Source organism: Manis pentadactyla, chromosome 2 (assembly GCF_030020395.1).
Source record: "Manis pentadactyla isolate mManPen7 chromosome 2, mManPen7.hap1, whole genome shotgun sequence".
NCBI classification, from domain to species: domain Eukaryota; kingdom Metazoa; phylum Chordata; class Mammalia; order Pholidota; family Manidae; genus Manis; species Manis pentadactyla.
In genome coordinates, this window is record NC_080020.1 from 201,153,532 (window position 1) to 201,422,626 (window position 269,095).

General features: G+C 48.5%; 1 protein-coding gene, 3 long non-coding RNA genes and 1 other non-coding gene across 6 annotated transcripts; 3 read left to right on the forward strand and 2 right to left on the reverse strand.

The window, feature by feature from the left end:
* The first annotated feature begins 20,415 nt into the window (after positions 1-20,415).
* On the forward strand, positions 20,416-53,681 carry LOC130682603 (uncharacterized). Of its 2 annotated transcripts, none has more exons than XR_008995867.1 (3): positions 20,416-22,241; positions 23,789-23,900; positions 53,302-53,681. It is a non-coding gene; the product is annotated as an uncharacterized LOC130682603 (long non-coding RNA). The 2 variants fall into 2 exon arrangements; XR_008995866.1 differs by lacking the exon at positions 53,302-53,681 and adding an exon at positions 52,674-52,836.
* On the reverse strand, positions 42,755-208,455 carry LOC130682602 (uncharacterized). The gene is made up of 3 exons (XR_008995865.1): positions 208,262-208,455; positions 184,557-184,689; positions 42,755-47,679 (listed from the first exon to the last, which is right to left on the reverse strand). It is a non-coding gene; the product is annotated as an uncharacterized LOC130682602 (long non-coding RNA).
* On the forward strand, positions 83,835-84,611 carry LOC130682604 (uncharacterized). Its single transcript, XR_008995868.1, has 2 exons — positions 83,835-83,922; positions 84,036-84,611. It is a non-coding gene; the product is annotated as an uncharacterized LOC130682604 (long non-coding RNA).
* Positions 208,456-220,823: 12,368 nt separating the features above from the next.
* On the reverse strand, positions 220,824-220,916 carry TRNAI-UAU (transfer RNA isoleucine (anticodon UAU)). Its single transcript is given in 2 exon segments — positions 220,824-220,859; positions 220,879-220,916. It is a non-coding gene; the product is annotated as a tRNA-Ile (tRNA).
* A 32,930-nt stretch (positions 220,917-253,846) lies between these two features.
* On the forward strand, positions 253,847-268,029 carry HAAO (3-hydroxyanthranilate 3,4-dioxygenase). Its single transcript, XM_057497259.1, has 9 exons — positions 253,847-254,028; positions 257,189-257,267; positions 261,463-261,546; positions 261,868-261,974; positions 264,431-264,520; positions 264,886-264,929; positions 265,205-265,350; positions 267,182-267,522; positions 267,617-268,029. The coding sequence occupies exons 1-8, from the start codon at positions 253,949-253,951 to the stop codon at positions 267,395-267,397; spliced, it is 846 nt and encodes a 281-aa protein (XP_057353242.1). The 5' UTR covers positions 253,847-253,948; the 3' UTR covers positions 267,398-267,522; positions 267,617-268,029.
* Positions 268,030-269,095: the final 1,066 nt, after the last annotated feature.

Consider the following 269,095-nt stretch of genomic DNA (forward strand, 5'->3'; position numbering starts at 1 on the left):
CTAAACCTTCTCCTTTTGGGGCTGGTGCTCTGAGATGCCCTCTCCTCCCACTGCTCACCCCTCTGCCTTACCTACATCCCCACGGACGAGGGGGACTAAAGTAAAATGGGACTTCTGTTGGGCTCGTAAGTGTGCAAAAGCCTGACATGGGTCTCCTTTGTGAAGAAATTCCAGGCTATGGATCTCTAAGGCAATATTTTCCCACTTCTTGGGGTAATAGAAGTATATCTCCTTATATTTGTAAAGAGGAAAGAGAAGAGATGGCTCTGGAGTCCACTTACCCTGAGCTTGAATTCCAGCTCCACCATGATCTGTGAGGCAGTGAACTACTGGTTTAAATGACGTTTTTATCTGCAAAACAGGCTCAGGAACAAGGCTCAAGTGCAAAAAAGTCAACATGCCATCCTCTGTAGAGTGCTCAGAGCATGGGTAGGTGCAGTAGGGTTGTTAGTATGTCTACAATATGGATGAAACTCACAGACATGATTCAGAGCAAAATACAGGTGGCAAGAGCACGTCCTATTTGTGATTTAAATGAAGTCTAAAAATGGGCAACATTAGGTGACAGAAATTTATAAGAGTGGTTACCTCTGAGGGGGATGGATATTGACTGGGAAGGGTCTCTAAGGAACCTTCTGGGATGTTTGAAATGTTCTGTATTTTCAGGTGGTATATACATATATAAATTTCATTGACTGTACTGGTAAGATTAATGCGCTTTGATGCATGTCTATTACATCTCAGGAAAGAAGTTGAAAAAATGTTGGTATGCTTCCCTTCACGCAGGAGTGATTGTCAGGAATTCCCTAACTCCCGGGGCTTTTGTGCCCCTGGGGACTGTTCATCCTCCCCTCCCCGCCCTGAGTCCATCCTGACAACACCCTTGGGTAACACTGTCCTAGCGCTTTGCATGAGCTGGCTCGCACTGCCATGCTTCACCGGGGGCTGATTCCAGAATGGAACCCATGCTGGGGGCTGGGCTAACCTTCTGCTCCTGAGAGGGCAGAGCAGCTAGGCCTTGGGGTCCCAGATGCCACCGGGGGCTGATTAGTGGGAAGGGGTCTCATCACCCCCTACAAAGAATCTGGGGCTTTTGGGGGGGCCACAGGATGTTTGGAATAAGTGAGGAACAGGAGCACATCTTTGGCACCATGGGCCCTGGTTCCTGGAAGGAGAGGCAGGAGCAGGGTGGGCACTGAGGGCATCAGGATGTGCTGAAATAAAGAGCTTGTTCTCTCACAGCCCTGCTCTTTGAGGACCCGGAGCTATGACGTCTCTCAGAGTTTCCATTATCTATGCTGCAGCTGTTGGTTACGTGTTTCATTCAAAATGCTTTGCAGGAAGCAGCAGGCTCCACATTCCAGGGCTTTTAGTCATTTTTCTCTCAGAGCGTTGGGGCTGGGATTAGAACGTTCTTCAAACCACACTGTCCTCGGCTGGACTCCCAAGAGGAAGTGGGTGGGTCCCTGGGGAATGAGAACACAGGCCCAAATTCAGGGACAGAATGAAAAAAGAGTAAGGCCAGCACAAGTCAACTCCTAGAGAGATCACTGAGCCGAAGCCCAGGTTTGGCGAGGGGTGGAGGCCTGTGGGTGGTAACTGTTGCCCTCCCCAGCTGTGGGCCAGGGGCCAAGGCAGACACAGAGTCTCTCAGGGGAGTGTGTGTGTGTGTGTGTGATGGGTGGGACAGAACTGAGTTAGTGGTTGCATTTCATTCTGAGGGACCCACATAATCAGTCCCTCCCTTTGGTCACTGCCCTTGGGTTGAGGGAGGGTGAGACATGGGGCTTCACTTGCTTGTAGGGGTGGGTGGTGACATATGTTTGGGTTTGAGGCAGAGAGGGAAACACTTTAGCAAATGGACCCCACAGATACATGAACCCAGAGAAACCGCAAGAAATGTCTGTTGAACATCTGCTGTGCTCCTGGCACTGGGCTGGGTGTTGGAAATACAGGAGGGTATAAGACAGACTCCATCCCTGTCCTCACGGTGAGGCCCAGAAAATAAGGTCTGGAAAGTGTCCACTGGGGTAAGGGGGAGAGAGCAGATTAAGGGAATGGGGACTGGTAGACACCAGATTCTGGTGGGCAGAGTAGGTGAGTGTAGAGAACTGCCATAGATCATGTAGACGGTGCAGTGTGCACAGTGTGAGGGAAGAGCAGAGCCCAGGCAGGGGGGCTTGGTGGGATGGGGTGGCTGAAGCTCTAAACAGAAGGTGATGCACAGAGACAAGGTTCTGGGTGGTCCTAAAGCAGGACTCCCTCCTCAGGTCTTGAAAAGTCCCAGAGGCTGCCCTAAGAAGAGGAGGAGAGAAGGGCCAGGGGGGCCCAAGCAGCCACCCAGCCTAGTGTCACCCTTTCCTGAGTTTCCCCCCGAATGCCTGGGGCAGAGGAAGGAAACTCTCAGCTAAGAGTCTAGTCCAGGACTTAGATTAAAATGCCGAAGTGCTTTGCTCCCGGTGGTAGGCAGAATTTTATGCCCCCCCTAAGATTTCCCGCCCTAATCCCTGAATATAATGAGATATCAAGCCCTTGATTCTGTAACATTAAATGGCAAAGGAACTTAAAAAATCTGATTAAGTTTATGAATCATTGACTTTGAGTTAATCAAAAGGGAGATTACCTGGTAGGTCTACCTACCTCATCTAATCACACAAGCCCCTTAAAAGCAGAGAATTTTCTCTGGCTGGTGGCAGGAAAGGAAGTCATAAATTTTAAGCATTAGGGGATTCCATGTACCTTTGATAACTTGAAGATGGAGGGGACCGCATGGAAGGGAAGGGACCTGAGAAAGAGCAGCTTCTAGGCACTAAAGGAGCCTAGCTGACCACCAGCAGGGAAACAGCACCTCAGTCCTACAGCTGCAGGAGCTTAGTTCTGCAATGGCCCAAAGCTGCTTGGGGCCAGGTCCTTTCCCAGAGCTTCTAGACACAAGCCCAGTTGGCTCACACCTTGATTTTGGGTTTGTGAGACCCTGAGCTGAGAATTCAATTGAGCCCACCTGGGCTTCTAACCTACGGAACTCTGAGAAATAAATGGGTGTTGTTTTAAGGTGCCAACTTTGTAACAGTTTGTTACACAGCCACAGAGAACAAATACACTCCCACTTTCTGGTGGCACCTGAGAAGGTCTGTGAGGAGAGTCCAGTGAGTCCTCTTTGGCAGATGGGGCAGGCCAGGTGAGGCGCTCAGCTTGCGTGTGTCCAGGCTGCAGCTCAGGCCGGAGCCCAGCTGAATGCTGCAAATGAAACCACAGGCACTTGGCCTTAGCCAAGGGTGTTTTGCCTTCCCACTCAGGGGGACAGAAGGGCTGCATCTTACCCCCCTCTTCCCTGATAAAACCAGCGGCAGCTCCTCCACCACGGCCTGCAGGCAGCAAAGCTGTCCCCACCCTGCATTCCCTGCAGCAGAGCAGAGCTCTGGGCGGAAACAAGAGAAGGGCAGTGACCTCGTCCTCCCCCTTCTTCTCAGATGACAAGTCTGGGCTCTGTCAAGGCGAGAGACAGGAGCTGGATGCAAGGAGCAATAAAGTTCGGCTGCGCCCTTCCCCACCCCTCCAAACAACGTTCTTGGACTGGTTGGGATGGGGAATTTAAAATTTTATATTTGCTTCCTTAATAATTTGTTGGACCCATAGTTGGGTACCCCTGGGAGTCCAGAAATATTTGCAGTGAAGAAGGTTATGTTTCTGCTTTATCGATTAAAAAGTCCTAATGAAGGTTTTCTCATTCCTACATGAGGCCTTTTCTAAAAATTTCTGATTCTTCCCAGATGGCGTCCAGCTCTCTCTCCACAGCCCCTGGCAGGGTGGGGCTTTAGAAAATAGGAGGGTTTCGTATCTGACAGACCTGGATCTCAGCTTGTCACTTACCCACTGAGGGGAGGTTGGGGGTCGGGTAACCTCCTGACTCTCAGTTTCTCAGATGGACAGTTTCTGAAACGAACGAGCCACCAAATGCACACAAGGTGCCTGATAGGCAAGAAGAAAGGAATAACTATTGCTCTCCTCATCTGCCTGCCCTACCACAATACAACAGCTACCTGGGAAATATTTTTTTGACAACCAGAAAATAATTTTTATTCTGATGACAGGCAGGCCTGGTCAGCCAGCAGCAAGTCTTTGATCAGCAAAGTTTGCTTTTGTATTCTACTTTCTCAAAGCCACTTCCTCTACCTGTGTCCCGTTTCCTTCTTTCAGGCCCTGCCTGGCCAGAGCCCAGGGCCTTGGGGTGGACATGCTCAGCAGCCTCCGAAAGACTCTCACAGTTCAGATTTGTGAGAGAGGGCAATGCTTCACCCTGGGGTTGGAGCAGTGGAATCCTAGGCATGGGGCAGACAGGCCAGCAGGGGATATTTTCGGGTTGGGGAGGAGGGTGTCTCAAGGTCCCCCCAGGTTTCTGGTGCAGACTCCGAGAAGTGGTTGTGCTGGGCTCTCTCCTGCTTGGTGTCTCCTAACTGTGTCGGAAGGGTGGAGGTTTATAGATTTGCTCTAAATCCCCTTTGATGTAGGTTTGGCTAACAAGGAATCTCGGGGGGGAAATCTGCTCAATTTAACCTTTTCAAGCTTTCCATGGTAAGGGTTGAACTGAGCAGGTCCTGAGCACAGAGTATATGGGGTGAGAGGAATTTCAGGGTCTGGCCACTGGCCCAGTTGGCCCCCTGGCAAGGAGGAAGATGAAGGGATGGAAGAGGAGCGACTGTGTTTGTTCTTTCCTGCTGAGAGGTGGGGTATTTAAGGCCTCTGCAAGTCCCTGGAAGTTGGGAGCAAAGCTGGTCCTTCACTGCATTCTGGGACATAGAGGCTGCAGGGGATGCCAGGCAGGCATCTGTGGAGTGGGGCCTGCTGCCTGGGCAGGGCTGTTGAGGGCACTGCACTCAGCTGCCTCCGCCCTCCTCCCCTGGGCTGCAGGCTCAAAGCTGAGCCAAGCATAAAACAGCCTCTCTCTCCTCCTCTCTCTCCCCACCCCCAACCTGACAGAGTCTGCTTTTCATCACCCGTTAATCACTGAAGCTTCCCACAGCCTGTGTCTGTCTGTCCACACTCATCAGCCCCCAGGCCCTGGGGGAATAGATAGACAGACAGACAGGCAGATGGTCTCTGACTTGGGGAAATTTAGGGTCACTTTGGAGGCTGCTCCCTACTCCAGGCAGGGGAGAGGCAGGCTTCCTGAGAGTGTTAGGTCACCCCCACCCGCAGCCCATCCTGGAAGCTGCCAGCTTGGCCCACCTTGCCCTGGCAGCAGGCACTAGGGACCATTAGATGTCCTGTTCACCAGGAAGGAAATGGGTTGGAGGGCTGAGGAATTCTAATTAAGCTTCCCCAGCTGGCAGGCCGGCTGGCGGGTGAGAGCTGGCACCTCCAACTCGCTCGAGCTGGTGCCAGGCCTGTTCGGCCTGGTCTGCTGGATGCCCACCTGCTGCTGTGGGAACCCTGGCTTGGCCTGCCTTGTAAACCCCCTGGAGATTCCCAGATGTGGGGGTTCTCGGCCTTGCTGGCGCAACCGGGCTCTCTTCACAGCACCTCTCTGGCTCTGTCTTTACTCTCTCCTTCCTTTAGCCTCCCCATCTGACTCATCTGAAGGAGAAGGGCCCTCTGGTGCTGGTTGCCATGAGGGACCCCACCTGCTCAGACTGTTCTCACACCTGCCTCCCGATCCTGGAGACCTGGGCTCTGATCTGGTTCTGCTCTGATAGGCTGTGTGGTTTGAGCAACTCACAACTTCTCTGGGCCTCAGTGTCCTGGACTATGGCAGTCACAGTCACAGTACTTGGCCAAAGAGGGTGTCCATCAGTGTCGGGGAGCTCCTAGATCCCCCCAGTCACCGTGGCCTGCCAGCCCATTTGGGTTATGGGCTGAGGGTTGGCTGGCAGCACAGCATAGGGGTGGGAATGGTAATGGCAGGTGGCAGGCAGCCAGAGGCTTCCCAGTGGTGCTCACAGTGGAGAGCTGGGACAGAATCTGAAACCTGGAAATGGCATCAGGTGTGGTCTTTCCTTCCTGATCTAGCACTCTGTGCTCTCTCAGAGCTCTGTCCCCAGAAGCCAGGGGTCCCCAGCTCTGGCTACAACCCGATCCCTTTCCCAGAGCAGGCCTCTGGCTCTGCACACCTCCTGTCAGCCAGTTTGTCCAGGTGGGTGGGTGCAGCTCCCCAGATGTTCCCCCTGGTGCTGGAGAACCACACAGGGCCCACTCCGAGCATTGCCACACAGGATCTCCAGCAGACCTAGAGTCCCTTAGAGGTTAGAGTCTACCAGAGCATGGTTTCTGAAGTCATGGGACTCCTTTCTACAAATCCAGGATGGACATCTGCACATCATTGCATAGGGATTTGCATTCATTTGCATCCAAGTCCATGTCCACCCCACCCCATACTGTTCCTCCTTCCACCTCCATTAAGACTAAATATTTAACCAGCAACTCCAAAGATGTAATATCTAAGCCCCTCGCCAAATTCCATCCATTTCAGATGTGTTTTGAGGACCTGGGGTCTACACCAGCTTGTATCCAGGCTGTCAGGGAGATGGAGGGTGGGGAAAAGAGTCCTCACTCTTGGGGTATTCATGGCCTAGCTGGGGAGATAAAATTCATAGATCGGATCCAGGAAAAGTATTAAACAGAATACACTCAAGTGTGCAGTAGATGCAGCAGGTGGGTGCTGGGGTCAGAGGTGGGAGCTCAAAGTGGGCTGGAGGAGCCCAGGCAGGGAGCTCCAGGGTCCCCTGCACAGGGCTTTGTACGTGCTCACCACTGTGTTGGAGAGGGGTCTGTGACATCCAGAGAGCTGGATTTTCTTAATCAGCCTGGGGCCCATGGCCCTCTTTGAAGCAGCCTCTACAAGTGGTTGCCTTATATTGCACCCTTGACCTGCTCTTGGCCTGGATAGATTGGACTGAGTGTGGGACCACAGCCAAAGAGCCTCCAGAGAGGTGACTGGATGTGGGAGCTCCGAATGGGCAGGAACAACGTCCGCTTCCATCTGCTCCCCATCCAGATGAAGTTGAGGTTCAGGGGGGCTACCTAATAGGCACCAGAGTTCACCCAGGAAGAGGAGGAGCTGGGACGTGAACTGGGCACGCTGGCTCCTTAGTCTGCCCCCCTGACCACCCTCTACAGCCTCTTGTCCTCGAGGTGGACGAGATGGACTGGGTTCCGGGGGGGAGTTGCCACAGGTTAGTGAGGCTAGGCTCTGCAGTCCAGCTGCCTGGGTTCAAATCCTGGCTCCACCCATTACCAGCTGTTTGACCTCAGGGCACCCACTCCATTTCGCAGCTGAGGTTTCGTCACCTGTGGAGTGAGCATAACAGCACCTACCTTGTAAGTACCTGACTCACTTTGCCCTGTGCCCGCCAGGCTCTATAGTAAGTGTGCAATACACGTCCGCCACTGGGTGGGGACTGAGGGAGGAGGAAGGAGAACAGCCTGCTGTGGGCTTTGTGGGGCCAGCCTGACCGGAGCAGGGACTGGCCAGGAAGCAAGAGGACGAGGCAGGCCTGAGGGGAGGGAGCTCCTGGGCTGCTGTCATCCATCATTCCAGAGACACAGATATGGCAGATGTGTCCACAGTTGCCCAGGGCTTGGCAGCCTCTCTCCACTGAACTCGCCTAGTCATTCACACAGCTACTGGGCTTCCAGAGGGTAGGAGGTTGCCATGCCCTTCAACTCCCAGATCCTGGAAATACCACCAGCTACCCATGATCAGCCTGAAAGTCCCACAGGGTGATGAGATTTTTTAGTTGCCTGTCACGGTACTTGGAAGCAATGCCTTAAGATAAAGTTTTGCCTTCTCTGGATTCCTTAGAAAAAAGTCCAAGACCAATGAGGACTTTGCCCCTCCATGTCGTTGTGAAGAGATAGAACCACTGTCAGGGCAGGAAGACCGGGGTTGCCTGTGGAGGAGGGGCTGGGGTGTTGAGCTGGGGTAGGAGGGCAGAATGAGGAGGGTCTGGGGTATATGAAGATAAAACCAGAGGACCCCATTATAAGGAAACTCAATCTGTAGAGGCAAACACACCCAGACATACCTCCGTGCCCACTCACAACTCCACAGACCAGCACTGAGAGGCATAGAGGATGGCAGGCCAGCTTGCATGTTTCAGAAAAAGCAGCTTGCTTTTTCTTATGAGAGATTCTGCCCAGGAGCTTAGCTTAAGATAAAGTAAGGGAGCATGAATTGGCTCTTTTCCTTTATATCTTCTATTTAAGCACATTTGGGATATTCATCCATGTTGTTAACTGGGGCTAAAAGAGTCCTGGGGCTCAGTCCCTTCTTTGCTCCAAAGCTGTGGGCCAAGAAGAAAGATGGGGAACAGATGGTCTGAGATTGGCCTCTGCCTTGGGGCCCCACTCCAATGCACCAGCCCTATGCAGGAGACCCACTGAAAGGCAACCTCACCTGGTCAGGCATATGTGGGGCCAGGTCCTTACCCCTTCCTTCATGGCAACCCTTCCTTGGTCAAGTCACTCAGTATCTACACGAAGAATGCTCTAGGCCTTCACTTTTCCACTACCTTTTCATGTTTCTTGGTTTTCTACCCCCAAATCTGTGAACTGCCTCCAGAACTCTTCCTTTCTGCATGGATTAGACTCTCTGGACTTGGGTCACTCTCCTGGTATAACTCATATACAATAGAGTTAACAGAGCTGAAGTGTACAGCTGGATGGGCTGTAACTACCACATCAAGATATTGAACACTTCAACTCCACAGAAATTCTCCAGTGCCTCTCCCCAGTAAATACCACTCTGAGAGGTGACCGGCTGTCTAACTTCTATAACCATGGATTCATTTTGCCTGTTCTTGACCTTTTACAAATGGTATCATATAGTCTTTTTGTGTCTAGCCTACTTTATTCAATGACGTGCCTGGGAGATTCATCCATGCTGTGTGTATAGCAGAAGCTATTTTGTCGTGTTTTAACACTGCATAAGTGTTCCCTTATGAGGACACTATAATTTATTTAACCCTTCTCCTATTGACGGATATTTGAGTTGCTACAGTTTGAGATACTATGAATCAAGCTTTTATGTGCATCCCCATTCATTGACACATGCACTTGACTCTCCTGGGCGTATAACTAAAAGTCGACTTGCTGGGTGACTTGGAGTTTTAAGAGATCACAGTCCTTCCTTCTCACTGGCTAGGCCTTGGGACACAGCAATGTGTGCAAAACAAGTCTTCCCCTCCTGTCAGTGCCCTCCCACCTCCTGGGTATGGTGTCTTGGGAAGGTCATGCAGCTGTTACACCCTGCCAAGTGTGAGGAACTGGATGACCTACCAGGGTTCTCTGCACCTTTAAAGAGTTATTTGAAGAGGCCTGAAATGCTCCAGGGGGAGTTGTGGGCTGGCCCCTGGGGGACCAGAAGGGAGATCAGGAGAGGGTGGGGCCTAGAGCAGTGAGGCAGGAAGGATACAATTGCCCGAGAAGCTGGTGGAAATGAAGTTCCAGAATCAATGACCTGTCTAAAGTCACATGGCCAGTATGTGGCCAGCAGGGTTATCAACTCAGGTGAGCCTCACTCCAGCTCAGAGCCACAGCAGGCTGCTCTCTTTATGGGAAGGTATTTACGGACAGTTATGGTCCTGCTAAGTGCTCCACCCTGGGATCTGACTCCAGGCAACCCTTTCTTGGGCTCTCCACCCCTGCCTACCCAGCAGTTCTACCTCTGGCCTAGTGCCCTCCCAGGGGCCTTGGACAGCCTGAGTCATAGCCATGGGCTGGAGGAGACAGACAGAGATAGAGCCCGGGGTCTGACATTGCCCAAGATCCTGTGCCAGGACCTGCCGCTGGGGCAGCGTGGGTGAGCGGGGGCAGTCCCCGGAGAACATTCCTGGAAAACAGTTTACCCTACGTAACTACCTCAGGTGTTCTTGGCCAGACCATCATATCAGGTCTCAGTGTGCAAGACTGGTGGGGCAGCTTTGATTATCTGGTGAGGCCTAAATGGGTCATCAGAAGGGTTGCCTTGGTCTCCAGGACATCTCCACTGGAAGGTTCTAGATGGTGTGTTCTCAACTAATACCAGGAGTGGTTCAGGGAGTGAAGACTTCAGGCTGTGAAATGAGGGATTCTCTGACTTTGCTGTTCTCCAGGAAAGGAGAGGGGCCGGGCACATCTATCTGCATGTATGTGTGTGTCTGTGTAATATAGTAACATATGAGCAACTACCACTTAGCCATTCATTCTAGAGATATTTACTGATTGCCTATTATGGGCCACTAAGGAGTCTGCAGTGAGCAAAGAAGCAAGGCCCCTTCCCTCAAAGGAGCTTTTTAGACCCAGAACATGTACCTCCATTGATTGTGTGTGTACCTGAAAATATGTATCTGTCCGAACATGTGGCTGCCGCTGTGTGTGTGTGTGTTGGTGGGGGAGTCTGAATATCTGAGTCTCCATATGTATGCGTGAGCCTCAACATATGTGTCTGAGCATGTGCATATAAAGGGGAGAGAATTACTCATCCACTTAGAAGACTGTTCAAGAAAGACCTCTCCCAGAACAGTACATTTTCATAAATACAAACAATCAGATAATGAGTTCATTTCCGATCTCAAGTTTGATGCCAACATTCCAGTGAAACAAGACCCGCTGGCAGCCTGGCTGCTATTTGTGTGGCTTGGATTCGCTGGGGAAAGTGCAGGGGCAAGACCTGCCACTTGCAGGCCTGAGTGGTGGGAGGACAGGGGATGACCTACCACCAAAGGAGCAGCTGCATGTGCCTGGGGCTGAGAAGCCCCTTGCTCTTACATGGGCATCAGCAGACCCCCCAGCAACTTGCACAGGCCTGAACTTCCTCCATTCATCCCTTTGGGAGTGGGGACAGGCAGAGTCAGTGCAGCTTTGTGAAAGCAGATGACCTAGAAGGGGCAGCTTACCAGGCTGCCTCTGAAGGCACCCAGGCCAGAGCTCCCAGATGCCTCTGGGAGAGCACATTGTGAGATACAGAGAGAAGCGTGGTTGGAGTCTTGAGGGCAGAGGGCAAGGGGCTATACCCAGACCACAGCTCCTGCTTCTGCCTGGATTCACATCCAGGGAGTCAAGTATATGCCTCACCTTGGCATTCACCACCTCCCACAATGCTTTCTCCCAGTCAGCTTTGCTGCTCCAGTCTGTCCCACTCCCCTTCATCTAGGATCCTGCCCTCTTTCACCTCTGGGTAAGCTGTTCCCTCTCCTTATTTTGCTCTTCCCCTAACTCTGCATGTCCAAATTTATTAATCCTTTAAGATCCAAATGTCACCCCCTACACGAATTCTTCCCAATTCTGCCAGTTGGGATAGCTTTCTTATGCACAGCAGTTACCACCTTCTAACTGTCTCCTTCTTTTCCTCCTCAAGACCAAGTTCTAGGAGGGCAGAACTTGTACCTCATGGAGCTGATTTTCCACTAAAGTCCCAGCCAGCCTGAAGATGGGTGGCCAGAAAGGTGAAATGAACTGTATTCTATAGCATGCTGCCAGCCTGTGTCAGGGGATCCTGTGAAAGGCTGTGCCCTGAGACTTACCCCTGCACTTAATCTGAGACCCAATGTCAGGCAGCAAGGCCTTGGTAGTCGAACAGGGCCTGGGAGAAGGGCACTTGGGGAAAGGGGTGGGAAAACAAGAGGGGTTTTTCCTAAGAGGCATGGCTTGGACTCCAAATCAAGACATGTGTGAGATGTCAGAGAATTACACTGGGGTGGGGAAACTTTGGGTAATCAGTTCAAGGCAGATGCTGTTGTCTGCAAGTATGACAGAAAAATTCACAGCAGCCATCTGTCCGTCCATTCATCACCCACCCATCCACCTACCCATCCAACCACCTACCCATTCACTATTTATTTCCATTCATACATTCAATAAGCAACACTGAGGACCTACTAGGTGCCAAAGCCTCAGGGGGCTTTCCATAAATACAGTAAGAGATGTTATTCATCTATTCCTCAGAACAGCTGGGTGAGGAATGTATTATTATGTCAGAGAGGAATCTGAACCTCAGAGAAGTTGAAGTCAATGCTCAGGGTCACACAGCTGCTAAAGGCCTGAGTGGGATTTACACTCAGGTCAGGATGCTGCTCCGAAGTCGGAGCACTTCCCACGCCAGCAAGGAACAAATGGCTTATTTCTCACTCTCTCCACAGCTTGAGGCTGAGCTGGATCTTGGCCCTCCAGCAGTACGATTAAGCCTTGTTCTTTGTCTGCGAAGTTCAGCCTGTGTCCCCACCCAATGCCCCCACCAAAATTTTGCTGTAAACCAGCTGTCTTTATCATTTCAACCCTTTGTGGACAAGGCCATTTGTAGGGGCAGGGTCCTAACCCAAAGGATCAAAGCTCTACTAGTGGAATTTCTATTGTAGAGCGAGGTTTTGTTGGGTGGGGACCCTCTTACTTTGCTAAGGGTTAGGACAGTCCTAGCAAGGGGGCCCAGCATGGGCTAAAGAGGGATGTAGAACTGAAAATGTTCTCCAAAATCACCTGAGAGGTGGTTGAAAATTCTAATTTCAGAGCCCTATACCTCTAGAAGCCTGACTGAGCAATCTGGGGTAGGCCTGGAAATCTGAATTTTTCACAAGCCCCAGAGGTTTTTGATGTGAGTGATCAGTGGACTAATAAGAACTCCCTAAAGGAATTTACAGGACAGAGAAATCCCATAAAATAAGGCCTTCCTTAATGCACCTAAAGATCACCCACTGTTTTGTTCAGACTCATCACATAGCTGATGGGCACCAAGCTGAAAACCCCACATCCTATTTCCATGGACTGAGGCAGAGCAGTTGAGTTCTTGAGCCCCACAAACAGATCCTGACATTGAACTCTCTTCAGACTCACCTCTTAAATGCAGCCTATCCAGGACCAAACCTTTTAGATTTTATTATTCAGTGTATTTCCTACTCATCTCAGCTTTGACAGTCTGCAAATTAAAGAATTCTACCACATGTTCATCCAAGCCTCTGACAAACACATTGAGGGGCCAGGGCCAGGACCAGACAGAAGCTCTCCTGGTGCGGGCACAAACTGAGGCCCGTCCCCTGACTCACAGCCCTTGGACACGGTCCACTCCACCTTCCAGGTCCCCATCATGAAGGATGCTCTGAGAGGCTGGCTGGAGCCCAGCGCATCCGTGTGCCCTCCCTCATCCCCTCAGCAGGACGCAGGAGCCACCTGGAGCAGGCCCTGAGCTTCCTGCTTACTGCCTTTTGGACATGCAAACTCATCTTTCCATGGTGCATATCCGGAGCATGATGTCAAGTTCACCAGTAGGTAGAGCAGGTTTCTCTCTGTGCCCGCTCCTGAGGCCCAGGCTTGCCTGGGCATCCACGCTATAATTGGCCATTTGAGTGCTCCAGGCTGAGAGACCTATGTCCATGTTTGTGACACAGAAGATGAGTTGCGGGGAGGAGGCAGAGACCTGGGGGGAGGGACCTGCTTGTGGGAATTTGGTTTTCCTCAAGGATGGAGGCTTGAATAAATAGTCAATGTAATTAGCCATCAGCCTTGGAATGAAATTTCTCCTTTCCCACTGGTGGAAAGGGCTGAGCTGCTGTCTTGTGCTTCCTGAGAGGAAACTTGAGCCCCTGAGTTGGCTACGTGCAAAGTGGGGAAAGAGGCAAAGAGAGGGACTCTGAGACTTTAGTGTTCTGGGCCTGGCTGGGAACACAGAGCTTGGAAATCTGATCAGGGACAACAGCAGCTCTAGGCATTTCCCACATTGCTTGTGGGGCTTTCTCACCAGAATTTGGGTTTCTTTTGAGTAATCCTTCCCCCAAAGCATGTGCCCCACTTCACGGGTTGGGTGGGCTCAGGAGGCCAGTATCTACCATGTTTCTGGTATTATGGCCTGGATGTCTCTGAAACTGCCATCAGCTGCTGGAAGGGAAAAGTGGGCAAGTATTGGAGAAGAGGTGGCAGACCCCAATACCCAGGACCCCCCAGAGCACTTCACTGTGCTGGTGAGGTCCAGTGACGGGTATTCCTTGCAAAGGAGAAAATTCTTCCTGCTTCTCTGCTTCTGAAACTCCTTCACCCCTGTGGAATTGTCCTATTCTTCCTGAGGACAGCTGTGCCAGAACTAGCACCTCTCTTTCTCCGGCTGCCCACCTCTGGAACTTCCAGCTCCCTGATTAATCCTCTTTTTAGGGGCAGGAGAGGCCCCTCACTCCCACGACGGCCTCTGAACCATTATCTGGGACTCAGCACCCCCCACCCACTCCCCCACCAGCCCACGGCCAGGCAGTGGGAGCACTGGGCCCCCCAGGCCTGGCCTTCTCCGGAGCCCAAAGCAGCAGCTGCTGCAGCAGAAGTTTGGGTCTGTGAAAGGAGACACCGTGGAGGTAGTCAAGGGTGGGGGTGCGGAAAGAGGAGACTGTTGCTGGCTTTGCAGGTGTTGGGATCTCAGCTGAGCAAGTGGCCCCTCAGGGACTCAGCTCTGAGCCACTGCTGTGCCTGCCCCCTGGAGGCAGGAGACACCCCTTCCCCAGTTTTCCAGGAGGTGGAAATAGGGAACTGAGGAGAGACACAAACAGCAGCCAAACCTCCTTCATGCCTATTATGCCCCCCAAGAAAGTGGGGTCCCGGGGTTTAGGTCTACTTGGTCATGAGCTGACTTAGGGGGACTGGTGCCCCAACCCAGGCTTCTCTCTCTTGGGGAGACTACTTTGGCTTCACAGTGAAGTGTCATAAGCTGAAGTGTTTAAGATGCCACAAGATAAACGTGGCTCCTCCTGCCAAGGTCAAGTTTACTAGATTATGGGAGGAAAAACTAGGTTCAATATTATATTGAAAAAGCCATGTATAGGTTATTATGAGGTAGGCAGCAAAAGTCATATTTTTCAAATATTTCGAATTTGAAGCCCCTTCAAGCTATGCCCAGAGCTCATTCTGTACTTCTTTCAGACAAGTACCCCAGCCCTCTGTGCCTCAGTTTCTTCATCTGAGCAGTGAGATAACAGTAATCCAGCCCTTGAGGAGGAGCTTATGAGGGTGATTGGAGGTAGGATGGGAGGAAGAGCTGAGCAGAAGCAGTTATTTCCTCCTCCTGTGCTGGCAGTTTTCACACTGGTTGGTTGCTTCTGTCCCAGGAGAAAACTCTCATCTAATAGTTTGCTGGGCTTCCCGTGGCCAGCCTGGGTGTGACAGCCTCATCTCCTGGCCGTGCACCTAGGCACCCAGACCTCAATGGCCTGGAGACTTTCCTGCCTAAACCCTGTCATCATGGGGACAGCCTGATGCAGGGCACAGGGAACTGGGCAGGGGCTGGGCATCCTCCAACATTCAGCCCTAAGCCCTTCCTCACTGACTCTGGAGAAGCTGGAGGGAGAGGGGCTTGGGGAAGGGATGGGCTGTCCCTTCTTCCAGAGGCTCAGAGTACCAAGAGCATTTGTAATGCTACACCTAGGAAGGGAATTGCAAACTGCCAAATTTCATGCTAAATCTGGACCCTGCCTGTGTTAGTGTGTCCACAGAATACTTTAAAACTTGGAAATCCCACCTCAGAAGCTGAATTTCTTATTTCTCTTGAGAAGCTCAGGCCTAGCCAGTTTGGCCCATAAGGACTAGTGGGCCAGAGTGAGCAGTCACTGCCTTGTGCACAGGAGACTTTGCCATAATCCCCACTCCCCCCAATGCCTCATGTCAGGGCCCCCATCCACTTTTCCCATTCCCATCACCTGCTGGTTTCTGTGGGCAGAAGGGTGTGCTCTCTATTTCTCCTGTGAGGAGGGATGTATGCTGAGCTGGGGCATGACACCCACGGCCCAGAAAATGTTCTTCACTTAAAATTGGAGCATTTTGGACCCCCTGGAGTAGCTGGTGAGAGCTGGGTGGGAGGATAAGGTTCCAGGCCTTCCCCTTCCTGCCCCATGGGTCACCATCAGCTCTTCATGTTGCTCTGTGCATTGAAGGGGCCCAGGACTTCAGGAGTAGGACCCTGAGGGCAGTACAGTTCTGCTGGTGTTGCTAGGAAGGAAACCAAATGGTCACGTTTCCCACCCCTCAAATCCCTGACTCTAGTGACTGGAGTCCCCCACACAGCTGGGGTAGGTGGGGGTGTCAGTAATGACACAGCACTGTACCCATCTCCCAGAACAGCTTCCCTGAAGAGAATGGACCTCTGTATCAGGCTGGGAACCCCCATTTCCCAAACCTCCCAGGTTGAGGATGACCACAGGGGTGAGGCCAGGGCTAACCTTGTCAGTCACTTATTCAACCAACAAATAATTGTTGAGTGCCTGCTCTGGGCCAGTGAATGTGTGTGGTGCCACTTCCTATTCTGTGACCTTGACTGAGTCACAATCTCTGCACCCACCTCTCTGATCTGTAAAACTGAGGCATTACAGGATCTGCCTCAAAGGTTGTTATGAGGATTAAATGAGATGATGCACGTCCTTGGGATAGAGATGGGACATACACAGCAAGCACTCACTAAATATTGTTCATATCGCCAATATTATTCCTAAGACCGTTCAGATCTCTGCCCTCTGCGGTGTCTTGCTGCCTTTAGCTTCCCGTCTCTGTCTCTGTTCTCTCTCTTTTTATCCCCTGCTCTCGTTCCGCACCTCCAAATCCGCACCCCAAAGCCAGGCCCCAGCCAGGTGCACAGAGGCCCCATTCTCCAGGGGCGTCTCCTCGCGCGCTCCTGGGGGACTCTGCCTGGTGACCTCACGACCCGCCGGTTTGTGCTGGCAAAGAGGGGTCTTTTGTTCCCCGTCCACCGCCTGGCCGTGCGGCTCCCGCCCTAATCCGGCTAATTACCGTCCACAGGGCGGTCGGGGCGCGCGCGCCCACCACTTTCCCACGGCCGCGAAGAAAGCCCCTCAGTGCCGTGAGAGAACAGAGCGGCGATTCAGCCGCGCCTGCCCGCCCTGCGAGCCCCTCCGCTGCCCCTTCTCTGTGGCTCTTCTGCTCTCCGGTCGCCTGTCTCTCTCTCTCTGCCAGTGGGTCTCCAGGGGCTGTCTCCTGACTGTTTCTCTCTGATTTATTTTTCTGACTTCCTTGGTGTGTGTCCATCCCTCTGTCTTCCTGTGTCTCTGTCTACTCTGGGGTTTTCTGTCTTTGTCTCTCTGTTCTCTGTCTCTCTCCCTTGGCCCCCATTCAACTGGCCTGCTCACCGTGGGTCCATGTGGGGACACAGCAAGCCTTACGCCCTCCCTTTTCTCCTTCCTGGGGCCCCAGGGTCCTGGCTCTTTCTAGGTGTAAGGAAACTAAGGATGCTCTGGCCCAAGCTATGTCTCTAGCATGGTTTTGGGGGAAGCTCTGGGGTCTCTGTGGTAGGGGGCAGCTCCAAGGCAGTGAGAAATGCCCAAAATGTCCAGTGCTGGGCCAGGAAAGGTGTGTGGGGCTCCTACAGCAGTCTATGGCCGGAGGGGCTGGGTGGACCCGGGACAGTCAGCTCATAGAGCCCTGTGGCCAGGCCACAGAGGGAAGCAACTCTGAAGCAGTTCCAGTCCTGGGGACAGCCACCAGCCCCAATGCGGTTGGCCAAGGAGAGGGTCTAGGTTGTCCTTGGTGTGGGTCTGGGCCAGCCACCAGCGAGTTTGTATGATTGCTGTTCTAGAATTCTTGGGAATTCAAGTCCATAGTGTTCTGGGCAACCCATAGAATGAGTTCTTTTGGTCACTGTAAGGTCCAAGAAATTCATTCATTTACTCATGCATTCATTCATTCAACAAATATTATTTAGTCTTTAGTATGTGCCAGAAACTCTTCTAGGCCAAAGATCCTGTGACACATTCTACTGGGGAGGCTGGAGGTAAACAGATAAGGGAAACAGGTAGCTGTCAGATGGTCAGGAAGGACTGTGGAAAAATGCAAAACCATGAAGGGGTGTCGGGAGGTTAGGTGAGGAGCGAGTCAAAGGAGGCCTCTCTGAGCCGGTGATACTTGAGCAGAGACCTGGAGTGCGGTCAGCATGCTTTCACTCCAGTGGGGGTGGCTGGGCTGGCTGCCAAGTTCCCACCGCTGCTGGCCAGGGGAGGCTTCCCGTGCCTTCAGGCCCTAGTCACTGGGAGATGCTGAGACCCACCGCGGCCTGGGGAGGTACTTGGCTCTCCAAGGGACAGTGGCCAGGAAGGGGTTGGCCGGAAGGCTTGTGCTCTAGGAAATTCTTCCTGTCCCTCATTTTTCTTGCCTTTTCCTCATCACTCTCAGGGATTGCCCAACAATAGTAACCTTTGAATGAATAGACCGCAAATAGACCCACCCAGCCCTGTGGGAGGGGTCCTAGCCAGGGCCTGGTGGTCTGTGTTCAAGAGAGAAGTAGGGCTCTCCTGTCTACAGAGAAACCAAGGGCTTCTTTAAATCAAGATAATTGAGGAAAAGGATTAATGAGTTTTGTGAGCTCATAAATCCCAAGACCCCACAGTGTTGCTCTGGGTGTTCAGCTCAGGGGGACAAGAAAGAAGAAAAAGGGAGAAACAGGCCTCCAATGGGGTCATGTTGGTCTCAAGCAAAGCAGAGAACCCAGGGAATAGAGGCAGGACAGGTGGATACACTGTAGGACCCTCAGTTGCTCAGGGCTGGGATTTTGGCCCTCAGAGAGTCTAGAGCCCCAGTCAGAGCTCACTTTTGTAAATAAATGTGTTTGCTGTGCTGCGTGTGTGGCATCTGGGTGGAAGGAGGGGGCCCACGTGACCTTCCCTAGCCACTCCCACCAGCTCTCTCCCCGACCCTGATTGCCTACCATGGCAGAGCCTGGTCTTGGCTGAACTCCCACTGAGTTGGCTTCTAGGGGGACAATGGTGGGTGGACAGCAAGCAGCCCCTCATTCTGCCAAGACCCTCATTCTTGCCAAACCTGGGGCCAGCCAGGTTTTGAGGCCCAGATGCCCTCCAACCTGTACCTTCTTCCCATGGGCTGCACTGCTTGTGACTTAGTGAAGTAAACAAGGTGCCCCAATTCTGTTTGCGATCAAATGTAGGAAAACCCATCTGGGTGTGGGATCTGGGAGATATTTTTCATAAACTGCTTCTCACTAACTGGGAGACTGTGAGGGTACCATTGGACCTAACAGCCTCACTTTCCTCACTTGGAAAATAGGGATAATAATAATAATCCCTCTTGTCAGGGTTCTAGTAAAGATAAAATGAGATAAAAATGCAAAACATGATGACAGCCAGTGACTTCCAGATTTTTCTGAGCAATATATTTTACATTTGACCCATTTCTCACACATCTAATCAAAACAAAAAAGCCTATACATACCATTATGTTGAATAGGTTGATCTATTCAATCCTATTTTATTTCATTCTAATTTTTAGAAAATTGCTGCCTCATGACCCATTGGGTCTTGAACTACAGTTTGAAAAACACTGCCATCAACCATGGGAGGGTTCACGACAGCCTTTGTGGCTTCACCACCTGGAGAACTTGCTTCGGAGAGAACAGGGTGGCTTGGGGAACTGCCAGCCTGGGCCTACCCACCCTGACCCCAGCGCGGCACACTACTGCTTCTTTATAGTTGACTTGAGCTTTGAGCTCCCCAAATCCTCCCTGCTGACTGCAGCCAGCCTCAGGCCAAAGACCAGACACAGCCTGCTAGACTTGAATGGGACCTAGGGGTCACCTCATTCCTTACTACAGAAGAGGAAACTGAGGCCCAGCCAAGGAAAATGATTAGTCGAGCCACCCAGTGAATAGGTGGCAGATTCAGAACTTGAGCTCAGGTGTCCCACTGTCAACCCATGGCTTGTTTTCACTTATAGCACAGTCTCCTGCCTCCCTGAAACCCAGAACCTCCCGCTTCCATGTATGGGGTCTGGGAACAACCCATGGCCTGAGTAGAGTAGGAAGAAAGCAGCAGGGTCCGTCTGGAGCTGTGCACACCAGCCATGTGGCCAGGGGCTTTAATACTTCCAAGCCTCTGTCTCCTCCTCATGAAGTGGGAATGATGTTTATGATGCTTCCACTCTTCCCAACCCACAGGGTTGCTTTGCAGACTAAATGAGGTAATGGGCATAAAATGAAGTTTGAAAAAACATTGAAATATACTTTAAAAGCAAAAGCTTCTTGAGGGTGAGGGAAAGGTTGAAAGGTGAAGCACAGGGGTTTTTCTGAAGGGTTAAGTTATTCTGTATGGTATTTCAATGTTGGATACATGATGCTATATCTGTCAAAATATAGAGACTTACAGCAAAAAGAGAGAATCTTAACGTATGCAAATTAAAAAATAATTTAGGAGGTCGGGGAATCCCAGGATGAAATGTAGACTATGACAAACCTATCTGTATTACAAATGTATGAAACCATCTCACTGAAGTGGGTGGGGGAAAGGTTCTGATTTAAGAAATGAAATGAGTAGAGTCTATAAGACCAAAAGCAAAAGAAACTATAAACACTATATTCCAGCTGATGAAGCTGTTTCCCATGGAGTATGGGCTAGCAATTCCCAAATCACAGTGCAAGTGTATTGGAATTGGACAAATAAGTAAATGGACAATGAATGGTGGGAGTCAGGTTTCTCACTGTGAGAGAGGGAGGTGGAAGGTTATAGACAAGCAAAGGGAGAAGGCTGGATGATCCTTGTGATAAAGGATTAGAGCTGTAGACATTGGTATGGACTTAGATTTACCTTAATATAGATACAGCTGGTTGCATACAGAAATATTTATAGATTTGTGCATATGGTTAGGTTGATAGACATACAGGTTCGTGTACACATATATATTTCCTTGTTTTATGAGCTGAGAGGGCCTAGAAGCAATGATACCCCAATAGCAACTAGCACACTTAGTGCCCACATCTTGGTTTTCAAAACCATTTGCCAAATAAAAAGAACCAGGGCTCCTTGGAGGAATGGCTGATGAACCCCAAAAGGAAACATACAAAGTGTATCTGGAGCATCTTGTGGTGCCAGAAAGTAAGGTAGTACTAAAAAAAACATGGAAGAATGTCAAAAGGACACAGGAACCAATTGAAAGAGCTCCAGTGACCAAAACAGGAACAATTTGAGCAGTAAAATAAATATAGTGGTATTGGATTATTACCCAAAGTGGAAAATAAATATTCATGATCCATGCTTACATAAATAAATGATTAAATAAATAAACAAATGGGGCAGAAGAGACAAAACGCTGGTGTGTGGGAATTCCAAGCAATTTACGTAGACACGTCATCCTCCAAGAGAATTGCTCCCCAGTAGCTCCTTAAATGGCTGTGGGCCATGCAGAGCGACTGACTTCCAGACAGTGTGGTCTGGAAAGGGGAAGGAAGAGAAAGCTGACACACACCACCTCAGCCAGGTACCTGATCAAGGTCAACACGAGCTGATGTCATGTTGGTAGGATGTATCCCTTGATGTGATGAAAATGGCCCTTCACCTCAGTGGTCTTCCTTCCCCACACCCATAACCCCAGTCTAACCAGCAGAAAAACATCAGACAAGTTCCAGCTGAGGGGCATTCTACAAAATACCTGACCAGTAGTCCTCAAAGCTAATCAGGATGATCAAACACAAGGGAAGTCTGAGAAACTGTCCCAGACAAGAGGAGGCTAAGGACACGTGACAACTAAATGTCATTGGTATCCTGGAAAAGAAAAAGGAATTTATGTAAAAAAACTAAGGAAGTCTGAAGCAAGTATGGACTCACGCTTGGATAATAGTATTAACGATATTGTAGGGCTAATAATAATGTATCAATATTGGTTTATTCATTGTGACAAATGTACCATCTTGACATAAGATGATGAGAGCAGGATATTGGGATTACAGAATGTGGGAGCTTCATACTGTCTTCATAGCTTTTCTGTAAATCTAAAGCTATTCTCAAATAAAAATTATATTTAAAAAATGTAAGGCTTTGGACCGGTAACTATTCACAGCTTGTGGCTGGCACAGACGGACTGGGGAGACTGCCTCTGGGAAGGCTTCAAGGAAGTAGAGAAGATTTCGGGAACTGCTCAGGGTTGAGAAACCTGGCTTGGGAGGCAGGGCTGAGGAGGAAGGTCTGTTCATGCCCCAGCCTGAGAGGAGGCACCCCTCAGGGAAAGGATACCTTGGGAAAGGGTGTTTTGGAGCCCTTCCCTGATCTGGGAGAGCTTCTGGAGGAGGCACGTGGGTGGGGAGTGATAGCCTGGCTCCTTGTTCTCCTACTTCTTCCCAGCTGACCTAGTCATCCCTCTGGGCCAGCCCTGCTCTCATCTGGGGGCAGCCCTCCAGAGTTGTTAGTAGAGTTCAGCTCTGGAACCAGAAAAGCTCCGACACTTACCAGCTGTGTGACCTTTTGGATAAGGCTGATGACTTCTCTGAACCTCAGAGTGCTCATCTATAAAGAGCGGTAAGAAAACTCCTGTCTGAGGGTTGTTGCAAAGGGAAATGAGATAATGTCAATGAGGGCCAAGACCTGGCATACACTGGAGACTTGCTTGACCCATGTGCTCTTCCCTCTGCCCGGAGCAAGAGCTAACAGCTGCTTCCCCTTCATTGCTGGGATCCAGTCCTTCCTCTGGATCCTAGGCCCCATGTGGCACTTTAACACATGGTCCCCACATTCTGACACTGCTTCCATTTGGAGGCGAGGATTATATCCCCTCCCCTTGAACCTGGGATATATCATTGCTTCAACCAATAGAATATGGTGAAAGTGACCCCATGCCAGTTTCTGGGGCCAGGCTTTAAGAAACTGTCAGTTTTCACTTCCGGCCTCTTGGACTCTCACTCTTGGAACCTAGCCACCGTGCTGTGAGGAAGCCTGAGCAGCTCATGGAAAGGCCCCTGTGGAGAGGAACACAGGCGCACCCCTGCCGTCCGTCCTGGCTGAGCTTCCAGCCAGCAACCAGTTCTCACTTGCTAACCATGTGAGTGAGTCATCTTGCCAGTGGGCCCTCCTGTCCTCAGATGAGCTGCCCCAGCTACCGTCTTGCGAGGCAGAACCAAACCTTTTGCACCATGTCCTGCCTGGACTGCAGGCTCAGACTGAATGGATGACTGATGATCTTTTGGGGTTGTACAGCCATAGTAACCTGAATATCCAATACGTGAATCCCCTGCCTTACATGTGAGTTGTGGTGTGCTGATTTAGCGCATAGAGTTTGGAGCCAGATCTCCTGGGCTCAAATACTGCCACTACCAACTGTGTGTGACTCAAGGCAAGCTATGTACTCTCTCTGTACCTCAGTCACTTCAACTGTTAAATGGGATAATAATAGATGTTATAGAATTGTTGGAAAGATTAAATAAGCCGATAAACATAAAGCACAAAGAAAATCTGGCATGTGCAAAATAATGAGGCCAAGCCAAGGTGCCAAGCCTGCTGGGATCTGGGATTCTAGACAGCTGGGCCAACCTTGGAGGGCCTGTCCTCTAAGGTTATTCTTGCCTGGCCACGTGGGTCCCCAAACAAACTTCCTAGCTATGTTCCAGCAGCCTTCCTGGACTATGTTACAGCTCTGCCTACACCTTGTTCACTCTCATGGCTCTTGTGTCTCAGCTCTCCTAGTCCCTGCTTCCTCCCTGCACCTCTCTGATTCTGACTGCCTGTCTTCCTCTTGGCTGGGCTGTTTAGGGAAAAGGGTTGTCAGATGGACGTAGAGTCCCTATTATGGTGGTGGTGTGTTGATGAGGAGGATCTTTGGTTCATAAACTTCACCAGGAAACAGAAGCTTATCATCCACATCTCATGGGAAGATACTCATTTGGTGCTAAAATAAGAGTTCAGAGAGAATGGAACACAATATGAGTCTTGCCGCGGGAAGTCAGTCGTCACAGTCTTTCTCAGGCATGTGGCAGACTCTTGAGGAAGCTAAGGTTTGTCTTAACTAGATTGAGCAAGAGAAAAACGAACACATTCTAGTAAGAGACTTTCCCACATATGTCTTTGCACAGGTTCTAAACTCAAAAATGCTTTCCATCCAGGCGGCACTCCAGGACTCAGGCTTCACTAGCCCTAGGGGCTCCCTTTTGCTGTAGGAATGCAGTTAGAGCTTTTCAAACCAAGGTGAGTACCGAGGGAGGGACTGAAGTTTTCCTGGGGCGGGAGGGAATTTCTTTGAAATTCCTTTGAAAATGGGGTGCCACCGGCCCAGCCTGAGGAGCAGGGAGCAGGGACCAGGTGGAGGTCAGGGAAAGCGGTCTGAGTTGGGGAGCTTTTTGGTCCTAACGCCCTGCTTAAGGATGACCATGCAACCTCCGGCATCTCTCCCTGGGGCCTCTCTGGTGCCCTCAGTCCACCACTGTGCCTGGAGAATGACCCACCTCTTAATGTTTGGTCATGTTGATGATGTCAACCTGCAGGAATAGAATGGAAATTGCACCCCTCCCTCCATGCCCTCAGCAGGTGGAGAGCAGGGAGGATTGAGAGCCTATAGCAGACCCAGAGGATCTGGGCACATGGGGGGCCAAGGGGCACCCCTGAAGGAGGGTGGGTTCTGGAGCTCTGCTCGTGAGGGGCTGGACAGGAAGCAGGACTGGGGCCTGAGTGCATGGAGAGACAGGAGTCCAGCTGGGAGAGGGGGCTGGGTCAAGCAGTCGGCTACAGCCCCACCTGGGGCCACCTGGCCACCCGGAGAAGTTGTTGAGAGCACTGTTTCTGGAGGTGATCGGGGTGCTTGTTGAATGGGGGCAATGTGTGAGAGAGCCCTGAGCCTGAACTGGCACTCTGCCACTGCCCAAGATGATGACATCTGGCAGATTCCTTAGTCGCTTGCAGTCCCATTTATAAAATAGGGACAATATAGCACATATTGCACATCCACGCACTGTCACCACCACTAATTTCCAGAGCAAAGATCTTTTTCCCCTGGCAAAGGTCAATGTGTCCTGTGAATCACCAAGAGGAGCTAGAATAGGAAGCATCTCCCAAACTTAATTGATCTCAGAGCCCTTTCTGGAAAGAGAAGCCTCATTTGGAGCTAATGAATCAATTCAGTGGTTCTCCACCCTAGCTGGCTGCACAGAATACCCTGGAGCCTTAAAAAAAATGAGTAAGTGATGCTCGACTCTATTCCAGAGTGATGGAATCCTGGTGGGGCCCAGAAGCTGTGTTGCTTTAAGGCCCAGGTGATTGTAATGAGCTGTCAGAATGGAGGGATTGAGGTTCGTGGAACTGGACGTGAAGGCACACTTCTCCATTTGTGCCTCTCCCGGTCCCCACAGGCAGGCTGTTGTTGCAGGGAGGGAACAGATGCCCACATGTTCGGATGCACATCTAGCTGTCACCAGCCCCTGGCAGGGCTCAGGGTATCACTGCATTGAGTGGAGGTTCAGGCGCTCTGCATTTCCTTCGGCCTCTACTGCCTTTGGGACACTCCCATGACCATGGTGGCCAGGCAGCTGCCATGTGCTTCCGGGCTCTCTTTGCAGCAGCCCTGCCAGCCTGGCATGGCCTGTGTCCCCCTCTCAGTTCTGGTATGTAGCTGGCTGGAGGCCCAGAATCTGTCCGGCAGCTTCATTAAGATGCTACCCCAGTTTTGCCCTAGTTCAGGATTTCAGAGCCTTCAGCCACCCACCCCAGCCTTTTCCTGCTCCCTCTTACCCCTGGAAATAGGTCTCAGTCCCTGGGGACCCAGGGATGATGGTGGGCTTGTCCCCAGGGCTTGTCTTCCAGTGCAGGCTGGTTGGGGCAGGAGAAGCCCTGCAGAGCCAGGCGTATGTGCGGTGGAGGGGGTGCAGGGACAGCCACGGGGAGGGCCTGGGGAGGCCCACCCTGAAAAGGGGACTGTTTCTGAAATTCACTGGCTTAGCGGGGGCATTTTTTGTCTCTTCTGGTGAGGGTGTCTTTATCTAATTGGCACAAAAGTATTGTAAGTGGCCTGGGTACTGCCTTTTGGAAACTTGTAGGGTTCCAGTCCAGTCCCACCCCAAGATGAGGAGAGGAAGCAAATTCACTTCCCAGACTCTAAGCCAGCCCAGCAGCCCTTGCCAAGCTCAGGAGGGGAGGACAGAATGAACGGCTGTGTGGAACCTCTCTTGGCTTCCCCAGGCTTTTCCTGAGCCCAGAATCCCTGTCACACTGTTTGGTCAGTGACATGTCTGTGAGAATAATCAGGTGAGGGCCAAAATCATGTTTAGATTGCTTGCCTTTGAGACGCCATGATGCTTGTGGACTCTCTCCCCAAACACCCACTTACGCACATGCCACATGAGCACACCAGCATGCGATTCCAGGGGCAGCACAAGTCTGTAACCTCTGGTGAGAGGCCTCTGTTCTACAAGGAGGGCATATGGTCTGGGGTCTGGCCCTGGTTCTGCTGCTCTTTTACTCTTTCATTACCTGTTCCTTGGACCTCCATGTGCTCACCTGGAGACAGGGATCTTGTACTTCCCAGGCAGGAATGCAGGAAAATTGGCTGAGGCAAGTCTGTGGGTTGGCAGCAGGCTGGCTGCCTGGGGGCTCCCCACCTGGAGTGGGGTGGTAGCTGCTGCCCCTCCCAGATCCCTTTACCAGCTGCTGTAAGATCTGGCTATGAAAGTTCAGTGCTGCCAGGTTCTCTGAATTGTCCCGGCCCAAAGGTTCAACAGCTTATCCCTCCTAGCCTGCAGTCAGTACCTGACCCACGATATCAGGCCAGGCCAATGCTGTGGTGCAAGTCACAATGCAAAGCTCCCATAGGATCAGGCGGAGCTGGAGGCCGCATGTGGCTTTCCTGCCCTGCTCCTGAGAATACTCCCCCAGGTAACCACGTCCACAGGAGTTGCCATTTCAGGCTCTGCTTCCAGGAACCTAACCTGAGACACAGGCCTCGTCTACAACCCCAAGGGCCCCTGGCTCCAGGAGAATGTGTCCATGGGGAAGGGATGAGGCTGTTCCAGGCCTGAGTTGTCCTTGGTTGCAGAAGCTCAGGGCAGACAGAGGGAAGGGTCGGAAGCTAGGAGCCTCGCTGGGGGATGTTGGCTGGGCAGGGAAGCAGACCATAGTTAGGGCTGCTCAGCCTGACTCTTCCCTTCCCTTAGCCCCACCTTGAGCCTGGCCACAGGCTATAGACCACAGCTATAGACGTAATAGCTGAAACGAGACAGTCATCTCTTCTCTAGGTTTTAGTCTCTCAGGGACCTGACAGCCTCAGCCAGACCACAGAGCCTGCATCTAGCTAACTGTCCCCTGCAGGTGCCCAGGCCCTGCCCTGAGGGGTTGGCAGAAGCTACACCTTTAGCAGAAAAGAACTTGGAAATTGAGTACTGGTCTTCCCCTGGCGTGGAGAGGGGGCCTTACGGTGTTAGGCCAGCTGGAACACGCAGCCTGACCCATGCAGCTGGCAGCTGAAGTGTGAAGCTGGGGAAACAGGCTTCCTGCAACCTTGCTTCCCCTTCCTTCTCACAGCTTCCCTCCCTCCTGCTGACTCTGTCACTCCCCATGGGTGGTGGGTGGGGCAGCGCTGAGCACAAAGGCAGGGGTACAATTGGGGCGCTCCAGGCACTGTCATTGGATAAACTGGGGACTTCTTGGGACTCTTCACATCACCTCAGGTAAATCCTGCCCTGATCTCAAAGATGAGGGAAGGCCTTTGACACCTGGGCCATCTTGACCTCCTCTGCCACGTGCCTGCACACACCACTGCCTGGCTGAACACTGGGACACTCCCTGGGCTTTTGGGGAAGGGAAATCTAGAAGTGGCGCTGAGAGAGGCAGGCGCCCAGCTGGAGGGCTGAGGAGGAGGAAGTGCTGGATGTTTTGCTCACTTGCCGGTGGTCCCTGTGTCAGCACTGCTGGGCTGGTGTGGCTGGTCACTTACCCACTGCCCCAGCGCCTCCTGTGTACCAGCACCAGTGGACACACTGGCCCCAGTGGCTGCCCGGCTCAGCCAGCAGGTGGAGGGTAGTGGCCCTGCAGCTCCAGCAGCCCTGCCCTGAGAGCTGTGACCATTGTGCTACCAGAGTGTTTACCCAAAACCTTCCGTCCTCGTGGCTGGGAGCCAGAATGGCTGTGGCTCTCTGGGCTCCAGGGAGGGGGCAGGGCACTTGAACAGGGAGAACATTTCAGTTCGCAAAAGCCTCCCAGCCATAGGCACATGTGATTGTGGGTGGGAAAATGGTGCTGCCCTTCTGGAGGCAGCTTAGTGTTGTGGGTCTCAAACCGAGAAGATGTGCGTACCTTCTGACCCAGCAATCTCCTCCTGGGAATTGATCCTAAGGAAATAATAAAAAGTTCCCACAAGGCATGTGTATAAGGATGCTTATCTTAGCCTTGCTTAGAACCCATACCAGTCAATGGGAGACTGGTACATTCACACGATGGAGAACCTGGCAGCTACGTACCCAGTGATGGAACCATCCGTAAAGCTGCCATGAACATTCTGGTGCATGTCCTTTGGTAGGCTTAAGTCTATCTTTCTCCTGCGTATACACCCAAGATGGAATTGCTGGATCAAAGGATACGTGTACGTGAGCCTTGAGTTCCTGCCACTAAGCAGTGATTGCGGCCACCACCCTTTGACATGAGCCCCACTCTTCCTGCCATCTTCACCGACACTTGGTGCTGTCAGCGTGTTTCATTTTGGCGTTTCTGGTGAACATGTAACGGTGTTGCATTGTGGGTTTAATCTGCATTTCTAAATATATGTCAATGGAAAAATGGACAAAGAGTGGTCTAATTATAAGATGGAAATTTACACAGCAGTTAAAAAGAATGAGCTACTGCCTGGATGAACCTCAAAAAACAGCATGTTGAGTGAAAGAAGCCAAACACAGCAGAGTACCTACTATATGATCCCTTCTTTCCTCCTTTCCTTCCTCCTCCTCTGCTTTTTCTCCTTCCTCACCCTCCAGGCAGTTCTATCAGGGAACTTGGTTCCTTGCTCTCTTCTGTGGTTAGGGCTCCTGGCAGAGGGAAAATGAACGTGATTTAACTCAGGGTGGGGTCCGAGTCCTGATGCTGCCACTTCCTGGAAGGGTGACCTGGGGATAACTTGTCCTGAGTCATAGTTTCATCAACTGCAAAGTGGGGATAATGATGCCTGCCACGCTAGATTCCTGGCAGAATCAAGGGAGCAAATGAATGTAACACGTTCATAAATTGCCAAAGGACTTCAGCACCTCTGGAGGAGCACTGTTGTTGCTGTAGGAGGTGCAGGGTAGACCTCCTGCCAGGTGGCCCTGGGTTTGAGTCCCACATCCTACAAGCACTGTGAGGCCTGGGCATGGGGTTTAGCTTTTCTGAGCCTCAGGGAGTTTGTCCTTAAAAGAGTGATGAAGGCAGTGTCTAACCCAGCTGCGATGAGACAAAAGGGGCTTGTGTATATGGAGCAAGTAGTCGGCTCAGGTGACAAAGCCGTGGCAGATGGGAACACACGAGCTGGTGCTGGCTCGCCTCTCTCTTCTGCAGTGGGGGTGCTGGCACCCACCTTTGCCCCTCTGCTTGCCCCAACAGTGGTCCTGGCTCTGCACCAGCATCACCAAGGTCACCCCCATGTGTCCTGGGACAGAGGACGGCACCCATCAAATACTTCCATAGGGTAAAGTCTCCTCCAAGGCCAAGGAGGCCTGGAGGGCCTCTGGAACCCATGCACAGAGAGTCTGAACTAGGGTTCAGGGCTCTGGGGGTGCTGGACCAGGAGAGGGCTCTGGAGTGGTCCTACCCTCCCTGCCTTGCCCAAGAGGTGGGCAACGGGGAGTGTGAGTGAGATGGGGAGATGCTAGGCTGGAAGCCACACAGAGAAGGGGCTTGGGAAGGAAAAGGCCCAGAGCTCTGGAGAACTCCCCCAGGACCCTTCTCCCAAGGTGCATCTCCTAGCCAGCCCCCAGTCGAAGTTCAGTTCTGTCATTACTGTGCACCCAGCACTGTGGTTATCAGGGGAGAGGAGTGGACGAAACTGACTCAGTCCTCACCTCAGGGAGCACTCAGCCTTGGATGGAGACAGACAAGTCCCTGGAACAGCAAGACAGATGTGCAATGACAAGTGTAAGGACAACAGTGATGGCTGCCAGCGTCACTGTGCCAGGTGTGCACCCCAGAGCTTCCCACACATTACCCCACCGAATCACTGTCACAAGCCTCGGAGTCTGGTTCTCAGACGACCATGCCCGCTGGAAGCACGGGTGGGGTGGCTGGCTTGTGAGGGTGGGGATGGCGAAGGCTTGCCACAGGAAGTGGTTCTCAGCCCTGTGGAGCAAGGGCCTGGCCTCTAGGCCTCCCTTTGAAGCTTGTTCCCAGAGGCCGTGCTGCCCACAGCCCCCTGCAGCCACCTTCTCTCTGCCTCCATCCTGCCTGTCCTCTCCTCTCTCTAGGAAGTCTCCAAGGGGCTGTCTATCCCACACTCCATAATTCCCGACTCAACAGTCAGGGGGTCTTCCTTCCTCAGCTCCCATCCCCCGTGGCCCATTCTTCTCACCCTACCCACCTCTTTTACATAGTTTGAAAGCTGAAAGGTCATTAGAGCTGCCCTTTGCACAGAGACCACAGAGCTGAAAAGTCAAGGGACTAGTCCAAGGTCACCCCACTGGTTGTGGCTGAGCCTGGAGACCTGACTTTTTGGGTCTCAATCCAGTGTTTTTCCCACCACATGCCTCCTGGGCTTTCTGGCAAGGCTGGCTGGGCTGGGCTCCAAACTTTGGGCTCTGAGGTCCTGAAAAGACAAAGACAGTCCTCAGAATTCTGAGGCTGAGCTGGGATGGGAACAGCAGGATCTGAGGCTCTTCCCACTGGTCGAGGCCCAGTGTTTCCCATTCTGTTTGGCTGCTGTGTGATCTTCCTTCATTGTCTGAAACCATTTCAGCCTCCCTGGTGCTGGACATGCCACACTCCTGGTGAAGTGGCTGTGTAGGGGGTGCCATTGTAGAGTTTGTGGGGGGAGCCACGGGAGTGGGATGAGCATGCGTAATGGCACATCTGCCTGTCTGTCTGTCTGTCTGTGACTCTGAGGCTCACGTTCCCTCAGCGCCCCCACCCCTTAACCCTGCATCTCTCAAAGCAACTGTGTTCCTCCGCCGGGGAAAGGATGTCCCTGGCAGCCACAGCACAGGTGGGGGCGTGCTGCCCAACTGGCCCCACAGCAGGGCCCACTGGGAGAGGCCTCCCCTCCAGAGTCCCTGATTATACTGCCTACAGCAGCTGCTGCCACCTGGAGGGACAGGAATGACCCAAGAAGAAGTGCCTGGAGGCCAGGAACCAGTCCATGGCAGCCCTGTGGCCCGCCTCGGCCCATCCGGGCAAGTGGGGCTGGCCCAGAACCCCTAGAGGGCAGGGCTCCATCACCTATGCACCCCTTATGCCCCATCAGCAGGTATGTCCTCAGCACCTAGAACATGCCAGGAGCCAGGGCCTGGCTGAGAGCTTTTAGTGTGGGCAAGCAGAAGTTCCCACGCTAGACCTGAGTCTGGGGATTGCGGGGTGGGGTGGGGTGGGAAGGGCTTCTCTTGAAGAGGAATACTATGGTTATGAGAAGTCCAAAACCCACCGCACTAAGGAGATAAAATCCAGGAGCTATTCACTGTCATGACACCAGCCAGCAGGACCTGATAGGGGTTGTGAGAAAAGCCCAGAAACACAGTGTTGGTGATTCAGAGAGAAGCACGTGTGTACTCTGGGGAAGGCAGGAGGACATCTGTGTTGGGTATAAAAGGGTGTGTGTGAAACAGTGGGGAAGGTGGAGAGGGCAGTCTGGCACAGGTACAGCCATGGGTGGGCGGGGCTTAGACCAGCACAACAGGGACTTGGTGTGTCTAGGGAGCCTCAGGCTGAGCCTACCCGCCTCTTGCCCCTCTTTTCCAGCCCCAGGAGGCCCTTGCCCTGAAACCGGCCACATCTATGGGGTGGAGCTGAGCAGAGGACTCTGGGAGGGTCACCTCATTTTTCTGCGCAGCTTGAATTATGCTGTGTGACCTCCCATAAGCCCCTCCCCCATTTCGGGCCTTAGTTTCCTCACCCATAAGCCTGGTGGTTTGGGCTTCCCAGATCTTCTCAGCAGTTACCACCTTACTTCCAGTCCCGATCATTGGTGAAGCTATGTGGAGAATTGGACAGAATGTCCAGCTTGGGAGGGACAGATGCTGTGGTCCATTAGTGATGTCTGCTGCGGCCTCCTGAGGGAGGGGATGGCACGGGTGCCTCCTACCTCATCTTCATAATGACATCCCATGTTCTAACAGTGCATGGATGAGTGACAGGGAGGCTCAGCCTTCTGTGAGAAGTGGTTCTCCCAGTACTTGTGACCAATCTTACGTGTGTTCCTCCCAGGCCAAACATCTAGACAGCTCCCTCAAGTCATCTACCAATTGGCCTTGTATGGACAAAGGTGCAGCCACAGTCTCCTAAGGAAGAAACAGGAGTGAATACCCCCAAATCTGAGCTCATGGTCCCTTTATTTTTCTGTATTCTGATACATTCAGGCCCAGCTGCATGTACTTACAGCTAATAAGAAGGAAAGTTTTGCTGTTGCTTTGTTTTTTGTCGAAACAGAAAAAAATCTATAGCTATATTTCCAAGAAAGAAAAGAATAGACCAAGGAAAGCTGAAGAGTTATATTAGGTTTAGTTAGAAACTAAAATCCTGAGAACACAGAATGTTTGTGAACTACGTGTGTGTGTGTGTGTGTGTGTATGTGTGTGTGTGTTTGAGTGTGGTGTATCTGGGTAGTACCTGTTGATGCACAAAGCACATGTTGGTGTGGTATAAATGTGGCATGGACATGTGGGTGTATTTAGTATGTCTGTGAAGCATCAAAGTGCATGTTTGTGTGCTGTGTCAGTGGTGTGTCTGGATATATGTGGTACACATATTGTATGTAATACATATCAGAATAGGTAAGTACTGTGTATGTGTGTGTGCAACAGATATGTGCATGTGACCCATGAGGTGTGCATTCTGGTAAACATGTGGCATCCTTGCTCTGTGACGTACTGGCCTTAGCAGGGCCTGGCAGTGATGTGAAGTGACATCAGAGTTTGAAACAGCTCCCCATGGAGCCATAGCAAACACTGAGAAAAAGGGACCTTGAGTCTTCTGGAGAGCTTGCTCTTCTAAGAAGAACTCAGGAATCTTTGAGGTCTGCTTTACACATGCTGTGAAGTCCAGACAAGCAGAGAACTGACCAAAGATGAGCAGAAACACAGCTGCCTGCTCATGAAGGCTGATCAAAAAGCTTACAATTTGCAGTTTCCAAGAAAAACCGCTCACCAAACTTTTCAGATGTTGTCTCCTCTTCAGCAAAGATGGGAAAAGGTTCCCAATGGGCTTCAACTGGGAAATCCAGCAATTCCCATGGATTTGGGGCACTTTTCTCCCCCTTTCAGAAAAATGAATCTCTGATATCAAAGAGGAAAGTTGACAGACTGGAGCTTCCAGCACAACTGTTGACAGTAGGGATTGTTTCCCCCAGCACAAAATAGGAGGCCATAAAATAGGGCAAGTCAGTCTCTTTCAACTGCCTTCAGGCAAGGCGTCCAGAGGACTTCATTCCCCCAAGCCAGGGAGCAGAAGCAGGAGTGAAAACCACTTTGTTGTGTGCCCTTTTAAAACTCACGGGTTGTGAGTCAAGAAGGGTTGTGGATGGAGCTCTTCCTGTCCACAGGACTGTGGTGTGAGCCCAGAAGCAACAGTCATGAATGTTTTTGCACAGTTGAAGGGACAGTCCCGAGGGGCAAGGTTGTTCCTGGCCTGGAGCCTGCTACCTAGTAGGTATCCAGTAAATAGCTGCTGAATGCATGAATGGCCCAGAAAGGACCATCCAAGAGAAACAGCCTGGTTTCCCCCCAAGCCGTGGAGCAGGGCTTCCAGGGCAGGGCTGGGGGCGGATGTGTCCACCCAGCGGCTGTCACGTTTCTTCCTCCCTTTCCTGGTCCCTCTCCCCTAACCATGGCTGGTTCCCACGCCCTGGCTTCGGGGCTTCTGCTGTCATTGTTCTCAGAGGGCAAGCTTGAAGGACCAGAGGAAAAGAATCAAATTTCAAATGGGCTGATTAGGGAGCCTCAGGTGAGGAAACCAAGGTTTAGGGAGAGAGGACACTGCCAAGGTTACCCAAAAAGATGGCCCATTAATAATGATCATGTTAATTATGGTAATAGTCATATCTACTATATATGGGGCGATATGGGATAACATTTTAAAAACTATTAACTAGTCTTTTCACCCAGCATTTCCATGCAGGCCTTCTCTCCACATATTTTCTTCACACCCACTTCCTGTAGCTAGTTTGCTTTGAGGCCCACAAAGAGAATGTGAGTATTTGCATGGCCCCTCGGGTTGCTAGAGGGCCTGCAAGCATGGCTTCAGAGCTCCAGGTGGGAAGCCTGAGCTTGACCACTCAGCACTTGTTGCCTCAGGAAACAGGCAGCAATTCTTGGATTTTGAGTTTCAAAAGTCAGACCATAGAACTTCTAAAAAAAAAAATCACTGAAATTTAAAACCCAGTGAAATAGAGCTGGAAAAGGAGCTCTGAGCCGTCACTCAAAATGCAACACAAAGAGGTAAATCAGTGGAAAACGGGAGAGAGATAAGGATGGAGAACAGAATGAGATGGGCCAACCTATGCTAAGCAGATTTCCAGGAAGATAGGTTAGAAAGAACGAAAGGCAAAATTCAGAGAGATAGTGGCTAAGAATCTCTAGAACTGAAGACAGAAATGATTTTTCATACAGCAGAATCATGATGGGCTCTGGACCATATCATGGTGCAGTTCCAGATCTCAAAGAGTAGCCTTCCTGACCCCTCTGCTCCCAAAGCCCTCTCTTCTGCCCTCTTACAGACCTCTCACCACAGTACCTTTGCTTCTGAGTTGGAAATGAGACTGCTTCCTTTAGCCATTTGGTGAGCAAGTTTTGCCTCCTGTGTGAAACTGGGAGCTGCCTAGAAATAGGAGCCCTCGTTCTAACACTCAGTTCTGGAGAAAGATGGCAAGATAACCAGTCAGAGATCTCATTAGGGTCCTGGGCAGGTAGCTCAACCCTCCCACCCCTGTTTTGTCATCTGTAAAACATGTTTAGAGATACCTGGACAGAGCATTTGGAGACTGACACACTGGGCGAGTTCCTCAAACACCATGCTCCTGTTCTCTTCACTGCACTGACTACTTTTATTTCTAGATTCCCCCCCACCCAATTCTGCCTGTTCTTTTCTTTTGCTTCATATGCTCACAAAGAGCCATAAAGCAATGGCTCTCAAGCTTAGTTTTAGTGGCAAGCCCTTTCATCAGATAAAAATATATTGTTGGAGACCCAATTCAAGAAGAATAAAGGAACTGCTGGTTAAACTTGGGTGGGTGGGGGTGGGATGGAGACCCAGAGTCCAGCTGACTCATTTCCCCCTTTTCCCCTACGCCACCTCTGGGCACCGCGGCTAGAACAAAGTTAGAAAACCGCCCATCAAAAGCTTTAATGCAGCTTTCCCCAAAATGTGTTTCTGGGAACTCTACCTCATGGTATCCCATGAAAAAAAGGTTCAGTGTCTACTAAGTTTGAGAAACACTGGGTTAATCAAAATGAATTGGGTCTCATCAGGATTTGAGACTTTAATATTTACATTGTGCACTAGGAGTCTTTATAAGGGTAGTCCATGTGCTAAGCTCTGCAGACCTGTTTTATCAAGAATTGCCCCTATAGGTTGGTGTTGTGCAGAACACACTATGGACATGCTATACTGGAGAATAATAATAATAATAATAATAATAATAATTTTCCCTATGATCTTTCTCAAGATCTAGTATAGAGTTAGACAATGAAATGGGAGGGGAGGCAATTGAATATAAGTTTTATTCTTCCCCAACCCCAGATTTTAAGAAGGCCTGTGGGAAACCCAGTGATTTTTCAGGCCTTCTTGCCTCCTGTCACTGTTCTTAAGCCCCAACCAAGGCCTGGCCAGGCACGGACGTGTGAGCTCTGGTTCCATTGGTCAGTTCTTCTGACACCTGTCCCAGTGCTGATCCAGGCCTCTGGCCCCAGAGCTCCAGTCTGGCCTATGAGAGCTCTGGGAAACCTGCTTCCCACTTGCCCACCCTCTTCCCAGTAGCCCGAGAGGCTGCCCAGTTTTCTCTTTCCTCTTCTTACTGGCAGAAAGAATTTCTGGAAATGCAGCTGGGCCAGTGATAACAAGGGAAGATGGCCTCCCCCCCTTAGTGGACCAGCTCTGCCTGGAGACCCATCGCCTCTCAGGGACTAGGACTCACAGAGAGAACCCTTTCCTACCTGTCAGGCTTCTGCAGAGGCAGGACTGGGCCAGCCCCAACAGGCCAGCCCCTCTCTGCCTGCACTTCCCCATCTCAGCCTCCAGGGACAGGACCCTGCAGCAGGGTCGGAAAGGAGGGGTGGGCGCTGGCGCCTCTCCCGGGAGGCCAAATCCTGTGGTGGGTCTGTCTGGCCTTCTCTAGCCCAAAGTCCTACCTCCCTGTTTCATACCTTGAACAGACGATAAGGGGAGGGCTCCCCACTGGGTGCTGTGAGGCAACAGTGACCAAGACATATTTGTCTTGAGGGGTCTAGAGTGGGGTCAGGTAGTCAGTCCAACATGCGACTCAAGAATGTCAATGAAATGCTGTAGGGCTTTGACAGACATGAGAAGTGCCAAAACACTCAGCCTACGATGGGGGTAATGAACGCCTTCCCCGGGGAACACGGGTTAATGAAGCCTTCCCCTGCTTCAAGGCTAAGGATACATAAGGAACTGAGACCCAGTCTTTGCTTTAAGGAATTTCCTCTCTGTGTCACTCTGCCCGTCCGGTCTTCCCCTCTTCCTTTTTGTTTGGCTGGCTGGCTCTGGCTCCACCTTTCTCTCTTGTCCCCCACCCCACCTCTGCCTGACTATGAATTGCTGTTCCCAGGGCCTACAGAACTGCTTTTCCTAGGAAAGGTGAATACATGCTAGAAACCAACAGAAGCCTCCCCACAGTTCCCTGGCTTGGCGCCCCCATCCCAGGGCTGAGGGGGGCCAGGCTCCGACAGCCCCTCAGCGACCAGCCCTGCGGGCAGCAGGCTGACTTTGCTTCTGCCCTCCACAACTCTGTTACTATGGCTACAGCCACATGGCCCAGCCAACCTTCCTGCGGGGAAGTTAGACAGGAATTTTTGTACTTTAAAAGTTGTTATTGTCTGAGGGGAAGCAGCCAAAAAAAGAGACATGTTATCTGCAGACTGGGCTTGGCTTTCCCTATGAAATTAATGAGCTTTCCAAGGAAGGGATTCAAGAGGCTACTAGGGGCCAGAGGAGGGAGGGAGGGCCTGGGACACCTGTCTCTCCCTTAGCCTGGAGGCTCCTGATGCCATGGCCATGTCCCTAGGCCTGGGCACGTGGAGGGCAGGAGCCCTGCCTCTGCCAGCTGACTGCAGTGTGAGGACCCCAACCCCAGGTCTGAGCAGGCCCTAGGAGCCCAAGGGGGTCCCAGGATGTTGCAGGGACCAGTGTCCCTCGGGGCTTGCTGGTCAAGGTTCCTCTCATCCCAGATTATCTCCTCAGTCATCACCAGTGCACCCCCTCCCCTTCCCTATGCTCCCAAGCTCCAGAGCCTCTTGGGCCCCTGCTTTGGAGTTTCACGGTGACGTCCGCAGCCTGGCCCTGGCTCTGGCTCCCTGGCCTCACTAGCCCAGGCTTCCCTGCCTGGCAACGCCTCCAGCCCAAACCTGCCTCCTCCCCCGGCACCTACTGGACTCCTCCTCACCCCGTCGCCTGAGCCCAGGCTGTCCCCTGGACCTGCAGCACCCCTCCCTTCCCTGCACTTCCCAGTTTCACCATCCTTCCTGGCCCGGGACGAGTCCTACCTCCTAGCAGCCTGCCCCGACTGCCCCATCCCACGCTGGCCTCTCCTTCCTCCTCCCTCCCCTGTGGTCCCTCCATGGCCATGTGCCTGTCACTTTATGGGGACCGACACCTCCACTCTCAGCCCCACACAAACTCACAAGCTGGGGGAGGAGGGCCAGGGCAGCGGCCTGATGGATGAGGCTGCAGCGGCTCCCTTCCCTGCTGTGGCTGTGGTTAGGAGATCTCCACTCGAAGAAGCCAGATATTTTCCAGGAATTTCCTGAGGGGAGGGGACCAAGCATTCTGGAATGAGAGCCAGCTGTAGGGTTGAGGCCTGGGGGCGAGGAGGGGGGCTCTGGGCTTCCTGGCTGAGTCAGCGACCATCCCCAGGTAATTTATGGGCTGAGTCAGAGCCGGGAGCAGGGTAGCTGGGGGAGTGGGGAAGTATGGGGGTGGGTGAGGGGTGTCTTCTAGGCACTCTGTCCAGGGAAAAGGAGTCTGGCAGGCTGAAAGCGAGTCTGGCTGAGTCTGGCACAGACCCCCCCTCCCCACCAGCCTTTGCTCCCTTGCCGGAGTCTGCAAGAGCTGCAGCCGAGGGAGGAAGGGAACTGCAGGAGGATGGACACCAAACAGCCGAGGAGAGAAGCTGCTGGCAGGCCCTGGGGGTTCATGAAGGCAGAGGAGGCTGGCTGGGGGGGGTGGGCTTGGGCTGGCCTCAGGGTTGAGTGAGGTCTGGAGACCTGCTCATTCCTGCAAGCCGGCCTGGGAGCCTGGGATCCCCCAGCTCCTTCTTCCTTCCTGGCCTTTCTCAGCAGCCTGGGCCTGCCCCACAAAGTGCATCTGGTGCAGATCCCCTCCTGCCTTGGACCTGCGGTGACCCAGGCCTGGTGCCTCCTCCTTTCCGGGTCTCCAGTCCTCCCCTGGACAATATGACCTGGCTCCTCTGAGCCCTGACGTGGGGCTGCTCAGCTGTAGCCAGGGGGGCCAGTCTGACGGCGGTGGCCTGGAAAACAGGACTGAGCCCAAGCAAGGCTGGGAGAGCTGCCCAAGAGCTGCCCTCTAGGCCCCACAGCCCAGGCAGGAGGAGGTGTTAGAACATGAGGGGCCACGTGTGGGCCTCTGTCTGCACACACAGACACACACAGCCACAACGCCACTCCAGAGCCCCGGGGAAAACCAGCCTCTGCCCCTCTCACCCCACACTGAGCTTGGGGTCCCACAGAAAGATGGGGACCCATCTTTCTGATGCAAGCTGTGAGGGGGATCCCTCTCATGCTGACAGAGCACAGAGGATGTGCTCCCCTGGGGAAGGGACCGCCTTCCCACATCATTCGTCCCCATCGTTGCATCATCACATCTGCTTTAGGATCATCCCACAGTGGATTCCGAGCACTGAGTTGCAGTGGTGGGGCCCTGCGGGCCCTGGTCTCTGCATCTTGGAGGGGCCCCCAGATGACTGAGTGTTGTCTCTCTGGCTCATGGCTCCAGCTCTCAATGCCAGAGAGGAGCCCCTGTGAGAATGGTAGACTTCATAACCCCTAAATTAGGACATGAGATCTGTAAGAAAATTGAGGGGTGTGTGATATCTTGTTAAAGGTGTACAAGAGAAACCTCATTTTGTATATGACTAACAAACCGCTTTTCTTGGTAAGAATACCCAAGATGAAATCAAATCTAGACGGGGGGTCCTAGACACACATGGGAGCCAGTGGCATAGCTTGATGCTGGACCAGCCGCACCCCCGTCACCACCCAGCTCTGCCAGCGCCCCCTGACTGTTCTGAGCAGCGGGGACGGCAGGTAGAAGGCTATCACAATTATCCAGGCAAAAGATGACAGAGCAGAAGTGGTGAGAGGGGATTGCACTTTGGAATAAGTTAGAGTCCAGCGGACAGGATTCTCTAATTAATTGGAGGTGGGGTGTAAGAGAAAACCCCAAGGTTTTGGCCTGAACAACTGAAGGAATAAAGTTACCATTAAGGGACATGGAGAATGAGTTTTGTTGTATGTTCAATAAATGGCTTTTATTGTCAAAAGTCCAGAAATAAGGACTGGCTGGAACCCAGCAGGGCCCGTGTGTGTTTACTGCCCACAGGGATTTCTGCCTCATCATACCACCCACCACAGTCTACGGGGTCCCAAAAGGCCCCAGTGGAGAAGGAGAGAGGCTCATCTTTCTTCCTCTAGTGTGGAGGAGGGGCAGCACAAGGCATTTGGCTCCCCTGAGTTCCTGACGCTGGCCCAGGAGACCCAGGGTCTGGGCAGGGGGCGGTGTTAGAACATGAGGGGCCATGTGTGGGGCTGCACAGACCCACCTTTGGCCCACAGAGGCCCTCAGACCCAGTGCGCTGTTACCAGGGTCTTCTAGAAGCAGTGTCCATGGGAGCTGAGAACTAGGCTTCGATTCTCCCGGCCACACCCCCCTACAGGCCCTGGCTGGCCAGAGGCACCTATGCATCCTCGTCAAGCAAGTGCCTGGGCACTCATGGCCAGAAAGCCTGTGAGGATGGCTTTGTGTGGCTGCTCAGGTTGCCCTGGCCAAGTCCCTCTGCCAGGGGTGGCCAGTTTGACTGCCACATCTCCTAAACTTAGGTTTCCTGAGAAAGCAGGCTTGTAGCCATCCATTTCTCATTGCTTCACATGCCTTGGGCCTGCCTGACCCAGGGTCCAAATGCCCTTTCTCCCACATCCGTAGAGATGAGGGGTGAGAAGACAGCTCTGTGGGAAGAGGCAAAGGACCAGCCTTTATGATAACACAGGCTCCTGGGCATCTCTCTGGACCTGCAGAATCTGTGTCTCTCAGGGAGGGGCCCTGGAACCTGAATTTTACAAAGCTCCTCTGGTGATCTGATGGGGTTGGGAGCCCCTGGCCTAGAGGACACGTGCTTCCCATGCTCTCTGGAGAGACCCCAGACTTGAAGAGAGTCAGAGATGTGACACACAGGGCAGTGGGATGGTGGGGTTAGGCGGTATGCTCTGTTGTCTGAGCGCATAGCAAAACCTTGGCTCTTTGAGGGCTCTCAAAGGGGTATCTGCAGAGTTTGAGCCTAAAACAAGGATAAAACCCCAGATCTGTATATGCGTAGATAAGCCAGAGGCCTGGGCAGGACTCCAGGGACCAGTGCCAGAGAGAGCTTGCAGAGGTATCCAAAGCCTCGAAATGGAGGGCAGGGAGATTCTACTTCTCATGGAAGGAGAAATATGGGTACACCACTCAGCACCTAGTTCCTTCACTGAAGAGCAGAATCCTCTTAGCAGGAGTCAACACCTAGTTTCCTATGCCAGAGGTGGGGAGGCAGGATTTGGGAGGCTGGAGCTATGGCCAGGGCACACCTGAGGTGGGGAAAGTAAGACCTCTGGCCCACATGGGTGAGGCCTGGAGCCAGTCTGCACCCGATGACCTGCTCCTCTGCTCTGTAAACTCTTAACCCTGATCTGGACAAGGTGATTCCCAGGGGCTAGGGCTTGCCTGCCCAGAAGTAGATTAAATAAATAAACCTGCTCTGCCCAGATTTTATCTCATCAGGATTTCAGAGCATAAGACAAATGGCCTCATGTCCAGCAAGGAGATGTAATTCATTCTTCTGGGTAAACCCACAGCCTGGGGTGTGTTGGGGAGAGGAGAAGCAGATGGCTTGGAGTATGTGAAACATGCAGACTTGGGGGCCCCCAGGCTCAATGCCAAGAATCACAGAATAACCTAACATACCCAGGTCCTGGTCAGGGATAGAAACAAAACCTAGCATCCTATAATTCAGGGAGTCCATTTCTGAGACTTATTCTAGGGGAATACCCAAGGATATGTAAAGATTTAGCTGCAGGATTTTTCTTTACTGTGTTATTTATAAGCCTGAAAAACTGGAAGCAACCTAAATGTCCAACAGGAGGGGATTGACTAAAAAAATTATGAACCATACAGAAATAAGATGCAATGCAGCCTTTAAAAGATGATGCTATAGAAGAACATTTGATAACACAGAAATAAATTTATAGCATAGTGAACAGAAAAATTAAAAGCTGATAAATACCTGTATATAAAATAATCTGAATATATTTTGATTATATTTAAATTGTTTGATTATATTTAAATTTAAACCCTGACCAGGGAAAATATGTTGATTAATTTAAATTGTTGGAAGAGGTATACCGAAACATTGACTAGTTGTAAGTTAAGGGGTAATTTTTAGATTCTTTCTTTTCCCTTGCCTTTTATTTTGTTTTTGCTTATCTGAATTTTTAACTTTTTCTAAGGATAGGAACTTATTTATACATCTAAGTCAAAAAATATAAAAGTTATTATTGTTGTTATCATTTTACAAGCCAAATCCTCCAAGAGGTAGTTCTGGGAGGAGAATTTCCAGGTAGAAGGGACAGTGGGACCTTAACTTTTTCCCCTGCTCACTCTCCCCTTTGGGTCACTTTTCTTCATTCCCACTACTTTCCCCTGGGATACCACTGTCCTTTTAATTCTCTGGGTCAACCATACCTAGAAACCCAGCCTGTGGCTTCTTTTATCTGAGCAAGCTAAGAAACCTGGGATGAAATACCCAGGTTATACCAGATATGGCTTTAATAAACCCTAAGGGAAAACAATAGGAACAGAAATAGGGCACCTATAAAGAACCCACCAGGCTTCCTTAGGCCAGGCTCCCTCCAAAGGCTGGCAGGTCCCACCCATCCTCTGCAGAGATCCCTGAGGCGACAGAGGCCTCACACCCAAAATCCTCTGTCCCATCTTAATCTGTAGTGTCTTCTTCCCAGGTCCACTTTCCACTTTGAAAGACCCATTCTTCCCCAGGCACCTGATCTTGAGAATGACTCCCCTCTCAGGTGGGACCCACTGTGATATATGGGGAGAGGCCACTAGTCCTCACCCAGCCTCCTGCTACAAATATCCCAGTGCACCACCTAGGCACCACCCACCCTCATTTCAGACGACTTACACCTCACAAGAAGCCTCCAGACTGGAACAGGAAATGCATTTGCTATCCCCAAGATTTTCTTAATATCACTTTGTCCACATTCTGCCCCAATGAAGGCATGATAGATAATCAGTGAATTATTTTCTCCCATTAAAAAAACAATAGTATTTAAAAATTATAATATGAATTATAATTAATTGTAATGCAAATATAGTTTTTATCATAAAAACTATTTAAAAACCTAGAAAAGACTAAAATAAAAATACCCCATAATCATCCCATGAAATAGAAGTAAACATTATTAGTATATATACACACATTTCAATAAAAATGAGATACAATATATGTATATACAGATACACACACATATCAAGCCCTCATTATATATATATATATATAAAATGATTTTTTCCTACATAAATTGCATCATAAGAATTTTCCTGTGTCATTAAAATAGTGTTTGAAAGTATATGTCTGCATAGTATCTTATAGCATGGCACACTATTAATCCAATCTCTTGTTAGACATTTAAGCTATTTCCACGTTGTTTGCTGTTATAACATCCTTGCACATACATCTTTGCATTCATCTCTTATGATTTCTTTAGGGTAAATTCCTGGGATTAGAATTATCAAATCAGGGGAGGCAAATGTCTGCAAAGTTCTTGGTGTCTCCAACTAATGCCTACTTGATAAATGGTATTAATTTGAACAGAAGTAGCAGGAAACCCCAGAGCAGTGCTTTACCACATTCACTGCATACTTTGAGACCCATAGATGGTTTTGGGGGTTCAGGTGCACCCTCTCCACCCAGCCTGTGTGCCTGGAGCCCTGCCAGAAGCTAAGGCCTGAAGTCCTTGGTGCTCCCAGGCTGGGCTCAGCCCCTGCTGCTCCCCACAGCCTCTCAGAAACACCCTGGAGCCCCGGGGAGCTGTGTGAGCCAAGCAGAGGGAGCTCAGGTTGGGGCAGGTGCTCTCCTGGGCTTGGTAGTCAGGTCCTGGGCTCAGGTGCACAACCTGAGCAGGTCCTACTCGAAGCCCCCAGAGCCTGGTGTGGGAGCACCCTCTGTGGAGGATTCCCTTCCAACCCATCCTTGGGGCCTCCAGGAGGGTAACCAGGGCAGAGATCATCTGACCCCTCTTCAGATGGGGAGTCCAAGGCCACAAGGCCCCGGCATGTGAGAGATAGGTTAGGACCAGGAGACACGGCTCTGGGCCTCTTTCCATTGCCCAGTGTTGCCAAACCACAGAGGGTGGGCCCTGTGGGAAAGTGGCCCAGTGCCACCTGAGGCAGAGGCCCTGTGAGGAGGCCAGGCTCACACCAGAGTCACTTTCAGTGGATCTTCATTGTGCACCTGCTGTGTACCAGGCACTGAGAAAACAGCGGGGCGTAGGGGAAATGGAGAGATGTTGGTCAAAGGGGACAAACTTTCAATTATAAGAGGAATAATTTCTGGAGATATAATACATTAGCATGGTGACTATAGTTACTAATATTAAATTATGCATTAGATCATAACTATTTTCACCCCCAAAAGGGTTGTTGTGTTAATTATGCTTGATTAACACATGTTAATTAGCTTGATTGTGATAATCATCTCACAATGTATACCTATATCAAACCATCACGTTGTTCACCTCACATTATACAATTTTTATTTATTCAATTATGCTTCAATAAAGCTGGATCAAAAAAAGAGAAAGGATAAAATTCATCCTACCTCACAGAGCTGTTGAGCAGAATAAAGAAGGTAATGTCAATGGAAGCTGGCAAACCTTATGAAAACAGTGCTGCATGAAACTCTCTGTACTGTAAGCTCGATTTTGCTGTGAACCTATAGCTGTGCTAAAAAATAAAGATCACTAATTAAAAACCAAACAAACCAAAATTTAAAAAATCAGGAATATGGCATGATGGACATGGAAGACTTCCTGGAGGAGGTGACTGGAGGAACAGACAAGTGAATCAGATTTCAACAGGCAGGGAAGGTGGGAATGTACTTCAGAAATACCAGTTTGCTGAGGAGGAAGCAGGGGAACCCTTTGGCAATTGGATATATCAAACACTGCCAAAAGGTCAAGAGACAGAAGTACTGATAAGGGCCCCTGGGTTGGCAAAACTTTGGTCCCTGGTGACCTTGGCTAGGACCAGTTCAGTGGGGTACACAGAGCAGGGATCACAGGCATATGACTTTCCTATTGCTGTGTAACAGATCACCACAAACTGAATGGCTTAAATAATACAAATTTATCCTCTGCAGGTACAAAGTTCAAATCAGTCTCACTGGGCTTAAGTCAAGGGTTTGGCTTCTCCTGGGGGCTGCAGGGGAGGATGGGTCTCCTGGCCTTTTGCCTTTTCCGGCATCTAGTGCCTGAGTTCCCTGGCTTGTGGCCCCTTCCTCCATCTGCAGGGAGCATCATTCCAACCTCTGCTCCGTCACTGCATGGCCCCCTCCAATCCTAGCTCTCCCGCACCCTCTTGTAAGGGTACTTGGATCACACTGGGCCCACCGGATAATCCCCATCTCAAGACTTAATTTAATCACATCCACAAAGTTCTTATGCCATATAAGAATATTCACAGGTTCTGTGGATTACCTGAACATATCTGGGGCCATTACTTAGCCTTTGGCAGAAAGTATCCCTCTCTGGGTCTCACCTGTAGCTTCAGGTGATCAGTCTCCGCAGACTTCTTCCAGCCCTGATGCTCATGCTGAGTGTCTGCCTGACTGGACCTCTAGTGAAATGGGCCTGGCCTCTCCCCTCTCTATTCACTGCTGAGTCTCTGGGACCCATATTACCGCCTCTTCTTTGTCAGAAGGGAGGCCCTGACTACCCTGCAGCCAGAAGTCTGGTGCCCCAATCTGGGGCCCTCATCCCTCAGCCTATGCCTGAGGGGCATCCGCAACCTGTGAAGAATTCACTCCAGCCCCAACTCACAAAGGATTATGCCTTCCTCCAAGGCAGGGCCCTCAGCTGCCCATCTGATGTGGCCTAAGAATCCTGGGCCCTACTCCAGGATGTTGAGTGGTATCCAGGATGTCTGAATGGAGAGGCAGGGGTGTGGGAACTCATTCCCAGCAGTGGTCCTCCTCGGCTCAGCCTCGGCCATCCAGTCACAGCCCCGCCTTAACAGTCCCTCACCCAGGAGAGTCCGAGAGGGGCAAAGCTGACCCGGCCGGGGCGGTGTCGTGGGACCCGACTGATCAGGCTGGTGTCTTCAGAGGCCTCCGGAGTGAAGGGCCTCTTTGAGCCCGACCTTCCTTCCTTCCTTCCTTCCTTCCTTTCCTTCCCTTTCCTTTCTTCCTTCTCTTTCTTCCTGTACAATGCCGTCCCCAGTCCTGATATAGAGCACAGGATACAGCGCTGGAAAGGGTCAGTCTCCTGGCCTGTGAGAAGCTAGCAGGGAGATAGCCATGCAGACATCCTCTCCCAAGCAGTGTGCTGGGCACTGTTCACTGCCCTTCCCTGTGGTGTTGGGAGAGGCTCATTGTAATTAAAGGAGGAACTGATTTTGTTCTTGCAGACAAGAGAAGGCTCTTGCCATGGAGGGGCTTAGAGTGGGAAAGGGACAGTGTCTAGTGAGGTTGTGCTGGGCTCTACTGAGCCTGTTTTTGAAGAGCTGATGGACCCCCACAGGTCGCCCACCAGTCCATCTGCCTCTTTACATAGAAAGTATACCCAGGCCCCCTTTACAGTTTGGGGTGTTGGTACTGGAACCAGATGCCCTTTCACTGAGCTGTCCTGTCTTGATGGTGGCCATCCTGACCATCTCTGCATCCACACGTGCTTGATGAACTGATGTGAGGGGAGCGAGCACAGGGGAACTGAGCCCACCAGAGACAAGTGTCCAGAAAACGCATGGTGTTGAAACCACAACTGGGTCACGTAGTGGCCTAACTCCCAAGGTGCTGCCAGGTTTCACATTATCCCTTCCACAGCAGAATGTTAAGAGAAAGAGCTGGACCTGAGTTCTGGCTCTGCCTCTTACTACCCGTGTGACCTCTCTGAGCTCCCATTTCCTCATCAGCAAAATGAGAATAAGAACTGGACATACCTCATGGGTTTGTCTGACAATGTATGAGAAGACTTCAGTTCTCCGGCATGCACACAGAGATCCCTACGGGTGGCGACTCGAAGCCTTATTCTCTGTCACTGGAGCCCCCACCATTCTCCCTCCTATGGGCTCTCATTCTATGGGCTCACTCCTGGAGTTGGGAGAGAGTCTGATTGAATTGATTCACATTTATTCTAGCTCGAGCCTTACCCAAAAAGTTGCTGATTCTTAGGTCTGGTGTGGGTTCCCAAACTTATTATTTTCATTAATTTTTATTTTTAAATCAATATTCTGGGTGATCCTGATGTTCTGCCAGGTTTGGGAGCCCCTGGTATAAGTGACAATAGGATTTTATTTTAATAAAAGCCAACCTGTACCCTTGCCAGTCAGGGTTAGCTCAGAGGGACTTTCACATGACCTCTGGAAAGAAGCAAGTAGGATCTCTCACTTTCCATAGGGAGGGTGGCATTTCTCCAGAGCAGCTCCACTAGATGGGGTGACGGCAGTGCCAGCTGTGTCCCCTCTTGCAGCTGTTTCAGTGCCCTGGCCCCATGGAAATCACTGTGAAATTCGTTCTCCACATCTTCCAGAGCTGGGCCAGGTGGCTGCTTGCTGGAGGGGCTGATCCCACCAGACAAGAGGAAACATACTCCACTCCGCCCACAACTCCCCCAAATCCTGCCTTCCTGCGCCAGCAAGTGCCTTTTGACCCAAATCAAGTCATGCCCTCTCACAGGAGACTTTCTTTTCTCGGTGGCAGGTGGCACCCACTCTTCATTTCTGCAGTTCACTGGGGCTGTTTGGCTTTGGAAGGTGGTTGTGTCCGGATTCCATTCAGCCCAGGGACACACCGAGGCTGGGACAGAGCTAGTTGCCCTGGGAACACGTGGCGAGAGGAGTTGAGGATTGGGACCAGTGGCCCCTGCAGGTCTCACGTGAATGCCAGCGGGTGGGGGCCTTTCCTGCACCAGGGAGCTCAGCCTTTTTATTAGCTGCGGGGAGGTGCAGGAGTGAGGTCTGGCTGAGGAAGAAGGGAAAAGCCCAGAATGAGAGCACTGTCCTCCGCCAAGGACACAGGACTGTTGACGTGGGAGATGGGCGCAGCCTCTGGATGGAGTCCATGACAAGGAGGAAATGGTTTTCACTGAAAAACAAAGTTGAAAAACAGTTTACTGAAGGGAAGAGAAAGAGGAAAAGGGAAAAAAAAAACCCTCAAACTGTCTGATCATCAAAATCACCCGGGTAGTTGGTTAAAAATACAGATTCCAAAACTGGTTCCAAGTCAATAAAATATTCCTGGTAGCTCTGGGTTTCTTTTCCTCATGGTTTAAAAATGTAGCTCCCTTGTCAATTATATCTCAATAAAGCTGGGGGGGAAATTAAGCTACATGTAAAAGCAGGAGAAGGATTAAAATCTGTGTACAACAAGAAAAATTTTCATAAGGGGTTGAACAAAAGTGGAGGTTGAGGAATGAATTAACTCTTTACCTAAGTTGGACATCAATATTGAACTTGAAAATTTAATAATAGAATGAAAAAAATTACAACCACTCTTTTAAAAATGTAGATTTCAACTCAGCATAGCTTGGAAGACCCCTGGGTGGGTAGGTGTTAGGGTTGAGGAGAAGCAATACCTTATGGAGTCAACAACATGAATTACGTTCCCAATTTTCCAGTTGGGTTTGGGGAACAAGGGAGGGTAGGAGATGTACAACAGGATTGGGAAAAAAAAATCTTAACGTCACTTCTGCCCAGCCAGGCTGGGTCTTCCTGCAGATGCACCTCTCCTATCCCTCCTTCCTTACTCAAAGCTCCTGAGTGAATTGTCTCCACTCACCCTCTCCGTTTCCTCCTCTCCTCCCTTCCACCATCAGCCCCTTGCCACCTGATTTGTAGAAGGCTGAATAACTCCTTCCACCCCACGAAGTCCACGTCCTAATCCCTGGACTCTGTCAATGTCATCTCATATAGGACTTTGCATGTGTAATTAAATTAAGGATCTTGAGTTGGGGAGGTTTTCTGGGGTTATTTGGCTGGGCCTAATGTAATCACAGGGCTCCTTTCGGAGTGAGGTCGGAGATTAAAGAGAAGGCCATGTGGTGATGGAGCTGGGATCGGAGTGATGCCCTCTGAAGACCGAAGAAGGGGCCACAAGCCAGGAACACAGGCACTGCTAGGAGCTGGCAGAGGCAAGGAGACGGGTTCTCGCCTGGAGCCTGCAGGAGGAGCCAGCCCTGCCAACCACTTTAGTCCAGTGAGACTGATTTTGGACTTCTGACCTCCAGAATTGTCTGAATGCAGCTGGCCTTGAGGTGCCGGTGAGGCTCCATGGGGACCCAAATGCCAAGGTTGGTGAGATTCTGGGCCTCTGAGAGATGTGTGTGCATGTGTATTAGAGAGAAGGAAAAATATGCCTTCTTCGTGCATCAGGGGATTTCCTCCAAAGGCATGCCAACATTTTTCTCTTCAGGAAAAAAAATAATTCAGTCCCTATCAAAAAGTCACAGTTGCACATGCACAGACTCTTGGTACTAGCCAGAAGCAAACTACCCCACCTACTCCAGGCGTCTAATGTTCATGGGGCAGGGATCGAAGCTGAGGGGGGCCAGGGATGGTGCAGAGGTCTGCACATCTCCATTCCTGAGAATGCTGAGTCCCCAGCATGCTCCTGTCACTTATTTTTCTCTTCTTTCCAAGCCCAAGCACAGATACCTGTGCACAAATCATATGGGCACCCGCACACACACAAAGATGCACAGGCCACAAGAAGTGCCAGTGTGTGCAAAGAAGAAACGGGCAAACACACATACTCTGATACCACCCAAGACACTTGCAAATAGGCAGTCATGCATATGCACCAGCAGTCATCCACAAGGCCACACACCCAGGTATGCCCACTTTACATGCTTGCATACACTCACACGGGTGCACACAAATACAGATCACCCATGCATATGGACACCTGGACACGTGTGGGCAGAGCAAAATGCCCAGTGCTTCCTGCACCTTCCTTCAGGGAGGGGGTGCTGAGCTGCCCTCCACAGCCGAACCCTCCTGAGCTCTGCTTTGGAGCCCTCTACTGGAGAGGCCAGGAACAGGCTGCCAGACCCTCCTTGGTCCTGGAGCTGAGCTGGCAGGCCTGGGGATTTGGAAGAAAGGGAGAGGAAGAGAGAAGGGGAACCAACCACGGCCAGCTCCCAGGTGCTCAGCCTCCTGACCCCACCTGGACCAAATGACTTTCTGCAGCCTCCAATCTAGGGCTGATGGAAAGATTTCTCAGGCAGAGATCTTCCTTAGGCACCAGCCTCTTTTTGCCAGAACCCAGGAGGAAGGGGGTCCTGGCCTGGCTGCATCAAACGCCTCCTTCTCTCCAGGACAATTGTCTTCACTCTCCCACACTCTGGGAGCTCACTGTAGCAATACCTCACCTCCCTCACCGCACCCTGGCTATCTTGCTGAGCTGCTGGGCACCCAGCTTCCTTGCTACCCACCAGTTCTCTACTAGGTTGTTACTAGCCCCTGATCAAATAGGACCTCATGGGGCCCTTCCTCCTGTATCCCCTCATAGGGTCCATTTCTTTCCATTAGCTCCTGGAGGAGGGAGAGGAAGTGAAGGTGACTGGGCTTCAGAATAAGATGGCTGAACCTGAATTCAGATCTAGCTCAAAGGTGGGATTTATTCACAGCCATGGGCCTCTTGGGCAGCTAACCTAACTGCCCTCAGCCTCAGTTTCACCAAGTAGAATGGAGATCATGCTACTGATATGACAGGGTAATGGCATTCGCAGTGTCTGGCACTAGAGCTGGTTTAAGGGGTGAGCCAGCCAGGCAGCTGGCTAGAGTGCCATCTTTACAAAGCACTCAAACATCACTAGAAATATAATGAGACGACAAAAACCATGTCTGAACTCCTCTAAGGGACAGTTGGATATTCTGCTTTAATGAACTATTTGCAATGGGGTGGTGTGGGGGCCCCAAAAAAGCAGGCTAGAATAACAATAGTGAATCTCTAAACTATTTCCTAATGAGGATGGGCAGGGTCTCTATAGACGTTTTGTTTGTCTAATTGCATGTGGCCTGCAAGTTTGGGGTCAGAGCTGAACCACTCACAGGAGATGGAGTATTACCAAGAGGTATCCTCTTCTCTGTCTCCTCCATTCCTCCCAGCAGAGATCAGTTCTGTTACACTGAAGTTAAACTAATAATAACACAATGTCAGTTTGATGGGACATAAAATTGTTAGCCTGCTTGAGGAGCCCATATGCTTCCCCACTGGGCCCTTCCCGACTTACAGAAGGTGCTTAACGCTAGTTGGGTCTGCGTCTCCAGTCCTTGGCCCTCAGACTTCCCTCCTGCCCCCTCCACTCTGCTTGGCCCTTCTCACCTCCTCTCTACCTGGGCTCTGTGTCCACGGCTTCACTTAATTCTTCACTCCACACAACTCCCACCCCCAACCTCAGCCCACTGGCCCAGCCCATTCTAGAAGTCTCAAGGCTTTTAGCAGGGGTCAAGATTTCCATTTCTTGGGAAATCAGATAGTTCTCATATATTAGCCTGCTTAAAGCAACAGCAAGCAGCCACCATCTTGTCCTGGGAAGTACCTCATCTTAAATGGCTACAATCAGGTGGTCCCCGTTCACCAATGAATTATATTTCAAAACTTTGTTTCTGTGAAGTTGATTGGAATTCCAGACAATGAGCCAATAGAAAATTGAAGGCTGCAGTATGAATGGGGCTCCGTTTTCCAAGTTGAGCTATAAATGTCCATTTAACCCATTACAAAGCTTGGCTGCCACACACCTACATGGGGAAAAAGGAGAACCTTATTGTCGCAGGACCTGTGGGTAGAAATGAAAAAATTATAATACTGATCTAGAAAAGGTTCTTTACTCTCTCTTGAAAGCTGGAGCTCGAGGGAAAGCAGGTTTCTTAACAGGAATATTGAGGAGATAGGTGGGCCATTCTGAGGAAACTTCGGGGTGCTTTTCAAGGGCTTTAGAGGCTGAAAGCCTTTGTTCTCCATCATTCTAATTAATCTCTCTGGCATTCAGTTTGTCTCTTTTCTGAGACAGGGGCAGGCCTGGCTCCATCCTGGCACTCAGTCAGTCAGCCAAGATTGTTTGGGAAAACAGAATAAACTGTGGGGAAAGGGACTCCTGAGGTGACCGGGGTAGAGTTGTTAGAAGGGAGATGGAGGAAGCCTAGTCAGGGATGCATAACCGGATTTTAAAGATGGCCTGAGGAAGAATGAGTGGAACTGAATCGATTGTAGTAAAAAACAAAGAATAAAAACAGAACAAAAAGGGAGATTATAATGCACACGTGATCCCATCCCACTAAAACCCCAGAAGAAATAAAAAGAGATGGAGGAGAAAAGATGTTAGGAGCCAGACGGGTCCAAGGCTGGCCACCAGGTGACACCACAGGCCCAGGACAGCTTGGTTGCTGTCTGTGGTGGGTAGAGGAGACTCTGGGGACCCCAGGAAAGTGAAGCCCTAAATTCAGAAGTATAGGACATTCTCAGATTCAGTCTCATTGGGACGGAGTTGGAGAGACTGTGCTCATGCGATTCCTTTCCTTCCCCCCCCACCAACACCCTGTCTCCCCTGAGGGGTTTATGTTGGTGTACAGACAGGTGGGGATGAGATGGTGCCCAGAGGGAGGGGTCCAGGGGGAGCAGGTGAGTGAAGAGAATAGGAAGAGGGGACCCAGGAGGGCCTTGGACAGAACAGTGATAGCAGGAGGGACAGAAAACAATGAACCTTTATTGAGAGTCCGCCCCCACTCACAGGTCCTGACACAGGGAGGCCCAGAGGGGACTAAAGCAGCCCCACCTACAGGGCTTCCCACGGATGCAGGTGATTCAGAGTTTAGGTTGGGCTGATAACAGCTCTGGACCAGCTGAGAATGGGCCCTTTGTGAGAGTTACCCCTCCTCAGGCCCCCTCCTCACAGCTGGGCCTGCTAGAGCAGGCCACAAGGAGGGCTGCCTTGCCTACAAGGACTGACTGGAAAAATGCAAAGAGACCTAGCAGCCTCCACAGTGAGATGCTGTGTGGAAATTTTAAGATGCCTCAGGGAAAATGTGCAGGAGAGAGAGAGATACAGCTTGGCTGGAGCCCACATGTTTTTCTTCTAGGTTTTCGATCTCAGCTGTGTCTCCCTCCACCTCCCACCCCTGCTTCCCCCAAGGAGAGAAAACATCACTTTGAGTACTGTGTAGGTCAGGACTCTGGATTGCAAGTGTGCAAAACTCAACCTGAATCAGCTGAGGAAAAAGCGGTACTTGACTGACTAGCTCAGTCAGGGCCATGATGAAGCAGGTCCCAGGGAGGCCTGGAATGAAGCCTACTCACCCTGCTGGGGCTCTCTTCTCTCTGCATTTCTCAGAGGTTGGTGGCACCCTTACTTCTGCAGACAGGCTTTGCCCCACTTTGGCATAGTCAGCCCAGGGTTCCAGTCTCAGAGCTTCATGACCAGAAAGGAAACTGCACCATGTGCTACCAGATTTGGTCAGGAAAAGCTCCTGAGTAACAACTCTGATCGGTACTACTTAAATCATGTGCCCAGTTCTGGGCCAATTACTGTGGCCAGGGGGATGGATTACTGTGATTTTCCCAGACAGAGTCACTTGCCCAACACTGTGGCCAGGGGAAATGAGGTACGGGGCAGACAAATATAAGAACCTCCTTGCTGTGCACTTGGGGTTTCATGTGACAGAACTGCTAGCTGGCCCCCAGTAACAATTTTCCTTTTTTTTCCAATAGAACAAAAAGGGTTTATTGGTTACATGGCTGCCTGGAACAAAAACTACCTTTCCCAGGCTCCCTTGCAGCTAAGGCTAGACATGTGTCCAAGAGTTCTGGCCAGTGTGATGCAAGCAAAAGCAAGGAGTGCAACTTCCGGATGACATCCTTAAAAGGAGGGAAGCAGTCCTCTTGACCATCTTTTCCCCAGCTGGAGCAATCTGGAAGCCTATGTGATGCCGAACCACCTTGGATCCTGTGAGTGGGAACAGGACCATAGGGATGGCACAGGACCAGGTTAGTTAGGAGAAACTTGATTCTCTGATGCCATTTTGCCCCCAAATTGTTCATGCCTAGACTGTTACATGAGAGGAAATAAATATCTATCATGTTTGAGCCACTCTTATTCTGGGTTTCTGTTGCACCAGCCAAGTTTATATTCTAATACATCTTGTGACCTTTCCTTGGTACCCACTGCTGTGGGCTGAAAACTGTCTCTCTTATGTCCAGGTCCAAATTTGTCCCATGATCATGCATACCTCCATTCCAAACCCAGAAAGGTCCTGTCTGAGATCAGCCTACCCTTTGCTGAGAATGTGACAAGATGCACGGCGGAGCCAGATCTGCTCTCCCCAGACTGAAAAGTTATTTTCATTTCACCCTTCATCCTGACACTATGTGACTGGGCATGTTCCATGGTGATTTGCTTGTGGGTTAGACTCCGCACTGGCTCAGGGGCTCCTGAGTACAGGAGCCACAGAGAAATAGAAAGCCGTTGCCTCTGCCTGCCCTGAGGATGTGAGCTGTGCCCCTCCCATTAGGGCAAGGCGAGCCCAGCAGACAGCCCATCCCCGCACCCAGCAGGGAAGGGGGTGTGGGCACAGAGCTGCTGAGAGCTGAGCAGTGGAGGACTCAGGAGAAGCTGGCAACTTCTCCTCCTGCCACGTGGGAGTGTTCTGTCCCTGGGCTCCTACTCAGATCTTCTATGGCCCGTGGTCCCGAGGGGAAGAGGCAGCGGCAGGGTCATGTTTGAGGTCAGTGTAGGAGATGAGGTATAGAAAATCAAACCATTTTGTGCCTAACAGTCCCCCACTCTCAGTCCCAGATTTTCTAATTGAAGGATAGTTATGTTAAGCCTGGTTGGGAAATCCAAGGAACACTGCCTTGGAGCACAAAACACAGGCGCGGGCTGGGCTGGGCTCTCCCTTTCTTTCTGTACTGATTTTGTTTAAGAACAATGGAGTCAGGCCCGCCTCTTTCGTAGAGCCTTGGAAGGACTTCCCTAAAGCCCTCGGCTCCCAAGCAGCTGGCGTCACCTCTTCGTCCTTTCCTCCAAAACGCCCTAAAAGCCAAGATGATGTCTCCTCCCTCAGAGCAGTGTCGAGAACCTCCCACAGAGCAAGCTGGACTAGCCCAGGGCCATGGGAGCCGGCAGGCCCCACCTGAACCAGCTGGAAGATGACCTTAGGTCTGTAGGCTGCATCCCTGGATCTCCTCTGAGGCAAGACCTCTGGCCCCACCTCTAACCAAGGCAATTCTCCACACTGGTTTCCCCTGATACCAGCACTGGACCCAAGGGAAGAGTATTGACCTGTTCCCCCTCCCATGAGATACATCAAGCCTGAGGAACAAACAGGGCTGGTGGCACAGGGGCATGGCTGCAACATGCTGAACGATGCCCCTTCCACATACATGCCACTGCAAGGAGCATGCAGCCGCTCCCAGCGTGTGAGGGGTAACCACGGCTGGGCATCCACGGGATCCAGGGCCACCTCCCGTTCCACCAGAGCCCAGCCCACCTTCCTGCCTCAGCTAGCCGAGTCCTGACGTGCCTGCTTGCCTCACCCCCATGCTCTGCCCCTCATCTCTTGCACAATGTGCCCTGGAGTTTTGCACCACAGTCGGCACACTCTCCTATATCTTCAGCCTCCTCTGGAATGCTTCCTCCTCCTGGCCCTGAGCCACCACCTCCCTGCAGCCCTCTCAAGCGGAGGCTGTTTAGTCTTACAATCTCTGCACCTCAAGGCTAAAAGGTGGAATTTGGCCTTATTATTCCTCATCGTCATTTCCAGCCCACCACTCCCATCCTCCTGCAAAGCCCTGCACCGCTGACCAGTACCATCCTCCTTCCTTGTCCCTGTCAACTCACAGCCTCCCAGGTATGTCCCTTCCGCAGTGAAGACCCAGCTCCAGCCTCATCATCTTTGCTCTACTCCACCTTCTGCCACTATCCTGGACAAACAGAAAGACCGAAATCCATTCCCTCACCTCTCACTCCTTTCACCTTCATCAGTCCTGGCCTTCGCTGTCCTTGGTAATATTTACCCCTGAGAACTTCATGGTCGCCAAAAGCCTCCCCACTTCTGAAACCAGAAATTCTCACCTCCCACTATCCGTCCACCCCCTCCAAGCCTTTCTGCTTCTGGCCTGGTGCCCCTGCAGGCCTGAAAGAGCTCTCCAGTCCACTGATCCCTTCACTTTCTCTCCACCCATCAGCCCCCTCCTGTCTTCCCTTTGCTCCTTTCCCAGCTAGATGCCCTGGCTTGTGGATGAGTAAACTGGTATAGTCACACAGCAGAATGTCAGACTCAGGTTAAACAAAGGAGCCACGGCAATATAAAATAATATGGATAAATTGCAGCAATAGACAATAAAGGGGAAGATGTAAGTCCCCAAAGATTATATAGAGAATGATACCTTTCAATGAGGTTTAAAACAATTAATATAAAATATATGTATATAATTTTTGGAAATATACACGGATGTGTACACAGGATTCAGGATGATAGTTATTGTGAGGGGGGGAAGGAAGGGGATGAGCTGGGGAGCAGGAACCATATGATAGGATGTGGGTCATTGTCAAGGCTTTTGTCTGGGTGGTGATTTTCCAGATGCCTATTACATCATGACAAATAACTAATTCACTAAAACTAAACCACACATGGATCAATGATGAGTGGGCCAGGGAACTGGTGCTGTGTGGAAGAGTCCGAAGATTCCGTGGGCTGTCATGGCATTACTCCCTTGCAAGTGTATTGAATCCCTGAATCCACAAGTCTCCCTGCATCTGCACCCATCCCAAAGGAAGAAGCATCCCAGCTTCTTCAGTGAAAGGAAAAGTCCATCCCTTGTTCCCTGGGTCCCATCCTTCGCCATCTCCTCAAGGAGGTTGCTTTTTTGTTAGTTCCATGCTCTCTGTGCTAATCGATCTCTCCCTCTCTAGCAGGCCATTTCTGCAAGCATAAACATGCTCTAGTCTCTCCCATCTTAAAAACAGACAAATGTCCTATATTAGTTAGGATAAAAATTAGGCTGTTATAACTAAATCCCCAAAGACTGTATCGAACAAGTAGAAACTTAGCTCTTGTATGGGAAGTCTAGAAAGGCAATAGAGGGGCGATATGGTGGCTTCTTCTCTCTATGGCCTTGCCATCCTTTACTCAGTTTCCCTCCAAAATAGATGCTCTAGGCCTTGCCAGCACTTTAACCACCATCAGAAGGAAGGGGAAAAAGGGAGAAGATACGCCTGTTTCCTCTGAAGGACATGGCCTACAAGTTGCATACATAGTGTCCACTTACAAACACATACCCAGTTGCAAGGGAAGATAGGAAATACGCTCTTTCGCTGGGCAGCAGTGTGTCCACTTAAACATTTGAGCACTACTGAAGAAGAGGAGAATGGCTACTGAGGAAGAGCTGCAGTCTCTGCCACCGTTGGCACCTTTGGCCACCCACACGTGAACCAGCCAAGCCCCTTCCCAAGCTCCAAACCCACAAGGTGTCATCCATTACTGCAACCAGCTCAAAGTCCAGGCCCTCTTGGTGATTGTAAGATCCTTAAAAGAAGTTTAGATATTGGTCCAGTGGTGTATAAACTAAAAAACAAGTTATCTGTTTGCCCCTCTCCAACACATGCACATATTCAATAAGAGGTAGGAACAGGAGAACCACAGCCAAAGCTGCTGTTTGGAAAGGGAAAAATAGAAAACACAGAGCAGGAACACAGTGATTAGCAGACCCCACTGGGCAAGGATTCCAAAGGTTTCTTGCCTCCCAGAGGAGCACGTTCCTTGATACTGATTACCTGAAAACATCTTTATCTATTCTCTGTGGCTCTGCCTTCTGGGAGGTCCTTCCTTGTCTGTGGTCTTCCAGGGCCACATCGGAAGAGACCTTTGGAGAACATGCCCTTCTGGGGTAGTGACAGTACAGCTTTCAAAGCCTGTTCCCTGCTGGCGCAGGTTTTGGAGCTCACAGTTTGCTTTAGGAGTTGAGCAGTCCTAGGGTTGCACAGGCCAGGCTTGGGGCTTCTGTCGACTAATTTCCCTCAAAATCTCATTGTAGCAGTACAAAAATTAAATTAAAAAATAATCCCATTTACAAACATACATAAAAGTACAAAATAAGAATATTAAAAGAAATGTCAAGCTTATACTTTGAAAACTGAGAAACATTGTTAAAAGAAATTAAGGAAGACCTAAATAAATGAAAAGTCATCCTATGTTCTTGGATTGGAAGAATTAATATTGTTTAGATGGCAATACTCCGTCAAATGATCTACGGCTTCAGTGTAATCCCTATTAAAGCCCTAGTTGTCTTTTTTGTAGCAACTGAAACCTTGATCTTAAAAGTCTTGTAGAGTTGCAAAGACCCTATAGTAGCCAAGACAATCTTGAAAAAGAAGAACAAAGTTGGAAGACTCACAGTACCCTATTTCAAAATTTACTGCAAAACTATAATTATCAAGACAGTCTGGTGTATATATATATATATATATACTGTCTATAAAGATAGACATATAGCTCAATGGAATAGAACTGAGAGTCTAGATACAAACACACATGGGAAAATAATGGTATTTTCAATAAATGGAACAGGAACAACCAGATATTCATATTCAAAAGAATGTAGTTGCATCTCTACCTCATACAATATATAAAAATTAACTCAAAGTGGATCATAGACCTAAATGTAAGAGACAAAACTGTAAAAGTTCATGATCTGGATAGCAAAAAAAAAAAAAAAAGAAAAAAGAGCAAATGGATGTAACAGAGTTCATTAAAATGAAAAACCTTTGTGTTTCAAAGAAAGTGAAAAGACAACCCACTGAATGGGAAAAATTGTTGGCAAATTCTGTATGTGATAAAATATTTGAATTCAGAGTATATAAAAAACACATAATTCAACAGCAAAAAGATAAACAATCTAATTTAAAAATGGACAAAGGATTTGAATAGATATTTTTTAAAGAAGATATATAAATGTCCAATAAACACATGAAAAACTAACATAAACACATCATTAGCTAACAGGAAAATTCAAATAAAAACTGCAGTGAGATACTGCTCCACAACCACTAAGATGACTATAGTAAAAAAGGCAGATAATAGCAAATGTTGGAGAGAACGTGGAAAAACTGGAACCCTCATACATTACTGGTGGGAATGTAAAACGGTGCAGCCACTTTGGAAAACCATCTGACAGTTCTGCAAAAGGTTAAAACACTGGATTACCCCTAGGTAACCGAAAACATATGCCCACCTAAAAATTTGTACATGGAAATGTTCATAAAAGATTATTTATAATAGCCGAAAAGTGGAAACAATCTGAAAGTCTCTCGGCTGATGAATGAATAAACAAAATGTGATATAGTCATACAATGGAATGTTATTTAGCCATAAAAATGAATGAAATGCTGGTTCATGCTACTACGTGGATGAACCTGGAAAACATTATGCCAAGTAAAAGAAGCCAGACACAAAAGAACACAGCTTGTATAATTTCCATTTATATGAAATATACAGAACAGGTAAATCTATGAAGACAGAAAGTAGATTAGTTATTGCCAAAGGGTGGTGGGGAAGGAAGAATGGAGATTTAATGCCAATGGATATTGGGTTTCTTTTGGGGGTAATGGAAGTGTTCTAGAATTGTATATTGGTGATGGCTGCACAATGCTGTGAATAATGGAAAACCACTGCATTGTGTACTTTAAAAGGGTGAACTTTATCATATGTGAACTATATCTCAGTAACACTGTTATTTTAAGAAAATTAATATACTTCCAGTTTATTTGCTTCCAATCTGTTCCATGACCAAGTAACCCAGCAAGCAATGCTAGACATAGTTCTTAAGCCTGAAGACACACATGCATATTTGCTTAGTGGCCTCTATGCTTTCTCCATCCTCTATTAACTTAATGATCATTTGTAAGAGTTCTTAACAGTAGGCCTGAGTGGAAAAGCAACGTCCTTCATCTGATCGGGCCACTGGACTGACTTTCATGGTCTGGCTGGGCATTCTTAACTGGAGCTGATTGGGAAAGGCTTCAGGCCACAGTCTTATCTCCTGGGAAAGCTTCCTTTTCCTTTTCCCCTTCACATCACTGCTTCAGTTTGTTGGAGTACAAAAGCAGTTGACTTTCTCAGCATGTGCAGGCTCCAAATACTGGATTCTCAGTTAACTTAGATGACTGGACACTGGCAGGAAGAATCTCCATTAAGAGTTCCATTTACTTTTGTGTCTGCTTGCAAGCTCTGTCTCTTTTCGGAGTTTCTGTACCATACAGGACCTTGTTAAATGTGGCAAGAAGACTATACCAACCAACATTTGTACCTTTTCTAACCACTTCTTCCAGATCTAGAGGCTCAGTAGGCAAGTCAACTGTTTTCCAAGGTATCATGGGAGATAATGCTACCAAACATTTTGCATAACACCAGCTTCCCAACCTGAAATAGCTGCCCCCTGTCCGACAATAGCACGATGTCTCATGTTTAAAATTTTGCCACATCAACATTTCACTTCTTGATACAAAGTCTATGTTGATTAGAAATTGGTTTAGACTGCTATAACAAAGAGACTTCAATCTACATTGGCTTAAACAAAATAGAGGTTTGTTTTTCTATCACATAAGTTGATGATTCAGGGCTGATAGAGTGGCTCAGTGGTTTTGGAGGACTCAGGTTTCTTGCATCTTTTTATGTCACTATTTTCAACATGCTACTTCCATCACACAGTCTAAGACAGCTTTTGTCATTGGTTGGGTTACTCAGGAAACAGACTCTGAAACAGAGATTTGCAAACAGGTGTTTTACTGGGGAGTGTTCCTGGGATAAAGCCTCATGGAAGGGGGATGGAAGCAGGACTGGGCAAAGCGCAGAGCTGGGCCATGATGCAGTCACACTAGAGGACTCAGATGACAGAACTCAGGAGCTGGGGTGATCTTCAAAGCTGTCTTCATGAAAGTAAAGAGCTGGGATGGTTATTGGACCAAGTCATTGCATACAGACCCCTGGGGAGGAGGTATAGCTTTGGGCAAAGCAGTGTCTGAATAAAGACTCAGCTGAACCGTGTGCAGACAGCTGGGGGAAGGAATGCCCCTGTTTTGGGTATCAGGCAATATTCACTTGTGTCCACTGCCACAGTGTCTGCTGGAACTTCTGAGGTTCTCACCACCTGGTATATACATCCGGTGGGAAATGGGAAGCTTCCCCAATACTTGCACTCACATCCCCTTGTCCAGACCTAGCTACATAGTAGCACCTACCGGGAGGGGCCATGTGCTCAGCTAAAACCTTGGGAAAGAAAGTGAAAATGAATACTGGAGTCATTTGGGAATCTCCGCCACATATCTTTTGACTCCATGTCCATCTCCAGCCATTGCCCCACTTGTCTGTTCCTCCTCAGAACCTGGCTTCCAGTACTTCTGCATCTTTGCTCCAGAAGGCCTACCTGACATCTCCTCTTGGATGCTGGGGTAGTCTTATTGGACAGTCTTTCTTAGTTGCATGTGAGAGTATTCAAACTAGCTCCCAGGAAAATGAAGAGATTTTATTAGTTCAAGTAATGGATCAAAAAGCAGATCTAGCTTTAGACATGGATGGATCCAGAGGTTCACACGATGTTACCAGAAATCAGTCTTTCTCCATTTCCTGACTCTGCTTTCCTCTGTTGGTTTCATTCTCTGGCTGCCTCATCCCATGTGGGGACAGACAAGCCACTGATAGCTTCATTTTTATATTTCCTTATAACTCAGGTTTGTATTTCTTTATAACTCACAAACTCAAGAGAAAAATGCAAAATTCTCTTCTTCAATGTCCCCTAGTGGGTGGCGCGCCCTCCCCAAGACGGTCCTGCCCTACTGTGTGCTGGGGAAGGGAGGCCATGTAATAGCTTAACCGAAAACACTTGCTGTGGTGGAGAGGCAGTGCCCTAAAGGAAAAGTGGGGCTCCATTACTAACATGGAAGGAGAGGATGCAGATGTTGAACTTGACATGTCCACAACTGAGCTCTTTGTTCCCCTCCCAGCCCCAAATATGTGCTGTCTCCACTCTTCCCACATGGCAAATGGCACCTCCATCTGCCTAGCTGCTCAGGCTAGAAAGCTGGGAGTCATCCTTATACCTCTTTCCCTATTCACTCAGCATCCCAACTCTCACTTACAGACTCTACTCCTCAGATGCTCTTGAATCAGTCCTTTCCCTCCATTTTCTCCATTGCCAACATGTCACCCAGTCTCCATCACCTCCTTCTGTGCTATTCCTGTGGTCTCCCCTGTCTCTACAGGTGGCCTCTCACTCTTGTTGTTTTCTACATGGCAACCAGAGGCATCCTCTTGAAACATACAAATGAAATGCATATAACATGGTGACCAACAGTGTACCTGGAACCAGCCCAAAGTGTCCAATCCTTGTTTTCTACTGGGTGAATTGAATCCCAAGTTAGAATTCACCTGTCACTTACAACAGCACTTTCCACCTGAAGCCTGTTTCCCCCCCTAAACTGGAAGCTCTGGGAGAGCAGGGGACTTGCCAGTCACACATCCCACCGCATCCAAGCTCTTTGGAGCGCACAGCTCTGGGGGCTTGCTGAAGCCAGGATGATGCTCTTGGGACAGGTGGGAGGGGCTCTTGGCCCATATGCTTCCCCAGAGCACCTCAGATTCCCCAGAGGGATCGAGTCCTTGGGTGGGGAGCAGACGGCAGAGCCTCCACCTTAATGTCCTAGTTGGGAAAAGACCCAGGGAGAAAGCAGAGGATGGCAAGAGAGGCTGGGCCTGCAGAGGGAAAGAGCCTGAGAAAGAGGTAGGGGGAGCAGAAGACAGGAAAGGTGAGCAGATTGAGAGGGATGCAGAATCCAGACAAAGAGGGAAACAGTAGGGACCTCAGCAGGTAGGCTCGAGGTGAGGGGAGAACCATTTTTGGATGGGCCAGGGGCTCCCCCAACACCCTGACTCAGAGGTGTAGGAAGCCAAGAACACCTGTCTTGGGCTGTGGCTTTCTCATTCAGCCTAAAGCCACTGGGAAGAGAGTAGGGGGCACCTACCCAGAGGCTTTCCCAATCAGGAGCCCCCACAGTGTGCGGTAACTGCCCCCAGCACCCTAAGTCAATATTTCACAGTGCCTGAGCCCAGGAATGCTCTATCAGGACATGCAATTACAGGGATTGGGTTACAGCCCCAGCACTAGCAAGGGCTCGGTGGCAGGAGATAAGAAGGTGGCACCAAAAAGGGTTGTGTGTGTGCTAAATTGCGGGCTCCCAGCATACTCCTGGGGCCAGCTCACAAGGCCTCCATTGTCGGGGTCTGGCTTCCAGCCCGCTGCCCGTAAGATAGGAGCTGCTGTTCTGACAAGGCAAGAAAAGCACACCCCAAGTTCGTACAGATGCTGTTACCCCACCTTATCAAACAGAGGGAAGGGAGCTAGCAAAGCTAATGTTGATTCAGAGAAAAAAAGGAAAGGAATAATAGAAATTATGGCAAAAGTCAGTTCCGGCAGCAGGGGTGGGGGTCCAGAGTGCTAGTCTGACACAGCTGGGGTTTTTGTAACAAGCAGCTGGAGACCGGGACAGGATACTCAGGGGTGTCTGCTGTGTGGGAAAGAGGTCCCGTGATGTGCCCAGCCCTGAGCTGGGTGCTGTGGTGTGGGGGCAGAAGCCAGACACATGCATTCTGTGGCCTAGGACTTGCAGTCCGGTTAGGAAAAAATGGTTCATTTCTTCACCCAATATAATTGTGAGCCCACCATGTGCAAGCTCTGTCTGTAGATGCTGGGTATTCCCAGGGCTGATATTCACATGGAATGTACCTGAAAAAAAAGCCCTGAAGACTAGCACCTAAGGGAGCACGTGGTGGGTCAGACGAGGGAGGGGGCAGTGGCTCTGGGGTGGCTGGTCAGGAAAGGCACTGAGGGCTGTGCCCGGGCCAGGGGCTGAGGGAGACTAGCATGCAGATTATTACGAAGAGGCCCAGTGTGAATCCTGGCTCCTTCCTCTGCCAGCTGATTCTAAGCAAGAACCTTTGTCTCAGTGCAGGTTCCTCACCTGTGAAATGGGGATGAGAGAAACTACCCAAGGGAGTTAACATTGCAGATGGAAAGAAAGAATGAAGATAAGCGCTGAGCACAGTGCCCAGCATATCGGCACCCAGTAGGTAAGCCCATACCACACGGGTGAGTGACAGGCAGCCGTCCCCCACCTGCAGGCTGCTGCTGATCTAATGTGGGAGGTAAGACATGGAAAGGTGGGAGGTAAGACATGGAAAAGGTGGGAAGGACCCAAGGTGGGGTGGGAGGCTAGGACTGGTGCTGGGGAGTGGGGAAGGTAGCTCTGAGGAGAGGGTGAGCACCAGCACAGCCCCAAGGAGCTGCAGCTGTGGTGGGCACTGGGTGGGAGTGAGGTAACCCCTCCAAGAACCCAGAGTGAGCACTCTGCACATAGTAACCGGGATCCCCATTTAAAACTGCTCTGACATTTGGGTGTGCTTTAGAATATAGATTTAGAAGAAAAGATCACTTTAAGAACAAAAAGTCCCTAGGAAATGTTAGTTTGTAGAATCTGCGGCCCCCAAAGCAGTGAGTAACAAAGCCCATTCAATGAAACTGGACAGTGATTAAGAGGAAAGGGGACAGACCTCAGTGCAAGGTTGGTGGCTGGGGAAACCTGCAGGTTAGAAAGGGGCTGCGGGTGAACTCATGTCCTGTGCCTCAGCGTTATGCGCTAGTGAGGGTCTGAAACAAAGCTGCCCTCTGCAGATAAGGCCTGGGAGAAACAGAGAGGCTCATTAGTCCACTCTGGTGGCCATCGCAAAGGATCTCACTGGGTGGCTTAAAAACAGATACTGATTTCTCATAGTTCTGGAGGCTGGAAGTCCAGAATCAAGGTGCTGGCAGATCTGGTTCCTGGCGTGGGCTCTCTTTATGACCCGTGGGCTGCTGCCTTCTCACTGTGTTCTGACATGGCCCTTCCCCAGTGCAGGAGTGGAGGGATATCTCTCATGTCTCTTCCTCTTCTTATAAGGACATTAGTCCTATCAGATTAAGGCTCCACCCTTATGACCTCATTTAACCTTAATTACTTCCTTAGAGGCCTACTTTCCAAATATGTCACCCAGTAATATTAGGGCTTCAATATAAGAGTTTCGAGGTACACGAACATTCAGTCCATACAGAGACCTTCTTTAGCATGCAGAGCAGAAGGAAGAGAATGTAGTGTGTAAGGAAGTAAGGTTTTTCCTCGGATTAGTAGCACAGACTCACAGATTAGTTTCTCCTTTTAGGGCGATTAATACTGACCACACAAGATGGGCTACAGACGGACTATTGCTCACTTGGAGTTCTAAGAGCAGTTCCCAGGGAGATTATTAAATCAGAATAAAGAAAACAGCTTTAGCAGTCATTTATTATCAGTAGGAACATAATGATGGAAATACCTGATTGTGCCAAAATGTTTATATTTCTTTAAATCTTAACCTTCAATGAGTAACAAGTCTTTACACCTCTTAGTTTAGGAAAGATTGCAATTACAGGAAAAGCTCACTAGGACAGAAAAAAAGTATTATGTTCCATCTCTTAATTATTAATACCTTAGAAAATCTCAACTGGTTGGTTCACGTTATATAAATGTTGTTATTCATGTGGTGACAGCTGCGTGACTAGCAGGTGTGGTGCTCGGATGGGAAGAAAAACAAACCTTTCTAGAGCTTATTCTATGCCTGTTATTTTATGTACATCATCTCATCTAATCTTCCTAACAACCCTGAAAAATTAGCATTAGTTGCATTAATCTGTTGGCTCATTTATTTTAAGGTGAGATTAGGTAGAATTTTTCCCTTGTCACAAAGAAGGAAACTGAGGCTCAGAGAGGTTAAGTAACTCAGTGAAGATTATCCAGCTAGTAAGTGATAGAATCAGAATTCAAACTTGGGTGTGTTTTTTTGTTTTGTTTTTTAATTTTTTAATTTTGATATCATTAATATACAATTACTTGAACAACATTATGGTTGCTAGACTCCCCCATTATCAAGTCCCTCCCCCACACCCCATTACAGTCACTGTCCATCAGCGTAGTAAGATGGTATAGAATCATTACTTGTCTTCTCTGTATATACTGCCTTCCCAGTGACCGCCCCCCTACATTATGTGTGCTAATCATAATGCCCCATTTTCCCCCTTATCCCTCCCTTCCCACCCATCCTCCCCAGTCCCTTTCCCTTTGGTAACTGTTAGTGCATTCTTGGGTTCTGTGAGTCTGCTGCTGTTCTGTTCCTTCAGTTTTTTCTTTGTTCTTATACTCCACAGATAAGTGAAATCATTTGATACTTGTCTTACTCTGCCTGGCTTATTTCACTGAGCATAATACCCTCTAGCTCCATCCATGTTGTTGCAAATGGTAGGAGTTGGGTGTTTTTAAAGCGTATGTCCATGTCCAGTACCTTTATTGCTGCCCTAGTCTTGCAAACCCAAACCAATGAGGCAGTAACAAGGCACCCAGGCACTTCACCCCCCATGTGGGCTCACATGCATGCACACTTGGGTCTGGCCATAGCCCCCTCCCTCACATTCAGCCATTGATTGGCTACCTAGGTCCCAGCTAGGAGGCCTTCTAGTGGGAAGGATGATGGCAAGGTGATCCCCGGCAGAAGGTCAACATGACACCTGCCTTTTCCCCTTCTGGGCAGCAAGCACTCTATCTGTAATCATGGATCCTTCTTTGCCTTAGCCTTTTATAGGAAGCACTTAGAGTTTCCTTTGTCTCTGTCTGCCCAGTCTTGCATGCTGGCCTTGACCCCTAACACCTTCAGTCTGGTCCCAGTTGACCCACCCAGTGGACAGCCATTTAAAGGTGCACAAACTGTGCCATGTCTCTTCCATTCAGGGCTCAACATGGCTCTCTCCCAACTTAATTTTTAAGACTTGTTATGGACTAAAGATTTGTGTCTCCCCAGATTCATATGTTGAAATTTTAACCCCAATGTGATGGTATTAAGAGGTGGGGCCTTTGAAGGTGATTAGGTTATGAGGGTGGAGCCTTCACAAACAGGATTAGTGCCTTTATGAGAGAGACCTCAGAAGCTCCCTTGCCCCTTCCACCATGTGAGGATGCAGCAAGAAGACTGCCGTCCATGAACCAGGAAGTGGGCTCTCACCAGACACTGAATCTGCAGGCGCCTTGTCCTTGGACTTCCCACCTCCAGAACTGTTAGAAATAAATTCCTGTTGTTTATAAGCCTCCCCACCACCAGTCTATATATTGCTATAGAAGCCTGAACTAAGGTAAGACTTAACTCAAGTACCCTTCCTCCAGTAAGCCTTCTCTGACCTCCCCAGGGCAGGTTGGGCTCCCTTCCCTGAACATCCACAGTACCCTGAAATTCCTTATAAGAACCCCACCCTTCCTGTGTCTACTTGTCAACCTCCCCTACTAGACTGGGATCTCCCTGAGGGCAGACACTGGGGCTGTCATCACTGTATGTCCTGAGCACAGTAGGTGCTCAATTAGGGTCCCCAAATTTAGCAAATAAAAAAATTCAGAATGCCCAGTTAAACTTGAATTTTAGATAAACAATGACTACTACTAATAATGATCAAAATATTGTATTATTTTGTCTGGTAACCCTATGCTCAGCAAGTGTTTATTATGTGAATGAGCAAAAAGCACAGACAAAGTAAAGGCACTGTATTTGGAAGAAGCAAGAAAAATCAGTCTGCCGAGAACATAAGACTTGTGCAAATATGTCACAAAGAGTAAAATGACAGAAGCCCAGCCCTCCCATGTTTAGAGCAGTGCCCTGTACCTAATAAGTACTCAATCTGGTGTTAAATACCATAAAAAGTACTGAAGATGTTAAAACAGAGATGGAGGGTATGGTGATGACAGTGGCTTTGGCCATGGGGAACTTGAGGGAGTCAAGTGGCCAGAAGGCTACGCCTTCACACCCTGAAGCCTCACACTTGCAGAGTGGCTATGTCCCGATTTGACGAGGAATGCAACCTCTCTCCCAGACCTTGCATGGGTCGGTCTGTGCCCACCTCGAGCAGGACAGTGCAAACCCTGAATCTCCCTAGTGGATGGGGCCCCCAGTTCCCTTGGGGTCCCTAGAGCAGGAGTTACATCTCCCGCCTTAGACTGGGGTTCCCCAAGAGCTCCTCTTGCAGAATGCGACCTCTGAGGAGTTTCCCCAAGACTCTGAAACCGGCGACTGGGCTCCCGGGCTCCCGGGCTCCAGGCTGCCAGGGGGTGTTGTGGGGAGAGGGAGGAAATAGTTCTCCATTGTCCCCCTGAGCCTGGCAGCACAATGGGAGCCTGTGTTATGCCAGCAGCTGTATGTGGCTCTGACTGTGCTGGACACCAGCCTAGGAGAAGCACACAGCATGGGGGACCCCATCTGTTCATGTCCCTCCAAGTGGGACCTGTGGGCTGGCTCTCTGTGCCCAGGGGATGACATGGGTCTGCGGCATGCTGGCTGTCTCTGGAGGTGCACGTACATGTGTTCATGCCAGTTAGTTTGACCTAGTGTAGGCAAGTGTGTGTGCCTGTGTGTCAGCACATGAAACATGTGCCAGGGGCTGGCTGGGTGAGTCTGTAAGTACATAACATGGGAGTTTCCATGTGTGCATTGAGGATGGATAATGAGCTTCTGAGCACATGGTGGTGCAAAGGCGCAGGTCTCCCTTGCCAAAATACCCCACCTTCCCTAAGCTCCAGGCCAAGGAGGGCAGAACAGGCTGTGACATTTCCTTGGAAGAAAAGGACTGGCAGATCGGGACCCAGACTGTCCAAATGCAACTCAGACTCTGCACACGCTCACTCAGACTCCCTGGGGCTCTAGCGTCGCTGCCCCCTTCACTTGGCCCCTCCCTGTGGCTCCTGGCCTTTCTCTCCGGCTGCTTCTCTGCATCCTGGATGATCAAGGACCTTCACTTGGATTGGGGACCCTCAGACCAGCAGCAGCAGGTGGACAAATTGGAATGGCTGAAACTCTTCCAGGCTCAGGACGTTCCCTGCCACCCCCTCCCCAACAGCTGAGCTGACCGATTTGGCCTTGCATCCCCCACCCCAATCCCCCACACCCCACTGGATCTCAGCCCACCCAGTCTGCACTTCCAACCATGCTGGAATCAGGAAATGAGGTTTCAACTCCATTCAACTAAATCCAACAAATATTTACAGAGGATCTTCCCGGTGCAAGGCTCTGTAAAGCTGGGAGCAGTGAGGACAGGCCCTCTGCCAGGTCAGTCATCTGCCAGAACCCAGATGATTGCATGTTCAGGGTGATGAGGCCCCATATCAAGGCTTTCTCCCTACCAGCACCCACAACTACTGCCTGCAGCCCAGTCCCCAGCCCCTCAACTGGCCATTAACGCAGGCCCTGCCTGGTGATGGGAGCCTCCCAGAGAAAATAAGCTCAGAACTGGTGGGCCCTTCCTACCTCTGGGGCTCTCTCCCCACCTCCAAGGCCCAAAGGACCGCTCTGAGGGGCGTTCAGAAGGGGAGAGAGCAGAGGACGAGGTGGTCTCCTGCCCCCTTGAGGAGGTGGTACCAGGACCTGAGAAGCTTGGGAGCCTGGGCTTTCCTGCTGATGAGAAGGAAAAGCTGTTACTCCTGGGAAGGGGGCCCTCCTGCATCACAGGCCAACTCACAGGCAGGCAGCTCCAGCTTTTCCCACAGAAGCCCCCTCCCTACATCTTAGTCTCCAAAACAAAATGTGCAATATGATCCTTTGGGTGAGGCATAAAATGTGCAATATGATCCTTTGGGTTGAGCCGGGTTTTTTTTTTAATATAGAAGTTCAAGCCTTACCAAATATTTAATAAATGGGTTGACACTATGCCCTTCTTCCATCCATTTTGGACACCCCTGAGTTCCAGAAGTTTCTCTAGGAATCCTGGGCAAAGGACAAGCTCCTCTCTGTGGGGTGTTTTGGGGGCACCTTCTCACTTTGGTTCACTTTTAGCAAATGGCTTCATTTATCACTGTGTAAATGCTCCGGTGCACTACCACAGTGGTTGGTTTGATAAAAACGATGCCTTAAACAGAAGAATATTTTCATACTTTGTAAATCAGAGGGACATAACAAGAAACTCCTCTGGGAATCAAATTTAAGGACGATTTGTGCATTTTCCTTTTACAGAAAAATGAATGGGTTGTAGGTTTTCTGACCTTTTCTATGACAAATAGCTATTAGTGCAACCTCTGAAAAAGCAGATATTTCAGACAAAAGTAGTCTGCCCTATCAAGCTATAGGGAACATTTTAACAATAAGTGAAAAAGGAACAGCTTTTCAAATAAAATGAATGCTAAGGAGAAGGCATGAAGTGGTTATTTGAAAATGTTTCCATCATAAGGTGATATTATTACTGAAAACCATATAAATATGTCACCTATTAAAAATTCTATCACATTGCTAAAGAAATAATCTTAGAAATTTTTCCAAATAGAGAGCTTAAGAAAATCTTGAATTGGTTTGTTAAAAATACAAAAATACAAAACCTTCCAATTATTTTTCAAAAATAACTGTTTGATATCAGAAAGAATGGAAATATACTAGCAAGATGTCAATTAAATTGCACAATGGATGGATGGGAGGGAACTAGAAATGTGATTTAATCGTTACAACGAATAATACATGCCTATCATTTGGTAAGGTGTCTCTTATTACTATGGCCATTACGAATACCAAGACTCAAGGTAAATTGAAGCAGACATTCAGATTGCTGTATCACAAAATATTAAACAAGATCTAAAATGTAATAAGTTCAATCAGACAGAATAGTGAGCATTTTAATAGAAACAACCTTGATAGCATCCCTGAGCCCAGGCAGAAACCCAGCTAGAGTCTCCCACTCCCAACTTCCTGTGAAGTGACATAATAAATATCCTTAGTCTATAATCCAGCTCGAGTCAGAATCTCTCTTGCAGTTGAAAGCTTCCTGAACTACCACTTCAATCTGGCCTGTCAGTCTTAGGGTTGTTTCCAGCCTAGGGGCTTCACTGGAACTGGGTCCTGAGTTGGAGTCACAGAGGGGAACCCAGGGGCAGTTTGTGGGTCTGGGGAGCACTAATGTTAGCAGCAGCCAGGCAGTTGGGAGTCATCCCCCTTACCAGCTCTGTGAGAAATGTGAAAATCTTCTAGGACTGCTCTAGCCCATGACATAACAATAATAATAATAATATATATGAATATAATAATAACAAGAAATAAATAAACAAGCAAACAAATAATAACAAAAGGGCAAATATTTATTGAGCCTATTCTGTTCAAAATGCTTTGCATGTGTCATTTCACTTCAGCTTACTAACAATCTTGATGAGGTAATGCTGTTGTGATTCCTGTGTCCATGTGAGGATACTGCGGAATAGACAAGTAGTCTGAAGTCACAGAGCTTGTGAGGATCAGAGCTGATATTTGGACCCAGGCAGTTTTATTCCAAGCTCCACACTCTTAACCAGTACACACACGACCCCTGATCCCTGTGTCCTTGCTTGAGAATAGAGAGACTGTCCCTAACTTGAAGTGATCCCTTGCTCAGAGAAATTTCTGTTTATTGAGCTTTACTTATGACAACTATAAAATTCTTTCCAACTGACTGTGACAACTGTGACATCACCCACCCGTATTTGAGGACATGAGTACCAATGTTGGACCTTGGTATACCCTAGAGAATAAATACCCCTGTTCTACTTCTCAAGGGACCATCAAATGGGAACTCAAAGACTACCCTAAAATCTCTTCAAAAGTTCCCATAAAAATCTCCCCCAAAGAGGACTTCCAAATGTTACCACCCCAGTGGGAGTGCTTCTGCACCTTAAGAATCATTGTAAGATTAAGGCAGGGAAAAATATGCACATGAAAAGCAGCATAACATCACAGCTAATTGCTCTCTGGCAATCTGGAGTTAGGCTATCTGGGGTCAGTCTTGGCTGGCCAATTTCTAGCTGAGCAAACTTGAGCTAGTTATTTAACTTCCTTCTGTTGCAGTTTCCTCATCTGTAAAAGAAAGAAAATAATAGTACCCACATCATATGGTGTTAAGAAGATTATATTAGTCAACATTTGCAAAGCACTTAAAACAGTACCTGGCAGCATATATAGAGAATTCTTACATCTCAATAGTAAGATGATAAACAACCCTATCTAAAAATAGGATAAAATTTGAACAGAAAGAAGATATATTTCACCCAAGAAGATATATGGGTAAAAAACAAACACAAAAATGCTCAACCTCATTAGTTACTAGAGAAATGCAAATGCAAATCCCAAAGAAATACCACAACACACCAATTAGAACGGCTACAATTTTAAAAACTGACAATACCAAGAGCTAAGGAAGATGCCAAGCAATTGGAAATTTCATATATTGCTGATGGGAATACAAAATGGTACAGCCACATAGGAAAACAGTTTGGTGGTTTCTTATAAAGTGAAATATTCACATAACAAATGATTCACCAATCCTACTTCTAGGTATTTATCCAAGAGAAATGAAAATACATGTGCACACATATACCTGTATGTAAATATTTATAATAGCTTTATTCACAACTGCCCCAAACTGGAAATGATTCAAATGTCTGTCAGCTGGTGAATTTATCCACATAACTGGTGGTGTGGCCACACAATGGAATACTAACTACTTGGCAATAAAAAGGAACAAACTACCCATATACACAACATGGATGGATCTCAAAAGCAATAATCTAGGTGAAAGAAGCCAAATGCAAAAGATGACATACCATGATTCCACTTATGTAACTTCCTGGAAAAAAGGCAAACTTTAGGGACAGAAATCAGACCAGTGATTCCCAGGGTTTAGAAGAGGGGAATGACTGCAAAGGGCAAGAGGGAACATTTTGGGGGGATAAAAATACTCTCTATTTTCATTGTGATGGTTGTTACATGCCTGTATACATTTGTAAAACTGTACACTTGAGAAATGAATTTTACTGTATATAAATTCTTTCAATAAACATGATGTAAAAAAAACCAAACTACTTAGTACACAATGCTACATAAACACTTAATAAAGCAAATATTTTAAAGCACAGGAAAAGTCTAGAAGTATACACCCAAAGCATTACCAGACATAATTTCTAAGTGGCAAGATTATTGTGATTTTTACTTGCTTCTTTGTGTTTTCTGTATAGAAAAGTAAACAGGGGCTTTAAAAAAAATAGAAATTGAAAAACTGATTCTAAAATTCCTAGGGAAGTGCCAAGGACCTATTGTAGCCAAAACAACTTTTGAAGAACAAAGTTGGAAAAGATACCAAGATGGTATGATATTGGCATAAAGATAGACAAATAGATCAATGGAATGGAGTCAAAAGACCTGTAGTGATTTTCAACAAATCCTTATTGCAGTGCAAAAAGGATGGTCTTTGATAGATGGTGCTGGAACAATTACATACCCATAAGCAAAAAAGTGAACTTCTATCTACACTTTGTATCATATACAAAATATAACTCCAATGGACTATAGATCTCAATGTAAAACCTAAAACTATAAAACATCTGGAAGAAAGCCTCTGTGACCACACAGTAGGCAAAATTTTCTAAGACACAGCTCCAAGCGTGATCCATAAAAGAAAAAGTTGAAAAATTGGACTTCATCAAAATTAAAAAAGACACTGTTAAGAGAATGAAAAGAGGAGCTACAGGCTTGGAGAAAATATTTTCAAATCATATAGCTGGTAAAGGATTTGTATCCAGAATATACAAAAAACTCTCAAAACTTAATAATAAGAAGACAGTCTAATAAATATTGGATAAAATATTTGAAATACCACTAAATACCTGTTAGAATAGCTCAAATGAAAACACTGATTGTACCAAGTGTGGAGGAGGATGTGGAGGCACTGGAGCTCACATATATAGCTGATGAGAATGTAAAATGGTACAAAGATTGACCACTTTGGAAAACTTTTTGGCAGTTTCTTATAAAGTTAAACATATACCTATCAAATGATCCAAGCCATTCCACTCCCAGGTACTTACTCGAGAAATGAAAGCTTATATCCATACAAAGACTTCATGAATACACACAGCAGCTGTATTTGTAACAGCCACATACTGGAACCAACCAAAATGTCCATCAATACGTGAATGGATAAATTGTGGTATATCTATACAATGGAATATTACTCAACACTTACAAAGAATTAACAACTGATATGTGATGCAATGTAGATGAGTCTCAAAAATAATTATTGTGATGGTAAAATAAATAAGTAACCGGGATGTAATGTATAGCATAAGGAATATAGTCAAGATAATGTAACAGCTTGGTAGGATGATAGCTGGAACCTAGAATTATGTATATAAATGTTCTACCACTGTGTTGTACACTTGAAACTAATGTAATGTAATACTGTGCGTCAACTACCCTTCAATAAAAAAATAATTATTAAAAAAATAATAATAATAATAATTATTGTGAGAGAAAGAAGCCAGACAAAAAATGTATATGTTTTATGATGCCATTTATGTAAAATTCTGGAAAATCCAAACTAATCTAAATGACAGAAAGCAGATTGGTGACTGACTGGGGATAGAGGAGCTGGAGAAGGGAAGGCAGGGAGGAATTACACAGGAGGAAAGTCTTAGGGTGATGGAAATATTCATTTTCTTGATTGTGGTAATAGTTTCAAGACTGCATAAATATGTCAAAACTTATCACATTGCCCACTGTAAATATGTACAGTTTATTAGAGGTTAATTATACCATAATAAAGCTATTAAAAATAGATTATTTTTGTGACACAATAATTTTCTTAAAAGGCAGAAATATGAGACAAAGAACATTGCATTATATTATACATACATATTTCTGTGCTTAGTTACTGTGTGATCTTATTTAATTATTCATATACTATTTAGAAACTCTGTAATGTACAAATTATGGGTACAACTATTATAGCTACTTGAGCTTGGTTTTGTGGTCAGTTCTATAAAAATTTGTGTATCAGGCCCTTGGCCAGAAACACAATCCTCTATTATAGTATTGTTTCTGTGGGAAAATCAGACCTGACTTACATTGCAGTTACATAGTTCCTTCCCTCTGTTCTCATGCTCTCTCTTCTCAAATCCATCTTAAACACTATTGCCAGATTTATCTTTTTCTAAAGGTTGGATCATATTACTTACCTGTTAAATCCTTCAGTGGTTCCAAATGGTAAGGTCTAAACTCACACCAAAGTCCTTCACAACTGTCCCCATCTACCCTCCAGTCCCATCTCCCAGGACTGCCCCTCCCTTTATGCATCTGAACCATGTGTCTGTTGTTTGCAACACTTAGAGCCTTTACTCAAACTGTCCAGCTGTCCTTCCCTTTCCCCTCACTTGGAAAAGTCTCTCATCCTTTAAGACTCATTTCAAATATCACCCCTTTTTGGGAGTCTTCCCAGATTTCCCTTAAAGAGAATTAATCACTCTTTTCACTGCACTCCCATAGCAACTTACATGTACTTCTGCTAGAGCACTTATTCCACTGCCCTGCAGTAATTAAGGTACATCTGTATTAGTTAGGTTAGAGGCTCAGCTGCTATAACAAAAACAAACAAAAGCAAAATAAAACAAGAAATCCCCAAATATGTGGTTTGAACAAGTTTATTACTCTCTCACATAAAAGTCCTAACTGGAGTGCAGGCTGAGCTCTGCAGTGTTGGGATCCAAGCTACTTCTGTTGCTTAGAGTTTTGCCCTCATATGCATGGATGTCTACCTTCCAGCCATCAGAATGGGAAAAAGGGGAAAGCGGGAATGTGTCCTGCCTTTACAGTCTGATGCAAGACCTATGCCATCACTTTATTTACATTCCATTGGCCAGAACTTAGTTATGGCCACATATAACTTCAAACAAGACTGGCAAATGCAGTTTTATGCCAGGTGGCCACATGCTTCACTAAAGTCAAGTGTTATAGTATCATTAGAGGGAAGGGAAAATGGCTCTTGGGGCAAATTAGCACTGTCTGCCACAGTCCAGCCTTTAGCCATCCAACTCTCTGTGGCTGCCCTTCTTTTCACACGTAAAATACAAATACTGCCTTCCAAGGCTAACAGCCTTAACTATCAAGCTGTCTGGCACCCAACACCTCAATAAGGTGGTTACCTGTGGCCTGGAGACCAACACACTAAGGACAGTGGACTGTGCCAAGGGCCTGATACACTCTAAAAGACAAGTTATCTACCCACCACCCCCTCCAACACACAATGATGGAACAAGAACCACTGACCACAATTAAAAACAACTCTTAATTCATAAAATAAAACAATGACAACTCACAGATGGCCCCAGTCCATAGTAATTACCAAATGATGCTAGTTAGAAGTTGTAAAGAATCCTGGCCCTTCTGTTTTCTAGAAGTAACTCCCTTGTCCACTGTCCTTTAGCCCCTGGCTTTGCCCTCTGGAAGGCTCTTACTATTAGGTCATTATCCCCCGTAAACACATGTGAAGTGGGCACTAAAGACTATACCTCTCAGGCTTCTGGACCACTTGCTTCTAGTCAGTTCCATGTGCAGGTAACTCCAGCCAAAGGTCTTGTCCTGACAGAGCTTGCCGGGCTGAAAACTGGCTGTATTTTCTGGCTTCTGTGCTCTGCCTAGACCCCTCTCTCTGCTTAATGGCTGTTATCTTCAGGCCATCTGAGACATTAGGCTTGGGTGGGATGGGAACACCCTAAACTGATTTGGCTGCTGGGTTGGCTCCCATTGTCCAGCAGAGAATTCTTAACTGGGAAAGCTTGAGAAAGACTCAGTGCCATAGCCTTAACTCCTACTGAAGCTGTCTTTTCCGAGCCAATTTAGGTCACCACTTCATTTGGGGTACAGAAGCAGTTGGCTTTTACAACTCTTCAAGGCTCCAAATTACCAGACTCTCAGTTGACCTAGACTGTAGGCAGCAGGCAGAGGTGCCCCTCAGAGGAACTGTTGTCCCTTCCAGCTCTGCTCCCAAACTGGCTTTGTCTAACCTGAGTTCTCCTCTTTCCTAGAAACTGCTGAAAGCAGCAAGGAGTCAGTACTCAGCTATTCGTAAGTTCCCCTAGAGTTACAGGCTTAGAGAGCATGTAGTCTTCCTGTCAAGGTATCAACCACAGGTGAGTTTTGCTAAGCATTCTGCCAGAGCATAACGGGGGTCAGCTCCTTTCCAGTCTGCATATCTGTGTCCACTCCACCTGACTGAGAAGCTAATGCCACATAGGTGAGCATTTTTAATGACAGTACTCTACTTCCAGGTAGTCTAAATTAATTATGGAATAGATGTAGGCAGCTATAACTGGGAGACAAAACATAACATTGGCTTAAACAAGATGGGAGTTTATTTCTGTTTCTTGAGAGAGCCCAAGCTGGTGTGATGGTTTTGCTCCATGAATTATGAAGGCTCTCGGCTCCTTTGTCTTGTTTAACCATCCCAGAAGAGTGTCCCTATCCACATGGTCCAACGTGGCTCATCCCCAAGTTCTCATTCCAGTGAGCAGGAAGAGAGAAAGGGCAGTGGACTGTGCAATCTAGAAATTGCACACATCATTCTGTTTACCTCTCTTTGCTCATGTGGCTGTACTTAATTGCAAAGGAGGCTCTGATGTAGTCTTTATTCTGGGCTGCCATGTGCCCAGCTAAACGCTCTGGAGTTGCCACAATGAGAAGGGAAGGAAGTGATGTAGGGGGACAATTAGTCATGTCTGCCTGTCTGCCCTTGAGGGAAGTCTTTGAGGGACAAGGACCTTATCTTACCATCTTTATCATACATAGGTCCCGGCAGGTGCCCACGACAGGGGAGGTGACTACATACGTTCAACTTCAGTTTTCACAGACCATAATCCAATCCCATCATAAGGGACATCTGCAGCATGATTCACATTTAAAAGGCACCTTTGCTGATGTAACCCAGGTGAACCCAGCCCACGTACCTTCAAGTTTTCCAGCCTTGCGGAATCACCTTTCATGCCCGATATCCCTGAGGGCTTTCTGAGGCTGGCAATTTTCTTCTCCCATCTCACTGTGCCTCTTCCAGTCTCTTCACTCCGCATTATGGCCCTCAGCCCTGTGCCTGCCATACCCTCTCAGAACAGCCTCTTGTTAAATAGATGCTAGCCTCCTCCTTCACCCCCGAAAGTACCAAGAACCTAAGCCTCCGTATATGGCTCCATTTACTCAACTTCAAGAGCAATGGAGAGATATAATAGCCCAGGGTGAAAAAAGACTTCAAATTCAAGGTCATACAATACTTCCTCAGAATGTGTTGGCCATTCTCTCCCACAGGGAACCTCTCCTGAGCAGTGTCCTGCTACTGGTCCCTCTCTGCCCCACATAGTATTTTTCAAGACCTCTCCTGGATGCCTCACCTATCCTGCTGGGTATGCCCCTTGCCCTCACTTTGCCATGCAGTTGCAGGCCAGCCTTACCCCTGCAGGTTATGCTCGGGAGCACTCAGTTTTCTAACCCTACAGGGCCATCCTTAAGCTTCCCCAAGCAAGAGGACCATCAGCCTAGCAGCGAATCACTCCCTGCCACAGAAGGCAGAGGAGGGTATAGTCCATTTGAATTTTAAATAATCACTTAATTTTCTCCCCACTCTAAATACAGGACCTCATTTGATCTTCAGAAACCCCCCCCACCCGGGAGGAGAGGTGAAGCCCTGGAGGCCCAGAGGTGTTCGTTAGGCCACTTTGCAAGGTCACACAGCCCTCTAGAGACAGGGCTGACCCACATGTTGGGCTTCAGTGCCCTTGCCTAGGGAGCAACATGCATCATCTTGTGACATGAGTCTTACTTCCTTTGTGTATGACTCCCAAGAGACAGCACTCGCTCCTTTGCCTAGGCTCCCCAATGCCTAACCAGCTTGGGCCGGGGGCAGCCATGTGCGGGGCCCACCTGTCCTGCCAACCGATTGAAACAGCCATTGTTCCGCAGTGAAAACCACCGTGCGGAGGGTAAACTGCTTCGAGGATGCGCAGTTCAGATGCAACCTACTTAACAGTCCCCCAAAGGCATCCACTGTGACTCCAGCCTCAGATTTCCAAAAGCCCAGTCCCCACCCACTGGCCAGGCCAGGTCATTCCCCAGGGACAGGGGTGGGGGAAGTGGAGGCGGGAAGGGGAGGGCTGGGCTGAAAGGATTGAGTTGAATAGCTGCTTTCTTTCAGAGGCTTCCCCCACCCCCAAGCGGTCACTGATTAACCCTCCAGACCAGATAATCCCTCCATGGGAGAAAAAAAATGTATGTTTATCCTGGGTCATAAAACGTCAATATTGACTTCTCACAGGTGAAGCCAAAGGGGAACGGAAGGTGGGGGTGAGGCCCGCTGGCCCTGTCTCTCATGGCCTGAGACACACTTGCCTGACCCCCAGGGGCCAGGGACACAGGTCTCTTTCCCCAGGGAGAGTTCTGGGTGATCAGGCTTCGTCGTAGCTGAAGGTGTTGGATTCCCACCTGCCTCCACCCCAGAGGCATCCCCCTGGAGGGGCAGGTCGGCTCTGGGACTTGGACAGGGGACGGGCCTGAGCCTCAGTTTCCTCACTAGTAAAGTGGGGACAGCATTAGGGCCCGGCTCACGGGCCTGTTTAGGGTGGTCAACCAAGATCACTTCCACTTATGAGAAGCACTAGAGGCCAGTGCTCCCCAAAGCAGCACTGCTCCCCCTCTTCCTTTTCTCCTTCTCCTGTCTCTTGATATGCACATCACTTTATGTAACTTCCTCCTTGCTCCTGGCTGAGGCCTCCTAATACGTACGGATTTGGGGTGGCCAGTGCCGGACTCACCCAGAGCCAGAAACCAGAAGTGGTTGGCAGGACCTGGGTTCCTTACCCTTCTTCCCTCTGGCCCAGAATGAATGAAGCCCCCAAACACTCTCTCAGGCTGGTGTTTCCATCGAGGGACTGAGGAGGGGTCTCTGGCCATGTGCTGCTCCAGGTGGGGCCACTGCGTCTATGAGAAGCTATGTCCTCCAAGAACCTCACACCTTTGTCCCAGGGTCTCCTCTCCATGGTCTCTCTCCTTCCTTTTCTGGGTAAAGGTATTTCTCCTACCCCTCTGTGTCCTTGGGGAGCACTGGGGGAGGGATTCGAGCTCCCCTGATCCTCAGCCAAGGCCAGGGGCCTCTCCTCCCCCGGCCCCAGGTGGGCCCCAGTTTACGCTGTGGGAGGCCAAGGCCCCAGCCCCAAGTGCCCTCCATCCAGCTGGCCAGAGGGGCACTGTCCCTGGGCACCTGGTCAATAATTAACACTGAGCAAACTCAGGCTGGCTGGGCCTCCCAGCAGGGTCAGGACCAGACAAAGGCCCTGCTGTTTCGCTAAGCTGCCATCTTGGTGGGAGGTTACTGGCTGGTCAGTCACCTCAGGGTGACAAACACCCCCGCCTCCAGCAGGGCCCTGAAGTGGCTGCTGTTCCTCAAGGAGGGGTGGAGATAGGCCCTGGAGGAGGAGGCCCATGGGTGGGGTTTGGCACATGCCTGTTTTTAAGCCTCAGTTCCAACGGGTGAACAAAAGGGGTGGGAGTTGGTGAGGCAAGGGTCTTTTGTGGGGCTCCCCAAGTGGGGAGCTTCCATAGCTGTCTGCCACAAGGTTAATGGGGGTCAGCGAACCTCTGAGAAGAGCTCTCAGCCCCCTCCTTTCTCCCTCCTTCCCCTCTGCCTGCCTTTCCTTCTGTCCTTACAAAATCCGTTGAGGATCTTCTGTGTGCCAGGCCCTTTTCAATGTCCCTCATCTCTCCCCAACCCCCCAAATTCCCACTCCTCCTTGATGCCTTTATTTGCAATGTTCCAATTTGGAAAGACTCCCCCTCTTCCCATCTGAATCTCCTTCCTCCTACAAGAAGTCTTCCTTGAGCCCACCCACCCTGACCCCATCCTCCTGGTCCCTCCTACACTGGGGCTCCTCTGTGCTTCTTATCTACCAGCACCCACCCTGCCTCCCCAGCTGCACTGTAAGCTCCCTGGGGGCTGGGAGCCATACACACCTCCTCCTCCCAGTGCAACTGGCAACGTTAGTAGGTTTATCAGCAATGCCACCCTCAGCCACAAGTTGAGCAAGTAGTTATTTTCTTGCAGAACAGCTCAGAGACAACTTCTATATCAGTCAGAGAAGTCCAGTGAACGACAGAGTTTGCCAAGTTGGCCACGCCAGCCCAGACCTCCCTCTAGCCAGCTGCCCAAGGTGTCTGAGAACTTCTTATCATATCCCCTTCCTCTTCCACTTCTGGCCCAGCCAGTGAACACCTTGGTTTGGGATCAGACGGAGGCATTTCTGGCTGACCCTTATGGCTGTGCACCTGATCTGGCCTTAAATGCAGCCCCCCTTCCTCCCTGTGGCAGCCTCCTCCAGGACATCCTTTCCTGAGCAGCGACAGAGCAGCTGCCAGTGACCCCCTCTTCCTGCCTGGCAGTTCTTGTCCTCTCTTCTCCCATATCCTCTCATTTCTCCCCTCTGTTAACACTTTCTCCCTCTCAGCCTCTCAGCACCCACCCACCTGTCCCTACCCAGGTGCCCTTAGAAACAAGAATTCACACGTAACACACACTCACCACTGCCTGCACTAGCTGACCACTGAAAGTTCAAGGTGACCCAGAAGTGATTAGAGGGAGGGCACCCCATCCTTAAGGAGACTGAGGGTGACAGATTGACTTTTTACTTAAGGCCGAAATAATACTGGATGTGGGGACCCACAGTGCCCCCACCCACCCAGCTGAGGTAAGGAAATGGGTGATGGCTGAGAGGCTGGGGCTGTGCAAGCTGGGGCCCGGGGAACAGCACCTCTGCTACCAGGCAGCTCTTCTTTAAAGCATTCTACACTGCTGCCCCCCACGTGTCCTCATCCTTATCAAACCAACAACACACATTTAAAGTCTAAAAAACTATCCTTAAGGAATCCAGGATCGGGGAAATGGCAGGCTGGAGACTGTGCAGGGCACATGGGCCCTGGGGTCCTCATCCCCCTGCTCCTCTCCCCGAGGTCCCGTGTGCCCCTCAGACCTCACCCTAGGGATTCTGAGGTCCCTTTGGAAGTTTCACTGGAGGACTCCTCATGCCGTAAGCTGCTCCTTCAAGAGGGTCCGCCCCAACAGGTGTCCTTGCTTCCATGGCCTGCCCCCGACTCCGTGCAGGGCCTCGGCCAGCTGACACCCACCTTTGCCGTGAGTGGGCTGCCCCCTCCTGAGGACAGGGAAGGAAGAAGTGGGGAGAGAACGGCTCCTCAGGTGTTTCTCCCTGACTAACCGCCTAAGATCAGGACACAGGGCACACTCATCGGCAGAAGTTTGCTCACTCTACTGGGAGCTGTTATCAATTATTTTGTTATTTATTCATACAGAGCCAATGCTCTCTCTACCCCACCCCTATTGCTATCAGCAAACGTTTCTGGGAACCTCCTGGTGACCCTCTCCCCTAGGGGTAGCGAGCACCTCCTGAGGGCACGAGCTGTTGGGAGCTGCTCAGGGAAGACATCTCCAGTGACAGTGCCATTGCCAAATGGATCTGCCTGGGGCTGAGCCTGGAGTTCCCTTATCCTGTGAGGATGCCTCCAACTGAACCAGTTCACAAGACCCTCTCCCTGGACCCCGGCTGCCAGCAAGAGTGGAGGAGCGGGTGCACAGTGCAGGAAGCAGGGACAGAGTGGAGCTGGGGTGCCCCCGGAGCAGCTCCGCGGGCACGCTCCTGGCCTCTTCTGCTCCCCGGCAGCACCTCCTGGCCCGGCTCTTCAGGCCCACAGTCACCAATTCTAGCACGATGGCGCCACCTGCTGTGGGAGGAGTGGGCACAGCTGACTTCATTGAGGGGTTTGAGAATTTGGGGTGGGCCTGCCTCTCACCTCACAGATCTCAGCCTCTGTTTTAGGATACAGGACGTAAACTTCAGTATGAGGTCATCTCCCACCACTCCCAGGCACTCTCAGGTGCTCTGGACAGCCAATTCTTTCTTCCTTCTCACTTTTCAGGTCCCCCCAAGCTGCTCAGGCACAGTCACTGGGGCTCTGGAACATTGGCCATATTTCTCATCTTTGGCTGGACCTCCCCTGGCTGGCTTGCTGCCTCCAGCCCGGGGCCTCCTTTCCTGGGGCTGCCCTGTGGCCACAGTCCTCTAATGGTCTCCCTACTGCTTTTCAGTTCTGTCCCAGAAATCCCCAACGCACAGGCCAACAACAGGTCTGCACACCTCCCAGGTGAAGGCCAGCTTCTTACCAGACTCAGCGTCCCCAGGGGTGAGGGCAGCAGATAGGGGTAGGGGCTGTCTGGGTCAGCACAGGGCTCGGCTCCTTGCCAAGAGAGCTTCCAAAACAGAGCATCGTGCTCAGTGCATGACCAGAATCGGACTGTTTGTCTGTGGGCCAGGTTGTTGCTTTGTCTCTAGGCATAACTGGGGGTTGCTCATCTTTCTGTAGACTCCTTGGAGACTTGCCATTTCCTTTCTATCCCTGGTTCTGTGCACACAGGCATAGCCCAGGTTCATGCCCTCGCCTCCTGGACTCACCCTCCTTCCATCATTCTGCTTACTGCCTGGACAATCTTTCCAAAGTGCCAAGCTGATCCTTTCATGCCTCTGCCTAAATTCTCACCTAATCTCCATGTTGTCTTCTGGAAGAAAACCAAACCTCCCCACCCGGCTAGCAAAGCCGTCCTTCTTTTGGCCTCTCCACTCTCCCAGCTGCCCCTGCTAGGGTCATGCCGGGATTGCCTCGTGCTCTGCCACGCCTGGGCCTGTGTGTTCACTGGTTTCCCAGCCTAGAGCAACTAACTTTGCTTGACTTATTTCTCTTCCCCTTCAATCAGCAGCTCAGAGCTCACCTGCTGTGAGCAGCTTTTCCTAACTACCCTCCAACCCTCTCTTAGGAAGGTGTGTTCCTCATGCACCCTGAGGACAGGGACCTGGCTTTTGTAACAGGCAGGCATGTAGGTGTAAATGAATGAATGAATCAAGCAAGCAACCTGGGGCCAGGGATGCTAGCCAGGAAGATGGCATGCTGACCAATCAAGGACTCTGCAGTCCAGCCCTGTGTCTGCTGCCCTCCCCACCCCCCTGAGCCCTGTTCCTCACTTGAGCACCCCCTTCCTTGCCTCAGTTCTGAGTCCTTCAGGAGCCCTACCCTGCCTGCCCACTGGGAGTTCCCTGGCAGCCTCTCTCCAGTCTCAGAGTGCCCTCTCCCCACCGCTCCTGGTTGTCCAGTGAGCCAGAACGAGCTGCCTCACTTGGCTGGGCCCCCAGAGGCTTCCCATCTGATCAGTCCACAGGTGCCAGGCCTCCTTCCAAAAGAAGGAGCTCAGGGCAGGATAAATGTTCTTCTGCCCACTCCCAGGAAGCGTCTTGCTCCCTGACTAGGTGACTAGGTCCTGTTCTCAAAAAGCCCATATCATTCTGCTCAGACACCGTATTTTGTGGTAGGGACATTTCACCTATCCTGCAGTACTACAACCTTTTTGAGAGCAGGAAGATCACATAGGATATTGTGACTTCTGAGGCTAGGTTGTCATAATAATCCCTGCTCTTCCAGATGACTTGCTCTGGAGGAAGACGCCACCATGGTGTGAGGATACACCAGCAGCCTTACAGAGAGATCCGTGCGGCCTCCTGCCAATAGCCAGCACCAACTCAGCATGCGTGTCTTAGAATCAGAGCTGCCAGTCTCGGTTGAGCCCTCAGATGACTGCAGCCCCAGCTAACATCTCGACTGCAACCTCATGAGAGATCCTGAGCCAGAAGCCCCCCGCTATGCTGTTTCCAAATTCCTGACCAACTTGAAAGAGTGTGAGATAATACGTGTTTATTGTGTTCAGCTGCTAAGTTTTGGGGTAATTCATTATGCTGCAAAAGAAAATTAATACAGATTTGATGATTACATGATTCTCAGCTGACAAGGTGAAACATACTGTGAGTCTCAGAGAAAGGTCTGAAGACTGGAATTGAAAGTACACAGCTGCTCAGGCAAACTTGTATAGGCATGTGTGTGCTGGGGCTGAAAATCTCACACTACAACTCAGATGGAAAAAACCAGCATCTTAATTTCTCTTGTACTGTTCTCACCTAGATCTGATAAGACCATTGTTGACAGGCAAAAAAAGAAGAAGAAGAAAGAAAGAAAGAAAAAGGAAGGGAGGGAGGGAGGAAGGAAGGAAGGAAGGAAGGAAGGAAGGAAGGAAGGAAGGAAGGAAGGAAGGAAGGAAGGAAGGAAGGAAGGAAGGAAGGAAGGAAGGGAGGGAGGGAGGGAGGGAGGGAGGGAGGGAGGGAGGGAGGGAGGGAGGGAGGGAGGGAGGGAGGGAGGGAGAAAACAGAAACTTTTAACTTGCCCATTAGAAGCATCTCCATTTCTGTATGTTTATTTCAGTCTCCTTTGAGTAAAATGCTGTTTTCCAGTTTTCTCACCCCTGCCCCTTCTGCTAACATAATTTCCTCCTGCAGAGAGACAGTTAGGTGATCTTGTGGTGGTGGGAGAAGGATCCAGGGTCTGTGTGGAGTCCCCTGTGTTCTTCCACAGGCACAGATAGGACAGGGCTGGTCCAGCCTGGTCTCTGGGGCTTGCTGGGGGTCAGGGTGCAGGGGGGTGTTGCTCAAGTGTGTGGCCCCGCACACAGCTGGTGGTACAGATCCTGCCTCTGTGGTCCCTGAGACCTAGGACCCCCAGGCCACATTCTCCCCAACCACACCAGCGGAGGCAGAACTCCGTGAAGACGCCTCCCAGACCCCCTCCCTCAGCCATATCAAACTACCCCTTGGGAAGCACCTTATTACACTGGCACCATCCTGAATCATTGCTTTGCTCAGGAGGTTCCTTAACATTTCCCACAGTTACAGTCAGAGCATCAACACCCACTCAGCTCCTTGCAGAGAGATTTACCCTCAGACATGACTGGGGTACCCCTCAGCCCACCAAGGTACCCCTGGGGTGAAGGATGGCTCTGCCTTCCTGGTTCTCATGTTCTCCCTTCCTTGTGTCCTCCATTCTGCTCCAAAAGTGGTTGGCAGCGACATCTGTACATCACACCCTGCTGTATCCCTACCTGATGCCTTACTTTGAATCTGCCGGCCACTTCCTTGGGCAATAAGCCACACCTTAGCCTTCTCTGGGAAGGGCTGCAGGAGAACAAGAACCGCAGGGAGATGGAAACACATCACTTCACATGTGCTCACATGGAGCTTACATCTGCAGGCAGAGACACACGGTTGGGCTGATACCAAGCCCCCTGTACATCCGGGCACTCGCACTGGGGGTGGGCTGGACCTGTTCAGAGAGCACAGGGCTTTCTCTGCATTATCCCAGCCGGATCCTTGCTCTTCCCTGTCAAGATTATTTTTCTAACCCTGCCTCTCAAAGGCTTTGGGAAGGAAGCAAAGAGGAGGAAGCTGTGACTCTATTCAGATCTTCCAAAAGATACAGATCTGGAGATGTCCCCTAGCTGGTGGACTTCCCCAGCTTAAACTGTCCCCAGCCTCTTGAGGGCTCTCAGGCAGGCATCTCAGGCCCAGTCCCCTCCAAACTCCTCCGTCAGCTGCCCTGGGATTCCTGCTTTCCCACAGGCACCTCCAATTCAGCCTGTCCTGAAGTGACGCCCACTCCTCACCTGCCCCCCTCCTCCTCCAAACCCTCCTCCTCTTTCTCCCTTTCTGTAAGCACAAGATCCTCTCTTCTCCCTAAACAGCTCTTTTCCCACCCTTCTCGCTCCCACTGCGTTGGGTCAGGCCCGGTTTCTGTTTCCCATCTGGACCTCCTCCCTCCGCCTCCCCTCAACCCCTTCAGGGTGACCACAGGACTCTTTGTAACTGGTAGGCCTTATGAATTCCCATCCGCAGGGCCAGAATCCTTCAGGAACTCCCTGGTGCCCCCAGGATAACGGCCTCTGGCAGAACGGCGGGCTCCTTCCTGGGCCCTGGCCCTCCCGCTGCAGCAGTGACGGCTCCCCCCACGGGCCTGGCTCTCCCTGGCGCCCGCCTCTGCCACACACCGAGCTGGAACGCTCCAGCTCTCCTGAGTGCCTGCTGAACTGCTCATTTTTCAAGATCCTGCTTGAGTCACCCTCCTGGGAAAGCGTCCTTAGTCGGAGTTAATCATTCTCTTCCAGCGTTACCTTGTTCTGGTTTCTCCCAGGGCCTCTCTCCAGCCCTCCACCACAGCTTGGCTGGGCACCTGGGCCTCCGCCTTGCACGGCTGCAGATGTCGCCTGACCTGCACCCCTGCCCTGCTCTTGCCCTTTCAAGCTACTGTGGACACAACTACCCAAGCAGTCAACACACCCAGGTCTGCTCAAAACCCTCTGGCACTTCCCATCCCACTCACAGGAGAAGTGAAAACCCTGCAGTGGCTCTGAGAGCCCCTTGGCCCGGCTCCCCTTACCTTTGGACCTCACTCCTCCTCCCTTTCCCTCCCCACCCCAGCCACGCCAGTTTGCTCACTGCTCCTGAACACCCCCAGGCCTCCCTCCTGCCTCTGGGCCTTTGCACATGCCCCAGACCCCCACTCTCATGTCCCTCGCCAGCTTCAGGTCTTTGCTCCAGTCTCACCATCTCAGGGAAGCCCACCCTCCCTGCTCTGTGACCACAACAAGACCCCACCTCCGGATCCCCCTCACTCATTCCATAGCATTTATCACCTTTGAAACATTATTGATCTTATTTTTTAGTTTTATTTTTTATTGTCTGTCTCCCCTTCCAAAAAATCTCTATTCTGTTCACTGATAGATCCTTTGAGCCTAGAATAGTGCTGGCACATGGTATGCAATAAAAGATGAATACATCAGTCAATCAAAGCTCTTTAACGGTTTTTACTTGGGCTCAGTGGTCAGTGAGATCCTAGAGATTGAGTCCATGCTCACTCATTTTCTGGATCCCCAGGGTTTAGACCACTGTCCTGGCCATGGTGGGTGTGTGAGAACCATCAAATGAATGACTGAATAAGGGAGAAAATCAGGACCTAAACAGATAGGAGATGCCCTGATGTAAATGCCACCATCACCAAATTGTTCCCGGGCTCTCCTTCATCCGTGCCAGGACCCTGCTTCCTCTAGCGTCCCGCCTCCCCCTTCCTCTTGGGCCCAGGCCCCACTGGCTGTTTGGAAGGAGCTGATAAGTTAATCTCCACTCAGGTGAGGCTGCCTGAATCCTGCACAAGAACCTGATGCTTTCTAAGAAAAGGTGTGTGTTGCTACCAGGGGCCAATCCCCTAACCCAAAGGGTGGAAGCAAAGTGGCAAAACATCAGATAGGATGTGAGGCTGTAAAAGGTGTCTGGGGGCCTGGATCAAGGCATCAAGCCAGCCCTGGGTGGAAAGCTGCTGTGGCCTCTGTGGAGGGAGCCTGGCCCTTCCTGCACATCCTCCTAAGGGCACGGCTCTGAGACGAGGAGCAGAATTTAAACTCCACGCACAGGACGGGAGTGAGAAGGCACAGCAGCCAGAGGCCTGCTTCTCCCTAGCCCTTCCTGGCTTACCCAGCTCCTTCCAGGATCTAAGAGGCTCCCAAGGAGGTTGGAAAGAGGATGGTGAAGGGTGGGGATGGAGCTTGGCCCTAGGTCCAGGCTGGACCCCCAAAGTGGTGAGCCTTGGGGGGTTCAGGCTGTTTTTGCAACCGCAGTCATGTGTTTCTTCATGTAACCTGAGCCCCCTGACGAGGCATGAGTCTGCACCCTGCTCCTGAACCACATCTGCTTCTCATTTCCGCCTCAGGAAAATGGCCCAATTTCCATGAGCTGCTGGCCCAAGCCAAGCCTGGAGTGTCTCAGTGGCCAACCCCACCCAGCTGGATTCCATTACTAGGGTGGAGGGGTGAGGGCTGAGAGAGTATTAGAGGCAACAGGGTGTGTTACGGAGCTGGATGGAGGCGGGGAGGCTGAGTGCTTGGGTTGGCTCAGCCAAGACCTTGCTGTGTGTCCTTGGGGGAGTCCCTAACCTCTCTGAGCCTCAGCTTTCTCATGAGTAACACGTGAAATACTCTACTGAGGAAGGTATTATTAAGAGTTGGGGACTAAGGTGGCTCTTTGGTGATAAAAACAACAGAATTTTACCAAAAACAGAACTAAGGAGGAATTGGCCTAGAAACAGAACCACTAGACTTGGCCTCCACCAGGAAGCTGGTGGGGGCCCGGAACTCTTTTCCTACCCAGGCAATGGGCTCCTCCCCTCAGTAGTTTGGGCCCACGTCCTTGCGCTGGTGGTCTAAAGCCAGGTTTCAGCTCCTCATCTGCCTGCATTTATGAAGCACCTAGCACGTGTCCAGCCCTGGGCAGGGGCCAGGAGCCCAAAGTGATAAACACAACTTAAGCTCCTTGCAGGGAGGAGGACCACAGGTAAATAAATAAATGCAGTCCAGCCCAGCAGAGTGGAAGGGAGTGTGGACAAAGTGAGGCCAGAGGCTAGAAGTAACATGCTCTATTTCTAGTTGCTTAGTGGAGACCCTTAATTTTCAAGCCCTTCTTAACTTGGTATTTCTTTCTAACAAAATCTGCAGCAAACTCCATCCTCTTGTCAACAAAGACAAGGGCCTAGCACACACCCTCCAGATACCTTCCCTCGTCCTCCACATTTCTAGATCCCAAAGCAGTTCCCTCTGTGGAAGCTCCTCCGTGACTCTGCAGAGGGAGGTCCACAACTGCCTTGTTGCCCCCAAGACCCCTGGTTTGCCCTGCCACCCCTGCCTTGCATGGGCCCTGCCCCACCATGCCCCCTGTTTCCTGGGATTGGACTGGGGCTGAAAGCCACAGGGGGCGGTGGAATTGAGAGGAGGGTGCCCAGCATGACAGTCTGCACCTCAGCTTTGTCCCCAGCCAAAAGTCACAAACAGTAGGATAAGAGCACCTTCTGGGGACATTTTGGGGTCCTCACCCCATCAACATGTCCCTGACTGTATGAAACCACAACCCTGAGAGGCCTATGTTACAGATGAGGAGCCTGAGGCTCAGAGAGGCTCTGCAACTTGATCAAGAACAAGAAGTCAGTAGTCTGAAACCTCATCTTTCTGACCCCATGATTGGTGATCTTTGTACCAGCATGGCTCTGTTTTTGAGTACCTAAGTTAAAAATCCTAGTTCTGTCACTTATTAGGAATGTGACCTTGAACAAGTACTCAAGGTCACTGTGCCTAAGTTTTTTAAATATGCTTTTTATTTAATAAATCAACTCTTTTGAAGAATAATTTGCATACAATAAATGCACAGATTAAGGACACAGCTTGATGAATTTTGACGTATGTACACATGCATTTAACAACCACACAATCACAATATAGAACATTTCCCTCACTGCAAAGAGCCCCTCATTTCTGCTTGGTTTTCCCATCTGCAAAATAAGTGGCAAACAAGAGCATGCCTCCTGATGTGTTAGGAAGCCTAAATGAGATTATACTGGCAAGATATACTTAGCAAGGCACCTAGGAAGGAACAAGCAAGCGATAAACATGTACTGTCTTTATGGTGCCAAGCTGCGTCTCACCTCCTGTCCTCTCCCCCAGGTTGGCGCAGGGATGGGGGCAGGTGCTGGGACAGTCTCTCTGGAGCCTTCCCCTCCCCAGCCTGAGGACATCAGCCTGCCTAAGAGAAGAGATTTGGGGAGATGTGGTCCTGGTCCTAGAGGTGGCACAGAACCTCTGTCTGCTTCCAGAAGGTGTGACGGGGCTGGGGATGAAGGAGTGGACCCACCTTTGCCCTAAGTCTGACCCAGAATATAAGTCTTCTGTTCTTTTGAGACATTTACAGGTCTGTCCAGGCACTGGTGGCAGGGTCAGCTTCATGAGTTTGCCACCTGTGCAGTCACTCAGGGCCTCAAGCTCAGAAGGGCCCCACACTTGGTTTAATGCTCTGATGTTACCTTGTTGCAATTCTTGACAATTTTTGAACAAGGGGCACTGCCTTTCCATTTTGCACCAGGCCCACAAATTAGGTAGCTAGTGGTATGGCAGGGAAAGGTGGAGCAAGCTGTCTGGTCTCCTCCGTAGGGAAGCTGGCGCCATCACCCCTGACCCAACACACACACACACACACACACACACACACACACACACACACACTCACCACACACAGCACACACATTCCCTCACCACTTCCATGTCCCCTCTCTGTCCCTTCCCACAGCGGGGAGTTCAGGAGGGCCTAGGCCATGCAGAGCCCTCAGCTGCCAGGATGCTCCAACAGAACCTGGAAGCCTGCGTGGCCTGGAAAGCCCCTTGGGAACAGCTCTGCTCACAGGGCCTGCTGACCGGGCCACCCAAATTCCCATCCTCTGACAGTCCTCTCCAGCCGCCTCCGCCCAACTTGGCTGCTCAAGTGTGAAACCACAGCTGGTGCCGGCCAAGGGGGCTTGGGCTTCATCACATTCAACTTCCCACAGCTCGGCCAGAGGCCAGGCTCCAATGGGGCCACTGGCCAAAGGCCTGGGCTGGAAGGCAGAGTAGGGTAGGGGGTGATTTCCAGTCCCCCCAAGCTTCTTAGGCACCCCAGAGTACCTCTCAGGCCTGTGTACTGTGTACTATGTAAGGGGACCGGATCTTGTAGGACTGGGTATAATACCAAGGGTGCAGAGAAGGTAGGCCTCAGAGACCAAGGTATTGAAGGCGATTCTAGAGCTTCACTGTCTAGTACATAGAGTAACTGCCTGCTTCATGTGACTATTTAAGTCTATGTTAATTTAAATGAAAGAAAATTAAGATTTTAGTTCCTTGGCCACTCTAGCCATCTTTCAAGTGCTCAACAGTGGCACGTGGGTTGTGGCTGCCATATTGGACCACACAGTAGAGAACATTCTTTTCAGCACAGAACGTTCTATGGAGACATGCCTGCCAGCTAAGACAAACTGCAGGAAACACTAGTAGCTCTACTGCCCCCTGGCGGGAAGATGGGAAAAAGGACTGGGTTGAAACACCTGAGAAACGCTCAGTCCTCTCTGGACCTCAACAGGGAGGAGGGGGACCAGGCACTGAGGAGAGTCAGGAGCCCAACTCCACCGGGCAGCTCCAGCTCCCTGCTCCCAGATTGGAGGGCAGGCTCCTGGGCCCCTGTTGAGTGACTAGAGGCCCCAGAGAGGGAGGAGGTGGCCTAAGCAGGTGCCCTTCCTAGCAAAGGGCTCCCAGAGCCATTTGCAGACAGGAAATGTCATGGCCTCCTCCCGCATCGTGGCTAGTCCTGGGGAGTATTTGCATGCTCTAGAAGAGAGGTCCTCAAACTTCAGCCTTCCTCAGAATCACCTGGAAGCTTGCTAAAGCATAGCTAACTAAGTGAAAACTCTGGACGTGTGTTTTCACTGCATTTGAGTCAGGTTGAAATATAGGTAATTGAGTTCGGATCACATTTAGATCTGTCTGGGTCAAATCACTGAAAGATACTGGGTTGGTTTAATCGGGCACATCATGAAGGGATGCAACAGAGGGTGATGAGGAGGCAGACCTCAGGAGCGAATGACGGGGGGAGGAGAGAAAGGAGTGGGTGAGGGAGGGGAAGGGAAAGGGGGGAGGGGTGCAGGGAGCAGCCCTTTGTCCTTCCACGAAGTGGTTCCTACTATGCGCAGCCTCAGCTCCTCACAGCCCCTTCTAAGCTGGTAAGTGTGCAGCTCTGAGAGGTTCCACAGGCCCCAGCACACACAGAATCACAAAGGAGTCAGGCTGGACCCCATTTCTGTTGCCTCCCCTCTCTCTAATTCTGAATACTTTCAAATGGAATAAGCCTGGAAAGCAGGGGAAGGCTCAGAGCTGTGAATACATTTTTTTTTGTTTTTCAGGCTCCTTGGGTTCTGACAGGAAGCTGAGCTGAGTGCAGGTATCTGAGTGCTCACTTTCAATGGTGCTTTTTGGCATGTCTTTACACAGAATAAACAGTCACAGCTATAAATATCAGCAGGCATGGTGGCCCGCTCAGTCTGAGCCCCCGCCCGGTGGGGACACCGTGGGACTTCCCGCCTGCCGTCCCCCTCAGACTTCCAGCCAGCACCACCCTCGTTGCATCTGGGAAGGGTGGGGATCTATAGATTTTGGGTCAGGAAATCCAGGATGAGTGAAACCCCAAAACTGGCCTCTCCTATTTTCAGGAGATGGACTGTTTTCAGCATCAGTGAAACTATAATCGTATAGCCAGCTGTGAAGGTTCTAGAATGACCCTCTCACAGGTGAGGGAACAGAGGCACTCCTGGAAAACTTTTAAATGTCCTTCCCAGAGCCTTCCCCCAACTGGGGCTGAAGTCCCACCTCCTACTTTGCCCCCTCCCACTCCACCCCCCACCATTTGCCTCCACAACAAAATCAGCCTTTTGATTGACTGCTTATATCTGAGCAGCACCTAAGGTTCTTTCTTCCACTCTCCCTCCACATCTGCCTTGTGATGAAGGCAGGGCAAGACATGCTCCCATTCTACAGATGGCCCAAGAGGTGAAGGTGTGACCACACAACTCATCACCGGAGAACATCCTGTACCCATGGCCTGATCCCCAGCCTCCACCACCACGCCTCCCACAGCCAGGCTTTGGCGGCCTGCCACCCCCACTCTCTCCCACACACACCGCCTGTCTCCTCACCGGCTCGGGAGCACAGTTGATTTAGAATTTCCTGCCCTTCTGACAATCTGTGTGCACAAAACAGGCTTTCTTTAAACCACTTTGGAGGGCATCTCCTCTACGCCTTCCTCTGGCTTCATTAATCTAAAGCGGGATAAATCTTTGGCATTTAACCACCTGATTACAAACCTGTTCCTGGTTCCTGTCCCTGATGGGAAGCTCACTTCTCAAAGGGTCAATTAACAGCCTGCACACGGGTGCATTTAGCAACGAGTACAAAGCCACACACATAAATAACGTCTCAAGCGGAAGAAGAGGGTGCAGATGGTTTGTGACTTTGCAGTCCAGAGCTTTTTAAACCGGTGTGAACCACGTCCTGTCGGGACCCAGGACCATGAGTCAGGGTCAGGCTTTGAGGTGAGCCAGGCCAGAGGCACTGGTGGCCAACTCTTTGCTCTGTTGAAAGAAAAGCCTCAAATGAAAGCAGAGCCCTGAGCCAAGATGTGGGGGAGAGGAGGCCTGGGGAATGGGCCTGTTGACCAGCCAGGACTGAGAAGAATCAAGGACAGGCAGAGCAACAAACTGGGAGAAACGCCTAGAGACCTGAGTCCCAGCTCCCTGGGGAGGGGTGCTGAATTTACCAAGGGAGTCTCCAGCCTGAAAGTCAGACCTGGGGCACAGGGTTCCACTTGCCCTGCAGTGTGTGATGCCAAAAGGGATGGCATGGGGTTGGGCAAAGAGTGGAAGACAGTCCTGAGGAAGCCTGGAAAGTTCTGGAAGTGGTCCAACGACACTCATGGTTTTCTGCCTTCTTCATGGGCAAACTATCTTTCTTGACCAAGTTGTCAACTCCCAACTGGGGCTCGCAGGCCCACCCGCCCCCACTCTGGGACACATCTGCGATTTTATAATGGATGGCCATGGCCATGTAGGATTCACTTTACAGAAGTCAGCTGTTTGCTGGACTTTCACAAGGTATCTGAATCCAAAAAAGAGGAAAACAAAAGCCAAGAAACAGAGGGAGCAATGTAAACACACACTGGACATCAGTGAAAATGAGACACAGGAGGAGGGAGGGGGAAGACAAGATGGGAAGGCGAGATTTTGGTGTTCAGTCTTTTGCCATTTTCTTTGTTTCTCTGTTCCCTTCGTGTTTGCCTGACTCAGCCCTTAAGCAGGTCCCCCTCTGCATGGAGAGCCCACCACCATCCTCACTCAGACCCTGTCCCCCATGGAAGCAGGTTTTAGGGTCTTGGGAGGAGGACAGGGCACCAAGAGGATTTCCACCCTAGAGATGAGCACGCCTCCTGGTGGCAGAGATGGGCCTTGTCTCGAGGACCACTTGGGCTGCCCCTCCTGACCCAGGGCTGACCTGGCTGGGTGCTCAGGCCAGAGGCCCCTCCCCGTGCCAGGCTCAGCACCCTGGGGGCGAACGAGCAAAGAAAGAGATGGGGCCAGAGGACACAGGCCTGACAGCAGGGCTCTGTGTCCAGGAGCAGCGGTTTCTCCCTGAGTAGTTTTCCACTGTTTGCCTCTCCCTCTGCACACAGGCATGCTCAGAGTTCACATGATGGCTGCCACCCTCCAGAGGGTTATTCTGGGCCAGTCACCTGCTCACTGACCATACCTGTTTTGATTTTTGCCATCTTTGCTTCTTCGGCCCTGCACCCATGTCTGGGATATGGCCCCTCTGGAGCCTGAGCCCCCATCCCACCCCCTCAGGGCCAAAATCTTGGGTCCTCCTGGGAAATCCCAAAGGCACCATTGTTGCCGGGCTGAGGCCAACATTTCTGTTTTCTCAGAAGGATCAAAGCCCCATCCCAACTCTGCCAGGAGGAAGCAGTTTTGACTCGTGCAAATATCTGCAGCCCATTTGGGATTTTACTTTGGTGAGAAATAAATACACAGCCATCTGCAGATGATGGAAATATGACTTAAGTAACTTTTTGGTTGAGGTTCTTGGGCCAGAGCCCAGGTGGAAATAAGACCTTGTATCTCAGTCTCCCCTGCACACTTTTGAAAAAAAGAAAAAGCAGAGGGGAAAAAACGTGGGTGGAAACTGAAGTTCAAAATGGAGTGTGCTTTCTTTCTTGGCCTGGGACAGGAAAAATAAACACCAAACAGCTACTCCATTCAAGTGTGCGTTATCTTGCTCATCCTCGCCAAGAACTCTCTCTCCTCCCTTTTCTGACGGGGAAGTACTGCGTCCACAAACAGCCCCCACGCCCACCCCTAACCCAGGGCAGGCAGACAATGGGCCAGAAATCCCAACTCAGCCAAGGCCTCTCCCTGCAGCCCCCAGAGGCTGTACGATTGGGAAACACAGGCTATTTTTAATGTCTTATTTGTCTACCAACTACAGCTCCACGGGCCTGAGAAACAGTATCATTTGTGGGAGGTAGCCCTGATTATTTTTTTAACTTGCACAGACAAAGCCACATTTTCAAAATGTTCAGAAAAGCCAGACTTTCAGAAAAGCAATACTCTTCAACTGTGACCTCTTCCTTCCGCCCTGCAGGGAGTGCTCTCTCAGGTGTGTTTGGAAAACGGCCCCCCGCCCCCACCTGCCACCAAGTGCTGGTCAGCAGCAAGCACAGCCCCCAGGTCCAGAGCCCAGGAAATGGAATGAAGGGCCTGAGATGCCAAAGGAGAGCCAGCAAAGGAGGAAGGAGCAAGGGAGTGAGAGCAAGCAAGTGAGCAGTGTGTGGTCAGAGAGGGGTGGAGTCCCCCACTGGTGAGGGGCCCATGGCCTGCCCTGGGGGGCCCATTGTGATGGGGCCCCTGCCCTGGGGAGTCTTGGGGAGGAAATGGCTTCCCAGCAGCGATCCAGCCCCTCAGATGCATGGGGTGTGAAGCTTTGTGCAGTGGACTTGTCCAGGAGCTAAGAGGGTGCCCCTGAGTGGGTCTACCCAGGCTGGGCAGAGCTTGGGCTCTGGGCTGAAAGGATCTAACTCTAATAACAGCAGCCTCTCTGTTCTTGGAACTTGCAAGGGCGTGTGCTGTGAGGGCACCAGCTCACACAGGCTCCAGCCCCTGCCGGCACAAAGAGGTGGGGAAGGATAGCTGCAGAGGGTGGGCGGAGGGATGCATGCAGGGATGGATGGAGAGAGCCGTCCGAGTGAGACAGAGAAACAGAGATGAAAGAAACAGAAGCATAAAGATGCAGAGAGATGGGAAAAAACTCTTTTGCCTCATAAAACAAGGAAGAAGAATGAGAATGTTCTTCTTTGTTGATGCCCACCCCCAGCCCACAGCTATTAGGACAGAAGGGTGACCACTCAAGAGCACCAGAATAAAAGGACACCCACAGGGGGTCATTTCCTTTCTCCATCAGCTTCTGGCCTACAGCCTAGAGAGGCGGGTAAGTGTGGAGGTCAGCCAGCTGCTACATGGATAACAGCCCCAGTGAACCCTCTCTCAACTGCGATTCCCCCACCAGCCCACGCTTACAGAGAGCCCAGCCTTGAGTCACACAGAACTTGCCTAAAACTCACCAACTGGATGACCTTGGGTGGGTCTCTTCCTCAATTCTCATTTGTGCAATGGAGGTAATAATAGTACCTTCCTCACTTGGGTATTGTGAGAATTAACTGACATTGTGTGTGTGTGTGCACCCGTGTGGTGTGTAGAAGGCTGCTCATGTCTGGCACACAGAGAGGACTCGATAAATGGCATCTTTAATGTGGCATGTGGCCAATAATCGGAGGCAGTTGTTGCTGGTATTTCCAGCATAAGGTCGGGTTGGGACTGTGGGGAGGAGAGCAAAGAGGTGGCAGGAGCAGAGGGCAGCAGAGTCTGGCCAGAAGGGGTCAGAGGGAAGCAACGCAGGAACCATGTGCCTCAAAGCTGGCCCATATGTGGCACCCCTGGAACTGACCCTCCCAAGGACATGACAAAGGGCCTGAGTTCTGGGGGGAGGGCAGGTCCCTCCTGCTGTGGAATGAAGGGCCTGAAATGCCAAAGGAGAGCCAACAAAGGAGGAAGGAGCAAGGGAGTGAGAGCGAGTAAGCGAGCAGTATGTGGTCAGAGAGGGGTGGGGTCCCCCGCTGGTGAGGGGCCCCAAATCCCCAGTGGGCAGAAATCCCTACCCTAGGGACATTTTTCCTTTTATGAGATGTTTAGAAAGCCCAGGGCCCAGAGGAACAGAACAGCAGCTAGATAAGTCAGCAGAACAGGACTCAGGACCTACCCTGCCCCCCAAATACATTTATGGGGCAAGCGAGAAACCAAGGAAATTCGCTTATTCTGACTGCCCCAAAGAAGCCAATTCCTTGTGGAGAGTTGCTGTCAGCAGCCAGTTTAGCTGACCCCAGCATCACTATAAGGGAACTGGTCCTTCTGTCCCAGGAGGCCCAGGTTGTGGGGAGGGGACAAGCATTCATCCTTTTTGGCTGGCCTGCAGGAAGCCCCCCACCCCCACCCAGACCCACTCACCCAGACTGCCACAGAGCTTGCTCTGCCCCTGCAGCTGCCATTTGGGGACCCAGGCTCAGCTCCCACCTTCCTCCCAGAGAGGGACCCTGGCGACTAACACCTCCCATGTCTCACGAGGCAAGGTAGAAGGGAAATCAGACTGCATGGGCCTCTGGGAGGCAGTCCAGAGAACTGAGCCATAATCCTGGCTTAATCCCTTTATAAAAGTCAACCTGAACCTCTAGGTGCTTCAAAAGCCACCACACCTCTTAGAGCTTCATTTTTCTTATCTAGAAAATGAGAACTAATAATTCATCCCTGTTGGGAGTCAGTGAGCCAATTGCACATATATAACCACTTAGATAACATTCGAACCCATTCCATTCATGGGTGGTGACACAGAGCAGTTGGGTGTGTGCTAGTTGGCAGTCTAAAGACTGGCTTTCAGTAGAACTGGGTGTTTGCATTCAAACCTCACTGGAGGGTGGATAAAATCAAGGTTGGCTCTTCCAGAACCTCAAGGCAGCACGGTGAATGGGAGCACTGTCTCTGGAACCAGATGGTATGTCCCCTGGGCTAGGTTAGTGCTCCACATCTCAGCTTTCTCATCTGCAAAGGAGGGTGATCATAGCACACCAGACATTTAAGCTGGTGTGATGATTAAATAAAGTACATCCGTGTCGATCCTTTGGCGCAATGGCTGGTCACACTAACGCTCGGTGCAAGTGGCCTGCCTGCGATGGTAAAGGGTAAGATGCCCTCTCGGAACTGAAGGGGAGAGACTGCCAGATAATGTTGAGTGGGAAAACATGGTGTGAGAGCAGGCAGGTATGCTACCATCTGGGCAGGGAGTGGGGAAATCAAACTATAGGCCCCATGTGCTTGGAGTTACACAAAGATATTCTGGAAAGACACCTGAGAAACTAGTAAACGGGGTTACCTTGTAGGGGAAGGTGATTGGGGATGTGAGGGAGCGGGGCTTTGACGGTACACATTTTGTACAGTTCTGATCCATCAGCCATGCAAGAAATTACCTCTTCTGAAATATTTTTAATGAACATTAAAAAATATGAGCTAGTACCATTATTACTCTGTCTGAGCTTCATTTTCTCCCCTAAATCAAGAAGGTGGTCCATGTTCCACCTGCCTAACTAGGGTTTTGTAGGGATTCAGAGAGGAAGTGAATTCAAGTGTCCTGAGAAACAGGAAGAGGCTGGGGCCGTGAGGAGGAGGCTGGGAAGGAGGAGGAGGAGGACAACGAAAGAGCAGCAGAAGAAGTGGGAGGCAGGGTGATAGGGGTGGCTCTCTCCACCACTCTCCCCTGCAGGGCCCAGTGGGAGAATCACTGAGCCTTTGTCCCAGGCGCTGAGCCCCAGTAAAGTCAGACCTGGACAGTTTGCTCTGGCCTCAGCCCCCGGCCTCTTTCCTCAAACACCCATCATGCAAGGAAGGCCCCTCAGCCTGCCAAGGATTCCAGAGAAGGTGGATGTAAGTGGGTAGGGCCAGGAGTGGGGTCTTTGACACCTGGCCAGAGCTGTTGGGAGTAGGAAGAGGTCCCAGGAAGAGAGTTGTGAGATGGATGAGACATTGCAAAGGGAAAGGAGAGACTCCGGCCCACAAAGACAGAGGGTGGCTGGACCATGCCGAGGGTGTGGCAGGTGTGGCCTGGTCCCAGATGGGGAGAGTCATCGCATTTATCCCCCTGACAACAATTCTAACATAGATTTGATTACCATCCAGGTGAAGAAACTGACTCAGAGAGTTTCAGATCATTTTATAACCAGCTACTAAGTAGCTAAGATCCAGACCTAGGCAGTGTGGCTCCACCTACACAGGACCCCGTTGTACCTTATCACCCCAGGTCAGGGCTGGTCACCCCTCGTGGACCCTGTTTATAGCTTCAGAACAGAAATGACTATAGCTTAGCTCAGAAACATGAGGCAGCAGCATCGTATGTGACCAAAGAGTCCCTCCTCCCAGAGGTTTCCACACTAGATGCCCAGAATCCTTGGGCAAAGCCTGGGAAGGGCCAGGTTTGGGACTCCTACACAATCCCATGCCCCTGAAACTTCAGGGGCACAAGGCTGGAAGAATGAAAGTGCTTTTCATGGAATTCCAACAGGAAACCCACAAGAACATTCCTGCTCCAAGGATTCCAACAGGAAAACCACCAGAACATTCCTGCTCCAAGGATTCCAACAGGAAAACCAAAAGAACATTTCTGCTCATGGGGTTCCAGCTGGGAGCCAGAGTCCATAGTCCCTGCAAAGGAGGCTAGCCAGAGGGTGGAGGGTGGAGAAGAGGGCTTGTCTCACCCTCATGAGAAGTTCCCAGCACCCCAAATGGATACAAAGATTCCTCTGGCCTCTCTAGGATAGCGATGGGACATTTAGAAGCTGGCCTTCCTGGCTTCTGGCCCTCTGCTTTTGCTCACAGTGGCTCTCCTGCCACCTCTCTTCCACGGAGAGCACAGGGCCTCCTGCCCCTCCAAAGGTCTTTGTAATCAGATAGGATTTGTGAGCACGTAAAAAACCTGTCTCTTAAACTTATTTGCCTCTTGAGACACGTCAGTCAACAGCTGGGTGTGCCTAAAGGAAGTTGAGGCACACACCTGATTCTGCCCACCCCCCTCCTCTGAGTGTCTGTTGTGCCCCAGCCACAGGACCTGTCTGAAGCCATGTGTTGTGAGGGACCCTGAGGAACAGGCACAGGAACAGGAGAGGTTCCTGGGCTCAAGATACATCTTCTCTAGTAGAGGAGCTGGGAGGCACTGCAACGGAAGTGCTTTCAGAGTGCTATGAGAGCAATGAGCACAGGAGCCATCAAAGATCCCATGGGTATGGGTACATGCCAGGCACTATGTCAGGCCCCACGACAGGGTGACATAGTTCCTTCTCCCAAAAAAACATTGCCTAATAAGAGACCAGCAAGTAAATGGCTACATCACAGCAGGAGGAGAATTGCAATCAAGATTTGTGTGGACTGCAGGAAGATAGGACAGGCAGCCCTTAGAGAAGAAGGGAGATCAGGGAAGGCTTCTGGGAAGAAGTGATACTCTGATATGCCAAGGAGCTTAGCGGGAAGTGCAGTGAGATTTCAGGGGTGGGACTGGGAGGTAGGGGACTTGACCTAAGCCTCAGTGGTAGTAGTTAGGATTGGGATGTGGAATGGAGGTAAGACATTAATAAAGGCAGGGAGAGGGCATGGAGGAGTCAGTTTTAGTCATGGGACAGCAGACGCAAACACCAGATGGACGGATCCAAAGGGGAGGTTTGGGAGAACAGAGGGTCCCTGTGGGTCAACTTGGGACATGTTTTTTTGCTCAGTGAAGGAGAGAGAGTAAGCCAATGCAGGCAGGGGTGAGGGCTGTTTTAGGAAGACAGAGGAAATCCCGGCTTTGAGGGGGTCTCTGAGCTCTGTGAGGGAAGAGTTTGACCTTTGAAAGATGGAAGAAATTCAGAGCGAGCATCCAGGGTCTTTACATCTGCAACCATCCAGACCCCCAAGCCATGAGGGTGACCGTTATTCCCTATACAAGACCCCGCCGATCAGAGAAGGCTGGCAGAGACAAGGGGCTGGCAAGGTAGAAAGGAATGGGTCCCACAACAAATCATCCAACAGGTTCCCAGGAGGGCCCAGGGCCAGGGAGCTGGGGTCAGGATCTGGGGAAAGCAGAGGTAGCAAACCAGAGATGAAGTCAGGGACATACATGGGCAGCATCAAGTTGTGGGGCCACAAGCTGGAACTCCACCACTAGGGTCAGGAGGGAGAGGGACAGGCCTGTCACCAGCAGGTAGGAGGATCCTGTGGACCCAAACTAAGAACCGATGGTGGGTAGGGGGCAGGGGGCTAGGGCCAGCAGTCTCCAAGAGCCGATGGTTAAAATGCCAGCAATTTTGCAAAAAAGTTGTTTAAACATTGGTAAAAGCAGCCACAGTGGGAGAACTTACCATGGGAATCAGCTAATGCTATATATTTTTCCCCTCCCAGAGAGACAGCTGAGACTAGGGCCCACGAGACTAGGGTTCCAGGCTTTACTCCATCATGTAGCTTTGTACTGTTACTTCCCTCCCTGAAAATGAATGTTCTCACTCCTGCCTACCACAAAGGACTGCCGGGATGTCGTATGAGAAACGGTAGCTGAATGTGCCTCCATACGGCAAAGTATAGCAGAGTGAGAAATAATCTTGAGGGGATTTCCTAGCATCTCCCTGGATATGTGATCTAAATTTAGGCCCTTTTAGACTATACTGAATCCCCGCCACGGCCTTTCCTTCCTTCCTGCAGGCTCTGGAGACAGCCACGAGGAGGCCCCTGCTGGAAGGCGCGGCCCTTTGTTGTCTCACCTGTGAGTCTGCATGCGTGCTTTCTGGACAAAGTCCCCTAGACCTTCCCTGTGCCTCTTCCCATTTCCTTCATGCTCAGGAACTTACTGTGGCTGCCTATCCCTCCCCTGTTGTACCAGATACCCCACCCCCACCCCAGGTCATCCTGTCTTATCCACAGCCATGCTCGCTGTTTGCCCAGCCACCCCCCCTGAGATGGCATGTCCTTCCACATGAGGACATCCTGTGCAAGCCCCTAACCTTGCTAGGTTTCATCTGTACCCTCAGAATGATGCCTGCTACCCACTCTCACGAGGTCTGTAACAGAGCCTGTGCATTTTTCTGCAAGTAATAGAGACCCTGACAAAATAGAAACTTAAACCACAAGAAGCCTAGAAGTGGGCAGTTATCAAGCTGGCTTTGCAACTCCAAGACGCCAGGGCTCTGCGACAGTGTTCAAATTCTGTCTTCCCCCTCTGGTTGCAAGATGGTTGCCACAGCTTCAGAAATCACATCTTCTTAAGACTTCCTCCAAAGTCAGAATGTAAGGTAATGGTCAAAGTGGAAAGAGCTCTATTCACATGCTTTTCTTATTTGACCAGGGGTGAAAAACTTTTTCAGTAGCTTTCTCATCCCTACTCCTGCAAGCCCCCGCAAGCCCCACAATCCCTGAAGACTTTTCTTATATCTTGTTAGCCAGCCAGGACTGGGTTACATGACCATTTTGAACCACAGTTGGAAGAGGGCAGAGGGCAAGGGAGAAGGAAATCGAGAATGGCCATTAGGCGGTCAATTAACATGATGTTTTAGAGGGTAGCTGAAGACAAGGTGGCCCTGAATGCTCTCCCTGCTGTTATGAAGGCTCACTACCTCCCAGAACCCTGCTCTGCCCTTTGACTGGTCACACTGGGCTGTGGGGACATCCCTCTTCCCTAGGGGTTACTCATTGCCTCTGAGACAGTTTTCCCATGCTGGATGGTGAGTGAACAGGCTCAATTCCCTCAACTAAGCAAGTGCAGGGTTAATGCATCAGAGATTCCAGTAGGAGGAGAACTGAGCCTTGTCATAGGTAATTGGTATGTTCTTATTGGCCTCTCAGTGTGCCCAGCCCTGGGGGTGGCAGGAGCCTGACCATCACCTGGGTAACCCTGGCTGCAAACTGGAATTACATAGAACAACTTTAAAAAAATATTCCTGCTCAAAAACCTCACTTCCCTAGTCTAATCACAAGAGAAACTGATATCTGACGAATTCTGGTAGAGGGTCTCCAACAATATCTGGTCAGGTCTCCAAACCTGACCAGAGCTCCTCAAAACTCTCACGGTCTTCAAAAGTGAGGAAAGTTAGAGAAACTGTTGTGTCCCTAAGGAGACACAATGACTGAGTGCAACATGGTACATCCCGGATGGGATCCTGGGACAGAAAAGAACATTAGATAAAAAAGAAGGGACTCTGAGTACAAAGCATGCACTTCAGTTAGTCATATCTAGCAAAATTGGTTCATTAATTATAACTACTGTGCCAAGCTAACATACAATGCTAATAACAGAGGAACTGTGTGCAGGGGCCAAAGGAGTACAAAGGAAGTCTTTGTAGTATATGCTCAATTTTAATGTAAATGAATATATCAGGCCTGTACTCCAGACCAATGATATAAAATCACTGAGGAGGGAGCCTCTGGGTATTTTCCAGTCCAGGTTTTCAGCTCCCCCAACTCCTCAGCAACTCAGGGACTCAGCATCTCTGTCACTCTGATGACTATCTTACCTTCCACTTCTCTCCAGCAGGAGGCATAGGAATAACCTGCATGTTTCCAGGCTTTTCCTTCCATGGCGCAACACAGTAATAACCCTGGGATCCCAAATAGCTCCCCAAAGTTTCCAGCAGGAATCTGACTCCAGAAGGGGATCGTGGTGAGGGCCAGAGACTGGTTGAAGCAGACCAGGAGAAAGGGGCAGCTCACACCTGTGTCGGGCTTGCTGGCTGCTCCTAAGGCAGGTCCCGTCTTTTCTGCCAAACTCCATGTGATGACAATGAGAAGAAACATGGCTACCCAGGAGTGTATGAAAGCTGAAGGAGAAAGCTGTATGCCTTGAAGATAAAAACTCACAGAGCTTACAGGGAACACTAGAGATAGGAGAAGCTACAAGTTTTGCTAACAGTGTCTCTCAAAGAGTGGTGACAATGTAGATTAGTGGTTATGAGCACAGGCTCTGGGGTCAGATACATTTTGGCTAATATTCTAGCTCTGCTACTTATTAGCTGAGTGATATTTACATCAATCAGGAGAGGCTAAATTATGCTACAGGAACAGAGGACCCCAAAATCTCAGTGGCTTGAAACAACAAAGATGTACTCACTCACACAAAGCTTATTACATGTCTAAGTGACTCCCTATGGCTACCCTCCATGTGAAGACCCTGAGGTACACCCCCATATTAACATAATCTTCCCTGATCACTGTGGAAAAGGGAGAAAACTGGGGGTCAAGTGCTAGCAGTTAACTGCTTTCACTGGGAGGTGACCAATATCATATCCATTCACATTTCATTGGCCAAAGAAAGTTACATGACCTCATCTAACTTCAAGAGGGCTGGGAATTACCATCCTTCCATGTTCCTGGAAGGAGAGGGCGACCTGATGGTGGTGAACAATAATAATGCCCTTCACAATTTTGGACAAGTGGATAACCTGTTTCTGTATCAGTTTTCTCATCTGTAAAATGGGAATAATGATACTTACCTTAGGAGGTTGTTGTGGGGATTGAATAGGATCATCTAGGCTGACTGTTCTAAGTGTACGATCCTCTTGGTCAACTGATTGGTTCAGGGATGGACATATAACCTGATGATACTCATCAGGGTTTTGCTTAAGATTTGGTTTACGAATTCTGGAGAGAGTCTAACTTCAGCTGGGATACTGAGTGATAAGGATCAAGAAAGCCTGAAGCTCTTGCACATAATAAGTGCTTGCTATCATTTGTCTTGTTAAAAAGTAAATGTCAGGAATTGTAAGAGTTCCCAAATCCATTTGACCTATGACTAAACCTCATCCAAGCAGGTTTTCTAGAGCAAGGCGCCCACTGAGCAAAAAACTTCATTTATTTCCACTGCATCAATCAGATTCCCCACAGTTTGTAAAAAATTTATAATTAAATATATACAGATATTAATCACAAAATTTAGGGTTTAAGAAATGTTACATTAAAAAATTTTCCAAACTAAATTACATTAGCTAAAATACATTTGTTAAGATTATAGAAAGTTGGTGAAGAAGATTATAGAAGGACTCTAGGATTTGCCCCATCTATGAATATAGATAGCAGGGGTTTAATTGTCTATCAATGGCTGTCCCTGGTGCTGTCCACACAGTCCATCCAGAGGAGGGACCTGAACTCTGAGGCAGACTTGACCTGGAGATCTTCCCCAGGGTTCCTCAGCCTCAGCACCTGAGGCTCCATCTCTATGAGACCCAGAACAGTTCAGGGCCATACCACCTCAGCAACTCCATGGGGCAGATCTCTATGTCCATGTTCCCAGTCCCATAGAACCTCTAACACTTCTCCTCTTTGGTCTAAGAGGTCCCCACAAACCCTAAAGGCCATGCCTCTCTACTGGCCCTTCTGACAGATACCCCCTTTAATCACCAGATGGGCACAGGCCCTCCAAATCTCAAAGGAACCCACCCCAGCCTGACAGCTTCTCTATTTGGCAGGAAGCACAGACCAAAGACTGTTACTTTACTTGTGGTGATAAGGAAAGCTCAAACCTCAAGAACTCAAAAGCCAGGTTTGCCAGAAGGGTAAAGGAAAAGGTACATATTTCCTCTTCTATGCTGATAAGCCAGTAACATAAAAAGTGGAAAAAGGAGACCCAACTTCCCAACAGGCTGCTCGGCACTACACGTGGGCATCAAGCCCACTGACCACATACATTTGTGTTGGGGGTGGGGGTGGGAAGTCCTAGGGGCTGGTGTCTAATTTGCTCATCATTAGATAACAATCTCTGGCTTGCAACATAAGCAGTAGATCTCAAAACATCTTAGTTCAGTAAATTAATTTTCATCAGAACTCTTTCTGTATTAAGTGACAGAAATCCAAATTGGATTAACTTTTTTGAAAGGTAATTGGCTCCTGTAACTGGGAGTACCGAAGGTAGGCCTGGCTTCCCGCAAGACTGGAATGATGTGGTACAAAGGATTTTCCCTGTGACTCTTTAGCATGCTTGCTGCTCCGTGTTGGTTTCCTGCTGCTGTCAGTCTTTCTTTTGTCCTCGAGCAACGGCTCCAGCAGCTTCAGGCTTTCTTGGTCCTCATCGCTCCATATCTTGGAGGAGGAGAGACTCTTTCCATTGGTGAAAGCCCAACTCGTGACAAGACTCATCCCCTGAACCCCTCGCTCGGCCAAGAGGATTGTGTATTCAGAATATCCACCCGGATTACGTGCCCCACTCTGGGTAGCGGCGGGGAGGTCCCATGAGAAAACAACTTCAACAAGAAGAAGGATGACTCCTCTGATGAAAATGGGAGCCACGACCAAGCCAAGAGAAAAGGGCTCTGCACAGCCAGGCAGCAATACCCCATGTCTGCTGTGCATAGTGTCAGGAGCTAAGCCTGGTGGACATGCATTCAGTTAGGTTCAGTCATGGTGGATGTAATAGGGTAAGCTAGCTGCTGTAAGAGACCACCCCCAAATCTCAGGCTTAACACACAAGCCTCACTCATGTCACAGACCAGAGCAGGGTGATGGGAGGCTGATCATGTAGTCATTCCAGGATCCTGTCTCCCTCCTTTTAATAACTTCCTCACCCTCTAGGGCTCTGGAGTCCCAGACTGATGGGGGAGTGCATGGAAGATCATACGGAGCTTTTTAGGGGCCAGGCCTGGGATGGGGTACACTATTCCTGCCCAGTGTCCGTTGGCCAGACCTGCACACGGTAACTACAAGTAAGCTGGAAAATGTACTCTGGAAGGAAAGCAAGCAGCATGTGGTGAGTTCACAGTCTCAAACTGAGGGAGAACCCCTCACAAGACCAAGGTGAGGTTTGGGAGGGGGTGTAGGTGGTGAGAAGGGCGTGGGTCCGGAGGTCAAGGCAGCCAGCCTCCGCCCTCCAGATTTTTCACCTTGGGCAGGTCACTCTCCCTCTCTAAGACATCTACCCATCTGTCAAATATAACGCCCTTGTAAAGGCCCTTCCTATAGAACATTTTCTGCTTCTGTGATGACTCACTCACTGCCTAAAGCCTCTGTAGTTTTTCCCAACTCTCAGTTTCTATGATTTTATAAGCTCTGAACTCCTCTCTTTAACTTCACATCCCCCCAATCCAAGCCCTCCTTTTCCCCTTTCTCTACTTAATTTTCCTCTGTAACACCTATTATCATCTGACATACCAAATGTTTTTCTCATTTATTCACCATATTCTTGTTCAGGAATATAAACTCCAAGAAGCATAGTTCCTTGGGTTTAGTTCACTGCTGTATCCCAATTACTTAGAAAGTACTTGGCATATTGTAACCACTCCGTAAATACTTGTCAAATGAAGGAATAACAAATGAATGAATGAATGAATGAATGAGTGAATGAGTGAATGAAATTTAAAACCTTTCTCAAAATAGGAAGTTGTCTAAAATTCATAACAGAGCAACACTTCCATCTGGTGCCAGACACTTGAATTGCAAGCACAAAGTCTGGGGTCGAAAAAAAGTCTCCAAGGACAAGCCTTGTCAAATCAACCCTCCTTCCTTGCCTCAGACACCACGGCCAGACTTGGGGTGTTTGGAATGGCTCAATAGGCCCATATGGTCTGACTTGCTGTCCCATGTTGCTCTCCTGCAGATCACTAAATGACACTCACTAACCAGTGCTCGAAGCTTGCTCCGATGCTGCTAAAATCAAAAAACATCTGGGCATGCTCTCTTTTCAGAAGATGAAATATCCAACAAAAGACCGCAGTCCTGAGAGAGGATGAAAGAGAAACTATGTGAGGTGAAACAGGAAGAAGGATTAAGGGAGGAGGCGCCAGGAGATTAGAGCCTACCTCCAACATGAGCCCAAATGCCCTTTGGTTTCCTCATCTGTAGGGGATGGCATCAGATCACATGGGCTCTGGCCCATCAGGTTAGCTAGCTTTAAAGTCCATAAGGAGGAAGACAAGGGTCATAGGCACTGTACTTCCAACTCCTGGAGTTAATGCCTAGAAAAAGACCTGCGTAGCTTATCCACTGGTCAGAAGCTGGTCCCCTCAGTTGGGGGTCTCCCCCTTTACTAAGCAGCTGTCCTCATGTGGTGGTGGGGCCTCTCCTGGAGGACTTGGCTGTTCACCTGAGGCTCCCTTGATGGGTGTGGCTCAGTGCTGTTAGTGCCACGGCAACCAGTGCCCCCAACACGCACACACAGACACAGACGTAAATGGTGTGGACATGCACACACACCCAAACACGTTTTGTTTCCATTACTTCTTTCAATAACCTGAGGATTAATTCCAGTTGATCTCTGATTTCCTTCAGCAAGGTTTGCTCCTCCAGTTCCCTCATTTGGGTTGGCTGCCCTAGGGGATAAAGAGCCGTGGTCCTAGATGGACTTTTGTCCGTTCTCGCAGAACTTTGTCCATTGAAGACAGGAGCAGCTTCTGTAATTCTGTTGATGCCTGCATATCTTTCCTTCTGGCCCCTGCCCTGGCTCAGTCTAGCCCAGATTGTGTGGGGTTTATAAGACAGATTGGGCCTCTGACCCCCAAGGGCTACATGGCAGAGATTGGGGATAGAGGGGAGGGGCACAACATATGCAGAATAGCAAACAAGCTGTGATATTTAATAGCAAACAAGCCGTTTGATACTTGAGCAAGTATCAAAACAAGGGGTTGAGGCTGAAGGGAGAGTTGAATGGGATGGCTTCCTAGAGGAGGTAGGATTCCTATGGCTTCTGAGTTCATCAAATTTGCTATCTCAGCAAATCTTAGCACCAAGAGGCAGGAATAGGACAACTGTGAGCACCCTGCCCCTAATGTGGGTGTCCTTGAGATGTGGGCCTGATTGCCTTGTGACACTAGAGCATCTGGATGCCCAGAACAGAGACCCACTGTTCTCCTCCGTCCATTTTCCTGCTTCTCTGCTACCCCTGCCACCAGCAGAGACTCCTCTCCTCTTGGCTTACTCAGGGTCCCTGCTCTGCTTACAGCCTTCCCTCTCTGCACGCACTCTGCTTCTGTGCTTCCTCTCACCTGGCATCTCCTCCCGCTTACTCCTAGGAGCACTCATCCAATGGGATGCCATTATTCCAATCATCTGTTATCAGTTCAGCGTCCTGGCCCCACACCTTTCCAAGTTCTCTGTGGCACAGAGAGAAGCTGGGAACTGCAATACCCAGAGTTCCCTTGGTTGCATGGTTCCATCTTGGAAATGCCAATGAGAGGTTCTGGCTCAATATTTGGAAGATGAAAGAAAAGATGTTTTTAAATCTAAATACAGATTAGAATTTTATATGAAGATTTAGCAGCCATATTGATACATGCTATAAGTATAAAATACATACCAGATTTTGAAGATTTTGTGCCCCCCAAAATGTAAAATATCTCATTAACAAATTTTTATGTTGGTTCCAAGTATTTTTGACATATTGGGTTGAATAAAATACATTATTTAATTTTGCCTGTTTCTTTGTACTTTTTTTAATGTGGCTATTGGAAATTTTTAAATTACATATGTAGCTCACGTATTTCTATTGGACAGAACTGGTTTCAAGTGTGTGGAAAGTGGATAGAAAATGAACGCAAGACACTTCATAGCCACATGAGACAATAAACAATGCCACAATGTTGAATGTGGATGAATGCCATTCAAGAGTGGTGCAGGCATCAAGAGTTAAAGCTCAAAGGAGAAAAAGAGGGCCCTGAGGACTCCAGGTTAGGGAAGGGAGATGGTGAAGGCAGAACTGAGCTACACCCTGAAGGATGGGGCAGATGAGGATGAGGTGAGGGTGCTGAGGCTATTTCAGACCATGGATGAAGTATGTCAAGAGAGGAGTAACTCAGGCTTAGCAAGATTCAAAGGTCTTGGAATCTCAAGCAAATGGGGAGGAAGGGGCCATTGCTCCCACTTGAGTCTTTAGTCACAACTCCTTTCATTCTATCCTGTGGCCCAGAGTGCTGGGGGAGGAAGAGAGGCAGGGAGGCTCTGAGTTGAATGCTGGGAGCATAGGTGCCATTTCCTAGTGTGCCAAAGGGCCTCTGAACACCAAGTCACTATGCAAACTGGCCTTGTCTGGAATGGGCTTCTTGAGGGGCCATGTTTTCCAGGGGTGTGGGGGGTCTGGGGTCCAGTTTCCAATGGGGCAGAATGCTCTGCCCTGACCTCAACTCCTGGGGCTCTGCCTTCCTCCAACATCCCCATCCTAAGTAGGTTCCTGGTAGCTGTATACCTGAGTCCTCGGGAAAACACATGTTCCTGTCTCACTCCATCTGGGCACCATGAAATTTGGTGCAATGAGGCCATGGGGACAGAACATGAGGCCACGGCTTGAAAGGGCTTGTGCTTGCACTTTGCTGTATTTTTGGCATGGCTGTCCCTGGTCAGCAGAGGGATCTTTATGAGAAAAGCTGGGGCCTCTGTGGTCCTGGCTGAGTCCTGTGGGATTGGCTGCCTGGAGCCAGCAGGGAAGGGGCTGGGGTTGAGTCCCAGTTGGATGTTGTGTCATTTCAGGAAGGGCCTGCTGTGGTTTCCAGCCAGAAACCGGACCAGGGTGGCATCAAGGCCCACAAGGCCAGAGAGGGCACCAGAACGTCCACTATAACACAGCCAAGAGCAGGTAATGAGGTGGCCTTGATAAAGCGCTGATCCCCAAACCCTGAAAGTGCTTCACCTCCTTGTTGGGTGACCTTTGAAAACAGGAGAGCTTTTCCAACACTGCCTCATGGCCTTTCATGCTTGCTTCCAGAAAGAGGAAGATTGAGCCCAATAGATTCTTCCTAAGCACTTCCCTGTTATGAAACACTGAATCAGGCACCTTGAGCTAATGAAAGGAAGAGTAGACAATCTTTAAATCTCAGGGCAAGCAGAGCCTAAAGAGGACACTAAGGCCAAAATGACCAACCAAAGTAGAAATTCCTGCATTATCCCTGGCAAACTGGAGTGGCCTTGGTCCTCTAAACGCAAACAGCTGGACAAAACAGAGGACATGAGCAGCATTTACACAAACAGCATTTGGGGCCCTGGCCCAGTACATGAAGAGGCACCAAAGCATGCAGGCTAGACTGTAAGAGCCATGGGAGACCCGAGCCAGGGATGGCCAGGGTGACAGGATGGCTGGGATGAAAGGGATGGCCAGGGGGTGTGGGGGGGAGGTGGAGAAGGCCTCTTGGACAAGGGGACTGAAGTGGGCTATGAAGGACACTCAGCCCTGGGGCCAGGAAGAAGAGAGGATGCACATGGGGAAGGGGAGGGGCAGGGGAAGGGAAAGGAAGGGAGCCATCCTTAGTGATCTGAGAGGCAGCGAGTTCTCCAACCCCCAATCTCTGTTGCCTACGATCCCACCAGGACATTTTCACATGGGAGGGCTAAGCTTTTCAGTCTTTATTTTCATCTTTCAAAATGAAGCTTTCCTTGCTGAGATAACATGCGAGGGTCCTGCTAGGACATAAAATGCTGAAAACCAAATAACAGGCAGATAGTAACTGACTAAAGATTCTTCTCTCTCAGACTAAAACTCTGCCACTGTGACCATTTTCCCCAAAGATTAACCAATTCGACCAGCTGCTAGTCATGCCCACAAAACTGCAATGGCAATGTGGAGGAGGGAGAGAATGGTTTGGTCCAGGGGTCGGGGTCTGTGTGGATCCTCACCCCCTTGACCTCAGGAAAGCCCTGCCATTTTCCTGTCAGTCTCCCTGAAGCTCAGCCCTCCAAACAAACCTGCAAAGTGCAGAAAAACAAAGGTCTCTCTGAAGCAATGTGCTCTCATTGGCCTGAACAGGTTCTCTGTGATCTCAGCCTCCTTTAAAAAGGATTCACAGGAGAACAGCCCTGGAGAAAGTTTCATAATAAAATTGCTAAGATCCTGGGCTCAGGAGTCAGATGGTCTGAACTGGAGTCCTGGCTTTCCTGGTTGGATTTCAGATCTCCATCTCTCTGAAGCCCAGGTGCCTCATGCAAATCCCAGAAGACTGATAGCTTAACCAAGGTGGGAGTTTATTTTTCTCTCCTACTAAGTAAGTCAGGAGGCAAGCAGTCCAGGCTGGTGTTTTGGCTCAACTAATGTTATGGGTCCAGGCAACCCTCAACATACGGCTCTCCCTCATGACCCACGTGGCACTCAAGCACCAGCCTGGCCATCCTCTTCCTCCTCCTTATCACCATCTTCTTCACCAGAGCCACACATACGGACCACACACTATGTGCCAGGACCCATTCTCATTACTCTTTCAATATTAATTCATGTCACACAACTAGGTGGCAGGGCCAGGGTTTCAACTCAGTCTGGATCCAGAGTCCAGCTACTAGGAAGAACAAAGATGGGCATTCCCAACCCTTGAATGACACTTTGGCCAGAACTTAGTCACACGGCCATTATAGCTGCAAGGGAGGCTGGGGAATGTAGTCTTTATTCATGGCAGCAAAACCTGAGAGTTCTATTACTAAGAAAGATGTGGAAATATATTGAGGACCAACTTGCAGTCTGTGGCATGGGCAACCCCCCACCCCAAATTCATCCTATCTCCCATAGTGGGGCACCCCCAGCAATAATTGTGTGTAACATGACCCACCCCCTGCCCTTACCTAAGAAAGGCTAGTCAGAGCTCTTGAATTAGGAACAAGAGAGAGATTCTACCCTTCCATATTGAACAGTGGCATGTACCCCAGAGCACTGTGGACAGCAGATTTCAGCCAAGTCTTCAAGGTTGCCGTCTACAAAGAATATACTTAAGTGGATGTTCTGAGGGAGAATGCTGTCCAAGCAGCATTTCCAGCCGCCAATGCTGGGGCTCCCTGAGGTACTGCTGCATTCTTACCTTTGGGTGCTATAAGACCCACCCATATGCTTGTGATAAAAGTCCCCTTGTTTGCCCCAGTGGGTTTTTGACAATTACACAACTGCCATCAAAGAATTCCAACCCCACCACCAGATAAACGTGGCACGAGCTCCTAGCAGGGTCAATGCAATGTTATGGAATATAGAGATTTGCTCTTGGGGATCAGAGGAGGCTTCATAATCTGGGGTACTCTAGCTGACACATGTGCTGAGTACATGCCAGACACTGTTCCACTCTAAGTGTAGTCTCACTTAATCCTCAAATACCCTATGAGGCAGGTGCCGCTACTATTATCTTCACTTTACAGATGAGCAAATCAAGGCACAGAAGGGTTACGTGACCAAACAGTCAAGCAATAAAAGTAGTAGAATGGGTCCTTGTACCTGGTTCTAGCTTCCCCTAGACACTTATTGGGGCTTGAGTGTTTGGTGTGTGATCTGGGTCTCAGACAAAGGGTACGATTGTGACAGGCAGAGAAAGGCAGGATTGTCCACACCAAGCCGAAAAGACATGGGGGCCATGTCGTCGGGTCAGTGAGAGCAGGGCTGATTCAGCGAGTCCAGAACGATTGCAACACATTGTTTGAAGGAGCAAAAGTGAGCAACCAGGCTGGAAATTAGGGTTGGGAGCTTATTCAAAGTGGGGACTGTGAATCTATGTTAAAGAGTTTGGGGCTACTTTGGAGGCATTAGGGAGCCAAGAGTGTTGGGGTTAGGAAACATGGTCTGGGCCTGGCTTCGGGATGATTGATCAGGAACATGGGTATGTGACTAGAAGTGGGAGAACATTGGGAAGTCCCTGCAATAAATGATCCAGCACATGGGGTTTCAAGAGGGATGGAGAAGAGAAGATGTGGATGTGACCTCTTGGGGTCAAGAACCAGGACTTGGGGCAGCCAAAGCCAATTCCAGAGAGGTTCTGGGCCCGCTAGTGGGGGTAGGGGACAAGGGGAAGGTGAGCTGAGGTCAGACAACATGAGTTTGAGGTGCCTGTGGAACACGCTGGCAGAGAATCTTTCAGGCAGAAACACCGGAGAGAAGTTGGGATGGGAGATGCTGCTCTGAGGTCATACGTACAGCATGGGCACAGACGGCAACCCCGGGATAGAGACCCTTGACTAGAACCCATAGGAGGCAGCAGAATGAGGAGCCAGAGGAAACAGGGATCAGCCAGCCTCATGATCTGAGGGTAACCAGGAAAGTGCCTGCCCTGGAAGACCAGAACAGGCTCTCACGGAGGAAGGCAGGACCCTAGGTGTCAAACATGGTGGGGATAGGAGGGCAGAAGGCGAGCAAGGACTTGTGGCCTCCACTGGGGGTTCAGCTCCTTGCAGGCCCAGCCCTGGTAGAGTTCCCACAAGCCTTTCTGTTACCTTGGAAATGCTTCCAGCACAGGGGATCTGCAGAGTCAAATCGCTCAGATTTATGATGGAAAATGGCCCCAGGGACTGGGGCAATTTACTGCTCAAAAACGGATTCCAACTTGTCCATAAAAGTGTCTCATTCCGGTTCCAACACCTGGCACGTTCACACCTCTGGTGAGGAGTCGTTCCTGCCCCCATGATTAGCAGGTAGGCTTGGCTCTGTAGGGTGCAGTGCTGCCTCCTAAAGGAACGCAGAGCAGCCTCAGAGCCAGGGCCACCATGCTGTGCACCACCTCGAGGGGGAGAGGCAAGGCCCCAGGAAAATGCCCCCCTGCTCACCCTGGGACAGTCTGCATTCCCCCAGAGGGCCATGGCTAAGTGGGTTCACAGAGAACTAGGGAGCAAGGCCTTGCCATCAGGCCCCAGCTGTCAGTTAAGAACTATGTGACCTTGAGCAAGCTCCTTGGCCTGAGATTGTTTCCTCTTCTGTAGAAATGGAACAATTCCCACTTTGCAAAGGCATTGCAGTGACTAAATGAAATAGTTTGTGTGAAGTGTGAATCCCAGGGCCTGGGGTGAAGCACTCACGCAGTAAACAGGAGTGACTATTGCTCTCAGCTGCCATGCAGTCTGGCCTTATCTCCCAGAGGAGAGCAGGGTGAGGACACAGGACAAGAGCCACTGAGGCATCTCCCTTCTTCCAACTTGTCTTCCCATCCCCAGTCCCCTTTGACTCCTTCCTCAGACCTCCGCCTTCCTCCCCATGCCTCCAGACTGCGCCTCCACTCTCAGGCAGGCCTCCCTTATTTCCCCAAGGGCCAAGCTAGTCACTTAGAAAACCTCCCCAATGTCAGGAAATGGGCAGGCTGAGGCCCTGCTGGCAGGGGCCTGCTCACAGTCAGAACCTCCAGCCACCTGGTGCAAGGCTGCAGGCTGGGGAGGTGGGCTGGATGAGCAGACTGAGCAGACTGGGGAGGGGCCCGGCAGGAGGGGAGGGATGTGCTCGCACCTCCTGGAGCAGCCCATGGCATCCTCCCCAGGTTTACATTGTGTTGTGCTATTTCTTCTCTTCTCTGCTCTTTTATCATAATACCATTTCTTCAACATTCCCTTTATCAGTCTGTATGAATATGGGAGCAATTGACCAACTCTGAAACAAGGCAGAATTCTTCATGCTCTTGCCTAATTTTCACCTCCCAGGACTGCCAACTTCCCAACCCTCAACTCAGCCCCAGGCAGGTCTATTTTCTTTGCTGCACTTCTTTCTCTTAAAACCAGGATTGGAGCCAGGGGGAGAAACAGATTGGGGATATTACTGTTTCCATCGAGACTCTGTCTCTCCATCCTCTTTGCTGGAATCCACACTGGACAGTGTGAGGAAACCCTTCCCAGATGGAGACATCACCCTCTTACCTCCCAGGCACTTGGTCCTTGCACCCTGTCCCAGGGTGCATGTGGGGCTGAGTTAGGGGGATGCATCCCAAGGTAGCTGCTGAGGTAGATAAAGAGAGGCCAGATTTGTTCCAGTGTCCCCCTAGGATCCCCAGCCATGACAATGGTTATTAGCCAAGGTGGTGAATGCCAAAATCACTCATCAGCCCCAACCCAGACCCCAGGTGGATCAAGGGGGCAGGGCGGGAGTGAGGAATGAGGCTTGTGATTGGCAGGAGATTCGGTTCCTGTCACAAGGAGTTTCTACAGTGTGCAATAGGGAGACAAGGTAGATGAATGTGAATCATTTAGAAACAGAATAAGATGTAGAATTTTAAAACCTGAAGTTCTAGAAATAAGTCCTATCAGAGTTTCAAGGACTCAGTGGCACCTGGTGGGGCTGAGAACAGGGCAGGCCTGCTCAGCTGTCATGGGGGGAGTGGGTGAGAGAGAGCAGCTCAGGGAGCTAGGCTGTCTTGGCCACCTAAACCAGAGCCCCCAAGCACCCAGTCATGAGACTGTGTCTCAGTAGTGGTCAGCAGTACCCAGCTGTGACCTAGTGAACTGGCTCCTCTTGGACCTACTTGGGGAAGCCGAGGCATGGGTTTTGTTTTGGGAGAAGCTAGAACTTCAAGGAAGGCTATAAGAAGACACCCAGAGGGGTGGGGACTGAAAGGGGGACAAGGTGGCACCAGAGCCAAGGGCCCTCCTGGTGTGCTGGAGTGGAGATGGGTAACATGAGCTCACCCATTTCTTGGCTGGAAGAGGACAAGGAGATCACTTGAGATGTGATCACTGGGGTAGAGGAAGATGGTCCACCAGATACTGTATCCTGGCCAACTGCAGAAGAAGCCCCACCCTACCTCAAGGATGCCAGGGAGCCTAAGGTCAGAGCTTGGGGCCCTTCCTTGCACCCCCATTCCCATCCCCATCATCAGCACAAAAGGCAACTGAGAAGGCTTGCTCCTGACATACTTGCCGGATCCCTCCAGAGTGCAGGTCAGAGCTGTTGGAATCATTCCCAGATGCACCCTATCCAACTGAGCCGCACTCCACAAGCCTGCAAGGGCATGGGAGGAAACCGAGAGTGCGCCACCCATGATACAGGTTTCCATCTGATTTTGTGGTTCAGCTGAAGCCATGTTAATTGTCCAAATAAATAGTTTTCAGTCCAGAGGCCAGGATGCACCAAAACATGCCACTTTCATTTCTAGCACCAACTGGGTGCTATGGGCACAAGCCCATTTTCTAAGTTACAGCACTCAATAGTGCCGAGTGGGCCGTGGCAGCCAGCAGGGAGAGCTGGCTGCCAGCTGTGTGACCCTGGGCTTAAGGCCATGAGGCGGGACTAAGCAGGGAACCTCTAGCCTAAGGGGAGACCCACCCAAGCTCCACCATCCCCTCGGTTGACCTCACTCAAGTTGCTCCTTCAAAAAAATCCAGGCCTTGGTTTCTGCATCTGTAAAATGGGAGAGAAGGGCTAGTACCATGGTTCTCAAAATGTGTCCCTTTAATATCTGCACCACTTGAGAAGTTGTTAGAAATACAAATTCTCAGGCTCAGCTCTATTGGACCAGAACCTCTCAGGCAGGGCCCAGAAATCTGTGTTATAACAAGCCCTCCAGGTGATTCTGGTGGCAGCTCAAGTTGGGAGATCTACATGTTTCTGTCTGGCACTAACATTTTAATGAGCCTTATTTCTTTTACCCCTGAGAACTATTTACTTCACAGGTTATATTATACCTTTCCTTGAGAAGGACTGAGAGCTCAGCCTTGTGCCCACTTCCAGTCTGGCCTGGGCTTCACTTGAACTCTGCCTTTGGTCCTGTTGTGCTCTGGAATTCGCCCTAGGCTCAGATCTCGGCATTCTAGCCTGAGACACAGCAGCCCAGAGAAGCCAAGTTTAGGCACCCCCAGTAGGTGTCACAGAGCAGCAAAGCCTCATTTCCAAACCACCAGGTCAACTCCACCAGGAGATTTTTGAGGATCTAAAGGGCTAAAAGGAGGACCACAATGGCTGCAGGGATTGTAGGCATCACTGGAAGAACCAAAATTTTATTTCCTTGCCACCAGCCTTAACAAAGAGAAAAAAGGTCCAAGGAGAGTGTCCCCTGTTTGAGTCTATGGCTTTTCTGCAAGAAACTGCTCGATGCAGAGACAACCAGGGCCATGCAGGGAGTTAACATCCTCAGACATCCAACTCTCCCAGCAGAGTGACCTTGGCTGATTGATCTTTAGGAATTCATTTCCTGGGAAACACCAGCTGTGGAACTGGTACAGGCCAGCTCACAACAGAGCTGCCTGATGGAGACTACATGGCAGGCCCAGGTCAAGGGAGGCCAGGGTTGTCCGGCCTGTCCTGGAATAGAGGGGGATCCTGGGAGCTGGGACAGAGGGCTGGCAGGGATCCAAGGCAGGAGCTGGACAGCCTACAGAGCATCACGGCCTAATAGGCCCTCCTTAGCCCCTCCAGCACAGGGTGGCTTCAGGGAGCTGCTCTCTCATGGGGATGCGGAGGGTCAGCAAGGCCAGACTCTTGGTCCAGTTCAATAACTCCTCTTCCTTGGGCTCAGGGCCAGCGATCCATAGGGTTCGTTTTCAGTGAAACATTTTCCCCAAATTTCTGGTGCCTGTGATTAAGGTAACACAGTGAGTTACCAGCACTCAGGGAAGAAGCGAGGCTGGGAGGTGGGGGTGCCTGACCGACACATCTGTCACTGATCACAGGGAAATGCTCAGACCAAACCCACTGTGGGCCCAGAGCCTCTGGGCCTGTTTTGGGAAAGTTGACTAATCCCATAATCCTGCCCACCAGGCAATTTTTCTGCCTGGCTTCCAAGTAGGGGTGGGAGAGAGCCCTGGGAGCAACGGTCTTGCTGAGGAATGTACTTTCTTAAAGGGGAAAGGCCCCCTTAGTTAGGTTCAGTTTGTCCCACAGAGATCCCCGGTTCAGGAGTGTCACTGCCTTGAGGGCACTGCCCTCACCCTGCAGAGGCCAGCCCTTGAAGCAGGGAACAAGGAAAGGACGCCAGGGGCTTCTGCCTTCATGGCAGACAGCAGGACCATGGCCACCTCAGACTGGGCTTGGCCAGCAGCTCAACCCTGCCAGGGGGCAGCTACAAACCAGACTCCTGCTGCCTTGGAGCCCAGCCTGGACACCTTCCTCACAGGGCTGCGCCACTTGGGGAATGGAAATGAGCACAGCTGCACCCTCTAGGAACTGCCAGTTTTCTCAATCCAGACAGCTGGAGTGGGAAGGGAAGAGTGTCCTCAACTTGTCCACATACCCAGGGCTGTGGAGACCCCTGTTGGGGCAGAGACCCTCAAGGCAGTGGTCTGGCCTTCGTGCAGACTCATGCACATACATATGCACACACAGCGCATGCACACGCTTAACCCCACCCCACAGCGACTTCAGCGCACCCACCCAGCAATGCACAAACCACAGAAATTAACACCAGACCCTCTCCGAGTCACAAAGTAGCCAAGTTCCAACAGAGTTGTATGCAGACTAGATTTGTTCCTCTCATCATATTTTCCTTTTGTTTAATATTATCACTTCTGAGATGCATTTGCTTGCTGGGAGGGGTTTCGAGATATTTTTAAAATCATACTTGAGAAAGAAAGAATCCTTTTCAGAGCATACAGACAGACAAAAGAAAATAATGGTCTTACAGTCAAATCTCACCAGTACTGCTCAGGAAGTCCTCTGCTATAGTGACACCCCAGAACATTCCTTCTTGTATTGTGTCTCCTAGTGAGGTGTGGGAAAGGAGAGGCATCTCCTAGAGCGATTTCTGGTAGAGTGCTTTAAGCCACCTTCTGCCTGTGAGTGTCCATAGTGGTCTTTGTGCCACAGGTCTCTTGAAGGAGTGGGCCTCCCACTGGTCATAAGCATGTGCTGTCTCTTTAAGAGAGTTGCCAGAGACTTTGTTCACTGGGAGTTTTGTTTGGGTCTCAGTGGGAGGAGAGGGACAAGATAAAAGTAGGTTGGGATACTAGAAAGCCAAAAAAACAAAAAAGCCAGAACACAGAGAAAGCAAGATTAGAGAAGCTCGATCCAGTGGGAGACATTTATTTTTGCAACCAGGATTCCAGTCCCCCAGGGACTCTTCCCACTGAGCAAGTTAATCCCTCAATTAGGTTGGTCACATACAAGGCACAGTCTTGCTGAGGGCCACCTGCTGCCTCAGGCTCTGGGGCAGAGGGGCTGTCACTGAGCTTCCTGGGCAGGAGAGTTAGGCTGGGGCTGGAAGGAGGGCAGTGCAGGGGTGCCCTGGAGACAAACCCAGCAGTTGGATCCGTGAGATAAAGCTTCTGATCTGGGCTCTGGACGTGCACTTTGGAGCACCCGGGATCCCTCCAACTGTCCGCACCTTTGTGTTACAGTAGGCAAGGTGCATACTGAGGTTGATGGCACTCGTGGAAGAGAAGCCAGAGCTTTCCCAGTTTGTCACAGGTCTCCTCTAGTGTTCGGGGCCAGCAGGGGGAGTCCAGCTGATGTCAGGCCCAAATCAAGCCCTTGGGATGGGAGGTGGCCCATGGGGACCCTTTGGTGGTGTCAGTGAATTTGTTTCCCTGGGAGTGGCGAGCTGCTGCAGGTGACTAGGCACTGTCTGGAGAGGCAAGGCAAGGAGAGAGGGAGGTTTGGGGGTGGCTTTGCCAGAGTCCAGAGTCCAAAGATGGTTGACACTAGATGAGCCTGAGGGACAGGGCAAACCCTGGAGGCTGAGCCCCAGTCTCCAGTAAGGCTGTTCTGGGTATAAAGTAAGGCCATCCACAAACAGGCCAAACATACAGCACACATGTGTGCACACACAAGCTCACATGCACATGCCCTCCCTTTTCCTTGCCCGCCACCCTGGACAGCAGACCTCCTGCAGAAATGGATCTGCCCACACTGGCTCTTTGAGGCTATGCCTGTGCAGGGAGGACAGCTGAGGACTATAGGTCATGCTGAGTTCACCCTCTAGCCTGGCTTGGGCAAGCAGAGGCAACCAGGCCCTTCTCAGGGGACAACTGGGCCCAGATGACCCTGGAGCTGGTTCCCAGAATTTTCCTTTGTGTCATATTCTGAGGATTTGGGAACAAACTCTAAGAGGGATTATCCCATCGAGGCTGCTTCCAGCTCTAACTGCACAAGCAGCAAAGCATGCCATCTCCTGGCAGTGGCAATGGGGAGAAGGGTAGCACGGGGCAGACTGGGTCACCTGCAGGCCACGGGACTGAGCAACTGAACCTCACCCCTTCACACCTCCCACCGCCTAGAAGACCTCAGCCCCTAGAGTCCCAGCCTTGGAAAACTAAGACCCCTCTATCCCCACGGTCACGGGTCACAGGAAGAGTACCCTAGTTAGGGAAAAGTTGCAATTTGTGAGATCAATCCCATTCACCAGGAAACTGGGTGATTATACTTGCCTCAAAAACTCCAAGTGAATATGACAGCCTGCATTCTATTGGATTCTTCCTGGAGGAGCCAAGGGCAGTTTGTTCAAAATTTGTTAGACTGTGTTTCTTGAGGACAGGGGCCATGCTACACACCCCCACAGCACCCCTTCAGCGTTGATAAAGTACTTGTGTGTCAAGCAGACAGGCTTGTGCAAAATAGCAACTTAATAAATGTGTGTTGAGTAAAGAGGATGGGAAGATGGGGAGACAGATACATCCGAGCCTCTAACAGGTTCTTCCATTTTGAGTTCTCCATGCCAGCCAGTTCAGAGGAAAGCTCTACAGAAGAGTGGAACTGTCTGAGGGAGGCAGGAGCCTTGGGTGAGTGCCCCGGGGGAAGAAACAGGAGAAGGAACTAGAGTAAAACATCAACAGGTCAAATCAAAATCTCAGTCGCCCAGAAACCCTCTCTACAGGGCCTGGCAGGGATTGAGCTAAAGTGTCCACGTGCTCTAACCTGCCGCGGACTCCCACCAAGCTTTCAGGGTGACCCTGTCAAGCCGACTCTTGCTAAATAAACCAGCCTGTGTGTGTGTGTGTGTGTGTGTGTGTGTGTGTGTGTGTGTGTGTGTGTGTGTGTGTGTGTGTGTGTGTGTGTGTGTGTGTGTGTGTCCTCGTGTGTGTGTGTGTGTGTGTGTGTGTGTGTCCTGGAGCAGAGAGAATGGAGTGGGGGAGGGAGGAGGATCTGTTTGTCAAGATAGACCTCCTGAATGCTTTTAAGGGCCTGCAGTTTGGATGAGTAAATATTTTCCCTTTCAGATGAAAGGTGCAATCATCGCCGTTTTTTAATTACTTTAATTAGAAAAGATTGCCTTAATCTTTTACTTATCTGTACTATTGTGGGAACTGCCAGAAAATGAAGTGCAGGGAAAACAGGTGGAGTTTGACCTTTGCTCTAAGCATCTTGAATTTCTTCTAGGCTGGTAATTAAGAAGAATCAGGGGAAGTTCCTTGCAGAATCTAGGAAATGCAAAAACACACACACGCACACACACACACACAGTCGTAGACACAAGGGCCTGCTGGCGTGCTCTCTCTCACACACAACACACACAGAGGCACACATTCTCACGCACAGGCGTGCACATGAGTGGAAGGAAAAATGGACCCCAACGTAACAGACAAGAAAGTTCCAAGTTTGAGAGCAGCATTCCTGCTTCCAGCCCTGAGAGGTGGCTTAATGGGTTTCCCAGGGTGGCCTAAAGTGATTAATTAAGCAGACAGCCCCTCCCCTCCTCCCCAAACAACGGAAACCCAGTAACGGTCTGTTTGGGGAGGGAGCAGCAGGGGCCCCTGACCCCGGGAGCGGTTGGGGACGTGGTGTAAGAGCCAGGAGCCCCAGATAAGGGACGACAGCAACGGCCTATAACGGCCACCATGGCTCCCCCTACCCAAGCTCCAGCTAAAGAGCCTCCCTCTGCTCTTGGCCTCTGGCCTCCTGCCCTATGTCTGGGCACTGCCCAGGCTTAAGGGGACCCTTGGCCAAAGGGAAGAGCAGGGTTTCCTCCCAGGAGCCCTCCTCCTGCCTGTTTCTACTGTGCGCCATTCGTGGGATGGTTGTTGGACACTGGGAAGGAATTCTGAAGGCTGCTGGGTGTCCAAAAGGGAAAGAGAAGTAGAGGGGTGTGTATGTGGTGTGGGGGGTGCTCCCCTGGGACATCCCTCCCAGGTGACCCATGTCAGGGGAAACTGCTCTTGCAGAGTTCTCAGGGGACCCCAGAGCCCAGCATTAATCATTCACTATTCAACAATAGTGAATACTTGTGATAACAAACGTTATCGAGCACTTCCAGTGTTCAAGGCACGATGGTAAGAAGAGAGATAAAACACAGACTCCCAGACCCAAGCCATGGGGATCCAGATTGCTGCCCTGAGTCCTGGAATCCTGGTGATGCTTGTGCACAAGGAGGGCTCAGTACTCAGGTGTCCAGAGACGTCAAGTTTCTGCATCTGTAACCTGGACCGGCTGTTCTTCAGAACCGTGTGGATATTCTCTTGAAAGGTTCCCCATGGATTCAGCTAAGGTGCTGGGCATTAGGTCCTCTTTTCCACAACAAGGGCCTGGCCCTCCTTCCCAGAGAGTCACATCCCCCAGGGACTGGGACAAGAGCAGGACAAAGGGTTCTCTGGCATAAGGAACACTCAGCTGGGGGTTTGAAACCTGTCCTGGGCCTTGTAAACAGGCCTTGCGAAAGGGACAGGGGCTCCAAAGCAGGCCCTGGCTGGCAAGCCTGGAAGGGTGGAGGAGGTGGAGGTGGGGAGCAGGCCGAGCCAGGAACAATGTTTTCCTTCCTAAAGTGCTCCGGGTGCTTGGGGTGGATTTCCAGCACAGTGTTTACAGCATCTGCAGCCATGTCCATGACCATGTCCGTCTGTACATGTGTCTTTCTCTACAGGTGTCTGTGTGTGTATTCATGCTCTATCTGAGCGTCTGATCACACCTGTGAGCGTTGGTCTCTCCATGTTTGTAGGAGGCCCTCTCAAAAAAATGGCTCTGGCCTCAATTTGTGTGAGCTCTTCTACCTCAAAACATGGCTAAAATAAATCCTGCTGAAAAAGCTTTAACAACAATTTTTTTTTCCTGTCCCTGGCAAATAACACCAGTGGGTCTCCACAGTCAATTTAGGAAGCTTGGGAAAACACTGCTTGTAATTAAAAGTCTAGAAGGGCCTCAATTAGGGCAGTGTTTGCCCTGCCAGGCCTGTTCCCAAATCCCACTCGGCAGCATTCCTCTCCTGGCTGGAAAAAGCCTTTGATTCACACCAAATGTTCAGTGGCCACACTGGACTGGGCCCTGGCACAGCCTCCCCTGCCAGCAGCTGCTCAGGGCACAGGCAGGCCTCTGCTCCAAGGCTTGTGACTACAGCCCTGGCTCCCCCGCCTTCTGACTTGCTAGCCCCTTTGTGATCCTGAGCTCCCACTTTTGGAGGTACAGACCTCCCTGAGGGGCAGGGAGACCCTGTACACCCTGGCACCCATTCCCTATCCAGGGTGGCAGTGCTCACTCTTAGAATTAAAGGCTGCATGTCAGGCCTATCTGAGGACGAGGCAGCTGTGGTCAGTGTGGGGAGCAGGGAGCATTGAGGGGCAGCAGGGGACCCCCCAGTGCTCCTTATTACTTGGCTGAGACTAATCTGAGCAGAGGCCTGGCTCTGAGCTACGGCCACCTCGGGAAATGTAGCCAGAGAGCTCCAGACTAACCCTCAGGACCAGAAAGTACAGGGCCTGGCTAGGAGGGGCCAGGAAATAGCACAGACCTCCAGCCTCTTAAATCCTGTGGATTAAGAACAAGGAGCCAAATAGGATAGGGTGCTATGTGTGCCCCCTCCTTTTGGGGGCAAGGTGGGAAGCCAATGACAGAAACATGGGGGCAGTGGGTGCTGCCTCCTCGCTTGGGCAAAGGCTCAGGTGCTCAGCTGGGTGGGTAGGAAAGAGGGCTGAGTCACTGCGGGAGCAAGATACCTTCCCCTCCTTGGACACGAGAGTGTGTATGCGCGCGCACGCACACACACACACACACACACACACACACACACCCTGAGGCCACAAATGGGCTCCCAGTGTCCCAGATCACAGCTACCAATTCCAACTCACATTCCTACACTGGCTTGTGCTGACACCCATTCACAGTCGCAGACACAAAGTCACCATAACAAAGGCCCACAGGACCCGGGCAAGACAGGCTGCCTTCCAGGGTCCTTGAGGCCTTGGCAGCTCCCCGGGCCTCTTGCGAGAGTGGAGGCGGACAGCAGAGCAGGGAAAGAATCCCAGGGCCTGGGGTGGTCTGTGATGCAAGGCCAAGGTCAGGCCCAGAGCTCTGCTGGCCACGCCCTGTGAGAGTGGGGCAGCAGCGACTGGGGCAACCTTGCAGAGGACAGTCTAGGTGTCCACCCCAGCTCTGCAGATGCCCTGAAGGGAAGGCCTCGCCCCAGAGTCAGGGGAATGGCAGAGGAAGGGTTACAGCCTAACCAGAAAAAAACAATTACTAACGGGAAAGGCAGCACATTCCAGCTCTGCTTAGCAGGGCCGCCAGGGCCGTGGGTGGTTCTTGGATTATGCATTTCCTTGAAAACAAAAAGGAAAGTTCAGGGCAGTTCAGCTGTGCCCTGAATCTCACTCTGGGACCTTTGTCTCCAGCCCCCTCATAGCCTGTGTGCCCCCGCACCCGGTCCCCCTGGCCTGTCCACACGTCCACTGGGAAAGTGAGAACATTAATACCACTGAAAGCCTGCAAGACAAGTGGGGAAGCCTGGAAGGAAGAATTGAAGAATGAACGTGGGAAGGGGGAGGGAGAGGCGACCCTGAGAACTCTCATAGCTCTGAAGCCCTCGTTGCGCTGATGAAGTTGTAGAAATTGTGTTGATGCACTCAGTAAACCTGTATGGAGCCCCTGCTCTGCTCCAAGCACCATGTCAGGCACAGGAGTTATCCTGGAGGGGGTCACTGTCAGGAAGGTCTGCCCATTTACCCCTCTGTGGTGTCTTCTACCCATTTCAGCCTCAGGTCCCAGCACTACCCTCCGTCTATGAAAATCTGGTGTCCTGATAGATTCTGGTTACTGGATTCACACTGAGCAGTGGGTGACTGACAAGGCCAATAGGAGCCCCCACCCTCCGCCCCCCAGGATGGTGTACTTCTTAGGGAGTCTGAGGACGAGGTGCCTCTCTGGGAAGGACAGGCAGGACAGCCCTATTGTCGTAAACAAATGCAGGAACAGAATCCAAGGGCCTCTGAGTCTGACTGGAGACATCCTCTCCTTCGATCCCACCAAAGCTCTGTGAGTAGGTAGGCTCCCCACCACAAATGGGGAAACTGAGGCTTAGAAAGGGATTAAGGGCCTCACTCAAGCCATCACACAGGCAGCCTCCTCCCTGGGTCCCTCTCGCCTCAGCTCTCTGAATGGCTGGCTCATTCTCACGTTTGTGGTCCCTCTGAGAGGGCCTGTGTGACCCATCTGAGGGGTCTGCTCCTCGTTGCCTGTCTGTTCCTTTCCCTCCAGGCACACACTGATTTTAAAGGTGTTTACCTGAGGTCTGTCATCCTCACCAGACTCAACTCCTGGAGGGAAGGACTTGAGTCCATTTTGTGTACTGTTTGCTCCACTCCAGCAGCTGGGACAGGGATGAGACCCAGTAAAGACTCAATAAATGTTTGTGAAATGAATAAACTGAGTGGCTACATAACTTGGGTAAATGGAACCAGTTCAGCTTCTAGGCCTTTCACTCCGAGACAGAGGTGAGCTGGAAGCTTGGAGCCTCTCCAATCCAGCTCTGGGTTGTATCCAAAACCGCCTAAACTTAAAAGAAAATCAGATTCCACAGCTGGACTGTGTGTTGCTTCTGCAAGGACCAGAGATGCCTGGCACAAAGGGTGTCTCAGAGGCCTGAGCCTATGGGACCTCTCCCAGAGGGAGAGCCAGACTGGGACTGGTTGATGTGTTCCGATTGGACACATTCATTCATCTGCTCCACCAACTTTTACCAGGCACTGAGCTGGGTTCTTAAACATGGTGTCTGCCCTTGGACTACACCTACACTTTTCAGAAATACAACCAAAAAACAATACTGGTGACTCACGCTCAGACTCAGCATAGACTGAGACACCCTAGGAACCACAGCTCCACTGCAGATGTCAGGGACAACATCACAAGGAGGTCAGGTGTGGATTGAGAGAGAGGGGCTGACCAGGATAGGCACACCAGACACAGGGAATAGCATGTGCAAAGGTACAGAGGTAAGGGAGCACCTAGTGGGCCTGGGACATGCAGGGAGTTCCCTGGGTCTGCCTCAGGAAGTTCAGGCAGGGGAGTGGCCAGGTCAATGAGAGCAAGTTCTGCTTGCCCAAGAAGCCAGGGCTTCATACAGTACGCAATGGTCTTTAAGAGGAAAAGACATTAACGTGTGTATTTTGGAAAATTCACTCTTCTGGAAATGTGCAGAAGGACAGGTGGGGAGGCTCAGTGGCCCCCGGGAGTTGTGGGAGCAAAGGTTGGATGCTTAGAATGATGCTTAGAATGTTCTGGAGGGGACAGACCCCAGCCCACTCTAACACAGTGACCAGAAGCTCTTGGGGGGGCAGCCCCTCCCCAGGACCAGGGCTTTCCTGGCCAACCCAGGGAGCTGGGTCTCCAGTCTCCTTTCTCTCTGTGTGGAGTCTCCAGGAACAGGGCACTGAGGTGACAGGGAGAAGCACACATCCAGAAACAAGAACCTTGAGCTGAACATGGTTTTCTACTCCCTTTCCTCTTTGTGGTGTTGACGAGGGAATTTTACTTCCTTTCTCCTTTTCCTCTTTACAGTTTGCAGACTGCACACTGCCTTGTCCCAGCCAAAGCAGCTGTGGTCCTCACAAGCCTGTCACCAGCCCTCAGACCCTCTCCCCAAGTCACCCCATAGAGGTCAGGTGAGGCCTGGCACTCCAGCTTGCCCCCTGCACCTCCCCACCAAGACCCCTTCCCACCTTTCGCCTGTCTCCGCTCCAGCGCTGACACCCCTGAAGAAGGCCCAGAGGACATGCCTTGAAGAATCTATGAGTCCAGCAGACATGCCAGTCTATCAACCCGGGCTCTCCTAGTCACTGACGTTGCTAGTGGCCGGCCACTATTGGTCCACTGTGTCCCTCAGGCCTATACCCAGACACCAGCTGATGACCCCATCCCCTTTGGGACCCTTGCCCACTCGCATCCATCTCTCTCTCTTTTCTGTTGCTGATATTCCTTTCCCCTCCACCCTCCTCAGCCCCTGTGTGTATGGGGTGGTGGAGTGTCCCAAACCTCAGTTCTGGCCAGTGAGACTTGTCCATTGAGGTGGAAATCATTATGATAATTAACAAGTTTCCTTGGTGGCCACTGGAGATGATGAAGAGGTGGCGGAGGCAGACAACAGAGCCTGCTTAATGGGTCTGGGAGGGCCCTGGAGAAAGGCCAGTGATCTCCTAGCCATTTTTCAGGCTGGAACAGAGAACTAGCCCCTTGTCCCTTAAAGGCGCCACATGGCCTGAGACTGGCACGTTCCTTGGAGCAAGAATTGGAGGCTCAGGGGGACCAACTTCCAGCCCAGAAATGGGCCTGGCCTTGGAAGTGGGGGGCTCAGGGGACACCTGTAGGGGCCTGCTGAGTCACAGCCATCCCCTCCAAGGCACGGATCTCTCATTGTGCTCTACACATAGCTCACCCCAGGCCTCTCCCCCAGACAGAGGGTGGAAGGACCGTGAAGGGGCCTAAACCACAGAGGCTGGAGGGGCTGGAGGTGGGAAATGAGCTGGCCCCCTCTGCCCTCAGCCCAGGTCTCCAGGTGTGGCCTGTCTCCTTCAAGTCCCAGGGGCAGAATTCAAAATGAGAGTCCCCCGCTGCCAACTCAAATGCCTTCTCCCAGAGGTGGAGCTGAACACAGGACAGGCCCTGCACAGCCAGAGGCATCTTCAAAACCTCTTCCTCAGTGCCAGACAGGCACCGAGGCCCCTTAGGCTCTGCCGCCCCACCCCAAGCAGGACTTCCTGCTAGGGCAGGAGAAGGAGTGGGCGCCGTCAATAATTATTGGCTTGGATAGAGATAAGCTAAACTGTTGTGAGTGACATCTGTTCATCTGGCCCTGCTGGTACGCCACAGGTCTGCTTCCTTTGGGCCTCAGTTTCTTTCTCTGTAAAATTAGGGTTCGGAATAAGAGCTGTGGTTTTCAAACCCTGCTCTCATTCTATGGGGGAGAATCAGAGCCCTAGTAACCCTGGTCTCATCAGTTACACCGTGTTTCATCCCAAAGATTTCATTGGCAGAACAAGCCCACAGCTAAGAAAAGTTTGATGCCTTCTGGGCTAGATTCTGGCTTGAACCTTCCAGCATTGTGTCCAGTGGGGGAGTGCAGGATGCCGGGGAGGAGAGGATGGGCCTAGGAAGGGTGAACCAAATGCACCTAAGCCCTCAAACCTTGAGTGCAGTACTAGATACACAAATACATATGCCCAGGACAGCAAAGGGATCAGGCTGGCCATGGGAAATGGGCTCATAAGGGTCCAGGCTGATGCAGAGGAGACTATGCACCTGTAGGCACTGGTTTACTCCTATGAGCACAAGCGCCCACACACCTGTACACACAGTCACCCCAGCGGCCCTGCCTGCATGAGAAGGCCCCAGCTAGAGGAATTTCCTCACATCTCCCTCCATGCTTGGCCCACTCCCACTGATCCCCTTTTTGGACTCTTTGACCTAGCAGAGCTCTGTCTAAAGATGAGGAAAACATCTCTATCTGTTTTTCAAATATCTGGGGCTTGCTAAAGACCAGCACATTTTTTTTAAGTGTATATAATTTGAGGGCAATTTGATCCATATGTTTCTGATTCTCTTGCACTTAAATCATCAAAATATTGATTTTTAAGAGCCATTTGATGTCTAAGAACCTTTTTAATAAGCTTTTAAAGCTCTTTAAACCCAGAGCCTGGAGCCAGTGCCAGGGCCCTGGTGGGCCACTGGCTGGCCACACCCCTCCCCTGGGTCACCATTACTTGGAACCAAGTCTCACCTCTTCCCCTCTGCCCGTTCTCCCTGCCCTCCCCAGAACTACCCCGGGGTCCCAGCTACAGCTGCTTGCTATCCTGACACAGGGGCCCAGCCCTATTCCTTTTTCAGACCTCTCTCATACTTTCTCAAAACACCCTTAAAACAAGCTAATAAGAGAGGTAAGCATTATTTCTAATTTTTAATGGCTGCATAATATTTTGTTGTGTAAATATGCTATAATGTATTTAACCAATCCTTATTGAAGAAACATTTAGGGCATTTTCCACTGTACAACTTAACGTACGTTTCTGATTATTTCCTTTGGAGAGTTCCTAGAAATGGAAATACTGGGTCAGTGAGTATTCACATCCTTATTGCTCATTACACACATGTTGCCACATCATTTTTCCAAAAGGTTGTACCAATTTACACTTTCCACGGGTCTCCCCTCCTGCACTCTTAAGAGGAGCTCTCACTATTTTTGTTCATTTGAGCACAGAGAAATTCTCCCAAGCAGCAGTTCAGAGTAGGCTCTACAACCAGAATGCCTGGGTTTGAATCCCAGTTCTGTTATTTACTAATTGGGAAAGCTATTTATTCTGGCTGTGCCTATTTTTCTGTTTTCTATCATTTGGGAATAATAATGGCACATACTACATACATTTATTGTGGGGATTAAATGAGATCATTTATATTAACTTAAACTACTTAGAATAGTATCTGATGCATGGTGAGTATTCAATAAATAATGGGTAATATTATTGCTATCCCTTCAACCCAGAATGCTTTTTTCTTTCCCACCTTTATGATGCATTCACTCCCCAGATCATTGCTTGTCTTTACACTTGGTGTCCACTTTCCCTGATAAGCTGTCAGCTCCAAGGGGGCAGTGCTGGGGTGTACCTGATTCCCAGAGCCTAGAACAGAGCCTCGCAGGCTGCAGACACTCAATCAGTATTTGTTGAATTGAACTGAACTGAAACCAATGGGCTACACTGGCAATGGATGACCCTTGAGAACTTCCCCAAAGTCCATTCATCCACAAAGGGTAGAGATTTGCCCCTTGAGGATGATCAAAAGAATGTGCTGAGGATCAAAAGAATGTGTTGAGAATCAAAAGGCAAGTCCCCAAGATGAGTCCCAAACTGTCGGAAGACACGGCAGTACCCTGGTGGCTCCTCCCAGCCAGTCTGGAGAAGCCCGGCTGTGACCAGCCTTTGGCACTACCAGTGCTGTGAGCCAAAGCTCATTTCATTATTTATCTCTAATCTGTTATTTCACTTTCAGTTACTGTCCCTTGTCCCTTCAATGGAGAAAGAGCTGTGACCCCTGCACTGGTAGCTCTGTGGTAGACCGGTGCTCAGTGAGTATTAGGCAGGTGAAGGATGGAGGATGTTACTCTTTCTCTTGGCACAGGAACCTTAGAGAACAGCTGGAAAGCGTCCTCAGGGATGACTAGGAAGTGCCTTCTTCCTGCCTCCATTGCTCCACTCCAGAAAAGTCCATCACTGGATACCCCACCATCACAGGGGCAATATAGAAATTGCAGCTGTTTTATTTGTGCCCTTTGGGTCCTCCAGAAGCTCAGCAGGGTCTGGAGGCCCTGGAGGAAGGCTCCAGGCCTGCTAGGCAGGATCTGAATCCCAGGACACCAGGCAGAGAAGGCCCCTGGGTTCCCTCCTTCCAGCTTCCACTGTTTTCACCCAATACTTACAAGGGAACCCAGTTCTGCCTAAAACAAGTCCCATTTCAATTTAAATTAGTTCAATTCCATCCCAACAATTCTGGCATTGTGCAAACCAGGACCTGGAGATCCAATCAGACAGACATATAAAATAAACTATCACTGAGGTACAGGGAAGACATGCTCTTCAAGTATTAGAGTGGCCCAGCACACACCAAAACATCATGCTTTGATCTATAACACTTTCTGTACATATTTTTTGTTCAGGGAAGAGACTATGTACTGCTATCACAGTACATAGTTGTTCATGTGTGTTTGTGCATGCATGTGTGCACATATATGTTTGCAGGTGTGTGCACATGCATGTTTGCAGATGTGTGCATGTTTTGAGTTCCTAGAATGCAAAGATAATACGGTGAGTTTCCTCTGACTCTTCCACAGATCTTATGCAGGGTGAGGCACAAAGCTGCTATTCAATAAACACACCAATGAATGAACGAACAAAGAACAAACCCCAAACTGCCACTAGAATTGAGGATGTGGGATGAGGGTTAGACTGGGAGTCATAAGTTCTGCATTTGAAATGTGACAGGTCCTGTGTGACGTGGGCAGGTCCTGCTCCTTGCCAGTTCCTCAAGTTTCATGCCCCATAGTGAAGAGGTTAAAGTAGATGATCTCTAAAGTTCTCCAGCTCTGAAGATACTCTGAAGTCTCCCTCCCCAACAGGCCCTGTTTCCCTTGATTGCCAGCAGCCCCCAGTCAGTCCAGATACAAAACTCATCAGACCCGTGCCGGCCCCAGTCCAGCCTGGGGAGAGCCCTTACTCCCCTGCTTCCTGGGCCAAAGGGCTATTTGTCTAAATTCTTCAGGAACCTCCTGAAAGTACACAGGCTTTAGCTAAAGCCTAGTGGGCAGGTCTATGTGAGGACAGGAATTCAGTTTGTCTCTGTTGAACGCCTCCTCCAGTCAACCCTTCCACTTAAGAACCAGCTTTGGATGCTCAGGGGTTTATCCTCTCATGTTCCCAGTCCCTTTGCACCACCCTCGTGCCATGTTCAGCCAGCCCATTGGAGTCCCTTTGCAAAAGAGAACAGACCCCCAAAGAACAAAGTAGATTTGAGTTCAGGCTGGTTCTACATAATGTCCCCTCTTCCTTCAACAATTGCAGCTTGGGGCACCTCTGTCAGACCCTCATACTAGACCTAAAAGACCATTTCAACCAACAAGCAGTGGAGACAATCTCAAAGGGCCCCAGCTTCCCTTCCTCCCAGCCCAGGACACTTTCAGGCTCTGACAGAGCTGCTGGTGATGGGTTTGTGGGCTGACCCTCACGGGATTATCTGGATTTAGAAGGGTCACTCGGAGGTCTCCAAGTCTGGGAGGACTGAGCCTAACTCCACACAGAAGAGGTGGGCAAAGTGTTCTCTGGCTCTGAGTGACTGACCCCTTCTGTCTCAGAACCGCCTGTCTGTCCAGGGAAAGAGGCCTGAATGCCTCTCAAGAGGGTCTTACTCTTCCCACCCCAGAAATTGGTTTGGGCTTTAAAGTGCCATTTCTACTGTGACAATGACAGTAATGTGAGCTTTATGTAAAGAGTAGATGATGATATGTTAGCAATTTATGTGACATTTTTAAATCCAAGTTTTAAAAATCCTTATGTTCCAAAACAGGGAATACCGATGCTTCAATATTCAAACAGAACAATCTTTTATTTCTAAAAATAAGCCTTTGGACTTTATAACCAATAGAGGTCCTCTTAGAAAGCCCCTTTTTAATGACCTTGATTCTAACAATCTTATTTAAAATATATGATTTTTATGCCTCTCTTTCATACACAGTCTCATGTGCACACATACACACGCACATACGCAAACACTTGCTCTGTGATCCTTGACAGATTTCTCATTATTGCTGGGCCTCAGCTTACTAACTTATATAATAAACATAATTTATATAATTTACATAATAAAAGGTTGGACAACTATGTGTAAGGTCCCTTCCAGCTCTTTAATTCTATGTAATCAAAGGAATTCCGGGCACACACTGCAGCAGCTGTTGAGCAAAGAAACTATTTTGCCATAGGTCATCCTTAGGGCCCTGCCCAGTCATGGGCCGTGGATGAGGCTGAGCTGGCTGAAGTAATGAGGGAAGCCAAATATTTTTCACACTATTAAGAAATACCTCTGTGAGCTACACCAGGGTGACACCACATCTGTCTTGCTCACTACTGTATTCCTAGCACAGGGCCTAATAAGTATGGTTTGAATAAACAAGTGAATTAATTAACTAATGAATTAAGGCATGTAGGCTAGGTGTCTTTCAGGATTCAAAGGGCTCTTTTCCAAAGGAAATTCAAATACATTTCGGTTCTAGAAACACCTAATGTGAATTTTTTTTGAGGATTAACAGACAGAGCCAACATAACTCCTATGAAAAGCATCCTCACTCAAAAGTAACCTAGGATGACATGAACAGACTGAGTTTTATTGGCCTACTGCACTTTGGTAGAAAACCACACGAGAATCCTGAAATGATGTCTTCTTAGGAGACATGTGGCCACAGCTTTTACTTTTCGTATAGAAGCTGAATATCAGAAGTGGAACCTAGTCTTGGGACTGATTATTTTCTTAAGGCAAAGGTCGATCTGAGTGAGGTGCTGATGAGTGAAGAACAAAGTGTTATAGAAGCCCAGCAGTTCCGTGACGGGAATTGCATGATTGATGTGGGAGTGGACGTGCTGGTTCTTGTCCTCCGGGGCCTCCCCTTAACTGCCATTCTGTAGGCAAACCAAGGGGCAGCCACCACAGCAGCCCCTGCATCACTGTCAGGATCCCGGGTGACACAATCACCTTGGAAATATCAGTCTGGACTTAGAACTAACCTGGCCTCCCTGTTCCATCTGTCTAGCAATAAATTCTTGTGATGTGTCATATATGACAGCACCTGCATGCCCAGGTGCAAGCCTCTGTGGAGTCTATACCTAGCAGCCACAGAAGACGTCAGGCAGGGTGATGTTTAGATTTTGTGGAGTCCTACATCACTGAACTCAGGTTAAAAATCATGTCCTAGAGTCCCTTTGGGTTTATATTAGACGGAAATGGGGCCATCTCCTCCAGTTTCAAAGTAGATTGTTATGCTTCATCAGTAATATTTATCCAAGTGTAACACAAAATGTTGACAAATGGCATGGATAACTCCATGACTAGCTAAGAAAAAATCTAAAACTGCCCATTTCCAAGTGGGCCAAACAGTTTAGATTTGTCCAATGAACCTCAAAAACTAGGGAAGATTTTATAATCTTATTTATTTTGACATTATTTATGAATTATGTGTAATTTCAGCTAAGGTTAATAATATATTTCTGCCATCCTTTTCTAATGGTATAGCCCTTATTATAGAAATCGCCATTTGGATGGTGCACATAAAAAATGAATCAGTATTTCCTCCTTGGAGTTAGTTTTGCTAGACAAAGGAGAGTATGTTCATTTGTGGTGCCAGGCATCTGGATGCACTTATTCTGAAGATTTGGAAGACTAAACCGTCTACTTCATGCTGTCATTTGCTTAATGAAGGTTGTAGGCTAGAGTCAACTTCTGAAGATCTTCTGCCTTCAGAAGGATTCTTAAGAGTCCTCCTGGGAAATTCCTATTTGGGATGGCTTTCTAGTTGCCAGGGATGATTTGTGGTTCTTTCGTTGGGAAGCATAGATCCAAAAACCAAGTCCCTGGAGTTTTTCTGCCATACTTTTTCCATCAAAGTCCAAAGGCTGCTTTTCAATGATGTCTCTCCCAGAAAATCAGGTTTTAGGTTGTGCAGGGATGGATTAGGGGGCTGTTAATAATCAAACTGGCATATCATATGGTTCCCTTTTGGTATTTGCCTATCGCTGTTCCTAACAGGGCCAAGTCTAGGATTAGAGGTGCTGTTCCTAGATGCTCAGGTACACTTGTTACCAACTTAGGAGGAGAAAATTGATGTCCTATCAAAGAAGCTGCTCTTACTGTAAGTGAGGCCAAAGGCAGGACTTTGAACCAGGGAAATTCAAATGTTTCTGAAAGCTGGGCTGTATCTAATTTGAAAATTCTACTCTTCCTTCCTAATCTGCCTGAAGATTGAGAGTGGTACAGACAGTAGAAATTTTGAGTAAGCAGCAGTGTCTTGCTGAGCTCTTTAACAATCTTCTTAGTAAATGAGGATACTCATCACTAGAATACTCATCACTAGAGCAGTAGACCAGGACTCCTCTAGTAGGAGACACAAAACTGAGTGGCTTGTTTTGATGTTCCTCAACAAGGAATGGCTTCATCAGCTCTGAAAACAAACATGCCAAAAAAGTCAACAATAAACAAAAACAAAAATGTCGGAATATATTCATATTCCACAGGGGATAATTGTACAATATTCATCTAGAGGTTTCCAAACGGGCCTTGAGGTCCTGATTCCCATCCGTGCCCCACCTTTCCTGGCTTGCCAAGATTACGTGGCTGGCAGATGAGGTATGCACCGGACAGGGTTCAGTAAACTATAGCCCACAGGCCCGTTGTGGCCTGTGGACTTTTTTTCGTAAATAAGGTTTTGCTGGAACACAGGTACGCCCATTTGTTTACGTGCTGTCTATCACTGCTTTTGCACCCCAACAGCAGAGTTGAGTTGCAATAGCGACTGTGTGGCCCACAGAACCTAAAACTTTGACTCTCTGGCCCTTTACAGACAAAGTTTTTTTGATCCCCAGTCTAAAGCACCATTAAGACGGGCCATTTTGGTCCTACTGACAGTTCCCCATCCTGGCCACTATTCTTGGCAGAGTTGTGTTGTTTTGTAGAATATGCATAAGAATTAGGGTTTTATTGAGAATCCTACAAGGAGCGGGCCTCCAGCCTCTGGAGAGGTAAACCGGGACTGAGATGACCTCTTGCAATTTGGTAACAATGGGCCATATGTGTTACTTCTGCACCTCCTGTTCTTGGGCTCCCAAACAGTGTGTGGGTATCTGCAACCTCAGCAAAAGGGGTTTTTGGAGATTTTTGTCTCCCAAGTCAACCCTCTGGGACACAAAGACAGGATGGAGGGAAAACAGGGTTTGTAACATTTTCAGATGATGACCCAACATAAAGTTCATCCCCTGAAAGCCACCAGCTGAGCAAGACCTTAAACTTGTTGGTCCTTAGGGCTAGTTTTGGCCATGGATTTATTTGTACATGATCATCTATTGACGATTCTGTGACCATTTCTCCCCTTTATAGACAAATACAGCTCATGACAAAACAGGACAAGACAAAGGTGAGACTAGATGAATTCACAGCTATATTGTGGAAAGCTCTCGCTCAATTAGAGAATGCTACTGTGATAGAAGTAAAACTGACTGCAACTGACTTATTGACCTTTACTGCAGCAAGGGAGAGCACTAAACTGACAATTCTTAGATGACGTCTTAGTAGGAGAAATGAGTGCATTTTATTTTATTCCTCCATTGGGGCTCAGAAGTTCGGAGGGCAGGATATCAGAATAGAACCACTTAGACTGCTAATTTCTTAAGGCAAGGGTCGGTGTAGATTCTAAGGAGATGGTTCTAAGCAAAAAGGAAGTCTCGTCCAAGTCCCAAGTAATTCTGACTCAAGTCACGGCACAGCTGCTGGTGCTTTGGTTCTGGTTCTCACTCCCCAGTCATGCTATAGTACTAATGGCTACCACTTACTTATCTCTGTGTACCCCTGTGCCAGACTCTGTCCACATTTCACCTCATTTAAATCTCACAATGATACTGTCAAGTTGACATTATTCCTCTTTCCTTTTGAGAGAGGTGAAAATTGAGGCACTTGCCCAAAATATGGCAACTAGTAACTGCCCAAGCCAAAACTAGCTCCTCCCTGCACTGGCATCTCATGGCCTCTCCTGTCTATGTGACTCCACAAGTACTGAAGCCCTCGTTCTCAGGGATCCCCTGCTACTTGGTCTTTACATAACAGAGATGCACCTTTCAAATATTCCCACAGCCGCACAGCTTCACTCTCAGAAGGCCTTTTCCCATTTCTGTCCCTCCTTGCTCAAAGTTAAAAGATGAAACCCCGTAAGTGACCAATAAAAGTGCTCAATTTCATTAGTCGAGGAGGAAATGCAAATGAAAACCAAACCATAATGATATACCATTACACACCCACCAGAGAAGCTCAAATTAAAAGCACTGATAGTACCAAGTGTTAGCAAGAATACGGAGCAACTGGAACTCACATAATGGTGGGATGTAAACTGGTATACCACTCTGAAAACTATTTAGCAATGTCTACAAAACTAAATATATACCTTCCCAGATGTATATCCAAAAGAATTGGATACATGTTCCAAATGCTCATAGTAGCACTATTTGTGATAGCTAAATCTAGAAATTACCCAAAACACCCATAAGTAGTAAAATTGATAAATAAGTTGAAGTGTATTCACAAAATTGAACACTATACAGCAATGAGAGTGAATGAACCACAACTCATGTAACAACATGGATGAATCTCAAACATCATTTTGAACAAAGAAGTCATATACCAGAGTATATACTATATATGGAATATAAAGTATAGCTTCATTTATAGAAAGTACCAAAAGAAAAAAGAGCCAAAATTGTTTTGATCACAATAATTACCCTCAGCAGGGGGGATATACAGCCTGGAAGGGGACAAAAAGAGGGCTTCTGAGGTACTGGTAATTCTCTGTTTCTTGATCTGGGTGCTAAACACATGTATGTTCCCTTTATGACAATCAATTGAGCTATGCTCTTATAATTTGTGCATGATTCTGAATGCATATTATACTTAAAAATGAAAGTTTAAAAAAGATTTAGGCATATAGCCCCTCCTTACCATCCCACCCCAACCATCACTACCCAATAAAGTCCATTTTCAAGGGAAAGGAGTTACAAATCCAGAGGGACTCTGTTTGAAATGCAATACTTATTGGTCCTCAGGATAAAGGTTCCTACTGTCTTACTACTCTACCCAGCCACACATATACTTTGCAGTGCACACCTGTATCTTATACCATAATGGTGATTGGCTGGAAGTAGTGGAGCTTTAGAATCAGACAGACCCAGCTCTGCTACTTACCTCCTGTGGGGCACTGGGCAAGTCATTCATCTCCCCAAGCCCCTATTCCCTTTTCTTCATGTACTGTTTGCTGTCTACCTAAGAATCATTCCTTCCTGCCTCTATGCTTTCCACTACAGCTGAACACACCAGTTGTATGGTTTCCCAGCCTCTCCAGTTGCTAGAGCATGGGCATGTGACTCTTCATTAAACCTTGAAGATGGGAGAGCAGAAGCACGGAAAGGCACTTGTGTTCTTGGTGACGCTGTTGTGCCAACTCTGGAACCCTGACTCTAGAGAACTGCAGGGACAGAGAGGCCTGGGGTGTCTCTCTTGAGGGTCTTGGAGGGTTTTGGCTCCTCAGCTCCCTGCAGTGGAACTGAGAGATGAGAGAGCTTGTTGCAGGCTGTCTTGGGGGAAGATAAGGAATCAGGCATATTGGATCCAACTGTGAGTTGTTCAGAGCACCTTCTTACATCATTTTCAACAAGTACTTGTCCAGTGCTTATGAGTGCCAGGTACCATGCTGCATGCTGGCGGCACAGGTGTGGACAAGACATGGGATCCCTGCCTATTGGCTCCAGCAGTTCAAGTAAACGCAGAGGCTATCAACTTTCTAAATCACTGTGAGCGTATTCCCAACTCTGTAGTTTGAAATCCATCAATAATCCAAAGGCACCAATAATCCAAAGACATCAATAATCTCCAGCATCAATAATCTCTGGCTTGAAGATTACTCTACCTGAATTAATTGTTTTGGAAGAAAGCAAATATTTATGGAGCACCTTCTACATGTAGACTTGGGTTATATAAACATGGAGCCCATTTTACCCCCCAGAAAGCTTAAATTCTGGGGTGGTTAGTACAAGGACAAATGTTTGATCTGCATAGCACAAGTTATCATGCCCAAGGGAACCACAGGTAAGGTCCAGGGCAGCTACGTCAGCGTTGGAGATGAGACGACCCTAAAGGTGGTGGGGTTCCATCAGGCAGAAAAGGATGGGAGGTGACCCACAAGAACAAGTTAAGAGCACTGCCCAGATGGGTAAGGCCACCAGCTGAGGATGGGGATTAGCAATGAACTGGGCCAGAAAGGTGGTTTACAGCCTGATCAGAGGACCTTAAATGCCAGGCCAAAGAATTTGGACTTCATCTTATGGGCAAAGGGAGATTTCAGCCAGGAGGTAATGTGACAGAGCAGGTGCTGTGGGAAGATTACTTTGGCATCTGTGACAGATGATTAAGAAGGAGGAGACCCTGGAGGCAACAAATTGAGGCCTGAGCAGCTTCAGAGCTTACGGAGAAGGGCTCATACCCTCTGGGTTTTATTCCTGGCTTGGTTGCCCTGCTGAGTGAGACTGTGCAAATCCTGCAATGGAAGACTACTGGTTGCCTCCCGGTTACCCATTTCCCCCCTCTCTTCTTTTTAACAAAATCCTGAGTTTGTCTAGGGCAGCAAAATCCCCTGTTAAAAATACTCACCTTCCCCCAAATAGTTAAAGATGTCCATGTAACCCATTTCTGGGCAATGAGTTATATAAAGAATTTTAGCAGGTGGAGGGATGGGGGGACACTTCTGGAAAGGTATTGTTTTCTTATTAAAAAGTCATAGGTTCCACCAGCACAAACTTATTTTCCTACCCACTTCATCCATTCTGGAACTCAGATGTGATGTCTAGCAGTGGTGCAGCCATTTGTGACCATAAGGACAGAAGCTACAAGTCATGGATGACAGAGCAGAAAGATTAAAGAGTCTTAATCCTTAATGACTCCCTTGATCACCTGTACCAACCTGTACTTCCTATCTTCAGACTTCCTAGTATGCGAGAAAAATAACTCCTTACTTGTTTAATGTTAATCTTCAGTAGCCAAAGGTAATTTCTAATGGATACACAAGTCAACTCTGAATGCCTCAGTTTCTACCTCTTTCTATGATCTTACAACCCAGTGCAGGAATAGATCATGCATCTTCTATGTGCTTTTCAAAAGCTGCCCACAAGAACAGCTGAAGAGACCCTCAGTCTATGCTGTACACTTTGTCCCAGTTCTCTCAGTCTTTCAGGGTTTCTCTGGCTTGCCTGGGTCTTCCAGGGACCAGGAGGCAATGCCGGCTAGGATAACCCCAGGATACCGGATCTCCAGCTGTGAATCCAAGGAAAGAGTCTTAGACCAGCAGTCAGGAGTCCTAGGATCCTGTACAATCTCTGCTGCTAATCAGGGCATGACCTTGACCTAGTCACTCCCCACTCCCCTGGGCCTTGGTCAACCCATCTTGGGAATGTGGGGATTGAGCTAAGTCAAAGAATATCAATTAGTTCACATTTAGCTCTAAATAATACAAACAAGCAAATAAAAAGAAAAACAAAAATAAAATAGAGCCAAAAATAGCATATTCAAACAAGCTTAAATAATAAGGAAATTGATCTCTGATGAAGACCAGAGAGGCAGGACCACTCCAGAGATGGTATGGTCAGCTGCTCACCAGTGTCATCAGGCATGCCACTGTTTTCCATGGGTTAGCTTTGTCCTCCTCCTGGCTTCCTTCAGGGGCACAGGAGGGCTACCACAGTACCTGGCATCACAACCAGATCCACTTCATCCAAGAAAGAAGAGAATCTATCCTTCTTGTGTTTCATTTTCAGGAGCAAGAAACTTTTCCTACATGCCCCATCAGACTTCCTTTTACCTCTTCATAGCCAGAAATGCCTATTTCCAACCAATTACTGAAAAGGAAAGTGGGCTCACCATCTGGTGTGAACACATGTTGGAAAGCCAACCATGATCAGTAAAGAAAGGGAGCCCACTTTTCTAAAGAAATACCACATGACCCTATGATATCGAGCAGATAAAAGCAGAATCCTTTGGACTAAAGGTAGAGATGGGGAGAAGGCCTGAGCCCACCCATACTGTCCTTACTGCCCTAGTCATAGAAGCCTGCAGCTCTTTCCACTGAAAACCACTGGGCTTGATCTCCAAGGCAGCTCCCACTCCAACACCCCAGGGGTCTCTGCTTCTAAGATGAATGGCTACGACAGAATGGAGTCAATATGAATGGAAACTACCCCTGTCCGTTGAGATTACCCTGAAGATGGGGCCAGACAAAGGGCTTAGGGGCTTCCTCTAGGCAACTTTATGGACGGTTCTGTACTTTGCACTTATATTAACAACACTCATTTATGCATTTTCCTGTTTTGCAGGCCCTTGGGTACATGTGATCTCATCTAGCTGAAGCAGCAGCCTTCTAAGTACTGGAAAGCCAGAGGGTTCTACATGAGCCATAGAGATAGGAACACCAAGGCACAATAAGGAGGCATTTGCTCCATAAAGACAGGGCCTGGAAGAGCACCACAGGTTGTCAGTTTGGCCTAACAGTGACACTCCTGGGAAACAGGTCCAAGATAAAAAGACATGGGCATGATGGCAAGGCCCCAGAGCATTGTTGTTGAGGCACAGGCTTGCTGGTTGCATGATCTGGGTCTCTCCATCTCTCTGAGCTCCACTCCCATCACCTGCAGAGAGCACCCCATCACTGGGAGGGGTGGGGGTGCACTGTGAAGGGCCTTGGGTTGTTTAAAAGGGCTCTGGGGTCTCCCTGGCTGAGGCTGCAGACAGCTTGGGGAGGGCAAGCTCTGTTTCCTCATCTCCAGACCGTAGCTGAAGAAAGACTGGCCCGAAATGCTGACTGCCACCCAGTGCCTGGCCACTGCCTCCTCCTGGGGCAGCCAAGGTTGTGGCCAGGGCCCAGCACCTCCCCCATTCCCTGGAGGCAGGCGGCTGCTAATGGCTCTCCCCACAAGCTGGTTCATTAAAGATTTGTTCTGTGGAGTTGCAATCAAAATAAACAGACCAGCCTGAAAGCCAGGGAACTAAAAACCAATTAAGAGGGAATGGAGATGGAAGGAGGGGTGGGGGCAGGAGGGGAAAAGAGGCCGGGGCTTTCCAAAGACTCAGTTCCCATGGCAGCCAGCTTCCAAAATAGTCTGAGAATGAAAAATAATGAAAACCACTGTGGAAAGCAAAGCGATCCTGGCAGGAGAGTCCCAACCTCAGGATTGGCTAAATCCCGTGCTCTGGGCTCCTGAGGGTGCCTGGGGGGGTCAGAGCACCGGTGACCTGTCCTTCCCCCCCAGCCTGCCCATTCCTCTTTCCCTCCCAAGGTTGTGAATGGTTCAGACCCTCTGCAGAGCCCACTGCCAGGGCTTCGAGGGGAAGGAGCCCTGTCCCATGGGGAAACCAGAGGGATATAATGGTGGCTGGAAGGGCAACGAACAAGACTGGAAGAGCACCTGAGGCCCCTTGCCCAGAGTCAGAAGGTTCCTGGAGGAAGTGATATCTGAAGTAGGAATTAGCCAAGAAATGAACAGAAGGAAAGCTGCTTCAGAAAAAAGAAGAGAAATTGCACAGGCCTAGGGCTTAGGGAGTTGAGAGAGAAAAACCAGGAGTTCAGTAGGGCTGACAATTACTGAGCTAGGCATTCTCTGCCAGCTTAGTGCTTTTTGATGCAGTGAATCCTGAGAGGCAGGGCCCCCCGCAGGCTAAGACCAGATGTAAATGTGCGGAACCAGGATGGTCTGTGCTCCCTGCACTCGCCTTCTTTCCACTCTGCCCAGAGCTAGGCCTTCTGGGAGCCCCATGTCCCCTGCCCCTTCCCTCACCCCAGTGACAGGGGAGCCCAGCGTGGCATTTCCAACAGTCATTTCCTAGTGATAGCTCTGAGGAGACCCTGCAGCCCACCAGGAGGCATCGCCAGGTAACCATCTCCAGACCCCGCTGCGGTCTGGTTTCTGTTTCATTGGTGAGGCAACAGGAAAGCTGAGATCCTATTAAGCTGACTTGCAGATGCCAAAAAGGAGTAACAGCCAAAACTAAGTTAACCCTTTCATACCCCCTCACCACCCGGCTTCCTAGGCCACAGAAACAAGAGCGCTGAACCACATCACCATCAGGGGAAGCAACACCTCAGCCTCCGGAGGATGGGCTCCCATCCTGAGGGACACCTGGCCTCCCTGGGCATGTCTGATGGGTGAGGAGTGTAAGCAGTAGTAGGATTATGGGGCAGCACTGGCCCCACAGCACTGGCTCCTGTATAGAAGCCAGATGGCGCTAACTGGACCTAGTTCTTCATGCAGTGCAGGGCAAGGTGAAGGCCATGCAGGTCAGCTGCCCTGGTCGGTGGTGGCTTTCAGGGCACTGACTTTCCACTAGGCCCTCTTTACATGAAGCCAAGCTGGTGCCGAGTAGAAACCCACTGGAAATGGGATACTCCTGAGAAGGCAAAAGCACAGCCATGGGCCCTAACTTAGCATCCTCTGAAGGCTCTGAGTGGGGAAATGGGCATATGGGCTAAGGAAACTGGGAGTCCAGAAGGCCGGCCTTGAGCAGGACACTTGTCCTGTCCTTATGGTGAATGAAGCATAAGCGCTGTGATCAGATCCTGTTAGGTTTTGATCCTAGCTCCTCCATCTGCAAGCTGTGTGACCACAGGCAAGTTACTTGTCTCTGAGCCTCAGCTGTCTGAGCAGTCGATGGCACACTAACGTTGGCCCCATGGGGTCTAGATGAAGATGAAACCAGGTGCCAGAGTGCCCAGGGCAGCTGGGCATGGACTGGGAACTCGCCAGCATGCCTTCCTCCTCTAGGCCTCAGCTTCAGCTGTAAAGTGGGGAGCCAACTATCCTAGGCTGAGCGTGTCAAGTGCTCAGAAAGCCAGAGTCCTCCAGCTGCAGGCAAGGCCTCCGGCTAGGGAAGACGCTGAGAAGTTACTCCCCTTGCAGGCCCGCTGCCCTGAGAATTTGTCTCACCTTCCTGCAACCAAAAGGCCTCCTTTACCTGCACAGCCTCTTCCTGGATGGCCTTGTGGAGTCTTTGTGGCCACAGAAATAAAAGAACATTCAGGGGCGGTAAGTGTAAGAAACTCACAGCAAGTATCAGAAATTGGAATGATTATGTGCACACACACGCACACACATGCACACACACAGTCCTCCCCTTACAGTTGAAGAAAATGAGATGCAGGCACAGAAAGCCACCTGCCTGAAGTCACAGCCTGTGAGTGCCTAGGTTTGGAATCCCAGGGCAGTCCCACTCCAAGACCTGGGCTCCTGCCCACCACCCTGGGCCACCAGTAGAACCAGGGACCTGTCCAGGGCCAGCATAAGGACACTTCTGAGTGGGTCTCTCCTCCTGTATGCGCTCAGTGAGTGGTCACTCCCACCAGCAGAAGAAAGTGGCATGCTGAGCTACCGCCAGCATCTTCGTGGGCTGAGGCTGATGGGAAGAAGCTGAGAAGGTGGTGAAAAGGGGAGTCTGCCAGGAGGTGGTGACACAGCCCTGGGTTTGAATCTGAACTCAACTGCATAAACCTGGGCTAGATTCTTAGCCTCTCTGGCCCTCAGTCACTCCACCCCTAAATCTATAAATCCAGGAAGAACTCTTGTCCCATCTCACAGCTGCCGGGAGATTCAAATGAAATGACTGATGTGTTTTGAAAACTGTCAGGCCTTGTTGTCATTAGTAATTAGCACACTCATTATTTGTTTGTGTTTCTAAGCAGCAGATTCGCTAAGTGGTTTAAAACATCTCCTCACTCCCGACTGTTTGAGCCTCCCCATCCTGTTGGCACTGGCCCTGCTTTGTTCCAGACACCAGGAAGGTGAGTCCATGCCTGCCCGGCAGAACACCCCCCATCGCTGGTGAGCGCCCGCGATTCTAAGCATCAGCTGCTGATCTTGAGTGCTGGTTGTTCGGCTCTAGACAAAACTAAGCAAGGGAAGCAAGTGTGGCAGGTATTTTCTTCCTTTCGACTCTCATAAATGCATAAACCAACACCTTACATCAATAGCCACCTGACACGTTTTTGTGGAGCACGTGCCATGAGTCAAGCACTCAGCTTGCTCCCTGCAGATAGGCTCCCAGGAGCCTCACTTCATAGCCCTGCCATGGAGCAATGATCTCCTTCGTCCCTCTCTTCCTGCGTGCCCTCAGATTTCCACCTTTGCTCCCCGAAGTCACATATCCAGGCAGTGCCAGGGCAGAGTGGCCTGTTGGCCTCAGGGTCCCCACCATGGGCAGAAGGAAAGGGTCAGCCATCTGAGGGGACCTGACCCAGTCAGAGCAGCAAAAGGCAACAGGGCAGGTGCAGAGATCCTGGACCAAGGGAAGGGCATTTTCCTGGAGATCTGGGGCACTGGCCTGATCTGGAAGCCATTCAGCCTGGTGTCCAGGAAGGAATGTTTCCTAACCAGCTGCCTGGATCAACACCTCTAAATGAATGCCAGAGGCCCCAGGGCAAGGCCTAGGGCACCACAGGCACACAAAGAGCATCAAATCAAATAACCAGGAAATTGGATGAAATGGAAGCTTCCTCCCCCCTCTGAGGAAAGCAGGAGATGCCCCCAAATAGCTGGGCCAGGACTTGAGGAAGGAGAAAGGAGTCAGAGAGAGCACAGAGCAGCTGAGAGGACGGCTCCGGTTTGGCCCCAGAGGAGCTGGACTCAGGGGCCGAGGAGAAGCTCTAATCCTGGGGGACTCTGAGGAAGTGGTGTGTCCTGAATTATAAGGAGTTGCACTCCTGGGTTCCCCGAGATCCACAGAGAGATGCAGTTAGCCACTGGGCTCAAAGGACACTGTTTCTCACAGGTCATCTACTCAACCATCACAGCCTCCCCCAAGAGGCAGCCATCATCACGCCCAGTTAAATCTAAGGAACCTGCAGCTCAGAGGTGCAATGACCCACTAGGGGTCACACAGTGCCCTTGTCAGGTCTCTGGCTTCAGAGAACCTACATATTTACTGTTTGACAGGATAAAATCATACCCAGTGACTGCTGCAAGCCCTTCCCCTCCCTTTCCTGCAAAGGGAAACTAACTAGCCCACTTCATCGCTTCTCCAGCCCACTCTGAGGATGTCCCTGCCTGCACAGTGGTTCTCTGGGACTGGCAGGCAAAACAGGGAGTGAAGAGAAAGGAGAAGAAGATCTGAGTGGCACCAGGCTGGTGCTACTGAGTAGCTCTGAGGTGGAGTTATGGGGAGAAGAAAGAACGGTGCCCAGGGGAGGCATGGAGGCTGAGAGAGAAACGGGGGTCAGGCTAGGAAGTATCTCCTTTTATGACTGAGAAATAAATGCAAGGTAAGAGCTGAAGTTACAATGACATAACATTTGGCTTCTGAGCTCTCTTCTTTTGAGACTGGACCGCATGAGTCACACTCTGTGGGCAGTCCATTTGAAAGGCTGATGAGGGAAGGAAGGGAACAGACTGGCGTACGGTGGAGAGCAGCCTCCTTCTCCCAGCGCCCGACCTTCCTCTGTGCCACGATCTCTTCTCTGTACGCACCTGCTTGCTTTGCATGCGCTTAGGACTTTCTGCTCCTTTACGAGTTTGGCTAGCACACAGCCTAAAGTAGCCACCTGTGGCATCTCTCTGGCCCTTTTCTAAAAGGATGGCAATTCCACTTGAGTTCCCATTGTGAACTATCTCCTTGTGTTCGTGTTCCCTGGCTCAAAAATCATTCCCCCACAAGTCAGCCTCTTTTTGGAAGTTTTGTTTATCATTAAATCTTAGCCATAGCTGTTCTTGACTCTTCACTATAGTTTCCCCTCTGTGGCTCCATTATCGAGTCTAGGGCTTATGAATCTATAGAACTATATGCTGATCCTTAAAGAATTCACGAATACAACTGGTTTATTGGAGCATCTCAACTTAGAGGGAAATAAACACAAAAACGGTTTTATTTCTTCTATCTTCCCCTATGATACTATGACAAATTCCTTTTCTCATTGGTTAAAGGCTCCCTTAACTATAACTTGGTCTAATCCATACTTCTCAATTCCTTGAGAACAACCTGGTTCTGTTAATTAAGACTCACTTCTGTTTGTTGGTTTGTTTCTCCTCCTTTCCCAGAAGAGACCAGAGCTACAGCCCCGGTGACTTGAGGTGGAGGAGGAGGCTGACACGAGCTTCCCGCGCTTCCCCCACGTCCTCCCAGGTCCAGCTCGTCTAGTGTCCACCCCGCGCCTCCTAAGTCCAGCTCATCCCGAAGAAGGGACAGCGAGCAGGGCAATCATCTTCTAACTTAGGGTGAAATCTTCTTTGGGTCAGTTGCCCCTGCTAATTATTTAGATAAGCCCAGGGACCCTCAGTGGGGTGGGCACCCGCAGGCTGGCTCTCCCAGGGGTTGCTCATCCGGGCTCTTCAGATGCCCTGCAAGGACTAAAGGCTGCCGACCCTAGGCCTTTTGCTATTGGTGCATCTCACACAATAGACAGACAGCCTGCAGGTGGGGGGAAGGGATAGGAGGAAGGGCCAGAAAGGAAAGGAGGAGGGGGTAACAGCAAGGGGACCCAAGTCCAGCTACCCTACCTGGCATCCACTCAACCCACTGGAACCTCAGGAAGCTCGCCTTGCTGCACTGTGGGAATGCTACTGCTCCCTCGCCATCCTGCCAGCTCTCTCCAGCCCTCCTCTCTCCTGCTCAGATCACAAAGGCAAGACCAGAAATTCTATCCTTCAATTTGTAGGTCCCTTCAAAATATAAAAAGTATTTTGCAAACACCTTCAAAAGATTTTTTTTTAACTTGCCAAAAAAGAGACTTAAATGTGGGCATATTTTTTGCCTGATTTTTGAACCAGGAAACATGGATAATGAGTGCTTGTAAGAGGGGGTCTCTTAGTGTCCCCTTCTTTCGCTTTAAGAAAAGCAAAGGGCTGCCTTCCCCTTTCCATTGGAAGGAGAGAGCTGCACACTCTTCCAAAGGCCACCAACTCCAGCTCTCCCCAGTCCTCTGATACCGACTGAGGGGATGAGCCCTTCACCCGGGGGCCCAGGCAAGGGTGGGCAGTTCCATTTGTACCCAAGGTGAATGTACCTGCATACAGGGCATGGTACATGTGGCAAGACAGCCAACCCAGTGTGAGGGCCGATGGATCAGCCCAAGGAGGTAGTGCTGGCCTTTTAAACCGGAAAGCCCATTGTTTGCTTCTTTCTGGACAGAACATGCCTTCATGAGGGGCTATGGATAACTAAATGATCACATGAAAGTGATCACAAAGCTGACCTGGACAACCTAGGGGCAGGTCAGAGTGAATTATCGTGCTTCACAGTACTTTTGAAGAAAGCAGCTTTACTGCTTTCAAGTAGATACAGTAATGGGAACCAGGTGTGATCAGGGCAGTCCTTGCAGAACTGCTTCAAGGACTAGCTACGAATGACCTGTAACCAGCAAAGCTGTTGTTTATATATGAACAGGCAAGCTTCAAATGTGATTTTAAATATCTTGTTTGAATGTCTGTCCCAACATCGTTTTCACACTACCTCTTTGTACTTCCATGAAGAAAGGTCAGCCAAGCAAAGGCTAACTTCCCAGCCATGTTCAGATTATTTCAAACTTCAAATGACCACCTCCCCACAATCAGAGATGTTTCTCTGAATTGGCAGCTCATGAGGAAGCTTGCATTCCACAGCAGGAACAGGGGTTTAGCCAAAATTTCCACATGGAGACAGCCTTGGTTCCAGACCTAACCCATCTCAACATGAGTACCTCCAGACTTAAGTGCTCCAAAATACTGAATGAATTTAGCTGAGTTGAAATACTCAGGGGAGAAAGAAAGAAAGGTGAAGTCTCTGTGGGACTGCTCCTATATCAGATCCAGAAAATGGGTATTGAAACCATGAATAATTCAATTCAGTGACTACTATGTACCTGATTTTATGGCATATGCACTGAAGAACAAGCCATGGTCCATGTCTCCCAGGAAAACTGAATCTCATAGGTGAGTGGAACATACACACTGACAATGGCACAAGGCAGAGTGAAGATTATGCAGCAGTGTGGAAACAAATAGCATTCCACAGTGGTGCAGAAAAATGGGATTACTTTTAAACAGAGAACCACAGGAGGCTCTATGAAGAAGATTTTTGAGGCAAGCTTCAAAGTTAAGTTTTAAAAAGAGTCTACACTGATAATGAATATATGAATGAGTACAGTTATTTGGAGAATAGTTTGGCAATATCTCCTGTGGCTGAAGCTACACATTCCATCGCCCAGCAATCACACATCCAAGTATATATGGTCAAAAACTCTCACATGTGAACTACAGGAGACATTCACCGAGACATTCAATGCCACTTTGTATGCAATGACAAAAAAATTAGAAATGACCTAAATGTCCACTAATAGATAAAAGGATAAATCAATTGAGGTGTATTCATACTGTGAAGTGTTATACATAGGTTGAAGAAAATGTATAAGAGCTTCATGTATCAGCATGAAAAACTCTAGAAAGCTTTGTTTAAAGCACTTAAGGAAATCTTTGGCCAATCATTAATTGACCACTAGGCTGACCAAACTGAGACTTCAATGTCCCATATACAGAGAATACAGATTTTACAGAGTTAGTCCAGCAAGGCCACTAAATAAACAAATAGCTACAACACAGTAATAATAACAGCAACAAAGCCTTTAAGAAGAGAATCTAATTTCCAAATCTGCCACATTGTATTATCTACATCTAGACACATCATAGTCAAACTGTCAAAAGAAAAAGAAAGAATCTTGAAAGCAGCAAGAGAAAAACAACTCATCAAAAACAAGAGACAAGAATTCTATAGCCATTAGGACTATCCTTCAAAACTAGAGGAGAAATTAAGACATTCCCAGATAAACAAATACAACAGAAGCCACAATAAATGTACATAAACTAGTCTAGCCAGAGGTTGTTTTTCAATCTATATATATGCTATTGATAAGAGACACACTAAAATATATAGATCCAGAAAAGTGAAGTAAAGGGATGGAATTAGATATAACAGAAAAGCGTAACAACTGAAAGAAAGCTAGCATAATAATATCAATATCAGATTGAATAGACCATAAGGCAAAAGACATCATGAGGGATAAAGAGGGTCAATACATAATAACAAAAGGAAATTCACCAGGGAGATAAAAACACTTAATGTGTAGACACCTAATAATGTGACTTCAAAATATATCAAGTTTGACAGAATTACAAAACAGAAACTGACAGTTCCACAAATACAGCAGATTTCTCTGTAACTGAGAGATCAATGAGATACTATTAGTAATGATAAATTAACAATTTTAGTCTAATGGACAAATATAGAACCCTTCACTCAGTGATTGTATTATTCATATTTTCCCCTTGGAACATTTATAAAAACTGACCATGTATTATGCATGAATTGAAAATTAGAAACTGATAGCAAAATTAACTTTCAAAACATTATTTTGTAACTTATAAATTCCTGAATAATTCAAAAGTTAGAGAAGAAATTGTAATGGAAATGAGAAAATATTAAGAAACGAACAATAATCAAAATAACAACATTTCTAAGTTTCTCAATGCAGCTACAAGGATGGTAGAGAGAAAACTGCATTTTCATTTATGGCTTATGAAAAAAAAAGAAAACTACAACATCAAGAATTAAATATCCAGCTAAAGAAGTTAGAGAGAAGAGAAACAACAAAGTAAATACAAATAAAGTAGAAGGGAAGAAAGATGAGGACAGAGGTTAATGAAACAGAAAAAGGGCATAGCATGCATCAAATAAAGCCAAAACCTGGTTCTTTGAAAAAGCTTACAAAGCAGACAAATCTCTGGCAAAGCTGATGGTAAAAAGAGTGGAGGCACAAATGAACGCTCTGACGGAGCCACGTTGCCACACCAGCCACAGGCCCCTGTCTTCAGAATGTTAAGTACGAAAGAAATCACCTTCTATCTTGTTTAAGCCATTGTCATTTTGGATGCTTGTTTCTTGCCATCAAGCCTAATTCTCACCAACTCAGAGGTCTAGGCCAGTCCTGGGTATCCTAACTAGACCAGGCAGGATGAGGATGGTGGGAGATAGTGAGAGCCTGTACCACAGGGCATCTCTGAGAAGCATAGCCAGGTGAGGGCATAGCCAGGCTGGGCTGCAGTGATGACTGGGAGAGGGGCCAGTAAGACAAGCAGTGCCTCAGTGAGTGGCAGACTGCCATGACTATTTCCAACATCCTCCTGATTCCCCAGGTGAGCTCTCCCCAGGGCTGCCTCTTGGGGACCAGACCACAGGGCACATCTGTTTCCTCTGGGACAGGAGCTGTGGTCTCTGGTTTGTGTACCAGTCTCTCATTGCAAGTCCCAGGAAGCCCAGCTCACACCGGTTTAAACAATAAAGACAGTATACTCGTTCATTTAGATTAGCTCAGTCCCACAGCTCAAATCATGGTTCCAAAGACCCATGTTTTGGCCCCATGTGGTTCCATACTACTCCTTCCTCCAACAGCTCCAGATCGTTCTCTCCTAAGAGAAAATTGGCTTTAGCTCCAGACCTGCTGTCCTCACCCCACACCAGCCAGAGACCAAGAAAGTTCCTTTCCCAGGGCCTCCCTTAGAACTAGTGATGACTCTTTTCTCTTTGGCTAAAATTAGGTCATGTGCTTGTCTCTAAATCAATCAACATGCTGATTGACTTCAACCAAGAACTTACCCTGGAAATGCTAAGGTTAAATTGAGTGACTTGGACAAATTACTGAACCTCATTCTCCTCACGTATAATAGAGGATATAAGTAATGTTTCCCCAAGATAAATCAAATCAGTATTTACTTACTTAGCACAGTGCCTGACGCACTGCATTGTATCAGCGATAGTCATTAATAGCTATTGGCACTAACACTAAAAATGGGGGCTCCATGCCCACCCCTGGGGTGAGAAAGATGCTCTGGGGCTCTTGGTTTGAGATGGATGCCACTCTGGGGCTAGTTCCTGAGAGGAGAGAGCGGTATCAACATAAAACTCAACAGCCAGCCCTACGAAGTAAACTGAGGTGGTGTGTCCATAATACAGCTGAGAGCACAGGGACCTAGGGAGACCTGCTTCCCCCAGTCACCCAGAGACCCCAGGGATAAAGAGGAAGAGGTGATTGTGCCCGAACGTGACTTTTCTAGGGAGACAGACCCCTCCCCATTTTGCCACCAGGGATCATGCCTGGGCCCCTGGGGTGGGGCTGTCCCATTAAATGGCCACATTCAAAGTAAGAACAGGAAGGCTGCAGAGCCCCCTCTGGCTCTGCTCATGTCACTGAGGGAGTCATATGCCCTGACAGGCCTTTACCCAGGGAGAAAAATCTTCCTAATGGCCCAGAAGAATGCCCTAATCTGACATCTCGTTTAGCAGATTATTGGGACTGGCTTTGATCTCTACTGGGCATAATGAGTACACCTCTCAGGCCAATCAGCAGTCGTTAATTAGCAGAACGGCCAGCAGCTGGGCTGCCCAGGAGAGGAGGCACGGGGTGGGGGTGGGGGGCGGCTGCTTTCAAATTGGGAGAGTGGAGATGTTTGTGAGCAAGTCCACCGCAGAGCGAACCTATGGGATATAGCAGGGTCACTGGGATGGGCCCTGGCTTCCCTCTGGGAAAGTCCTCTAAGCTGGGCCTTCACATGACACATGTGACACACAGTGCCACCCAGGGGCTCAGCAGTGAGGGACGGTCTCCATTCCCTGCAACACATCACCCGATAATGAGAACACAGCATAGCAGAGAGTGTGGCTACATGACACACAGCACCACGATGTACAGGCAGACAGCAGAAACCACCCATTCTGCATCTGGCCCTCTCCTGGATGGCTGGACCCTGCCTCTCTGATTTATTGGCTCTTGGCTCCCATATCTCCCTCTTCCTGGGCCCTCCATCCCCAGCATGTGGACCTTTGGGTCCCTCCGAGCTGATGGGCAAGAGAGAGTGGATATCAGGTTATGCGGCTTTATCATCTCTAAGAGTAGGGGGCCCAGCCTCAAGCTCCTGAGATAAGGTTGGGGTTTCAGCAACGGCATGGCCAAGAACAAGATGAGGAGAAACTGCTGGTGTTCCTGGGTCAGAGGAGCCAGAGGCAATGCAGGGTGGGGACACACATAACCAACCTAGCAGGAGGAGAGCTGTATTCACATGCCACCCTCTGCTGCTCACTAAATAGCCATGTGACCTTGGGGTGAGTCCCCTGAACCTCCCTGAGTAGTAGTGTTGTCCTCCATATAGGATGGGGTTATTTTCCACATAGCAATTACAATACAGTTTGTACTTAGTTTTTGTATAACACCAAAATTCAGTTAATACATATCTTTTAAGTATTCAAAATTATTCATACATTTTTAAATCAGTGAAAATAAACATTGAATTTAATTTCAAAACTAATAAACAGATAAAACATTAAGGTGAAACATTTATAGAAATATGAACATTGAGTTTTATCAAAATAAATCCTTAGGAGACAAAAATTATTTAATACTTATTCAAATAATCATTCATAAGAACTATTATTCAAGAGAATAAGATGTAATTAGCTATGAACATTAAATATTATTTGATCTTTTTCATAAAACCCTAAAAAAAGTAAAGGTATCATTGTTAAGTCAAGCTCATTTTGTGTACACGTTTCCCCCACTGGTTTAAAGCTCCTTCTGACTCTGAACCATTCAGAGAAACAGTGTGCAGAGAGTGAGACTAACACCAAATATCTTCCTTGACACCATCATCATGGAAAAAAGAATCTACCTCTTCTTTAATAAATCTGAGAAAAACTTGTAAATTTTTTTTTTTCTGGCAGAAGTAAGCAGACAGATCTTTTCATTAATACTAAACATTCTTTTTTTTTTTTTAAATAAAAGCCTTTACTCTCATCAGGTATAGATAGAGATCCAGTTCTATGCTCTTGTGTTCTTTGAACTAGAACTAGAGCTTCAGAAGAAATTTTGCTGTGCTGATGAACACTCTCTTTCTCCTCTTGAGAATTATGGAAATGTAAAAAAAGAAAAACAAAAAGCTTTCTAAATGAGTGTCCCTTTGTTCTCTTTGGCATTTCAGTGTAGTATATACTCTGGTTTCAAGATATAACTTACTCTGATTTGGGGTTTTTTTACAAATATGAACTAAAAACATTATACTAAAGGACAATTACATGTGATACTTTAAAAAACAGAGGGACTAATAAAAACTGGCATTGAAATGGCTTGTTGTAGATAGGTGGTTTCCAAATCTTTTCTACTGTCAGGACCCTCTATGAGAGACCTGAATGTAGGAGACCAGCTAAAAGCAGGAGTCTTTGAACCAAGTGAGTACAAGGGCTTCCCCTCTCTCACCGCCCCCTTCACACACACGTCACACACTCACACACTGATGCCTCACACACAGTAACCCAGAGGGGTGGGCAGCACCGAAGATGCTCCAGTGGAGAGAAGCCCAACATCTTAGGTGGACTCTAGGCCCTCTCCCGTTCTGAACTTCAACAAGGTCAGGCATGTCCTGGTCACTCACTCCAGCCAGACGGTGGATGCCTCTTATTCCAGGCCTCGCAGTTCTGCCTGGTGTCCAGGGCTTGGGTCAGAGTTCACCAGAATTGCTAGTTCTCTCCTCATCCTCACCGCCTCAGCCCCTGCTCCTCCCCAGTCACCATGTCATCACCTCCATCACTCCTCACCTCATTCCCCTGCTGCAGCCCCCAGTCCACCTCGAAGGCACAGACATCCCTAGGAAGGACACATCCATGGACACACACATATACACCATCTACAAGCCTGCAGAGGGGCTTCCTGGGGCTCACGACTTACATATGGCTCCCTCCATCTGCCCTCATGCACCTACAGATTTATTTAGTTCATTCTTTTAATAAAGGTTTATTAAACACCACTGCATGCCACTGTCCAAGGTTCTGGGATTATGGTGGTAAGCAAGACAAACAAGATCTCTGAACTGGTGAGCTTAAAGCCTAGTAGGGGAGATGAACACTAAGTAATAACCACTCAATAGAAATACTTGATGACAATGGTGTCATCAAGGAGAGAATGCCTTTTTTCTCCCTGTGGCCCTCCTGTGCTGCTAGCAGACACACAAGAAGTGAGATCTAAGGGCCTTTAGGATACCAGCTCACCCAGCTCCTACCTTCTGGACTTCTGGCAGCCCAAGAGGCCTTGCAAAGGACCCAGCTGTCCCAGCAGGTCCTCCTGGGCCACAGGGAGGCCTGTGGCCAGTGGCCAAGTTCACTAGACCTCCTCAGCCCTGCCTCCCTGACACGGGGACCCTCTGGGGAATCTCAAGGCAGCCTCCTTTCCCCTACCCCATCCCCACAGACAAATGGCAGCATACCAAGGTGGGTCCAAGCTTTGTGAGGCCTGAAACCTATACAACTGAGAGGGACCTCTTTAAGAAGCCAAACACAAAATATTTTTTTGTCTATAAAACTAGGTTAAAAAGTGAATATTTATTTAAAACGTTTCTCATTCTTTTCCAGAAGGCACATCAACTCACTCATTTTTAAAAGCTCACAGATACCCAAAAACCAGGAAAATAATGTTTAATAAATTAACTCATGGGCACACCTTCATTATATTCTTTACATTTTTGACTGTGTTCTCTTTGCCTCATTATATGCCAATGATTTTGTAATATCATTTTCTATGGAAATCATAGAATGATCTTTCCTCCTACATGGTCAATTGAAATATGTACTTTGTTATTTAGAGTTTATAGAAGTTTACCTCAGCTTCACAACTAATGTCATATGAATTTTTAGGATCGCTGTCAGTTGGGAGTAAATCCTTAACAAGTGGCATATATGAGCTGTAAGATTAAAAGAATTTTCCACAGACTAGCTTCTGGCTCTGCACATTTCAAATCTTGTTTCTCTACCACTTCCCACACACTTCCTGCCCTCTGAGCCACAGGACCCTTCACAGTGCATCACTCCAGGTGAATCAACACCAACGGTAGTGGGAGAGTTCCTGGCAACCATTCCTTCCTCAATAACTGTAACGATACACAGAAGTGACCAAGAGTCACATTCATGAAGTCTTATATACATATACTGCATCCCATATAAATATACCCCAGTCGCCCACACTAAATGCATCCCCAACTCAAGTTTCCCTAAGCTGGATCCCAAAAATGCAGTTATTCCAATACCACCAGACAGGAGGGAAAGTGTGACAGAGGGGAAGTCCTTGTGAAAAGAAACAGTAGCCTTAAATGATTGTGGTCGAAATGGCATGCTTTTGCAAGTTTTACACAAACATGAGACCATGCAAAAGCATTGCCAGGCCCCTCCCAAGGCCTTGGAAGGACCCCAGCACATGAGGGGCCCAGTTTGGCTCTGCAAAGGGGTGCAGCCCTCAGAGATGAAAGAGGCAGGAGAAGGATAATTACTGAGGCAGGGGCCTCAGGGCTGCGGGCTCTGGCACAATTATCTTAACAAGTTAAATTAGCCCCAGATAAAACTGCACCTAATAAACCTGGCTGCTTATGCCTGAAGCTCTCACTGGGAAGGAGGATTTCAAGGCCCCAAGGCTGGGTCACAGAGGTGGTAGTCTCCGCCCTAGGCTCCGGGCCCTTGTCTGTGAGCTACAAGCCAGGGCAGAGCCCTAATCTCACCTCTCGGAAGCCCCAGGACCCAGCTCACACTCGAGCACCCAGATTGACTCACATAGCCAGACACACCTTTGCTCCCACCAAAACCCCTTTGTACCCAACACTGCGTTCCATCTGACAGGACACACACACCCCTGAGCGCCATTCCCAAACCCAGGATCTCTGCAGGGGAGGTGCCCCTTTATGGGGCTGGGGTTAGCCAGGTGAGGAGAGAGAGAAGGCCCTTCCCTCCTGTCTCCACTCCACAGAGTGGACATCCATCTGGGGACAGCCAGCCACCATCTTTTTTTTTAACTTTACTGAGGAATAACTGACAAATAAAATTGTATACATCTGCAGTGTGCAATGTGATGATTGTAGAAAGATTACCAAGGCCGAGATAATTAGTACATCCATCACCTCATGTAGTTTCTTGGTGCATATGGTGAGGACGCTTAAGATCTACTCTCAGCAATTTTCAATTACACAATCCTGTATTATGAACTATATTACCATTACCATGCTCTACATTAGATGCTCAGGTTGCATTCGTCTTATAACTGAAAATGTGTACCTTGGAACTTGTATCACCCCTGTTTTCCACTCCTCCCAATAAAATGGCAGCCACATTATATTCTCTGTTTCTATGAAATTCTGCCTGTTTTGGTTAATGCGTCCGCCAGCGCCAGGGTCCAAGGCTCTGCAGACCTGGAAGGCTCTCTTGCGCTTCCTCCTCCTTCATTCCACATATCTTTTCCATCCAAGAAACAGGAGAAAGCCCTGGCCTGGACAGAGGGACAAAATCTGGCTCTGGTTCAGAGCAGAGTTATGCACTGAGCCCAGATCATCACAGCCTCACATGATGCATGCCGGAGAGCTGGGCGAGGGCACCCACTGGCCCCAGGGTAAGTGGGAAACAGTGTGGAGCTGAGAGGGTGGTGGCGGGGGCAGTGTAGGGCTCCACACCTTAAATGGCTGCATGATTGGCCAAAGTCCTGGTTTGCCTCTCTCAAACCTTAGGGCCAAGACCTGCCCCACAGTCTATATTCAGGGCAACACAAACCCCCCCCAACAGAGTTTATCAAGGACTTTGACTGATGAGCAAAGGATCTCCAAAGAACACCAAGGTGGGAGGCACAGCCCTGGGTTTAAAATCCAGGTCTCAGGGATTCCAGAGAGTGAGGGGAGATAATGGCCGTGAGGATCCTTGGGTGGGTGGGTGGGGGTATTCATTATTCTGAGTAACAAGAGCCATGAGCAAGCAGATCAGCCAGAACTAGCTGGTAGTGGGCCAGGTCTCTGAGGCTCTTCCGTTCAGGAAAACCCTGTTCTCTGTCCTAAGCCGGAGGGGGAAGGAAAACAGGAAACACATGTTCTATAGGGGAAGCTGAGCACCCAGACCTAGAAGCCCCCAGGGAGGATCTGCTCCCTGAATGGGAGTTTCCCAGCCCCACCTGAGGACCTATCCCTGACCAGCCTTGAGGGAGAAACATGCTTCTTGAGCTTATACAAAGAGCCCCAAGCTGGCAGGCCAACATCTGTGTTTTCACTCACAAACTCCTATGCAATCCTGAGCCAAGGGCTCAGCCTCTCTGGGCCTCTGCTTCTTCCCCTGCCAAATATTGTCCCTGCCTCCCTTTCTGTGTTGCCTGCCTCACTGACTTAGAAAATGATAAAGCACCACACATGTGTGAGCACTGTATCTTCCCTCCCCATCTTTCAAGCCTCAGCCACCAGGCCTCAATCTCCAGGAAGCCTTCCCTGATTGCTCCCAAAGGGAAAGACTTGACTCGCTTATGTGAGTACCTCTGGCCTTCATGGTTTACCCCTCTTTGAGGGGCCTGACACATACTCTGCATTGGACAGAAGTACTGACATCTGATCTTTTGTCTACAAAATCATGAGCAACTAGAGGCCCAGATGGCCTCATTAGTCCTCACGTCCTCCCCAGGGCCAGACAGTGTACAAGAAGCCCTGGTTGGAGGTATAAGGCCTGACTCAGATAAGTCACACCCCACCCTCAGTCCCACCTACACCTCTCCCCCTTGATCCAGCCCTGACTGGTGGGGACTCGGCATTTTGCCGTCACAGTAACTATGGCCACGTGGGGAAAGCAGCCCCGGAGACCCCTCCAAGGCCCCTCCCAGTTGTCTTTGGCCAATACAGGAGCAACTCCAGGAAGCCTTTGTTGCTCCATCTGCCCACATTCTTCTCAGACCCAAACTGCAGGCCTGGCTCTGTTCATTGAGCTCTGTCTCTCTAAAAAGCCAGAGTCTGGGTGTGATTTGAGGGGCTCTGACAAGGAGGAGGCCTTTGGAAGGACCCAGGGTAGCTGAAGAGTAAGCCCATGGTGGACATGGCCTCTTTGAGTGTGCCTGCCTGTGTCGCTTCCTAGGGAATACCGGTGTTTTTGCTCTTGACTCCTCTTGGAACCTCTCAGAAGCTGTCTGGGCTGAGGTAACTGGCATAGGAAAGGGATAGGGGTCTGGTGGGGAAAAGGAGGCCAGTTTGCTGCATCCCTCTCCCTACAGAGTGGGAGCTGGCAGAGACAGCCCCCAGAAATTAGTGCTGTCCCTTCCATTGTGTAGTTTTCATTTTCCAGCCACGCTTGCATCTAGCAGGAAAGATATGCTTGGTTCTCAGGGCTGGAATATGGGTGTAAGTGATAACTGTGACATCTAGGCCAAAGTGATTAAAAGAGGTTGTACCTTCTCCATCCACTCTTCCCTGTCTGCCCGCTGGATGCCGAGGGCTCTGAGGTTTCCAGGGGTGGGGGAATGGCAGAGCTACTAGAGACAAGGAGCCTGGATCCCTGAATCACCCCATGGGAAGGCCTCCTGGCCAGGAACATCCACTTCGGACTGTGGCTGAGAACTAAAGTCTATAGCGTTCAGCCACTGACATTTTGGAATCTGTTTCATCAACAAGCATTACCCTAACTCATGTGCCTTACAGAAGCAAGACTGCAAGGAAAAGAATGGCTCAACACCCCAGACCTGCCTCCCTACACCCAAATTAGTACTTACAATGTGATCCAGACACACCCCCTTAGCCTTCTTTGTCCATTAGATTGGCTCCATTTGGGAGAATGCTTTGCATTCAAACAAAATGACTAAGACCAGAATTATCTACTCCTCACTTATCTTCTGGCTCCCCATGATCAGTCCAGCTGCCTTCTGACCCTGCCTATGTCAAGCCCTCCAAGTTAGCATCCTGACTGCACACCTTTCTGGATTCAACCTATGGCATTATATCTTGGCTAGCAAGGCCCTCCCCACTCTGCCTTGGAGCTTCCCCAGGATCACAGTTCCCACACTGACCTGGTGCCCTCAGTCTTGCTGTTTCCTTCCTCAGAGCCTGCTGAGCCTGGTGAAATCCAGGGCCCAGATCAGGCCCGTGGCTGTGTACATATAGCAGGTTCACAGTGGAGCAAACACCTCTGTGCCTGGCCCTGATTAAGCCTCATAATGAGCCTGTGAGCAGGACACCTGGATCACCATCCCAATTCTGCATGTATTATAATTCCCATTTTGCATATGAGAAGATCAAAGTATGAAGTGGTAAGTCACTTGTTCAAGGGCATATAGCTCAAAAATGGTAGAGCCAGGCCTCAAGTCCAGGTTATGTAGACACTGCACTCTGATGTCACAAAACTATATTGCCTTACAACTGTAGATGTTCAATAAATATGTGTTGGATGAAAAAACAAAGCAGACAGATCACCAATGGCCAAACAAAGGCTGTTAGCTGGTAGTGTTAGGAGATCCTGGGACATTCTGAGGGGTCTCCTGGAGAAGGTTGCATTTGGGATTGTGTCACATGATCTCACTGACCCTGGCTGTCCTTCTAAGATTCTGTCAGTCACTCAGGTTTGTGTGTGTGTAAAATTCACATAGGCTTAGACATGGAAATATAACAATTAGAACAATGCTGTCCAATAGAGATATGATGCAAGACATACATATCATTTTAAACCTTCTCATAGCTACATTAAAAAAAGAAAAAGAAAACTGCTAAATTAACTTTAACAATACACCATTAGATAGGTGATATTACCATTTTAATATGTAACCAATATAAAAATTATTGATGAGATACTTTATATTCCTTTTTTGCACTAAGCTTTCAAAGTCCAGTATGTATTCTGTATGAACAATGCCTCTCAATTCAGGCTGACCACATGTCAAGTGATCAAGCCACAAGTGGCTGATGGCCACTTTCCTAGACAGCACAGCTCTAGAGAGGCTCTGGGCTTATGACCCCTGGAACAAGGTTCTAGGACATGGTGAGCCTTGCAGAATGCTGGAAGGCACAGATGTTTAGGTCTGACTTAGCAGAGAACTATGCAGGTCTGTAAGTAGCATGCAAGATAATAAATGCTGCATAAACACAAACCACTATGTGTTAAAATTCAGGGAAAGCAGTGGATGGTTTTAATTTGCTGCAAAATCGGCATGTGTTTGTACTTTCCTATTTACAGTAGGCCCTTCGAGGAGGCTTGTAAACAGCTCAAGGAGCGTCAAGGAACCCAGCAGCTGTTCTGTGTTCCCTGATTACCCCAGGCCCCCAGGTTACAAGCAAGCACAGATTAAACCCAGAATGTTTTCACAACAGAGGAGTGCAGTCTATGAAATGTGATGGGAAAGAAATCTGAGCAAAAAGCCAGGCTGGGAAATTGTTGCCAGCTGTGGTATATGGGAGCCAGGGATGGGGGTGGGACCCCAGGAGGATGCCCTGTTTCCTGCCCTGTATCATCTGGGGCTCAAGTCTAGACCTGAGGTAACGCCTAAGAGAGAAGTTTCAAACACTCAAGTTAGCCTGCAGAATCAGAGTAATATTATCTCCCAGAATCAAGGAGACGTGAGGCTTTGTGACCTCTGTGGGCCCTGCACTTGGTTTAAGGCTCTGCCGTCGCCATCTTGAAAGTCTTAAAGTCTTTGAACCAGGGCCCTGCATTTTCATTTTGCACTGGGCCCCACAAATTATAGAGCTGGTCCTGCATGGAAGCAACTGCAGGAAATGAGAAGCCCGTTCTGCCTGAGGTCCCCTGCTGGGGAGGGGCTCAGCCTTTTAGTGGCCTTTCCAGGCCCCGTGCCCTGGTCCAGCCCCTTCAAACAGTGCAAGGAGACCATCTGGAGGAAAGGCCAGAGCCAGCCTGACCAGCATTGCCTGAGCCCGCCCTGGAGAACAGCACCAGGATGTTGTGTAGTTTCCAAAGTCCAACTCACAATGGTCTCTTTTCATTTAAAGAAAATACCGCAACCATTTCCTAGCAAAGGTTAAGTCTTTACACTTTTTTAAAAAAGTGTTTTTTAACCTGCCAAGGAATGTGCTTTTTTAAGCAGGCTTCCTGCCCTTCCCGAAGCTGAGGTTCCCTCCCCCAGCTCACAGCGAGAGCCCTGGGGTCCTGTGAGAGTGGTGAGTGGCCAAGCAGCCATTGCCCCCAAAGCAGGTCAGAGATGAGGCAGAGGGCAGAGGAGCAGGGAACCAGTGCTAGTGGCCATCTCTTGATTTATGCAGAACCAACCAGTCAGGACAGGAGCTCCTGGTGGCAGAAATCCACGGGATATACCTCAATTTACAAAATACAGCCATTCAGACTGGGACCTCCACTTTCTGCCTGGCCATAAACTCCTCTAGCCCAAAGGGCACAGGCCTGGCTACTAGCTTCTGCCTTCTGATTCCCTGTCTGCCCTTCGGGAAGCAGAGAATACATTTAATCATGAACTAGACTGGGAGTGAGAGAGTGTAGGTGCAGACAGCCACAGGGGAAAGGGTCCTGGGAAACATGGAAATAGTCTCCCTGGGGAGGAGGGAGCTGGCTGTGCTGCCCTCCGTTCCTGCGCCTCGCCCTGCTCCCCAGGCTCCTGGACAGCGCTCCCGCATCACCAGTGCTCCCCTCTTTATTGCATTATTCTCATCAGCACATGAACATGTCTTAATTCAAAAAAACAAACTGAAAAGAAAAAAAAATCACTCTTGACTCTCTCATTTTCCCCTTTCAAATCACTCGCCTTTCATTTTCCCCTTAGAGCAAACTTCTGGAAAGAGTTGTCTGTACTCACTATCTCCAGATCACTTTCCCCTGTTCTTTCTCTGTTTTGAATCTTTGTGTGTAAGCTTAATGAATTTCACAAAGGGGCTGCATCATGTGACCAACACGCGGATGAAGAAATCAAATGCGAGCAGCACCTCGGAAGCCCTCTCCAGGCCCTTTGCAATCACTACCCCCGGCCTCCTTCCCAGATGTTACCACCATCCTGACTTCCAACACTATGTTTGGACTAGTTGCCAACCTTATATACCAGAATCATGCAGTGTGTACCCTTTGCATATAGCTTCTTTCCTCAACATTATGTTTGTGGGTTTTATCTATATTGTTGGTGTAGCTATATTTACTCACTCTCATATTCATATAATCCATTGTATGAATATACCAATATTCATTTATCCATCATATTGATGAAGGACATTTGGGTTGTTTCTGGGTTAAGGCTACCTCATAAAGCTCCCCAGGACATCCTTACACATGACTTTTGGCATCATATAAATGCATTTCTATGGGGTATATACCTAGCAGTGGACTTACCGGGCCATAGGATATGCGCGTGTTCATATAGTTTTCAATTTACAGTGCCCCCAGCTATGTATAACAGTTCTAGCTGTATCACATCCTTGCCAATGCTTGGAATTACAGGTCACAACACAACATCTGGTCTTCTCTGTCTCTCCAGCTCTACAGATTTTGGGCCTACAGCCTCCATAACTCCATGAGCCAATGAGCCAATTTCTTAAAATCTCTCCAAATAAACTAAAGAAATAAATTTATGTATATGTGTGTGTGTGTGTCTGTGTGTCTGTGTGTGTGTATAACACATATCCTATTGGTTCTATTTCTTCTTCTTTGTTAAGAGTTTTTTCAATTAATGTATATTAAATGTTATTGAATAATGTTCCTACACCAACGGAATGGTCTGACACTTTTCTCCTTTATCTCATTAACGTGATAAACTAAATGGATTGCTTTTCAAATGCAAAACCGACTTGTATTTCTGTCATAAACTAAATTTGGACATGATTTAATATCTTTTTTGTATCTCTGGATTTGGTTTAATATTTTATTAGGGAATTTTGCATCTATATTCATGAGAGAAATTGGCCTGTAATTTTTCTTTCTTATAATGTCCTTATCAGGTATCAAGGGTTTACCAGACTCAACATATGTTGAGAAGTATTTCCTCATTTCCTATTCTCTGCAAAAGATCATATAGTATTGCTGTCATTTCTTTGTCTAATGTTGGTAAAATTCACTAATGAAGATACCTTCATAACTGGGCCTAGAGTTCTCTTTGTAGGAAGAATATTAATTAAGGATTCAATTTTTTTTTAAGTGTTGAGTTTTCAGAGCTTTCTACCTGTGTCAAATTTAAGTCATTTTTTTTTCAAGGAATTGTTCCATTTCATCTAAGTTTTCAAATACATTGGCATAAAATTGTTCATAATAACCTCTTATTATCCTTAATAATACAATTATTAATAGAACTGTTATTGTATTATTGTAGAATCTGTATTAAAGTCCCCTTTTTCATTGTTGATATAAGTTATTCATTTTCTCTCTCTCCCCTCCCCCATGCCTAATTTTACTTGTTACTTTACTATGTTTTCAGGGGACCAACTTTGTGGATCCTTTCCATTGTTTGTTTTCTATTTCATTAATTTGTGCTCACAAGGTCATTATTTTTCTCATCATTCTACTTTCTCTGAGTTTAGTTAGCTTTGGGTTTTATTTATTTTTCTAAGTTTTTGAGCTGGATATTTAAATTATTGATTTTTCAGCCTTTCTTTTCCAATATAAGCATTTAAAGCTATAAATCTCCTTCCAAGTCTGGCTTTAAACTACATCCTAAAAGTACTTTTCCGGTGTACTTTGCAATGTACTTTTTTACTCATCATTCAGTTAAAAATATTTTCTAATTTCCATTGTGTTTCTTCCTCGATCGTCAGTTGTTAAGAACACCGCTTCATTTCCCAACATTGGAGGATTTTCTCATTTTGCTGCTGCTGCTTTTAAGCTTAATTCCAATGTACTCAGTGAACATATCATTTCAATCCTTTGAAACTGGTTGAGACTTGCTTTCTGGCCTCACATATGGTCAATTTTTGTAAACATTCCATCTGCACTTGCAAAGAATATGTATTTGAAGTTGTTGGAAGCTATATTCTGTAGCCATTAATTAATTCCAGTGTGTTAATCATCTTGTTCAGATCTTCTGTATCCTTACCAGGTATTTTTCTGCTTGACTTATCAGTAGCTGACAGAGGTGCATAAAAAATCTCCCACAGACGTGATTGTGGCTTTTCTATTTTTCCTTTTAGTTCTACTTTGTTTCCTTTTAGTTTTTGCTTTGTTAACTCTGAGGTAATATTATTAGATTCATACAATTATAGAATTGTCTTAGCTTCCTGGTGAATTGAACCTTGTATTATTATGAAGTATCGTAACTACTAATGGCTTTTGCCTTAAAATCTACTTCATTTGATATAAACATAGCCACCCCAACTTTCTGTGTACAGTATGTTTTATCATTGTTTTCTCCCAATCTTTCTGAGTACTTGTATTTAAAACACGTCTCTTGTAAGTAGGACATAGTTAGGTTTTCTTAGTTCCTCTGACAATTGCATATTTTAAGTGGAGTGTTTGTTCAATCCTTCTCTATTTATTGTAATTAATATTGTAATAAATAAATGTTATATTGGGTGATAATCTGCTGTCTTATTTGCTTTCTACCTGTCCTGCCTGGGCTGTGACTCTTCCTTGCCTCCTTTTGGACTGACTCAATATTTTTATAGCACCATTTGACTTACTCTTTTGGGAGTAACACATTTTGGTGTCTTTGCTATTTTTTTTTATGTGATGTGGTTATAACATCTATCTTTGACTAATCAAAGTCTGATACCGATAAGTACTTCTACTACCTCTTGGATAATGCAAGAACCTTAGACTGCTTTAGCTCTATCTACCACCACCCTCCAACATATGCTATTATCATGTTATTTCAGACACAGTTGACCCTTGAGCAATATGGCAGTTACGGGCATTGAATCCTGTGCAGTCGAAAATCCACCTACACCTTTGACACCCCAAACACTCACCTACTAACAGTCTATTGTTGACCAGAAGCCTTACCAAAAACATAAACAGTTGATTAACATGTGTATTATATACTGTCCTTAAAATAAAGTAAGTTAAATAAATGTTTTTTCAAATTGTCTCAAATCTCCAAAAAAATCTTCCAATATATTTATTGAAAAAAACTGTGTATAAGTGGACCCATGCAGTTCAAACCCATGGTGTGCAGAACTCAGTTGTATTTTAATTCGCTATCTGTTTAAAACCCCACCAGACATCACCGTTGAGGTATATGTAGTCAATAGTCACTTACATTACGCACATCTTTACCTTTCTATTGTTCTTCATTCCCTCCTGCATCTCTCAGGTTACCTTGGAGTTCATTTTCCTTCTGCCTGAAGAACACCCTTTAGTATTTCCTTTTGTGCAGGTCAGCTGGTGGTGAGATGTGTCAGATTTCATTTTTCTAAAAGTATCTTTATTTACTCTTCTTTTCGGCAGGACCCTTGATCTTCTAGAGACCTCTACTTGGTAGTTACACTCTTTCAGAGCTCTGAATATATCATTTCATTGTCTTCTGATTTCCATTGTTTCACTGGAAAAATTAGTTATCAGTCTTTTGTCTTTTTTCTATGCCTGCTTCTAAGATTTTATCTCTGTTGCTTGCTCTTTAGCCTACAACCAATTTCCCTGGAAGGGATAAGAAATCTGGGAAGTAGGCAGGGGTGGCTCTGTAACCTCAGATCCAAAGGTTTCTCTTTCATACAGGCCGAGGGAAGCCCTGAGAGATGGTCATCATATACCCGGGAACGCAAGGCTGGTGGGTCTTCCTCAAGGAGATTCTTGGGTCTGGTCACTAAAGAGCAGGATAATACTCCAGGGCTGTGTAGAAGAGAATGGAAAGAAGGAAGAGGCTGGAGAAGGAAGATGCCACCTGAGCCATTTGTGACCATCCACGATAATGAGATTAGGACCTTGACACAGAACATCACAGCCAACGAATGAAGTCACAGCACAGTACTAGAAATTCAGCCTTATGATGTAGTAATTTTTGTCTGTTTTATTCACTATTGTATCCCCAGCACCTAGAACAGGTGCCCAGCCTGTAGCAAGTGCTTAGTAAATATTTATCAAGTGAACTGAATGGAATGAATCCTGGGTTCTGCCTCAGTGGGTTGGTTCACCAGGCAGGGGCTCTGTTGGCCAGGCACTCTTTTCCAGCTCCTTATGAATTCCTAAGCCCCTCAAACAAAACCCCCTAACCAAAAGATCTGTGTTCCTGGATCCTCCCCGGCCCCATCCCTTATAACACATGTAAGAGAGAAGCCTGGAGCCTCCAGTTTCACCTCTGCCTGCCTTTTGGTGAGTATGTTGCAGTAACACACATGGGTATGTATACAGATAGCTGGTGGTGAACAGCCAAGTGGTAATTAGTTTTAAAAATGTTTTTATTGTAAAAGAGAGAGAAACCCTTTGATTCAATATTCCAAAGGCGTGCCTTTCCCACCAAAGTCCAAAGCTGCCAGGGGAACTGCACCCACCAGAGCAGTGGCAGAAGGAAGCCCTTGGCCCAGCCAGCTTATTTAGCAGAATGTGCACTGGTGAGAACTCCACCCTCTACTTTCAGACTCCAGACAAGCCTGTGGTACAGCAAATGGCAGAGAAATAGATCTATGAAAACATGCCTGCCTAACTCTATATTCCAAATCCAGCCTTGGGAAATTAGAAGAACTAAGATATCCAAGGCCATGTGCCCCAAGAAGAAAGGGAGCAGCTGGCGTGGAATCATGTGGGATTCAAAATGGTTTGGAACAAGAGGAGGGTCAGAGGGAAGGGCAGACCCCAGACACTGCCAGAAACCTGGGCTAGCACATGGCCTGGAACATTCCTCTCTCAATCGACTGTTGAGGAGGGATTGGTAGCTAACATCAGCCACATAGCTTATATTTGTCTGAGATTGCTACGGATATGACCATGCCTGTTTGGAAAAAGATATATGGTTCATCTGTACTCTAGGTTAGGTTCTTCTTAACAAATCTTTTTTGCTGCCATTACAAAGTTCTGAGTAAAGACTGCCCCCATCCCGACCCAGCAGGCCCACCTGACCATCTCGGGTGAAAACCTTGGGTCTGGGTGAGAGGGCATGTAGGCAGCCACCACTTGGTAGCAGAGGGCCAGAACCTGGCCTGCTCCCGTTTGGGGTTGCCTTGCTGTGCCATACAACTTGTGCGCTGTAGGTTTTAGTTCTCCCCTGAAACTGGTCTCTCCCTGTTTCTCAGAAAAGACAAACACCCTCTGAAAACTCATCTGCTGATCACTAGATGGGGAGAAAGAGACTCACGGGATTCTGAAATCCATTTTGTAAATGGCCAGGAAGGGTCAGTCAAAGTGAATAGCAATGTCTGGTTGAGAGCACAGGGCGTATTTCCCTGGCATGTCCGGTGGTTCCTTGGTGTTCTTGGGCAGCGATAGCCCGTCGTGAGACAGCTAGGCTCCTCTCCAACCTGCCCCATCTCCTGAGGGAGCTCGGGGTCCCCACCTCAGAGCACCACCAGCCTCAGCCTCTGAAGAGATGACAAATGCCACCCAGGCCTCTAGGGCAGTGAGGACTCTGGAAGCTCCCGGCAAACCCGGGCCTCCAGCCACATCCTCTCCTCTTGCCCCAGGGAGCAGAAGGGCAGCCGAAGGGAAGCAGAAACGAGCTTTTGGTTTTTCTGCAAATGCTTTGATTTTTTGTTTTTCAAGAAGCAAACACTCAGTCCCAGTCCCGGGGGAAACAGGGAGGACAGAAGTGAAGGTTATTTCTGAGCCTGCTGCCTCCCCCAAAGGAAGGGTGGGAACAGTGCAGAGTCCAGCCCTTACTTCCTGGCATCAAGCATGTGGGGAGCTTTCTGCAATTTGCAACTATTCTTCAGTCACATTATCTCATTTTTGGTTCTCACAATAACCCTGGGAGGTCAGAGTAGAAAGAGGTTTTGCGAGCAAGGAGACTGAGGCCCTGAGGTGTTAACTAACTTCAGAGGAAGAGAAGAAGTTGGGATCCTAAGTCAGGTCCTCTGATTCCAAATCTCCCACCTTATCCACCACCTCCACGCATCTCTGTGGGCTTTGTGTTTGCCACACCCTGGGCCCAGGCTGTGTCTGCAGCCCTGCATCAAGGAAAAGACCGAGCTTAGAGTGAAAGGAATCAACTCCCTGTCCCAGCTCTGCCACCCGCTGGCTGTGTAGCCTTTGACCCAACCCTCACTCTCAGCGTGGTTTCTTAATTCACAAGCGATGGCCATAGTATTTTCTTACCTACCTCTGCCAAATGAGGGAATCAAATAAGGTCCCATATGTGAAATGGCTTTGCAGTTTCTAACACAGTCTACCAATACAGGGGCTGACTAGTGCTACCTTCCTGGTGGGAGTGAGCAGAAAGTCTCCCTGCCCCAAATATCTCCCTCTCCTCCCTTCTGACACCCAGCTTCTAGTAAGCCTTTTCTACTTATTAAAGGGCAGATGCTCCTGGGAAGAGTGTACCTGTTGTCATTCATGAGTTCCTCAAAGTACATGAGTTTATCAGCCACCCAGTGCTCGGTGGAAAGCTACCGCAGAGGGTATCCAGGGCCTCTACTGGATGAGAACCACGAGATTCATCACACAGGGGATGGTCAAAATGGCACCTCCAGGCAGGATAAGGTGTGACTGCTCAGATCCCACCCTTCCACAGGGGACCAAGTGGGAGCACGAAGACTCAGCTTGTCCTCCAGGAGCCCCCATTCCTGTCTTCCATCTGCCCAGGACACAAGGCAGACTGTTCCATCCATGTGCCCATCCTGGGTCCCCCATTCCTGCCACAACTCGAGGTGGTGCCCAAGGCCATCTAGAGACAAAAGCAGCAACTGGCAAGAGTTGGTCTCCCACCTGGGTCACTCTTCACCCCTTTCTGTGCCCCATCCCACCTCCAAGAACCTCTCCCCGCTTCCCCAAGTCTGCAGTGCCCTCCTGTAGCACTGGCTCTGGCGGTCACAAGGCACTCATTACACCAAGATCTTCCTGCCTTAATGCGGGACATCAACACAAGGCCCCAGAGACATGGGATTCTATCAGGGGAATATTAGGTACCTTGAAAGGGGGGGATGAAGATGACATGGTGGGGCTGAACTGCTGTGAAAAGAGGCCTTCCGACCCCCTTGTGTCCAATGAATGTGGCTGCCAGCGCCTGTTGTAAAACCATCCCAGCGACCCAGGCCGAGAACTGAGTGCTCTGCAACCTATAAATTAACAAAACGTGGCTGAGCAAGAATTTGCCTGAAGGGCTGGTGGGTGGGGGGCATCCCAGCTCCCACAGATGTAGGCCAGAAGCCGGTCGCCTCATCAGATATGCCCTCACCATTTCACAGCTCATTCACTTAGGTTCACCCACCAAGCCCCACCCATCTGAAGGTGGAAGAAATAAAAGAGGGCGAGTGTAAGGAAACCATTTTATAGTTCTTTAATAACTGTTTTGCTAGGTTCTGTTTATTCTGTTCAAAGTATGTTATAAAAATATACTGCAATTAAGGAAAGAAAAAAAAAAACAGGAAAGTCCTTTTAAAAGCAGGTTTGAGATAGAGAACAGGTTGATCCTATCAGCTTTGGTAAAACACCTCCTGCAGCAAAAGAAGTTCATGAATGCTAGGTTTGCACTCCCCAGGAGAGGGAGGCCCCGGGCAGGCAGCTCTGTCTTGTGCCCTTGGTGCCGCCGTGGCAGGGAGCCAAAGCTACTCCCACCGAGTGAACAAAAGACACAATGGCTTTTCTCCACCAGGACATGGTCTTTACAAACACATCGTCCCGCAATTCGTCCAGCCCTGCCAACCGAGCCTGAGTCAGTGACCCAACCTGTCCTTTCAGGACTCAGCCTCGGCAGGTGAGCCTGTCTTTCACACCCACCACTCTTCTGTGAGACATCAAGGGATTCAAAGGGGTTGCTGGACCACTGATAGGCACTGGTGTTGGTGGAGAGGTAACTAAGTCCTATAGTGGGCTCCATCCTTATTCTCAACTCCTCTCTCCCCCTTTCTGACAGAGGGCTATCCCTGCACACAGCCATGTGACTTGCAGTGACATCTATGAGAGGAGCATCCTTCCCCATCCTATGGATATGGCCACCATGCAACTGGCTTTGGCCAGTGGCATATGAGAGCAGATTACATGTGCCCTGTCCAAGCAGATGCATTAAGAGCCAGTGTCAGTTTCTACCAGCAATCTTATGCTTTTCCCCTGCCCTAAGAAGGGTAGGATCCTCACTGGGACCCCTCCTCAGTACTATGCTGAGAGGACATGTGGGGCAGAGCCCAGCCAACCACAGCCACCAGGAGAAATCAACTGCTATGTTTTAAGAGGTAGAGATGTGGGGGCTGTTTGTTACTACAGCCTCACCTAACAAAAGCTGACTGATGGCAGGGACTCAACTAAAATCCTGCAAAGTAATGTTTCTTGTCCACTTGCCTGAAGTCCACGGCCAGTGAATCCTGCTCTGCTTTCTTTACCTTGTGCAGAGACCTCACCTCACCCACAATCCCCTAAAGCCTGCCTGTGATGCTCACCTGATTCCCGGGCTGTCTGCCCTGGACCCCTCAGTTATGGGGCATGTTATTCCTGTTGCCGCAACCGTCTGGTAAACTGTCAGCTGATTTCCAGCCTCCTTTGGGGTCACACGGACACTTTCCGAGTCTGCAGGCACAGACCCTGAGGGCAGCTGGACAAAGCTGACCTTGGGCCCTCGCTCTGCCTAACCCCCCTAGGCCTCACAGTTACTCTGAGGCTGGCGCAGAGGCAGGCTGCAAAGGGACCTCCTCTAACCCTGCCACGAGGAGGCGTAAGGCCCCTCTACCCCCAGCGCCCCACCAGCCAGACCAGCATTGAGGCCTGGGTAGAGGAAATCAGAACACACGTCTCTCATCCTCTGCCACTCTTACCATGCTTCTTCCACAATCCCTGGACTTGGAAGGAGTGGCCCTCCATCTGAGCCTTCCCTACCTGGGGAATGGTAAACTCTGTTATCTAATCCATCGAGCCCAGGCCCTGAATATGTTTAAAAAAGAGCATCTGTTAGCAATCCCTCTCTTTCCACAAAGCCTGGAATTCCATACCATCACTTCACTAATGAGGTCAATCAAGTCAGCCTGAGCCCTGAAGATGACCACCCTGGCCCCCTTCCCCGGGGGCAAAGTCTGAGGGCTCATCTTCTGAGGGGAAAACTACATGAAAATGTGATTGAAGAGTGGATATGAAAAAGGAAACCATTCAGATGGTTTGAAATGGTAAATAATTCATGATGTGTTTTTGCCACAGTTAAAAAAAGATCAGTTCAAATGACATATTTTGCCAATAAATGCCCCTGTTACACCACCTAGACCCATATGCAGAGACGTGAGGTAGGCCAGGCTGGCACCAGTCAGCACCGAGATGCCCACCTCTTTCCATGTTGCTCCTTGTGGTATTCCTGTTTTCTCCTCCCTTGGCATGTTTAGAGCTATGACTGTCCTCATCCTCCTGAGGAGAGGAAGGACCCTTCACTACCACCCAGAAGGCTGGGATCGGGCTTAAGAGTGGCCCTATCCATCTCATGTGACCGCCTGTCCTCAGACCTCAGTAAAATCCCTATTCTCCCTGCCACAGATGCATAGAACTCAAAAGCCTTGATTCATGCGCTGATATGCACAGTAACATTCAGGAAGCGACTGGCTATATAGAACAGAAAACCCAAATAACAGTGGCTTAAACAAAATCGGGGATCATTTTTTTCTCACATAATGAGAAAATCACAGGTTGGAAATCCAGGGCAGTCTAGCACCCCCACGGTATTGTCCAGATCCCAGGCTCATTCTAGCTTTCTCCTCTGCTGCTACATGGTGTGACTTGTGGTTTCATGGTCACAAAATGGCTGCTGGAGTCACCACCATTATCCAGGCAAGAGGGAGGGCTAAAGGCTCTTGTGCACACACCAGCTTGATGCCTCCCCCTTCTAAGAGGCTTTCATGTGAGACCTATCCAACCTCTGTTCCTAACTCTGTCTGGAGCTGCATTGTGTGGCTACCCCTAACTTCAAATGAGTCTAGAAAATGCAGTCTTTTAGCCCACTGCCAACCCCCCAGAAATTCAAGATTCTAATTAATAAGGAAGAGGAGAGGGGAGAGCTGGTCAGGAATTGCAGCTCCTGTCATTCATTCCTAATAGCAGCATTCCCATTACAGGTCTTGAGGCTGGTACCTTCCACATGCAGTCTCTCCTGTCATTTCTATCTGCCCTTTTCTTCCCTCAGATGATAAACCCCTTCGCAGAGACAAAATGGTATTAATTTTCAGTACTCTCTCTTCCCTCATTCTAACCTATCCCTGCTCAATAAGTACATATTTTTTTAAAGAGAAAAAGAAATGCCTGTCACTATTAACTACATACAGATGGTCTCCAGTTTACCATGATCCAACTTACAATGATTTGAGTTACAATTTGATTCAGTAGAAATTGTACTTCAAATTTTGACTCTAGGGCTGACGATAGGAGGCAGGATACTCTCTCCTGATGCGGGGAAGGGATTCAGCCTTGAGAACACAAGGGTAAACAGTCAATATACTTAGAACCATTCTGTTCTGTTTTTCACTTTCAGTGCAGTATTCAATCAATTTAACACTTTATTAAAAAAACAGGCTTTATGTTAGATGATTTTGCCCAACTGTAGGCTAATGTTAAGTGTTCTGAGCACGATTAAGGTAATAAACCAAGCTAAGCTGTAATGCTCAGTAGATTAAGGGTATTAAATGCATTTTTTACTTAATTTCAATTTAGGATGGTTTTATAAGGATGTAATGCCACCATAAGTCAGTGAAGATCTGTATGGCTTGTAATGTTTCCCATTACTTACTTGAATCACTATTCTACCTATATTTTGATTGTCACTTTTACATGTCATAAGTGTACATAGTTACTCTTTAACTCAGTTATAAACTCCTAGAGTCTGGAAGTGCCCAGTCTAGGGCCCTTCACATGGGGAGGGAGTGCTTTCATGAATTGTGAGACTATGTGGTTGGGTTCTGGAGGTTATCAGTAACCACAATAGTAATTTGATCTCTTTGTGATGCTTTAGAGTTTACTCAAGCTTCTTCAGCCATATCATCTCTCTCCATCTTTTAAGTAAGTCTTTTAAGTTAGCAGGGCTGCTATAATTATGCCTGTTTTATAGATGATGAAATGGAAGCTGAATGAAGGTACAGGACTTGCCCAAAGGCATGCAGTAAGTACTTAGCCTGGAACTTAAATGGAGACTTCAAGTTTGGCCCTTTTCCATCAAATTTTAGGCTTCAATTCCCTCAAGTTCAAACTGATGAAATTAATTTACATGATTTCTAATGCAGGGCTGTCCAACAGAAATAGAATGTGTGCCATGTATGTAATTTTACATTTCTAGTATTCTCTTTTAAAAAGTAGAGAGAAACATTGAAATTAATTTTAATAATAAAATTTATTTAGCTCAAAATGTTATAATTTTGACATGTAATCATGATAAAAATTTTTCACTAGATATTTTACATTACTTTTTTTTTGATCTTTGAGGTCTAGTGTATTTATTCTACTTTCAGCACATCTCAGTTCAGACTAATTGTATTTCAGGGGCTCAAAACCGCACATGGCCACCCCGCTATATTGGAAATTTCAGCTGTAATGTTTGAAGGGTAAATTTAAATTTAAAACTGGGCTCTGAAATTTCATATTTCAAGACTAAAAATTTTACAAATAATCTAAATTAATTATTTGTTTTCCATACACTCTTGCAATGAAGAACTGTGTCTCTCTCCTTTCCCAGTAGAAAACTGAGGGGAGTTGGTCTTTGCTTAGATTCATCACAAAGCACTACTGCCATCTGGTGGCAATCTCCTGAATTGCAAGCAAATTCCACCGAATGAAATCATGTGGGCTCTAGGAATGTGTTTTTCAAAGCATGTTCTACTAACCGCACCTGATTTACCATGGGAGCTTCTTAAAAACATACATTGCCGAGCCCCATTAAATCAGAATCTACAGGACAGATCCCAAACAACCACATTTAAAATAAATCTCCCAAGTGATCATGCATACTAAAACTTGGGAATCGGTGGTCCAAAGAACAGACTACATAATGCAACTATGAAAAATTAAGCAGCAGTAAATATCAGAGGGGAAGTTATTTTTCTGTGATGCTTCTCTGATATTTTGAAGACCAATGCTTTTTCTTTGTAGTCTGCTGGGATCTATGGAGTTGTGCTGTTATTTCTAAATAGAACTAAAAACCCACCCAATGCACACAAAAAGTTGAAAATAATCTATAATCCAATCACTTTAAAAAGACTGAAAAAAGAGTTTACATTCCCCCTCCCTCCATGCCCTCCAAAGACATTATACTGAAGGCCGCACATAAGCCAGCCTCTACTGGACCCTCTGGCCCTTTCCTCTTGCCCCTGCCTCCTTCACACCCTGTGATCCAGCTCACAGCCCTCCCTTGCCTCTGAGAATTTCCAATGCTGTCTCTCCACCTGGAATAGTACTCCCTGCCCTCCCCCATCAGTGACAACTCATCCCTCAGGATGCAGCCCAGGCATCATCTGTACCAGGAGCCCCCTGGTGAGCCCTCTAGGCTGGGCTAGGTGCCCCCCTCAACCACCACTTTCCCTCCCAAAGTGCCCAGTTTGGTAATGGTCTGACTTCCCCATAGAACTATGAGCTCCTAGAGGGCAAGAATTTGGATTTTCTCTGTATCTCACAACCTAGCAAAAACTCTGCCACAAAGCCAGCATTTAAAAATATTTGCTGAGTTAATAGATATTTTCTAAGGCAACAAGTGGTTAGTCTGATTTTTAAAATAATAACAATAGTGCTAATGGGAAAAACTAATAAGGTAGCCCTCCCACAGTGTGTGCACTTCACAGGCACCTTCTGAAGGCAGGGCAGCTTCACAGGACAGCCATCATGCTGGAACTTGGGGCCCAGGACTAACTGAGCAAGAGATCCTGTGCATTGGAGGCAGATGGGGGCGGGGAGAGTAGGGGAGTATTTGAACACCCATGAGTGAGACAGGGAGGGGTGCAGGGAGAGGGCAGTTCAGAGCAACCTGGGAATGTCCTCACCACCTCCCAGGAAGGGAGCCATTTCCCCAGAGGTCTAGACCTGTCACATCTCGCCCAGCTAATGTGACAGAAGCCAGCTGCAGCTCTGCTGGGCCTGCCCCAGGAAGGCGGGAAGGCGTGCTCAGGCTGGGAACCACATGCCACTGTTTGCCCCCAGGACAGCGGCACAGGGGGAGGATAACTGAGTTGTCTCCCAAATTTATTTATTAATTCCTTGCTGCACCATTTGATGTGGTTTCCAGGAGGCACGCCGTTGAAATCTTCCCCCTCCCTCTGTGCCTGGCATGAACATAGAGCTTGCACTGCAGTGTCCCTAGGGCAGTGGGTGAAGCTCAAAGCCAGCCCCATAAGGAAGATCGCATGCAGTCAGGGGACTGGAAAGGGTGCCCACCGTCCGGCAAACAGCCAACTGAGGGCGGGCTCCTGGCAGAGGGCTTGCTGCCCCCAGTTCAGGCATGCAGTTGGGGGGGGGGGCGGGGGGGGCACGGGAAGCCACTGGGACAGCTCACTCAGGAAGCCTGGGCTGACCTTCCGGCCCCCTCCTGGGACCACGCTGTGTACATGTCGGGACAGCGCCCACCTTCCTGCTTCAGCTTCCCAGCTGTGAGAAGGAGAAAATGGTGGCGCTGACGGCACTTCACAGGGCAGTGTAAGCAGCTCGACTGTGGCAAGGGGTAGGAAAGTGCCCTTGCAAGTAAAGGGCGCCTGAAACTAACAGGAATTCAAATGTGGGGGGTCGTTCCACATGGGCAACGGTGTTGATCTCTAAGTGCTGGGTTTAAGCCACTGAAATGCTCTGCTTTATGTTTCCCCAATTTTCCATGTTTCCTACAATGAGCATGAGTTTTATAACCAGGGAAACACTAGAATAAACAGAAAATGGGAAGTTTGTGAACAAGAAATGGAACATATGCCTAAACTTGCATCCTGCGAGAGGCAAACCCTTGAGGCTGAATCCCAACAAGCAGGGTGGTTACGGGGCGAGGGAGAGGGATGGTTCTGCCTGCACCGTGGCCGCAGCTGGGGAGCAAACTCCACACGGCGGGACAGGGTGGAGCATTAAGGGTATGAGGCGAGGTACGTTGCTGACTTGGATGCCCAAGCCCCAGACCCCAGCCAGGGGGAACTGGAGTCAGGCCCCCATGATTCTCCACCATTAATCTACTTCGAAGCGTTGTAGGATCAGCACAGGTGAACTCTGTTTAGCTGGTGTGCTGGGAGCTGTGCGGCTCCTGATCGCCCACGGCCCCTTCAGTGTGACTCCCCCCTCGTCCAGTAAGGAGGGAGGACAGAGTGACAGCCCAAGCGGAGGAGAGTTGACTGCAAAGGTCAGGGTCCTTGAGGATCCTTCATACACACCACCCTGGCCCTAGGAAAGTGATGGTGTGGTCAACCCATGCGGGGTTATGAGCTGCGGATGCAGGCCAGGCCCAGCAGACCCTGACCCCAACAAGGCAGGAACAGCTGCTCCAGAGCAGCGCCTACCCACCCTGGCCCCTCACCACACTGGGGCTCCCCTGCTCACTTGCATTGTGCTCTGGAAAAACAGCTAATGAGGAAGAAAATGTTCAATGGTTGCAAAGTGGGCAGCCAGTCAGGGTCCTGGGACCCTCAAACTGACATGGATAGATGCACACACAGAGGTGTCTGTGCTGAGATTCTAGAAGTGGCCCACAGCCTGTCACTTACCCTTCTCCCACTCATCTTTGCCTCTGAGCTGTAACTCCCACTGAAGAGTTCAGTGGACAGACAGCAAGCCTGCCCCGTGTTTGAGGCCCCATTTCCACACGGACAGGCTCAGACCCCAGAACCACCCCTTTCCTTCACGGCCCCACCAAAGGACCACTCCCACAAGGCAGGTGTGTGCGGAGTGGACCCACTGATGTCCGAGTTGGTGGCGGGCCCCACAGCCCCCTGTGGCTCTGCCATCTGCTGCCTTTCAAAGCCCCCCAGCTTTCCCATTTTCTAGTCCCATTCCCTGAAGTCCACCTCCACAGACACCAATTCTTTTCGCTTTATTTCCCAGACTTTTTTCTCCACCATCCCACCTCTGATCCTTGCTTCTTTCACTTCCAAGGACTCACTCCTGCTTGGCTAAACCATGGGCTGGACCCTCTCCTCCAAGCCCTGCCCCACATTAGCAGAAGCTCTGAAATTGGTAGTCTTCTCTCTCCCTCCCCCACCTCCTCACACACATCCACACCCACCAGACTCCCAAAGCCATTCTTGGAAGGGAATCATTCCAGTCAACTTCCAATCCTAGGACACTCCAGGGTCCAGACCAAGGAATCCTTCCTCTTTGCATTCCACTCGGGTGCAGAATGTAAGGGATGCCAAAAACTCAGTAGGCAAGACATTTCACATTTTACTGCACTGTTTTCTTTTTAAAAATCAAAGCTAGTGCAAAATATCCATAAAGGATGAACGAAATACCAAATATTTAAGTAAAGACAGGTTCAGTATTTACTGATTTTTCCTTTCACCTCAGGGCTTCAACATGGGGGAGGCCAGCATTGCTTTGACCCCACTTCAAGATGCAACTCTCACAAGCAGGAAGGTACTCCTCAAAGTGCCAAAGGGTGAGCAAGTAGCTCAGAGGGGCTTTAAGAAGACTGCAAACAGCCAGATGGTGAGTTCTGCAGGGGCTTGAGCAGTCCGCACCTGGCCCATTCAGGGCAGAGGCACCCATGAGGGGAAAAGAGCTCAGATTCCCTGATGGGCCCAGACAGCAGCTAGGACCTGGGAAACCAGGCCCAGTGGCCAAATGAGGGCTGTATACTCCAGCTTTGTGGGCACCTGGGGAGGGAGACACAGAGGGGCAGGGAAACGGAAATGGAGGCTGAAAAGGGGCAGGGAGGGAGAGAATCAAAGGGTGGGGCAGGCAGCCATTGTCTTTCCTCCCTGCAGCACCCCTGAGCCTGCTCAGGCAGGCCTGCCTGTTCAACTCGGGCTTGGCAGGGCCTGGTAAGATACTAAGTGCTTGTGTCAAGTACCAATGCCAAGTCCATTTCCACCAGGGCCACCAAGATGCCTCGGGGTAAGGACAGCCGGCTCAGGAGTCCCCTTTACAGAAGGGCTAGGCACCAAAGGCTGAGCGGGCCATCATCCCAGGGCACCCTGGCCAAGGAGCCCCCCACTCGGCCCATGTGGCATGCCAGGGCCCAGGAATATAGAAGCCCAGCTCCTGGCCTACATGACTGAGTGGGCCTCAGGCTCCTGCACACACAGCCTATCACCCAGGAATCCTGTCATCATGCCTGCCAGAGAGTTCATCTTTCCCAGCTCAGAAAAAATTAAAGCTAGTTCATGACTCTGCCTCTCAAAGACAGAAACCTTCACCTCCAGAAGGGAAGCCTGAGTCTGCATCACCCAGACCAGAGAAGAGGCTAGACTCCTGCCCCCATCATCCCAGGACCTTCCCAAGGGCAGGGGCTGCCTCCACCTCCAAGCCAAGGCCATTTTCCAGGGATGTTCTCACTGCCTTAGCTCATGATTACAGGAATCCCTGAGCTCAGAATGGGTAAAAAAACATTGTGGTTCCAGCCTGCAGAGTCCAGGGGACAGTGGGGAGAGACAAGATAGAGTCATGGCCCCAGCCCCAACCATGTACCATCAAGCCTGGGTACACAGGCAGGGTGGGGTGGCGGTGTCAGCTGAGCCAGTGTTCCCCCACTGAGGAGCCACAAGCAGCCCTACCCCAGTCAATACAATCCTCTGGTAAAGACAGTTTCAGCTGGTTATACCCCAATTTCTGGAGTTCTGTCTGCCCCAGGGACCTGAGCTATGTCTACATTCACACTTACTCACTCAACAACCATAGACACTCACTGCATGTCAGGCCCTGGGCCCATGCAGGCCAGGCTGTGTGCACACTCATGCTGGGTGATACACACACAAACCACAGTGTGTGCACACCCCAGCTGGGCAGTGTCCTGCACTCACTCCCAAGGACCAGAGGGAGATCACACTCCTGTGTGTGCCCAGCCTGGGTCACCCTGGCATTCACATACTCACCTGGACTGGCTATATCCACACTCAAGAGCTCCCTGTTCTCCTGCCTCTGCCCTGTGGAGTACACCTGCCCCAAGTGACAGAGGTGGCTTTTGGGTGCCAGGGGATAGATACCAGAGGCCCTCTGCAGAGGCCAGGGCCACTCCCGGCAGGCTGGCAGTGGAGGGCTGGGGCATGGGCTGGATTAGGGCCCACCTCTGCCTCCCAGCCCAGCCGGCTCCATTGGCCTGTGAGTGAGGAGCCGCCTCAGGCTGGCGCAGTGCTCTCAGGCCGGGGCATCCAAACATAGGAACGAGCCCTGAAGAATGCCCAAGTGTCCTCAGACATGACGTGGACTCAGCTCTGCCGTCTTTGCTTCCCAGGCCTCAGCCATTTACCCACTCACAGTCTCAACTCCTGCACCCAGACACCGCCGGCCTCCACTCCTCTGCTCTCGCAGCCTCCGTTCCCTCCCGCCGTAGCACCCCGAGCCCTGGGCCAGTGTCTCCCTAAAAGCCCGCTTTCATCTGATCATTCCTCCTCTCAAGAGTCTCTAATAGCTCCCAATTGCCTGAGGATAAACTCTGGCTGATATGTGAAGCTCTCTTGATGGACAGGAGCCGGCTCTCCTGCTATGTCTCCCTTTCATCCTTCCCAAACTGCCTCGGGACCAATGTCAGCTTCATCATTCATAAAGGCCTTGCCCTTGTCCATCTCTGTATCTTTTGTCTAGCCCTCTCCTCCTCCCGGAATGTCTTCTTCCCCTCCAAATCCTCCCCACCCTTCAGGGTCCTCTACCTCTTCCAAGAAGCCTTTCCTGATGACCACAGTCCCCGGAGATCGCTCCTGTCTGTCTCCTCTCTATACCATATGCTGCCTGCTCACCTGCCTCCATGATACACAATCTTGTCCTGCCCCTGCTAGATTCCAAGTTCCCTCGGGGTTGGAACTGGGCTGCCTCCTCTTCCCTGCATGTCCTTTCCAGCACAGAGCTGGGCACATGGCCCAGACGCTCTGAGGAAGGTGCTGTGGGCCTCTCTCACCCTTAGCCTACTCCAGCCATAAAAGTTTGTGTGATTGTCTGTCCTCGGAATGGTTTGTCCCTGGCCAGTCAAGTTCCTTTTTCCTAGCCAGGTGCTTCATGGCTTCTAGTCAGGCCAGGGCCTGCTCTGCTGGGCAGGAACCCATACGCATTCCTTCAGAATTAAACAAGGTCACTGTGGCTCCAGGCTCCCCAGCATGATGATAATCCTGTTTGCTTTTGGAAGTACCACCCTCCCCAGGCAGTGAGGCCCTCTTGGTTCCAAAGAAAAGTTCCCTTATCTCCCAGGGCAAAGACCTCAACAGCCACAGGAGAGGAACAAGGGTCACATCTGGGGCCATTCTGAAACCTGAGTCAAGGCCTGAGGCTAGCCTCAGCTGCCTCATGCCTAGTGTACACCCAACCATACATCTAGAGTACACACATGTACAGACACACACACAGGTGTAAATGTGCACACATATGCACAGATACAAATATGCAAGTAATGTGTGTGCATAGATGTAAATGCACATGGACACACATGCAAACATGCATGTGTTTCCAGACACAAATGTGTATGACCACACATAAACAAGCATGTGTGTGCACAATGCACAGACACAATGCACAGGCAAACACAAAAAGGCATACACACACAAACACACATGTAATCACAGCCCTGCACAGACACAGGCAAACACTGGCAAATGCACACACACACATCCCACACTACCACCCTGACAGACTCGGAGGAGAGCTGGGTGGCCTGGCCATGCCTGACAGGGCTAAATCTCTGCAAACGCCCATCTGCCCTCCCCAGAGCAGCATCAGGAGGGGTTGGATAGTAATGTGAGAAGTGCTCCAAAGACCCCCAATCCCCACCAAAACGGGCTCACTTCTTGGGCACTTCCTGTATGCCAGGCTTAGAACTGCCTCCTGGAACAGTGGAACCAGAGGAGAGATCAGGCGAAGCTCTTATCTACGACCCTGCAGCCCAGCAGGGCCAGCAGGGGCCACGGCACCGGGCAGCAGCCACACCGGGCAGTACAGTCCCCGGCATCAGCCTCCAACAGTGCAGAGCCAAGCTCCCGACCTTGCTCTCATCTTTGGAGTCACACAGCATGGCTCCCAGACTTGCTCTGCCATTTACTGGCTGCAGGACTCCACCACCTAACACCCTTGGCCTGTGTTTACATGTCCATGAAGCAAGAATGATGGTATCTGCCACCAAGGGACTGAGTGTGGTGAGCTGGGGAAGGGAGTGTGACCCAAGCCTGCATCTGAACCTAAATTTGATTGAGTCACATCTTTGGCATTTGGTGAGCAAAGACTTGCCAAAAACTTGAAATTTCAGCCCTGAGAGACTGCGGGGGAATGGCCTTCTGCCTGTTCCCAGGTCATGGCTTCTCAGCGGTTCACACGTCTGAGAGAAACTGAGGTGGCTGAGCTTTGCTGACTTCTCTGCTCTCTCACCACAGGGCCTGGTTCTCAGAAGCCCTCATGTGTCTCACATGGGAGCCAGGCAGAGAAGATAAAGACAAGACACAAGGACCCTACTAGGCTTCCAGAAACCAGGGCCCATCCCAAGGGCTATAGGCCAGCTGCGGAAGGAAAGGAAGAGTCCCCTCCTCTCAGCCCGAGCCCACTCCCTGGCCCCCGCTGGCTTCCAGTGGCACCCCTCCAACTCTCCTTGTGTCCCTGACTCCTCTCCCTCTTCCTTCTTCTCTTCTCCCAACCTCCCTTGCCACCCCTGAATTTGGAACCCAGGTGGCCCTGTGCACAGGACTGTGAGAGGGGCAGTGAAATGGAGCTCTCTAGCAGAGGGAGATAGGGTCCAGAAGCCCAGGGGCAGTGAGGAGGACTGGGTGGTCAAGCCAGCTTTAGCCACAGGCCTCCCAGACTGTTTCTGGATGGTCAGGACAGGGATAGGTTAAGACCACCTCTCACATTTCCTCCATAGACCAGGCAGCCTTTGAGAGTAGATCTTTAAGTGTTTGAAGGAACACGGTCATTACAAGGCCAAGAGAAGCCAGAGTCACAGGACCTGCCCAGTCTACCAGCTATTGAAGTCACCTAAGCTCCCTCCTTATCTTAGTCCATGACACTGTGAGTCATATAACCCTATTCAGACTCAATCAGTATGGCTAACCGAGGTAACACAGCCTCCTTCAAGCCAGTCCAGAACCCTAGACAGTCATGGCCCAGCCCCTGCCTATCCAAAAATATGGTGCTGATGTAGAAAAATATGCTCCTTTTCCCACAGACTTTATTCCCATTGGTCAAAAAATTCTCATAATACACTGGTAGTGTTAGAATAAGCATTTTACTGCCATCTGCAGAAATCTATTATAAAAAATACTCAAATTGCCACCAATTATTATAAAAACATGATAAAGATTTCCAAACAATGGAAGTGTCTATGATATGAATAACATGAATAACGCCCCCTTAGGGGTGGCATCCTTGTGCAATCATGTGGGGGCCCTGCATGTGGCCTCCATCACCCCTGTTCTGGGCTGAATTGTGTCCCCCCTCAAATTTCATATGTTGAAAACTTAACCCCTATTACCTCAGAATGTGACTATTTGGGGAGATACAACCTTTGAAGGCGTAATTAAGGTAAAGTGAGGCTACTAGGGTGGGCCATACTCCAGTCTGACCGGAGACCTTTAAGAAGACACATGGAAAGACACCACAGGTGCATGCACAGAGGGATGACCCTGTGAGGAGACACCAAGAGGGCTTGCAGCCACCTGCAAGACCAGGCGAGAGGTCCCAGAGGAAAGGAACTCTGTAGGCAACTTGATCTTGAACTTCTAGTCTCAGGACCCTGAGGAAATATGTTTCTGTCGTTAAAGCCACCCAGTGGGCGGCACTTTGTTGCGGCAGCCTGAGCAGACTAATAGAGCCCCTTCCTTTAGCTACTGTAATTGGCCCTTCTGCAAGGCACACTCAAAATAAACCCTTGGGATAGGGAGCAATCTGATGGCCCTGAAAGTGCAGATGGGTGGGCACTTGCCTGCACACAGAAGCATCACGCCTTCACTGGAACAGGCACTCAGGTGGGTTCCCCACCGCAGGCTACAGCCCTCTAACTGTCCTGCACAGGGTGATCTGGAGACACGGGGGGCCTATCGGCGACAGTCCCCACAGCCTGCTCAACACCAAAAAAGGCCTGAGAAGGATCTGCCCCAGGCTTCTAAACTGGACACTGTGTAGAGCAATTCAGACTGCCCTCTGACTCTGCAGGGTGGGCCAAGCACACAAAGCCCTCTGTCCGTGCTGCACCCAAGCCCCCATCCCCCACCCACCTCAAGACTTAGCAGCAGGAGAGGCCCGGGGCTGTGGGTAGGGCTCCTGGAGGACAGAGGGGTTGCAGTCTCCATAAAGGAAGGGTGTTGGCGGCCCCGGACCAGGTCGGGCTGACTTCTCCATTCCCCTCAGCAGGCCCAGGGCCTACGATTCTTTTAGGAGCCCCAGCCCTCCAAATATGTTTGCATTTTTTTCAAAATCAGAAAAATATATATGATAATAATGAACATAAAGAAATGAATTCAGCCTAGATTATATTCACTTTTATACCAGTACAGTCATAAAACATAATTTCTAAAAAAATTTTCATGGAGGGAGAGTCCTACCAAAGCAAAAGTTCGCAGGCCCACGGAGGTCCTAACGCAGCCCTGGGAGCTCTGGGCGCCACAGCTGCCGAGCGCTGGGGTCAGGACAGGCGTGGTGACATGCTGGCTCCCTTCTCTTAGTTTCCCGTTGCTCCTGTAACAAATTACCACAAATTTAGTGATTTAAGACAACACATTTATCATTTTACAAGTCTGGAGGTCTGAAATCCAAAATGCATTTTACTTGGCTAAAATCAAAGTGTCAGCAGGAACGTGCTCCTTCAGGAGGCTCTCGGGGAGGATCTGTTACTGCCTATCCAGTATCTAGAGGCTGCAGCATTCCTGGGCTCTCCATCCCTCCTTCCACGCTCAAAGTTAGCACCAGCACAGGGTGTCACTTCTGAATCTCCTGCTCCTCCTCCACTTACAAAGATCTTGGGATCATACTGGGCCCACCGCATAATCCAGAATACTCCCCCATCTCAAGAATCTCAAGATCCTTAGCTTAATCACATCTGCCATGTGAGGTAACATAGTCACAGGTCCTGGGGAGTAAGACACAGACAGGTTTGGGGCCATTATTCTGCCTACGAGTCTTTATAGCAAGGCAATCAGAAAATACAATTTTTAATTTTTTTTTTTTAATGGAGGAATGGGTCCATAAAGTCAGAAGTACGTAGGCCTGTGGAAGTCATCGTGGGGCCCTGGAGCTCTGGATGCTTCAGGAGTCTAGGGCTGGGGTCTAAACAAGAGTGGGGGCTTGCTGTCCCTCTTCCCTTCTCAAGGGTCTAAATAGTAAGCCCCTCAGGGCAGGCTGCCGCCAGCCCAGAGGTCCCCAAACCTCTCTCCCCCCAGCTCCCAAAGCTGGTATAACAACAGCCTTATATCCAGTGGCAAAACCCACCCTAGAGGCCACTGGGCCACACAAGGGTGGGCAGCACAGGGAAGAGGGTGAGCCTCGCGCTACAGTCAGCTCAGGAGTTCAGCCTGGGGCTGTGGCTGCGCCAAATATCTCCCCTTGGTGCTGGAGAAAGGCTTGCCCTCCTGCTGGTCAGACTCATGTCCACATAGGGAACACAAGTCCTTCCCTCTAGGCCAGGTTCAAGTCAGCCCGCCCATCTACGCTCAGCTGCTTGCAATTGCAGCCCCTCGTGCTACAGTTTCACTTTCAACATTGATTTATGGGAAACACAAGGTTGTCTGCAATCCACTCGAATTCCTCTTCCATGAAGCAATGGTTCTGGGAGGAAGAGAAAGGCCCTGGCACCCCAAAGGTAGGGGAGATGTAGATGGTGAGCATCCACAGAACTGGAGTTCTCTGCACAAGGTGGTATCCCCAGTGAGCAGGACCACCCCCACCCCGCAGGGGGCCGTGGGGAGCCCTCCTGGGAGAACTGACAGTCATACAATGGAATTCTATGCAGCTGAAAATAAATGAGCCAGGGTTACACATGTCCACACGCTGGAATCCCATAAACATATTGAGAGGGAATAACTAATTGCACAAGAAGTCATATTAGAATGACACTGCTTATACAAAGCACCCAGAACCACTCTGTAAATACTTCAAGCATACTTACAAATGTAGTAAAAAGTTAAAGAAATTCATGAGAATGAAAAATACTGAATATAGGATGGTGGTTACTTCAGGTGGGGGTGCAGTGGAAGGGAGGTGAATTTGGGAGGTGCTGAGGGAGGATTCAACTGGGTTTGTGACTTCATTTCTCAAACTGGTTTGTTGCTACATGGTGTCCATTATATGACTATTTTTTACTAATCTAAATTATTTTATAATAACAGTATTTTTAGGAGAATGAGGCCTGAAGAGGGTAGAAAATGAAAGAAAAATTTCTAGTTTCATATCCAGTATCCCCCAGATCTAAAGTCCCCAAGGACCTTTTTGGATGACTTGGTGACACTTAGAGGTACACCCATGAGGAGAGAAAATGTGCCTGCAACCAAAATGGGTCCCTCACTTCATTCCTGTATTTCCTGGGATGAGTGGGGAGGGACTGGTGGGGCACTCAGGAGGGGGGCTCAGGCGCTCAGTGGGGGTGACAGCAAACAACAATGAAGCCCCAGCAGTGCTCAAGTCTGGGGCAAAGGAATGCAGCCCAAGATTCCTGCCAGAGGTCCCAGCACTCTACTGTCACCTCCTAGGCCGATTCTTGCAGACAGCCCAACCCTTACACACACCCCGGACTCTCCCCACCTTCCACACAGTCCTCACCATAAACCAGGTGCTGAGCATAGCTCCACTAGCCCAGAACCCAGGCCTGGGTCTCAGCTGCAGCCTCAAACATCAGAGCCAGCCATCTTCCACGTCTGCTCCAACTCCTCCCTGAACTCAGCATCTGCACCGGAGTCCCGCTCCTTTCCTACCTGCAACGGCAGACCTGGCAATTCGGTGTGGCCTAGCTGATGTCTCACCCTCTAACATCCCAGCCTAGCCCAGCCCAGAGCCTGGCTGTCCCTGTGACAATGCCAAAGGTCTGCATTTTGTAAACATTCAGACCTGGAAGGGTTTGGAAAGGTGGTCACTGTGGGGCAGGGTCTGGGGAAGCATGGAGCAGGGGCAGGGGAGGGCAGGCTGATAGCACCCACCAGCCAGGCTGTAGAAGTTGCTGGATTGCCTGCCCTCCCTGCCCCAGGCTCCCCAGAAGCCAGGACTGGAGAGGCCCTCCATACCATGCTCGGTGAAAGAACCGGGGTCCGTGTCCCTCCCCGGAGAAAAAGCAAACCTATGCTATCCAAGTGCAGTGTTGGCTAAACCCTGGCTCTCAGGGAATGGGCTGTGTTCAACTCTTAGCATAGAGTACGAAGGCCTAGAGCCTGAAGTCATGGTGCACAACTCCAAACATCCAGAACGACAGCTCTACCACATTTCACAACCGCAGAGGGGCAAACTAGCTGCAATCAGCCAGCAGACATGTTTTGTTTGGCCCACACCACGTCTTAAATAGTAATTTGTTGACAACATGTAGCATTTGAGAGTTCACATAAAAGTCTAGATTTGAAAATAGAAGAACTGGCTTCACTGAGTGGGCATCCCCCTATTGCAACCCCTTCCAGCTGAAAAGGGGTTGCCCCTGTGGATGGAGCACCAACTCTCCAGTAGCTTCAGTAGCCACCACTCTCAGCTGCTCCCCAACCCTAAGGCCCAGGGCCATTCACCATCCTGCTTGGGTCCTGCCTCTCCTCTCCTTATGTTACCTCCTGGGTCCCTGTGGGCTTATGGAGTTCCTGAATCCTCACTTTAAGACCTGAGAGCAGTTATCTGGTGGGGAAATATGGGTATCCATGATGTGTATGTGTATGTGCATGTTCAGCAGGACAGCCCATTCTTGACCTGCAGCAACTGAGGCAGGAGTTGAGAGCCCTAGATGGGACCTCAACAGAAAAGGCACCTTTGTCTGTACAACCTACAGTCAGGCAGGCAGGAGAGGCTGTGTGAGCCTAATAGCCAGCTGTCCCAGTTAGAGACAGGAAGGAGGTGGCCTTTGAAACTGGCAAGGGCTGTGGGCTGGTCTAAAGTAGCCTCTTTCCATAGTCCAGGATAATCCCCTCTGCCTCCGCCCCATCCCCAGATTCAGCGCTTCCCCCTCCTCCCTCTCTTGAGAGGGAAGGGATGGGGGAGGGACATAAAGCCATGCCTGAGGCCTGAGCCTGCCCCAGCGATTCCCCAGACAGACGTAGCTGGGAGACTCACTGCGCACCAAGGGAATGCCACCAGCCTAGCAGTGAATTCAACTGCAGGAAGGAGTTTAAAACCCCAGGGCGACAGAGGAAGGGAAGCAAGCAGAAGCAGGAGGAAGAGGGCCCAAGGACACACGCTCTCCCGGGGCTCTCAAGGAGGGCGGGGCCTGCTCTGAGGGCAGCATTCAGGGGACATGGTAGGTCAAGAGGGCAAATCCCCCCTATTCCAATGCCTCCCCCTCCTCCACCCCCAACCCTGCCCAGTTTGAATTCCCTCCCTGGAAACCAGAGGGCAGAACTGACTGACATCCTTCTGCCCTTCCTCCTACATACACACACCCCAGCCAAAAAGAAAAGCAGGCCCTTAAGTCCAATTCATCAGGTCACAGGGAGACAAAGAGGAGACCAGGAATGTCACCTAGCCAGAGAAACCATGAGCCAGACATGACCATCCCACTTCACAGCCAGCTTATGGATGCCAGACAAAACCACAGTTTGGACAGCTCAGGTCTAAAAAAATAGGCTTTCAGTGCAAAGTACAAGTGTCTGTTTCTCTATGTTTTCACAAATATCAACTTACTTATCATTCAGCAGGCACCAAAGTTTCAATGAAATCTTATTGGAGGAAACTTCAATAGTGAGAAACTTTAAACTGTTAGTATTTTCCTGGGACAAGGCATCCGAGATTTGATCTGAGCTGTGAGAAGTTATCTTGTTTCACCTAATGAGTGCCAAGGTCCCTCAGGTACAAGGCTTGGTGTATCTCCGGGCCAGAGGGGGTTCCCATCTCCAGGCAAGTTCACACTGGATTGAGATTCAGTGAGACCAAGAAATGACAACAGAATGCTGGGGGTAAAATGGTTCATACCAAGCTTCATTCTCACAGTGGCAGGTCAAGTGCTGGAATCATATCTGCATCTGCCAAGTCTGCGATCCACCCCCATCTCTGCTTCTACTCCAGCCTCTGCCCCCAAGAACTGGGTGGAGCTCTTTATATAGCAACCCAGGCAATAACGGCTAATTGCCAACACTTGTGCAAGCCTGCACCTGCGCAGTAGGCTAAGTATTACATCATTACACGTGCACAGTGGGTGAATAGATTTGGATCATGTGAGGATCCTGGCCATGGAACTTCCATTTTCCCTACACTTAGGAACCACTCTCCTAAAATATGCCATTACTGCTGCTGGGCCATTTAGATATGAAGAGAAAGACATCTACCATCAGGACCATCCCCTCCATGCCAGTTGGCCACAGGCATTCAGGAGCTTTTCCAGCAGTGGGAGGTATCTGCATGGAGCCTTCTGGACTCTCCTACCCAGCCCAGATTGGTTCATTACCTGGCCAGGGTCAGAGTGACAATCTATGGGATAAGTCTGAAGACCCCAGAGATCTCTGGGCTCTTCTCCAGCTCAAGCTAGTGACTCCTTTTCCTTCTGGCAGATCCCAAGCATTCAGCCTGACTCCTGACCCCCTGGTCACTGGCATACCCCTCCAGCCCCTACCGCTTGGTCTCTTTTCCCAGAAATCTGATTGTACAGCAGGAAGTGAGTTCTCAGGCTCCCTCCTTTCCTACAGCTTCCAAACACAAGCCCACAGAGGATCCTTTTCACTCCAAAGGTTTATTGCCAGTACTGAAGGGAGCAGAGTGGGAATGATAAAATTAACCACCAGGGAAAGGCCCCAGTGTGTAGGCAGCCTTCTTCCCCAGTTTAATAGTCCTCAGACATCGGTGGCTGGTGCAAATTCCCCCTTTGCCCTGAAGCCAATCATCCTCCCTTTTAACCTCACCCTCCTCGCCTCCTTCCTCAAACCTCCTCCTCCAGGCCCTTTAACTGCCAACAACCTACTTTCCCAACTTTGATTTATCTCCACCCGGGAATGCACAGTTAGAGCCAGACCCGCCCCCAACACACCCAGCCAGGACTCTTAAATTCAGAGGTAAACACTCACACCCACCCAGTTTCAGACAGAGGCACAAAGATTACACATCTGTATACTCGGAGACAAAGCAAAAGCCTGCACCAGATGCCCTCACATTCTGTCCCCCTCAGGACAGACCCCAGGACACAGTCCTGCACACTCCCCAGAAGCCTGCCTTGCACTAAGAGTTTCTTTTGAGGAGAAACACTCTGCTCTGGGAAGGGCATTTTTCTTCAGAGCGGCTGGATAAATTGCTTTTCTGCAAAAATAAACACAAGTGAATTGCATTAGCTGAGCTAGTGACACATTAGTTACAGATGCGGGGCCTGTCAGAACATTGAGGGAACAGCTTTTATTGGGGAAGGGCTGAGAGACTCATAAATAAGCAGTTGGCAATCTCGCATAAACATTTGTGCGTTCACATAAACACCGCCTACCACAAACGCGGTGCCCTGGAAGGGCCCTCTCCCCATCCTCCCACATAACTAGGCAGAGGCCGGGGAAGAGTCACAGACGCCTTTTCTCCCATTGTCCCAATTCCTGGGATTCAGGCTTGTACTGTGGGGTGGAGGGAGAGTTACAAGCTCCATCCTAAACACCTTCCAGAGACTGAGGGTCAAAGCCCAGCCCCAATGGGATGATTGGGCCACTCTCCTCCCTCTACATAGAAAAGAGAATAGGAGAGAATGGGCGAGGTAGTTGCACTGGGGGCTAGGTTATTAAATAGAGCCAAGTATGGAATTTTATAAGAGCTTGGAAATGCCTTGTGGATTCAACTCCAGTGGTTCCCACCGGGATCATGGGGCAAGGAGGATAAGGGCCGCACACCCTTGCTCCAAGGGCAAAGGCCACAGGAGGGGCCCAACATTGTACCTGCCTCCAGGGCATGAGGAGCCCAGGCTTGACCCCACTGGCTCTTGGGGATGCGCTTGCCTTGGGCCCAGAGTGCTCCTCTGCAGAGCCACATGCAGCTGAACCCATAAAGGACGAAGCAGGCCAGGTGGGCTGACAGAAGGCCGTGCTCCCTACTTCTCCAGTGGTACCTGCTAACCCAGCAAGCCCTGGTACCCCCCACATCCTCCCAAGCAAAGTTCCTTCTGCACAAAGGATCTGGTGCACTTATTTGCCCCAAGGTCTGAGTGACAGTGAGCAGCTGCGTGTGTCCCACTCTCGCCCCTTTTCCTCTGCTCTGTCACAAATGTGAAGGCAAAGGGACAAGTATGAAGCAGTTGGACTGAAAGCAAATGGCTAACACTCAAAATTTTTGTTGAATTTCTGAATCAGCCAAGAGTGCAGAAGTGTTGGGATCTTTTCAGGGAAGGCAGAATTGAGAGAAAGGAGAGAATGTTTATGGGCCCCAGGATTGTGTTACTGCAATTAGCCTCAAAACCTCCATCCTCCCACTTTCCACCATATAAAAAGCCAAAACCCTTAGACTGAGCGGCCTTTTCCTTTGTCCATCCTGTTTCCTGATCTAGTCCCTCCCACCTTCACCCTGATTTCCCTCACTGCCCCTCACGAGCCTTGAGGTCCAGCCAAATTGGATTCATCCCTTTCTTCCTCATCCATGTGTTACATCAACCCGTCTTCCCAGAAGGCCTTTGCCTTCCAGCTCTGCAGGGCCTGATCCAACCCATCCTTCCAGACTCAGTTCAATAGCCACTTCAGCTCTCCCTCCTTTGAACTCTACAGGAACTTCTCAGTACCTTGTCGCTGACTTTCCTTCTTATTCTAAGTCAAGTGTATGTCTGTCCCATGCCCCAGGGATTTTTAAACTCTCAGGTCTGTGTCATAGTAAGTTTCCAGGTCCCCCACCCTCCCAAACCCTAGCCGATGCCTGGGAGTGTTGAATCCACAGAGAAGACTGGCGATGATGTGGTGGTGATAATGGTGGGCGGGGAGGGGATGCGGCCTCTGTGAGGAGAGAGGCGGAGGTATTGATGGTACTGGCCAACAAGACTTCCCCTGGGCAGCCTCACGGCTGGCTTTCATTTTGCAGTTCCCCAACAAGCACAACTGTTGTTGCTTTGGAAGAGAAATTAAGATGCCAGGCAGGTACAGACAGCCAAGCACCATAACTCTATTGAACCAACCTCAGCCATCTAGGCCCTTTCTTCCCATCAACAAATGGAATGCTTTATGGGAAAATATAAGCACAGTCCTAGACAGAAATATTAAAGGCTCTTTGGCCGGGACATCCCTCAGGAGGGAACACAATGTAGCCATAATTTATTGCATTTGATATTTTCACTTCCAGTCTTATTTTTATAGACATTATTTCATAGGCTGCAGCTTAAACACAGATGGAAAAGATTCTGGCTTTGTAATAAGAGAAGGTTTATGGCAGGCCAGCCCACTGCTCTGTGTTTGTGTGTGAGTAAACGCACATTATCATGTCCTTAGGTGGGGCAGGGAGATGCCTTTATTATGTGTTTGGACTTTGATCCAACAGTTCTGCCTTCATCTGTCCCCTCACCAGGGCCTCCGGATGCTCCCAAGGGGAGGAAGTGACAAGCACCATAGTGGGGCAAGGGGGAGGAGGGCTGGGCTAGCCTTTGAAATGCATTCCTGGCTCTAGCTGGGTCTGCCATTCCCTGGGTCTTCAAAGGGCCTTGACCCAGGGACAGGGCCTAGACCCCAAAGGTCAGAGTTGAAAGGAAATGGACGCTGTAGTGTTATATATATGTCCCTGTGTTGTGTGATTTGCACTGTCTTTTTTGGGGAGCAGAGGGTAGAAAACTGAGTTCATACTGCCTGTAATGCCTTGTGAACTTCTCTCCACAGTCTATCACAGGTGGTTTCATGTCAATGAACATTCTTAAAAACATGATCTGGCATACAATGGTCACAGCCTGGATGTACTGAGGTATGTTTAACCAACCTCACTTAGGTTGGGGAGAGACAGAGCTCTCAGGGGTGAAGAGGGCTATGGAGAGCTCTAAGGAGGGAAAAGAGAACGGGAGATGGAGACAGAGAATAAGGTGGGAGAAGCATTGCCCAGACGAGAGCCGGGGACCAGAGAGGCCTTGGCCCAAGGCGGCCCCCCACGCATCCATCGACTCGCTGCCAGCAGGCAGTGGGCCCAGTGGAGGTAGGCGAGCAGCCTTGAAGACATGCCGTCCAGCTCCCCTTCCTCTCCTGTCAGGGTTAGCTGTCAGCAGACTCCAAGAAGGCTTGGGAGTGTGTACCAGGAAACAGCAGGGACTTTGGGCGGATGAGGGAGGGCGGATGAAGGGGCAGCAGCTACACTGATCTGGGAGGGTCAGTGGAAAGTGAATCAAAGGAGGGGAGAACTGGAGAGGGGACCCTCAGGAGCCTTGGGAAGGGTGATCTGTCCTATTTGCCAGGCTTCTGGGGGATTCCGTGTGAAGCAGCAGCTGTGTGAGGTGAAATGTTATGAAAGCCTGTCAGCAGGGTCTCCATCCATGAGACCTGTCAGTAGAGCTCTGGGTATGTGTGTGTGTTAGGGGGCTGGGGGGAGGATGGCCCCTCATTGCCTGGTGGAAATGGTATCCTTGATGTTTATTGTGCACATATTTCTATCGTGCAGTTGCAGTGGTGCATTGCTGGGGGAACCATCCTGCAGGGATCCCTGAGCTTTCAAGCAGACCCGAGGAAATAGTGATCTGCACCTAAAAAGCCTTCTGCCTTCCCTGGGCTCGGTCATTTCTGCTCTGCTGGTGACTGTCACCCCTACTCCAGGGGCTTGGCAAAGGACTGAAAGCTTTGAAACAGAAGTGGGTGAAGAATCTGCTTCAGGAGCAGCCAGGGTCAGGAAGCTAGTACCTAGCACCTGGGCTGCTTGAGAACTCTGGCCCAGATGCCCACCACAACAGACTAAGAAACTGAATTTCACAAAAGGTTATAACCAAGTGTGGAGGGCATATTGCATTCTGGCTGCTTCCCTTCCTTAGAGGAACCACACACACCTCCTCCAACCCCCAGCTCCAGGGGTCCTGGTGCGCCATCTCTCAATCACAGGGCTCCCGACCCCCACCCCTAAAAACAAAGTTTGGGCTCTATATCTCTGCCCTTGGACTTCCCAGTTATGGGAACTAGTATATTTCCTTCTTGCTTAAGCTTGTTTGGACTACTCTTTTGTCACTTGTAGCTGATAATGTCTCAACTGATATACCAGGCAGGCTAATAACTATGAAATATGTTTCAAACTAAATCAGAGTCGGATGAATCTTCCAAGGATAAGGGTTCCATAGAACTTTGTGAGAGAGGCACAAGAGGCCTGTGCCAGGCCTGCACAGGATAGCTGGAAGCATAATGCCCTTGGAGATAGGCAAGAGGGGCCCCTGCTCTGAGCCCCACACTTCAGAGGACCCACATTTCACACATACATGCACACACACACACTCACACACATGCACATATGGAATAAAAGAACACACAGATACCTCTGTCTCTTAGGATCCAGCACTCAGCACTAACACAGCGGGATCTCTGATCTTAACTCCTAGTCTCCTGGGTAACACCAGTCAGGCCCCTGGGGGTATGCTTCTCCACATGATTCCTGTTATGTCCTTGAGTCAAAAGAAGACTATATCTAAATGCTATAAAAACATGAGGGTTGTGCTACTATTGACATCAGGGATGGTCCCTGCTTCAGAGTGCAGGGAAGACTGAATGGTGGAAGCACTTGAGTAAGAGAAAAGACAGGTTAATTTATCAAATCCTTCCTCTCAGATAGCAATAATGCAAGAGAAGTAGCATGTCTCAATAGTGGCAAACATGCTTTTTCTTGCTTCTCTTTATGGGTCCAGAGGTACTTACAAATTAGCAATACTACAATTGTACATGGCAGCTGAAGAGCATTTTCCATTATAAATAATTCATACTTCTACACTTGCATGTATGCAGGTCAAGAAGTAACATGCATGAAGTGTGATACTGATTTTTTACTAGGCAGACATGGAACAAGGCTAGAACTGTAAATGATTTTATTTTTATAAAAATTTTTACTGATAATCAGCTATGGAAGTATATTTTTCTGATAATATTCCTTTCTCTTAAAAAAAAAAAGCAGTTCCTGTGTGGTGATCTCCAATAGGTTCTTCACAATGGTACAAAGGTCATATCAAAGTGTGGGCAAAGGGTTTGTTTGTGTTTATACAGAGGATCAAAGCCTAATTTGGCTACCCAGAAAACAAAATAAGATATGATATGAAGAAGAACTTCCAACATCAACATCCTCTGGAAGAGTCATTCCAGAAGATGATCATCAAAAAACTTCAACAAAGATCCTGGCGCAGTTGCAGTTGTAGCTGCATTCATCCCACTGGTTCCTGGACTTGCGATTGGAATGAAGGGGGAGATATCTAAGCTGGCCTGTGCAGACAGTAAAACAACAAATTTGACTGGATCTATACTGTCGGATCTCAACTAAGAATTAGGAGAAGTGCAAGTTGCAGTGCTCCAAAATCATGCAACTATAGACTATCTACTGTTAAAAGAACATATGGGATGTGAACACTTCCCAGGAATGTATTGTTTTAATTTGTCTGATTTTTCTCAAACTATTCAAATTCAGTTAGACAACATCCATCATATCATTGATAAATTTTCACAAATGCCTAGGGTACCTAACTGGTTTTCTTGGTTTCACTGGAGATGGCTGGTAATTGTAGGTCTGCTTTGGTTATGTAGCTGTATTCCTATTTTGTTAATGTGTGTATGCAATTTAATTCATAGTTTAAAACCTATACATGCTTATGTTACTCTACAAGAAGATATTGCAAAGAAATAATCAATCTTCCCATGTTTTCTTCTGTCTGCTACTTCTATAGCTTTTCTTCTTCCTTTCTAATTACAACCCTTTAGTAGAATTCATGCCTCATATCGAAATTACCAAGTATCATAATTCTTCCAAGTGGTAAAGACACCTCAAGACAAATGCTGGGCATAGAAGCCACAGGGCATAAATCTGCAAAGAAGTAAAAAGCTAACCTTTTCAAAGAATATTGCTTCTCTCTCACTTACCAACTTTACGTTTCCCTGTATGGCCCCAGAAGATGACTGGTTAGCCAGAGACGGGTAAGATTCCTCAAGGGAGGAACAACCTAAGACAGGCACAGTCACAGGGGGGCCATCAGGAGAGAAACTGGGGACCAACAGAGGGGAGGCTTAGAACCTCACCCCCCATGTTTTGAGAGAAATCTTCTGCATCCGTGGATGTTTTGTTGCCCTTGTCTAGCTTGGATTAATACTTAGTCTATAGGCACAGACCTGATCATCTACATTTGCCCTCTTACACCACTAAATTATGTTTTCTACCTTTATCTTGCATCTACCTACCACTTCAGCATTTTATTAAAAAAATAATAATAATAATAAGGGAGAAATATGGGATTCACATATAAATCAAGTATAAAAATCAAACGAATAATCATATCTGACTTGAATGTTTATAGTTCATGATGCGTGATCAAAACCGAAAGTTTCTGTGATGACTGCCCTTGCACTGTTCACCATGTAAGAACTTATTCACTATGTAAGACCTTGTTCACCATGTAAGAACTTGCTCGTTATGCTTCAGAAGATTGGAGACTGTTGAGAATTAGGCTTGGGGTTGATTAATGATTGTGCATTGAGTCCCCTATACAAAATTTTATTGTTGTTAACAACCATTTGATCAATAAATATGAGAGATGCCCTCTCAAAAAAAAAATTTTTACTGATGTACTTAAATTTTTAAGACATACATTAAAAATCCAGCTTTATTTAAGTATTTTACTTAAATTTTGGTATGTATTAGACAAAATGTCATAGTTACACTATTAGTTGTCTTTGCCTTTTTAACTTAATGGATAATCTTGAATGTTTAAAAGAAAAATAACTTGTTAAAAACTTGTATGAAATGTAATTTGAAGAATTGCTCTTTCACAATTAATGTGCATGTCTTATTAAAATACACATAATATTTTTGTTTACTGTTTCAGTTTTCTGTTGCTGTGCAACAAATTCCAAAACTTAGTGGCTTAAAATAAATGATTTTTGTCTCTCACAGTACTGTGGATTGACTGGCTTGGTGATCAGTTGCAGGGGGGCATCTCTTGTGTGGTTGCAATCAAACAGTGGCAAGGTCTAGGGTCAACTGCAGGTTCAGCTGGACTGTACATCCCAAATGGCAGCATTGTGACTCCTATATGCTCAACTGGGATGGCCAGAACAAGTAGAATCTGGCTGACTACATTGCTTTCTCCTGTGGCCTTTCCAAATGGGGAATCAGACTTCTTACACGATGGCTGGCTTATCCCAGAGCAGGCATTCTAAGACACCCAGGTGGAGGCCAAAAGGCTCCCTAAGACCTGTGCTCAGAAATTACACAGCATCATGGCTGCTGTTTTCTATTGGCCAAAAATGAGTCACAGGACAGCCGAGATTCAAGAGAGGACCGCACAAGACCAGAATACCAGAAGGTGTGGTTCACTGGGTGCTAGCTTTGAGACTGACTACCACAGTCGGCCCTCTGGCCCCTCACACATTCAAGATACACTCGCCCTCCAAGATGCCCAAAGTCTCATCTGGGAAGTCATCAGACTTGGGCTCCAAGTCCAGAACCTCAATATCTACATCAGGCCTGGTGCTGAGGAGGCCTGTCAGGGAGTGGGCACTTGGAGATGGTTTCTCTTGATTTCAAGATCTGTGAACTAGAGAGACAAGCTATCTTCCTCCCAAACCCCAGTGACCAAGACCTCCTGGTATCTATGCCCTGTGTGGTCCCCCCACACTGAATCCGGGCTGGCCTGGGATGCATGCTAACACATGGGCCACAGGGGATATATGTTGCATAAGTTTTGGACATAGTCTTTAAGAGGACTGGCAGCTTTCTCTTCCTCCTTTTGGAATACTCACTTCTGGAGGTCTGAACTGCCATCCGGGAAGTCCAGGTACCCCACTGGGAGACCACGTGGAGAAAGAAAGAGGCCCAGAGGTTGTAAGGAAAGAAGGAAAGGACCGGCTGTCTCGGCACCCAGTTGAGCCTCTTGATTGCTCCAGCCCCAGCCTCCCCCCAGCCACAGCCACAGGAGAATCCCCAAGCAATGTGGTGGACGACATTGGCTAACCCCAGCCAACCCACAGAACCAGGAGCGATAATAAAATCCTGATTGTTTTGAGCCACTAAGCTTTGGAATGTTTTGTTAGGCAGCAATGGATAATTGAAACAAGCCTAAAAACAACTGCATTTTATTTTTGATCATGTAGATCATTATTGTCCCTTGAAGACAAATTATGAGCTCTTGATTATAAAAGCATGGTTATTAATTTTGCTGAAATGAAGGCAAGAAAATAAATTTTAAAGAGTACATATATACTAATCTATGAAATTCAAATGTCTTTCTTGTATTATTCACTGAAATATCACTAACCTGTTCATGAGGCCCCTGATGTGCTCAAGAATAATTCAATTTGGTTGTCTTCAATATTGTGCAAACTTTCAGTGACATAAAAACCATAACTTTACATGTATTTTCAATTTTATCATTTTGAAGGTAAACTCATCAAGGTTGAAGGATAGAACATGTTTTAATTAAGTTTGTTAGCTTGACTTATAACATTTCAATACTTAGAACTGTGGTCTGTGGGCCTCCAGTTATACCTTCCCCCAGGAGGGGTATCACTAGAACCAGTAAAATAAGTCCCTGGCCAAAGTAGGAACCAGAAGCGTTGCAATAGCCTGAAGGAAGTTAAGGGTTTCTCAGGCAGATGGAACACCCGCGAGATGGCACCAGAAAGACCAGAGGTGGGGCTGGTGCTGAGGAGCCCCCCTACCCCTTCTGCAGAGCCAATCACTACCCTACTGGCCAAATATGAATAACCTGGCACAGGCACACCAGAGCTAGCCCATCTCCAGAGTCATCCCGAAACCTGACTCGGGCTGGAGAGCACACCATCCTCTGACACCCCCAGCTCTGGGCTCAGTGCTAGGCTGGGAAGGGTAGTCAAACCAAGTCAGAGTTTGCTACTGATGAGTATCTGAGGTCTATGTCTTTCACACTCATCCATTTTTATAGTTTCAAATGTGCTTCCTTTCCCCATAGTTTCCTTCTAAGAATTATTTCTGAAAAATCTTCATCTTTTCTTTACAAAATTAAAATACGTCTATATTTTAGTCAAAGTGTGAGTGAGGAGAAGAGAAGAGGAGATGAGAGGCTGACTTGAAGAGAAGGCAGCAGCTACAGCTTCTCAAAGACCAGGAAAGCCTGGATGTGTTTGGCCCCGACCACATATATGTCTCGGTTCTGCAAGGTTATGCAGTTTGATGATCCCATGTTTGGGGCCCGTGTGCAGCTCTTTGCCTGCCTGGGCTCTCTCCTCACTGGTCTAGGGAGTCACTGGGAGTGGGACTCCAGAACTTTCTGGGTGACTAGATGGGAATGGTAGTCAACCCTCATGCTAGAGGAGCAGGCTCACAGCTCTGGTGTGGAGGGGACCTGCCTGGGTCTGAGTCTTTACTCTGCCCCTTTGTAATCTGGGGGTCTCGGGAAAATTACTTAATCCCTTTGCATGCTCCTCTCCTAACTGACAAAACAGGGCTGATGATGGTGATGGTGATGTGATGATAGCGCCTGCCCCACTGGGTCGTTAGGAGGAATAAATAAGTAACACAGATAAAGTGCTAAGAAGAAAGCCTGGGACCAGGAAGAGCCAGAGTTCATGTTACCAATAGAAGAAACAGTCCAGGAGAAAGTCGGAGGCCAACTGGGTGAGGGCTGTTTCTCAGTTAAACACAAATACATTGAAGAAGGGATGCTCAAATCTTTTCAGGCCAAAAGTCTCCACGTGGCTCAGAGCCAGGATGGGAGCAGAGGCGCCTCCCACATCACAGCCATGCAATGGCCAGGTATCTTTTTAATTGAAGTATTGCTTTCAGGTGTACAACATAATGACTCAACAGTTATATACACTACAAAATGCTCACCATGATATGTGTGGCCACCATCTGTCACCATACAAAGATATGACAGAATTATTCCCTATGCTGTACTTTTCATCCCTGTTACGTATTTTATAATTAGAAGTTTGTACCTCTTTATTCCCTTCACCTATTTCACCCACCCTGCCTCCCATGGCAATGATTATTCTGTTCTCTGTATTTTTAAGTCCATTTCTGTTTTGTTTGTTTGTTTTATTTTTTCTAGATTTCACAAGTAAATGAAATCATATGGCATGTCTTTCTCTGACTTATTTCACTTGCATAATACCCTCTAGGTCCATCCATATTGTCACAAATCAGCCAAAGCTTTTTTTTAAAAGGTCTCCTTGGGTCTGGATTAAAATCCATCCAGGGCAAAAACTGTGACTTCGGACAGCTGTGTCTCTGCTGTGTCCTGAGTTTCTGTGACTTGTGTACCCAGGAAGCCTTTGTCTTCCCCCCGACAATAGCCTCCTCCTATGAATGAATGTTCAGTTCAGCCACTGAACATTAGACTCAGAATTAAGACTTGAGGTTAAAGATCTGTCACCTCAAGCACATCCCCTCCCATTTCAGAGACTCCGTTTTCTAGCTTACAAAATGAGAGGGTTGGACTAAATGATCTCAGAGCTCACTCTAACATTCTGAGACAGTGATTCCTCACCACCTGCCCAAGCCAGGCCTGGATCAAAGCCCACATCCAGCACAGTGTCCACTTAGCCAGGGGAAGTGGAAGGCCACCAAGGTGGCCCCTTGGGCTTGGTTGAGCCATCCTGCCCTCCCTTTGTGCAGAGACCTCTCTCCCAGGCCCAAGAAAGCCCAGGGAACTTCCCAGTTAGACCCATCTCACAGCCTCCAGTTGGGGGACACCTGGCTCTGGGGTGGGGACGAGGAATAAAAAGCCACACTTGGGGGAGAGAGAACTAAGATGGCGGCATGAGTAGAGCAGCGGAAATCTCCTCCCAAAACCACATACATTTTTGAAAATACAACAAATACAACTCTCCCTAAAAGAGAGACCAGAAGACACAGGACAACAGCCAGACTACATCCACACCTGCAAGAACCCAGTGCCTCGCAAAGGGGGTAAGATACAAGCTGCGGCTCAGCGGGACCCGAGCGCCCCTCACCCCAGCTCCGGGTGGGAGGAGAGGAGTCGGAGCGGGGAGGGAGACGGAGCCCAGGACTGCTAAACACCCAGCCCCAGCCATCCGCACCAGAGCGCAGACACAGTGCGTGCGTGGGGTGCTGGAAACTAGGAAAGCAGGACAGTAAGACCTGTGAGCGGGTCCCCACAGCCTTCGCACCTGGGACAAAGAAAGCGAGTGCTTTTTGAAAGTCTTAAAGGGACAGGGACCCCACAGCTGGACGGAAGTGCCCCAGGACACTTAGCCCGGCAGCAGGGAATCCTGGTGAACTCTGGGAACCTGAACCCCCGCAACGCAGCTCAGAGGCCCCTCTCCATGATTAACAGCCTCCCGCCTGTTCCCCCTCCGATGTGGCTCCGCCATATTGGAGAAGCAGCCTGAGGCAGGCCACGCCCACAGCAACTGCAGAGCTAAATAAACTCCGTAGCAGCTGGGCAAGATCAGAAGCCCCGTCTGCACGCAGTTGCCCAGCACAAGCTGCTAGAGGCCACTGTTCTCCCAGGAGAGGAAGGCCACAAACTGGCAAGAAGGGACTTTCTCTTACCCAACACATGCGCCAGCTCCCCACAAATATATCTATTGCCATGAAAAGGCAGAAGAAATTGATACAGACCAAGATCACAGAGGCAAACCCTGAGAAGGAGATAGACCTAACCAGTCTTCCTGAAAAGGAATTAGAAATAAACCTCATAACCATGCTGATGGAGCTGCAGAGAAATATGCAAGAGCTAAGGGATGAAGTCCAGAGGGAGATTACAGACGTCTGGAGGGAGATTACAGAAATGAAACAATCTCTGGAAGGATTTATAAACAGAATGGATAAGATGCAAGAGGCCATTGATGGAAGAGAAACCAGAGAACAGGAATGCATAGAAGCTGACACAGAGAGAGATAAAAGGATCTCCAGGAATGAAACAATATTAAGAGAACTGTGTGATCAATCCAAAAGGAACAATATCCACATTATAGGGGTACCAGAAGAAGAAGAAGAGAGAGAAAGGGATAGAAAGTGTATTTGAAGAAATAATTGCTGAAAACTTCCCCAAATTGGAGGAGGAAATAATCGATCAGACCATGGAAGTGTACAGAACTCCCAACAGAAAGGACCCAAGAAGGATAACACCAAGACACATAATAATTAAAATGGCAAAGGTCAAGGACAAGGACAGAGTTTTAAAGGCAGCTAGAGAGAGGAAAAATGTCACCTACAAAGGAAAACCCATCAGGCTATCATCAGACTTCTCAACAGAAACATTACAGGCCAGAAGAGAATGGCATGATATAGTTAATGCAGTGAAACAGAAGGGCCTTGAACCAAGAATACTGTATCCAGCACAATTATCATTTAAATATGAAGGAGGGATTAAAGAATTCCAAGACAAGCAAAAATTGAGGGAATTTGCCTCCCACAAACCACCTCTAGAGGGTATTTTAGAGGGACTGCTCTAGATGGGAGCACTCCTAAGACTAAATAGATGTCACCAGAGAAAATAAAATCATAGCAAAGAAAGCAGACCAACCAAATACTAACTAAAGGCAAAAAATAAAACCAACTACCCACAAAAGCAGTTAAAGGAAACACGAAAGAGCACAGAATAAAGAATGGAGGAGGAGGAATAAGAAAGGAGAGAAATAAAGAATCACCAGACAGTGTTTAAGATAGCTCAATAAGCAAGTTAAGTTAGACAGTAAGATACTAAAGAAGCTAACCTTGAACCTTTGGCAACCACGAATCTAAAGCCTGCAATGGCAATAAGTACATATCTTTCAGTAATCACCCTAAATGTAAATGAACTGAATGCACCAATCAAAAGACACAGAATAATAGAAGGGATAAAAAAGCAAGACCCATCTCTATGCTGCTTACAAGAGACTCACTTCAAACCCAAAGACTATAGGAACAAAGAAAGGCTGAAGGAACAAAACAGCAGCAGAATCATAGAACCTAAGAATGGACTAACAGTTACCAAAGGGAAAGGGACTGGGGAGAAAGGGAGGGAAGGGAGGGATAAGGGTGGGGAAAAAGAAAGGGGACATTACGATTAGCATGTATAATGGGGGGGGCACAGGGAGGGCTGTGCAACACAGAGAAGACAAGTAGTGATTCTACAGCATCTTACTATGCTGATGGACAGTACTGTAATGGGGTATGTGGGGGGGATTTGGTGAAGGGGGGACCCTAGTAAACATAATATTCTTCATGTAATTGCAGATTAATGACAACAAAATTAATAAATTTTTTTTAAAAAGCCACGCTTGGTCAAGCACAGAGAAGCCCATTACCCACGGGCAGCATCCTGAACCAGCAAAGGACAAAAGGATGGGAAGAGGCCAGGGATCCTGAGATTTCAAGCAAGGCTAAAACTTGGTTTAGCCCCCAGAGGTGACAGCAAGTCTGGCTTCCTCCCCAAATGTTGAGCTCCCCAGAAGAGTGGGGGCTCTGAACCCAACATCCACTGCAGCAGGTGCAAGACTGGAGGCATCTGAAAGCCCCCTCACAGAGAACAAACCCATCACATCGGGCCAGCTCGTCAGAAGGCCAGAGGTCCTGAGCTGTGGCTCAGCCTGCGTGTGGCAGGGACTCCGTGCCTTATGATGTGTCTTGGGACTAAGAAAGTACATCTGCTTTTATGTAGAGGCTTCTTCATATCTGTGGGAAGATCTGTGATTGAGCCTGGGGTGTCTGAGAGGATGGCCAAAGAGCTGGTGGCTACATGTGCAGGCTGTGAGGCCAGACTGCCTGGGCTTGAATCCCAAGTTTTTCAGTTGCTGGCTTTGTGACCTTGAGCTGTCACCTCCGTGTGACTCAATATACCCATTTGTTAATTGGGATAAATAAAAATACCTACTTCATGAAGTTATTGTAAGGATTCAATTGTTTAATCCTCTTGTAGAATGTTCAACAATGCTTACCATGCAGTAAATTTCCAACAGGTGTTAGTTACATTCACTGCATGTGACTGTATGTCTACAGGGGTAGATGCAAGTGCCTCTATGTAAAGGCTTACGGGTGCCTGGATGTCTGCGTATGAGAATGTACACATCTGGGCGGCCATGTCTCTCTACATGTGTTTGTGTGTAGGAGAATTTTCTGTGCATCCAGCAATAATAACAGCTGGCATTTATTGCATGCTTACTGTGTCAGGCACTACTCTGAGAGTTCTACAGGTACTCATGCAGAAATATGCATGACTGTGAATGGCTGAGCACACGTCCAGCCACATGTGCCAGTGAGCACCTATGACTGCAGCCCGTCAGCCCTGCCTGGTGAGTCCCGCAGCCCGAGTGAGCTGTGGAGAGAGGAAGACTCACCAGGGGCTGCCTGCCTGTGACACTGATGGGAAGCAGTGAATTATCCCCACCACCCCCTTTCCCAGGCTCCCAGTTAAGCTTGAACTGCCTGCATCTGCTTTTCCTCCAACAGAAGGTGGCCAATGGGCAGCCCGAAGAGGAGGCCACCAATCACAGCCTTCCTTTGACCCTGTGACTGCCTTGGTCTCGCCCTGGCCCCAGGAACTCCAGAAGGACTCTGACTGGGCTGGGCCATCTTTTCACAGAGCATGCCGGTCTTTGCAGAGTGGCATCTACTTCTGATTCACTGTATATCCTCCCTGGAAAGACAGAGTCTAACATGACCAAGATAGTGAAGGAAGTCTTCACATTTGACTTGGCATGTTCCTTTGTTTCCATTATCCAGTGTGGTAACATTTCAAGCAGAAAAAGATGATTTGAAAATGTAATACAGTGCTTTTCTTTCTTGCCCTTATGAGTACCTTTCCTCGATCTTCCTTGGCCTGAGTCACCCATCTCTGCCCGAGGAGAGATGAGGATGAAGGTTTGATGGCACCTGACATGCAAAATGTGATTACACAGCAGGTCAAAAGTCTCCTAAACCTTCTATTCTCTCGGGAGTATATTTCCTGGAGGCTCTCATCTCTCACTGGCGTTTTACGTCTTGGATGCTCAGGCAAGAAGACAAGGCACTCCAGTGCTCTTCTTGCACAGAGGACGGTGGGAAGGATCAGGAGGAAAGAACCAGGGGAGCCAAGCGGTCCGATCTGGCTTTGCTCCAGACAGGGAACCCGGCCAAGGGCCCATCCCAGTCTCCTGTCTTGAACGCTGGGAGGAAGCAGCATTCCAGGCCGCTCTGAACCCACCTGGGCCCTGCCTCTGGAACCAGGGCTCCAGGGTAAACCAGAGGAGCCCCAGAAGTTCAGCTTCACAAGCCAACCTCAGTTCCCATGGGCCTGGCTGCCAAGCTGTGAGCAGCGGGCCAGCCCTGGCCATGGAGGCAACAAGGAGACGCCACGGGAGAGGAGGGGGCACAACTAGGTCAGGAGGAGACCCCCTGGGAGGCAGCCAGGAGGAACCCAGGCACCGTGATCTGGCCAGCTGGGGTACCACGAAGACTCCGGCCAGACCGAGAGGGAACCAGACCGTGAGCTACGTAAAGTCAGCTTCACATACAATCCATGGGCAGTGCGGACAGTGGACCTTGCCAGGACACCACAGCCCAGGATCCCAACTCGTTGCTCCTGCCAAATGTCACATAAGTTGCCCTTGTCTGTTCAAATACCTCAACACCATCTTAGTGGCAGAAGGTGGGGAAGGCAGTCTGAGAACCGAGCACTTTTCCAAGAGAAATGAAACAGCACTTTACAGGACAGGCTAAATGTCAGGTCCCATGACATTTAGATTCAGTTGACTATTTCACTGTTTTTCTCACCAATCATCAGGTAGTATTTGGGAGAAAGTCCAGATTAGTTTGGACTAACAAATAAAGAAATTACTTTTTTTTCCTGCACAGATGAATTGAAGTGTGAGTTGAATTTTCAGCCCTGTTGCACACACAGAAATAGAGGATCCACTCCTGCCCCCACTGAACTGCCCGCTGGCCTTCCCAGCTAAAGACAAGGACCCCAGCAGAGGATAAGTCCTGGACTCTGGATCCCAAACTGCCTCCTTCAGGTGAGGTGGGACAAGTCGTGGAAGAGCAGGACAAGGGTTCCTTTCCACCCAGATGCTCCCGTCCACCTTGTTGGGCTCACGCACACCAGGTCCCCGTCCCCTGGCTTATCTATGCTTTTTGAGGGAAAGAACAAGGTTTTCATTCTCTTTCTAGGCCCTTCCTGTCCAGGGCATTTTGGCTCCCAGCCATGGCCACTGTCTCAGGGGCCACTCAGATCCCTCCTTCCCTGAGGAAGTGGGAATGTTGGGTGTGAACTGCCTGAAGTCTGAGGTCCAACACACCGTGTCTGGGAGGAGGGACGCTGGTGTTGATCAGCACGTGCAAAGGGCAATGCTACCACCTGCTGGAGCCATGGGGAGAGACAACCTAGCTGGGGAACCACGTGGAACCACTTCAGGATTTTGCACTCAAATGGTCCCTCTCCTCTTCGCGGAGCAGTGTCCTATCTATTCTCTCATTCGATCATCTGCTTTGCAGCTGGAGCAAGATCATCATCCCATTTTATGGATGAGGAAATCGATACCCAAGAAAGCAGAATGCCTTCTGAACTCACATGACCAGGGATGGCTTGAAGGCAACATTTAGTCTCCTGCCTCCCGGTTAAGAGCTGTGTCCCCTCCTCAGCACTCAGACTAGGGTGTCCTGAGATACGAGAGCAGGCCCCCTTATGAACACGGTTGCTAGGGCTGTCCCCAACATCCAAGGAGATGGTGTGAGAGGAGGAGGCGGCATCTGCATCCTCTGGCTGGGACCGAGGCACCAGGTGGTAACAACCCTGCAGCTGGCTCAAGGCCTGATATATGTCCACAGTGACTTTGTTTCCTAAGGATTCACACACAGTTTCAGCACAGATCCTTTCAGCCACTTGGGCTCCATTTTCTGAAATTCCATTAGAGCAGGCAGGCTGCTAGGGGGACGCTGACCAGTGTCTGTCCTGATTAACCAGGCTCTCAGAGGGTCCACTCCACCAGGCCCACCTTGGTCTCTGTTCAGAGTTCTCAGTTGCATGGCCTCCCTGTTGCCCCAGTCCCCAGGGCCTGCATTCCAGCTCTGCCCTGTGGCCAGGTGGACAGGACTCCCCAAGCCACAGTCTCCAGAATGGCCCACATTCAGCTTCCCTCAGCCCGGGGACACCTGCATCTTAGCCCAGCTGGCAAGAGTGCCAGAGTATAACCAGAGTCTGCCCCACTCCGTCCTGGGTCCCGACAGCAGGACTGTTTCCAGACACTGAACCTGCTGTCCTGCATGAATAACTGCCACATGGAGAGATGACAGATGGTTCAGAGCTGGGGCTGTAGTCAGAGGCCAACTTGTCTCCAAGGCAATGCCCTCAGGTAGTCACACCAGGCCCACCTCCATCTCATAATCACATCACTGACAGAAATATCTCTGAGGTGGATGAGAGAGCAAAGTATGAAGCCATGAAAAAGCAACTGAAGAAAACCCTGTTTGAACTCAGGCTAGGCAAAGATTTTCCAAGCAATGAATCGATCATACAGGGGAAGACATGGCTTACCAAAAAGTTGAAACTTCTGTACATCAAAAATACCTCAAAATTAAAGACAAACAGGCCTCAGGGGTAGAGTTTTTGCAACGCTAAGGACATGTTTTTTCCACAAACTGTTTTTTAATGTTCTTGCTGCTTTTCTGTTGGGAGCATTAGGTTGGTTGTTTATATATTAAACAGGAAAGGTTACTTATTTTGAACCTTTTGCATTTTGAAACTGTGAGTGTATATTGCCTTTTGAATAAAAAAGAAAACATGACACTTTATAAATCAAACAAAACATCTTGATTGATCCTATGTGAACAGTTGATGAAAGAGAATTTAGTATTAAACAAATTCCTAAGGGGAATTTCTGTCACAGCCCTCAGCCCAGACCCAGGGAAAGGCAGAATTGTGAAACGGACTGACTTTGTGTCCGGCAGCCACTACGATCTGTCTTCTGCTTCTCTGTCACGCTTCCCAGCACCCGTCTGGCCCAAAGCCCTCCTGTGCTGCCCCTCACTTGCCTTCTTCCCACCCCATCACCATATGCTCTTTGATAGGCGTTGCTAAACTCACCTAGGCTTCTGGGCTGCAGAGGGTGTGAGTGGCTGCCCACTCAAGGAAGCACTGGGAGGCAGGAGCAAAGCTGTAGCCTTGGGGCTCAGACCCCATTTTATATTCTGACATTAACACTACAGGCCAAGCCCACTGTTAAGCAGTTGGTAACATAGCAAGTCACGATCTGGCACTGGCGTGGGCTTTGAAGAAGAGTTAAGTTTGTTGTGGTGATGTTTTCTGGTGAGAGTCTAGTAGGCCTGAGTCCTGGAGTAAGGCCTTCGATGGGTCCTTATACACAAACAGGTGACAAGAGAGCCAGTTCACTTTCCCGAGCAGCAGGGGCAGCCAGAAGATGAAAGCGGGAGAACTTTTTTGCAGCCCCTGCTAAGGATGTCCTGCGGTCAGCAGGGGGCAGATAGGCGGACGACTCGGAGCCATCTCTTCCCGAGCTTGGGGCATACAGGACTCCTCTTTGCCCCCCAGTTACCCCAGTCAGGCCTTCACTAGCAGAAACAGTCTACAGGACAGAAAAAGTCTACGTTTTACACATTCTGGGAGATGATCTGGGCCAATGTTATAAACCCATTAATCCCAGGAGAGCTGTCCCTCCCGCTCCTGCCTAGGCGAGTTTAGCTGCACTCACCGGTCACCCTCACTGCCAAGACTCTGCACTGGCACAAGCCTCCTCCCCTCCAGACCTCCTGCCCTTCTCTCTCCTCTCTTCTTGGCCTGCCAGACTCCAGGAGAGGCAGAAAGCTATGGACAGGCCCCAGGTGGCCAAGCAGGCTGCAGATGAAATAAGGCTCAGTGGCTGCTCCTATGGCTGGCCTTCCCCCACGCTCCCGTGCTAGGGGGAGCCTTCTAAGGTAGAGTCACAGCGCCACCTCGTGGCATATGGCCGTCTGTGCAGCCAGGCTGGAGTCAGCAAAGAAACCTGGGTGCCTCTTCCTTAACTGTATCGCTGTCTAGTCGCTGAGGTCTTCCCTACATCCCAGGAGAGCCCCATTCCTGAGAACTGAGAGACAACTGTCAAGCTGAGGGCCCAGCCACATTTCTGACACACACACCCATACAAATACCTAGAAAGGGCCTGGGCTTCTGTGTCAGGCAGACCTGGTCACTCCCATCTCTGTTTGGCAGATGTCTGAGCTCGGGCACCTACGCACCCTTAGGAGCCTCAGTGTCAAGCTTCTAAAATGGGAGCAACAGAAAGGCTGCTGAGGAACAGATTAGGTAATAAAGCAAAAGGTAATAAAGCCAAAGCAGTGGCTGGATCACTGCAGGTATTCCAGAAACAATGGTTTCCCTTCCCTCCTGCCTGGGCCTGGTGACTGGCAAACCTAGTCACTCAAAGGCAGAGCTGAGGGTACAGCCAAAACCCAAAGCCCAGGCTGGGAAACATTTCTACCTTCACTCCTCCGAGAAACCATCTGAGCTGCATCATCCCACTCTTTGCCTACTGAACACCTTCAGGTTAGGGTGACCACCCCTCCCAGTTTGCCAGGACTGAGGGGTTTGCAGGGAGTCAGAGACCCTCAGTGTTAAAATCAGGGATGTCGCAGGCCAACCTGAATGAGTTGGTCACCCAATCCTTACCTCTCTCTGCAGACCAATTGTAGGAAAGCTTGCCTGGGGTACAGCCTAGGAATCTGCACTGTCAGCCCCCAACCCCACCCCCAAGAGGTGATTCTTGTAAACACCAAGTCACTGCCCCCAACACTGTCTGTTTTCTCATTGGCTTCTGGTGGGAACACTACTCTTCAACTGGACAGGAAGCCACCAGAGGCACAGCACATCCTCAGTGACAAGACTCTAAAGAACTTTCTAAAAAACAGGCACGAGACCTGAATATGCAGCAATAAGGCACATGTCCTCTACTCCGCTTTAGAGTTTAAGCACATGTTGCTCCTCCATTATTCTCCTATTTGTTAAGTATTTGTTGAGCACCTATTGGATTGGAGCAGCAGGACTTTATATCCTAATGTTGGGAGATAAATAACTGCCACTTACATAGTAATATTACTATACCATGTTCAAAGGCATCTCTGAGGAGATGATATTTGACTGAGCCCTGAAGGTTAAGCAAGCAGCCACCCTAAGATTTGATGGTGTTCCAGGAGAGGGACTAGCCACTGCAAATACCCTGAGGCATAAACAAGGAATGCAAAGACTAGAGTGACTAGAGCATAGTAAGTGTGGTGATGGGAGGTTGAGGTTGGAGAGGTGCGCAGGGGCCAGTTCAGACATGTGGGGCCTTCTGGACCACTGGAGGCCTTTCTATTTTATTCTGCATGCAATGGAAAGCCATCGATAGTTTTAAACAGGGAAATGACAGAATCTGATTTGAGCTATTAAAGGCTCATTTGGGCTTCTATGGGGAGAAGGGACTGCAGAGGAACAAGAAGTGGAAGTAGGGACTCAGTTAAAGAGGCTACTGCAATGGTCTAAGTGGGAGAGGACAGAAACTGCAGTTGGAGAGAGATGCAAGGATCCAGGATATAAACTGGAGGGAGACACAGGACTTGCTGATGGATTAGACATGGGGGAACAAAAGGTAAGATGAAGGCTGCCTCCGAAGCTTTTCACTTAGAACCCCAGTGAATGGATGAAAGGACCTTTTGTGGATAGGAAAGAGGAAGGAAGGAGCAGGTTTGGAAAGGAAAAAAAATCAGTGTTGTGCTTTGAATGAGTCACCCCAGTGGAGATGGCAAGTGTGTGTGATGGGGAAGGCTGGGCTTTGTTACAAAGGCACAGGAAATATCTACTGACTTTATCCCCAGGCCAGTTAAATTGTTTGAAAGATTACAGTAATTTTTAGTTTAGGCAGAAATTGATGCTGTCTTTTACTTCTGAAAGGAATTCTCACTAGGAAATTTGAAAAAATTTGGTCATCAAGGTAAGATGATGTTTTGTACAATAACAATTCTATTAGTCAAGACCCCTTTTGGTTACAAATGACAGAAACCCAAGTCTCACTGGCTAATGCAAAAGGGCACTTTTTTGACTCACACAGTCAAATCACACAGAGAATTATGAAGTTAGTCTTAAGAATCAGAGACTCAAACACTTTCACACCTCTTTATCTCTTGTCCCTGCTTCTTATTAAATGTAGGCTTCATTCTCCCAATTCAAAGAACTCAACTAGAAAGACAGGTGCTGGGAGCTGCGGGAAACTCTGGATTTACCTTGTTTTTCTTCCTAAGCAGAAAGGAAAAAGGACTCTTCCAGACAGCACAAGAGAGAAACAACCCACAGAAGACTCTGATTGGTTCATTTGGAGTCACATGCCCATCTCTGAACCAACCAGTGTGCAGTGTGGCCAGAGGGATGTACACCATGTACAGTATGACTGACCCAGGCTGGTGGTGTCCTCACTGTGATCAGAGTCACACAGCCTGTTACCAAAAGGAAGGGAAATAGTTACTGGGAAGATAATAACAAAACCTACTACACAATGTTACTTTTCTGAAACAGAACGAAGAATCTCATAGGTAAAAGAGGTCTTAGAAGCCTCACCAACTTCCCAGCCAATGCAAGATTCTCTTCTACAATCATATCCAGCTTCTGCTCAACCCACTTTTAAAGCTGGGAAACACACTCCTTCATCAGTCAACCCATCCCATTGCTCATCAACGCTAATCATTTAAAAAATAAATTTGCTTCCTTGTCATCATCACCCATGGGCTCTAGTTCTAAGCTCATGCTCTTGCCTCTGGGTCAACACTGACTATGTCTACTCCTTCTTTCACAAATATATGAAAGCAGCTCATATACCCCTTTCCAGCTCACTCTTCTCCTGGATCTAGATTCCCTGGAGTTTCAATGATAGTCATCAGGGATGGCTTATTGTTATGGGAAGTAGGAGGGGCAGCTAGTTCCCTGCAACATTAAGGTGAGGGGTTGGAGTACCAAAGACTTGGTTGAAAAGGCAGGGAACCAATGGGAGAAGGAAACGCTCCTGCCCTCACCAGGCTTTCCCACTCCTATGCTCCCCAGGCCAGCCAGCAGCCAGCAGCCAGCTTTTCAAAATTCAGCTTTACAGTTTAAGTAAAAAGAAGAAGACAATGGATAAGATAAAAATAAGTTTAGAGGAAAAAGTTAAAAGAAGGCTAAGGGGAAATAAAAAAGACTAAGTCCAGAGAGAAAGGTTTTACTCATTATAGAATTTTTAAAGGGAAATGATTTATTCATTAACCAGAGTGTTTAAAGGAATGAACTAGTTAAGACAGAATGAAACCTTTTTAAGATAAGAACAGTTAGGAAATATTCAGATAATAAAATAATAATCAGTTAAATTAAATAAAAGTAATTTTTAAATGACTTTAAATATTACAAGACTAAAAGATAAAACAGAAATAGGTTAAGCTGAAGCCAGCAGGACCAAGTCCAAAGGCCAGAAACACCAGGCAGGGCTGAGGGGGGAGTCTCATGGGGTTTTCTAAGCCTGGGGTTCTCTACAGGGCACCCCTGCAAGCTGGGATCCTCTGCTAGCCATGCCATCAGAGCCTCGGGTAAGTGCCACTTCTTTAAATATCTGTTAGGGAAAGACATTCAGTGGGGCCTCTCCTGGAATTGGAGGCATGTGCATGCCTCACCCAGCATCAGCCAGCCCAGGCCCTTCAGCCGTTGAGCTTAGGATGTCGGTTCTACAGGCATCACACTCACAGCTTATCATATCAAAAACCCTCCTTAAAGATGATTTTTCTCATGTGGAAATTTTATATTTTTTTAATATACTTTAAATATTACATAACATACATAACATTATGTTTTATATATAACAGAAATTATTACATATATAATTATATTATATAATTGGTATATACTTTACAGATAGATACCCATCCCTTGAACCAGTGATCCCAAATCCAGACTCTATCTCAAAGATATACTAGCAAAATATTCAAAACAATGTGAACCAATCTCTTCATTATAGTGCTATCTACAAAACCAGAAGACTGAAACCATCCCAATGCTCATTGGTAGAGGACTGGTTAAATAAACAATTGTACAGCCCACACGAATAAAGTACCAGGCAGCTGTAATAGGAATTGAGGAAGAGTTCTGTCTGCAACTTTGAAATGATCTTCAGAATATACTGTTAGTGAAATCAGCAAGGAATAGGACAGCTTTTGAACAAGGAGAGGAAACAGAATAAAAACATAAGTGTGCATTTGCTTATATTTTTTAAGATAAACAATGGAAGGATAAACCAAAAAAGAGTAATTTTTAAATTATGACCTATAGAGAGAAGGAGGAAACAGGACTAGGGAACAATCATACAAGCTAGACTGGTCTCTGAATAAGCCCAGTTTTATGGTGTTGACTTTGAAGCATGTAAATATTTTAGATAAATAAATAAGAAAAAAAGGAATCCCTAAAAATGTAAAACAAACTGAATCAAATGGCATTCACTGTATATCAAGATGGTAACACAGCCATACATTGAAAAAGTACTTTGCTTTTAAAAACAATACTTTGAATACTGTATTTTGAATATATACTCAGGACAAAAGGAATCAAAAAGGAACCTTAAACTGCAATCAATAATCTTATTCTTAGGAATGATATTAATAATATTATTTTGAAACTATTGTGAGTGTATGTGTATAGTAGGATAAAGCAAATAAGTAAGTAATTATGTAAGAGTTGTAAAGAATTAGTATTTTCAGAGCAAGAGTATTTTCTAAATATGAAACTTGAGGGTATACATTTTTTAATCTTAAATTTGAATTAAAAATATCACTACAAACTCAGGCTTTATTTTTCTCTTTTTAAAAAATGTGCATTTCTAGTTCTAGCAAGACTTGAATGGGTCTTGAAAATATTACAACCATAGAGTAGCAATAAGCAGCTCAAGCACACAGATGTGGTGAACATTTCCCAACAAAAATAACCAGGCTCCTGGGAGACATGGCTGATTCCAGGATTGAAGGAAGAAAAAGTATAAAACACATTTGGAATATGTTGTCATTCCAGGAGCAAGGAGGCTATCAAAGATCTAAGATTATGTCAAAGACTAAGGAGTCAACTTGATGGAAACTTCCATGGCTAAACATGGAACAAATCAAGTATCAACAATAATAACAGGGTCAATGAATCATGAGAACCTAATAGTCCTAAACATTTATAGAGCCAATAACAGCACTTCAAATTACATGAAGCAGAAAAAGCCAAAACTAAAAGAAGAAATGGAAAAATTGTTCATTGCAGTTGGTTATTTTCATATCCTTCTCTCAATGATAAACAGAACATGTAGGCAGAAAAATGAAAGACATAGATGTGAACACTGTAAACCAACTTGATAAATGGACATTGACAAAACACTCTGCCCAACAATAACAGCACAGTACTTATTCTCTTCAAATGAATCAGAATCAAATGAAAAGCAGAAAAAAAATCATTGAAACCAAAAACTGGATATTTGAAATGATAAAATGAAAAACCTCTTATCAGATTGATTAGGAAAAGAAAAGATACAAATTACCAATACCAGAAATTAGAGAGGAAAATACTACAGAACCTAAAGATAAGAAGGGAATATTATGGACAACTTTATGCCAATAAAGTCAGCAAATTTAGTGAAACAGACAAATTTCTTGAAAGATTCAAAATACAAAAATTCACTCAGGAATAAATAGTTAATTGCCTAGGTCCATCTCAAAGAAATTTAATTTATAGGGTTTAAAAAAGAAACTTTTCCACAAAGAAAACTTCAGACCCACAGTGCTTCACTAAAGAATTCTGCCAAATATTTAAGGAAGAAATAATAAAAGATTTATATACTGAAAACTACAAAACATTGCTGAAAGAAATTAAAGACCTAAATAAGTAGAGAGATGTACCTTGTTTGTGGAATCAGAAGATTTAATATTGTTACAGAGGCAATTCTCCTCAAACTGATCAATACATTCAACAGAATCCTTATCAAAATTCCACAATGTTTTTATAGAAACTGGCAAGCTGATCCTAAAGTTAAGATGGAAATGTACAGGACCTAAACTGACCAAAACAGTTTTGAAAAAGACTCACACTATTTGGTGTGATAAGTTTGGAAAAACTTACAGTAATCAACACAGTGTTGTGTTGTCATACTACCGCACTGACATACAGGTCAATAAAACAGAATGAGGGTCTAGCAAAAAGATAACACATTTATGGTCAATTCATTTTTGACAAGATGTCAAGCAATTCAATCAGGAAAAGATACAATTTTCAATAAATGGCACCAGAATTGGTTATCCATAAGCAAAACAAAAAATTAGACTTCTACTAACATCATACATAAAAAAATAAACTCCTAAATAGGCTAAAACATAGAATACAATCTTGGTGACTGGATTAGGCAAAGATTTCTTAGATATGACACCAAAAGTACCATCCATAATAGAAAAAATTTGATAAATTGAATCTCATCAAAATTTGAACACTTTGCTCTTCAAGAGACGCCATTAAGAAAATGAAAACCCAAACCACAAACTGAGTGAAATTATTTACAAAACACATATCCAATGAAGGAATTCTACCTAGAATATATAAAATCCCTTACAACTCAATAACGAAAAAACACAATAAAAAATGGGCACAAGATTTGAATGGATAATTAACCAAAGAAGATATATGAATATATAATAAGCACTAGGAAAGCTACTCAACATCATTAATGCAGTCCAATTGTAACTCAAAAAAGTAGTAAAAGAGAAAACTAATTGATCACTTTTGGGGGCTGTTAGGGCATCAACTCATTATCCTAAAGATTAGTGGAAAAAGGAAAAGTGTCAAGCAATATCATCCAGTCTTTTCTATGTGAATTGTGCTTTAAGAAAACCAAACAGTCGATGGGAAAAAGGGGTTTCTATTAAGAATCACAGTCATAAATACAGAAGGAATAACAGAATTAGAAAACCACTATTGTGTAATCATTAATAAAATAATAAATCTAGACAAAGAGCAAAATGGCTGCTAAAATGATTAGGTTAGAAGCTGATGTGGAACTTTACAATGGAAGGATTAGGCAAGCACATCTGAAGTCACCAACAAAATTATCACAAAATGTGAAACAGACATTATTCTCCTGTCTTGCAATAGTACATAGTATCCCCTAGAATATATTTTTGAAAAGAAAAAAATTTTTTGGAATCTGAATATTAGCCAGCTTACATATCTAATTGTCAAGGGATATTGAAGAAGTTGTTAAAAGATGCCTTGAGGATGCAATTAGCCAAATTCTGTGGGAAATTCTAAAGGTCAACAAATAGGTATTATAAAAGAGGGTGGGGAGAAAGGGAGTTGGTATAAATTTAAAAGAGATTAAAAAGTACACTGATCAAATGCAGTGCGTGGACCCTGTTTGGATCTTTTTATTATTCACCTTGTTGGGTGTAATAATGATACTGTGGTTATGTTTTTTTAAAAAGTGGTTACCTGTTGAGGATACATACTAAAGTATTTACAAGTTAAATTAAACCGTTATCTGGGATTTCCTTTTAAATATTCCAGTGATGGTGCTGGAGTAAGGAAGAACGTTGTGGGAAAGAGATACATGAAACAAAGTTGACATTTTTGAAAGTAGTGATAGATGGATACACAGTGGGGGCGGGCAGCAGTTAAATATACTATTTTCTTTACTTTTGGGTATGTTTGAAATTTCCCATAATAGAGAACTGGGGTTTTGTTTTGTTGCATTTTAAATGGGCTGTGTTCAAACAGATTACAGCCCTCAGGCTGTGTTCTGATCTACTGAGAGTTCAACAGGAGTATTGCCTCCCTTTACCCACATGGAGGCCACATGCTCAATGTCCACAGGGCGCAAATGAGAGCAATGAGTCAGGGGTTAAGAAAACAGCAAAGAGAGAGGGTGAGGCAGTGGCAGCTGGCACCCACCTCTATGTTGGGGATTAACCGGGAGTGGTGGGACTGGAGCAAACAGAAGCTCACATGCCCATCCGAAGGGGGCAGCCACATTGCCATGTGGGAATAAGGACCCCAAACAGCAGGCCAAGTCTTCTGATTTTTCATTAGAACTTTGAAATCGGCATTTCAGTAAAATCTCCCAATATGTAGACAAATGATTAAAAGTTTTTAAACACGTTGCAAGTCAGTTTTAGAAAGCCAAACAAAACCTGTTTGGAGGCTAGATTTGTTCCACAGACTGCTTTGCATGACCTCTGACACTACACATTGTAAGCACTATATAGCAATGCATTAATAATTGGTTGTCATTCTTAGAAGTTGGGTCACACGGCTGGGACAACTGAGGTTGCACACATCTGAAATCCCCAGATTGTTTACATGCAAACAGCTGTCAAGCCGGGCATTCCCCACACTGAACTGAACACAGACTTAGAATTATCTCTACCAAATTACATGCAACCTGTCATTTGTCAGAAAACATTTGTCTCTGGATTCACTCTACTCTTCCTCCAAATTCTATTGAATTTGCACTCCTTTGAGCTTGGTATCACATACAGCTTTAATAAACCTGAATTTATCCAAGTCATCTGCAAAGCTAACATCAGCCTGGGTTGTATCAGGCTTCTCTCTGGCTAGAGATCTGCAGCTGTTCAGCTATAATTTCAACCTACCTTCCATATTTGTCCACCTCATATTTACCCTTCTTCCTCCATGAAGCCACCATACATTATATACAGACCTAGTTCACTAATCTTGTGCTGAAAAGAATGCCTTCTTATATCTGTATGTTATTTTATGGTTTTTAAAGCATTTTCCCATAATTTTCTACTTGATCTTTATTACCATCACAACCTTAAAAACATCCTACCAACATCCATTAAGATGTTGGACTACAAATCTGCCAGTGGTCTATTTGTTTGGTTGTAACCCACTAATAATTTCCCAGCTCGGGAAACTAGGAAAAGAGCAACTAATTTAGCTTCCTTCCCACCTCACATCTCACCAGAAAAATAGCTGTCAAAACTACAACCATTCTAGCAATAACCAATAGGGACAGAAACAATAAAGAGAAAGAATGTTCTAACCATGAGAGCTGACAGAAAGTGGAAAGGGTTGCCTTGTGAAAAAAATGACACTTTGATACTAGAAGTTTTCAAATAGGAACTGGGGTTTTGTAAAAGAAATCCCAACATGGATAGAAAGTTGGGCAGAATGATCTTGCATTTACTTCTTTCCATTTGGGGAAACTGCTCTGTGCCCAACCTCTCTGTAGTACTGTACCTGACCAGTTCTTGCAGTGAGTAACCTCTGAAGGTCAGAAACATACACTTGGCAAGTGTGACTATTAGGCAGAAAAGTAGTTATGAGTAGGGTGGAGAGAAAATAAAGCCAGTAAAGCCCACTAAAAGGGACTCAAATAGTTAACCAGATAAAACCAGAGAGCCAGAAAAGACTCACAGTGAATGAGTTGAAGTGTCAAGGACCAGAAATTACTTGGAACGTCCAAACACTCCCCAGATAAAGAAAATATCAGAAGATAAGTACAGTAACCATCACAGAGCAGCCCATGTCTTCTTTCTTTCCAATTAGACCAGGCCTCCAAGGTCAAAGGTAGTCAATTAAGGACTTCTCTGTCCTGCCAAAACCCCATATAAAGAAGCTTCACAGTAAGAAGCCTGCCTTTATCTACCTTGACTCTGGCCCACTCCTCCCTTGGAGTGTATTCAAATAAAATTTTCATTCTGCTCCGCTACTGTGTCTCTGCCTTTGAATTTTTTGTTGCTGCAGGGACAAGAACCAAGGAGAACAACCTCAACCCCTAACATGACTATCTTTATGCTTTGTACATTTTTTAATTAAGTCCCTTTTTAAAAATTTGGTATCATTAATATACAATTACATGAGCAACATTGTGGTTACTAGATTTCCCCCCATCATCAAGTCCCCACCATAAAATTAAGTCCCTTTTTAAAAGCAGTTTCAGCAAATTTTCTTTTAAAAATGCCAAATTTTTCTCCATTGTTCAAAAATGTAGAGAATCCATACAATAGAATATTACCCAGTCATAAAAAGAAATGAAGAACTGATAACATGGTAGGACATAGATAAAACTTGAAAACATATGGCTAACTGAAAGAATCACAAAAGACCATTCCTACAGAAGTCCAGAATGGGGAAATGTTTAGGGACAGAAAGTAAATTGGCAGTTACTTAGGGCTGGGGTGGGGGACCAGAGGGGTGATAGCTGAAGGATACAGGGTTTCTTACTGAGGTGAGGCAAATGTTCTAGAAAGCGACTGTGGTGATGGGTGCACAATATATGTGCAAATATTAAAATCCATTGAATTGTACACTTCAAATGGATGAATTGTACAGCTTGTGGATTATATCTCAACAAAACTTTTTTTAATGGATAGCTCTCACCACCTGCTGAGAATGGGCCTTTGAGTTCTGGCTGGGTGAGAAGCTGGCGGCCAGAAGAGGTGGGCAGACTTTCTCACATTTCATTTGCTGTGAGGCTCCCCCATTCTGAATCTGCGGTTGGAGTAGCAGCCCAGGAGACAGACAAGAGCTCCACCCTCCACCCACTTTCTCTGAGCTTTCTAGGTCGTGCTTCCATCCCAGGATTTAGCTATAGCATGTCATAAAAACAGCTGAAACCACTCCTGGGAGAACGCGTGCGGGAGACTTCTCACTCCAACTAAACTTGTTCCCCGCTCCGCCCACACCGCCTGAGAATGTGGGGCACCCACTCACCCCTTGGCAAAAGAGCCCATGCGCCTCAAGAGGAATGTTCCGTGCTGGCTTCCTAAACCAACTGGTCACGCGGGTGAGAAGCCAGATTTTCTGCCCCGAGAGAGGACTTCGGAACCTGGGATTTGTGGCATGCATGAACGCACACCCGCCACTCGCATATCACTAGAAAACGTCTGCTCTTCGTTCGGCCCCCAAATTCCATCACTTCAGACGGACACCGGGGAGAAGAGGCAGAGAATGGGGAGAGGGAAACACCGCAGGCCCATTTCCCAAACTGTGCAAATCCGCCCAGCGAGGCCTGTGTGCCTGCGTAGTAAAGAGCCCGCGGTCTAGGGGACTCTGCAGACCGGAGGGAGGAGGTAATGAGTAGTTACTAGTTAAAAGAGAGGGTAGCGTCTGTTCCACTTGCGCCCCTGCGTTGAGCCTCGTGTTCCCACTCCCGGGAGTGGTTGCCCCGGTCGGGCCCCGCCAGCCATGGCACCCGGCGCTGGGCGAGGGCCAGCGGCTGGGAATCCTGGCTCCGTCTCAACGCCTGGAGATGCCCCGCACTTTCTGCGGGAGGAGTGCCCGGGATTGTCGAACTCGGTGCCCAGGCTCGCCCCATCACTGGTGCAGCGCCCCGGGACCTCCCATTCACATACTTGGCTCGGTGGCCAAGAACTGGGTCGTGTTAAAGGAAATGCCTAGGGTGAGAACCAAGAGAGTGCGGTAGCTAAACGTCCAGGTTCCAGCGGCCGGGCAAATCAGTAACTTGGAAAACCGGTAAGAGGTTCGTGCGAGTTTTTTCCAGCCTGCAGCGGAGCCGGACGTGCACGCAGAATAGAGACAGGAACTGAGAAGGCTAAAGAGAACCTAACTCGTTCTCTTACGCAACTACACGAAAAAGGAGTGGGGGTATCCAAAACAGTCATGCTCCAGGTGAGGCTCGAACTCACAACCTCGGCATTGCTCTGCATGTACTGCTGTATAAGTACCGCGCGCTAACCGATTGCGCCACTGGAGCTTCGCTTAGTCCATTTCGTGATAGCTGTATCAGGGTTCACCCAGGCCTGATGTGGGCCCCAGCAGAGCATGCGCATCCCCGGCTCGCGTCTTCTGGCGCCCCTGAACGAGCCGCGGCCCCAAGACCCCTGCAGCTTCCAGCCCGGCGCCCCCCAGCGTATTGAGCTGGGGAATCTCGCGAGAGTCTCTATCGGGGATGGTGGGAGCGGAGGGCTGAGCTGTGCGACTGGAAGGGCCTAGGCAGTTGCGGTCTGAAGCCACCTCCGCATCCTCAGCGGACCTCTGCTTCCCGAGAGCGGGCCCGCGAGGAGCAGGCCTAACCCGGGAGCCAGGCCGGCAGCCGGCGGGCTGGCCTCGTTGAGGTGTTGAGGCGGGGCGAGGGGTGGGGCCGAGCTGATGCCTGGGACTGCAGCCTTCGGCCCCGCGCCGGCATGTGACCTGTAATGTCGAGGCCCGGGCCCAGTACCCACGCGGCTCTGACAGTCCGGGAGCGGGAAAACCCTTAAATGAGCGAATCCCGCGCCCACCAGGGAGCTCCCGGAAGGGTATGCGCAGAGGGCGAGGGTGGCGAACGAGCTTCCAAGACTAATGGGTAGGGATTTTAGCATCGAAGCGTTGTCTCACTCGGAAGGTGTTCCGTGACCCTGTCTTCCATCCTGAGCGGGGTCCTCAGGGCATCCAGGCAGAAGGCGTGTCCCCCAAATCGCGTCAAGCTGCTGGCATTCTGGGGACGCGATGATAGCCCAGGCCTTCCAGAGGTTGCGGACTAATCCCCGCGTGTTTTGTTAAGCCACAACACGTTTGTTTGTTTCATTTTAGATCTAGTTTAAAATCAGGAAGTCTCATACAAATATCTAGATATGCATTTATTATTTTAAATCAGAAAGTGTAACACTGTACCCAAGGCCGAATTATGACTGTCCTGGGCCTTGTATATTTTTGTCTCCATGGGCTCCTCCCTCCATTAAAAACAATTTTTTAATTATATTTTGCTATTGCAAAGTAAAGACAAATATAATCCAGGCTGGATTTATTGTTACATTCATTTTTATTGTATTTATTTCTTCTGATTTCAAAAGAATTTAAAATGTAAACCCTTTTGCAGGGTCTAGGCGCTGTGCCTACTGTACCTAACTGATAACCACCAGGAACCTGCAGCCCCCTCCACAAGTGCCCAGCACCCCTCAGTCTCTTCTTTCAGGGTTGCCTCACTCATCTCCTGGCGTCTCTGTTGGCATGTTGGTCAACCTGTTTCGTGACCTCTGCTTTCCTGGGAGAACCACAAGAGCAAACCACACAACACCATGGCAATAGATTGGGGAAACCGGCATGACCACGGGATGGGGGCAGAATATAATAAATACCAACAGAATGGTGTATGTAGTCACTTTAATGGTGACTTGCCCACAGTAACAGGTTGCATTACGGTGACAAGTGTCAAGCAGTAGGAATGGAGAAAGCCTTGAAATGCGAGCAGAAGAGATTAGAGTGATCAGGCAAAGGATGAGAAGACAGCCACGGGTTCTGGGTAAGACAGTGGTCTCCTGAAGGTGGTATTTTTAGGAAGCTCAATGCCATATCCAGACTGGGATGTCCACCCAGAGAAAGGAGGTAAATGAGACTCTGCAGATGCCTTTGTAAACTGTGAGAGAGACACATCCAGAGCAAGAGCTCAGAAAGGAGATGGGTCAGCAACCCTTGAAGATCCCATTAGGCACTCAGGTGTCAGGATTAGGGCTCCTTGGAGCATGCCTGTGTGAGTCCAGGGTATATCAAGGGCAGCAAAGAGTGAGACTGAAGTAAATAAATCCCTCCCGAAAGCTGGAGCAGGCTGTAAATGTAAATACATGGTTTGCCTAGGTTGGGAGTAATTTTTCCCCTTAAATTAGAAGGGGTTAATTTCCTGATAAACAATTAAGTTGTGGACCCCTACACAGTGTCTTCTCAAATCCAGTAGCATTTGCAGAGTCTGCTCTTCCTCCCTCCGGCACCCCTCAGGTAGACCCACCTGGTGAATTCTGAGCAGCAAGGGTGAGCCCTGGTGGTCCAGCTTTCCTTCTCACTCCCCTCATTTTTGCTTCTACTCCTTTATTGATTCAGCAGCAGATATTGACTAAGCCTGGTTGCATGGGAGGGGAAGGCAGCACCTCATAAAACCTTTGGGGACTTGTGGGTAAAATTGTAGAATTTCCAGAATGTCTCATCTGGCTTTAGTGCATCTCCATATCAACAGGCATTCCTAAGGGGTGGAGAGTAGTTCATCTCCATATCAGTGGGTAGTTACCTTGGCGACCGTGGATTTTCTGAACCTGAGAGGCCAGGGTGGGGGTGGGGGGTCTCGCTTGCTTCATCCGGAGCAGGAAAGAGACGGTCCCCGACCACTAATAAATGGGTTTTAAACTTTATTTCTCCCTGTGACTGATTACGGTTTTAGAGGTATTTTGCCCCAGGATTTCTTCTCCCCGGAGTTACAGGACTATAATAGCTTAGTACCCAAGAAAACTGGGGCTCTAAAGGAGGAAGTAGTGAGGGCAGTGCTGAAGACGGAGGGGCAGTGTCTTCATCTCTGCTACAAGAAAGATTGTCCAGCAAGAAGTCTCCTGAGACCTTCAAATCACTTAACCTCATACAGACTGACTCTGAAGACCAATGAAATAAGTCTGAGCTGTGGGCCCTCCCTAGCTGTGTGACTTTAAGAAAGTCTCTCACCCTCTCTGGGCCTCAGTTTCCTCATCTATAAGTTGATGCATCTAGACCAGATAAGAGCTTCCTAGCCAGTTTTGACTGGAGAACTCCTTTTCCCATGTGTACTCTTTCCAGCACCTTGAGATTATTTAAGTATTTGATAATTTGTGATTTTTTGACAAGTTCAAAACAATCTTGAGTAATACCCATAATATAAAAAGACTAGTTGCAACCTTTTTCCATTTGCCATATAATGCAAAATGTTTGATTTACTTTAATTACATAAGGGAAAATTATGCTTTGTTAACAAATAACTTTTGGAAGAACATATATTTGGTGTTGGGACAAATGTATATTAAAATGTATGAAATTTAATGACTCATTGTAGCATCAAAAATAGATAAAAACTGCTCTACTAAATGAATGTTTGGAACTTAGGCTTTTTACACTTTAAAAAAAACTGGTTTATTTTTATTACTTAACATGTCTTTGTGTCTAAATGATGAAATAAAACAGAAGGGTTCAAGCTGCTATATGCAAGCACCATTCTGCAGATAACAAGAAGAGAGTATGGCTGATCTTTATTCCGAATAACGAAACACTGAATGGGATATAATGGCCACTGTATTTTCTCTTTTTAACTTTGGTTTCTGATATACAGGAGATATCAGGATGAGCCAGATAAAACATTTTGATCAACTAATGCAATTTTCACATTTAGTGAATCAAGATCATCTTGAGTCATACTTGTAGAATTTTCATTTTATGGTCATTTACTTTATTTCAGCAAACTTTTTAAGTTTTATAACTTTATATAATAACTATATGATTAGTTCCATTATGGGTATGTATTAAGCAGTATATGACTAGGAAAAGGTGCCATAGAATAGTCAAAACCCACACAGGAACCACCTGAGCAGTCTAGTCACACACACATCTGGGACTACCAGAGATGCTCATCAACACCCATTCAGAAGCTCCCCAAACGATTCCATTTTAATGGGACAAGAGGTTGTCTGAAGAATTAATTACTATTTTTCTAAATAGAAATGTAAACGATGCCCCTGCCACCTGTAACAGTGCAGACCACCCTGAACATCTGGCATTTGGCAGCATCTAAGATCCCTTCCTAGCCTAAAAGCCTATTGACCAGCACCCTGTAGGGAAATGATCTTTTATCTTTCCTTAGGAGAAGAAAGATGTATGGATCCCAGGGCCCAAGCTCTGGGGAAGTTTGATGCAGATTTGAACCAATTACACATAAGAGGGAAGCATGATGATAGTTTGGGGAAGCATTGATCCCTGCCCTCTGGATTGAAGCTGAAATGAAAAAAGCCTATCAGATGAGAAAAAAATTTAACAATTGGTAACATCCAACATTGGGAAGAGTGTGGGCAAATGGACACTGTTTTGTTTTGTTTTTAAGATAGCTCAGCAGAATCTATCAAATGCATGTGTCCTCTGACCCAGTGATTCCATTTCTAGGCACCTCTCCTATAGACACTCATACATGTGAACAAATATACCTTATTTCATCGAATCTAAGATGACCTAAACTGTAAAATGTGCCATTATTTTATGCACCAGTAAGAAAAAAAATGCTGTTATTTTAACTATGCCACTGTGCTTTCATATGACTTAGGTTTTTTATTTTATACTTATTAAAAGTTCTTGTAGACAGACTCAGACATACTATATATATATATATAGTATTCTTGAGCACTACTGCTTTCTTCTCAGCTTTTCAGCCTCTTAGTTTCCTCCACTTGGAACCCTCCACAACTTCAAGGAAGAAAGCAGTTCAGGTGCTGCTTGTGATCACCTCAGCGCACTTATCTTCTCCATGAAATCTTGGCCCCTCAACACCTGGACTGCCTGGGTACCCCTCTGTTACCTTCAAGCAGATTTGCTTATGTGTATTTATTGTATTTCCAGCTACCTTCAGTGGGAGTAGTTTGATATGAAATGATATGTCAAGAGCTATCTCGGCCACATCATTTAGTCCTCCAAATAGGGACATTTCTGAGAGTGAAAGGGGCACTATTAAAAACAGTGGATCAACAAGCATGACTGTCACTGTTGCACACAACCAGGAACACATGGCCACCCAAATCAGAGCCCCCTTTGTGCTTCTATAAATACACAAAACATAAATAGGAAAGATTCCCTGTAAAATTTTCTTTGACTATGACAACATAGATGGGGCATGTGCCAGTTATTAAGCCAGTGCTTCTCTGCTCCAAATACCCTCCTCTTTGCCCTGCTCTGTGATCCTGGCAGCCAGCCCCATAGTTAGACCTTATTGGTGGAAGGTGCTAGAGGAATACTGAAGGGGCTTTTCTTTCTTGTTCCAATGCTTCTGGCTCCTACAGCCCAGCTGCCAGTGGATGGCTTCCCCGGAGATTTTGCCATCCCCCAGCACAGTTTCCTGCTGCCAATGCGTGCAGCATTCAGCAAACTTTGCTGCCATCCAGTGGGCCACCACCACGCCCTCACCAATGAGTTCTGAGTCTCAACTTTGGCACAGAGGGAGAGCCTTTTCCAAGTTTATTCCTTCCATGGGTTTTTTTGTCATCTCTGGAGGTAGTGGCTGCTCCCTTTATCCAAGATTCCTGAATGCTTTAGAGTTCCATGTGCTCCTCTTAGCAGTTAATCCCCATTTACCAATTAACAATTCTTAATAGTGAATTACTGTTCAAATTACTGGTATGGTTTCCTCCTCCTGACTGGATCCTAACTGATACAGGGGGCATTAATTAGTTTCTTTCCCTTGTCATTTGAGAACAAAATCTTGCCAAGAATATGGAGGACATGGTGGTAGGTGGGTAAAAACATCACACTTTGACAATATTTACAATGTGCCAGGCACTTTTCCAAGAACTTTGCACCTTATTAAGTAATCCTTATGCCAACCCTATGAAGTAAGTAGCATTATTATTTCCTTGTACAGATGAGGAAACTGAGGCACAGTGAGGTCATCTAAGTATGTAGTAGAGCTGGGATTCAAATACAGATTGTGTGACTTAAAAGCCCATACCTTCAACACCATGCAGAGTGGAGTGCTCAGTTAGCCACTGGAGAGACCTGTGAGAGTGTCTGACAGCTGGAACTGTGCCTCTGAGGGGTTACCCTCCAGAGAGGCATTCACCAGGGATCACAGATCCCCTGTGTGATGGTGGCCAAAAGGTCCTAACTTGAGATATGCAAAGGACCGGATAGAAATAGGACCATTTGAGAGGTGAAGACTGGGACCCAGGTGTGCTGGGGCACCGAATACCTAAGCAGCTGGGGTAGTTCCTCTGTCAGTTCTGGTTTAATGCAGACCTTCTAGACCAGGTACAGGATGGCAGGTCTTAGAGACTGAGCACAGATAAGGAAGGGGTCTTCCCTTTTCAAGGAGGAAGGAAGAGTCTTAACAGAGGCAGCCATGCAACTCTGGAGTTTCAATAAAACTCAGGGCTGTCCTTAGGCCAAAATTTGGGGGTTAGGAAAGCTCACCCTGTGGGACTGTAGAAAGACAAGGAATTGGAGCAAAACAACCTTTGTTCATATCTCCACTCAGCCACCAAGTGACTGAATGGCTTTGATAGTATTCCTTCTCACACACACATCACAGTTTAGCCATTCTCCTAGTGATGGACTCCTTGGGTTACCTTCTCTTTGGAGCTATTGTAAATAAAGGTGCTAGGAGCACTCTTTTTATTGTCATTTCTTTTGGGTAAATACAGGAGTGGAACTTCTCGGTCGTAAGGTAGCTTTATGTATTAATATTTTTTATTGTGGTAAAATATACATAAAATTTGCCATTTTAACCATATTTAAGTGCACAACTCAGTGGCATTAAGTACACTACTGTGTTGTGCAACCATCACCACTATCCATCTCCAAAACGTTTTCATCATCCCAGACTGAAAATCTTTACCCAGTAAACAATAACTCCCCACCCCACCCTAACCTCCCAGCCGCTAGAAACCACTACCCTACCTTCTGTCTCTACCAACTTGACTATCCAGGGAATCTCGTATAAGTGGATCCTACAATATTTGTCCTTTTGTGTCTGGCTTACTTCAGTTAGCATAATGTTTCCAAGGTTTATTCATATTAGGGCTTGTGTCAAAATTTCACTCCTTTTAAAGATTGAATAGTATTCCATTGTATGTAGTTTATCCATTCATCAGTCAAGGACATTCAGGTTACTTCCATCTTTTGACTCTTGTAAATAACGCTGCTGTGAATGTGGGTGTACAGATGTTTGCGTGCCTGCTTTCACTTCTTTTGGATATAGACCCAGAAATGGAATTACTGGATCATATGGTAACAGAAAAAATTCTGTTTAATTTTTTTAGGAACTACTATACTGTTTTGCACAGTAGCCACACCATTTAACATTCCCACCAGTAATGCACAAGGGTTCCAATTCTTCCACATCTTCACCAATACTTATTTTCTGTTAGTTTGGGGTTTTTTAGTAATAGTCATCCTAACCGGTGTCAAGTGGTGTCTCATTGTGGTTTTGATTTACATCTCCCTAATGGTCAGTGATGTTGGGCACCTATCCATGTTATGGGCCATTTGTGTATCTTCTTTGGAGAAATGCCCAATCAAATCCTTTGCCCATATTTTAATTAGTTTGTTTTGTTCTTGTCTCAGGAGTTCTTTATATATTGTGAATATTAATCCCATACTAGGTATATGATTTGCAAATATTTTTTCCCATTTTATGAGTTGTCTTTTCACTCCTAATAGTGTCCTTTGATGCACAAAAGTTTTATTTTTGATGAAGCTCTGTGTTTAGTTTTATAAGAAACTGCCAGCCCCTTATTTTCAAGTAGTTGTGCATTCCCACGAGCAATGTTGAGCATTCCAATTTCTCTACATCCTTGTTAACACTTGGTGGTGTAAGTTTTTTTAATTTTAGCCATTCCACTGGGTGAATAGTATCTCATGGTAGATTTAATTTGTATATGACTAATGGTGTTGAATATTTTTGATGTGTTATTAGCTATTTACATACCTTTGTGAAATGTTTGTTCAGATCTTTTGCCCAGTTTTGTTGTTTTTTTGGTTTGTTGTGTCTTTTTTGGTTTTTGTTCATCTTTTTAAGTTGTAGAAATGGCTGATATCTCTGTTTCCTCATCTACAGGTAGCAGGTATGAATTTCCTCCATGACACCTGGACCACAAAACGTGCCAAGCTCAGCATCTGTCCACAGTGCCCTAGACTCATAAGAGCCCACACATGTCCACTCCTGTCCAAGGCATGTGTGATCCATGCCAGGAAGAATGAAAGGAATGCTACAGGGGGGGCGGGGGTAGGGGGGATTGGTGAGGAATGTCTAACTGAAGGGTAGCAGTCTTCAGAGACCCCTGGCAAAAAGGGGAAAGAAGACCAGTGAGCTGTCTAATATCTCCATAGGAGGAAAGAAGAAGGAAAGGGTTTGGTGGGGGAGACCCATTGGCCCTGGAGCTAGAGGACATGGAAATGTAGCAGATTTATAAGTTAAGCAAAAGCTTATAGCAGAGCTAGTCTGTGACTGTCTCCCCAAGGACCTGCTACCTGTGAGGTGGCAGGGACACATAAACTTCCTGTCCTATTTTCAGAGAACTCTGCTCAGCTGCGAGTGACCACAGTGCAGATTCCTCCTCAGCTGCCCTGCCCTGTCCAGGAGAGTCTTAGCTGAGGCTGCAGGCTTCATCCCAGGGCCAACAGCCAACTCTGATCACATTAGAGAGGCAGTATATTGGAGACCAACCACTTTTACTATTTCATGCTCCAGTCTCAGAACCCAACCCTCCCTGAGTGCAACTCAATCATAAACACATATTTTAATATATAGAAGTAAGCTTATAGAAGTACATCAGTCAGGAGACAAAAATCATGCCAGTCATTCAACAAAGAGAATGTAATACAGAAAACTGTTAACTAGGTTTAAAATTGTTAACTAGGTAACTGAAAAGTCAAAAAAGAATTCTGCAGTATCACAGAAGCAGCACCTGGAAAAAGCAGCCACAACCCCCAGGGCTGAGGGCACCGACTAAGAAACTGAATTACTAAAAGCTGGAAGTTGGAGGAGGCCTTCTCTCAAACTGAAACCCAGACCTCTTGAGTTCACGTCGGCTTCTGGTGTTGGGATCTCTCATGCACTCACTTTAGAGCTGATTCTACAAGAACCGGGAAAACCGCAGGTGGGATTTGGAAACTGCTAAGGGAATGAAACCAGGTGATAAGCCCGGGAGCCACAGGCAGACGGGCAACAGGCAGGGAGCACCCAGGAAGGAGCAAGTCCCTCTGTCCTCCTCCATCCTTGCAGTTTCGCTCTATTACCTCCATTTTGCCAAGCCTACTAGAACCAGTCGGCAGAACACGGACGCCATTTGCAGAATCCCAGCCCCTGCATGATGATGCAGGGAGTAAAAAGTGAGTTTGCTGCTGAGAGACAAAACCTTAATAACTGGCACAAAGGGCTTAATATCACAGAGAATGCAGTAAGCCAGCAGGCAAACAGGAATGTTTTGAGAATAACCCACCCATCCTCTACTCACCTAGAAAGATGAGACTTATCTTAAGAGTAGAACAGACCAAATGCCCACGCATCTGCCAGTAACATCCTCCTTTTGTTACTTCCTTGGTGCTTCTAGCTCAGTAGTTCCCAACTTTCATGTCTAAGAATTGCTGCTGTATCTATAAGTGACAGAAAATTTTCTAATTTGATTTTAAGTATGTGCAACTTTGCTTTGCTAACTTTAGACCAAATCCCCAGCCTCCCAATGCCATTATACACTGCAGCCCCGTGAAGATGGGGGCAGAGCACAAGAAACTCTATATCACAGTGGAAGAGGCACAGACCGTGGGTCGGTTGGGCCCAGGTTCTTTTTATTCCAGGGCCTCTAACTTTCCAGCTGTTAATACTCTAGTTTGGAGTACTAGTTAATACTCTGAGATTCAGCTTCAGTTTTCTTATCTGTAAACAGAGGTTAAATGAGAGAACGGGTGGCAGTGAGCACGAGGTGTGCCATGCAGGAAACCTCTGAGAAGTAGTAACCAGAGAAGGTGATGCCGCTCTCCTTCTCACCAGTTCGGTTCCGCACACCTCATGCCACTCTCTGATCCCAGGGAGAAATTGGTCCTCACTGATCATCTGAAGAGGAAATTGGCTAGGGAAAGTGGCGGCAAGTAGCAGCAGATCCAAATTTCAGCAGTTTCTCGAGTTTCCTTTGAGTTCCCAGAGAAGTGGGTGTGGGATTCAGAGTATAATTGTGCTGCGGCCCCAAAGAGAGACACTAGCAAATGATGGTGAGGGTGTGGAGAAATCAGAGTCCTCACACACTGCTGGTGGGAATGTGAAACAGCACAGTCACTTGGGAACCAGTCCAGCAGTTTTTTGAAATACTAAATACCAAATCCAATCAGTGAAAAGAAGTAAAACTAAAATGTGTAGATACAGTAAAACACAGGAAGAGGATATCTCAATAGACCTGGAACTGAATGTACAAGGAATGACTAAAAGAAGGCAAAACTGGCTTGAAGAAGGAACCCGCAGCCCACAATGCACAGGGAGCCAAAAGGAAGGGCTTTTTGAGGGTGCTGGGAACAGCCAGAGGGGCGCTTCAGAGCCCAGAAGCTGGCCCTGTGGGAGGAGGCCCAGGGACCACGGCTAAGGTGATTAGATGGGGCATAGAAGCAGGGGCAATGAATGTGGGAGTCTAGAGCAGGGGTGGCTGGGGTCACCCAAGGGAAACTGGGAGTGCCCAACCTCAGAAGCCCAGCTGCTGAGATTCCCTACATTGCCGACGACCCATTCTGAAAATAGCAGAGTACATACAACTCTTGCCTCTTTCCCTCAGTGGGCTGTGCAAAGACAGCCAACATCTAACAGAGAATGTGAACCATAAAGATGACTTTACAGAAGCATCATTAAATGTTTGAGGAAAGCCAGTATCATCAAAAAGAAGCTATAACCTTTCCCAGATGCTTGAGTGTAGGTGAAATCACTGACTGTTTCAGCCAGTGGAATGTGAACAGCAGTGTGTACATCTGGCTACTTCTAGCCAATATGTACCTCCACTCACTCTTCTCCTCTTTCTACCAGCTGTATCTCAATGCCCAGGGTAATATTAGAAGCTACATAATGAAGGAGACAAGATTCTGTGTCAAATTCTGTCAAATCAGATCCCTGAATGTCTCTGCTGCCTCCCACTGAAGTTCATAGGGATGGGAAGTGAGCATCCATTGTGTTCAACTATTGAGTTTGGGATTGTTTTTTCTTGTTACTGCAGCTAATATTACCTTCCCTGATACAGAGTTTACATTTTAGAACAGTTTCCTTGAAGAAATAGCAGAGTGTTTCACATCCCTGAAAGGAAGATAGCAAGTTGTAGGAGGGAATCCATTAGACTTTGTAAATAAAAATATGACATTATAGAAATTTAAACCTCAGTAGATGAACTGAACAATAAAATACATCAAATAAATAGAAAAACAGAGAACTAGAAGATTAGGCAGAAGTATATTTCCAGAATGCAGGACGAGGGAGATGGGGGGAAGAAAGAAAAGTTAAGTGCCATGCAGATAAGAATTTGAAATTCTAACATTAAAAAAAAAAATGTTTTTTAAAATCCAACAATTTCCCAGATTGGAGAGACACACACACACAAATATACGTGAACACACAGATAATGATTTAAGAAGAAAGAATGGAATGTAAGAAGCAATAGCAAGTTAATACTTTAGGAAAACATACAGCACCTAAGTATTCCCTGTATGAAGTGTTACCTGTATAAATATTGTGTGTATACAATTTTTAAATAATAATCTAAATGGGCGGAGCCAAGATGGCGGCCTGAGTAGGACAGTGGGAATCTCCTCCCAAAAACATATATATTTTTGAAAATACAACAAATACAACTATCCCTAAAAGAGAGACCAGAAGATACAGGACAACAGCCAGACTACATCCACACCTGCGAGAACCCAGCACCTGGTGAAGGGGGTAAGATACAAGCCCTGGCATGGTGGGACCTGAGTGCCTCTCACCCCAGCTCCCGGCGGGAGGAGAAGAGTCGAACCGGGGAGGGAGAGGGAGCCCAAGACTGCTAAATAGCCAGCCCTAGCCATCCGCACCAGAGTGCAGATACACACAGTGCATAGGGTGCTGGATACTAGGGAAACAGGACAGTAAGACCTGTGAGTGGGTCCCTGCAGCCAGCGCCCCTGGGACAAAGAAAAGTGAGTGCCTTTTGAAAGTCTTAAAGGGATAGGGACCCCACAGCTGGATGGAAGTGTCCCGGGACACTTAGCCCAGAAGCTGGGAATCCCGGGGAACTCCAGGTGCCCTAAACCCCTGGGAAGCAGCTCTGAGACCCCTCACGGCAATAAACAGTCCCCCATCTGTTCCCCCTCTGGCGACCTGCCATAGCAGAGCAGCAGCCTGAGGCTTGCCACGCCGACAGCAAGGGAGCTTCCTCCATAGCAGCCAGGCAAGAAACAGACCCCATCTACATGCAACTGCACAACACAAGCCTCTAGGGGTCGCCATTGTTCCAGTAAATAAAGGCCAGGAGCAAGTGAAAAGGGTCTTGGTTCTCCCAGCTGACAGATGAGTCAACAGCATACCACTGCATCTATCAACATGAAAAGGCAAAAAATTTGATCCAGACAAGACTAACCCAGACAGCTTCTACATCTTCCGAAAGAATCTGGGGAGATAGATTTAACCAATCTTCCTGAAAAAGAATTCAAAACAAAAGTCATAACCATGCTGATGGAATTGCAAAGAAATATGCAAGAGCTAAGGAGGGAGAATTCAGAAATAAAACAATCTCTGGAAAGACTTCAAAGCAGAATGGACGAGATGCAAGAGACCATTAATGGACTAGAAAACAGAGAACAGGAACGCAGAGAAGCTGACGCAGAGAGAGATAAAAGGATCTCCAGGAATGAAACAATATTAAGAGAACTGTGTGACTAATCGAAACGGAAAATATTTGCATCATAGGATACCAGAAGAAGAAGAGAGAGAAAAAGGGATAGAAAGTGTCTTTGAAGAAATAATTGCTGAAAACTTCCCCAAACTAGGGGAGGAAATGGCCTTTCAGACCACAGAAGTGCACAGAACTCCCATGACAAGCGACCCAAGGAGGGCAACACCAAGAGACATAATAATTAAAATGGCAAAGATCAAAGACAAGGACAGAGTATTAAAGGCAGCCAGAGAGAAAAAAAAGGTCACCTACAAAGGAAAACCCATCAGGCTATCATCAGACTTCTCAACAGAAACATTATAGGCCAGAAGAGAATGGCATGATATATTTGATGCAATGAAACAGAAGGGCCTTGAACCAAGAATACTGTATGCAGCACGATTATCATCGAAATATGAAGGAGGGATTAAACAATTCCCAGATAAGCAAAAGTTGAGGGAATTTGCAACCTCTACAGGGTGTCTTAGAGGGACTGCTCTAGATGGGAACACTCCTAAAAAGAGCACAGAACAAAACACCCAACATATGAAGAATGGAGGAGGAGGAATAAGATGGGAGAGAAATAAAGAATCATCAGACAGTGTTTATAATAGCTCAATAAGTGAGTTAAGTTAGACAGTAAGATAGTAAAGAAGCTAACCTTGAACCTTTGGTAACCACAAACTTAAAGCCTGCAATGGCAATAAGTACATATCTTTCAATGATCACCCTAAATGTAAATGGACTGAATGCACCAATCAAAAGACACAGAGTAATAGAATGGATAAAAAAACAAGACCCATCTATATGCTGCTTACAAGAGACTCACCTCAAACCCAAAGACATGCACAGATTAAAAGTCAAGGGATGGAAAAAGATATTTCATGCAAACAACAGCGAGAAAAAAGCAGTTTTGCAATACTAGTATCAGACAAAATAGACTTCAAAACAAAGAAAGTAACAAGAGATAAAGAAGGACATTACATAATGATAAAGGGCTCAGTCCAACAAGAGGATATAACCATTCTAAATATATATGCACCCAATACAGGAGCAACAACATATGCGAAACAAATACTAATAGAATTAAAGGAGGAAATAGAATGCAATGCATTCATTTTGGGAGACTTTAAAACACCACTCACTCCAAAGGACAGATCCACCAGACAGAAAATAAGGAAACAGAGGCAATGAACAACACACTAGAACAGATGGACCTAATAGACATCTACAGAACTCTACATCCGAAAGCAACAGGACACACATTCTTCTCAAGTGCACATGGAACATTCTCCAGAATAGACCACATACTAGGCCACAAAAATAGCCTCAGTAAATTCCAAAGATTGAAATCCTACCAATCAACTTTTCAGACCACAAAGGTATAAAAATAGAAATAAATTGTACAAAGAAAGCAAAAAGGCTCACAAACACATGGAGTCTTAACAACATACTCCTAAATAATCAATGGATCAATGACCAAATTAAAATGGAGATCCACCAATACACGGAAACAAATGACAACAACAACACAAAGCCCCAACTACTGTGGGACGCAGCGAAAGCAGTCTTAAGAGGAAAGTATATAGCAATACAGGCATATTTAAAGAAGGAAGAACAATCCCAAATGAATAGACTAATGTCACAATTATCGAAACTGGAAAAAGAAGAACAAATGAAGGCTAAGATCAGCAGAAGGAGGGACATACTAAAGATCAGAGAAGAAATAAATAAAATTGAGAAGAATAAAACAATAGAAAAAAATCAATGAAACGAAGAGCTGGTTCTTCAAGAAAATAAACAAAATAGATAAGCCTCTAGCCAGACTTATTAAGAGAAAAAGAGAATCAACACAGATCAACAGAATCAGAAACAAGAAAGGAAATATCACGACGGACCCCACAGAAATACAAAGAATTGTTAGAGACTACTATGAAAACCTATATGCTAACAAGCTGGAAAACCTAGGAGAAATGGACAACTTCCTAGAAAAATACAACCTTCCAAGACTGACCAAGGAAGAAACAGAAAATCTAAACAGACCAATTACCAGCAAAGAAACTGAATCGATAATCAAAAAACTACCCAAGAACAAACCCCCGAGCCAGATGGATTTACCTCAGAATTTTATCAGACATACAGAGAAGACATAATAACTATTCTCCTTAAAGCTTTCCAAAAAATACAAGAGGAGGGAATACTCCCAAACTCATTCTATGAAGTCAACATCACCCTAATTACAAAGAAATTTACACCAAAAAGACCCCACCAAAAAGAAAATTACAGACCAATATCGCTGATGAACGTAGATGCAAAAATACTCAACAAAATATTAGCAAACCGAATTCAAAAATACATCAAAAGGATCATACACCATGACCAAGTGGGATTCATCCCAGAGATGCAAGGATGGTACAACATTCAAAAATCCATCAACATCATCCACCACATCAACAAAAAGAAGGACAAAAACCACATGATCATCTCCATAGGTGCTGAAAAAACATTCGACAAAATTCAACATCCATTCATGATAAAAACTCTCAATAAAATGGGTATAGAGGGCAAGTACCTCAACATAATAAAGGCCATCTATGATAAACCCACAGCCAACATCATACTGAACAGCGAGAAGCTGAAAGCTTTTCCTCTGAGATCGGGAACAAGACAGGGATGCCCATTCTCCCCACTGTTATTCAACATAGTACTGGAGGTCCTAGCCATGGCAATTAGACAAAACAAAGAAATACAAGGAATCCAGATTGGTAAAGAAGAAGTTAAACTGTCACTATTTGCAGATGACATGATATTGTACATAAAAAACTCTAAAGACTCCAGTCTAAAACTACTATAACTAATATCGGAATTCAGCAAAGTTGCAGGATACAAAATTAACACACAGAAATCTGTGGCTTTCCTAAACACTAACAATGAGCCAATAGAAAGAGAAATCAGGAAAACAATTCCATTCACAATAGCATCAAAAAGAATAAAATACCTAGGAATAAACCTAACCAAGGAGTTGAAAGACCTATACCCTGAAAACTATAAGACACTCTTAAGAGAAATTCAAGAGGTCACTAACAAATGGAAACTCATCCCATGCTCCTGGCTAGGAAGAATTAATATTGTCAAAATGGCCATCCTGCCCAAAACAATATACAGATTCGATGCAATCCCTATCAAACTACCAACAGCATTCTTCAATGAACTGGAACAAATAGTTCAAAAATTCATATGGAAACACCAAAGACCCCAAATAGCGAAAGCAATCCTGAGAAGGAAGAATAAAGTGGGGGGGATCTCACTCCCCAACTTCAAGCTCTACTACAAAGCCACAGTAATCAAGACAATTTGGTACTGGCACAAGAACAGAGCCACAGACCAATAGAACAGAATAGGGACTCCAAACATTAACTCAAACATATATGGTCAATTAATATTCGATAAAGGAGCCATGGACATACAATGGGGAAATGACAGTCTCTTCAACAGATGGTGCTGGCAAAACTGGACAGCTACATGTAAGAGAATGAAACTGGATCACTGTCTAACCCCATACACAAAAGTAAATTTGAAATGGATCAAAGACTTGAACGTAAGTCATGAAACCATAAAACTCTTAGAAAAAAACATAGGGAAAAATCTCTTAGACATAAACATGAGTGACCTCTTCTTGAACATATCTCCTCAGGCAAGGGAAACAAAAGCAAAAATGAACAAGTGGGACTATATCAAGCTGAAGAGCTTCTGTACAGCAAAGGACACCATGAATAGAACAAAAAGGTATCCTACAGTATGGGAGAATATATTCATAAATGACAGATCCGATAAAGGGTTGACATCCAAAATACATAAAGAGTTCACACACCTCAACAAACAAAAAGCAAATAATCCAATTAAAAAATGGGCAGAGGAATTTTATTTAAAAAAATAAATAAATAAGGGAGAAATGTGGGATTCACATATAAATCAAGTATAAAAATCAAATGAATAATCATATCTGACTTGATTGTTTATAGTTCATGATGCATGATCAAAACTGAAAGTTTCTGTGATATGACTGCCCTTGCACTGTTCACCATGTAAGAACTTATTCACTATGTAAGAACTTGTTCACCATGTAAGAACTTGTTCATTATGCTTCAGAAGATTGGAGGCTGTTGAGAATTAGGCTTGGGGTTGATTAACGATTGTGCATTGACTCCCCTATACAGAATTTTATTGTTGTTAACAACCATTTGATCAATAAATATGAGAGATGCCCTCTCAAAAAAAAAATGGGCAGAGGAGCTGAATAGACAGTTCTCTAAAGAAGAAATTCAGATAGCCAACAGACACATGAAAAGATGCTCCACATCGCTTGTCATCAGAGAAATGCAAATTAAAAAACCACAATGAGATATCACCTCACACCAGTAAGGATGGCTACCATCCAAAAGACAAACAACAACAAATGTTGGCGAGGTTGTGGAGAAAGGGGAACCCTCCTACACTGCTGGTGGGAATGTAAATTAGTTCAACCATTGTGGAAAGCAGTATGGAGGTTCCTCAAAATGCTCAAAATAGAAATACCATTTGACCCAGGAATTCCACTTCTAGGAATTTACCCCAAGAATGCAGCACTCTAGTTTGAAAAAGACAGGTGCACCCCTATGTTTATCACTGCACTATTTACAATAGCCAAGATGTAGAAGCAACCTAAATGTCCATCAGTAGATGAAGGAATAAAGAAGATGTGGTACATATACACAATGGAATATTACTAAGCCATAAGAAAAAAACAGATCCTACCATTTGCAACAACATGGATGGAGTTAGAGGATATTATGCTCAGTGAAATAAGCCAGGCGGAGAAAGACAAGTACCAAATGATTTCACTCATATGTGGAGTATAAGAACAAAGGAAAACTGAAGGAACAAAATAGCAGCAGAATCACAGAACCCAAGAATGGACTAACAGTTACCAAAGAGAAAGGGACTGGGGAGGATGGGTGAGAAGGGAGGGATAAGGGCAGGGAAAAAGAAAGGGGGCATTACGATTAGTATGTATAGTGTCGGCGGGGCACGGAGAGGGCTGTGCAACACAGAGAAGACAAGTAGTGATCTTACAGCATCTTACTATGTTGATGGACAGTGACTGTGAAGGGGTATGTGGGGGAGAGTTGGTGAAGGGGGGAGCCTAGTAAACATAATGTCCTTCATGTAATTGTAGATTAATGATACCAAAATTTTAAAAATAAATAAATAAATAAATAATAATCTAAATGATAGTAACATGGAAGTTGCTGATGCCAGGGCTCTTGTTCATGAAGCCAAAGAATGATCTTCACAAACAGCCAAGGTAGGAGAGCAAGGTACAGGCTTTTATTTAGAGATAATGTGAAAGGACAGAGCTCCTGGCTCACGCTAGGAGGGGACAAGAGAGTCCATGGTGGTGCGTTGTCTAGGGGTTTTAGAGGCAGTTGATGATTTTTCGAGAACATGAAAAAAACTTAGGGGTGTGAACTTGTTAAGTGGTCCCTGAATATTTAGAATTAACTTAACACAAGCAACTTCCTCTGATGATTTCTCCCTGAGATACCAGCATCTTGGTCTGGCAGCATATGAAACAAGGCCACCGGCTCAGCCCCCAAGGTTGGCTGAGGTGTTGTTTGCTAAAGAGTAAGTTAAGAATTTCTAACGTCTTAACTTCTTGGGTATTAAAATGCAATCTTATCTTTAAGGTGGAATCCTTCTTGCCTTTTACTGTGTTGTTTATGCCTGGGCTTAGTTGCTAAATTAGTTGCCCAGTTTGCAAAATCACTTCATCAGATCTGAATTAGGAAAGACAGCACATAGGCCTGGGCCTTTTAGTATGCTAAAGTAAATCTTACACATGATTATAAATGGTTAGCATAATAAAACATTGCTATTCTTCTTTATCTGGGGAACATTAACTGATCTCACTGAAGAATGATTCTAGAGCTTAATGTTTAACATAGAGTTTTAGTAGGGGGGTTTCCTTGCATGTAGTTACATTGCTCTGACTGCAAATATCCCACCCTGCCCCCTCTGGAGACCCTCACCCTACACTGACTACATCCATGGTCCCTGTCTCATTGCCATTAGGGAATTTCAGAAGAAAGTTAAAGCTGTCCCAGATTCCTTTGTTCTTGCCTTGTTCTAGGGGTCAGTATAGGTACTAATTACCAATACTGTTACTCGAAATCTATGAGTTTAAGTAAATGCATGTATTTAAATAATAATCACTAGATACATAAGAATAGAATGTAGAAAAGGAAATGGATCAAAGAAAATCAAAAGCCAGGTGTCCTGGATATGGCAGCCACCTCTCAAGCATCATCTCCTACCTCGTGGTCATAAGCCAGACCTTTGTGTGAGGATCCCACCCTCCCCAATGACCACAGACTTTAGGGGACGACAACTCACCTCCAGTTTCAAGTACAAATTGTAACCTGACTAAAGCAATCAGAGTATCCTACTCATTTTGCCCCAGGAATTGGTTCATGTGTGGGCACATGAGCCTCAAAGAGCCAGGAAACAGACCTGGTTCTCAATGAGGGCAGTTTTGCTCCCAGGAACATTTGACAATGTCTGGAAATATTTTTGGCTGTCCCAACTGGGGGAGAGCTACTGGCATCTAGTGGAGAGAAGCCATGGATGTGCTAAGTGTAAGGCTGGAGGCATCAGGGGAAGGGGTGAGCCTGATGGACAAGCTCAGGCCTCACCAAACGAGGCAAAGAGACCAACAGGTTCCAGTCTGACAACATTCCAGAGCCTGATTGGATAACATTCCCAACTAGAGCCCTTCCCCCAAGCTAAAAGATTACTGGTAACTTTCCAGTACCTGGCTAAAGGCCAATGAGAGACCCCCATGTACCCTAGAAGAGCCAATCCTCACGCCACTGTATACCTTTGCTCTCTCTTCCCATGCCTTCTTTAAAAACTTGCTGCCTGCCTTGCTGGGTATGACTTCCCTGGCCTGTGTTTCAGACCGTGGAACATCACCTGGGGATTGTGTTCAAATAAACTGCCTGGCCCTTTGTTGCCTCTCTTCACCTGCTTATTTTGGTTGGAATTTATTGGAATTTATCTTACATTTGGTGCCAAAATCCCAGGAAGGAGCATGAGCGCAGGGCCCCGACCGGCCACCGGTGGCTCCGCCCCCTCCGTCCCCAACCTGGGACCTCAGACTACTCTCTGCTGTGTGGACTATTTTCCGGTGAGTCCCTCAGTTTCCTCCGGTCTGCTTCCCTTCCTAACTCCATTTCACCTGGTCCGTTAGAAATCGTAGCTACGTCCAGGGAGGCATTCGGCCCCTGGGCATTCAGCCCACCCTCTGCAGGCATCTGGCCCGTCTCTGGCCCTGCGGTGGGGGAGACGTCCCTAACCCAGGCTCCCAGGACATCTCCCCTGACTTGGTGCACTTGGGATGCTGGGCGCTCCTCTCAGCAGGATTAGTTGGGGGGTGACGCAGACATGGGGAACCAGCCCTCAAAAGCAGAGGCCCAGACCCCATTGTGGTGTCTCATTTCTAATTTGGCTACTCTATATTTGTCCCAGGAAGTTCACAAATGGAAGCTGGTCTTCCTTTGCTCTCAGGCCAGGCTTCAGTATCCCTTGGACAACCAATCTTGCTGGCCCCCTGAGGGAACTTTTGATTTTGGCCTCCTCTCTGACTTAACTAATTATTGCCACCGGAGCAGAAAGTGGAGTGAAATCCCATATGTGCAGGCTTTTGGGACTCTGTGCACCTGTCCAGATCTATGTGTTAAGTGTACTCCTTCCCAAGTTTTGTTGGCCCAGGCCTCCGCTGAAGACTTCCAATCTCTACCCCTCCTATTACTGGGAGGCTCTCCTCTGACGGACTTGGTGGAGGATCTCGGCTATCCCCCCTTCTCGCTCCTCCAGGCCCACCACGGGGGCCAGCTCCCTTCCTCAATGTATCTCTCCTCCATCTTGTTCTCCTTCTCTTCCAGTTTCTCCACCATTTTGTTCCCCTTCTCTTCTGGTTTCTCCACCATTTTTTTCCCCTTCTCTTCTGGTTTCTTCACCATCTCGTTTTCCTTCTCTTCTGGTTTCTTCACCATCTCATTCTCCTTCTCTTCTGGTTCCTCCACCATCTTGTTCCCCTTCTCTTCCAGTCATGCCACCATCTTGCTCCACAGGTGCTGACTCCACTTCGGAAAAAACAGATAAAACTCCCCCATGCCCCAGTCCCCTGCCTTCAAGCTCTGCATCGATTCCCAAGTTGTATCCCCCACTGCCAATGTCGCCCCCTCTGTCCCCTCCTTTGAACCCGCAGCTGTCTTACTCGCCACAGCTGGTGCCCAAATGTTCTAGCCCTCCTGTAACCCGCTCTTAGTCACAGCAGTCTCAAGATCACGTGATGGCTCCTCTGAGGGAGGTAGCGGGGGCTGAAGGGGTGGTGCAGGTTCATGTTCCTTTTTCTCTGGCAGACTTGTCCCAAGTAGAACAGTGATTGGGGTCCTTTTCCTCCAACCCCGTAATGTTCGCTAAGCAGTTTAAATATCTCACTCAAGCTTACCAGCTCACCTGGCACAATGTGCATGTAGTCCTTCAATCCACTCTAACCCCGGAGGAATATGACTGTGTCATGGCAGCAGCACAGCACTGTGCCAATGAAGCCCATGCCACAGATGAGCGGGAACCTATGCGCAGGGAAGCTATTCCTCTATAGGAACCCCTGTGGGATTATAATACTCCAGAGGGTGAGGCGTGCTGGGATCGCATGGTTTGCTACTTATTGGCAGGTATGAACTCAACCATCCAAAAGGCTATCAATTATGATAAGCTTAGAGAGATTACCCAGAAGCCTGACAAAAACCCATCAGAATTCCTCAAGCACCTAAAAGAAACTCTAGGAGCTTTTACTAAAATTGACCTGGCCTCAGCGTTAGGTTCCTCTCTCCTAGCTATGCATTTTATAACTCAGTCAGCTCCCGACATCAGGCGCAAGCTTAAAAAGGCTGAGGATGGTCCCCAGACCCCTCTAGGAGACCTGGTAGATATGGCATTTAAAGTTTTTCATGCCCAAGAGGACGAGAGCGAGAGGAGGTCAGCTACCCGAATGGCAAAACAGACTTGCGCCGTAACAGCTGCTCTGTGGCCAGCTCGTGGAGATCGTCGGGGTGTCCCTGAAGATTGACTCGAACCTCTGGGCCCTTGCTTTCGGTGCAGCAAAGAAGGGCACTGGACACGGAAGTGCCCCAACCAACCATGCAGACCGACCAGACTATGCCCCAGCTGCAGTAAGCGAGGTCATTGGAAAGTAGACTGTCCACTCAGGGGTGGCCCTCCTCTGGAGGCAGAGCCCTGCGGGGGGCAGACACCCTCAAAGAACTACCCTTCAGACCTGCTGGGCATCCTCGAAGACTGAAGATGCCTGGACTCGGACACCCCAATCACCCTCGCTGAGCCCAGGGCCAAGCTGTGGGTAGCGGGTAAGCCCATCTCTTTCTTGGTGGATATGGGGGCTACCTACTCGGTTCTCCCCTCCTTTAAAGGGCCTTTGATCCCTGCCAAAGTCTCCATAGTTGGGGTCATGGGAACCCTCTCCAAACCTTTAGAGACAGGCCCAGTGGCGTGCGCCTTCCAAAGCAATTCATTTACCCATTCCTTTCTAGTCATGCCTTCCTGTCCTACCCCTCTGTTAGGACGGGATTTGCTCTATAAGTTAGGAGCCTCTATTTCCCTCCCACCTTTTAAATGCTTACAGGATGCTAGAAACCCTCTCATTGCTTTGGTCAGCGAAGGGGAGTTAGATGATGGTAACCTGAGTCTCCCGACTTCCTGGACTGCTGTCAATCCGGTCGTGTGGGACATCTTCACCCCTGTGGTGGCAACCCACCACACCCCGGTTTTAATACGCTTTAAAGACCCATCCCACTTCCCTTCTCAGCCTCAATTTCCTATTTCGCAGACTCATCAAAGGGGACTACAGCCTATTGTTAATCATCTACTCTCACAGGGGCTTTTAGTACCAACTAACTCTCCATGCAATACTCCCATCTTGCTGGTAAAAAAGCCTTCTGGAGCGTATCGCCTCGTTCAAGACCTCCGAATAATTAACGAGGCTGTTATTCCCTTACACCCAGTAGTGCCTAACCCATATACTCTTCTGTCTCAGGTCCCTTCCGGTACCTCTCATTTTACTGTACTAGACCTTAAAGATGCCTTTTTCACTATACCTCTCCACTCAGACTCGCAGCCGCTATTTGCCTTCATGTGGGAAAACCCTGACACCTGTCGGTCTAGACAATTAACCTGGACAGTTCTACCTCAAGGTTTTAGAGATAGCCCCCATCTTTTTGGACAGGCCCTGGCAGAGGACCTCTTGTGACACTCAACGGGCGAGAGTACTCTCCTCCAATACGTGGATGATCTTTTACTTTGCAGCTCCTCAAAAGAGGCCTCGGTCCTGGACACCACATCCCTTCTTAATTTCCTGGCAGACATGGGATACAGGGTATCCCCTGCCAAAGCACTGCTGTCTCTACCTCAGGTTACATAGCTTGGGCTAACTCTAACTCCCACCACTAAAGCCCTGACAGCGGACTGAGTGGCTGCAATTAAAGCTCTCCTGCCACCTACTTCAGGAGCCGAGATACTAGCCTTTCTAAGATTGGTGGGGTTTTTCAGACACTGAGTGCCTAACTTTGCCCTTCTGGCCAGACCACTTTATGCAGCTGCTACGGAGACTCCTACTGGGCTGCTAACTTCACCCACCGAGGTGGCTTCTGCTTTCAATCAGTTGCGGGATGTGTTGCTTTCATCCCCCCTGTTGATGCTCCCTGACTTAACTAAGCCCTTTACTCTATATACAGCAGAGAGGGCAGGAGTGGCAACCGGAGTGCTGGTACAGCCAGTGGGGCAGGGTACCTTCCCATTGCCTTTCTCTCCAAACAGTTAGTTACCACTGCCAGGGGGTGGCAACCTTGCCTCTGAGCCCTGGCAGCTGCGGGAAGTCTGGCCCAAGAAGCCCTGAAATTAACCCTCCAACAGCCCATTACTGTGTATTCCACACACTGGTTACAGGATCTTCTGAGTCATAAATCCCTGGCCTCCTTGAGTCCTTCAAGGGTACAAGAATTCCATCTTCTGTTCATTGAACATCCGCAGGTAACCCTACAAGTCTCTCCACCCCTTAACCTAGCCTCCTTGCTTCCCATCAGTGATCAGGCAGATCAGCCCACTCATTCCTGTGTAGAAGTTGTAGAGGCTCTTAGGAAACCTAGAGAGGGCCTACAGGATGTGCCCCTCGAAGACCCTGACTTGACTTTTTTCGTGGATGGAAGTTCGGTGAAGAGGAGTGACAGGGTGCGAAGGGCAGCCTGTGCAGTGGTGACTCTGTCACAGGTGATAGAAGCAAACCTACTCCCATCTGGGACCACCTCCTCCCAGAAAGCTGAATTAGTGGCTCTTACCCGGGCGTTACAGCTGGCAGCTGGGAAGAGGGTCACAATTTATACTGACTCTAAATATGCCTTCCTAATTACACACACTCATGCTGCAATTTGGAAAGAAAGGGGCTTCCTTACCACTAAGGGAACCCCGATCATCAATGGTAGGGCTATCAGCCACCTGCTACATGCCCTACAAAACCCCAAAGAAGTGGCCATCGTGCATTGTAAGGGACATCAGACTAGAAACGATCCAGTAACCAGAGGTAATGCATTCGCAGACACCACGGCCCAAAAATTAACATCGGAGCAACTCTCTGTGCTGTTTCTTTCCCCCTCTCTATTGCCCCAATACCCCGATGACGAACGGCGACGCTTCTACATCAAGGGGGGACATTGGGAGATCAGGGATGGATATATCTCGGGGGATGAATTGCCCTCCCCCAAGCCCAAGGCAGAGATGTCACATCCAAAATTCATCAGTTTCTACACATTGGGCCGGAAGCTATGCACCGGTTTCTCTCCCCCATATTTGCCCCTTATGGTCTCCACAAGGCCATAGATCAGGTGCACCAAGCCTGCACTACTTGTCATCGCATCTTGTCTCAAGGTGCTCTGAAGATCCGGATGGCCCTCCACCAGATGAAGGGAACAATCCCCGGACAGGACTGACAAGTCGATTTCACCCACCTAAGCATAAAGTATTTTGCCTAAACATAAAAAGTTCAGGTATTTACTAGTTCTGGTTGATACCTTTTCAGGGTGGATTGAAGCCTTCCCCACCAGCCAAGAGACAGCCTCAGTAGTGGCACAGACATTGGTGGCGCATATCATCCCTCACTTTGGCCTGCCTGCCTTGCTACAGTCAGACAACAGGCCTGCTTTCGTCTCTCGGGTCACTCAGCTAACAGCCAAGGCTCTCAATATCACCTGGAACCTCCATATACCCTACCACCCCCAATCATCGGGTAAGGTCGAAAGGGCTAATGGTCTCTTAAAAGACCAACTAACTAAGCTGTCTCTAGAGGTAAAGCTCTCGTGGCCTGATCTTCTCTCCATCGCTCTCACTCGGCTGTGTGCTGTCCCCCAGGGACTGGCTGGACTAAGCTCATTTGAGCTGATGTATGGCAGGCCCTTCTTATTAAACACAGGCCTGCCCACTACCTCTCCTCCTTTGGCCTCCTACCTTCCTTACTTTACACTGTTGAGACATCTTCTTAGGGAACACGCAGACCAGCTCCTACCCCAACCTAAGTCATCCAACAACCCAGGAGATGTAGCAATCCTTCAGCCAGGAGATGAGGTACTTCTAAGAGAACTCCAGCCAAAATCTCTCCAACCCTGCTGGACAGGGTCTTATACAGTAATCCTCACTATGCCCTCAGCAGTCAAACTACATGGGCATTCCTCCTGGTATCACCTTTCTAGGCTCAAACGGGTACCCAGACATGATGAGTGGGTGTCTTGTGAGGTGGGTCCTCTTAAGCTGCAGGTTAGTGGTGTCAAGTACAACCAGCCAAATGAATAACCCGGTGGTCTCCAGGCAGAGTTATTCTGCATGGAAATTTAAGCTCCAACTAACTCTTTATGGAATCAACCAAGAAGTAGGCACCCAAAGTTGCCCACGTGTAGGTTGTCAGACACCGATTCAAATACCGGTACACACAGACATCTTAAACACTTTCTCAAACCCTACGCTGTGCTTTCCGTATGACCAAATCTCTCATAATGTATTTTCCAGTCTGACATGTATGGAGGATGTCATCCTGAATTAGACACATGTAGAGTTCATGCAGTAGAAAAAAACGGCAAGATGAGTCTCTGACAACATGTTCTTCAGAATACAAGATAAGCTATACATTACCATTAGTGACCCATGGGATCCAGGCTGGGAAAAAGGAGTACAGGGCAAGCTATACAATAGTTACCAATGGTCCCCACAAGGTGCAGTATACATCAAGAGGGAATGGACCACTGCAAATCCCACTCTCACGGAAGTTCTAAATACCCAGGCACAGGTATCAAGTAATATTCTAAAAACAGAACAGGCACTAAAACAGAAGACTCAGTCGGACCCCTACCCCCACTCTCTACGACCAGCAGGAGCACCACTTTCTTGGGCCAGAGTCATTAGAGAAACAGTGCAGTTTCTTAATGCTTCACATGTTCGCAGCAATGTGTCTGATTGTTTCCTCTGTGCCTCCCTCCAATGCCTCCCGGTGGCAGCAGTTCCCATTAGTTTTTTCCAGGCTCAACCAGTAAACTGAAAAAGACTGCGGCCTCCCTTTAAGCGAAGTACCAATGTGGAAAACGAGCCTTAAGCCCGAATCTCGACATAGGTCCAGGGCCACCAGAAAACGGCGCAAAGAACAATCGTCCCCACTGACCTGCTACCTGACCCAGCATTCCACCATCTCAGAATTGTCAAGGGGAAGCCAATGCCAACAACGGGTAACCATAGACACTCCAATCTCCCTTCAAGGGGGCGGGTTCTTCTGGTGCAATAATACACTTACCTAATGCATCAACAGCACCACGGTAGGACCCTGCTTTTTGGTGATGCTGGTGCCCCAACTAACATTGTAAAGCAAACCTGAGGTAAGACAGGCACTAGACGAATGGTCTATATATCAAAACATTAGACAGAAGAGGGCAGTTTTTCTACCTGTGCTAGTGAGAGTGAGCCTAGTTACTGCAGTGGCCACGGCCGCCACTGGGGCAGGAGCGTTAGGCCATAGCTTAGTCAGCTCTCAGGGTCTAGCAAGTCAATTGGTGGCATTAGATGATAGAGTTAGCCTAACCTTGGGAGAAACCTCAACCTCCCTTATTTCCTTCCAGCAACAACTTACTTCCCTTGCCCAGGTCACCCTTCAAAATCGGCGGGCCTTAGATCTGCCTCCCACAGAAAAGGGTGGAACCTGTATTTTCTTGCAGGAAGAATGGTGCTACTATATCAATGAGTCTGGGGTCATAGAACAAAGTGTAAAAAAACTGTAAGAACTACAAAAAGACCTCCACAAAACACGAGTACCTGAAGGCGGCCCTTATGGGTGGCCTCAGTGCCCCATAATGGCCTGGCTAATGCCTCTGTTGGGCCCCTTAAAAACAGTTTGTGGTTTACTCTTTTAATTGTCCCATGTGTATTCAAGTTCCTTCAACAGCGCATGGCAGAAATTTCACACATAAAAGTTAATCAACTGTTGCTGCACAAGTACTTGCCCCTCCCGACTGAGCCTCCTCCAGCCCTCAACCAGCCTTAAAACACCCCTCCCCCAATGACACCCCTTGTCAGCCGGAAGTAGCCAGATCGAGTCATCGCCCATTATGACTAAAAGGCTGGAATGTAAGCCTGGAGGCATCAGGGGAAGGGGTGAGCCTGCTGGACAAGCTCAGGCCTTGCCAAACAAGGTGAAGAGACCAACAGGTTCCCGTCTGACAACATTCCAGAGCCTGATCGGATAACACTTCCAACTAGAGCCCTTCCCCCAAGCTAAAAGATGAGTGGTAACTTTCCAGTACCTGGCTAAAGGCCAATGAGAGACCCCCATGTACCCTAGACAAGCCAATCCTTGCGCCACTGTACACCTTTGCTCTCCTTCCCCCTGCCTTCTACTGGGTGTGACTTCCCCAGCCTATGTTTCAGACCATGGAACATCACCCAGGAATTGCGTTCAAATAAACTGCCTGGCCCTTTGTTGCCTCTCTTCCCTGCTTATTTCGGTTGGAATTTATTGGAATTTATCTTACACTAAGCACCCAACATTGCAAAGGACACCCCTCAACAATAATTATCCAGCCCCAAATGTCAGTAGTGCCAAGGATGAGAACCCCTGGTCTAAAGGAAAAGCTATGGATGAGTCAGGGATGGTGGGTGTAGTCAGAGTAGGGTGAGCGCCTCTGGGGGGAAAAGCTAGGCAGAATATTTACAGTCAAAGCAATGTAACAATGGGCAAAGAAGTCCCCATTGAAACTCTGCTAAACATTATGCAAAGTCAAGGTCACACTAATTTTCTAGGGAAAGATACTTAAGAATATAGACATCTTCAGTGAGATCAGTTAAAGGTCAAAAGGCCAGGAGCAACTTGGCCTGGAATGTTTGAGTGTTCTGCAAGGGTATCAGCATAACCCGTGACCCCGCTGTCAGCCCTAGCAATCAGACTATTATCCAACCCACCTTGAGGACAGGGCAGGTGATGCAAGTCCATACCCCTACGTTTTATCATGTTCTCGAAAAATCCTCAACTGCCTATAAAACCCCCTAGACAATGCATCCCTATGGGCTCTCTTGTCCCCTCCTGGCATGAGCCAGAAGCTCTACTCTCTCACTTTATTTCTAAATAAAAGCCTGTACTTTGCTCTCCTACCTTGGGTGTTTGTGAAGCTCATTCTTTGGCTTCGTGAACAAGAACCCCGGCATCATGGAGAGTTTACATCTCTTACTCCCTCAGGGACCTGGCCTCAGGATGCTGCAGATAGCAGATCTGAGGGATGGAGAGCACCAGGGTCCGTGATGACACAGCTGGGTGATAGGCTTATTCTCTGTGTATCCAGTTACATGAGCCTTTAACTTTCTATTGGTTAAGCCACTGTTTAACTGGGGTCTCTGTTATTTGCAGCCATGAGCATCCTGATAAACTAGGGGAAAAAAGAAAAAAAACAAGAAGGTATGTGTTGTGTACAGAATATGCCCCAGTCTCCTATCTACTCCATCTACCAAAGATCTCCATGTCCCAATCCCCAGAATCTGTGACTATATCACCTTACATGACACTTGTATGGATGTGATCACATTAAGGAGTTTTAAAGATTAGCCCAGGTTCTCTAAGTGGGTCCAATGGAACCACAAGGTTTTAAGGGAAGGAAGGGGCAGGGGAGTCACAGAGAAAGAAGATGTGGCCACAAGAACATAGGCTGGAGTCCCTTTAGCAAGGGAGGGAGGGGCCTGGAACCAAGGAACACAGGCGGCTTCTGTTAGCTGGACAAGGCAGGGAAGCAGATTTGTCCTAGGGTTCCCAGGAAAAAATACAACCCTAACAATACTTTGATGTTAGCCCCTAAGACTCATTCAGACTTCTGACCGCCAGAACTGTAAAATAATAAATGTGTGTAATTTTAAACCACTATGTTTGTAATTCTTCATAGCAGCAATAGGAAACTAACACAGTATGGCAATTAGAAAACCCAAAATAAGATGTCAGGAGTAAGTCCAAACATACCAGCAATTACATAACAATGAAAGAGTTGAATCCACCTATTTAAAAACAAAGGCTCTCCGACTGGAGATTTTTAAACTTCAGCTACATTCCATTCATGAGAAGTATACCTAAAGCAAAATGACACAGAGAGGTTATGCTAGAATATAACCTGGTGCCTCTGATATCTCCTGCAGTGTAACAAGACACCTCAAAATTTAATGACTTAAAGTAACAAACATTTTATTCACTCAGTGGGTTAGAAATGTGACCTGTGCTCTGCTAGACAGGTCCTCTGCTGAGCTCTCCTGGGATCACTCATGCAGCTGCCATCATCTAGCCCATCAACTAGGGCTGGACAGTCAAAGATGGTCTTACACAGCTGGTGCTGGCTGTGGCCAAACCCACTCTCCACATGGCCTCTTGTGCTCCAGGTGACTAGCCCAGGTTTCTGCATGTAGTAGCAGCAGCCTTCCAGGTGGTGAGCTCAGTGGCTGCAAGACTTCGCGTGAGGACACCACTGAGATGCCCCACAGCATCATTCTGCTGCCTTCTGTACTCAAAGTAAATCACAGTGACAGCCATGAGTCAACGGGTGGGGAAACACTCTGCCTTTGATTTTGGAGCGGCAGAGTCACATTGCAAAAAGTATGGATTCAAGAAGGGAAGGCATTATCATGGCATATTTTCAATTTACCATACCTGGAAAAACAAACACAAAAAGCAGGGGTAGTGATATTAATATCAGACAAAGTTGAAGTCAAGGTGAAAAGAAATGAAGAGGAAACATTTCATATTGATAAAAGAAATACTACAATAAGAAGATAAAATAGGAGCTTTTTTACATGTAACGTAGAATAAAAATATGTAAAGTATAAGGAGACATTGACCAACATTTATAGTGGGAGACTTCAACATACTTCCCTCAAAAACTAAAATATTAAACAGTTAAAAAAGAAAAAAAGGGTATGATTTTTTTGGGTAACACCGAAGGTTGATCTGACAGAAACATTTAGAACTGCATTCGAAGCAGAGAATGCACATTCACAAAAACTGACCACAGGCTAAGCTGCAAAGGAAATCTTAACACATCCCCCACAACCCAAAATAATATACAGACCATCTTCACTCACCACAATGCAATAAAACTGGTAATGAAAAACAAAATGATAGCCAAAGGAATCCTAAAACAAAACAAAAATATTAACCAACCATATGTCTAGAAATTTTAACAGACTTGAAAATAATTCATGTTTAAGAGCGAGCAGGTCTAGAAACCCAGGTTTTCAAATAACCAGTACAGTTCATTATCTTTTATTCACATAAAGCTATTTGTTGTTAAATGTTTGCTGAATTACATGAAAAAGTGAGGATGTGGGAGTGTCAGGGAGGCAAAGACAGAGACCCACCAAGGTAGGCTGGGAAAGGGATTGGCTGGAGCAAAGAGTTCTGTCCATAGAAAGACTGAAGAGGTCTGACAATTATCATCAGCCAGGCTCAGCAGAGCCTAGAAGCACCTACTGGACTCAGGGACGTGGGCAGGCACACACCATCCAGGGGAGGCCAGGGCAAGGCCCCAGCAAGCAGGACAGGCTCTGATGAGCCCTGGTCCCGGGGCAGATGTTTGTTTCGGATTCCACAGTGCAAACAAGCTTCAGCGTGCAGAGGGAAGAAGTGGCTACTGTAAGCAGGTAAGGACCAGAAACTAGAAGAAGCCCATGTGGGTCAACATCCAGAAGGATTCCAGATGGCTGTGACTAAACAATGCCAAAACAGCCAGACAGATAGGATGTCAAACTGCCCAACATCCAACATGGGAGGCTTGCCAACTGATTAGACACAGCGTTTTATCTACACAACACAAACCAGAGGGTGTATTTGACAGTGACTATACAGCAGATTATTCAGCAAATCCTTGTTTAGGGTTCATATGGATAATTCAGAACCAAACATTCTACATGTGGCCTCAATTATTCACATTATCTGACTACATAGATTATAATACAAGGTAACTATCATTCTTTCCTTTGTACCGTGTAACAGAACATCTGTTGGGTTAAACTGTTTTCCCTTTAGTGTGAATTCATTCATGCCTTTATCCACCCACTCACCCATCACCCATCCATTTAACAAACATCCAAGGCAAACCTCACACATCATAGATTCTTGCTGTTTCATGTGTCAGTGTAACATCTCTTCTGATTACTTACATGAGAAAGATAAAGAACATGTTCTGAATTACTTTGGTGCCAAACAACATTCTAGAAAGAAATGCCCGGGAAAAAAGTTCTAAATGAAAAACTAGAAAGAAAGAAGGAGGGAGAATGGGAGTAAAGGGGTGACGGGTGGAGAAGAAACAGGAGGGTGCATCCTAGCAGAGGTGGCTGGGAATCCTGTTTCCCACTTGACTGGGGTTTGATTTGCACGGGAAGTCTCTGGGTCTGAGCGTGCCGAGAGCACAGCCCACCGGAAGCAACAGGGGGGTGCCAGATGGGCTGTGAGGGCAGGAGTTAGGGGAGTTTTGAATTTCTTAAGCTCTATAGTGTGGATTCTGGTGTCAGAGCCGGAGCTATTCTCCTGCTCCCCCACCTACCACCTCCCCCACTCAACCCTCCTCCACCACACACGCGCAAGTTTCCTACGAATTCTGAGTTAGGAAGAAGAGAAGAAAGCAGCTGTCCGATTGTCCTTCCCCTCTTCCGCCCCCACCCGGTTCTTCTACACCCTCAGGCACGAGGTGTCTCCCGTGCCCCCGAGGGTCACTGGGGTCGAGCCTCACCCCAGGCTATAACAGGTTTGTCCCACCCGACCCCACCCCGCACCGAGAGATGCCCAAGGGCTAGGACACAAAGCGCCCGGTTCTTCTTTGTCGTGTGCTTGAGTGCATCCCTGCCATGGAAGGCGGTCAGAAGGGTGCTGCGCATCCTATCCATACTCTGTCTGCCACCTGTGAAGGCAGGTGAGCCCACCGCGCCCTCCAACCTGACCTGGCGGGTCCCACCGCGCCCCGGGGCCCCGCAGCACTGGGCCCACAGCCGCCCTTCCGGCCGGTCCTGAACCGCTTACCTCCAGGCGAAGGTGGAGCCTGGCGAGCGGCACTCAATAAATCTGGGGACTCTGGCCTGGGCTCAGTTCGCCTGAGAGGACAGGCGATTAACATTAAGTGGGGCCTATGATGGTCGCTGGGCAACCCTGAGACAGCTGTGTAGACATTCCCATTTTTCTGACGAGTAAACCGAGGCTTCAGTCCAACGCCCGCACGCCTACACACTCAGGTGTTCGGATTCCCAAACCCGCCTTCTTCGCATTACAGTATTTCTTCGGGGCCTCCCTGGGGTCCAGGCGTAAAGTCTGGGGACAAGGGGGCCCAGGCAGCTTCTGGATCCCGCGTCCTGCGCCGGTAGCAGGCTTCCAACTCCCGCGCGGGTGTGCGGGGCGCCCCAGGATGTGCGGCGGGGGCGCGGAGCCCGCCTGGTGGGGACGCAGGGGCGCGCTCCGACCCCCACCCACCCGCCTCCCCGCGCGGAGGCCGCAGGGCTCGGCGGGCGCAGGCCAGGGGCGGCTGGGAGGGTAGGCGGGCTCCAGATCAAAGTCCGAGAGGGGCCACAGCGGGGGCCTCAGCCCGGTGCCCGCGGCGTCCCGGGGGGTGCCCCAGCCTTTGACCCTGGGAATGCTGATTGCCTGGGCAGCCAATAGGCGGCTGGGCGGAGTCGCGCCCCTCCGACGACCGGCTGGGAGGACGCCGCCCGCAGCTCGGCTCCGCGCGCGGCCATGGAGCGTCCCGTGAGCGTGAAAACTTGGGTGAGGGAGAACCGCGGCTCCTTCCTGCCCCCGGTCTGCAACAAGCTCCTGTGAGTCCCAGGCCCGCCCGCATCCCCCTGCCGTCTGTCCCGACCTCCTTCTCCATCTGCACCCCTCACCCCTCAACCTCAGTCCCCAGGTCCTTGACCCAGAACCCTGGAGAAAGGGGTGATCTTCAAGCTGCCTTTAGGGGAGGGTGAGGACAGGCTGTTCAGGGTTCCGCCACCCTCGCCTCTTTCTCTTTTTGGAGACCTCCTTAGAGATTGCAGCCTTGACTTCTGAGGATGGCTGTGTAAATCTGAAGCAAGGAGAGATGCTTATGGCAGGTCGCAGCACTAACCCCCCTCCCCTAGGGCTGAGAAGCAGCTTTCCAACCCCCAGTGAGTCTCAGAAGTTTGGGAGGGTGCTTTTCAATGCCCCAGAATTGCAGTAGAATCCAGGCCTGGGGACAGCCCAATCCTACACCCAACTCTGTCCAGGAAGCCACCGGCAGAGGATGAAGTCAGACAATCAGCTACTGTGGGAGGGTCTTGATTTGTGCTCTTCCTAGATCCCCCTTTTGCAGGGGGGCACACACACACTCCCACCAGGCCCTCCCAGCCACACACACACACACACACACACACACACACACACTCTCTCTCTCTCTCTCTCTCTCTCTCTCTCTCTCTCTCTCTCTCTCTCTCTCTCCCACCAGGCCCTCCCAGCCACACACACACACACACTCTCTCCCACCAGCCACACACACACACACACACACACACACGCGCGCGCACACACACGCACACACTCCCACCAGGCCCTCCCAGCCACACACACACACTCTCTCTCTCTCTCTCTCTCTCTCTCTCTCTCTCTCTCTCTCTCTCTCTCCCCCCCCCCCCCCCACCAGGCCCTCCCAGCCACCTGGGCCCTCAGCACACACCACCACTCATTGTGGTGCAGCCACAGGCTTGAGAGGCAGACCTCTCAGGCCCTCTCCTGGGGCGCCTCCCTCCTCCTGCCTCAGCCCCAGCCTGGCCTGGTTGGCTCCACAGCTCTAGGCTCACAATCCCATGCTGGCTGGGTCTGCAACAGGCTGACCCCTGAAACCACCACAGCTCCAATCACTAACAGTTTGACAAGTCAGAGGCTGCCAAGTGTTTTTGTACTATCTCATTTCATTCTCATACTAGCCCCAGGAGGTGGGATTTTAATAAGTAACTTTACCAGTGTCACAGAACTAGTGTGGGACAGGGTCCAGACTCAAGCCCAGGGAAGAATTTGGCTCCAAAGTCCACACTTGGTCAGTGTGCAACACTCCCATAGCTAGCAGCATCTCCCCAAAAGCCTTGTCCCTCTACTGTTGGCACCCTCAACTCTTTCCCCCTGTCCACAGTCCCAGTCTCCCTCCTCCAGTTTCTCCCCTAAAGGCATCTCACATCCCTATGGCTACTATTCTGGTTCCACCCTTATCACCTCTGAGGCCCTGCCTCCAGATCCCCACCCGTCCCTCCAGCACTGCCCCAATCTTGATAATCAAAAGATGCAGCATTTACTCATTCAGCAGATGTTCACTGAGCACCTACTGCTTGCCAGGCACTGTTCTGGACACTGGAGATACAGCAGGAAACTAAAGTCCCTTCCTCGGGGAGCTGACGTTTCAGTGGGAGGAGGCAGCCACTAAATGTAAGCAAATATTACAGTGGGAGGAGGCAGGCAGGCAGACTTGGCAGGCCACAGGGCAGAACAGAGCTGGGGCTCTACTCCCTGGGTTTGCTGGGGCCATCATGGAGAATCCCCTCCAGGCCTTTCCTAGCTCCTGGTGGAGTGGTGGCAATCCGCATTCCTTGGCTTCTCCTGCCTCGCCCGGATCTCTGCCCTCATCCTCACCTGGCATTCTCCCTGTGAGTGTGTTTGTACCTACTCCCCCCTTTCAATAAGGGCACCAGTTATATTGGATTAGGGCCCATCCTGCTCCAGTATGACATCATCGTAGCTTAACCAATTACATCTGCAACGACTCTATTTCCTAATTAGGTCACATTCTGGGGTACTGGAGGTTAAGACTTCAACATAGGAACTTGGAATAGAGAGTATATGAAACTGCTGGAGGGTTTTGAGCAGAGGAGGCACATCTGTAGGGGCCGGCCTACGGCCGAGGCTGAGTCCCACTATGGCTGAACACCGCCCTTCCACTGTAGCTGACCAACGCCCTAAGATGGTGCCCGCTTCCTGGGCGCCACCAAACGAGTTGCTCCTATAGGCTTGCCCCATGCGTCCGCGCTCGTGCTCAACTCATGCAGAAGGCATGCTACCAATCAGCTTAAAGGTCACGCATGATCTCTCTCTCTCTCTCTCTCTCTCTCTCTCTCTCTCTGTTGCTTCTTCTCACTCACCTTCTCCGACCTTCCGAGCAACAATAAAGAACTGAAGTGAACCAGGTCTGTATACGTATCGCTGTCGTCACCGCCACAAGGAGCGAACGCAACACACATCATCTGGCTTATGTACTCTGACTGATGGGTTAAAATAGTTCTTGAGTGGACCCATTAAAGAACTTCCCATATATACCTAAATTCTTTAGTAACATTTCCTAGGTTCCCTGGCACCCCTCAGGCCAAGACCAAACTCCTTGGCTGAGCTTCTGAGGCCTAGGGTGGCCACCGTCCTGATCCGGCCTTGAGACCACCCCCACACCACAACAGCCCACAGTGCTTCCAGTCTATGGGGGGTCTGTGCCCAGCTTTCCACTCCACTTCCTTCCCCAGTGCCTCACCACTTCAAGCTCAGCAGTTTTGGGAAGCAGAGGGTCTGGGGGTAAGGGGTAGATAAGGGTCATTTTACCCCACACTACCCCCAGCCCCAGGAAGCTGGGCCTGCAGTTTGTTCTTTGATTGGAGATCTTGTGCACAGCTCAGGGATCCTGGTTGATAAAGAACTAGGTCTTCCACCTGCTGGGTCAGAGGGAGGATGTGGAGAACCCACAAGGGGGATGTATACACACACAAATACACTGAGACACAGACACACATACGCTTGCAGACCAACACACACAGACATTTGGATGCACACAGGCACATGGGGATGAGAATGGAGACTGACAGGGACAGTGATGTGGAAATAGCCATTACCTCTCCCAGGTGTCCTCAGGCCCCCCAAAGGTCCCTGTACTCCTCCTATTCTCTCCCACCAGCTGGTTCAGGACCTCTCCCCTCTCATCCATTGCAGGCACCAGGAGCAGCTCAAAGTCATGTTTGTCGGGGGTCCCAACATCAGGAAAGACTACCACATTGAAGAGGGTGAAGAGGTAGGCCTGCCCACTGCCCTCCTCTGACCCAGCCCCAAGGAGAGGGGACACTTTGTAGGGAGAGGGGGGTGGTCAGGTGGCTCATGGGTGAAGGAAGCACAACGGAAGTCAAAGGGCAAAACTGCTGGACGTTGTGTGCCTGGCAGAAACAGCGCAGCCTCTGCAGGTGTGAGAGGCTCTAGCTACTGGCATCACCCCCTGGACACAGAGGCCTTCCCCAACCAAACCTGAATGTGCAAGATGGGCCTCCAAAGTGAGACCCAATCTCTGAGGGGGACCTGGGCGCTCCACTCTGACTGTAGGAGCCAAGTTCTTCAGCAAGGTTTGGGGCTGGGAGGCCCCTTCCTCTTAGAGAACATGAGTTTCTAGGAGCTATTTGATGGGGGGTGGAGGTAGATAGGTGGGAAGGGGAATTTGCACTGAATACCTTTTTGTACTTTGAATTTTGAACCGTGTTTCTGTACTACTTACCTCAAAGTAAATAACAAAAGTGAAATTAAAAGAAAAAGATGAGCTCCTTTAAGGAGGGACACAGACAAGTTCCCAGCTATCAGAATCTCTGGTGACAAAAGATCAGTATGGGGGCCCCCACCTATCATCCTGAGGGTCCTGACACTGGGGTTCAAGGTCCAGAGTGCAGCTTAGTTACCAGCCTCCATCCCCTTCTGGTATCTCAACTACAGCCAGGGATTGGAGGGAGCACAGGAGAACCACTCACTCAACAGTTATTGACTGAGCACCTAATGCACGGGGGGCAGAAGTGGTGATGACCCAGGCCAGGAGGGAGCACCTTGGCAGAGGAGAGCCATCCAACTCATCATCTCTTATGCCTCCAGGACCCAGCACCTCTCCCAGCCACCCCCTTCTCACGACACACCTCACTGGAGACCATTTTCCTATGTGGAAAAAATCAGCAGGAAAATCCGAAGCTACAGACAGAAGATGGGATTAGATTGGGAGTGGCCAGTCAGGGGACAGGCCCGTTGCAGGGTCTCTCCTGCCTATCCCAGTCAGCCTCAGGCCCCCCATATTATCTTTCATAGGCTTCCACTCTGTTAGCCCTGCTCGCAGAACCCACCTCTCTGATCTCCCTTCTGCTTCCTTCCCTTGCCCCCATCACCTCTGCCCTATGCCCCTTCTTGGCATTTTGCCAAGCTGCTCTGGTAGATGAGTGTCCACTTAGGGGCCCAGGCCGAGCCCTGACTCAGCTGGGTGGCTGACAGTTGAGGAGGGTGGGCCTGAGCAGGTGTCCCCACTCTGGAGGGACCTCAGGTGGCTGAGAGGAATTTGGCTGGAGGTGAGTGTGTGACAGGCCGGTCCCCCTGAGGTGCAGGGAGCCAGCCACAGGCCGTGGGAGACTGCAGGGCTGAGGGTCAGCCTCCTCTGGCCTGGCCTGGCCTCGCCAAGTGGGAGCCACCCTAGCCCCAGGTCCAGGCTCCTCCCTGGTGAGAGAAAGGGAGTCATTGAGCCAAACTGTCCTCCTGGCCGAGCTCTCGCCTCTGCCACAGCTCTACCCCCAACACATACTTGCCTGCCTTACTCCTTCCCCTGTGGCACAGGCGAGGGAGCCCGGGCTGGGCATCAGCAGGACCTGGCTTGGTCTGCCTTTTACTAACCACGTGATATTGGACAGGTTACACCATGTCCTCTCTGAGCCTGTTTCCTTGCAGCACACGGGGACATGAGCCCTGGCCTAGTCTAAGGATTCAGTGTGTGTAGAATATATGCACAGAACCTGGTAGGTGCTTAATCCACACTGGCTCTCTTAATCCACCCCAGCCCCTCCCTGACCTCCCCTCCTGTAAAGCCTTTCCAGGCCTCCAGTTCAGATTCAATTTAATATCTGCCTGAGCTTGTACAGTTTATCTTCTAGCCGGCCCCAGGCCCCAGACATCATTTACTTCCAAATGGAGAATAGTTCCCTTTGCATTGCCCGCGGCTCGAGATTTTCTATTGTTCAGCATCTACACCTCAACTCTAGGCCAGGCCAGGCCTGTTTCTCAACACAGGGAAAGCCTCTGGGCAGAGAGACAAAACTGAGGAACAAGCCTGTTCTTTTCTATATTTTTGTTAGATGACCTTGGAAAGGGTTTGAATGTAGCCCAGAACACCACTCTGGACTCCCAACCCTAACCCTGACACTTGCGGGTGCTAAGGGCTGTGGCCCCTCCCTAGAACCCATTCTCCCTAGCCCTTCCTCCTCTCCTTCCAACCATGGAAGGACCCTGAACCCCCAACACATACAAGGGCTTCCTCCAAGCTAGCGGGTAGTAAGGTGGGGTTGCAGAATTGCTCCCCAAGGGAGGCTGGTAGGTTTTTTTTCTTGTTTTAAATAATTTACATGGGTTATTTTTAATAATAAAAGTATATATTGTTTATTGTAGACAACATGCAAATATAGAAAAGATAAATGTAGACCTCATTGACAATCCCACCACTCAGGAACCACTGTGAACACTGCCTGCATTTATATTTACATCACTACATTGTTAGGATCATGCTGGGTATAGTTTTGAATCTTGCTTTAAAATGGTGACTTTTAGCATTTTCCATTTTCCCATTTTATTAACAGTTATTTTCAAACACAGTTTTTAATGGCTGCATAATGTTCCATATTTTGATTCTATCATAACATAATGACACTTCCCCTATTATTATTATTATTATTAGCATTATTTCTGCTATTCCTGCCATCACTAATATTAATAGCTAGAGGTTTATTGAGTGCTATGTCCTGGGTACATTTGTGTGCAGCATCCCCAGGCAGACTTCACAGCAACATTTCGAGGAGATGCTGTCATTTTATAGGTGAGAAAATGAAGGCACAGAAAAGTTAACTCAATTGACCAAAGGTACACAGTTACCTGGCTGAGCTGAGGGCATAGTGACACTCGAATCTATGCTTTTAGCTACCCTGAATTGTGACAAAACAGCCATGAGTGTGTACCTTGAGGCAGATGTATTTCTGACTCAGGGCAGCCACCTTCACAGAGATGGAAATATTAGGTCAAGGGTGTAGGGTGGCCAACTGTTCTGGTTTGCCATGGACTTTTCTGGTTTAGCACAAAAGGTCCTGAATCCCAAGAAACCCCTAAGGATGCCCCTACAAGGGAGGAGTGTGAGCTGTGAAAGCATTTCTGTTGCCAAACTGCCCTTTTCACAGGGGTTATATTACCCTGCCTCTCCTGGCAGACTAAAGCCACATTTCTCTAGTTTCTCTGAACTCAGCTTGATTTCTCTTAGTAGATGCTGTGACAAGAACGTCTATCTCCTCTTACCTCATTACATGATGATGATGATGATTATTAATAATACCCTTTCCGCTATTTGGCTGGGGCTTTTAACATTGTGCAATGTGTGACAGGTGGAGAGAAAAGTGTGTCTACCTCTTCCCCCTCCCAGTTCCATGGGGTGGTCTCAGTAAACACATTAATTAGGGAGTTAGGATGAAATAAGAAAAATGCAATTGGCCTCCCACCTCGCGCCCCCCTCCCACCGCAGGGAGCTAGCAGGAGGCGAGTGCTCCTATCTCCCAAAGCTCCCACCACCACCACCCCGCGGGCTTTCAGCACCCTTGAGCTCACCATTTACAAGGCCAACCTCCAAAGGGCTTTGGACAGGTTCGCCCTGCCCTATGCCAGGGCATCCCGTGGGCAGAGGAGTGAGCACAGGCTCCACACCTACACACAGACTCAGATCTGAACTGCAGCTCCAGACTAACTGTGTGACCTTGGGCAAGGTGCTTTACTCTCTGAGCCTCCATTTTCTTTTTCTCTTTTCTGCAAAATGAGGCTAATAATACCTTTGGACATTGCAAAGATTTCTGATAACGTATAGAAAAAGTGCTTGCACAACCCCAGGGACACAGTAAATGGGTGGTTCTCCTCACCTGGCTGAAGGGTCACTGAACTCTCCAGTGAGCATTTCAGCCAGCCTCCTGCTCACACCAGACACCGACTACTGTGTCCTGGATACTTTGGTCACCACTTACGTGTCAAGATGTAGTCTTTGTGTATTCCCAGCACTCCGGTCTGTGGCATGTGTTGGGGAGGCTGGGGCCTCAGGACAGGCGTGATGGAACTGCTCATAAACTCTGAGCCCTTAAGGAAGTTTCTCAGGTTTCCCAGTCGGAACTCAGGCCAAGGACCTGGAAGAGTGGGGAGGGTCCAAGCCTGTCTGTTGTCCTGTCCCACAGGTGTTTTACCAGCTGGAGGGTGACATGGTTCTCCAAGTCCTGGAGCGAGGGAAACACCGGGATGTGACCATTCGCCAGGGAGAAGTGAGGCTGGGCCCCAGGGGCAGGAGGCAAAGGGCCACCAGCACGGAACCCATCGTGCGCTCATCCTGGCTGTCGTCTGTCTTTTCCTGCCCCCCTGCCCCCCTGCCCTCCTGCCTGCCTGCCCTTGGGCTCTCCCGGCCCCCTCCTCGGGCCCTTCCTGCTCTGGGCTGCCTGTCCTTAGCACAGCTTCACATTCCCCTGTTGCAGGGAGGTGGGCTCAGCTGGGCCCTGTGGGTCAGCTGGGGAGGCCCAGGACTCTGCAGGCACTGAGGTCTCCATAGGGGGTCGCAGCCTTGCTGGCATCTTGTCCCACCACTGCAGATATTCCTCCTGCCTGCTGGGGTCCCCCATTCTCCACAGAGGTTTGCCAACACCATAGGAGTGGTGATTGAACGGAGGCGGCTGAACACTGAGCTGGATGGGCTCAGGTACAGGGGCTTGTGTGGAGGGAGGGAGGCCCGCAGCAGAGCACCCTGGATGGATCCAAGAGAGCACTTTGTGGCCACTGAGAGGGTTGGAAGCAATGGAGGTCCTGAATTTGCTGGCTGATAGGGAGGTGTCAGGGGAAGTGGTGGTACGGGTTTGAGGATGGGGGTAGCAGGATATTCCCTGTTCTCCCTGGGGCCCACTCAGCCTGGAGACCTGGCGGAGAGCTGAACCTGTGCTTTCCGCACTGAGGTGGGCCCTGTGGGGCTGCCAGAACCACACCCACCTGGCCCTGGGTGGCCCAGGCAGCCTGCAGCGCTGCTGGTGCTTCTCCCAGCCTCCCACCCCAGAGCTGATTCAGTCCCTGCCAGTGTGCCTGCTTTCTGCTTGCTTCTCCACCCCAGCTCACTCCGTCGCCCGCACTCGCATCTGCCTCATGCGTCATACTTACAGACGCGGGCACGGGGCTAAGCGCTTTGCATGGATTTACTCATTTAATTATCACAAAATGCTATACCCAAAGGATGTAATCATCCATACTTTATAGGTGAAGAAACTGGACACAGGGAAGTTGAGTGTGCTAGAAAGTGGCAGAGCTGACATTACAGAGAAAATAAAGTTAGGACCGGGACAGTCTAGATAGGCGTGTGAGTTAGCACCAAGCAGGGGCTGAGATGGGCATGCCGTGCAGAGGCAGGCACTCTGTTTCTATAGCTGGGTTCCCATTTGGTTCCAATCGGTCATCTGATTATTATTCTCTGAGAGAAGGATGCAGCCTTTGGCTCAGGGGGACACAGATTCTTCCAAAAGCTAAACTTTTTTGTATTTTTTAACTAAGAAAATTAAATTTTCCCAACCAGTTACCAGGACTAGGATACTTTGCCCCATATCTTTTGTCATAAAGGACATTTTTAAATGCTTCCCTTTTTTCTAATTGCCAAAGTCATACACATTCAGTCTTGAAATCTGGCAAACTATAAGAAAGCAAAATGAACAAAATTAAAATTGTTTGTCAAGAAAATGGTGAATTTTACAGTATATGAATGATAAATCAATAAAACAAAACAATGATAAAGAGAAAACAAACAAAAAAATTCCTAACAATTAAACCTAAAAAGGACTTAAACTTCCATCTTGTCTTTTTTCTGTGCATATCTACACCTCACTGTGAGCATGGGGTCAGGTTTTGTTTTTTTTTCACATTATAAAACCATGTACAGTATGAAAAATACAGTATTTTTCATAGTATTAAATGCTTTTCAAAAAGCACAATGTTAATGACTGCATACTAATCTACTGCATAATTATCCACTGTAGAAACAGATGCCTGGCCTTAAATTCCAAAAGAAATTCTTCACATGGGACACTGTATAGGGCACCTTTAGTGACGGTGAGGACAGTGTCCTCAATAACATTTTTACAGCAAATTCAGTAACAGATTTCATCTGGCTGCTTTTGACCTTTAATAAAAGCTAGAGACTCCACATTAAAATGTCACTCTGAGGGCAATTCCTGGAGGCCAGTAACGTCCAGTTATGAAGCTTTCGGGTGGCCAGCTCCATCCAAGAATAGAACTTAGGGTGCTGGGCAGGGTGGATGTACTGTGTCTGTAAACCGTCTCCCTTAAGCAGGACCACTGCTCTTTTTTGGAAGGACTTGAAGAGCAGACAGAGCTGGCCTGGCTCTGGAAGCTGAGCCTGGGGATTAGGGATTCAGCTCGTAGATGGGCTGCACACATAGGGCCTGGGGCACGACCCCGGTCTGCCAGGCGCTCCTCGGGCCAGTGGAGGATCTCGAGGAGCCGGGCTCGGGGCTTGGGTGGGCTTCAGGGCATCTACTAGAGGCTATGTGTACACGCAGATGGACCTGCCTTGGGAGGAGAGGCCCATGGCTTTGCTCCAATTTCCAAAAGGCACCTATGATCCCAAAAGGAAAAGGACCTCTCATCTGGGGGCATCTTCCGCATGTTGGTTCCTTAATGTTTCATGTGCAGACAGGCAGAGCATGCAGCTGCAGGCTTTGGATTCAGGCCCAGCTTCAGCTTCCCTTGGAAAGAGTGGAGACACTTGTCATTGATGCTCTCTGTGCTTCTAAGACTGCCTTGCGTCTATCCTGCCTCTGCCACTTACAGGCTGTGTGATCCCTGCCAAGTGGCCCAACTTCTCTGAGCCTCAGAGTTCTTTCTATACACTTTGTAAATGGTCTGGTACTGGGAACCAAGAACCGCTATCCGATTGGGGGTCTTAACAGCCCTCCCACCGTGGGGGCACACGGTGCTTCTGGGAGAGCTGGGTGTGGGTGAGCGAGCATTGACCAACAGGTGGCGCTAACGGGAAGCAGGCAGCCGGCTCTGCGGGGCCCGCCAGGGCCGACTTCACAGGCAGGGTCAGGTCTGCGGGAGGCAGTGCTGAGGCCGCCACAGAGGGGAGTTGGGTTTGCCTGTCTTTTGCTCTGGCAGGTACTACATAGGGGACACTGAGGACGTCCTGTTTGAGAAGTGGTTCTACTGTGAGGACCTCGGCACACAGTTGGCCCCCATCATCCAGGAGTGAGCCCCCAGCCCAGCCTCTGCCCCTCTCTCCCCCAAGGCCCCATGCCCTGGCCGGGCAGGGCTGACCCATCCCAGCAGGGCTGTGCAGCAGCACCTGCCAGACTGGAGCCATCGAGTCCTAAATTTAGGGAGAAAGTCTGCCCCTTCCAGGGTGGGAGGGCCCGGGCTGGACAGCGCCCTGGGGAGGGCAAGGGCCACTCCACTGCTCTGAGAAGGAGAAGACGGCCGATATATACACCAAGTCATGTGAGGGTCCCACAAGTGTGTGAGCTCCTATGCCTGAGAGTTTGTGAGTGTGTGTTTATGTGTCTCACTGGCCTCTTAATCGGGAACACTGGCCACGTCCCAATGTGTGCCTGCAGGTTCTTCAGCTCTGAGCAGCACAGAACAGGAAAGCCCATTCCTGGTAAGGCTGCCGGGAACCACCTTTCTCCCTCCCTCCTTTCCCAGAGTAGGGGGGGTCTTGGCCCAATGCGCCAACCACTCTCCTTTTGAGTGCTCTGCCAGGCACTCAGGGTACAAGGTGGTGGCACCACAAAGAAACCCCCACATGACTGTTTCATCCTCAACTGGCTCTAGAGCCCATTCTGGCGATGATAGCTGGGGCCCCTGGGGGCTGGGCCTGCTAGGCTGGGCAGGCTGGGCCAGAGGACACTAACCACAGCTGTGCCATGGGTGCAGACCAGCTGCTCAAAGAACCGCCTTTCCCCCTGAGCACACGATCCATCATGGAGCCCATGTCCCTGGAGGCCTGGCTGGATGGCCACCGCAAGGAGCTTCAGGCGGGCACACCCCTCAGCCTGTTCGGAGACACCTATGAGACCCAGGTAATGTAGTCTTGGGCCATCCAGGGTGCCCACCCAGCAGCCCTGGGAAGTGAGAACTAATCATACTCACACAAACACACAGACCAGTTTTAGAAACTGTAGACATGGGCATAAGCCTGCCTATTTCCTCCCTGACTTAGAGAATGGTGGCTTTGCTGTGACTAGAAGCCTGTGGAGGCTAGGTGGTCCAAGCAATCTTTTTTTGCTTCCGGAGTAGGGAGCTGCCTCATCCACTGACCGGTTCCTGAGGGTCTGGAGTTAGCCCTCTGCTGAGAATTTCTGAGCCTTTGGCCAGTCACAGCCTAGGGAACTGGGAGAGAGGTGTTTGGGGGTGAGAGTTGACAGACAGCTGGAGTAGCCGGTGGTGTCCAGGTCCTGGTAGGTCCTGATGCACAGAGAGAGACCCAAACCAATCTGACCTTCTATCATTTAACATTTGAGTGCCAATTATGTTTCAGACTTTGGTAGGAAGATATGATAGAGTGACTGCATCAAAGAGTGTTTGGTCTGGTAAACAGATAAGTTAATCAGCAGTTACCATAATCATGTGATACATTATTTGGTAGAGAAGCTTCAGGAAGCCATAGGAAGATAAAGAAGGAACCCAGGCTGGAAGCAAAGTCAGGGAAGGCTTCCTTGAGGAGGTGATGTGTAAGCTGCATTTTAAAGCAAACATAGCAGTTTGCAAAAAGAAGAAAGGGAAATGGGGGAGAGCCTTTTAGGTGAGTGAGAAGCATGAACAAAGGCATGGAAGCTTGAAACATCCTGCTCTGCAAGTAGCTAAGGTTGGCAAGAACCAGGGCAGAGAAGTGGGGGGCAGCAGGTGCGATTGCTAGACAGCTGGAGTAGCAGCTAGTGTCCAGGTCTTGGTGGGTCTAAGCAAGGTGCAAGAACTTATCCTGGAGACAACAGAGCTTCACCCAAGCATTGAAACTGGGGCCAGAGCGGTGTTTCAGAAAGATCACTACCATATGTGGGGACACATCAGGAGGGCAAGTGTGGAGGCAAGGAGACCTGCTAGGAGGCTCACATTTGCTTGTGCTTTACAATTTGCCACTGGCACATCCCTGGCAGTTTGAATGAGACACCACTGTGGAGGGATGCTTGCTGGATACAGACCTGCCTGTCAAGGCCTGGCCAGCAAACACGCAAGCTTATGCAGTGCTGACAGCAGGCACATGCCACAAGGCCCCACCCACCCCGTAATGGCAACATCATTCAGCACTGAGCTGACCTCATGGCCCTGCCTTCTGCTTTCATCCCTTTGCTCCTACCTGCTTTGGGTTATGCAAACAAATATCTCCTGAGTCCCACTCCGAGCCAGTAGGAGCATGGCCTGCACAGTAGCTGTGGGCTTTGGCTGATGCAAGTCCGAAAGGCTCATCCTCTCCCATCTCCCTCCTCCTCCTCAGGCCAGGAGCTCAAGGAGGAAGGGAGGCGGCACCCTTTGAGGAGCTATGTGTGTAAGGCTACGTGCGTCTACACTATGCCATTTACATACACACTTTGTGTGTCCCCGGTGTGCCCATGGCAGGCATGCCTCATGTGGGTCAGCAATAGTGACATGCATCAGAGGGACCAAGTGTGCATGTGTGCATGAAGGGCAGGCATGTGTGATCCCGAATGGCAGGGGGCCAGCACCCGTGGTGGCGGAGGCAGCAGGGAGCAACCCTCTTCTCAAAGTTCTGGTCTTTGCTCCACATGTGGAGACAAGCCTGGGTTGTGGCCTCGACTCCTGCCCCACGCAGCCCTGGTGTCTGGGGGCCAGGTTCAAGATTATCTCCTATGTGGGGCACAGAGCACCAGAAAGATCTGTGTCACTTCCTACCAGGTGATCGTCCATGGACAAGGCAACAGCAAAGGCCCAAGACAGGATGTGGATGTGTGGCTGTGGCAGCTGGCAAGTGGGGCTGATGGGAAGGGTGGGGACCAGGGGGACCTTCTGCCCATGGGAACCAGGTTGCTCCTGAGCCTTGGACTCACAGCCCAGACCAGCTCCAGGGCCTTCTTGCCAAGGCAGAGGCAGGGACACTCGGACAGGTGCTGAGCCCTGCAGCCCACATTCTATTCCCCTGCTCCTCTTTCCCAGGAGGGCTCCTCTGTAGTGACAGTGGGGGGACAGCAGCTGAGCCTGACCCCTGATGACAGCCTCCGGGTACCAGCTGGGACTGCGTGAGTACACAGGAGGACTTTTCCCCAGCTCTCCCTTCCCTGGGATCCTCAGGGCCCAGCCCTGTCTGACCCCCGTCCACCTGTGTCTCCTCAGGTATACCTGGGAGCGAGGGCAAGGCTCTGTGGCCCTGGCTGTGACCCAGGACCCCACCCGCAAGCAGCCTCTGGGGTGATCCTCTGGCTCTGGGCCCAACGCAGCCACAGAGTGTGCCCAAGGGTCACCTTTGCCAAATAACTCTCCTAGCCCCCACTGCCTCTGCATGTACTGCAGCCAAGCAAGTCAGCATCCTCCGAGCCGGTCCTGGACCTGGCATCCGTCCTACTCCTGTCCTGTCCTCCTGGAATCCTGGGATCCCCTCCTCCTCTAACACCCTCTGCCCCGAACCCTGGGCAGGTCTGCAGGTGGTTGGCTCCCCACAGTTCAGCGCGGCACTTGCCTGCCCCCAAAAGGCCCTCAATAAAGGCTTCCTGGTGGATAAATGCCTGTGGGTCTGCACACACATAAGCTATCCACAATGGCAGACACCATGTACTCCTACAGCTGTGTAGGTCTGGGGTGTTAGGGTACCAGGTGATCATGGACGTGTGACAGGTCTGTTATTGGGTGTCCCTGCTTGTAAAGGGGCTTTTGTCACTGTGTGTGGCCCATCCATGCATGTCTATGCTGATGGTGTCCCTCTGCTTCTTTCTCTTTCTCACTTACTCTTTTTACATAACTTTAAAAAATAGCATCTGTTGAGGTTTTACTCCCCAGTAGCAGAAGAGTTTTGTGCTAACTGTAGAAAACACAAATTCATAAAAACACAAAAACCTCACCCAGAGTTAGCCACTGTTCATACGGGAAGGGTGACGAGCCTTAAGAGGGGCATGAAGCTGTTTCAGGAGCTTGGCAGTGTTGGAAGGGATGCCTGCTCCCCCTGCTCTGTCCAGGCGCTGCGTGCAGGGACTCGGAGGGCTCCTGGGCCTGATGCAGGGTCCAAGAGAGCTGGGAGCTCCAGAAGCAGCAGTGGGTAGAGACACCTGTGGTGGGAGATCCAGGCCCAGTGTCCCAGGACTTCAATGAGCTGTCGATGAGCAGGTCTCACGGTTCAGGTGACTGAAGCTGGTTCTGGACAGAACAGGTCCAGATTCCTTGGGAAAATTTGTGTTCTGAGCCCTGCCTTCCCCCACCCAGCCTGGTGGCTCACTGCTCTGATACACTCCACTGAAGGGAGAGGAGAAGCTGGCTGGAAGGGCTTCCACCCCTACGGGGTGCTGGGACCTTCACCCAGCTCCACCCTGAAGGCTTTCCTCTCCTGCCAGCAAAGAAAAAACACCTCTCGCCTCCCCCAAACTCACACAGTCCAGGGCTGTGAGGGCGGGCCTACTGCACCCTTGGGCTGCAGCAATGCTTGGCTCTTTGTGGGAGCCAGGAGCATATGGGGATGTCCCAGGAAGGCCCCCCTATGCTGGGTACAGGTGGCCATGGGAGGAGAGGAGGAGTTTGTCCCTAGTGCCAAGGGCAGACCTAACCCATGACAGAAAAAAATGAAAATTAGATCTATTTTTCTGAACACTAGTTCTGTGCCAGGGA

Excerpts from the sequence above, each read along its gene's own strand:
- HAAO (XM_057497259.1), top strand. The coding sequence starts at position 253,949 with ATGGAGCGTCCCGTGAGCGTGAAAACTTGGGTGAGGGAGAACCGCGGC. Across the intron at positions 254,029-257,188 it reads CCGGTCTGCAACAAGCTCCT|GCACCAGGAGCAGCTCAAAG; the intron begins GTGAGTCCCAGG and ends CATCCATTGCAG. Across the intron at positions 261,975-264,430 it reads ACTGAGCTGGATGGGCTCAG|GTACTACATAGGGGACACTG; the intron begins GTACAGGGGCTT and ends TTGCTCTGGCAG.